Here is a 219274-nt window from a genome sequence, read left to right as displayed (position 1 = left end):
CCAGCTGGCCGCGGCTCCCGGGATTGGAACCAGCTGGGCAAGGCCGGCATGGGGGAGCTGGGGCAGCCTGGGGCGCTGCCGGTGCCGTTACCCCATCCCGGTTATCCCAGTGTTATCCCGGTTATTATCCCGGCGTTTATCCCGCTTATCCCATTGTTCCTCTCCCCTCCCCCGCTCCCTCCGGAGCTTTTCCCTTTTTTTTTTTTTTTTTTTTTTTTTTTTTTTTTTTCCTTTTCCATCCATAACTTTAACGAGCGGAGGCTGCTCCGAACGGGAGCGGGAGCGAGCGAGAGGCTCTTCCCGAGGGCCTCGGCAAGGGGGGTCTGGAATTCCGGCGGCTCCTCCGGAAGCGGCGGCGGCTGCGGGGCCCCAGCGCCGAGCCCGGGTGGCCACGGAGCCCTCGGAGCCCTGCGCTTCCAGCCGGGACCTGGAAAATTCCTCGGGAATGGAGCTGGGAATGCCAGGAGAATCCCAGAGCGTTTTTCTGGGAGAGCTGCAGAGGGGTTTGGGGTGCAGGTGTAGGGATGGGAAGCAGGGAATGGCTGCTCATGGAAAAATTGGGATTTTTGGGATGGAATTCCCAGAGAATCCGGGGTTGGCAAAGGGGAATTGGGGTTCAGGGAATGGTTGGAAAAGCGGGATTTGGGGTGCAGGTGTAGGGATGGGAAGCAGGGAATGGCTGCTCGTGGAAAATTGGGATTTTGGGCTGGAATTCCCAGAGAATCCGGGGTGCAGGTGTAGGGATGGGAAGCAGGGAATGGCTGCTCATGGAAAAATTGGGATTTTTGGGATGGAATTCCCAGAGAATCCGGGGTTGGCAAAGGGGGATTGGGGTTCAGGGAATGACTGGAATGGCTTCCCATGGAAAAATTGGGATTTTGGGATGGAATTCCCAGAGAATCCGGGGGTGCCAAAGGGGGATTGGGATTCAGGGAATGGTTGGAAAAGCAGGATCAGGATTCAGGGAATGACCGGAATGGCTCCCCCATGGAAAAATTGGGATTTTGGGATGGAATTCCCAGAGAATCCGAGGCTGGCAAAGGGGAATTGGGGTTCAGGGAATGGTTGGAACGGAGGGGTTTGGGGTGCAGGTGTAGGGATGGGAAACAGGGAATGGCTTCTCATGGAAAAATTGGGATTTTTGGGATTTTGGGATGGAATTCCCAGAGAATCCGGGGGTGCAGGTGTAGGGATGGGAAGCAGGGAATGGCTGCTCGTGGAAAAATTGGGATTTTGGGATGGAATTCCCAGAGAATCCAAGACTGCCAAAGGGGAATTGGGATTCAGGGAATGACTGGAAAAGTGGGATTGGGATTCAGAGTTGATTGGAAAAGTGAGATTTGGATCAGAATTCAGGGAATGATTGGAAAAGCAGGATTGGGTTCAGAATTCAGGGAATGGTTGGAAAAGTGGGATTGGGATTCAGGGAATGGTTGGAAAATTGGGATCAGGATTCAGGGAATGACCGGAATGGCTCCCCCATGGAAAAATTGGGATTTCGGGATGGAATTCCCAGAGAATCCAGGGCTGCCAGAGGGGGATTTGGATTCAGGGAATGGTTGGAAAAGCGGGATTGGGTTCAGAATTCAGGGAATGGTTGGAAAAGTGGGATTGGGATTCAGGGAATGGTTGGAAAAGCGGGATCAGGATTCAGGGAATGATTGGAAAAGTGGGATTGGGGTCAGGATTCAGGGAATGGTTGGAAAAGCGGGATCAGGATTCAGGGAATGATTGGAAAATTGGGATCAGGATTCAGGGAATGACCGGAATGGCTCCCCCATGGAAAAATTGGGATTTTGGGCTGGAATTCCCAGCCACCCCCTGATGCCAGGAATTCCCAGTTGGGAGCCCCCCGCGATCCTGGGAACGCTCCCAAGGCAAGGAAGGGCAGAATTCCAAGGAAAAAAAAAGGGAATGGAAAATGGGATTTGCCAAAACGCGAGGCCGGGCCGGGATTGGTCCCGGAGCACGCCAGGAATGTTGGAGCGGCACCGGGAAAGTTTCTGTGCCACGGGCAGGAAAAGCAGCACGGAAAGATTGAAAGGGAGAGCTTGGAAATCAAAATATCCGGATTTATCCCGGGATATTCCCAAAGAGGGCAGGGGGAGATGGAGCCAAAGCCGGGGGGGAAAATCCTCGATTTTTTTTGGGGAATTTTGAGGGGGTTTAGGGGATTTTTGAGGGTTTTTTTTCCCGGAGTTTTGAGGGGTTTTTAATGGATTTTGGAAGGTTTTAAAGGGAATTTTAGGGGAATTTAAGGGAATTTTTGGGGTTTTTTAAAATGGATTGTTGAGGTTTTTAAAGGGAATTTTCAGGGATTTTTTAAGTGGATTTTGAGGGTTTTTTTAGGGAATTTGGGGGTGGTTTTTTAGGGAATTTTGAGGGGTTTTTTAGGGGGGTTGGAGGGGTTTTTAATGGATTTTTGAAGGTTTTAAAGATAATTTTAGGGTGCTTTTTAAGGGAATTTTCGGGGTTTTTTAAAATGGATTTTGAGGTTTTTTTAAGGGGATTTGGGGGTGGTTTTTTAGGGAATTTTGAGGGGTTTTTAATGGATTTTTGGAAAGATTTTTAATGGATTTTGGGGGTTTTTTAAGGGAATTTTCAGGGGTTTTTAAAATGTATTTTTGAGGTGTTTTTGAAGGGATTTGAGGGGGTTCATGAAGGGAGTTTGGAGGTGTTTTTAATGGGTTTTTGAGGTTTTTTAAAGGGAATTTTCAGGGATTTTTTAAGTGGATTTTGAGGGTTTTTTTAGGGAATTTGGGGTGGTTTTTTAGGGAATTTGAGGGGTTTTTTAGGGGGGTTGGAGGGGTTTTAATGGATTTTTGAAGGTTTTAAAGATAATTTTAGGGTGCTTTTTAAGGGAATTTTCGGGGTTTTTTAAAATGGATTTTGAGGTTTTTTTTAGGGGATTTGGGGGTGGTTTTTTAGGGAATTTTGAGGGGTTTTTAATGGATTTTTGGAAAGATTTTTAATGGATTTTGGGGGTTTTTTAAGGGAATTTTCAGGGGTTTTTAAAATGTATTTTTGAGGTGTTTTTGAAGGGATTTGAGGGGGTTCATGAAGGGAGTTTGGAGGTGTTTTTAATGGGTTTTTGAGGTTTTTTAAAGGGAATTTTCAGGGGTTTTTGAAATGGATTTTTGAAGTGGTTTTTAGGGAATTTTTCAGGTTTATTTTAGAATGGATTTTTGAGGCGTTTTTTACGGGATTTTGAGGTGTTTTTAGGGAATTTAGAGATTTTTTTAAGGAATTTTGGGGCATTTTTTAGGGAATTTGCAGGTGTTTTTTAGGGAATTTTCAGGAGTTTTGAGGTCTTTTTTAGGGAATTTGGAGGGGTTCTTTAAGGGAATTTTGGGGCTTTTTTAAGGGAGTTTTCCCTTTTTTAATGGATTTTTGAGGTGATTTTTAGGGCATTTTTTAGGGAATTTCGAGCTGTTTTTTAGGCAATTTTGAGGATTTATTTACAGAATTTGGAGGGATTTTAAATGGATTTTGGAGGTGTTTTTATGGCTGTTGAGGTTTGTTTTTAGGGAATTTTGGGGTGCTTTTTTATGGAGTCGTGAGGGCTTTTATTGGGAGATTTTTGAGGTGTTTTTAGGGAATTTTGGGGCGTTTTTTCGGGAATTTTGAAGTCTTGAAGGGATTTTTGAGGTGATTTTTCTTGGGAACTCCAAAGTGTTTTGTAGGGGATTTTGAGGTCTTTTTCTGAGGAATTTTGAGTTGTTTTTTTCAGCAGTTTTCAGGTGTTTTTTTCATGAATTTGAGGTGATTTTTGGGGAATTTAAGGGTTTTTTTCAGGAATTTTCAGATTTTTTGGGGGGGAATTTTGAAGTGTTTTGTAGGGAATTTTCAGGGTTTTTTTCAGGAATTTGGGGTGGGTTTTATGGGAATTTTGAGGTGTTTTTTTGGGAATTTTGAGGTGGTTTTTTTGGGAATTTGAGGTGGGGTTTTTCAGGAATTTTCAAGTGGTTTTTTTCAGGAATTTGAAATGATTTTTTGGAGCAATTTGAGGCGTTTTTTTTCAGGAATTTGAGGTGTTTTTTGGGGGGAAATTTGAGGGTTTTTTGGGAATTTGAAGTGGGTTTTCCAGGAATTTTGATGTGGTTTTTTGGGAATTTTAAAAGTGTTTTTTTCAGGAATTTTGGAGTGTTTTGTAGGGAATTTTAAGGTGGTTTTGTAAGGAATTCAGGGTGGTTTTTTCAGGAATTTTGAGGTGGTTTTCTTGGAATTCGAGGTGGGGTTTTTTCAGGAATTTGAGATGGTTTTGGGGGGGAAATTTGAGGTTTTTTTGGGAATTTGAAGTGGGTTTTTCAGAAATGTTGAGGTGTTATTTTGGGAATTTGGGGTGTTTTTTTCAGGAGTTTTGAGGTGGTTTTTTTGGGAATTTGAGGTGGGGTTTTTCAGGAAATTTCAGGTGTTCTTTTCAGGAATTTGAGGTGGTTTTTGAGGGAATTTTGAGGTCTTTCAATGGAATTTTGAAGTCTTTTTTAGGGGATTTTGAGGTGGGTTTTTAAAGGAATCTTGAAGTATTTTTTTCAGGAATTTTGAGGTGTTTTTTTCAGGAATTTGAGATGGGATTTTTCGGGAAATTTCAGGTGTTGTTTTCAGGAATTCGAGGTGGTTTTTTGGGGCATTTTGAGGGGATTTTTTGGGAATTTGAGGGGATTTTTTGGGGCGTTTTGAGGAAAACAGGGTATTCCCTGGAAAAAAGGGGGGATTTCCATGAAAAATGGGGGATTTACAGGAAAAAAATGGGGAATTCCCAGGAAAAAATAGGATATTCCCTGGAAAGACAAGAATTCCCAGGAAAAATGGAGAATTTTCCAAGGGAAAAATGGGGGATTTCCAGGAAAAACAGGTATTCCTAGGAAAAATGAGAATTCCCTGGGAAAATGGGGGATTACCAGCAAAACCTGAGTATTTCCAGGAAAAATGGGGAATTACCATGAAAAATGGGTATTCCCAGAAAAGTGGGGGATTTCCAGGAAAAAAAATGGAGGATTCCAAAGAAAATGGGGGATTCCCAGAAAAGTGGGGGATTTCCAGGAAAATTTGGCATTCCCAGGAAAACTGAGTATTCCCAGGAGAAATGAGATATTCCCTGGAAAAATGAGAATTCCAGGGAAAACTGAGTATTACGGGGTAAAAGAATGAGAATTCCCACAAAAAAAAAAAAAGAGAATTCCCCGGAGAAAGGAGAATTCCAGGGAAAAATGGGGAATTCCCAGGAAAAAATTAGGTGTACCCTTGAAAACAGGAATTCCCAGGAAAACTGAGTATTCCCAGGAAACACAGGCATACCTAGGAAAAACGGGAATTCCCAGGAAAACTGAGTATTCCCAGGAAAAAGAATATTACCAGGAAAAAAAGAGAATTCCCAGGAAAAATGGGGTATTCCAAGGAAAAACAAAAATTCCCTGGAAAAAATGGGTTATTTGCAGGAAAAAGAAGAAATCTCAGGAAAAAAATGTGAGATTTCCAGGAAAATTTGGCATTCCCAGGAAAAAATAGAATTTCCAGGAAAGCCAAGAATTCCAGGGAAAAATGAGAATTCCAGGAGAAACCGAGTACTCTAGGGAAAAATGAGAATTCCCACAAAAAATGAGAATTCCCAGGAAAATTTGGCTTTCCCAGGAAAACCTGAGTATTCCCAGTAGAACCAAGAATTCCCAGGAGAAAATGGGGGATTTCCAGCAAAAACGAGGATTCCTAGGGAAAATTGGAGATTGCCAGGAATAGTGTGATATTCCCAGGAAAAACGGGTTATATGCAGGAAAAACAAGAATTCCTAGGAAAAACGGGGGATTTCCAGGAAAAATTTGGCATTCCCAGGAAAAAATAGAATTCCCAGGAAAACCAGGAATTCCAGGGAAAGAAAATGAGAATTCCAGGGAAAACCGAGTATTCTAGAGAAAAATGAGAATTCCCACCAAAAAAAATGGTCATTTCCTGGAGAAGTGAGAATTCCAGGGGAAAACGGGGTATTCCCAAGAAAAACAGGCATTCCCAGAAAAAAACAGGGATTGCTAGGAAAACAAGATTTCCCATGAAAATTGAGAATTCCCAGGGAAAAGTGAGCATTCCAGGGAAAAACCGAGAATTCCTGGGGTCAGGTGGAATTTCAAGGGAATTCCCGATTTCCTCCGGGCTCGGGGATTGGGCGGAAAAGTTGGGAATGTGCAGGAGGAGCAGGGAATTCTATCTGGAATTTCTTTGGGATGGAGGGAAAAACTGGGAATGTGCAGGAGGAGCCGGGAATTCCATCTGGGATGGAGGGAAAAACTGGGAATGTGCAGGGGGAGCTGGGAATTCCATCTGGGATGGAGGGAAAAACTGGGAATGTGCAGGGGGAGCTGGGAATTCCAGCTGGGATGGAGGGAAAATTGGGAATGTTCAAGGGGAGCCGTGAATTCCACCTGGAATGAGGAAAAACTGGGAATGTGCAGGGGGAGCAGGGAATTCCAGGAGAATTCCAGAGCCTTTTCCAGGGTTTTTGTGGGAGAGCTGCAGAGAGGTTTGGGATGGGAAACAGGGAATGGCTTCCCATGGAAAATTGGGATTTTGGGATGGAATTCCCAGGGAATCCAGGGCTGGAACGTCCCGGGATAACGGGAGCTGCCCCATGGGAATGGGATCATTCCCACCCAAGCCGGGCTGGAATTCCCAAGGAATCCAGGCCGGGCTGGAGCGCTCCGGGATCCCGGGAATTGTCCCTGTCCATGGCAATGCCGTGCTTGGAGCCGGCAGGGTCCAGGTCCAGCCTTCCCTCTGTCCTTCTGTCCATCCCGGAATTCCGGGACTCTCCGTGTCCATGCTCGCCTCTGGGATCCCCACATCCCATTCCCCAGTTCCCATTTCCCTGTTCCCATTTCCCATTTCCCAGTTCCCATTTCCCAGTTCCCATTTCCCTGTTCCCATTTCCCATTTCCCAGTTCCCCATCCCATTTCCCAGTTCCCATTTCCCAGTTCCCATCTCCCATTTCCCTGTTCCCATTTCCCATTTCCCAGTTCCCATTTCCCATTTCCATTTCCCAGTTCTCCATATCCCATTTCCCAGTTCTCCATTTCCCATTTCCCTGTTCCCAGTTCCCATTTCCCAGTTCCATTTCCCAGTTCCCATTTCCCATTTCCCATTTCCCAGTTCCCATTTCCCATTTCCCTGTTCCCATTTCCCAGTTCCCATTTCCCAGTTCCCATTTCCCATTTCCCAGTTCCCCATCCCAGTTCCCAGTTCTCCATATCCCATTCCCCAGTTCCCATTTCCCAGTTTCCCATCCCATTTCCCAGTTCCATTTCCCAGTTCTCCATATCCCATTTCCCTGTTCCCATTTCCCCATTTCCCAGTTCCCATTTCCCAGTTCCCCATTTCCCAGTTCCCAGTTCCCCATATCCCATTTCCCAATTCCCCATATCCCATATCCCATTTCCCAGTTCCCCACATCCCATTTCCCAGTTCCCATTTCCCAGTTCCCCATATCCCATTTCCCAGTTCCCATTTCCCAGTTCCCATTTCCCAGTTCCCATTTCCCATTTCCCTGTTCCCATTTCCCAGTTCCCCATCCCATTTCCCAGTTCCCATTTCCCAGTTCTCCATATCACTTTCCCCACATCCCATTTCTCCATCCCTTTTTCCCAGTTCCCCATATTCCTTTCCCCATATCCCATTTCCCATATCCCTGTTCCCAGTTCCCTGTATCCCACATCCCATTTCCCCATACCCCTTTCCCCATTCCCCATATCCCATATCCCATTTCCCATATCCCATATCCTCATATCCCATTTCCCATTTCCCCATATCCCATTCTCCCATATTCCCCATATCCCATATCCCATTTCCCCATTCCCCATATCCCATTCCCCATATCCTATATCCCATATCCCATATCCTCATATCCCATTTCCCCACATCCCATTCCCCATATTCCATATCCCATTTCCCCACATCCCATTCCCCACATCCCATTCCCCATATTCCATATCCCATTCCCCACATCCCATTCCCCACATCCCATTCTCCCGTATTCCCCATATCCCATTTCCCCATTCCCCATATCCCCATTCCCCATATCCCATTTCCCCACATCCCATTCCCCATATCCCATTTCCCCATATCCCTTTTCCCACATCCCATTCCCCATATCCCATTTCCCCATTCCCCATATCCCCATTCCCCATATCCCTATTCCCCATATCCCATTTGCACACATCCCATATCCCATTTCCCATTTCCCCATTTCCCAGTTCCCCACATACCAATTCCCCATATCTCATTTCCACACATCCCGTATCCCATATCCCTTTACCCATATCCCATTTCCCCATTTCCCATTTCCCCACATCCCATTCTCCCATATTCCCCATATCCCATTTCCCACATCCCATTTCCCATATCCCATATCCTCATATCCCATTCCCCATTTCCCATTTCCCCATATCCCATTCTCCCATATTCCCCATATCCCATTTCCCACATCCCATTTCCCACATCCCATATCCCATATCCTCATATCCCAGTCCCCCATTTCCCCACATCCCATTCTCCCATATTCCCCATATCCCATATTCCCCATATCCCATATTCCCCACATCCCATTTCCCTATATCCCTTTTCCCAGTTCTTCATATCCCATTTCCCCACATCCCATTTCCCATATCCCATTTCCCATATCCTCATATCCCATTCCCCACATCCCATTTCCCCACATCCCATTCCCCCATATTCCCCATATCCCATTTCCCCATATCCCATTTCCCCACATCCCATTCCCCATATCCTGTATCTCCATATCCCATTCCCCGTATCCCATTTCCCATATCGTATTCCCCATATCCCATTCCCATATTCCATATCCCATTCCCCATATTCCATATCCCATTTCCCCACATCCCATTCCCCACATTCCATATCCCATTTCCCCACATCCCATTCCCCACATCCCATTCCCCACATTCCATATCCCATTTCCCCATATCCCACATCCCATTTCCCATTCCCTCATCCTTTCCCGGCCTCTCCATTCCCGTTGTTTCCCCCCTCATTTCTCCCGGCCAAATCCTCCTCTCAGCGGAGGCCCGGAGAATCCGGGGGAGGCTCAGGAAAAGGCCGGGAACGATCCCAAATCCCCGAAAATCAATCCGGGAGCCAGCGGAGCGGGATTAGGGCTCGCCGGGGGCCCGGGCGGGAGCAGAGCCGGCGCTGTAACCCGAGCTCATCCAGGGGAGAAGCGGGGAGGCGGCGGGAGGGAGCCTGACCCCGGCAATCCCGCGGGAGCCGGCAACGAGGAGCGAGTGAAGAATTCCAGAGGCGGATTTGGCTTCCTGCTCCCGCCGCAGACGGACACGGGGGAGGCGGCGCGGGGCCGGCGCTTCCCAGCGCACCTGGAGCGGCTCGGGAAGCGCCGCGGAGCGGGCAGGGGGGCCCGGCCGCCGGGGGAAACCGAAAACAAAAAACACACCGCCAAAAAACACCGGGAAAAGCGGGATGGAAAGGAGCGGGGAGCGCTCGCTGTGACCGCCGGGGGTGTTTTTTTTTTTGGGATGGGTTTTTTTTTTATTTTGGGATGTGATTCCCAGCTGGCAGGCACGGGGAGAGGAGGGGGGAGAACGCTGGCTGGCAGGGAATAAATCAGGGATCACAGGAGGGGTCACATGTGGTTCCCGGCAGGAATTGCAGGTGCGGGCCGGGAATGGCCGGGAGCAGCTGCTGATGGATCAGGTGGGAGCCTGGCAGCTCATTCCAGAGGCCGGGAATGGCCCGGGATTGGCAACGCTGGGGGCTGGGAGTCACCGGGAGTGATGGGGGCTGGGGTTTAATGGGAATGGGGGCTGGGAGTCACTGGGAATGGTGAGGAGTTGGGAATGGGGGCTGGGAGTCACTGGGAATGGGGGCTGGGAGTCACTGGGAATGGTCAGGAATTGGGAATGGGGGCTGGGAGTCACTGGGAATGGTCAGGAATTAGGAATGGGAGCTGGGATTCACCAGGAATAGGGATTGGATTTAATGGGAATGGAGACTAGGATTCACTGGGAATGGTCAGGAATTGGGAATGGAGCTGGGATTCACCAGGAATACGGATGGGATTTAATAGGAATGGAGGCTGGGGTTCACTGGCAATAGGGACCAGGATTTAATGGGAATGGGGCTGGGATTCACTGGGAATGGTCAGGAATTGGGAATGAGAGCTGGGATTCACTGGGAATGGCCAGGAATTAGGAATGGGGCTGGGAGTTACTGGGAATGGTCAGGAATTAGGAATGGAGGCTGGGATTCACTGGGAATGGCCAGGAGTTGGGAATGGGGCTGGGGTTCACTGGGAATGGCCAGAGATTGGGAATAGGAGCTGGGGGGTTCCTTGGGAATAGGGACTGGGATTTACTGGGAATGGGGACTGGGAGTCACTGGGAATGGCCAGGAATTAGGAATGGGGCTGGGAGTCACTGGGAATAGGGATGGGATTTAATGGGAGTGGGAGCTGGGATTCACTGGGAATGGTCAGGAATTAGGAATGGAGGCTGGGATTCACTGGGAATGGTCAGGAATTGGGAATGAGAGCTGGGATTCACTGGGAATGGTCAGGAATTAGGAATGGAGGCTGGGATTCACTGGGAATGGTCAGGAATTGGGAATGAGAGCTGGGATTCACTGGAAACAGTCAGGAATTAGGAATGGGAGCTGGGATTTGTTGGGAATGGGCCCTGGAAGTGCTCCGAGTGCACCGGGGACTCCGGGAAGTTTTGGGATGGACGGGATTTAGGGATTGTCCCATTCCATGGGCGCTGAGGGCTCCGCTATCCCAGACTGCTCCAGCCTGGCCTGGGATAATTCTGGGATTGTCCAGGGAATCCTGGAATGGTTTGGGATGGACGGGATTTAGGGATGGGCAGGGATTGTTCGGATATCCTGGGATGCTCCAGCCTGGCCTGGGATAATTCCAGGTGTGTCCAGGGAATCCTGGAATGGTTTTGGTTGGAAGGGATTTTAGGGATTGTCCCATTCCATGGGCAGAGACAGCTCCCACTGTCCCGAGATGCTCCAGGGCTGGAGCAGCCCCAGATTCTTTGGGAATTCCATCCCAAAATCCCAATATTCCATTGGAATCCGATATTCCCTGTTTCCCATCCCTCCAGCCTGCACCCCAAACCCCTCTGCAGCTCTCCTGGAATATGGAAGGGATTTTTGGGAATTCTGGCAGCTGGGAGGGCCTCACCTTCCTGGCACAGTGGGATTTGGGAGCACCCGGATCCATATCTGACCTCTGGCACCCCCAGAACCGTCCAGAGGGGGATTTTTGGGAATTTTCCCCTGGAATTCTGGGCTGGAATTGCCATTCCCAGCTGGAATTCTCATCCCTGAGGATGTGGGATGGGGACACGGCTGGGATGGAATTCCCATTCCCAAGGGTTTTCCAGCTCCAGGAATTCCCTGATTCCCATTCCCAGGGATTTCCCAGCCCCAGGAATTCCCTCGTTCCCATTCCCAAGGGTTTTCCAGCTCCAGGAATTCCCTGATTCCCATTCCCAGGGATTTCCCAGCCCCAGGAATTCCCAGATTTTCCAGCTCCAGGAATTCCCAGATTTTCCAGCCCCAGGAATTCCCTCATTCCCATCCCCAAGGGTTTTCCAGCCCCAGGAATTCCCTGATTCCAATTCCCAGGGATTTTCCAGCCCCAGGAATTCCCTGATTCCAATTCCCAGGGATTTTCCAACTCCAGGAATTCCCTGATTCCCATTCCCAGGGATTTTTCCAGCTCCAGGAAATTCCCAGTCCGGATCTTCCTTTCCCAGTTTGGGTCTCCCGGGCCCGCAGGGAAATCGGGAGCAGCTCCGGGCCTGGGATGGCCGCGGATCCCAAAATTCCTGCGTGGCTGCAGCGGAGCCACGGGCGGGCCCGGGGCCCGAATTCCTGAATTCCTGAATAATTCCAGGAGCCGGGCTGGCAGCGGGAGCGGCTCCCGGCTCGGGGCCAATCCCGCGGGAGCCAAGGCCGCGACGTGCGGATCCGGGAGCCGGCGCTGATTTCATGGAGCAAAAATGTCCCGGAAAATCCCGGGCCAGGCCCCGGCCGGGCCGGCGGGGGCAGGGACGGAGCCGGGAATGAGCCGGGAATGAGCTGGGAATGAGCCGGGAATGGGATGGGGGAGCGGGGAAGGGACAGGAGCCGGGAATGAGCTGGGAATGGGATGGGGGAGCCGGGAATGGGATGGGGGAGCCGGGAATGAGCCGGGAATGGGATGGGAATGAGCCGGGAATGAGCCGGGAATGGGATGGGAATGAGCCGGGAATGGGATGGGGGAGCTGGGAAGGGACAGGAGCCGGGAATGAGCCGGGAATGGGATGGGGGAGCCGGGAATGGGATGGGGGAGCCGGGAATGAGCCGGGAATGAGCCGGGAATGGGATGGGGGAGCGGGTAAGGGACAGGAGCCAGGAATGAGCCGGGAATGGGATGGGAATGAGCCGGGAATGAGCCGGGAATGAGCTGGGAATGGGATGGGAATGAGCCGGGAATGAGCCGGGAATGAGCTGGGAATGGGATGGGAATGAGCCGGGAATGAGCCGGGAATGGGATGGGAATGAGCCGGGAATGGGATGGGGGAGCTGGGAAGGGACAGGAGCCGGGAATGAGCCGGGAATGGGATGGGAATGAGCCGGGAATGAGCTGGGAATGAGCCGGGAATGAGCTGGGAATGAGCCGGGAATGAGCCGGGAATGAGCCGGGAATGGGATGGGGGAGCGGGGAAGGGACAGGAGCCAGGAATGAGCCGGGAATGGGATGGGAATGAGCTGGGAATGGGCTGGGAATGAGCTGGGAAAGGGCTGGGAATGAGCTGGGAATGGGCTGGGAATGAGCTGGGAATGGGCTGGGGGAGCTGGGAAGGGACAGGAGCCGGGAATGAGCCGGGAATCGGATGGGAATGAGCTGGGAATGGGATGGGAATGAGCCGGGAATAGGATGGGGGATCTGGGAAGGGACAGGAGCCGGGAATGAGCCGGGAATGAGCTGGGAATGAGCCGGGAATGAGCCGGGAATGAGCTGGGAATGGGATGGGAATGAGCCGGGAATGGGATGGGGGAGCCGGGAAGGGACAGGAGCCGGGAATGAGCCGGGAATGAGCTGGGAATGAGCCGGGAAGGGACAGGAGCCGGGAAAAGGGGAAAAAAGGGACAGGAGCCCCTCGGGATCTGTGGGATCAGGGAATGCTGCAATTCCCGTGGAATTCCCGGCTGGATCCGGAGCCTTTTCCCCGCTCCAGCTGAGCCCGGCTGCGAACAGCCGGGAACAGCATCGAGGTGGGATTTTTAGGAATATTCCCCTGGAAAGGGCTGGAATTCCGGGCTGGGATCCCCATTCCCAGCTGGAATTCTCGGCTGGGATCCCCATTCCCAGCTGGAATTCTGGGTTGGGATCCCCGTTCCCAGCTGGAATTCTGGGTTGGGATCCCCGTTCCCAGCTGGAATTCCGGGCTGGGATCCCCATTCCCAGCTGGAATTCTGGACTGGGATCCCCATTCCCAGCTGGAATTCTGGGCTGGGATCCCCATTCCCAGCTGGAATTCTGGGCTGGGATCCCCATTCCCAGCTGGAATTCTGGGTTGGGATCCCCATTCCCAGCTGGAATTCTGGGCTGGGATCCCCATTCCCAGCTGGAATTCCGGGCTGGGATCCCCATTCCCAGCTGGAATTCCGGGTTGGGATCCCCATTCCCAGCTGGAATTCTGGGCTGGGATCCCCATTCCCAGCTGGAATTCTGGGCTGGGATCCCCATTCCCAGCTGGAATTCCGGGCTGGGATCCCCATTCCCAGCTGGAATTCCGGGCTGGGATCCCCGTTCCCAGCTGGAATTCCCATCCCTGTGGTGTTGGATGGGGACACGGCTGGGGATGGATTTGGGAGGCTCCATGGGCTTTTCCAGGCTCTGCAATTCCCTGGTTTTCTTCCCATGGACCCGACAACCTTTTCCTGGGAATCCTCTTCCCTCTCCAGCCATTCCCACATTCCCAGCCCCCCTCGGTGCCGGTGCCCTTGGATAATCCAGGGGAATCACTCGGGATCAGGGAATCCCATGGGAATCCTGGTCCTGGGGCTTATCCTGGTTTTCTCCTGGATCTGAGTCTTATCCCAGTTCTGATCCCGATCCCAGAGCCCATCCCAGTTCTGATCCCGATCCCAATTTTCTTCCCAATCCCAGAGCCCATCCCAGTTTTCCTCCCCCTCCTGCTGCCCCACATTCCAGGCCTTTCCCTTGGCCCACGGATTTGGGAACATCCTGGATTTGGGAACATCCCGGATTTGGGAACATCCTGAATTTGGGAACATCCCGGATTTGGGAACACCCTGGAGTTGGGAACACCCTGGATTTGGGAACATCCCGGATTTGGGAACATCCCGGATTTGGGAACACCCCGGATTTGGGAACATCCCGGATTTGGGAACATCCCGGATTTGGGAACATCCTGGATTTGGGAACATCCTGGATTTGGGAACATCCAGGATTTGGGAACACCCCGGATTTGGGAACATCCCGGATTTGGGAACATCCTGGATTTGGGAACATCCCGGATTTGGGAACATCCCGGATTTGGGAACATCCTGAATTTGGGAACATCCCGGATTTGGGAACATCCCGGATTTGGGAACATCCTGGATTTGGGAACATCCTGGATATGGGAACATCCCGGATTTGGGAACATCCCGGATTTGGGAACACCCCGGATTTGGGAACATCCCAGATTTGGGAACATCCCGGATTTGGGAACACCCTGGATTTGGGAACATCCTGGATTTGGGAACACCCCGGATTTGGGAACATCCCGGATTTGGGAACATCCCAGATTTGGGAACATCCTGGATTTGGGAACACCCCGGATTTGGGAACATCCCAGATTTGGGAACATCCTGAATTTGGGAAACACCTGGATTTGGGAACATCCCGGATTTGGGAACACCCTGGATTTGGGAACATCCCAGATTTGGGAACATCCTGGATTTGGGAACACCCGGATTTGGGAACATCCCAGATTTGGGAACATCCTGAATTTGGGAACACCCTGGATTTGGGAACATCCCGGATTTGGGAACATCCTGAATTTGGGAACACCCCGGATTTGGGAACATCCCAGATTTGGGAACATCCCAGATTTGGGAACACCCTGGAGTTGGGAACACCCTGGATTTGGGAACACCCCGGATTTGGGAACATCCCGGATTTGGGAACATCCAGGATTTGGGAACACCCCAGATTTGGGAACATCCCAGATTTGGGAACATCCCGGATTTGGGAACATCCCGGATTTGGGAACATCCCGGATTTGGGAACATCCCGGATTTGGGAACATCCTGGATTTGGGAACATCCCGGATTTGGGAACATCCTGGATTTGGGAACATCCAGGATTTGGGAACACCCCGGATTTGGGAACACCCCGGATTTGGGAACATCCCGGATTTGGGAACATCCTGGATTTGGGAACATCCTGGATTTGGGAACATCCCGGATTTGGGAACATCCTGAATTTGGGAACATCCCGGATTTGGGAACACCCTGGAGTTGGGAACATCCCGGATTTGGGAACATCCTGGATTTGGGAACATCCTGGATTTGGGAACATCCCGGATTTGGGAACATCCCGGATTTGGGAACACCCTGGATTTGGGAATATCCCGGATTTGGGAACATCCCGTTGTCCTGGGATCCCTCAGGGGGAGCCTTGGGAAGTGCTGGGGTTCATTTCCCCAGGATTCCCCAAATTCCTGGTTTTTACCTGCTCCTTCTGGCACTGGGAATGTCGGTGGTGGCTGGGAATAACCTGTGGGAAAAGGGGAAAAGGGGGAAAAGGGAAAAGGAGAAAAGGGAAGGGAAGAGGAAAAGGAGAAGGAAAAATGAAAAGGGGGAAAAAGAGGAAAGGGAAAGGAAGGAATTCCCTCAAGGATCATGACCCAGATTCCCGATTAATGACACAAATTCCGGCTTTAATTAATTCCCACATCAACAACATGAAATTCCAGCATGTGATTGATCATTCCCAAAAAACGCAGCCCCCGCGCTCAGGGATCGGGGCCGGGATCCGTTCCTGGATCAGGTCTGGGATCGGTTCCGGGATCGAGTGGGAAGCAGATCCGGGAGATCCGAGTGTTCCATGATCCTCCATGGATCCCAGGGCAGGGATTCCCAAGTAGATCCGGGAGATCCAAGTGTTCTGTCAGCGGGAATCCTGGCACAGGGATTCCCAAGGATTTCCAGAGCGGATCTGGGAGATCCAAGTGTTCCATGGGCAAGAATCCTAGAACAGGATTCCCAAGAATTCCCAGAGCAGATCCGGGAGATCCAATGTTCCACAGGCAGGAATCCCGGGGCAGGGATTCCCAGGAATTCCCAAGGATTCCCAAGTGGATCCGAGTGATCCAAATGTTTTGTGATCTGAAATCCCAGGACAGGGATTCCTGAGGATTCCCAGAGTGGATCCCAGAGATCCAAATGATCCAGAATCCCAGGGCAGGAATTCCCAAGGATTTTCAGAGGAGATCCGAGTGTTCCGTGATCCAGAATCCCAGGGCAGGAATTCCCAAGGATTCCCGGAGTTCCAAATGTTCTGTAATTGGGAATCCCAGGGCAGGAATTCCCAAGGATTCCCAGAGATCCAAGTGTTCTGTAATCGGGAATCCCAGGGCAGGAATTCCCGAGGATTCCCAGAGTTCCAGGTGTTCCATGATCCAAAATCCCAGGGCAGGAATTCCCGAGGATTCCCAAATGTTCCATGATCCAGAATCCCAGGGCAGGAATTCCCAAGGATTCCCAGAGCGGCTCCGCATTCCCGGGATCTCCCGGAATTCCGGCACATCCTCTGTGTCCCGTGGGATCCTCTGGAATGTCGGTGCCACTCTTCCCGCGGGATCCGGCAGGAAAACGTCCCTGGATCCGGGAATCCTCCGACGTGGCTTCCCATGCTCCGGCTGGAATTCCCACTGGGATTCCCGGCTGGAATTTTCAGCCTAGCTCCGGAGCTGTCCCGTCTTCCTATCCCGGTCTTTGCTCTGTGGGAGGGAAAGGGGATGGGATCAAACCTGGAATTGGGAATTCTGCTGGAATCCTTCTGGGATCCCTTCCCGTGGAATCCACCCAGGATCCCCTTCCCTGCGGAATTCCCTTCACAGGAATCCTCTGGGATCCCTTCTCTGGGAATTCTCCCCGATCCCTTCCCTGGGAATCCTTCGGGATCCTGTGCCAGGGAATCCTCCAGGGATCCCAGGGAATCTTCCCAGGATTCCCCAGAGCTGCCCCCGATCCCTGCTCTGTTCCCAGCATAGCCCCCAGTATAACCAGTACAACCCAGTATAACCAGTATAACCCCAGTATAACCCCAGTATAACCAGTATAACCCCAGTATAACCAGTATGGCCCCAATGCCACCAGTACAACCCCAGTATAACCCCCAGTATAACCAGTATAACCCAGTATAACCCCAGTATAACCAGTATAACCCCCAGTATAACCAGTATAACCCCAATATAACCAGTATAGCCCCAGTATAACCAGTATGGCCCCAATGCCACCAGTACAACCCCAGTATAACCCCCAGTATAACCAGTATAACCCAGTATAACCAGTATAACCCCCAGTATAACCAGTATAACCCCAGTATAACCAGTATGGCCGCAATGCCACCAGTATAACCAGTACAACCCCAGTATAACCAGTATAACCCCAGTATAACCAGTATAACCCCCAGTATAACCAGTATAACCCAGTATAACCCCAGTATAACCAGTATAACCCCCCGTATAACCAGTACAACCCCAGTATAACCAGTATAACCCCAGTATAACCAGTACAACCCCAGTATAACCCCCAGTATAACCAGTATAACCCCAGTATAACCAGTACAACCCCAGTATAACCCCAGTATAACCAGTATAACCCCCAGTATAACCAGTATAACCCAGTATAACCCCAGTATAACCAGTATAACCCCCCGTATAACCAGTACAACCCCAGTATAACCAGTACAACCCAGTATAACCAGTATAACCCCCCGTATAACCAGTACAACCCCAGTATAACCAGTACAACACCAGTATAACCAGTATGGCCCCAATGCCACCAGTATTAGGGATCCAATTCCCGTTTCCCATCCCCATTTTTCAGGATCCCATTCCGATTTTCCATCCCAGTATTTGGGATCCCATTCCCATTTTCCATCCCCATTTTTTAGGATCCCATTCCCATTTTCCATCCCAGTATTTGGGATCCCATTCCCATTTTCCATCCCAGTATTTGGGATCCCATTCCCATTTTTGAGGATCCAATTCCCATTTTCCATCCCCATTTTTCAGGATCCAATTCCCATTTTCCATCCCCATTTTCTGAGATCCGATTCCCGTTTTCTGGGCTCCCGTTCCCGTTTCCCATCCCCATTTTTCAGGATCCCAGTCCCATTTTCCATCCCCATTTTCTGGGATCCCATTCCCATTTTTCATCCCCATTTTCTGGGATCCCATTCCCATTTTCCACCCCCATTTTCTGGGATCCAATTCCCATTTTCTTCCATCCCATTTTCAGGATCCATTTCCCCTCATTTTCCATCCCCATTTTCAGGATCCCATTCCCATTTCCCACCCCATTTTTGGGATCCAGTTCCCCATTTTCCATTCCCAGTATTTGGGATCCCATTCCCATTTTCCATCCCAGTATTTGGGATCCCATTTTCCATCCCCATTTTCTGAGATCCGATTCCCGTTTTTCTGGGCTCCCGTTCCCGTTTCCCATCCCCATTTTTCGGATCCCAGTCCCATTTTCCATCCCATTTCTGGGATCCCATTCCCATTTTCATCCCCATTTTCTGGGCATCCCGTTCCCGTTTCCATCCCCATTTTTCAGGATCCCAGTCCCATTTTCCATCCCAGTATTTGGGATCCCATTCCCATTTTCCATCCCCATTTTCTGGGATCCAATTCCCATTTTCCATCCCCATTTTCTGGGATCCCATTCCCATTTTCCATCCCAGTATTTGGGATCCCATTCCCATTTTCCACCCCCATTTTCCGGGATCCCATTCCCATTTTTCATCCCCATTTTCTGGGCTCCCGTTCCTGTTTCCCACCCCCATTTTCAGGATCCCATTCCCATTTTCCATCCCCATTTTCTGGGATCCAGTTCCCATTTTCCATCCCAGTATTTGGGGATCCCATTCCCATTTCCCACCCCCATTTTCTGGGATCCAATTCCCATTTTCCATCCCAGTATTTGGGATCCCATTCCCATTTTCCATTCACATTTTTCGGGATCCCATTTCCATTTTGCATCCCAGTATTTGGGATCCCATTCACATTTTTCGGGATCCCATTTCCCATCCCCATTTTCTGAGATCCGATTCCCGTTTTCTGGGATCCCGTTCCCGTTTCCCATCCCCATTTTTCAGGATCCCATTCCCATTTTCCATCCCCATTTTTTAGGATCCAATTCCCATTTTCCATCCCCATTTTCTGAGATCCAATTCCCATTTCCCATCCCCATTTTCTGGGATCCAATTCCCATTTTCCATCCCCATTTTTTAGGATCCAATTCCCATTTCCCACCCCCATTTTCCGGGATCCCATTCCCATTTTTCATCCCCATTTTCTGGGATCCAATTCCCATTTTCCATCCCCATTTTTCGGGATCCCATTTCCCATCCCCATTTTCTGAGATCCGATTCCCGTTTTCTGGGATCCCGTTCCCGTTTCCCATCCCCATTTTTCAGGATCCCATTCCCATTTTCCATCCCCGTTTTCTGGGATCCAATTCCCATTTTCCATCCCCATTTTCTGGGATCCAATTCCCATTTTCCATCCTCATTTTCTGGGATCCAATTCCCATTTTCCATCCCCATTTTCAGGATCCCATTCCCATTTTCCATCCCCATTTTTCAGGATCCCATTCCCATTTTCCATCCCCATTTTTTAGGATCCAATTCCCATTTTCCATCCCCATTTTCTGAGATCCCATTCCATTTTCCATCCCCATTTTTCAGGATCCCATTCCCATTTTCCATCCCAGTATTTGGGATCCCATTCCCATTTTCCATTCACATTTTTCGGGATCCCATTTCCCATCCCCATTTTTCAGGATCCAATTCCCATTTTCCACCCCCATTTTTCAGGATCCCAGTCCCATTTTCCATCCCCATTTTTCAGGATCCCATTCCCATTTTTCATCCCCATTTTTCAGGATCCCATTCCCATTTTTCATCCCCATTTTCTGGGCTCCCGTTGCCGTTTCCCATCCCCGTTTTCCCGTCCCTTTGTTGCCGCGGGCGGGGGAATTGCTCTGCTCGGATTTCCCAGATGTTCAATCCCCGGGAGCTCCAGCGGGGCCGTCTGGAGCGGAAACGGGGATTGGGAAAATCCCAAAGTGCCGCAGCCACAGCGATTTTCCCTCCCTCCCTCCCTCCCTCCGGCAGCAATTCGGGATCGGGAAAGGGGGAAAAGCAGGAACGGCCCCGGGGTGGGTCGGGAATCCCCCGGAATTCCTGCTCCCTGTGCCTAAATCTGGGATTTTTCCATGGAAATCCTGGATTTGAGTGATCTCATCCTTGGGAAAAGTGGGAATGGCTCAAGGAAGCTCCCGGCCCCGGGGTGGTTTGGGAATCCCCCGGAATTCCTGCTCCCTGTGCCTAAATCTGGGATTTTTCCATGGAAATCCTGGATTTGGGGCCAGCCCTGAAGGGGGAAAAGGGGTGGTCTGGGAATCCCGTGGAATTCCTGCTCCCTGTGCCTAAATCTGGGATTTTTCCGTGGAAATCCTGGATTTGTTTGAGTGATCTCATCCTTGGGAAAAGTGGGAATGGCTCAGGGAAGCTCCCGGCTGCAGGGTGGTTTGGGAATCTCATGGAATTTCTGTACCTTGTGCCTAAACCTGTGATTTTTCCATGGAAATCCTTTCCTTGGGAAGCTGTGCTGGGGTTTTCCCTGGGATTCCCGGGATTTCCCCTTTCCCAGGATTTCCCATTTCCCAGCATTTCCCAAATCCTCCCTGGATCCCGGTTTTCCCCTGCATCCCTATTGCCCACTGGATCCTGAGATTCCAGAGGGGAATCCCTTGATCCCAAATCCCTTCTAGACCCCAATTTCCCCCTGGATCGCAATTCCCTCTGTGAGCATTCCAGACAGGAATTCCTTTCTCCCAAATCCCCTCTGGATCCTGAATTCCCTCTGGATCCCAAAATATCCCGGATCCCAATATCCTGGATCCCAAATCCCCTCTGGATCCTGAGGAGATTCCAGAGGGGAATTCCTTTATCCCAAATCCCCTCCAGATCCCAAATCCTCTCTGGGTCCCAATTCCCCTCAGGATCCTGAGATTCCAGAGGGAAGTTCCTTGATCCCAAATCCTCTCCAGATCCCAAATCCCCTGTTTCCCCATGGAAGGGGCCAGGATCCTGAGGATCCCAAAGATCCCAAGGATCCAGAGGATCTTTCCCATTTTCCCACCCCAGTCACTCCCTGTTCCCAGAAAAACCTCTCTGGCTCCCGGAATTCCAGCCTGGAATTCCCTTGGCACCGCTGGAATCTGGGAATCCCTTTTTTTACCAAATCCCATTTTTCCAGTCCTGGAGCTCTCCCAGCCGGAATTCCTGGCTTGGATTGGGAATTTTTGGGGATCTGAGCAGATCCCAGTGTGGAGAATCGCGGGAAAGCTCCACCTTTCCACAGGGATCCAGGGTGGGAGGTTGGGAACACCAGGGCCTCTCTGCTCATCTGGAAATTCCAAGGAATTCCTGCCACAATCCCAATCCAGATTATCCCAAATTATCCCAAATTTTCCCCAAGTTTTCCTGTTTAACCCTCGGACTCTGGCTGGGAAACCGCCCAGGATTTGGGCTCGGCCCAAAACTCCCTGGGATGTTCCCAGATCCCCAAATTCCCCCCCAGAATTCCCTCTCAGTTCAGCCCATCCTGATTTTCCTGCTCCTTTTCCTCCTGCTTTTCCTGGAATTGGGGTAGCGCTGGGATCAGACCCCTTGGAGCCACAGCTCTGGGATTTTTGGGATGGGAAGAGGATTTTAGGGTGGGGTTTTTTGGGATTCTGGGGACAAGAAAAGGATTTCCAGCTCTGATTCCAGCCCCAATTCCAGATCCAATTCCAGTTCTGATTCCAGTCCCAAATCCAGTCCTGATTCCAGTCCCAAATCCAGTCCTGATTCCCATTCTAATTCCACCCTCAAGTCCAGATCTAAATTCAGCCCCAATTCCAACCTTAATTCCATCCCTAATTCCAGCCCCAATTCCAGTTCTAACTCCAGCCCCAAATCCATCCCTAATTCCAGCCCCAATTTCCAGCCCTGATTCCTGTTCTAACTCCAGTTCTAATTCCAACCCCAATTCCAGGTGCAATGGGATTTTATAGGAATTTATGGAAAAGGAAGGAGGGGAATTATTTGGGTCGATGGCAAACCGACACTGCGAATTTATAGGGATTTTTAAATTAAGGATGAGGATTTATTGGGATTGATCCAAAATTAATGATGCAGTTTATAGGATTGATGAAAAATTGGTGAGGGGGAATTACTGGGATTGTTGGAAAATTAAGGGTGGGAATTCATAGGAATTGATCCAGACTGACGATGGGATTTTATAGGAATTGATCCGAAATTAGGGATGGGAATTTATAGGAATTGATCCAGAACTTGGGATGGGAATTATTGGGATTGATGGAAAATTGAGGATGGAGATTTGTAGGAATTGATCCCTGGGAATGTCCTGGGAGCATCCCAGGGTAGGGGAAGGAGCCCCTAATTCTTCCCAATTCTTCCCAAATTTCCCAAATTCTCCTTTTCCCAAATTCTCTTTTTCCCAAATCCCCTTTTCACAAATTCCCATTTTCCCAAAGTTCCCTTTTCCCAAATACCCTTTTTCCCACATTCCCATTTTCCCCAAATTCCCCTTTTCCCACATTCTCTTTTCCTAAATCCCCTTTTTGTAAATTCCCCTTTTCCCAAATTTCTTTTTCCCAATTTCCCTTTTTCCCAAATTCCATTTTTCCCAAGTACCCTTTTCCTCACATTCCCTTTTTCCCCAAATTTCTCTTTTCCCAAATTCCCTTTTTCCCCAAATTCCTCTTTTCCTAAATTCCCTTTTTCCCAAATTCCCTTTTCCCCAAATTCTCTTTTTCCTAAATTTCCCTTTTCCCAAATTTCCTTTTTCACATATTCCCCTTTTCCCACATTTCCTTTTTCCCACATTCCCTTTTACCCAAATTCCCTTTTCCCCAAATTCTCTTTTTCCTAAATTCCCTTTTTCCCAAATTCCCATTTTCCCACATTCCCTTTTTCCCAAATTTCCCCTTTCCCCAAATTCCCTTTTCCTAAATCCCCTTTTTCCAAAATTCCATTTTTTCCAAATTCCATTTTTTCCCACATTCCCTTTTTCCCAAATCCCATTTTCCCAAATTCTCTTTTCCCAAATCCCCTTTTCCCAGATTTCCTTTTCCCTAATTCCCCTTTTCCCAAAGCCCCTTTTTCCAAATTCCCTTTTTCCCAAATTCCCTTTTTCCCAAAAGAGCTGTCAGGCTTTGGGAATGGTTTGGGTGGAAAACTCCAGAGTTTGGTGATCCCCAAATCCAGGGAATTGGGAGAGGGAATCCCAAAATCCACAGAATCCCAGAATCCAGGGAATTGGGAGAGGAGAGGGAATCCCAAAATCTGGGAAATCCCAAAATCCAGGGGCACTGGGGGAACTGGGAGCACTGGGATTGGGAACTGGGAGTGCCGGCACTCAGGGACTGGGAACCCCAGTATGGAGTTACTGGGAATACTGGGATCCCTTTTATGGAGTTACTGGGAATACTGGGAATCCCAGTATGGAGTTACTGGGAATACTGGGATCCTGTTATGGAGTTACTGGGAATACTGGGAACCCCAGTATGGAGTTACTGGGAATACTGGGAATCCTGTTATGGAGTTACTGGGAATACTGGGATCCCTTTTATGGAGTTACTGGGAATACTGGGAATCCTGTTATGGAGTTACTGGGAATACTGGGATCCTGTTATGGAGTTACTGGGAATACTGGGAATCGCATTATGGAGTTACTGGGAATACTGGGATCCTGTTATGGAGTTACTGGGAATACTGGGAGCCCAGTATGGAGTTACTGGGAATACTGGGATCCTGTTATGGAGTTACTGGGAATACTGGGAATCTCATTATGGAGTTACTGGGAATACTGGGATCCTGTTATGGAGTTACTGGGAATACTGGGAACCCCAGTATGGAGTTACTGGGAATACTGGGATCCTGTTATGGAGTTACTGGGAATACTGGGAACCCCAGTGTGGAGTCACTGGGAATACTGGGATCCTGTTATGGAGTTACTGGGAATACTGGGATCTCCAGTATGGAGTTACTGGGAATACTGGGAGCCAATCCCAAATCCCAGTCCCTTTTCCTGTGGCTCCAGAGAGGTTTTTCCACAGATTTTCTGTGGATTTTCCATGGATTTTTTGTGGATTTTTTGGGGATTTTTTGTGGATTTTTTAGGGATTTTTTGTGGATTTTGGGGGGATTTTTTGTGGATTTTTGGTGGATTTTTTGTGGATTTTTGGTGGATTTTTTGTGGATTTTCCATGGATTTGCTCATGGATTTTCCATGGATTTCTGTGGATTTTCCGTGGATTTTTTGTGGATTTTCCATGGATTTTCTGTGGATTTTTTGTGGATTTTTTGTGGATTTTCCATGGATTTGCTCATGGATTTTCCATGGATTTTGGAGCCACCTCTGGCCTCTGATCCCAGCAGTGGGCAAACATTGGGATAAACCCAGGAATCCCTGGGATAAATCAGGGAATCGCTGCGATAAACTGGGAAGCGCTGGGATAAACTGGGAATCTCTGGGATAAACCCAGGAATCACTGGGATAAATTGGGAATCGCTGGGATTAATTGGGAATCACTGGGATAAACTGGGAATTGTTGGGATAAACTGGGAATCACTGGGATAAACTGGGAATCGCTGGGATAAACCTGGGAATGTCTGGGATAAACCTGGGAATTGCTGGGATTAATTGGGAATCACTGGGATAAACTGGGAATTGTTGGGATAAAACTGGGAATCACTGGGATAAACTGGGAATCGCTGGGATAAACCTGGGAATGTCTGGGATAAACCTGGGAATTGCTGGGATTAATTGGGAATCACGGGGATAAACTGGGAATTGTTGGGATAAACTGGGAATCACTGGGATAAACTGGGAATCGCTGGGATAAACCTGGGAATGTCTGGGATAAACCTGGGAATTGCTGGGATTAATTGGGAATCACTGGGATAAACTGGGAATTGTTGGGATAAACTGGGAATCTCCATTTTTTCGGGAAGCCCCAGATGGGATCTCGTCGTTCCCAGTGTGGATCCCAAATTCCCAGTCCCCATTCCCTGAATCCCCATGGGTTCATTCCCGAATTCCCGGCACACAATTCCCTGAATCCCCACAGGATTCATTCCCGAAATTCCCAATCCCCATTCCCCGCATCCCCACGGGATTCATTCCTGAATTCCCGGCACACAATTCCCTGTCTCCTGCTGCCCCTCAGAGTGGAACAAACGGAATTTTCACCTGGATAAACCCGGGAATCGCCACTTTTCCCGTGAAACCCCGCACGGGAGCTCGGCATTCCCATCCCAAATCCCAAATCCTGGTCCCCATCCCCCTCATCCCCTCGGCATTCCCGGATCCCGGGGCTCAGTTCCCTGCAGGATTCGTTCCTGAATTCCCAGGACACAATTCCCTGCCTGCCGGGATCAGGAATCTCCGGTTTTTTGGGAAGCCCCAGTGCCTCTGCATGGGAGCTCCTCATTCCCAACCCGAATCCAGATTCCTGGGAGCCCCCATTCCCTTTTATCCTGGCGGGATTCATTCCCAAATCCCAATCTCCGTTCCCTTTTATCCCTGTGGGATTCATTCCCAAATCCCAATCCCCATTCCCATTTGTCCCTGTGGGATTCATTCCCAAATCCCAATCTCCATTCCCCTTTATCCCTGTGGGATTCATTCCCAAATCCCAATCCCCATTCCCATTTGTCCCTATGGGATTCATTCCCAAATCCCAATCCCCATTCCCATTTGTCCCTATGGGATTCATTCCCAAATCCCAATCTCCGTTCCCCTTTATCCCTGCGGAATTCATTCCCAAATCCCGGCCCCCATTCCCCGAGGCATTCCCGCATTTCAGGAGCCTCCATTCCCTTTTATCCCTGCGGGATTCATTCCCAAATCCCAATCTCCGTTCCCATTTGTTCCTGTGGGATTCATTCCCAAATCCCAATCTCCATTCCCTTTTATCCCTGTGGGATTCATTCCCGAATCCCCATCCCCATTCCCTTCACCCCCACAACATTCCCGAATCCTGGGACACAATTCCCCACATCCCTGAGGAATTCATTCCTGAATCCCAGGCCACCTTTCCCTCTATCCCCATGGCATTCCCAGTATCCCGGCCCCCATTCCCAGTATCCCAGTGCCCATTCCCAGTATCCCAGTCCCCATTCCCAGTATCCCAGTCCCCATTCCCAGTATCCTGGCCCCCATTCCCAGTATCCCAGTCCCCATTCCCAGTATCCCAGTCCCCATTCCCAGTATCCTGGCCCCCATTCCCAGTATCCCAGTCCCCATTCCCAGTATCCCAGTCCCCATTCCCAGTATCCCGGCCCCCATTCCCAGTATCCCAGTCCCCATTCCCAGTATCCTGGCCCCCATTCCCAGTATCCCGGCCCCCATTCCCAGTATCCCAGTCCCCATTCCCAGTATCCCAGTCCCCATTCCCAGTATCCCGGCCCCCATTCCCAGTATCCCAGTCCCCATTCCCAAACCCTCCAGGACTCAGGAGCTTCCTCTGGTTGCTGGGGCTGGGCAATCCCGGGATTCCCAAATCCTGCTCCCCATTCCCAAATCCTGCTCCCCATTCCCAAATCCCGCTCCCCATTCCCAAATCCCGCTCCCCTTTCCCAAATCCCGCTCCCCATTCCCAAATCCCGCTCCCCATTCCCAAATCCTCCTCCCCATTCCCAAATCCCGCTCCCCATTCCCAAATCCCCCTCCCCATTCCCAAATCCCCCTCCCCATTCCCAAATCCCCCTCCCCATTCCCAAATCCTCCTCCCCATTCCCAAATCCCCCTCCCCATTCCCAAATCCCGCTCCCCATTCCCAAATCCCGCTCCCCATTCCCAAATCCCGCTCCCCATTCCCAAATCCTGCTCCCCATTCCCAAATCCCGCTCCCCATTCCCAAATCCCGCTCCCCTTTCCCTCTATCTCTGCGCCATTCCCGGTATCCTGCTCCCCATTCCCGGTATTCCCGCTATCCTGGTCCCCATTCCCTCTGTCCCAAACTCACCATTTTGTGCCGGTTGCTAAATCAGAAGGTGCAGATCTGCTGGAGCTGGGAATCCCGCGATTCCCAAATCCCAATCCCCATTCCTTCTATCCCCACGGCATTCCCGCTATCCGGGACCCCATTCCCCTTATCCCGGTCCCCATTCCTTCTATCCCAAACTCACCATTTGGCGCTGGTTGCTGAGGCAGAAGGTGCAGACCTGCCGCGGCTGAGCACCCCGGGATCCCAAATCCCGCTATCCCGGACCCCATTCCCGCTATCCCCGCGGCATTCCCGCTATCCCGGTCCCCATTCCCACTATTCCAGACCCCATTATCCCCAGCACCACCGCTCACCATTTGGCGCTGGTTGCTGAGGCAGAAGGTGCAGATCTGCCGCGGCTGAGAACCCCGGGATCCCAAATCCCGCTATCCCGGACCCCATTCCCGCTATCCCGGACCCCATTCCCGCTATCCCGGTCCCCGTTATTCCCGGTATCCCCATCACAATCGCTCACCATTTTGCGCTGGTTGCTGAGGCAGAAGGTGCAGATCTGCCGGGGCTGGGCACCCCGGGATCCCCATTCCCAATCTCTATTCCCGCTATCCCGGACCCCATTCCCGCTATCCCGGACCCCATTCCCGCTATCCCGGTCCCCGTTATTCCCGGTATCCCCAGCACCACCGCTCACCATTTTGCCCTGGTTGCTGAGGCAGAAGGTGCAGATCTGCCGGGGTTGGGCACCCCGGGATCCCCCATTCCCAAATCCCGCTATCCCGGACCCCGTTATTCCCGGTATCCCCATCACAATCACTCACCATTTTGCGCTGGTTGCTGAGGCAGAAGGTGCAGACCTGCCGCGGCTGGGAATCCCAGGATCCCCCATTCCCAAATCCCGCTATCCCGCACCCCATTATCCCCGTTATTCCCATTATCACCAATATATCCAGCAACAGCACTCACCATTTTGCGCTGGTTGCTGAGGCAGAAGGTGCCGATCTGCCGGGATTGGGCACCCCGGGATCCCCATTCCTGCTATCCCGGACCCCATTCCCGCTATCCCGGACCCCATTTATCCCCGTTATTCCCGGTCTCCCCATCACAATCACCATTTTGCGCTGGTTGCTGAGGCAGAAGGTGCAGATCTGCCGGGGCTGGGCACCCCGGGATCCCCCATTCCCAAATCCCGCTATCCCGGACCCCGTTATCCCCGTTATTCCCATTATCACCAATACATCCAGCAACAGCACTCACCATTTTGCGCTGGTTGCTGAGGCAGAAGGTGCAGATCTGCCGGGGCTGGGCACCCCGGGATCCCAAATCCCGCTATCCTGGACCCCATTCCCGCTATCCCGGACCCCATTCCCGCTATCCCGGACCCCATTCCCGCTATCCCGGAGCCCAGTATCCCCGTTATTCCCGGTATCCCCATCACCAGCACTCACCATTTTCCCCTGGTTGCTGAGGCAGAAGGTGCAGACCTGCCGCGGCTGGGAATCCCAGGAGCCCCAATTCCCAAATCCCGCTATCCCGGACCCCATTCCCGCTATCCCGGACCCCATTCCCGCTATCCCGGACCCCACTATTCCCCTTATTCCCACTATTCCCGTTATTCCCGGTATCCCCATCACAATCGCTCACCATTTTGCGCTGGTTGCTGAGGCAGAAGGTGCAGATCTGCCGCGGCTGGGCACCCCGGGATCCCAAATCCCGCTATCCTGGACCCCATTCCCGCTATCTCGGACCCCATTCCCGCTATCCCGGACCCCACTATCCCCGTTATTCCCGGTATCCCCATCGCCAGCACTCACCATTTTGCGCTGGTTGCTGAGGCAGAAGGTGCAGACCTGCCGCGGCTGGGAATCCCAGGAGCCCCAATTCCCAAATCCTGCTATCCCGGACCCCGTTATCCCCGTTATTCCCATTATCACCAATACATCCAGCAACAGCACTCACCATTTTGCGCTGGTTGCTGAGGCAGAAGGTGCAGATCTGCCGGGGCTGGGCACCCCGGGATCCCCATTCCCAATCTCTATTCCCGCTATCCCGGACCCCATTCCCGCTATCCCGGACCCCATTCCCGCTATCCCGGACCCCATTATCCCCGTTATTCCCACTATTCCCGCTATCCCGGTCCCCATTCCTGTTATCGCACTCACCATTTTCCCCTGGTTGCTGAGGCAGAAGGTGCAGACCTGCCGCGGCTGGGCACCCCGAGATCCCAAATCCTGCTATCCCAGACCCCATTCCCGCTATCCCGGACCCCACTATCCCCGTTATTCCCGGTATCCCCATCACAATCGCTCACCATTTTGCGCTGGTTGCTGAGGCAGAAGGTGCAGACCTGCCGCGGCTGGGAATCCCAGGAGCCCCAATTCCCAAATCCTGCTATCCCGGACCCCATTCCCGCTATCTCGGATCCCATTCCCGCTATCCCGGACCCCGTTATCCCCGTTATTCCCGGTATCCCCATCACAATCGCTCATCACTCACCATTTTGCGCTGGTTGCTGAGGCAGAAGGTGCAGATCTGCCGGGGCTGGGAATCCCGGGATCCCCAGTTCCCAAATCCCGCTATCCCGCACCCCATTCCCGCTATCCCGGACCCCATTCCCGCTATCCCGGACCCCGTTATTCCCGGTATCCCCATCGCAATCACTCACCATTTTGCGCTGGTTGCTGAGGCAGAAGGTGCAGATCTGCCGCGGCTGCCCGCTCTCGCTCTCCCGCCCGGGCGGGGACGCGCTCCCTCCGCCGCAGAACGCGGCCGCCGCCGCCGCCGCCGCCGCTGCCGCCGCTGCCGCCGCCGCTCCCGGCCCCGCCGCCGCCGCCGCCGCCGCCGCCGCTCCGTGGCACGGCTGCCCTCCGCCGCCCGCGTCGCGAGCAGCAGCACGTTGCCCAGGTGCGAGATGTAGCTGGAGGCGAGGCGCAGCGTCTCGATCTTGGAGAGCTTCCTGTCGGCCGGCTCGGTGGGGATCAGCGTGCGCAGCGCCGTGAACGCCGTGTTCACCGAGTTGGTGCGGTCCCGCTCGCGGGCGTTCGCCGTGTGCCGCTGCCGCGGCTCCCGCGCCAGCCGCCCGCGGCTCTTGCCGGGCCGCCGCTTGCCGCCCCGCATGCCGAACGCGTCGGCCTCGGCGTGGAAGGGCTTCTCCTCGGAGCCCGAGCTCTCGCTGTTCTCCTCGTCCTCGGACAGCGCGCTGATCTCGGGGTACAGGAAGCGCCCCGGCGCCGAGCGCAGCATGGCGAAGGACATGGCTGGGAAAGCCGCTGGAGAACGGGGCAGCGCTCTCAGCTCCGGCCGCTCATGGCTCTCGCCGATCCGCTCTCAGGGCTTTTTTATCCCGCTGCTATCCCGGGTTTTGCGGCTTTTCTCCCACTTTTATCCTGCTTTTTAGGGGTTTGATCGCGCTGCTTTACCCCGGTGGCCGCGGGGTTTGATCGCGGGTTTATCCCGGATTTGCGAGGGGTTTTATCCCGGTTTTGGGTTTTTTTGGGGGGGGTTTATCCCGGTTTATCCCGGTTTATCCCCGGTTTTGGGGCTCGCCGCCGCCGCCGCTCCCGGCGCACGTGCGCATCCTCCGGGAGCCGCGGGCTGGAATTGCGGGGTTTTTATAGCGGCGGGAATCGGGAATGGGCGGCCCGGCCCCTCCTCCGGGCCCGGCTTCCTTGGAAAAGGAGCCCTCGGGAAGGGGAGCCCCAGGCCCGGCCTACCTGAGCTCACCCTCCGCCTTTAACCCCTCCTTCGCCGCTCCTCTCCCGCTTCTCCCCATAAATTCCTTGTCCCAATCCCGAAATTCAGCGGAGTTCCCGGGGGCAGCTCTGGGATCCCTCTGGAATTTTCCCTTCCCCCGGGATTCGCTGCCTCTTTTCCCAGTTTTCCCCATGAATTCCTTGTCCCAATCCCGAAATTCACCGGAGTTCCCGGGGGCAGCTCAGGGATCCCTCTGGAATTCCGCCCCCACCCAGGATTCGCCGCTCCTTTCCCGGTTTTCCCCATAAATTCCCAATCCTCAAGTTCACCGGAGTTCCCGGGGGCGGCTCTGGGATCCCTCTGGAATTCCACCCCCACCCAGGATTCGCCGCTCCTTTCCCGGTTTTCCCCGTAAATTCCCCTGTCCCAATCCCGAAATTCCCGGAGGGGGGGGGCACTCTGGGATCCCTCTGGAATTTTCCCCCCACCCGGGATTCACCACATTCCCGGGGAATTCGCTGCTCCTTTCCCGGTTTTCCCCATAAATTCCCTTGTCCCGATCCCAAAGTTCACCCGAGCTGCCATGGGGAGCTCTGGGATCCCTCTGGAATTCCGGGAGCGCCCGGAGCCGAGGGAATTCGCTGCCCACGACATTCCCGGTGTCCCGGTGATCTCATCCCGAGGATTCCCGGAGGATTTTCCATGCCGGCGCTGTCCCCATCCCTGTAACCCCTTCCTTCCCATTCCCGCGGAATTCCCGCTGGGAATTGGGATTTATCCCGCTGGGAATTGGGATTTATCCCGGTCCCTTCCCATTCCCGCTGCTCCCGGGAATTGGGAATTAACCCTTGAGGAGCCGCCGCTGGGATTTGCTGGAATTCCCTGCCCGGGGAGAGCCAGGAGGGAATCGTGGCATGGAAATTCCAGAGGTGTCAGGTGTCATTCCCTGTCCCATTCCCGATATCCCGGGATGTCCCAGGCATGGGGCAGCCCCGGATTCTTTGGGAATTCCATCCCAAAATCCCGATTTTCCATTCCCTGGGTGCTGCATCCCAAACCCCTCTGAGGCTCTCCCAGAAAAAAAAAAAAAAAACCCTGGAAAAGTCTCCGGGATCCCCCGGGATTTCCCTGCGGAATTCCCGCCATCCACCTGGCAATCCCCGCAGCTCCGAGCTGCGTTATCCCATTATCCCACCCTCCCAAAACTCCATGAATCCCGGAGGAAATCCAGCATTTCCAGCTGGAAAAAAAACCCGGGAACGGCCTCGTTTTTCCTCCTCGGAGCTCCCCCCGCTTTCGCAGCGGCGCCTCCCGGGAGCTCCGCGCGGGAGGTTCGTTCTCGGTGCCGCTGCACCTTCCGTGCGCTCCCGCACTTAATCCCTGTCTCGGCAGCTTCCGAAACCCAAGCTCTGTCATCATCCCCCTGCCGGCCCTCTGCAGGCTCCCGCGGCCATCTGCTTTCGTTTATCCCGAGCCTGATCCCGATCCCGATCCCGCTCCCGGCAGCATTCCCGGGAAAAGGGACGGAGCCCGCTGGGCCCGGCCCGGCTCCGTGGGGGCAGAGCGGGGGGCTGGGAGGAGATGGGGGGCAAAGGGAGTCCTGAAACCCGCGGGATTGCGGCCAAAATCTGCGGGATTGCGGCCGGAATTTACGGGATTGCGGCCAAAGTCTGTGGAGTCCCGGCCAAAATTTACGGGACGGTGGCCAAAGTCTGTGGAGTCGCGGCCAAAATCTGTGGAATTGCAGCCAAAATCTGTGGAATTGCCGCCAGGGATGTGGAGATGATTGTGGGCACAGGTTGGGGGCACAGGGAGTCCCAAAATCCATGGAATCACAGCCAAAATCTGTGGGATCATGGCCAAAATCTATGGAATTGCAGCCACAATTTATGGATTTGCAGGCAAAATCCAGGGAGTCACAACCAGGGACACGGAGATGATCTGGAGCACAGGAGTCCCAAAATCTGTGGAATTGCTGCCAAAATCTGTGGAATCACAGCCAGAATCCGTGGAATTGCAGCCAAAATCTGTGGAGATGAAGCCAGGGATGTGGAGATGGTCCTGGGCACAGGTTGGGGGCACAGGGAGTCCCAAAATCCATGGAATCGCAGCCAGAATCCATGGAATTGCACCCAAAATCCGTGGGACCACAGCCAGCAGTGGGGCACAGGGAATTCTGCCCCTTCCCACCTCTGGATCTCTCGGAATCTTCCCCCCTTTGCCTGATTCTGGTCACTTTTACCATGGATATTTTCTGGGATTTATCCCTTTCCCTGCTGATATTTTCAGGGATTTATCACTTTCCCTGTGGATAATTTCAGGGAATGATCCCTTTTCCTGCTGCCAGGAATGTGTGGCAGGAATGCCCGGGGCCATTCCAGGAAAAAAATTCTTTGGGAAGCAGTTCCAAGGATTCCCTGGAATCCCCTCATGCTGTTCTCCGAGTATTCCCTGGAATTCCCTCACCCTTTTCTCCAAGGATTCCATTGAATTCCCTCACTCCCTTCCTCCAAGTATTTCCCGGAATTCCCTCACCATTTCCTCCTAGGATTCCCTGGAATTCCCTCCCCTTTTTTTCCAAGGATTCCATTGAATTCCCTTACTCCCTTCCTCCAAGTATTTCCCTGGAATTCCCTCACCCTTTCCTTCAAGCATTCCCTGGAATTCCCTCCCCTTTTTTTCCAAGGATTCCCTGGAATTCCCTCACCCTTTTCTCCAAGGATTCCCTGGAATTCCCTCCCCTTTTTTTCCAAGGATTCCCTGGAATTCCCTCACCCTTTCCTTCAAGGATTCCCTGGAATTCCCTCCCCTTTTTTTCCAAGGATTCCCTGGAATTCTCTCACCCTTTTCCCCGAGAATTCCCTGGAATTCCCCGCCCTCCCCTGACCCTTTTCCCGACGTTTTTTCCCTGCAGGACATCCGGAACACGGTGGGGAACATTCCCATGGAATGGTACCAGGATTTCCCGCACATCGGCTACGACCTGGACGGGAAGAAGATCTACAAACCCCTGAGGAGCAAGGACGAGCTGGACCTGTTCCTGGAGAAGATGGAAAACCCGGAATACTGGTGAGGAATTCCCGGGAAAGGGGCCTGGAAAAAGCTTGGGATAGCGGGAGGTGTCCCATGGGATGGGGATGAGCCTTAAAATCCCAAAGAATTCCGGGATTCTGTGGATATGCTTGGCACGTGGGGTTTGTGTGGGCTTGGAGTTCCCAAAATTCCCGGGATTCTGGGTTCTGGAGTCTTCCTGAGGTTTTCCAGGGTGATTCTGGATGTGTGGATTTGGCATCTGGCACAGAGCCTTCCTCCCTCCCATGCATCCTCAGCTGCATCCCGGGAATCCCTCTGCATTCCAGGAATCCCTCTGCTTCCTGGGAATCCTTCTGCATCCCTGTCCTCATCCCAAAAATCTCTCTGCATCCCAGTCCCGTATCTCAGGATCCTGGTGTCCATCCTGGTGTCCATCCCTATCCCACATCCCCGTGTCCACATCCCCGTGTCCATCCCAGTGTCCATCCCGGGATTCCGATGCCCATATCCCAGTGTCCATCCCTATTGCACATCCCCGTGTCCATCCCCGTGTCCCACATCCCGGTGTCCATCCTGGGATTCCAATGTCCATATATCAGTAGCCATCCTGGTGGCCATTCCGGTGTCCATCCCTATCGCACATCCCGGTGTCCATCCCCGTGTCCATCCCAGTGTCCATCCCGGGATTCCGATGTCCATGTATCAGTGGCCATCCTGGTGGCCATTCCGGTGTCCATCCCTATCGCACATCCCAGTGTCCATCCTGGGATTCCGATGCCCATATCCCAGTGTCCATCCCTATCGCACATCCCCGTGTCCATCCCCGTGTCCATCCCAGTGTCCATCCTGGGATTCCGATGTCCATATATCAGTGGCCATCCTGGTGGCCATTCCGGTGTCCATCCCCGTGTCCCACATCCCAGTGTCCATCCTGGCATTCCGATGTCCATGTATCAGTGGCCATCCTGGTGGCCATTCCGGTGTCCATCCCCGTGTCCATCCCAGTGTCCATCCTGGGATTCCGATGTCCATATATCAGTGGCCATCCTGGTGGCCATTCCGGTGTCCATCCCTATCGCACATCCCAGTGTCCATCCTGGGATTCCGATGTCCATGTATCAGTGGCCATCCTGGTGGCCATCCCGGTGTCCATCCCCGTGTCCATCCCAGTGTCCATCGCTCTGTCCTTCGTGCCAGTGTCCGTATCTTGGTGTCCATCCTGGTGTCCATATCCCAGTGTCCATCCCCATGTGCCACATCCCTGTCCCCCATCCCAGTGTCCCTGTCCCGATGTCCCCCATGGCAGTGTCCCCCCTGTCCATGTGTCCATCCGTGTGTCCGTCTGTCCGTCCCAGGCGCACGGTGCAGGACCCGCAGACGGGGGCGGAGCTGTGTCTGTATCTGTGTGTCCATGTGTCCATCCATGTGTCCATCTGTCCATCCATGTGTCCGTGTGTCCATCCATAGGCGCACGGTGCAGGACCCGCAGACGGGGGCGGAGCTGTGTCCGTGTGTCCATGTGTCCATCCGTGTGTCCATCCATAGGCGCACGGTGCAGGACCCGCAGACGGGGGCGGAGCTGTGTCTGTATCCGTATGTCCATCCATGTGTCTGTGTGTCCGTGTGTCCATGTGTCCGTCTGTCCGTCCGCAGGCGCACGGTGCAGGACCCGCAGACGGGGGCCGATGTGCGTCTGTATCTGTGTGTCCATGTGTCCATCTGTCCATCCATGTGTCCATGTGTCTGTCCGTCTGTCCGCAGGCGCACGGTGCAGGACCCGCAGACGGGGGCGGAGCTCTGTCTGTATCTGTGTGTGTCCGTGTGTCCATGTGTCCATCTGTCTGTGTCCATCCGTGTGTCCGTCTGTCCATCCATAGGCGCACGGTGCAGGACCCACAGATGGGGGCGGAGCTCTGTCTATATCCGTGTGTCCATCTGTCCGTCCATCTGTCTGTCCATCCATAGGTATTGGAATATGTATCCCAATATAACCAGTTAGATGGTGCCTAGGCCAGTTCTGACCTTCGCTGCTGGGCCAGAGGCAGCGCTGCGGTGTTTAACCGCAGAGATACCTTGGCTGGCGGCAGAGTGCAGCGGGGCACAAGACAGGACTCCAATCTCCTCAGGAGAGAGCTTCTGGCGATGGTGGAGAGAAAGGGAATGGATTCTGCTAGAAGGTAGCCAGATGTTTATTCCATGAGTACAGATACGTCTGCACTGGGCCACTGCTGGTAACAGAATGAAGCCGCATGGTCTCATTCACATTTTAAGCTCAGGACAGGGGAAGGGGAGGGGACAGGTGAGTCACCAACCAGGTGAAGGGGCAGGGTCTCAAGGGACTAGGGACACCTATCACACGACGCCTTGCTGGTATGTTAGCCTGATTGACAGGGCACACTCAGCGAGGGGCGAGGGGGAAGGGAGAAGGTAAAACAGGATATTGCAACACACCACAACATCTCCCCCTAGTTTTGTTTAAAAAGAAGAGGACTGTGTTTATGGTGCAGAATGATTCTACTGAGGCTTCTAGGTCATCCACTGGAGCACTGAGGGCTTCCAAATGGTAGACCTCAGGAGGGGGAGATGAGCTTGAGATTAACTTGAGAACCATGCGTCTGATTACTCCAAAAACAATGCTAAAAACTACAATAACTACAACTAAAATAAACAGCACTAAAATTACAGTTTTCAGAATAGATCCCAACCAGCCCGAGAGTCCCCAGCCATTGAAAAGTCCATTCAGCCCGTTGTCAGTTTCTCTGTTGATGTCTGAGAGCCTTTGTCAAGGTAGTCCATACGTGGTTTGGGCTGCGGTACTATGTAGGAGATTGCAGGTGGGATGATCACGAGTAGGACGAGAAGCAGGCTCGGTCTCATGACGTCTCGAGGCTACACACAAACAGTGGGATCTAAACTGGTACAAAAACTTGAGACAAACATATATTACAAACTATTCCAGATAGGAGGCTTAAATGGAATTTCCTCCAGAGAACGCGTGCGGCGTTTTCTTCTCCAGGCAGCGTGAGCAACCTGGGGTGCTTCTGCAGATTTCTCTGAGACTTTGGGAACATAGGGCTTTATCCATTTGGAAGGAACCCACCTTAAACCAGAGGGGGTGGACACACAGGCGTATCCACGTCCCCAAGTAACCAATTTGTAAGGTCCCACCATTTTCCAAGTCTCAGGGTCCTTTACTAAAACTGGAGGTTTTTCTTTCATCAACCTGTGACTGTTCCCCCCAAAGTGGCGTAGGATGGGAGGGTTCAGGCTGTCAAAAGAACAATTCAGAAAATTTATTGTGAATAGCGCCCTGGATAACCGGATGTGGGGAGGTTCTACCTTCAGAACCTGTTGTTGCTGGTCCAGGACCCTTTTAATATCACGGTGAGTTCTTTCTACAATGGCTTGACCTGTAGGGGAGTAGGGGATGCCAGTTTTATGCTCTACTCCCATTGCTGCAGGAAGCTCCCGAATTCCTTGGATCTATAAGCAGGCCCATTATCAGTTTTCAGCTCCTTGGGGATGCCCATGAAAGAAAAAGCCTGTAAGAGGTGCTTAATAGCATCAATAGATGATTCTCCTGTGTGGGCAGAAGCATAGACCGCTCCAGAAAAGGTATCTACACTAACATGAACATATTTCTGCCGTCCAAAAGCCTGTATGTGTGTTACATCTGTTTGCCACAGTTCACAACTGTTCAGTCCCCTTGGGTTTGCTCCCGTACTCACTGTAGGGAGTGCATGTTGTTGGCAATTTGGGCACGTGGCCACAATCGCTTTGGCCTGTTCTCGAGTGATGTTAAACTGGCGAACCAGGCCAGGTGCATTTTGGTGGAAAAGCTGGTGGCTGATTTTTGCCTGTTCAAAAACATTTGGGAGAGTGGCCATCACTGCAGGCGCAGCAAGAGCATCTGCCCTTCTGTTGCCTTCAGCAATAAACCCTGGCAAGTCAGTGTGTGACCTGACATGCATCACATAAAAGGGTTGCTCTCGGTGAGTGACTAACTTTACCAGTTTGGAAAGCAATTCAAAAAGTGCAATGTTAGATACATCTTGCAGTATTGCTTGATCTGCTCTGGATACTACTCCTGCCACGTATGCAGAGTCTGTAATCAGATTAAATGGTTCTGAGAACCTTTCAAAAGCCCTAACAACCGCAGCCAATTCAGCAACCTGAGGTGAACCTTCCACCTCAGCAATGTCCGTCTCCCACTGCTGGGTTTGAGGATCTTTCCAAGTCATAACAGACTTGTGGGACCTCCCGGACGCATCTGTAAAGACAGTCAGAGCCCTTTTTAAAGGTCTCCTACTTAGAGCAGTTCTTAATTTTAAAGTAAATTGAACATCTTGTTCAAACAATTTGCAAGCGGGCCGTGCTACCGAAAATTGTCCTGAGTAGGAATCCAGAGCAAACTGCAACACTTCATTTTCTTGAAACAATTGTTCCAGTATTTTCATAGTATTTTGACCTGATTTTAACTCAACTGGAATGTGAATGCACTTAAAATCACATCCTGCTAACTCCCTGATCCGGGTCCTTGCTTTCCGGATCAGTTCTGCTATCAGCTCTTGAGGCTTTGTCAGCCTCTTGGACCTTTTGTGACTGAGGAAAACCCATTCTATGATCAAGAGAGAGTCCCTCTGGTCCCGGTCCTTTTTTGGTGTGTCCTTTGCCTTAGGTGTTTGTTTTTCCTCCCACTGGAAGATAATTCCATGGAGGTGTGGCAACTTACCTAGGATGATAAATTTGAATGGCAGGTCAGGCCGGCATCGGTGGGCCTGTCTTGTGGACATTGCAATCTGAACCTTTTCTAGAGCTTTCCGTGCCTCTGGGGTAATAGACCTAGGAGCACCTGGGTCCTCTCCCCCTTTCAATAAATTGAAAAGAGGAGCAAGGTCTTCATTAGTCAGACCAAGCCATGGTCTTACCCAATTCAAAGACCCACACAACTTGTGGACATCCGCAAGGGTCTTGATCCTTGGATTGATTTCTAGTTTTTGAGGAACAATGGTCCTATTTCCAATTTCTAAGCCCAAATACTTCCAAGGTGGCATCTTTTGAATTTTCTGTTCCTGGAGCTCGAACCCTGCAACAATCAATGCATCGATCGTTAGGTCAAGCGCATGTGTTAGTAAATCATCATTGGGGCACACACAAGGATATCATCCATATAATGGTATATGATGGCCTTCTCTGCAGCTGCACGCACTGGGGAAAGCAGGGAAGAGACATACCACTGGCAGATAGCTGGAGATACTTTCAGGCCCTGAGGAAGAACAGTCCAATGGTACCTTTTCATAGGAGCTTCTGAATTGATAGAAGGGACTGAGAATGCCAAACGCGGTGCATCGTCAGGGTGCAATGGGATTTGGAAAAAACAATCTTTAATATCAATAACAGCTAATTTCCAATCTTGAGGAAGCATTGTTGGGGATGTCATACCAGGCTGGGGAGAACCCATATCTTCAATTACATTATTAATTTGTCGGAGGTCACAGAGAAGTCGCCACCTCTTTTTGTCAGCTTTTTGGATGACAAACACTGGAGAGTTCCATGGGGACATGGTCTCCACAATGTGGCCCTTTCTTAGTTGCTCTTGTACTAGTTCTTCAAGCACTTTTATTTTTTGTTTACTGAGTGGCCACTGTTTCACATCAACTGGTTCGTCTGTTTTCCACTTAAGTTTTTGAGCGGGGCGCTGTTGTTTAATGACTGCTGCACAAAAATGCTGTGGAGAGTCTGGAATATTAATTGTGACACCCCACTGGGCCATTAAATCTCTCCCTAACAAAGGTTCTGAATAATCTAACACAAATGGACGGATATTTGCCAATTGTCCGTTTGGACCCTCGAATTGAATAATGCTTTTGGATTGCCTTGCCAATTGCAGACCTCCTACGCCTCGAAGGTGACCAGCAACATTTTGTAAAGGCCAGTGTGCTGGCCAGTCTTGTACTGGAATCACTGTGCAGTCTGCACCTGTGTCTACAAGCATTTCAATGCGTTTAGACTCCCCACCCTCACTGACATTGCACCACAATTTGGGTTTATCTGTCCCAATAACTTGGACCCGGGCGACTGTGGGCCCTTGTTTATCGACATTTTCAGGTAAAGATGGCACAGGGATAGCTTGAGCAACAATTTGTCCCTTAGGAAGAAACAGGGGTGGGTGGAAACAGTGCAGGCTGAGAACAAATTGCTTGGGATCTGATGTTGTCAGTCCCGGAGCAATTTCGATCTCTTGTGGTGTGTTTTTGTCCCCAGTGATGATGTACTTACAACGAATTTGGTTCCAAGTACCTTTCTGTTCAGGATTTACAGAGACAATATGCCAGTCAGTGTCCTTCAGGTGGAGTGACTCTGTCAGCTGCAACCTGTAAGGCTCATTGACAGAAGATGCGGTTAATACAGAATCACTTAAATCATAACAAAGGTTATTTTGTTTCACATTTAACAGTGGACTAGCGGACTTGGTCTTTGAAGCACCTGCTTCACTTACACAAATGTTAATATTATCGCGCGCTTGATTTATTTTACTACCCTTATTCTCTTGGCCTGCTCCTTTTATGTCTGCACGCCTGGCAGGCTGGCGCTTTATTCTTCGTTTTTTTGTTGTTGACTCCCAGGGAGGGCTTGCAGTTCTCCTCCCCTGCTATTTTTAAATTCATCAAATTCCCTTTTCAGGGGCACTGGTTACTCCAGTGCCCTAGCTTATTGCAAAGCAGGCATGGTTTAGTGGGCTCAACCATTGCCGGTCTCCGCTGCTGCCCAGGGTACTGCTGTGCTGAAAGAGAAGGTGCAGGGCTGGCAACAGCAACACGCTGAGGTGGTCTTGGCAGCAGCCTTGGTCTGGAGTCTTCAGCAACACTCATCAGAGGCACTTTCCTGTTACAGACTAGAAGCATATCTTTTAATGTAGGGGAAGGTTCCATAGGAAGGCTCAGGATTGCTGCTCGACACTGTTCATTTGCATTTGTGAACGCTATTTCTTCTAAAATTGCTTCCCTTGCATTTTCTTTTTTAACCTGTATTTCAATGGCTCTAGTTAGCCTTTCTACAAATTTCACAAAAGGCTCTGATGGTAGTTGTTTGATTTTACTATAGGGCTCAAAAAGCCCCTCAGGTTGGAGGGAAAAGAATGCCTTTTCAGCTGCTTCCTTTACTTTCTCAAGTGTTTCTGCAGGAATTGCAGCAGCTTGGACTGAGGGAGAAGACCATTGACCCTCACCACAGAGGTGGTCAATAGTAATAAGGTTACCATTGTTGTCTTTTGCTGTGTTTGGATCAGCCTGTAAGCTTGGGAGAGCATCTTTTAGCAGTTGTTTCAATGCTGATTCCCATAATTTGAATTCCGTGGATGTCATGAGACATGAAAACAATTGTTTTAAATCATGTGGAACCACAATAGTCCTACTTAATTCAGAATTTAAAAGGCCACGGAAATATGGACTGTGTGGACCATATTCTTTATGAGATTTACAGATCTCTTTAATCAATTGTCGTCCAAAAGAACTCCAATTAGCAGTTGGGGCTGCTCCAGCTTGAGCTGCAGGCTGAAACGTAACAGGGGCCAGTGACAACATGGCACCATGCATTGGGTCTGCTGTCCCCTGCTCTGTATCCCTTGAATCAGAAGCATTGGAATCACAGCTACAGGTTTGGGGACAGGCAGTGGGTGTGTCCCCACCGTGGGAACCCGGGGAGGGGGCGGGGACAGGGAGCCGGCAAGGGGCGGGGAAACCGTGGGAACAAGGGGCGGGGTCAAGGGGCTGGCAGGGGGCGGGGATACCGTGGGAACAGAGGGCGGGGTCACCTGGTGACATCACGTCAGCAGCCGCCCCCTGGCAGGAGTAGAGGGGCGGAGCTGAGGGTACTGCAGGAAAGGCGGGGGGAGGGGGGAAGGTGTCACGAGGAACAGGAGGAGAGGGGGATGGGGCAGGAATTTTGGGATGCTTAAGAGGATTTTGGGAAGAAGAAGACCAGGTTTGGGAAGATGCCACGTGGCACCCACCATCTTGTGCACCCCCTAGGGACTGGGGGCCATTTTGGGCATCACTGCTCTCCGAAAAGCTAACACGTGCTCGGGATTTTTTGGGGAAAGAGGTGTAGGGGTTTTAGAGGGAGAGGGAGGAACAGGGAGAGCAGAGGCACATGGCTTTACATTCGGCTTTTTCTCCATTTCCTTTGTTTGAGCAATGCTGTTCGAATTTGTAAACTCCAGAACACAAATTTAGCTGAGGATAATTTGCCAGATTGTCCTAAGGTTATCAATTCATTCCCAACTTTATCCCAGAATTGAATATTGTGGATTTCTTCAGGGGAAATGTTTGGGAACTGCAGAAAAAGCCATCTTATAAACTGTTTCAATTTTCCTTTAGAGAATTTCACATTACTCTTGATTAGAATGCTAACAATATGATAATACACTCCCCTTTGTACAATGCTAAGTTTGGAACCCATGTTAAAAAGCAAAGTACTTAATCCCGCCTGACCAAAAACAAAGCTAAAATCAGCTACCAATTTCTAAAAAAACCACAGATAGAAAGCGATAACGAGCAGACAAAAGCTTCACAATGCAGCTGTATATACTGCTTTTAAAATTCCCGGGCAGCAGCAGCACGGCACGCCCTGCCGAACAGAGGCAGACACAAAGCCTCCCCCGCGGTGGAATGCAGCACCCCCGCGGAGCAGAGACAGCAGCCACTCCACGTGGCGGCCGAAACCGGAGCCCCCCCCCCCCCCCCCCGCCGCGTGTGCAGAGCACGCCCTACCCCGCAGGTCCCCGGCCACGTGGAAAGAGAGCCCCCCCCTCCCCCGCAAAGAGAAAGAGAAAGAAAATCTCCTAACACGTGTCTGAACACGCTGCTGAGCCGGGGGGGGAAGGGCAGAGAGCGATCCCGCTCCGGCGCGAATTCTAAAAAACAGTGAAACACGCAGCAGGAAAGCTAACACTAGAACGCTATGAATTCTCGTCTGTGGGGCTGCGCAGCCAAAATGCAAAGGCAAAAAAGGAACAGAACTCGCGGCAGAGTCTGTTTTTGAGCTTCTGCTCTACCGAAAGCAGAGATACTCACGTGAAATGGAAGCTGTAGGCTGGGTACAGGCAGGCAGGTCTCCACCGGAAAAGGACCTCTCTCTGGGTGCAAGAGAAGCTACCCTTTTCTTCCTCTGGAAAATCTGTTCACCACAATGAAGCAGGGCTTTCCAAAGGCGCCGAACAGTCCACGAAACTTTTTCTGGGAGTATTCCCAAAGTCTCTAGCTGGGAGTCTTGAAGCCAGGCTCCTTTCAGCTGGATGCACGGCTGGCAGAAGCTTCTCTGAGGTACTGCGAGTCCGTTTTCGGGCTGCAGAGTCGAGCCACCCACAGGGACGCCAATATATTGGAATATGTATCCCAATATAACCAGTTAGATGGTGCCTAGGCCAGTTCTGACCTTCGCTGCTGGGCCAGAGGCAGCGCTGCGGTGTTTAACCGCAGAGATACCTTGGCTGGCGGCAGAGTGCAGCGGGGCACAAGACAGGACTCCATTCTCCTCAGGAGAGAGCTTCTGGCGATGGTGGAGAGAAAGGGAATGGATTCTGCTAGAAGGTAGCCAGATGTTTATTCCATGAGTACAGATACGTCTGCACTGGGCCACTGCTGGTAACAGAATGAAGCCGCATGGTCTCATTCACATTTTAAGCTCAGGACAGGGAAGGGGAGGGGACAGGTGAGTCACCAACCAGGTGAAGGGGCAGGGTCTCAAGGTAGTAGGGACACCTATCACACGACGCCTTGCTGGTATGTTAGCCTGATTGACAGGGCACACTCAGCGAGGGGCGAGGGGGAAGGGAGAAGGTAAAACAGGATATTGCAACACACCACAACACATAGGCGCACGGTGCAGGACCCGCAGACGGGGGCGGAGCTCTGTCTGTGTCCGTGTGTCTGTGTGTCCATCCGTGTGTCCATGTGTCCGTCTGTCCATCCCAGGCGCATGGTGCAGGACCCGCAGACGGGGGCGGAGCTGTGTCCGTGTGTCCGTGTGTCCATCCGTGTGTCCATCTGTCTGTCCGTCCATAGGCGCACGGTGCAGGACCCGCAGACGGGGGCGGAGCTGTGTCTGTATCCATGTGTGTCCATGTGTCCATGTGTCCGTGTGTCCATCTGTCCATCCATAGGCGCACGGTGCAGGACCCTCAGACAGGGGCGGAGCTGTGTCTGTATCTGTGTGTCCATGTGTCCGTCTGTCCATCCATAGGCGCACGGTGCAGGACCCGCAGACGGGGGCGGAGCTGTGTCTGTATCCGTGTGTCCGTGTGTCCATGTGTCCATGTGTCCATGTGTCCATCTGTCCGTCTGCAGGCGCACGGTGCAGGACCCGCAGACGGGGGCCGAGCTGTGTCTGTCCATGTGTCCATCTGTCCATCCATGTGTCCGTCTGTCCGTCTGTCCGTCCGTAGGCACACGGTGCAGGACCCGCAGACGGGGGCGGAGCTGTGTCTGTATCCATGTGTGTCCGTGTGTCCATGTGTCCGTGTGTCCATCTGTCCATCTGTCTCTGTGTCCGTGTGTCCATGTGTCCGTGTGTCCGTCTGTCCGTCCGCAGGCGCACGGTGCAGGACCCACAGATGGGGGCGGAGCTCTGTCTATATCCGTGTGTCCATCTGTCCATCCATGTGTCCGTCTGTCCATCCGCAGGCGCACGGTGCAGGACCCGCAGACGGGGGTGGAGCTGTGTCCGTGTGTCCATGTGTCCATGTGTCCGTCTGTCCATCCATAGGCGCACGGTGCAGGACCCTCAGACAGGGGCGGAGCTGTGTCTGTATCTGTGTGTCCATGTGTCCATCCGTGTGTCCATCCGTCTGTCCATCCATAGGCTCACGGGTGCAGGACCCGCAGACGGGGGCGGAGCTGTGTCTGTATCTGTGTGTCCATGTGTCCATCCATGTGTCCGTCTGTCCGTCCGCAGGCGCACGGTGCAGGACCCGCAGACGGGGGCGGAGCTGTGTCTGTATCCGTGTGTCCATCCATGTGTCCATGTGTCCGTCTGTCCATCCGTAGGCGCACGGTGCAGGACCCGCAGACGGGGGCGGAGCTGTGTCCATGTGTCCATCCATGTGTCCATCTGTCTGTCCATCCATAGGCGCACGGTGCAGGACCCGCAGACGGGGGCCGATGTGCGTCTGTCGGAGGAGCAGCTGGCTCTGGTGCAGCGCCTGCAGCGGGGGCACTTTGGGGACGTCGCCTTCGACCCCTACGAGGTGGGGCAGGGATTCCCAGCGCCGGGAATGTGGCATCGGAATGGGAGGGACCAGGGGCTGGAATTCCCAAAGGGAATGGGGCAGGATTCCTGCCAGGGCTGGATTCCCAAAGGGAATGGGGCGGGATTCCTGCCAGGGCTGGATTCCCAAAGGGAATGGGGCGGGATTCCTGCCAGGGCTGGAATTCCCAAAGGGAATGGGGCGGGATTCCTGCCAGGGCTGGAATTCCCAAAGGGAATGCTGAAAGGGGAGGGCTTGAGACCGGTGGAATTCCCGCCGGGAATGCCCGAGGGGAGGGGAGACCCCAGGGGCCCATGGAATTCCCACCAGGAATACTCAAAGGGGAAGTGCCGAGGGCGGAATTCCCACTGGGAATGTGGGGGGTGAGGCCCCATTGATGGAACTCCCATTAGGAATGCCCAAGGGGAGGCCCCAGGGCCGGAATTCCCACTGGGAATGTAGGAGGTGAGGCCCTAGTGGCAGAATTCCCATTTTGGGAATGCTGAAAGGGGAAGTTCCAAGGGCGAAATTCCTGCTGGGAATGTGGTGGGGTGAGGCCGCAGTGATGGAATTTCCACTGGGAATGTGGGAGGGGAGGCCCCAGCACTGGAATTCCCTCTGGGAATGTGGGAAGGGAGGCCCCAAGGGTGGAATTCCCTCTGGGAATGTGGGAAGGGAGGCCCCAGGGGCGGAATTCCCGCCGGGAATGCCCAAGGGGAGGCCCCAAGGGTGGAATTCCCTCTGGGAATGTGGGAAGGGAGGCCCCAGGGGCGGAATTCCCACTGGGAATGTGGAAAGGGAGGCCCCAGGGCTGGAATTCCCACCAGGAATGTGGGGGGGGTGAGGCCCCAGGGGCGGAATTCCCATTGGGAATGTGGGGGGGAAGTTGAGGCTCCAGGGGCTGGAATTCCCATTGGGAATGTGGGAAGGGAGGCTCCAGGGCTCCCGGGAATTCCCATTGGGAATGTGGGAAGGGAGGCTCCAGGGCTCCCGGGAATTCCCATTGGGAATGTGGGAAGGGAGGCCCCAAGGGCTGGAATTCCCGCTGGGAATGCCCAAGGGGAGGCCCCAAGGGCTGGAATTCCCGCCGGGAATGCCCAAGGGCTGGGGTCTGAGCATTCCCGTTTTTCCAGCCGTCCGTGGATTTCTTCACCCACGAGGTGCGGATCCACCCGGTGACCAACCGGCCCGCGGACAAACGGAGCTTCATCCCCTCCCTGGTGGAGAAGGAAAAGGTGGGAGAGAGGCCGGAATTCCGGGCGGAGATCCCGCTGGGATCAGGAGGGTCGGAAGATCCAGACGGGATGGGGAAGGTGGAAAAGCTCCAGTGGGATCAGGAGATTGGAAGGATCCTGGTGGGATGAGGAGGGTGGAAAAGATAAGGAGAAGGGAAAGATCCAGGTGGGATGAGGGGATTGGGAAGATCCAGGTGGGATGAGAAAGTTGGAAAGATCCAGGTGGGATGAGGGGATTGGGAAGATCCTGGTGGGATAAGGAGATTGGAAAAGCTGGAGTGTGGGGAGATCCTCATGGGATAGGGAGGTTGGAAGGATCCAGGTGGGATCAGGAGGTCGGGAAGATCCTGGTGGGATGGGGAGGGTGGGAAAGACAAGGAGAAGGGAAAGATCCAGGTGGGATGAGGAAGTTGGGAAGATCCTGGTGGGATGAGAAGGTTGGAAAGATCCAGGTGGGATGAGAAAGTTGGGAAGATCCCGGTGGGATCAGGAGGATGGAAAGATCCGGACGGGATGGGGGAGGATGGAAAGATCCAGGTGGGATGAGAAGGGTGGAAAAGGATGAAGAGGATGGAAAGATCCCAATGGAATGAAGGGATTGGAAAGATCCTGGTGGGATGGGGAGGTTGGAAAGATCCAGGTGGGATGGGGAGGTTGGAAAAGTTAAGGAGAGTGGAAAGATCCAGGTGAGATGAAGAGATTGGACAAGTCCTGGTGGAAAGATCTGGATGGGATGGGGAAATTGGGAAGATCCTGGTGGGGTGGGGAGAGTGGAAAAGCTGAGGAGATTGGGAAGATCCTGTTGGATTGAGGAGAGTGTAAAGATCTCAGTGGGATGAGGTGGGAGGAAAGATCCGGGTGGGATGGGGAGGATGGAAAAGCCCTGGTGGGATCAGGAGATTACAGAAAAAATTCCGAATGGGATGAGGAGGAGGGAAAGGCTGAGAAGGGTGGGAAGATCCCAATGGATTAGAAGATTGGAAACACCCAGATGGGATGAGGAGGATGGAAAGATCATGGTGGGATCAGGAGATTGGAAAGATCCAGGTGGGATCAGGAGGATCCATGGAAAGCTGAGGAGGATCCAGGTGGGATCAGGAGATTGGGAAGATCCAGATGGGATCAGGAGGATCCATGGAAAGCTGAGGAGACTGGAAAAGCTCCAGTGGGATGAGGAGATTGGAAAGATCCCGGATGGGGATGGGGAAACCAGAAAGATCCAGGTGGGATCAGGAGATTGGAAAGATCCAGATGGGATGAGAAGGTTGGAAAGATCCAGGTGGGATGGGGAGGATGGAAAGATCCAGGTGGGATCAGGAGGATCCATGGCAAGCTGAGGAGGATCCAGTGGGATGAAGATTGGGAAGATCCAGGTGGGATCAAGATGGAAATCCATGGGAAGCTGAGGACTGGAAAACTCCATTGGATGTGAGATGGAAAGATCCTGATGGGATGGGAGGATTGGAAACACCCAGTGGGGATGAGGGGGAATGGAAAGATCCAGGTGGGATGAGGAGATTGGAAAGATCCAAGGTTGGATCAGGGGATCATGGAGACTGAAGGAGGATCCAGGTGGGATGAGGAGATTGGGAAGATCCAGGTGGGATCAGGAGGATCCATGGAAAGCTGAGGAGGATCCAGGTGGGATGAGGAGTTTGGAAAGATCCAGGTGGGATCAGGAGGATCCATGGAAAGCTGAGGAGGATGCAGGTGGGATGAGGAGTTTGGAAAGATCCATGATGGGGAATGAGGGATTGAAAAGATCCAGGTGGGAACCCAGGGGAGAGATCCATGGAAAGCTGAGGAGGCTGGAACAGCTCCATTGGGATGCGGAGGACAGAAACCTCCTCGTTTCCCATCCCAAATCCCGGGAATTTGTGGATTTGGCCGCGCAGGTCTCCAAGCTGGTGCACGCCATCAAGATGGGCTGGATCCAGCCGCGGAAGCCGCGCGAGGGCGCTCCCACCTTCTACGACCTGTGGGCGCATGAGGACCCCGACGCGGTGCTGGGCCGGCACCGCATGCACGTGCCCGCGCCCAAAGCGCCGCTGCCGGGGCACGCCGAGTCCTACAACCCGCCCCCGGAGTTCCTGCTCAGCCCCGAGGAGGTGGGAGCGCCGGGAAATTCCGGAAAATTCCGGGAATGCCGGGAAATTCCGGGAACGCCGCGGGGCCGCTCTATGGAGGGGGTTTGGGGGCATCGAGTTGGGTTTGGAAGGGTTTGTCCTGGGAGTTTGTGGGGAAGTTGCTGAGTTTTGGGAATTGTCGCTGCCCATGGGGTGGGATCAGCTCGGAATTCCCAACTGGAGAATTCCAGGATCCTGTGGGATGGAGGGAGTTTTTCTACGGAAGTTGTGGGGTGTTTCATGGATGGGAATTGGGAATTGGGAATTGTCACTGCCCATGGAATTCCCACCTGGAGCATTCCAGGATCCCATGGAATGGAGGGAGTTTTTCCTGGGAATTTTTGGGGTGTTTCATCCCTGAGGTTGCTCAGGGATGAGTTTTGGGAATTGTGGGATGGGATCAGCTCAGAATTCCCACCCAGAGCATTCCAGGATCCTGTGCGATGGAGGGAGTTTTTCCTGGGAATTTGTGGGGTGTTTCATCCAGGGATGGGTTTTGGGAATTGCCGCTGCCCTTGGAGTGGGATCACTTGGAATTCTCACCCAAAGAATTCCAGATCTGTGGAATCGAGGAGTTTTTCCTGGGAATTTGTGGGGATGTTTCATGGATGGGAATTGGGAATTGGGAATCAGGAATTGTCGCTGCCCATGGGGTGGGATCAGCTCGGAATTCCCACCCAAAGGATTCCAGGATCCTGTGGGATGGAGGGAGTTTTTCCATGGAAGTTGTGGGGTGTTTCATGGATGGGAATTGGGAATTGGGAATTGGGAATTGTCACTGCCTGTGGAATGGGATCAGCTCAGAATTCCCACCTGGAGAATTCCAGGATCCTGTGGAATGGAGGGAGTTTTTCCTGGGAATTTTTGGGAAAAAGGAAAATTGCTCAGGGGTGAGTTTTGGGAATTGTCGCTGCCCATGGAGTGGGATCAGCTCAGAATTCCCACCCGAAGAATTCCGGGATCTTGTGGAATGGAGGGAGTTTTTCCAGGGAATTTTTTGGGTTGTTTCATCCAGGGATGAGTTTTGGGAATTGTCGCTGCCCATGGAATGGGATCAACTTGGAATTCCCACCTGGGGCATTCCAGGATCCTGTGGAATGGAGTTTTTCCTGGGAATTTGTGGGGTGTTTCATCCAGGGATGAGTTTTGGGAATTGTTGCTGCCCATGGAATGGGATCAGCTCGGAATTCCCACCCAAAGAATTCCGGGATCTTGTGGAATCAAGGGAGTTTTTCCAGGGAATTTGTGGGGATGTTTCACGAATGGGATGAGTTTTGGGAATTGTCGCCACCCATGGAATTCCCACCCAGAGCATTCCAGGTTCCTATGGAATCGAGGGAGATTTTCCTGGGAATTTGTGGGGTGTTTCATGGATGGGAGGAGCTTTGGGAGTTGTCACTGCCCATGGAATGGGATCAGCTCGGAATTCCCACCCAGGGCGTTCCCGGATCCTGTGGAATGGAGGGAGATTTGGGGTCGCTCCCCAGGGATTGGGATTGTCCCCGGATAACTGGGAGAGGCTCTGGAGTGGGATTTGGATCCAGAGGGGTTGGATGAGGGGAACACAGGCAGGGAAATCCCAATGGGAAAAGCTCCCGTGGGATGAGGAGGGAGAGATCCCAATGGGATCAGGAGGCTGGAAAATCCCGGCCAAGGAGCGATCCTGACCCTTGGGAATGGCTCTTCCCCAGCCCAGGGCATCCCATCCCATTCCCATTCCTCTTCCCATCATCCCATTCCCATTATCTCATCCCCATTTCCCATTCCCAATCCCTTCCCCATTCCCGTTATTCCATTGTCCCATCCCCATTCCCCATTCCTAATCCCATTATCCCATTCCCATCCCCATCCTCATTCCCATTCCCCTTTTTCCCATTTCCCATTATCCCATTTCCCATTGTCCCATCCCATTCCCCATCCCCATTCCAAATCTCATTCCTATTCCCATTGTCCCCATCCCATTCTCCTTCCCATTCCCATTTTTCTCATCCCCATCCCTGTTGCAGTGTGGTGTTGTATTTAATTCCAATACATCCCCATTATCCCATTCCCATCCCCATTCCCATTCCCATTATCCCATCCCCACTATCCCATTATCCCATCCCCATTCCCATTCCCCATTTCCCCACTATCCCATTATCCCATTCCCCATTCCCATTCCCCATTTCCCCATTATCCCCTTCACCTTCTCCCACGCTCCCCACCGTGGTTCCCTGTCTCTCCCAGCATTCCCGCAGGAGCTGGCCTGGGATTCCCATCCTGTGATCCCCATCCTTGGGAATGGCTTCTCATGACCCCATCCCCATTCCATCCCATCCCCATGATCCTGTTATCCCGTTTTTCCCGTTCCCACGATCCCGTTACCCCGTTGTTGTTGTTATCCCGGCAGGAGCTGGCCTGGCAGCAGCAGGATCCGTCGGAGCGGCGCCTGCCCTTCCTCCCGCGGCGCTTCCCGTTCCCCATTCCCCATTGTTTCCCATTCCCATCCCCATTATCCCCATCCCCATTATCCCATGGATCCCACATTCCCATTGTTGTTTTCCCGTCAGGAGCTGGCCTGGCAGCAGCAGGATCCGTCGGAGCGGCGCCTGCCCTTCCTCCCGCGGCGCTTCCCATTCCCCATTCCCCATTCCCATTCCCAATCCCATCCCCATTATCCCAATCCCATTCCCCACTATCCCATCATTCCCACATTCCCGTTGTTATCCCGGCAGGAGCTGGCCTGGCAGCAGCAGGATCCGTCGGAGCGGCGCTGGCATTCCTCCGGGCGCTTCCCGTTCCCCATTCACCCATTTCCCATTCCCATCCCCATTATCCCATGTCCATTCCTCCCACTATCCCATCATTCCCACATTCCCATTGTTGTTATCCCGGCAGGAGCTGGCCTGGCAGCAGCAGGATCCGTCGGAGCGGCGCCTGCCCTTCCTCCCGCGGCGCTTCCCATTCCCCATTCCCCATTGTTTCCCATCCCCATTCCCATCCCCATTATCATTATCCCCATCCCCACTATCCCATGGATCCCACATTCCCGTTGTTGTTTTCCCGTCAGGAGCTGGCCTGGCAGCAGCAGGATCCGTCGGAGCGGCGCCTGCCCTTCCTCCCGCGGCGCTTCCATTCCCATTTCCCCATCCCTATCCATCCCCATTTCTTCCCACCATCATTCCCCATTCCCTTTTATCCCAATCGCCATTCCCATTCCCATTCTTATCCCCATCATGATCCCACATTCCCTGTTGTTTTCCCGCAGGAGCTGGCCCTGGCAGCAGCAGGATCCGTCGGAGCGGCGCCTGCCTTCCTCCCGCGGCCCCATTCCCATGTTTCCCATTCCCCCCATTCCCATTTTTTTTCCCAGATCCTAAATCCATACCTCCCTTCCTCCCGCCGCTTCCCTTCCCATTCCCATCCCCATCCCCATTATCTTATCCCATTCCCATTATCCCACATTCCCATTGTTGTTTTCCCGTCAGGAGCTGGCCTGGCAGCAGCAGGATCCGTCGGAGCGGCGCCTGCCCTTCCTCCCGCGGCGCTTCCCGAGCCTGCGCGCCGTTCCCGCCTACCCGCGCTTCATCCACGAGCGCTTCGAGCGCTGCCTCGACCTCTACCTCTGCCCCCGACAGCGCAAAATGAGGGTGCGCACCCCAAAAATCCCACAAAAAAAAAAAAAAACGGGAATGTTGGGTCGGGAATGCCGGAATTCCCGGCCGGAGCGTCGGGAGCAGGTGGGATTGAGTGTTGGTGTGGTGTCCGTCCCGCAGGTCAACGTGGATCCCGAGGATCTCATTCCCAAACTGCCCCGGCCGAGGGATCTGCAGCCGTTCCCCACCACCCAGGCTCTGGTGAGGGAATTTTTGGGATATTCCAGCTGGAATTTGGGGCAAACAGGGATTTGGTGGGAATGGGAATGGGGGAGTTCCCGGGAGAGGCTGAGGGCGCTGGGGGGGGATGATCCCAGAGAAAATTGGGATTGAATTGATCCAGGTGGAGTTTGGGATCTGCTCCCAGGGAAAAAGGGATGGGGAAAGAGGGAATGGGCTCAAGATGGGATTTTTGGGAAAATTCCCCTGGAATTTTGGGGCAAGCAGGGATTTGGTGGAGTTGGATGGGTTGGCTGGATGGAGTGGATCATGGATGGGGAGGTGGGGAGATATCCAAGGTGAGGGATGCCCCAGAAAGGGAATGGGGAAAAGAAAGGGAATGGCCAAGTGGGATTTTTGGGAATATTCCCCATGGAAGGGTTGTGAACCCGTGGATTGTGGGATGGGAATGGGAGTGGGGGATGCTTCCCTGAGATGCCCAGATCCTGGGGGTCCAAATCCCAGAAATCCCAAATTCTCCTCCTTCCCAAAATCCAAATCCAGTCGTCTCCTTCCCAGGAATCGGAGACCCGGAATGCTCCCATTGGAGCTCCTTGGGGTTGGGATTCTCCCTCATTCCCGTTTTTTTTCCCAGATTTACCGCGGCCATTCCAGCCTGGTGCGGACCATCAGCGTCTCCCCCAGCGGGCAGTGGTTGGTGTCAGGTATGGATTCATCCCTGGATTGGGAATTCCCAGGATAAATCCCATGGATCCACAGCCCAGCTCCACCCAGAGCTGCTCCGGGGCCAGGGTTGGGATTGGGGCTTTTCCCCATGGAAAATCCCAACCTCGGTTCCGGGGGAGAATCCTGGGATTGGCCCCGTCCTGCGGTGCCTCCGGAAAACTCCAGAGCTTTTCCAGCTGCTCTGGAGTCCCAATCCCATTCGTTATCCCATTCCCAATCCCATTATCTCATTGCCATTATCCCATTCCCATTATCTCATTCCCATCCTCATTCCCAACCCCATCCCCATTCCCTGAAATCCAGTCCCCATTCCCATTATTCCAATCCCATTCCCATCCCTATTCCTGGGAATCCCATTCCCATTGTCCCATCCCCCTTCCCATTATCCCATTCCCATGCCATCCCCATCTCCATTCCTGTTATCCCAATTCCATTCCGTTTATCCCATTCTCATCCCCATTCCCTTTTCATTCCCATTATCCCATTCCCATCCCCATTCCCGGGAATCGCATCCCCATTCCCATTATCCCATTCCCATTATCCCATTCCCATTATACCATTCCCATAATCCCATTCCCGTTTTCCCATCCCCATTATCCCATTCTCATTTTCCCATTCCCCATTCCCATTATCCCATCCCCATTTCCCATTCCCATAATCCCATTCCCGTTTTCCCATCCCCATTATCCCATTCTCATTTTCCCATTCCCCATTCCCATTATCCCATCCCCATTCCCGTTATCCCCATTATCCCATTCCCCTCTACGCCGTTGTTACCCCGTTGTTACCCCGTTGTTACCCCGTTGTTATCCCGTTGTTATCCCGTTGTTACCCCGTTGTTACCCGTTGTTACCCGTTCGTTTATCCCATTGTTACCCGTTGTTGCCCCATTGTCTACCCGTTGTTACCCGTTGTTACCACCCGTTGTTATCCCGTTGTTACCCCGTTGTTATCCCGTTCTTACCCCATTTTACCCCGTTTTACCCCATTGTTACCCCTTGTTATCCCATTGTTATCCCATTGTTATCCCTTGTATCCCATTGTTATCCCATTGTTATCCCATTGTTTCCCCATCACTGTCCCGTTGTTACCCCGTGTTATCCCTTGTTACCCCTGTTATCCCATTGTTATCCCGTTGTTACTCCGTTGTTATCCCGTTGTTCCCCGTTGTTACCCCGTGTTACCCATTTATCCCATTGTTACCCCATTGTTACCCCGTTGTTATCCCATTGTTTATCCATTGTTATCCGTTGTTATCCCATTGTTTCCCCATCACTGTCCCGTTTGTTACCCCGTTGTTACCCCTTGTTACCACCGTTGTTACCCCGTTGTTACCCCGTTTTATCCCGTTTTATCCCGTTGTTACCCCGTTGTTACCCCATTGTTATCCCGTTGTTACCCCGTTGTTACCCCGTTGTTACCCCATTGTTACCCCGTCGTTTATCCCGTTGTTACCCCGTTGTTACCCCGTTGTTATCCCGTTGTTACCCCGTTGTTACCCCGTTGTTATCCCGTTGTTATCCCGTTGTTATCCCGTTGTTACCCCGTTGTTACCCCGTTGTTACCCTGTTGTTACCCCGTTGTTACCCCATTGTTATCCCCGTTGTTATCCCGTTGTTACCCCGTTGTTACCCGTTGTTATCCCATTGTTACCCCGTTGTTACCCGTTGTTATCCCGTTGTTACCCCGTTGTTATCCTGTTGTTATCCCGTTGTTATCCTGTTGTTACCCCGTTGTTACCCCGTTGTTATCCCGTTGTTACCCCGTTGTTATCCTGTTGTTATCCCGTTGTTATCCTGTTGTTACCCCGTTGTTACCCCGTTGTTATCCCGTTGTTACCCCGTTGTTATCCTGTTGTTATCCCGTTGTTATCCTGTTGTTACCCCGTTGTTACCCCGTTGTTACCCCGTTGTTATCCCGTTGTTACCCCGTTGTTATCCCATTGTTATCCCGTTGTTATCCCATTGTTATCCCATCGTTATCCCATCATTACCCCGTTGTTACCCCGTTGTTACCCCATCATTATCCCGTCGTTATCCCGTTGTTTCCCCGTTGTTATCCCGTTGTTACCCCATTGTTATCCCGTTGTTATCCCGTTGTTACCCCATCATTATCCCGTCGTTATCCCGTTGTTTCCCCGTTGTTTCCCCATCACTATCCCGTTGTTCCCGGCACAGGCTCGGATGACGGCACGGTGCGTTTCTGGGAGGTGAGCTCGGGGCGCTGCCTGCGCACGCTGCCCGTCGGATCCGTGGTCAAGAGCGTGGCCTGGAACCCCAACCCCTCCATCTGCCTGGTGGCCGTGGCCGTGTGAGTGCCCTGGGAGCATTCCCACATTCCCAAATTTCCCTGGGATCATTCCCTGGAACCCCAACCCCTCCATCTGCCTGGTGGCCGTGGCCGTGTGAGTGCCCTGGGAGCATTCCCACATTCCCAAATTTCCCTGGGATCATTCCCAACCCCTCCATCTGCCTGGTGGCCGTGGCCGTGTGAGTGCCCTGGGATAATTCCCACATTCCCAGATTTCCCTGGAACCCCTACCCCTCCATCTGCCTGGTGGCCGTGGCCGTGTGAGTGTCCCAGGAGCATTCCCACATTCCCAGATTTCCCTGGGATCATTCCCTGGAACCCCAACCCCTCCATCTGCCTGGTGGCCGTGGCCGTGTGAGTGTCCTGGGAGCATTCCCACATTCCCAAATTTCCCTGGAACCCCAACCCCTCCATCTGCCTGGTGGCCGTGGCCGTGTGAGTGCCCTGGGAGCATTCCCACATTCCCAAATTTCCCTGGGATCATTCCCAACCCCTCCATCTGCCTGGTGGCCGTGGCCGTGTGAGTGCCCTGGGACATTCCCACATTCCCAAATTTCCCTGGAACCCCAACCCCTCCATCTGCCTGGTGGCCGTGGCCGTGTGAGTGCCCTGGGAGCATTCCCACATTCCCACATTCCCACATTCCCAAATTTCCCTGGGATCATTCCCTGGAACCCCAACCCCTCCATCTGCCTGGTGGCCGTGGCCGTGTGAGTGTCCTGGGACATTCCCACATTCCCAAATTTCCCTGGGACCCCAACCCCTCCATCTGCCTGGTGGCCGTGGCCGTGTGAGTGCCCTGGGACATTCCCACATTCCCAAATTTCCCTGGGATCATTCCCAACCCCTCCATCTGCCTGGTGGCCGTGGCCGTGTGAGTGCCCTGAGACCATTCCCAGGGATTCCCAGATTTCCCCTGATCCCAGAGGATTCCCTGATCCCAGATTTCCCATTCGCCAGGGCCGAGCAGCTGCTCCTGGGAGGAATTCCCTGATCCCAGAGGATTCCCCCTGATCCCATGGCATTCCCTGATCCCAGAGGATTCCCTCTGATCCCAGATTTCCCATTCCCAGGGATGAGCAGGTGTTCCTGGGCAGGGTTCCCTGATCCCATGGGATTCCCTGATCCCAGATTTCCCCCTGATCCCGGATTTCCCATTTCCCAGGGATGAGCAGGTGCTCCTGGGCAGGGTTCCCTGATCCCATGGGATTCCCTGATCCCAGATTTCCCTCTGATCCCAGATTTCCACCTGATCCCGCGTTTCCCATTCCCCAGGGACGAGCAGGCGCTCCTGGGCAGGGTTCCCTTATCCCAGAAGGTTCCCTGATCCCAGAGGATTCCCCCTGATCCCAGAGGATTCCCCCTGATCCCATGGCATTCCCTGATCCCGGATTTCCCATTTCGCAGGGATGAGCAGGTGTTCCTGGGCAGGGTTCCCTGATCCCATGGGATTCCCTGATCCCAGATTTCCCCCTGATTCCAGATTTCCCCATTCCCAGGGATGAGCAGGTGTTCCTGGGATGGTTTCCCTGATCCCAGAGGATTCCCCCTGATCCCATGGCATTCCCTGATCCCGGATTTCCCATTTTGCAGGGACGAGCAGGTGCTGCTGGTGAACGCGGGCCTGGGGGACCGGCTGCTGGTGTCGGGCACGGATCAGCTGCTGGAGGCGTGGGAGGCTCCGCAGGAGGAGCGGCCGCAGCCGGTGCGCTGGGAGCCGGCCGGCGCCGAGGAGCGCGCCCGGGGCGTCCGCCTGCGCGTGCAGCACGGCAAGGTGGGACCGGCATTCCCGGGATTTTGGGGGGGATCGTGTTCTTGGGATCTGGGTGAGATCGGCATTCCCGGGATCTGGGTGGGATCGGCGTTCCCGGGATCCCGCTGGGATCGGCATTGCCAGGATCTGGGTGGGATCCGTGTTCTTGGGATCTGGGTGGGATTGGCATTCCCGGGATCCCGCTGGGATCGGCATTGCCGGGATCTGGGTGGGATTGGCATTTTTGGGATCAGCATTCCCAGGATTCGGGTGAGATCAGCATTCCTGGGATCTGGGTGGGATTGGCATTCCCAGGATCTGGCTGGAATCAGCATTTTTGGGATCCAGGTGGGATCGATGTTCTTGGGATCTGGGTGGGATCGGCATTCCCAGGATCCAGATGGGATCGGCATTCACGGGATCTGGGTGGGATCGGCATTCCCGGGATCTGGGTGGCATTGGTGCCCAGGGATTGGCATTCCTGGGATCTGGCTGGGATCGGCATTCCCGGATCCGGGGTGGATTGGCACCCAGTGATCGACATTCCTGAGATCTGGGTGGGATTTGCATTCCCAGGATCTGGGAGGCATCGGCATTCCCGGGATCTGGGTGGGATTTGTGTTCTTGGGATCTGGGTGGGATCGGCATTCCCGGGATCTGGCCAGGATCAGCATTCCCGGGATCTGACTGGGATCGGCATTCCCGCATCCAGCTGGGATCGGCATTCCCGGATCCGGGGTGGATTGGCACCCAGTGATCGACATTCCTGAGATCTGGGTGGGATTGGCATTCCCAGGATCTGGGAGGCATCGGCATTCCCAGGATCTGGGTGGGATTGGTGTTCTTGGGATCTGGCTGGGATCGGCATTCCCGGATCCAGCTGGGATCGGCATTCCCAGGATCTGGGTGGCATTGGCGCCCAGGGATTGGCATTCCTGGGATCTGGCTGGGATCGGCATTCCCAGGATCTGGCTGGGATTGGCATTCCCAGGATCTGGGTGGGATCGGCATTCCCGGATCCGGGGTGGATTGGCACCCAGTGATCGACATTCCTGAGATCTGGGTGGGATTGGCATTCCCAGGATCCTGGAGGCATCGGCATTCCCGGGATCTGGGTGGGATCCGTGTTCTTGGGATCTGGGTGGGATCGGCATTCCCGGGATCTGGCCAGGATCAGCACAGCCAGGGCGATTCCTGGGCCTTGTTGGTGATCCAGAGGGTCGGGATTTTGGGATCTGACCTGGATCCAGATCCCAATCCCATTCCCAATCCCATTCCATTCCCAGCCAGTGACGCAGGTGACGTGGCACGGCATGGGTGACTACTGGGCCCTGATGTTGATCCAGAGGGTTGGGATTTCAGGATCTGACCCAATTCCCATTCCCATTGCATTCCCAGCCGGTGACACAGGTGACATGGCACAACCAGAGTCTCCATGGTGATCCGGGAGGTCGGGATTTCGGATCTGACCCAGATCCCAATCCCAATCCCATTGCATTCCCAGCCGGTGACGCAGGTGACCTGGCACAGCAAGGGCGACTACTGGGTGTCGGTGGTGATCCAGAGGGTCGGGATTTTGGGATCTCACCTGGATCCCAATCCCAATCCCACCCCAAGGAGCCCTGGGATGATCCAGAGGGTCGGGATCTCAAGATCTGACCCAGCTCCCAATCCCATTCCCACCTTGAGGAGCTCCAGGATGATCCAGAGGGTCGGGATCTCAGGATCTCGCCCAGCTCTCATTCCCATTCCCATTTCATTCCCAGCCAGTGACGCAGGTGATGTGGCACAACAGGACAATTCCTGGGCTTCAGTGGTGATCCAGAGGGTCGGGATTTGGGGATCTCACCCGGATCCCTTCCCTAATCCCACCCCAAGGAGCCCTGGAATGATCCAGAGGGTCGGGATCTCCCCTTCCTTTCTCATTCCCATTCCCAGCTGGTGACACAGGTGGTGTGGCACAGCCAGGGCGATTCCTGTGCCCCAGTGGTGATCCAGAGGGTCGGGATTTTGGGATCTCACCCAGATCCCGTTCCCATTGCATTCCCAGCCGGTGACACAGGGGTAGTGGCACGGCCAGGGTGACTGCTGGGCCTCAGTGGTGATCCAGAGGGTCGGGATTTTGGGATCTGATCCTGATCCTAATCGCGATCCCGTTTCAGCCGGTGACGCAGGTGACGTGGCATGACAAGGGCGATTCCTGTGCCTTGGTGTTGATCCAGAGGGTCGGGATTTTGGGATCTCACCCGGATCCCGGATCCCAATGTCAATCCTATTCTCATTCCCATTCTGAGGAGCTCCAGGATGATTCAGAGGGTCGGGATCTCACCTGGATCCCGTTCCTGATCCCATTTCTGACCCCATTGCATTCCCAGCCCATGACACAGGTGACGTGGCACGGCAAGGGCGACTACTGAACTTTAGTGGCGATCCAGAGGGTCGGGATTTTGGGATCTCATCCTGATCCTAATCGCGATCCCGTTTCAGCCGGTGACGCAGGTGACGTGGCACGGCAAGGGCGACTACTGAACTTTAGTGTTGATCCAGAGGGTCAGGAATTTGGGATCTCACCCAGATCCCGTTCCCGATCCCATTCCTTTCTCTGTCCCGTTCCCAGCCGGTGACGCAGGTGACGTGGCACGGCAAGGGCGACTACTGGACCTTAGTGGTGATCCAGAGGGTCGGGATTTTGGGATCTCACCCAGATCCCGTTCCTGATCCCATTTCTGATCCCATTCCCAGCCGGTGACGCAGGTGGACATGGCACGGCAGGGGTGATTCCTGTGCCCCAGTGGTGATCCAGAGGGTCGGGATTTGGGGATTTCACCTGGATCCCATTCCCAATGCTCTTCCCAATCCCATTTCCATTCCCAGCCGGTGACGCAGGTGGCATGGCACAGCCAGGGTCTCCATGGTGATCCAGAGGGTCGGGATTTTGGGATCTCACCCAGATCCTGTTCCTGATCCCATTTCTGATCCCATTTCAGCCGGTGACGCAGGTGACGTGGCACGGCAAGGGCGACTGCTGGGCCTCAGTGTTGATCCAGAGGGTCGGGATTTTGGGATCTCACCCGGATCCCATTCCCGATCCCATTTCTGATCCCATTCCCAGCTGGTGACACAGGTGACGTGGCACGGCAGGGGCGATTCCTGTGCCCCAGTGGTGATCCAGAGGGTCGGGATTTTGGGATCTCACCCGGATCCCATTTCTGATCCCATTCCTGTTTCAGCCGGTGACGCAGGTGACGTGGCACGGCAAGGGCGATTCCTGTGCCTCAGTGTTGATCCAGAGGGTCGGGATTTTGGGATCCCACCCGGATCCCAATGGCAATGCCATTCCAATTCCCATCCTGAGGAGCTCCAGGATGATTCAGAGGGTCGGGATCTCACCTGGATGCCATTCCTGATCCCATTTCTGATCCCAATCCCATTCCCAGCCGGTGACACAGGTGACGTGGCACGGCAAGGGCGATTCCTGTGCCCCAGTGGTGATCCAGAGGGTCGGGATTTTGGGATCTGACCCGGATCCCATTCCCAATCCCACCCCAAGGAGCCCTGGGATGATCCAGAGGGTCAGAATCTCAGGATCTCACCCATATCCCAATCCCACTCTGTTCCCAGCTGGTGACACAGGTGATGTGGCACAGCCAGGGCGATTCCCAGGCCTCCATGGTGATCCAGAGGGTCGGGATTTTGGGATCTCGCTTGGATCCCATTCCTATTCCCAATCCCATTCCCACCCCAAGGAGCTCCAGGATGATCCAGAGGGTCAGGATCTCACCTGGATCCCGTTCCTTTCTCTGTCCCGTTCCCAGCCGGTGACGCAGGTGATGTGGCACGGCAAGGGCAACTACTGAACTTTAGTGGTGATCCAGAGGGTCGGGATTTTGGAATCTGACCCGGATCCCATTCCTGATCCCATTTCTGATCCCATTTCAGCCGGTGATGCAGGTGACGTGGCACAGCCAGGGCAATTCCTGTGCCCCAGTGTTGATCCAGAGGGTCAGAATTTTGGGATCTCATCCTGATCCCGATCCTGATCCCGTTCCCAGCCGGTGACGCAGGGTAGTGGCATGGCAAGGGCGACTACTGTGCCCCAGAGGGTCGGGATTTTGGGATCTGATCCTGATCCTAATCGCGATCCCATTTCAGCCGGTGACGCAGGTGACGTGGCACAGCCAGGGCGATTCCTGTGCCCCAGTGGTGATCCAGAGGGTCGGGATTTCGGGATCTCACCTGGATCCCGTTCCCATTGCATTCCCAGCCGGTGACGCAGGTGACATGGCACAGCAAGGGTGACTACTGAACTTTAGTGTTGATCCAGAGGGTTGGGATTTTGGGATCTGATCCTGATCCTAATCCCGATCCCGTTTCAGCCGGTGACGCAGGTGACGTGGCACGGCAAGGGCGATTCCTGTGCCCCAGTGGTGATCCAGAGGGTCGGGATCTCACCTGGATCCCGTTCCTTTCTCTGTCCCGTTCCCAGCCGGTGACGCAGGTGATGTGGCACGGCACGGGTGACTACTGTGCCTCAGTGTTGATCCAGCGGGTCGGGATTTTGGGATCTCACCCAGATCCCGTTCCCGATCCCATTTCTGATCCCATTTCAGCCGGTGACGCAGGTGACGTGGCACAGCACGAGTGACTACTGTGCCTCAGTGTTGATCCAGAGGGTCGGGATTTTGGGATCTCACCCAGATCCCGTTCCCGATCCCATTTCTGATCCCATTTCAGCCGGTGACGCAGGTGTAGTGGCACAGCCAGGGCGATTCCTGTGCCCCAGTGGTGATCCAGAGGGTCGGGATTTTGGGATCTCACCTGCATCCCATTCCCGATCCCATTCCTTTCTCATTCCCATTTCAGCCGGTGACGCAGGTGACGTGGCACGGCAAGGGCGACTACTGGGCGTCGGTGGTGCGGAGCCCGGGCGGGCGGCAGGTGCTGATCCACCAGAGCAGCCGGCGCTGGAGCCAGGCCCCGTTCCGGCGCAGCCCGGGCCTGGTGCAGTGCGTGCGCTTCCACCCGCTGCGGCCCCACTTCCTGGTGGCCTCGCAGCGCTCGGTGCGCGTCTACAACCTGCTGCGCCAGGAGCTCACCAAGAAACTGCAGAGCAACTGCCAGTGGATCTCCAGCATGGCCGTGCACCCCGGAGGTGCGGGATCGCCCCAGGAATGCCGGGATTTCCCCGGGAATGCCGGGATCGCCCCCGGGAATGAGGGGATTCCGTGTGGGAACGAGGGGATTCCTTGTGGGAATGAGGGGATTCCTTGTGGGAACGAGGGGATTCCTCGTGGGAACGAGGGGATTCCTTGGGGAATGAGGGGATTCCTTGGATTCCTTGTGGGAATGAGGGAATTCCTTGTGGGAATAATGAGGGGATTCCTTGTGGGAATGCTGGGATTCCATGTGGGAACGAGGGGATTCCTTGGGGAATGAGGGGATTCCTTGGGGAATGCCGGGATTCCTTGGGGAATGACAGGATTCCTTGTGGGAATGAGGGGATTCCTTGTGGGAATGAGGGGATTCCTTGTGGGAATAATGAGGGGATTCCTTGGGGAATGACGGGATTCCTTGGATTCCTTGTGGGAATAATGAGGGGATTCCTTGGGGAACGAGGGGATTCCTGGGATTCCTTGGGGAATGAGGGGATTCCTTGTGGGAATGAGGGGATTCCTTGTGGGAATGAGGGGATTCCTTGGATTCCTTGTGGGAATAATGAGGGGATTCCTTGTGGGAATGAGGGGATTCCTTGGATTCCTTGTGGGAACGAGGGGATTCCTTGGGGAATGCCGGGATTCCTTGTGGGAATGAGGGGATTCCTTGTGGGAATGAGGGGATTCCTTGCAGGAATGAGGGGATTCCTTGTGGGATTGAGGGGATTCCTTGTGGGAACGAGGGGATTCCTTGGGAATGAGGGGATTCCCTGTGGGAACGAGGGGATTCCGTGTGGGAATGCCGGGATTCCTTGTGGGGATTCCTTGTGGGAATGAGGGGATTCCGTGTGGGAATGAGCGGATTCCTTGTGGGAATAATGAGGGGATTCCTTGTGGGAACGAGGGGATTCCTTGTGGGAATGAGGGGATTCCTTGTGGGAATGAGGGGATTCCTTGTGGGAACGAGGGGATTCCTTGGATTCCTTGTGGGAATAATGAGGGGATTCCTTGTGGGAATGCTGGGATTCCTTGTGGGAACGAGGGGATTCCTTGCGGGAATGAGGGGATTCCTTGTGGGAATAATGAGGGGATTCCTTGTGGGAACGAGGGGATTCGTCATGGGAATGAGGGGATTCCTTGTGGGAATGAGGGGATTCCTTGTGGGGATTCCTTGTGGAATGCCGGGATTCCTTATGGGAACGAGGGGATTCCTTGGGGAACGAGGGGATTCCTTGGGGAATGAGGGGATTCCTTGTGGGAATGAGGGGATTCCTTGTGGGAATAATGAGGGGATTCCTTGTGGGAATGTGGGGATTCCTTGGGGAATGAGGGGATTCCGTGTGGGAATAATGAGGGGATTCCTTGTGGGAACGAGGGGATTCCTTGTGGGAATGAGGGGATTCCCTGGATTCCTTGTGGGAATAATGAGGGGATTCCTTGTGAAATGAGGGGATTCCTTGTGGGAATAATGAGGGGATTCCTTGTGGGAATGAGGGGATTCCTTGGATTCCTTGTGGGAATAATGAGGGGATTCCTTGTGGAAATAATGAGGGGATTCCTTGTGGAATGCTGGGACTCCTTGTGGGAATGAGGGGATTCCTTGTGGGAATGTGGGGATTCCTTGGGGAATGAGGGGATTCCTTGTGGGAATAACGAGGGGATTCCTTGTGGGAATGAGGGGATTCCTTGTGGGAATGAGGGGATTCCTTGGGGAATGAGGGGATTCCTTGGGGAATGAGGGGATTCCTTGTGGGAATGCCGGGATTCCTTGGGGAATGACAGGATTCCTTGTGGGAATGAGGGGATTCCGTGTGGGAATAATGAGGGGATTCCGTGTGGGAACGAGGGGATTCCTTGGGGAATGAGGGGATTCCTTGTGGGAACGAGGGGATTCCTTGGATTCCTTGTGGGAATAATGAGGGGATTCCTTGTGGAAATGCCGGGATTCCTTGTGGGAATGATGAGGGGATTTCTTGTGGGAATGAGGGGATTCCGTGTGGGAATGCTGGGATTCCTTGTGGGAATGAGGGGATTCCTTGGATTCCTTGTGGGAATAATGAGGGGATTCCTTGTGGGAATAATGAGGGGATTCCTTGTGGGAACGAGGGGATTCCTTGGGGAATGAGAGGATTCCTTGGGGAACGAGGGGATTCCTTGTGGGAACGAGGGGATTCCTTGGATTCCTTGTGGGAATGAGGGGATTCCTTGGATTCCTTGTGGGAATGAGGGGATTCCTTGTGGGAATGAGGGGATTCCTTGTGGGAACGAGGGGATTCCTTGGGGAATGAGGGGATTCCTTGGATTCCTTGTGGGAATAATGAGGGGATTCCTTATGGGAATGCTGGGATTTCTTGTGGGAATGAGGGGATTCCGTGTGGGAATGAGGGGATTCCTTGGGGAATGAGGGGATTCCTTGGATTCCTTGTGGGAATAATGAGGGGATTCCTTGTGGGAATAATGAGGGGATTCCTTGTGGGAACGAGGGGATTCCTTGTGGGAACGAGGGGATTCCTTGGGGAAGGAGGGGATTCCCTGTGGGAATGAGGGGATTCCCTGTGGGAATGAGGGGGTTCCTTGAGGGAATGAGGGGATTCTGTGTGGGAATGAGGGGATTCCTTGTGGGAATAATGAGGGGATTCCATGTGGGAATGTGGGGATTCCTTGTGGAATGAAGGGATTCCTTGTGGAATGAGGGGATTCCTTGCGGAATGAGGGGATTCCTTGTGGAATGAGGGGATACCTTGGGGAATGAAGGATTCCTTGTGGAATGAGGGGATTCCTTGTGGGAATAATGAGGGGATTCCTTGTGGGAATGAGGGGATTCCTTGGGGAATGAGGGGATTCCTTGGGGAACGAGGGGATTCCTTGTGGGAATAATGAGGGGATTCCTTGTGGGAATGAGGGGATTCCTTGTGGGAACGAGGGGATTCCTTGGGGAACGAGGGGATTCCTTGGGGAATGAGGGGATTCCTTGGGGAACGAGGGGATTCCTTGTGGGAACGAGGGGATTCCTTGTGGGAATGCCGGGATTCCTTGTGGGAATAGTGAGGGGATTCCTTGTGGGAATGAGGGGATTCCTTGTGGGAATGAGGGGATTCCGTGTGGGAATGAGGGGATTCCGTGTGGGAATGAGGGGATTCCTTGTGGGAATGAGGAGATTCCTTGTGGGAACGAGGGGATTCCTTGGGAATGAGGGGATTCCTTGGGGAATAATGAGGGGATTCCATGTGGGAATGAGGGGATTCCTCGTGGGAATGAGGGGATTCCTTGGGGAATGAGGGGATTCCTTGCGGGAACGAGGGGATTCCTTGCGGGAATGAGGGGATTCCTTGTGGGAACGAGGGGATTCCTTGGGGAATGAGGGGATTCCTTGGATTCCTTGTGGGAATAACGAGGGGATTCCTTGTGGGAATAATGAGGGGATTCCTTGTGGGAATGAGGGGATTCCTTGTGGGAACGAGGGGATTCCTTGGGGAATGAGGGGATTCCTTGTGGGAATGAGGGGATTCCTTGGGGAATGAGGGGATTCCTTGGATTCCTTGTGGGAATGAGGGGATTCCTTGTGGGAATGAGGGGATTCCTTGGGGAATGAGGGGATTCCTTGGGGAACGAGGGGATTCCGTGTGGGAACGAGGGGATTCCTCATGGGAATGAGGGGATTCCTTGTGGGAATAACGAGGGGATTCCGTGTGGGAATAATGAGGGGATTCCTTACGGGAACGAGGGGATCCCGCTGATCCCGGCGTTTTTCCCAGGGACAACGTGATCTGCGGCAGCTACGACAGCAAGCTGGCCTGGTTTGACCTGGACCTGTCCACGCGGCCCTACCGCCTGCTGAGGTGCGTCCCGCTGCCCATCCCCTTTTCCCAGCGCTCATTCCCGTTTTCCCGGGCTCGAATTCCCGCTTTTCCCAGTGTTTTTTCTTGTTGCTGATCGCCGTGTTTTCCCGGCCCTGATTCCCGTTTTTCCCGGTGCTGATTCCCATTTTCCCCATTGTTTTTCCCATTGCTGATTCCTGGTTTCCCGGTGTCTATCCCGGTGTTTCTCCCGGTGTTTTTCCTGGTGCTGATTCCCCTCTTTCCTGGCTCTAATTCCCGTTTTACCCGGTGTCTATCCCGGTGGTTTTCCTGGTGCTGATTCCCGTTTTTCCTGGTGTTTACCCTGGCACTGATTCCCATTTTTCCCAGTGTTCTATCCCTTTGCTGATTCCCATTTTTCCCAGCTCTGATTCCTGTTTTTCCTGGTGTTTATCCCAGTGTTCATCCTGGTGGTGATTCCTATTTTTCCTGGTGTTTTTCCTGGTGCTGATTCCCATTTTTCCCATTGTTTCTCCCGTTATTTTCCCTGTTCTGATTCCCATTTTCCGTGTTCTGATTCCTGCTTTCCCTGTTGCTTCCCCGGCTCTGATTCCCATCTTTCCCTGTTGTGATTCCCATTTTTCCCAGTGTTTTCCCTGTGCTAATTCCCATTTTTCCCAGTATTTTTCCTGGTGCTAATTCCCATTTTTCCCGGGGCTAATTCCCATTTTTCCCGGTGCCAATTCCCAGTATTTTTCCCGTTATTTTTCCCGCTCTGATTCCCGTTTTTCCCATTGCCAATTCCCACTTTCCCGTTGTTTTCCTGTTGCCGATCCCCGCGTTTCCCTGCTCTGATTCCTGTTTTTGGCAGTTCTGATTCCCATTTTCCCGTTGTTTTTCCCAGCTCTAATTCCCATTTTTCCCAGTGTTTTCCCTGTTCTAATTCCCATTTTTCCCGGTATTTTTCCCAGTATTTTTCCTGGTGCTAATTCCCATTTTTCCTGGTGCCAATTCCCAGTATTTTTCCCGTTATTTTTCCCGCTCTGATTCCCGTTTTTCCCATTGCCAATTCCCACTTTCCCGTTGTTTTCCTGTTGCCGATCCCCGCGTTTCCCTGTTCTGATTCCTGGTTTTGGCAGTTCTGATTCCCATTTTCCCGTTGTTTTTCCCAGCTCTAATTCCCATTTTTCCTGGTATTTTCCCCAGTATTTTTCCTGGTGCTAATTCCCATTTTTCCCGGGGCTAATTCCCATTTTTCCCAGTGTTTTCCCTGTTCGAATTCCCATTTTTCCCGGTATTTTTCCCAGTATTTTTCCTGGTGCTAATTCCCATTTTTCCCAGTATTTTTCCTGGTGCTCATTCCCATTTTTCCCGGGGCTAATTCCCATTTTTCCCAGTGTTTTCCCTGTTCGAATTCCCATTTTTCCCGGTATTTTTCCCAGTATTTTTCCTGGTGCTAATTCCCATTTTTCCCAGTATTTTTCCCGGTGCTAATTCCCATTTTTCCCGGGGCTAATTCCCGTTATTTTCCCCGTTCCGATTCCCGTTTTCCCAGGCACCACGGCCGTGCCGTGCGCTCGGTGGCGTTCCACCGCCGCTACCCCCTGTTCGCCTCCGGCTCCGACGACGGCTCCGTCATCGTCTGCCACGGAATGGTCTACAAGTGCGGATCTGCGGGATTGGCTTGGGGGATTTGTGGGATTGGTTTGTGGGATACAACGGGAATTGTCACGGGATTTGTGGGATTTAATTAGGGGATTTGTGGGATTTGTTTGTGGGATTTGTGGGATTTGTTTGTGGGATTCACCGGGAATTGTCATGGGATTTGTGGGATTTATTTAGAGGATTTATGGGAATTGTCACGGGATTTACGGGATTGGTTTGGGGGATTTTGTGGGATTTGTTTGTGGGATACACTGGGAATTATCTGGGCATTTGTGGGATTTGTTTGTGGGATTCACCGGGAATTGTCACGGGATTTACGGGATTTAATTAGGGGATTTGTGGGATTTGTTTGTGGGATTCACCGGAATTGTCAGCGGGATTTTTGTTGGGATTTGTTTGTGGGATTCACTGGAATTGTTATGGGATTTATCGGGATTTTATTAGGGATTTGTGGGATTTGTTTGTGGGATTCACTGGGAATTGTTGATGGGATTTACGGGATTTAATTTAGGGGATTTTAGGGATTTGATTTGTGGGATTCACCAGGAATTGCCACGGGATTTATGGGATTTATTAGGGGATTTGTGGGATTTGGTTTGTGGGATTCACCGGAATTGTCATGGGATTTATGGATTTATTTAGGGATTTATGGGATTGTTTGTGGGATTCACCGGGAATTGCACAGGATTTACGGGATTTATTTAGGGGATTTGTGGATTTGTTTGTGGGATTCAGTGGAATTGTCACGGGATTCATGGGATTGGCTTGTGGGATTGTGTGTGGGATTTGTTTGTGGGATTCACCAGGAATTGTCACTGGATTTACGGGATTTATTTAGGAGATTTTGGGATTGGTTCGTGGGATTCACCGGGAATTGTCACGGGATTTGTGGGATTTGTTCGTGGGATTCACTGGGAATTGTCATGGGATTTGTGGGATTTAATTAGGGGATTTGTGGGATTTGTTTGTGGGATTTGTGGGATTTGTTTGTGGGATTCACCGGGAATTGTCATGGGATTTACGGGATTTGTTTGTGGGATTTATGGGATTTGTTTGGAGGATACACTGGGAATTGTCATGGGATTTACGGGATTTAGATTTAGGGTGATTCTGTGGATTTGTTTGTGGGATTCACCGGAATTGTCATGGGATTTGATGGGATTTGTCTGTGGGATTTATGGGATTTGTTGTGGGATTCACGGAATTGTCATGGGATTTATGGGATTTATTTAGGGAGATTTGTTGTGGGATTCACTTGTGGATTATACTGGGAATTGTCACGGGATTCATGGATTGGCTTGGGGATTTGTTGTGTGGGATTTGTGTTTTGGGATTCACCAGGAATTGTCATGGGATTTACGGGAATTTTTATGGAGATTTGTGGGATTTGTTTGTGGGATTCACCAGGAATTGTCGATTGGGATTTATTGGGATTGGGATTTGTGGGATTCACCGGGAATTGTCATGGGATTTACGGGATTTATTTAGGGGATTTGTGGGATTTGTTTGTGGGATTCACCGGGAATTGTCATGGGATTTATGGGATTTGTCTGTGGGATTTACGGGATTTATTTGTGGGATTCACCGGGAATTGTCATGGGATTTACGGGATTTATTTAGGGGATTTGTGGGATTTGTTTGTGGGATTCACTGGGAATTGTCATGGGATTTACGGGATTTATTTGTGGGATTCACTGGGAAATGTTATGGGATTTACGGGATTTGTTTGGGGGATTTGTGGGATTTGTTTGTGGGATTCACCGGGAATTGTCGTGGGATTTATGGGATTTATTTGGGAGATTTGTGGGATTTGTTTGTGGGATTCACTGGGATTTATTTTGGGGATTGATGAGAATTGTCTGTGGGATTTGTGGGATTTGTTTGCGGGATTCACGGGAATTGTCATGGGATTTATGGGATTTACATGTGGGATTCATGGGAATTGTCATGGGATTTATGGGATTTGTCTGTGGGATTTGTGGGATTTGTTTGTGGGATTCACCAGGAATTGTCACAGGATTTATGGGATTTGTTTGTGGATTTGGGGGATTTGTTTGTGGGATTTATGGGATTTATTTATGGATTTAATTATGGGATTTATGGATTTTTTAATGGGATTTATTAATTTATTTGTGGGATTTATTTATGGGATTTACTTGTGGGATTTATTTTTTAGTGGGATTTGTTTATGGGATTTATGGATTTATTGATGGGGTTTATTTATGGGAATTTATGGAATTTTCTTAGGGTATTGATGGGATTTATTTATGGGATTTATGGGGTTTATGTAGTAGATTTATTTATGGAATTTATGGGATTTATTTATGGGATTTAAAGGATTGGTGGTGGAAATTGTTTATGGAATTTATGGGATTTATTTATGGGATTTATGGATTTATTTACAGGATTTATTTATGGGAATTTATGGGATTTATGTAAGGGATTTATTTATGGGAAGTTATGGGATTTTTGGATTTATTTACAGGATTTATTTATGGGAATTTATGGGATTTATATAAGGGATTTATTTATGGGAAGTTATGGGATTTATGGATTTATTTGCAGATTTATTTATGGGAATTTATGGATTTATATAAGGGATTTATTTATGGAAGTTATGGGATTATGGATTTATTTACAGGATTTATTTATGGGAATTTATGGGATTTATGTAAGGGATTTATTTATGGGAAGTTATGGGATTTTTGGATTTATTTACAGGATTTATTTATGGGAATTTATGGGATTTGTGGGATTTTTTGATGGAGTTTATGGGAATTATTTATGGGATTTGTGGAATTTATTGGATTGGCAGGATTTAATGGGATTCATGGGATTTATGGGGTTCGTGGGAAGTGTGAGATTTATTCAAAAGGATTTGTGGGATTTACGGGATTCATGGGATTATGGGATGTATTTATGGTGTTCGTGGGATCAGATCCCTCCCTTTCGGGTCCTTGGGGTGGCAGCAGCGTTTTCGGGGCAGCTGTTGGGAATCCTGGAGATATCTGGGATTGGATCCCAAAGATATCCAGGACGAGATTCCCCTCCCAGAATTCCCATTCCCAGTGTCAGAATTCCCATCCCCAATGTAGAATTCCCATTCCCACTGTCAGAATTCCCATTCCCATTCCCAGAATTCCCATTCCCACTGTCAGAATTCCCATTCCCAGTGTGATATTTCCCATTCCCATTCCCAGAATTCCCATTCCCGATGTCAGAATTCCCATTCCCAGTGTGATATTTCCCATTCCCGGTGTCAGAATCTCTGTTCCCAGTGTCAGAATTCCCATTCCCAGTGTCAGAATTCCCATTCCCACTGTCAGAATTCCCATTCCCAGTGTCAGAATTCCCATTCCCGATGTGAGAATTCCCATCCCCAGTGTCAGAATTCCCATTCCCGTGTGATAATTCCCATTCCCGGTGTCAGAATTCCCATTCCTGGTGTGAGAATTCCCATTCCCACTGTCAGAATTCCCATTCCCAGTGTGAGAATTCCCATTCCCACTGTGATATTTCCCATTCCCAGTGTCAGAATTCCCATTCCCAGTGTGAGAATTCCCATTCCCACTGTCAGAATTCCCATTCCCGGTGTCAGAATTCCCATTCCCAGTGTCAGAATTCCCATTCCCAGTGTCAGAATTCCCATTCCCACTGTCAGAATTCCCATTCCCGGTGTCAGAATTCCCATCCCCAGTGTGAGAATTCCCATCCCCAGTGTGAGAATTCCCATCCCCAGTGTGAGAATTCCCATTCCCACTGTCAGAATTCCCATTCCCAGTGTCAGAATTCCCATTCCCGGTGTCAGAATTCCCATTCCCAGTGTCAGAATTCCCATTCCCGGTGTCAGAATTCCCATTCCCAGTGTCAGAATTCCCATCCCCGGTGTCAGAATTCCCATCCCCAGTGTGAGAACTCCCATCCCCGGTGTCAGAATTCCCATCCCCAGTGTGAGAATTCCCATTCCCAGTGTCAGAATTCCCATTCCCAGTGTCAGAATTCCCATTCCCAGTGTGAGAATTCCCATTCCCACTGTGAGAACTCCCATTCCCGGTGTGAGAATTCCCATCCCCAGTGTCAGAATTCCCATCCCCAGTGTGAGAATTCCCATCCCCAGTGTCAGAATTCCCATTCCCAGTGTCAGAATTCCCATTCCCAGTGTGAGAATTCCCATTCCCAGTGTCAGAATTCCCATTCCCAGTGTCAGAATTCCCATTCCCAGTGTCAGAATTCCCATTCCCAGTGTGAGAATTCCCATTCCCAGTGTCAGAATTCCCATTCCCAGTGTGAGAATTCCCATCCCCAGTGTCAGAATTCCCATTCCCGGTGTCAGAATTCCCATTCCCAGTGTCAGAATTCCCATTCCCACTGTGAGAATTCCCATTCCCAGTGTGAGAATTCCCATTCCCAGTGTGAGAATTCCCATTCCCAGTGTGAGAATTCCCATTCCTGGTGTGAGAATTCCCATCCCCAGTGTCAGAATTCCCATTCCCAGTGTGATATTTCCCATTCCCACTGTCAGAATTCCCATTCCCACTGTCAGAATTCCCATTCCCAGTGTGAGAATTCCCATTCCCACTGTCAGAATTCCCATTCCCAGTGTGAGAATTCCCATTCCCAGTGTCAGAATTCCCATCCCCACTGTCAGAATTCCCATTCCCACTGTCAGAATTCCCATTCCCGGTGTCAGAATTCCCATTCCCAGTGTGATATTTCCCATTCCCACTGTCAGAATTCCCATTCCCAGTGTGATATTTCCCATTCCCACTGTCAGAATTCCCATCCCCACTGTCAGCATTCCCATTCCCGGTGTCAGCATTCCCATTCCCGGTGTTTTCCCTGTCCCTGTCCCAGTGACCTGCTGCAGAACGCGCTGCTGGTGCCGCTCAAGGTGCTCAAGGGCCACGCGCCCACCCTGGACCTCGGCGTGCTCGACGTCGCCTTCCACCCCCAGCAGCCCTGGATCTTCTCTGCTGGGGCCGATGGGACCGTCAGGCTCTACACCTGATCCATCCATCCATGGGGATCCACCAGGATCCACTGGGATCCACCAGGGTTCCAGTGAGATCCTCAGGGATCCTCCTGGATCCACCCCCAGCAGCCCTGGATCTTCTCCGCTGGGGCTGATGGAACCGTCAGGCTCTACACCTGATCCAACGGGATCCATGGGATCCACCTGGATCCACCCCCAGCAGCCCTGGATCTTCTCTGCTGGGGCCGACGGAACCGTCAGGCTCTACACATGATCCAACGGGATCCACTGGGACCCACTGGGATCCACCTGGATCCACCGGGGTTCCAGTGAGATCCTCAGGGATCCACCTGGATCCATCCCCAGCAGCCCTGGATCTTCTCCTCCAGTGCCGTCTACACATGATCCAACGGGATCCACTGGGATCCACTGGGATCCACCCAGATCCTCGGGGTTCCAGTGGGATCCACCTGGATCCACCCCCAGCAGCCCTGGATCTTCTCTGCTGGGGCCGATGGAACCGTCAGGCTCTACACATGATCCAATGGGATCCACTGGGATCCACCTGGATCCACCTGGGTTCCAGTGGGGTCCACCTGGATCCACCCCCAGCAGCCCTGGATCTTCTCCTCCAGTGCCGTCTACACATGATCCACTGGGACCCACTGGGATCCACCTGGATCCACCCAGATCCATGGGGTTCCAGTGGGGTCCACCTGGATCCACCCCCAGCAGCCCTGGATCTTCTCCGCTGGGGCCGATGGAACCGTCAGGCTCTACACCTGATCCAGCGGGATCCATGGGATCCACTGGGATCCACCTGGGTTCCAGTGGGGTCCACCTGGATCCACCCCCAGCAGCCCTGGATCTTCTCTGCTGGGGCCGATGGGACCGTCAGGCTCTACACCTGATCCAACGGGATCCACCTGGATCCACCTGGATCCACCCCCAGCAGCCCTGGATCTTCTCTGCTGGGGCCGATGGAACCGTCAGGCTCTACACATGATCCATTGGGATCCACTGGGATCCACCTGGATCCACTGGGGTTCCAGTGAGATCCTCAGGGATCCACCTGGATCCACCCCCAGCAGCCCTGGATCTTCTCTGCTGGGGCCGATGGAACCGTCAGGCTCTACACCTGATCCAACGGGATCCATGGGATCCACTGGGACCCACTGGGATCCACCCAGATCCACCCAGGTCCATGGGGTTCCAGTGGGGTCCACCTGGATCCACCCCCAGCAGCCCTGGATCTTCTCCGCTGGGGCCGATGGAACCGTCAGGCTCTACACCTGATCCAACGGGATCCATGGGATCCACTGGGATCCACGGGGTTCCAGTGGGTTCCACCTGGATCCACCCCCAGCAGCCCTGGATCTTCTCTGCTGGGGCCGATGGAACCGTCAGGCTCTACACCTGATCCACCGGGATCCAATGGGATCCACTGGGATCCACCTGGATCCACCCCCAGCAGCCCTGGATCTTCTCCTCGGACACCCTGATCCGATGGGATCCCCTGGGATCCAGCAGGATCCCGTTGGATCCCTGGCTCTTCCCCAGCAGCACCGTGTGCCTCTCCAGCTGCCCTTCCCACGGGGATCCACAGGGATCCACCCGGATCCAGCGGGATCTGCTGCTTTCCTAATTTACCGTGCTCAATAAAGGCTTTTTTTGGATATGATCCCGGAGATCTTGGTGTGCTGAATTCCTGATATTCCCATCCCCACATCTTCATCCCACACTCTCCACACCCGACCTTCCCACAAGGATCCGGTGGGCTCCGCCTGGATCCAACCGGATCCGTCGGGATCTGCTGCCTTTGGAATTCCCAGCACTCAATAAAGGCTTTTTTTGGATACAGTTCCAGGCTCTCTGTGTCCTGAATTCCCCAATATTCCCATTTCCACGTTCCCAAATATCCCCAATCCCATCCCCACATTCCCTACCCGTAGCACTCCCAGGATCCGCCACTATCAGGATTCCCGTTCCCAGTACTGAATAAAGGTTTTTTTGGGATACAATTCCAGGATCTTCATGCCCTGAATTCCCAATATTCCCATTCCCACATCCCTCAATGTCCCCACTCCCATCCCCACATTCCCCACGCCATGGGGATCCAGTGGGATCCAACAGGATCCGTGAGGGTCCGCCTGGATCTCCCACCACCACAATTCCCAGCTCTCAAGAAAGGCTTTTTCTGGAAACAATTCCAGGCTCTTCAGGTCCTCAGTTTCCCAGTGTCCCCAGTATTCCCATTCCCACATTCCTACACCTGACATTCCCAGTGGGAATCTGCCCAGGATCTATCGGATCCGCCACAGTCAAAATTCCCCGTGCTCAATGAAGGCTTTTTTGGGATACAATTCCAGGATCTTCATGCCCTGAATTCCCCAATGTTCCCATTCCCACATCCCTCAATGTCCCCAGTCCCATCCCCACATTCCCCACACCATGGAATTCCAATGGGATCCAATGGGATCCACCTGGATCTGCCACAATTGGAATTCCCAGGGCTCATGGGAGGATTTTTTGGGATACAATTCCAGACTCTCTGTGTCCTGAATTCCCCAATGTTCCCATTCCCACATCCCTCAATATTCCCATTCCCACCTTCCCCACACCTGACATTCCCAACAGGATCCACTGGGATCCGCCACCATTGGAATTCCTGTTCCCAGGGCTCAGGAAAGGATTTTTTGGGATACAATTCCAGGCTCTTTGTGCCCTGAATTCCCCAATGTCCCCATTCCCACATCCCTCAATGTCCCCAGTCCCATCCCCACATTCCCCACACCATGGAATTCCAATGGGATCCACTGGGATCCACCTGGATCTGCCACAATTGGAATTCCCAGGGCTTAATAAAGGATTTTTTGGGATACAATTCCAGGCTCTTTGTGCCCTGAATTCCCCAATATTCCCATTCCCACATCCCTCTGTGTCCCCAGCCCATCCCCACATTCCCATCCCCATCCCATTCCCACATTCCCAACACGCAGAATTCCCAGGATCCACTGGAATCATGAAAGGCTTTTTTTGCATGGAATGGGATCTGGGACAGGGCCTGGAATAGGATCTGGGATGGGATTTGGGACAGGATCTGGAGCAGGATCCCAATGGAAAAGCTGGAAGTGACCAGAACAGAGGATGAGATTCCCTGGATCTGATTTATCCCAGGAAAAGAAGCCAGGGAATGGAGCAGGACCTGGAAAGGGACCTGGAACGAGATCTGGAACAGGACTTGGAACAGGATCTGGAATGGGACCTGGAAAAGGGTTTGGAATGGGAACTGGAACAGGATCTGGAGAAGGATCTAGAATTGACGTGGAATTGGGTCTGGAATGGGATGTGGAATGGGATCTGGGGTAGGATCTGGAATTGGATGTGGAATTTGGTCTGGGAAAGGATCTGGAATAAGAAATAGAATGAGATCTGGAATGGGACTTGAAAAGGACCTGGAATAGGAACTGGATTGGGATGTGGAACAGGACTTGTAAGAAGACCTGGAATGGGATCTGGAATGGGACCTGGGATGGGATCTGGAACTGGGTCCAGAAAAGGATCTGGAATTGGGTCTGGAACAGAACCTGGAATGGGATCTGGAGTAGGATCTGGACTGGGGTCTGGAAAAGGACTTGGAATAGGAGCTGGAATGGGATCTGAAATAGGAGCTGGAACAGGATCTGGAAAAGGATCTGGAATAGATCTGAAATAGGATCTGGAAAGGGATCTGGAATAGGAATGGGATGTGGAATAGGGCTTGTAAGAAGACCTGGAATGGGAACTGAGATGGGAATCTGGAGTGGGATCTGGGTTAGGATCTGGAATAGGACTTGGAAAAGGATTTGGAAAAGAATTTGGAATAGGAACTGAGATGGGAATTGGGATTGGGGTCTGGGATGGGATCCGGGCCAGGATCCCACAGGCAAGGCCGGAGGTGGGACAGGAACGGGGCAGGAGCAGCAGGAAATTCCAGGGTTTTCCCTGCGGATGAGGGGCCGGGAGGAGCCCCAGGATCGTCGCCATGGAGACACCGCTGGGGTCCCCAACCCCCATCCCACAGATCCGGAGCAATCCCAAAATTCCAGAGAGCCAAAATTCGGGAGCCAAAAGCTTTATTTAAAAACAGGTCTCTGTACAGGGGGAAAGAATTCCAGGTGGGAATTTCGGGAATTGGATCCCGTTATCCACCGGGAAGCAGCAGAGAGGGTCGGGGGCGGAGGGCTGGGAATGGATCCCATCCCAAATTCCCTTTTCCCACTTTTTTTGTCCCCGAGGATGGAGGTGATGGAAGACTTTTCCCATGGATTGGGATCCCCCGGGGTATTGCTGAGCGGAGCCGGGAATTCCCGGGAATTTTGGAATTTTGGGAATTCTGGATCAGAGGAGGCAGATGAGGCATCCCAGGGTCTCAGAGCTGAGAATTCCCGGGAATTTTGGGAATTCTGGATTCAGAGGAGGCAGATGAGGAGTCCCAGGGTCTCAGAGCTTGAGATTCCCGGAATTTTTGGGAATTCCGGGATTCAGAGGAGGTGTCCCAGGGTCTTGGAGCCGGGAATTCCCGGGAATTTCAGGGATTCGGAGGAGGCAGATGAGGAGTCCCAGGGTCTCGGAGCTGGGAATTCCCAGGAATTCCTGGGAATTTTGGGAATTCTGGGATTCAGAGGAGGCAGATGAGGAGTCCCAGGGTCTCGGAGCTGGGAATTCCCAGGAATTCCTGGGAATTTTGGGATTCAGAGGAGGCGGACGAGGCGTCCCAGGGTTTCGGCCACCTTGACCCTCACGGCTGGAACCGGATCCTTGAGCAGCAGCTGCAGGGCTGGAACGGCACAGACCGGATTGGGATTGGATTGGGATTGGGATTGGGATTGAGATTGGATTGGGATTGGGATCAGGATTCGGATCGGGATTGGATTGGGATTGGGATTGGGATTGGGATTGGGATGGGATTGGATTGGATTGGGATTGGGATGGGATTGGGATTGGGATCGGGATTGGATTGGGATTGGGATTGGATTTGGATTGGGATTGGGATTGGGATCAGGATCAGGATTGGAGTCAGGATCAGAAAAAATCAGGATTGGGATCAGGATTGGGATTGGGATCAAGGATCGGGATTAGTCGGGATCATAAAGAATCAGGATTGGAATCCCGATCAGAATCAGGACTGAGATCAGGACAGGAATCAGGATTGGGATTGGGATTGGGGTCAGGATTGGGATTGGGATCAGGACTGGGATTGATGACAGGATTGGGATCAGGATTGAGATCAGGATTTGAATTGGGATTGGGATTGAAGTCAGAATCAGGATTGGGATCAGGATCAGGATTAGGATTGGGATTGGGATTGGGATCAGGATTGGATTGGGATTGGGATTGGATTGGGATTGGGTTGGGATTGGAATCAGGATTGGATTGGGATCAGGGATCAGGATCAAGGATCAGGATTGGAGTTGGGATCGGAATTAAAGTCAGGATCGGGATTGGGATTGGATTTGGATTGGGATTAGATTGGGATTGGGATTGGGATCAAGGATCAGGATTGGGATCAGGATCGGGATTGGGATCCCCCAGCCCTGGACATTGAAAACTCCGGGAATTCCCAGGAATTCCCACCCCATTCCCACGGCATTCCCGCGCTGTTCCCCCTGGATCCCTGCTTCATTCCCATCACATTCCCATTTTTCTGGTGCCGCATTCCCACTCCTTTCCCCACCACATTCCCACTGAATTCCCACTGGAATTCCTCAGCATTCCCCCCGGATCAATTCCCGGAGCCACTCCAGGAATTTGGGAATGGGGTTGGGAGAGATTTGCTCAGGAAAATCCCACGGAATCCACTCCCGATCCAGCCCCAAATTCCCAACACTCCCAGGAAATTCCAATGCTCCCATCCCGGAATTCCCAATCCTGAAAAATTTGCTGGATCTGGGAATTTTTATGGAATTTTTTTTCCCCAAAAAATGAGAATTTTATTCCCATCGTTATCGAGGACTTGAGGACCGACAGGGAAAAATTTTTCCCTGTTTTTCCTGGGATTTTTTTTTTTTTGGTGGGAAGAGCAAAAAAAATTGGAATGAAATTTAAATTAAAGGCTTGGGATGAGCCTAAAAAATAAATATGAAAAGCTCAGGATGATCCCAAAAAACCTAAAATTAAAGGTAGAGGATAATCCCAAAAAAATCAAAATTAAATGTTTGGGATGATCCCAAAAAAATGTAAAATTGAAAGGAAAAACTCTGGATGATCCCAAAAAAAAAAACCAAACTAAAACTAAAATGACAGGCTTGAGATGATGCCAAAAAATTAAAATTATGGAATGCTCAGGATGATCCCAAATGAATTAAAATTAAAAGGAAAGGCTGTGGATGATCCCAAAAAATTAAAGGAGAGGTTTGGGATGATCCTAAAAATTTATAATTAAAATTAAAATGCTCACGATGATCCCAAAAAAAAAAAAAAAATTAAAGGCTCAGGATTATCCCAAAAAAATAAAAACTTAAAGGCAGAGGATGATCCCAAAAAAATTAAAAATTAAATGGTAGGGATGAACTCCAAAAATTAAAATTTAACTCAAAATTAAAATGAAAGTTTTGGGATGATCCCAAAAAATTCCTAGCAGAGGTTTTGGATGATCCCAAAACCTCTAAAATTCAAATGAAATGCTCAGGATGATCCCAAACAATTAAAATCTTGGGATGATCCCAAAAAACTTCAATTAAATGGGGTTTTTTTCCAAGTTTTTTTTCCTTGTTTATCCCAAATTTTTTGGGATTGGAGCCCCCCCGGGATCCCCAAAAATTCCCGGAATTCCGGGCGGATTCCTCCTCCCCCCTTTTCTCCCGGAAGGGCCCTGGGAGCCGACAGAAAATGGAATTTTTTCCCTTTTTTAGAGTTTTTTGCGGCCGCCTTGGAAAGGTCGGGAATTTTCCGGGCTCGGCTCCACGGGATGAGCTCAGAGCCGAGAGAGAGGGGAAAAAATCCCGAAAATCCAGAAAAGTGAGGTCATCCCAAAGTGGCAGCCAAAAAGGCCCTTCCAAGAGGATTTCTGCTTCCACAAAAAATCGGAATTTTTTCCCTAAAAATTGGGGGGATTTTCCCCTAAAAATGGGAAATATTTTTCCTAAAAAATAGGGATTTTTTTCCCCTAAAAATGGGATTTTTCCCCCTAAAAAGATTGGATTTTTTTTCCCTACAATATGGGAATATTTCCTCCTAAAAATAGGGATTTTTTTCCCCTAAAAATGGGATTTATTTCCCCCCTAAAAATGGGAAATATTTTTCCTAAAAATTATGGATTTTTTTTCCCCTAAAAATGAGGATTTCCGCCTGAAAAATGGGATTTTTTTCCCCCCTAAAAATGGAAAATATTTTTTCCAATGCCAAGGAGCCAAAAAGGCCCTTCCCGAGAGGATTTCTTCTTCCACAAAAAATTGGATTTTTTCCCTAAAAATTGGGGGGATTTTCCCCTAAAAATGGGATTTTTTCCCCTAAAAATGGGAATATTTTTCCTAAAAAATAGGGATTTTTTCCCTAAAAATGGGATTTTTCCCCTAAAAATGGGATATTTCCCCCTAAAAATGGGATTTTTTTCCCCTAAAAATGGGAATTTTTCCCCCTAAAAATGGGAAATATTTTTCCTAAAAATAGGGGATTTTTTCCCCTAAAAATGGGAAATATTTTTCGTAAATATTAGGGATTTTTTCCCCTAAAAATGGGATTTTTCCCCCTAAAAATGGGATTTTTCCCCCTAAAAATGGAAAATATTTTTCCCAATGCTGGGGAGCCAAAAAGGCCCTTCCCGAGAGGATTTCTTCTTCCACAAAAAATTGGATTTTTTTCCCTAAAAATTGGGGGGATTTTCCCCTAAAAATGGGATTTTTTCCCCCTAAAAATGAGAAATATTTTTACTAAAAATTAGGGATTTTTTTCCCCTAAAAATGGGAATTTTTTCCCCTAAAAATGGGATTTTTTCCCCCTAAAAATGAGGATTTCAGCCTGAAAAATGGGATTTTTTTCCCCTAAACATGGGATTTTTTCTCCCTAAAAAGGAGGAATTTTGGCCTGAAAAATGGGATTTTTTTTCCCCTAAAAAAATGAAGATTTTTCACCTGAAAATGGGAATTTTTCCCTAAAAATGGGATTTTTCTCCCTAAAAGTGGAGAAATTTCATGTGAAAAATGGGAATTTTTTTCCCTCTAAAGCCAGGATTTGTTTGGCCTAAAAATGAGGATTTTTGGCCTGAAAAATGGAATTTTTTCCCTAAAAAATGAAGAATTTTGACTGAAAAATGGCATTTTTTCCCCTTAAAATGGGAATTTTTTCCCAAAAAATGGGATTTTTCCCCTAAAAATCTCAATTTTTTCTCACTAAGAATGAGGAATTTTGGCCTGAAAAATGGAATTATTTTTCCCACCAATAATGGGATTTTTCTCCCTAAAAATGAGGGATTTGGGCCTAAAAAATGGGATTTCTTCCCTAAAAATGGGATTTTCTTCCCTAAAACCACAGGATGTTCCCAAAAAATTGAAGTTCAGATCCTACAAAATGTAGATTTTTTTCCCCTAGAATTTGGGAATTCAGGAATTCAAGAATTCAGGGATTTAAGAATTTGGGAAATTCAGGAATTCAGGAATTTGGGAATTTGGAAATGGGGAAATTAGGGGATTTGGAAATTCAGGAATTGGGGAATTCAGAGATTTGGGAATTTGGGGATTCAAGGATTTAGGAATTTGGAAATTCGGGGATTCAGGATTTTGGGGATTTGGAAATCTGGAAATTCAGGAATTTGGGGATTTGGAAATTCAGGAATTCAGAGATTTAGGAATTTGGAACTTCAGGAATTCGGGAATTCAAAGATTTAGGAATTTGGTAATTCAAAGATTTGGGAATTTGGAAATTCGGGAATTCGGGGATTTGGAAATTCAGGAATTCAGAGATTTAGGAATTTGGAACTTCAGGAATTCGGGAATTCAGGAATTTGAGGATTTGGAATTGAATTCAGAATGGGAAATTCAGAAATTGGGAATTTGGAATTCAGGAATTCAGATTTGGAATTCAGGATTTGGAATTTGGAAATTCAGGAATTGGGATTGGAAATTCGAAATTGGGAATTCAAATTGGAATTTGGATTCAGAATTTAGGAATTTGGGAATTCAGGAATTTGGAAATTGGGGATTCAGGAATTTGGGAATTCGGGGATTTGGAAATTCGGAAATTAGGGAATTTGGGAATTCAGGAACTCAGGAATTCGGGGATTTGGTAATTCAGGAATTCAGGGAATTCGGGGAATTCAGGAATTCGATTGAATGGGAATTTGGGAATTTGGAAATTCAGGAATTCGGAATTCGGAATTTGGGGATTTGGAAATTCAGGAATTTGGGCAATTTGGAAATTCAGAATTCGGGAATTTGGGAATTCAGGAATTCAGGGAATTCAGGAATTAGGAATTTGGGAATTCAGGAATATTGGAATTTGGATTCAGGAATTCAGGGATTTTGGGAATTCAGGAATTTGGGAATTTGGAAATCCGGGAATTGGGGAATTTGGGAATTCAGGGATTCAGGAATTTGTGAATTTGGCGATTTGGAAATCCGGGAATTTGGGAATGTGGAAATTCAGGAATTTGGGAATTCGGGGATTTGGGGATTTGGAAATTCAGGAATTTGGCAATGTGGAAATTCAGGAATTCAGGGATTTTGGGAATTCAGGAATTTGGGAATTTGGCGATTTGGAAATCCGGGAATTTGGGAATGTGGAAATTCAGGAATTCAGGAATTCAGGAATATGGCAATGTGGAAATTCAGGAATTCAGGGATTTTGGGAATTCAGGAATTTGGCAATGTGGAAATTCGGGAATTCAGGGATTCAGGGAATTCAGGAATTGGGGAATTTGGGAATCAGATTTGGGAATTTGTAATTCAGGATTCAGGAATCAGGGATTTGGGAATTTGGGAATTTGAAATCCGGGAATTTGGCAATGTGGGAATTCAGGAATTCAGGGAATTGGGATTTGGGGATTTGGAAATCCGGGAATTTGGCAATGTGGAAATCAGGATTCGGAATTCAGGCAATTGGGAATGTGGAAATTCGGAATTCAGGATTTGGGGAATTCAGAATTTGGCAATGTGGAAATTCGGGATTCAGGGATTCAGGGAATTCAGGAATTTGGGAATTTGGGATTCCCACTCCCTCACCGGAGATGAGCTGCTCCAGGTCCACCTGCTGTCCTGCTCCTCGTCCATGTGGAGCACCAGGAACCCTGGAGGGAATTCCGGGATCAGGGATTGGAATATTCCCAAAAAAACCCCAAACTTATCCCAAAAAAAAACCCCATCAAAATATCCCAAAACTGAGGAAAACCAGCTCAAAACCCTCCAGGGCTGATGTCACCTCCTGGTGACAAAGGCCACCACTGTGGTGGCACCAAGGAGAAGAGGGACCTGAGTCTACCAGGGGACAAGTTTGGGTCACCAGGGACCCCAAAAACATAAAAATTCCCTCAAAAACCATCCAGGATCACCCAAAACCACCAAAAACCCCTTGGGGACCTCCAGGATTGATGTCACCTCTGGGTGACAAAGGCCACCACTGTGGTGACACCAAGAGGTGACACAACCAGGAGACAAGACTGGGGTCATGAGGGAACCCAAAACTTTCAGATTTACCCCTGAAATGACCCAAAACCAGCCCAAACCCCCTGGGGGACCTGCAGGACCGATGCCACCTCCTGGTGACAAAGGCCACCACTGTGGTGACACCAAGGGGGGACAGAACCAGCTGGGAACAAGTTTGGGGTCATCAGGGACTCCAAAATCTTCAAAACTGCCCCAAAACCATCCAGGATCACCCAAAACAACAAAACTCCATCCAAAATCCCCATGGGATCCTCTAGGAGCAATGACTCCTCCTGGTGACAAAGGCCACCACTGTGGTGACACCAAGAGGTGACACAACCAGGAGACAAGCCTGGGGTCATGAGGGACCCCAAAACTTTCAGAATTACCCCAAAAATGACCCAAAACCACCCAAAACCAGCCCAAAAACCCCTTGGGGACCTCCAGGATTGATGTCACCTCTGGGTGACAAAGGCCACCACTGTGGTGACACCAAGAAGAGAGACCTGAGTCTACCAGGGGACAAGTTTGGGTCACCAGGGACCCCAAAACCGTAAAAATTCCCTCAAAAACCATCCAGGATCACCCAAAACCACCAAAAACCAGCCCAAAAACCCCTTGGGGACCTTCAGGGCTGATGTCACCTCCTGGTGACAAAGGCCACCACTGTGGTGACACCAAGGGGGGACAGAAATCTGAGTCTACCAGGGGACAAGTTTGGGGTCACCAGGGACCCCAAAATCTTCACAACTGCCCCAAACCATCCAGGATCACCCCAAAACCACCCAAAACCAGCCCAAAAACCCCTTGGGGACACCCAGGATTGATGTCACCTCCTGGTGACAAAGGCCACCACTGTGGTGACACCAAGAGGTGACAGAACCAGCTGGGAACAAGTTTGGGGTCATCAGGGACTCCAAAATCTTCAAAACTGCCCCCAAAACCATCCAGGATCACCCAAAACAACAAAAACCAGCCCAAAAACCCCTTGGGGACACCCAGGGCTGATGTCACCTCCTGGTGACAAAGGCCACCACTGTGGTGACACCAAGAAGAGGGACCTGAGTCTACCAGGGGACAAGTTTGGGTCACCAGGGACCCCAAAATGTCCCCAGAATGCCCTAAAACCACCAAAAACCAGCCCAAAAACCCCTTGGGGACCTTCAGGGCTGATGTCACCTCCTGGTGACAAAGGCCACCACTGTGGTGACACCAAGAGGTGACACAACCAGGAGACAAGACTGGGGTCATGAGGGACCCCAAAACTTTCAGAATTACCCCAAAAATGACCCAAAACCACCCAGAACCAGCCCAAAAACCCCTTGGGGACACCCAGGGCTGATGTCACCCCTGGTGACAAAGGCCACCACTGTGGTGACACCAAGGACAGCAGTGCACCTGGGGACAAGATTGGGGATCACCAGGGATCCCAAAACTTTCAGATTTACCCCGAAAATGATCCCAAACCCAAAACCAGTCCAAAAACCGACTGGGAACACCCCAAAACCAGCAGGGAATGCTGAAAATACCCGAAAATGGGATAGAAACACCTGAAAATACCCCAAAATTGGATGGAAACACCCCAAAACCGGTTGGGAATGCTGAAAATACCCAAAAAACGGCTGAAATATCCCAAAAAACGGCTGAAATATCCCAAAAAACGTCTGGGAATGCTGAAAATACCCGAAAATTGGATGGAAACACCTGAAAATACCCCAAAAATCGGATGGAATCACCCCTAAACCGGCCGGGAATGCTGAAAATACCCGAAAAAAAACGGCGGAAATAACCCAAAAATCGAGCTGGGAATGCTGAAAATAAAAAACCCCAAAAATTGGATGGGAAACACCTGAGAGTGTCTGAAAAACAACAGGAAAGACCCAAAACAGCCAAAAATTACCCCAAAAATTGGATGGGAAAAACCGGAAAATACCCCAAAAATCGGCTGGGAATGCAGAAAATACCCCAAAAAATGAATGGGAGTCCTGAAAATACCCCAAAAATGGATGAAAACGCTGAAAATACCCCAAAAAAATGGATTTGGAACACCCAAAAATACCACAAAATCTGCTAGAAATACCAGAAAATACCCCAAAAATGGGATGGGAACACTTGAAAATACCCCAAAAATGGGCTGGGAACACCTGAGAGTGTCTGAAAAACAACGAGAAAAATCCGAAACAGCCAAAAATTACCCCAAAAATTGGATGGGAAAACCGGAAAATAACCCAAAAATCGGCTGGGAATGCTGAAAATACCCCAAAAATTGGATGGGAATCCTGAAAATACCCCAAAAAATGAATGGGAATGCTGAAAATACCCCAAAAACCGTCTGGAAGAACCTGAAAATACCCCAAAAAATGGATGAAAACGGTGAAAATACCCCAAAAAATGGATTTGGAACACCCAAAATCACCTCAAAATCTGCTGGAAATACCAGAAAATGCCCCAAAAATTGAATGGAAACACCTGAAAATACCCCAAAAATTGGATGGGAATGCTGAAAATACCCCAAAAATTGGATGGGAATCCTGAAAATACCCCAAAAATGGATGAAAACGCTGAAAATACCCCAAAAAAATGGATTTGGAACACCCAAAAATACCACAAAATCTGCTGGAAATACCAGAAAATGCCCCAAAAATTGGATGGAAACACCTGAAAATACCCCAAAAATGGGATGGGAACACCTGAGAGTGTCTGAAAAACAACGAGAAAAACCCAAAACAGCCAAAAATTACCCCAAAAATTGGATGGGAAAACCGGAAAATACCCCAAAAATGGATGGGAATGCTGAAAATACCCCAAAAATTGGATGGGAATCCTGAAAATACCCCAAAAAATGAATGGAGATCCTGAAAATACCCCAAAAAACGGCTGGGAATGCTGAAAATACCCCAAAAAATGGATGAAAACGCTGAAAATACTCCAAAAAAATGGATTTGGAAACACCAAAAATACCTCAAAATCTGCTGGAAATACCAGAAAATGCCCCAAAAATTGGATGGAAACACCTGAAAATACCCCAAAAATGGGATGGGAACACCTGAGAGTGTCTGAAAAACAACAGGAAAAACCCAAAACAGCCAAAAATTACCCCAAAAATTGGATGGGAAAACCGGAAAATAACCCAAAAATGGATGGGAATGCTGAAAATACCCCAAAAATTGGATGGGAATCCTGAAAATACCCCAAAAACCGGCTGGAAGTACCTGAAAATACCCCAAAAATGGATGAAAACACTGAAAATACCCCAAAAAATGGATTTGGAACACCCAAAAATACCACAAAATCTGCTGGAAATACCAGAAAATGCCCCAAAAATTGAATGGAAACACCTGAAAATACCCAAAAATTGAATGGAAACACCTGAAAATGCCCCAAAAATTGGATGGAAACACCTGAGAGTGTCTGAAAAACAACGAGAAAAACCCAAAACAGCCAAAAATTACCCCAAAAATTGGCCTGGGAATGCAGAAAATAACCCAAAATTCAGATTTGAATCCTGAAAATACCCCAAAAATCAGCTGGAAGTACCTAAAAATACCCCAAAAATTGGATGGAAACGCTGAAAATACCCCAAAAAAATGGATTTGGAACACCCAAAAATACCACAAAATCTGCTGGAAATACCAGAAAATGCCCCAAAAATTGGATGGAAACACCTGAAAATACCCCAAAAATGGGATGGGAACACCTGAGAGTGTCTGAAAAACAACAGGAAAGACCAAAACAGCCAAAAATTGCCCCAAAAATTGGATGGGAAAACCGGAAAATAACCCAAAAATGGATGGGAATGGTGAAAATACCCCAAAAATTGATAGGAATGCTGAAAATACCCCAAAAATTGGATGGGAATGCTGAAAATACCCCAAAAATCGCATGGGAATGCTGAAAATACCCCAAAAATGGATGGGAATCCTGAAAATACCCCAAAAAAATGGATTTGGAACACTCAAAAATACCACAAAATCTGCTGGAAATACCAGAAAATGCCCAAAAATTGAATGGAAACACCTGAAAATAACCCCAAAAATTGGATGGGAACACCTGAAAATGCCCCAAAAATGGGATGGGAACACCTGAGAGTATCTGAAAAACAACAGGAAAGACCCAAAACAGCCAAAAATTGCCCCAAAAATTGGATGGGAAAACCAGAAAATAACCAAAAATTGGATGGGAATGCTGAAAATACCCCAAAAATGGATGGGAATCCTGAAAATACCCCAAAAAATGGATTTGGACCACCCAAAAATACCACAAAATCTGCTGGAAATACCAGAAAATGCCCCAAAAATTGGATGGAAACACCTGAAAATGCCCAAAAATGGGATGGGAACACCTGAAAATACCCCAAAAATGGGATGGGAACACCTGAGAGTGTCTGAAAAACAACAGGAAAGACCCAAAACAGCCAAAAATTACCCCAAAAATCGGCTGGAAATGCTGAAAATAACCCAAAAATTGGCCTGGGAACATCTGGAAAACAACGAGAAACACCTAAAATCCACCCAAAATAACCCAAAAATCAGCTGGGAACACTGAAAATACCCCAAAAAATGAATGGGAATCCTGAAAATACCCCAAAAATGGATGAAAACGCTGAAAATACCCCAAAAAAATGGATTTGGAACACCCAAAAATACCACAAAATCTGCTGGAAATACCAGAAAATGCCCCAAAAATTGAATGGAAACACCTGAAAATACCCAAAAATGGGATGGGAACACCAGAAAATGCCCAAAAATGGGATGGGAACACCTGAGAGTATCTGAAAAACAACAGGAAAAACCCAAAACAGCCAAAAATTACCCCAAAAATTGGATGGGAAAATCGGAAAATACCCCAAAAATGGATGGGAATGCTGAAAATACCCCAAAAATTGGATGGGAATGCTGAAAATAACCCAAAAATTGGATGGGAATGCTTAAAATAACCCAAAAATGGATGAAAACGCTGAAAATACCCCAAAAAAATGGATTTGGAACACCCAAAAATACCACAAAATCTGCCGGAAATACCAGAAAATGCCCCAAAAATTGAATGGAAACACCTGAAAATGCCCCAAAAATCACTTGGGAACACCCAAAATCAGCAAAATTCAGCCGAAAAACCAGAAAAAAATGTCTGAAAACCACCAAAAATACGTGAAAAAAGACAAAAAACCCCCACAAAACGCAATAAAAATAAATTCCCGAAATTGGGTGAAAAACACCCCAAAAAAAATCACCTGGAAAAGAGAAAAACAGCCTCAAAAATACCTGAAAAAACCCCAAAAATCTCCCCCAAAACACCAAAAATTACCCCAAAATCGCCCCAAAATACCAAAAATCCCAAATCCCCCTCCCCAAAATTCACTGTGAAAAACCCCAAACACTGTGAACCCCAAAATCCCAAAAATGACCCCAAAATTCCCTCAAATTCCCCCCCAAATACCCCAAATTTCCCCAAAAATTCCCCCAAATAAACCTCAAAGGCAAAATGGAAAATTGTGTTTTATTACAAACCGGAATTCTGGGGGGGTTTTGGGATGTTTTTTGGGATTTTTTGGGATTTTTTTTTGGATTTTTTGGGGTTTTTTGGGATTTTTTTGGATTTTTTGGGATTTTTTGGGGATTTTTTTTGGATTTTTTGGGATTTTTTGTTTTTTTGGTTTTTTTGTTTTTTGGGATTTTTTTTGGGATTTTTTGGGGGTTTTTTTGGGATTTTTTTGGGATTTTTTTTTTTTTTTTGGGATTTTTTTGGATTTTTTTGGGATTTTTTTTGGGATTTTTTTGGGATTTTTTGGGGATTTTTTTGGGATTTTTTTGGGGGGATTTGTAGCAAAATTTGGGGGATTTTGGGGGGTTTTTAAGGGATATTTTTGGGGATTTTGAAAAAAAAATTGTGATTTTTTTTGGGAAGTTTTTGGGGGTTTTTTACAAAATTTTTTTGGTGGGGGGAAATTTTTTGGATTTTAAGAAATTTTTGGGGGGGATTTTTGGGGTTTTTTTAATAATTTTTGGGTTTTTTTGGGGGGGATTTTTAGGGAGTATTTTTCTTCTTTTGGGGGGATTTTTGGGGAATTTTTTTTTTGAGTTTTGGGGATTTTTTTTTGGAATTTTTGTATTTTTTGGGGGATTTTTGGGGGGAATTTTGGGGAATTTTTTTTTGGATTTTTTTCGGGGATTTGTTCTGAATTTTTGTATTTTCTGGGAATTTTGGGGGATTTTTTTTGGATTTTTTTTGGGGAATTGTGCTGAATTTTTGTATTTTCTGGGAATTTTGGGGGATTTTTAGGGAACATTTTTCTTCTTTTGGGGGATTTTTGGGGAATTTTTTTTTTGAGTTTTGGGGAATTTTTTGGAATTTTTGTATTTTTTGGGGGATTTTTGGGGGGAATTCTGGGGGATTTTTTCTGTTTTTTTTGGGGGGAATTGTTCTGAATTTTTGTATTTTCTGGGAATTTTGGGGGAATTTTGGGGAATTTTTTTTGGGGGAATTGTTCTGAATTTTCGTATTTTCTGGGAATTTTGGGGAATATCTTTTGGATTTTTTTTTTGGAATTTTTTTGGGGGGAATTGTTCTGAATTTTTGTATTTTCTGGGAATTTTGGGGGGATTTTTGGGGATTTTTTTTTTGGAATTTTTGGGGTTTTTTTTGAAATTTGGGGGATTTTTGGGGGGAATTCTGGGGAATTTTTTTGGATTTTTTTGGGGGGAATTGTTCTGAATTTTTGTATTTTCTGGGAATTTTGGGGGGATTTTGGGGAATTTTTTTTTTATTTTTTTGGGGGGGAATTGTTCTGAATTTTTGTATTTTCTGGGAATTTTGGGGGGAATTTTGGGGAATTTTTTTTGGATTTTTTTTTTTTGGGAATTGTTTTGAATTTTTGTATTTTCTGGGAATTTTGGGGAAATTTTTTTGGAATGTTTTTTTGGATTTTTTTTTTGAGTTTTGTTCTGAGTTTTTGTATTTTCTGGGAATTTTGGGGAATTTTTTTTGGATTTTTTTTTGGAATTTTTTTGGCGGAATTGTTCTGAATTTTTGTATTTTCTGGGAATTTTGGGGAATTTTCTTTGGATTTTTTTTTTTGGGGAATTGTTCAGAATTTCTGTATTTTCAGGGAATTTTGGGGGAATTCTGGGGAATTTCTTTTTGGATTTTTTTTTGGGGGAATTGTTCTGAATTTTTGTATTTTCTGGGAATTTTGGGGGGATTTTGGGGAATTTTTTTTGGATTTTTTTTTGGGGAATTGTTCTGAATTTTTGTATTTTCTGTGAATTTTGGGGAAATTTTTTTGGATTTTTTTTTGGGGGAATTGTTCAGAATTTTTGTATTTTCTGGGAATTTTGGGGGGAATTTTGGGGAATTTTTTTCTGGATTTTTTTTGGGGGAATTGTTCTGAATTTTTGTATTTTCTGGGAATTTTGGGGAATTTTTTTTTTTTTTTTTTTTTTGGGGGAATTGTTCTGAATTTCTGTATTTTCAGGGAATTTTGGGGAATATTTTTCTTCTTTTGGGGGGATTTTTTTTTGGAATTTTTGTATTTTTTGGGGGATTTTGGGGCATTTTGGGGGGAATTCTGGGGAATTTTTTTCTGGATTTTTTTGGGGGGGGAATTGTTCAGAATTTCTGTATTTTCAGGGAATTTTGGGGGGAATTTTGGGGATTTTGGGTCCCTCAGAAGTGGGCGGTGACTCGGTCGATCTCCAGGAGGTCGTCCAGGATCTGTGGGGGAGGGGAGAGAGGTCAGAGACTCACCTGGGCAAATTCACCTGGGCAAAATTCACCCAAAATTCACCCAAAATTCACCCAAAACTCACCTGGGCAAATTCACCTGTCCAAAATTCACCCAAAATTCACCTAAAACTCACCTGGGCAACCTCACCTGTCCCAAATTCACCCAAAATTCACCCAAAATTCACCTAAAACTCACCTGGGCAAATTCACCTGGGCAAAATTCACCCAAAATTCACCCAAAATTCACCTAAAACTCACCTGGGCAAATTCACCTGTCCCAAATTCACCCAAAATTCACCTGGGCAAACTCACCTGGGCAAATTCACCTGTCCCAAATTCACCCAAAATTCACCCAAAATTCACCTAAAACTCACCTGGGCAAATTCACCTGGGCAAAATTCACCCAAAATTCACCCAAAATTCACCTAAAACTCACCTGGGCAACCTCACCTGTCCCAAATTCACCTGGGCAAATTTACCCAAAATTCACCCAAAATTCACCTAAAACTCACCTGGGCAAATTCACCTGGGCAAAATTCACCCAAAATTCACCCAAAATTCACCTAAAAATCACCTAAAACTCACCTGGGCAAATTCACCTGTCCAAAATTTACCCAAAATTCACCTGTGAAACCTCACCTGTCCCAAAATTCACCCAAAATTCACCTAAAACTCACCTAAAACTCACCTGGGCAAAATTTACCCAAAATTCACCTAAAACTCACCTGGGCAAATTCACCTGGGCAAAATTCACCCAAAATTCACCCAAAATTCACCTAAAACTCACCTGGGCAAATTCACCTGGGCAAAATTCACCAAAATTCACCCAAAATTCACCCAAAATTCACCTGTCCCAAAATTCACCTGTCCCAAATTCACCTGTTCCAAAATTCACCTGGGCAAAATTCACCCAAAATTCACCTGTGAAACCTCACCTGTCCAAAATTCACCTGTTCCAAAATTCACCTGTCCCAAATTCACCCAAAATTCACCCAAAATTCACCTAAAACTCACCTGGGCAACCTCACCTGTCCCAAATTCACCCAAAATTCACCTGGGCAAATTCACCTGTCCCAAAATTTACCCAAAATTCACCCAAAATTCACCTAAAACTCACCTAAAACTCACCCGGGCAACCTCACCTGTCCCAAATTTACCTGTTCAAAATTCACCTGTCCCAAAATTCACCTGTCCCAAAATTCACCTGTCCCAAATTTACTTGTCCTGAATTTCACCTGTCCCAAATTCACCTGTCCCAAATTCACCTGTCCAAAATTCACCCAAAATTCACCCAAAATTCACCAAAACCTCACCTGTTCAAAATTCACCTGTCCAAAATTCACCTGTCCAAAATTTACCCAAAATTCACCTAAAACTCACCTGTCCCAAAATTCACCTGTCCTGAATCTCACCTGTCCCAAAATTCACCTGTCCCAAATTCACCTAAAATTTACCTAAAACTCACCTGTGAAACCTCACCTGTCCCAAAATTCACCTGGGCAAAATTCACCTGTCCTGTTCCACACCTGTCCCAAAATTCACCTGTCCCAAATTCACCTGTCCAAAATTCACCTGTGAAACCTCACCTGTCCCAAAATTCACCTGTCCCAAATTCACCTGTCCTGAATCTCACCTGTCCAAAATTTACCTGTCCCAAAATTCACCTGTCCCAAAATTCACCCAAAATTCACCTAAAACTCACCTGTGAAACCTCACCTGTCCAAAATTCACCTGTCCCAAATTCACCTGTCCTGTCCCACACCTGTCCCAAAATTTACCTAAAACTCACCTGGGCAAAATTCACCTGTCCCCATCCTGCCCAGGTGTGTCCCGGGTGTGCCCCAGTTGTGTCACTCACAATCTCAGGTGTCCCCAGGTGTGTCACTCACAATCTCAGGTGTGTCCCCATGTCCCCAGGTGTGCCCAGGTGTGCCCGGGTGTGTCACTCACAATCTCAGGTGTGTCCCCATGTCCCCAGGTGTCCCCAGGTGTGTCCCCAGGTGTGCCCAGGTGTGTCACTCACGATCTCGGGTGTGTCCCCAGGTGTGCCCGGGTGTGTCCCCAGGTGTGCCCAGGTGTGCCCCCATGTCCCCAGGTGTGCCCAGGTGTGTCACTCACGATCCCAGGTGTGCCCAGGTGTGCCCAGGTGTGCCCAGCTGTCCCCAGGTGTGTCACTCACGATCTCAGGTGTGTCCCCAGGTGTCCCCAGGTGTGCCCGGGTGTGCCCAGGTGTGCCCCCATGTCCCCAGGTGTGCCCGGGTGTGCCCAGGTGTGTCACTCACAATCTCAGGTGTGCCCGGGTGTGTCCCCAGGTGTGCCCAGGTGTGCCCAGGTGTGCCCGGGTGTGCCCCAGGTGTGCCCAGGTGTGCCCCCATGTCCCCAGGTGTGCCCAGGTGTGCCCAGGTGTGCCCAGGTGTGCCCGGGTGTGTCACTCACGATCTCGGGTGTGTCCCCATGTCCCCAGGTGTGCCCAGGTGTGCCCAGGTGTGTCACTCACCCTCAGGTGTGCCCAGGTGTGCCCAGCTGTGCCCAGGTGTGTCCCAGGTGTGTCCCCAGGTGTGTCCCCAGGTGTGCCCAGGTATCCCCAGGTGTGTCACTCACGATCCCAGGTGTGCCCAGGTGTGTCCCCAGGTGTGCCCAGGTGTGCCCCAGGTGTGTCACAGACGTCCCCAGGTGTGCCCAGGTGTGCCCAGGTGTGTCCCCAGGTGTGCCCAGGTGTATCCCCCATGTCCCCAGGTGTGCCCAGGTGTGCCCAGGTGTGTCACTCACGATCTCAGGTATGCCCGGGTATGTCCCCAGGTGTGCCCAGGTGTGTCCCCATGTCCCCAGGTGTGCCCAGGTGTGCCTGGGTGTGTCACTCACAATCTCAGGTGTATCCCCAGGTGTGTCCCCAGGTGTGTCCCCATGTCCCCAGGTGTGCCCAGGTGTGCCTGGGTGTGTCACTCAATCTCAGGTGTGTCCCAGGTGTGTCCCAGGTGTGCCCCAGGTGTCCCCAGGTGTGCCCAGGTGTGTCCCCATGTCCCCAGGTGTGCCCAGGTGTGCCCCAGGTGTGCCCAGGTGTGTCACTCACAATCTCAGGTGTGCCCCCATGTCCCCAGGTGTGCCCAGGTGTGCCCCCATGTCCCCAGGTGTGCCCAGGTGTGCCCGAGTGTGTCACTCACGATCTCGGGTGTGTCCCCATGTCCCCAGGTGTGCCCGGTGTGCCTGGGTGTGCCACTCACGATCCCAGGTGTGTCCCCAGGTGTCCCCAGGTGTGCCCAGGTGTGTCACTCACGATCTCAGGTGTGTCCCCAGTGTCCCCAGGTGTGTCACTCACGATCCCAGGTGTGTCCCCAGGTGTGCCCGGGTGTGTCCCCAGGTGTGCCCCCAGGTGTGCCCAGGTGTGCCCGGGTGTGTCACTCACGATCTCGGGTGTGGTGCCGATTTTCTTGGCCAGCTCCGCCTCTCCATGGCGCTCAGGTACAGGTACCTGCCCAGCAGCTCCCCGTCCAGAACGTTCCGCACGGCGTTCTGCAGCAAACGGCGCTCGCACTGCAGCAGCCTGGGCACATGTGGGACAGGTGGGACAGGTGAGACAGGTGAGGGACAGGTGAGGGACAGGGGGACAGGAGAGGGACAGGTGAAGGATGGGACAGGTCAGGGACAGGTGAGGGACCGGGACAGGTGAGACAGGTGAGGGACAGGAGAGGGACAGGGGAACAGGTGTGAGATAGAACAGGTGAGGGGACATTGGGTCAGGTGAGGGGACATTGGGGACATTGGGGACAGGTGAGGGGACACTGGGACAGGTGAGACAGGTGAGGGACATTGGGACAGGTGAGGGACAGGTGAACAGGTGGGACAGGTGGGGGACAGGTGAGGGACATTGGGACAGGTGAGGGACATTGGGGACATTGGGGACAGGTGAGGGGACATTGGGACAGGTGGGACAGGTGAGGGGACATTGGGACAGGTGGGACAGGTGGGACAGGTGGGACAGGTGAGGGGACATTGGGACAGGTGAGGGACAGGTGAGGGGACATTGGGGACATTGGGACAGGGGAGGGACAGGTGGGACAGGTGAGGGACAGGTGTGAGATAGGACAGGTGAGGGACAGGTGAGGGGACACTGGGACAGGTGAGGGACATTGGGACAGGTGAAGGGACATTGGGACAGGGGAGGGACAGGTGGGACAGGTGAGACACAGGGGAGGGACATTGGGACAGGTGGGACAGGTGAGGGACAGGTGTGGGACAGGTGAGGGACACTGGAACAGGTGAGGGACATTGGGGACAGGTGAGGGACACTGGGACAGGTGAAGGACATTGGGACAGGTGAAGGGACAGGTGAAGGGACATTAGGACAAGTGAAGGGACAGGGGAGGGGACATTGGGACAGGTGAGGGACAGGGGAGGGACAGGTGGGACAGGTGAGGGACAGGTGAGACAGGTGAGGGACAGGTGAGGGGACATTGGGGACAGGTGAGGGACACTGGGGACATTGGGACAGGTGAGGGACATTGGGACAGGTGAGGGACATTGGGGACATTGCGACAGGTGAGGGGACATCGGGACAGGTGAGGGTACACTGGGACAGGTGAGGGACAGGTGAGGGGACATTGGGACAGGTGAGGGACATTGGGACAGGTGAGGGGACATTGGGGACAGGTGAGGGGACATTGGGACAGGTGAGGGGACACTGGGACAGGTGAGGGGACATTGGGACAGGTGAGGGACACTGGGACAGGTGAGGGACAGGTGAGGGACACTGGGACAGGTGAGGGGACAGTGGAACAGGTGAGGGACAGGTGAGGGGACATTGGGGACAGGTGAGGGACATTGGGACAGGTGGGAGAGGTGGGAGAGGTGAGGGACAGGTGATGGGACATTAGGACAGGTGATGGGACACTGGGACAGGGGAGGGGACATTGGGACAGGTGAGGGACAGGGACAGGTGAGGGACAGGAGAGGGACAGGGGAACAGGTGAGGGACAGGGACAGGTGGGACAGGTGAGGGACATTGGGACAGGGGGACAGGTGAGGGACAGGTGGGGGACAGGTGGGACAGGGGAGCAGGTGAGGGACAGGGGAGGGACATTGGGGACACTGGGACAGGTGAGGGGACACTGGGACAGGTGAGGGACAGGGGAGGGACATTGGGGACAGGTGAGGGACATTAGGACAGGAGATGGGACACTGGGACAGGTGGGACAGGTGGGGGGACAGGTGAGGGGACATTGGGACAGGTGGGGGACAGGTGAGGGACAGGGGAGGGACACTGGGACAGGTGAGGGACATTGGGGACAGGTGAGGGGACACTGGGACAGGTGAGGGGACATTGGGACAGGGGAGGGACAGGTGAGACAGGTGAGGGGACATTGGGACAGGTGAGGGACAGGTGGGACAGGTGAGGGACAGGTGAGACAGTTGATAGGGGGACAGATGTGCAATAGGACAGGTGAGACAGCAGCAACCTGCACGGGGGGACAGGTGAGACAGGTGAGGGACATTGGGACAGGTGAAGGACACGTGAAGGATGGGACAGGTGAAACAGATGAGACAGGTGAAAGGTGAGGAACGGGACAGGTGAGAGATGGATGAAGGACAGGTGAGGGACAGGTGGGACAAGTGAAGGATGGGACAGGTCAGGGACAGGTGAGGGACCGGGACAGGTGAAGGACATTGGGACAGGTGAGGGACAGGTGGGGGGACAGGTGAGGGACAGGTGAGGGACAGGTGAGGGGACATTGGGACAGGTGAGGGACATTGGGACAGGGGAGGTACAGGGGGACAGGTGGGACGGTGAGGGACAGGTGAGGGACAGGTGAGGGACAGGTGAGGGACAGGGGGGGGACAGGGGAGGGACATTGGGACAGGTGGGGGACAGGGGCACAGGTGTGTCCCTACCTGAATGCCCTGGGGTTGAGCCCAGCCAGGTGTGGAATGGCAGAGCTCAGCTGTGCCCAGGTGCACCCCAGCTGTGCCCAGGTGTGCCCAGGTGTGTGTAGATGTACCCAGGTGTGGCAGGGCAGAGCCCAGGTGTGCCCCAGGTGTACCCGGGTGTTATTTAGCTGAACGCCCGGGGGTTGAGGCCGGCCAGGTATGGCAGGGTGGAGCTGAGGTGTGCCCAGGTGTGCCCAGGTGTGCCCCAGATGTGCTCAGGTGTGTCTAGGTGTGCCCAGGTGTATCCCAAGTGTGCCCAGGTGTATCCCAGGTGTATCCCAGGTGTGCCCAGGTGTACCCCAGGTGTTCTCACCTGAAGGCCCGCGGGTTGAGGCCGGCCAGGTGCGGCAGGGCGGAGCTCAGCTGTGCCCAGGTGCACCCCAGCTGTGCCCAGGTGTGCCCAGGTGTTCCCAGGTGTCCCCAGGTGTGCCCAGGTGTGCCCAGGTGTTCCCCAGGTGTTCTCACCTGAATGCCCGCGGGTTGAGGCCGGCCAGGTGCGGCAGGGCGGAGCTGAGGTGTGCCCAGGTGTGCCCAGGTGTACCCCAGCTGTACCCCAGGTATATCCCAGGTGTATCCCAGGTGTACCCAGCTGTGCCCAGGTGTATCCCAGGTGTACCCAGGTGTACCCCAGCTGCGCCCAGGTGTGCCCAGGTGTGCCCAGGTGTGCCCTCACCTGAATGCCCGGGGGTTGAGGCCGGCCAGGTGCGGCAGGGCGGAGCTGAGGTGTGCCCAGGTGTTCCCCAGGTGTGCCCAGCTGTACCCCAGCTGTACCCCAGGTGTTCCCCAGGTGTTCTCACCTGAAGGCCCGTGGCTTGAGGCCAGCCAGGTGCGGCAGGGCGGAGCTGAGGTGTGCCCAGGTGTATCCCAGGTGTGTGTAGATGTACCCCAGGTGTGCCCAGGTGTGTGCAGATGTTCCCCAGGTGTTATTTACCTGAATGCCCGCGGGTTGAGGCCGGCCAGGTGCGGCAGGGCGGAGCTGAGGTGTGCCCAGGTGTACCCCAGCTGTGCCCAGGTATATCCCAGGTGTACCCAGGTGTACCCCAGGTGTGCCCAGGTGTGCCCAGGTGTGCCCTCACCTGAACGCCCTGGGGTTGAGGCCGGCCAGGTGCGGCAGGGCGGAGCTGAGGTGTGCCCAGGTGTACCCAGGTGTGCCCAGGTGTGCCCAGGTATATCCCAGGTGTACCCAGGTGTACCCCAGGTGTGCCCAGGTGTGCCCAGGTGTACCCTCACCTGAATGCCCGCGGGTTGAGGCCGGCCAGGTGCGGCAGGGCGGAGCTGAGGTGTGCCCAGGTATATCCCAGGTGTACCCAGCTGTACCCAGGTATATCCCAGGTGTACCCAGGTGTACCCCAGGTGTACCCAGGTGTGCCCAGGTGTACCCCAGGTGTGTGTAGATGTACCCCAGGTGTGCCCAGGTGTTCCCCAGGTGTACCCAGCTGTGCCCAGGTATATCCCAGGTGTGCCCAGCTGTACCCCAGGTGTGCCCAGGTGTGCCCAGGTGTTCTCACCTGAATGCCCGGGGGTTGAGGCCGGCCAGGTGCGGCAGGGCGGAGCTGAGGTGTGCCCAGGTGTATCCCAGGTGTGTGTAGATGTACCCCAGGTGTGCCCAGGTGTATCCCAGCTGTACCCCAGGTGTGCCCAGGTGTACCCCAGGTGTTCTCACCTGAATGCCCGGGGGTTGAGGCCGGCCAGGTGCGGCAGGGCGGAGCTGAGCGCGTTCTGCAGCATCAGCAATCTCCTGTAGGTTTTCTCCTGCATGGGCAGCAGCAGCCCCAGGCCCCGTCCAGCGTCGCTGCGGGCACGGGGAACTCAGCGCAACCAAAAACAACAGATCCCACCCCAAAAACACACAAACACCAAATCCCAGAAACACCAAAATACAGAAATACCAAATCCCACCCAAATCCCAAACCCCAAATCCCAGAAACACCAAAATACAGAAACACCAAAATACAGAAACACCAAATCCCAAACAACAAATCCCAGAAACACCGAATTCCACCCCAAATCCCAAACCCCAAATCCCAAAAACACCAAATCCCAGAAATCCCAGAAACACCAAATCCCAAAAACCCCAAATTCCACCCAAATCCCAAAAACACCAAAATACAGAAATCCCAAATCCCAAAAACCCCAAATCCCAAAAACCCCAAATTCCACCCAAACCCCAAATCCCAGAAACACCAAAATACAGAAACCCCAAATTCCAGAAATCCCAAAACCCAAAAACCCAAATTCCAGAAATCCCCAAATCCCAAAGCCCAAAAATCCCAAATCCCAAAATTCCAGAACCACCAATCCCAAAAACCCCAAACTCCACCCCAAATCCCAGAAACTCTGAATTCCAGAAACCCCCAAATCCCAAATCCTAAAACCCCAAATCTCAAAAAACCCCAAATCCAACCAATCCCAAACCCCAAATTCCACCCCAATCCCAGCACCCCAAAGCCCAAAAATCCCGAACTTACCCCAAATCCCAGAAACTCCAAAATTCACCCCAATCCCAAATCCCCAAACCCAAAATCCTAAATTCCACCCCAAATTCCAGAACCTCCAAATTCCAGAAATCCCAAACTGCAGAACCCCAATCCCAGAAACACCAAATTCCAGAACCCCCAAATCCCAAAACTCCAAATTCCAGAAATCTCAAATCCCACCCCAAAATTTCACCCCAATGCCAAAACCCCAAATCCCAAACCCCAAATCCCAGAAATCCCAAATCTGCCACCCCCATCCCAGAAACACCAAATTCCACCCCAAAGTCCAAAAACCCCAAATCCCAGAAACCCCGAATTCCAGCCCAAATTCTACCCCAAATCCCAAAACCATAAATCCCACCTCAAAGTCCAAAAACCCCAAATTCCAAAATCAACCAAATGACACATGCTTCCCCAAATTCCCAGTCCCAAATTCCCATGATCCCAATTCCCAGTATCCCAAGTTTCCCCAATCCCAACCCCTAATCCCAGAAAATTCAAATCCCAATCAAACCCAAATCTCCCAGCCAAATCCCAATGCAAAATCCCAATCCCAGAACCCCAAATCCCCAATGTCCCAGATGCCCAGATTCCCAGATACACCAACCAGAAACATTCCAGAATATCTCCCAAATCCAAACCACCAAATCCCAGAATCCCAAATCCAGAAACCCCAAATCCAGAAATCCCAAAATCCCCAAATTCGCACCAGTCCAAATCCAGAATTCTTCTCCCAGATCCCAAAGTTCCCAGTTAGTCCCAATGCCCCAATCAACCCCAAATGAATCCCAATCCAACAAACAAATTCCCCTTCCCAAATTCCAAACCCAATTTCCCAGAACCACAACATACCCCAAATATTCCAAAACCCAGATCCCCAAATTCCATGAATACCCAAATGCCCCAATGTCCCAAACCAGACTTCCCAAGTTCCAGAATCCAATCAATACCCCACCCACCAAAGCCCAGTTCCACGACCAGAATTCCCCAAATCCCAACCCAAATTCCCAGGTGAATCCCAGTCCCAAGTCCACCCAAATTCCCCCAAATCCCAGGACCCAAGTTCACCACGAAAATCTTGTCTCCAGATCCACCAGAAACCCAAGTTTCCCAATCCCAATCCCACAACCAAACATTCCAGATATCACCCAAATTCCAGGAACCCAATTCCAGATCCAAACTGTCCAGAATCCCAATCCCAGTAATCCCCAATCCAGGAACCCAAATCCCAAACCCAAATCCAGTTCCAAATCCCAATACAGAAATTGCCCAATGCCAATAACCAATTCCAACCCAAATTCCTGTCCCCACATTCCAGAACCCAAATTCCCAGACCCCAGATCCCAGAAACCCATAGATCCCAGAATCCCCAATCCAGGTTCCCAAATTCCAGTGCCCAGTCCACAAACCATAATTTCTCCCAACCCCCAATCCCAGGTCCCAAAACCAATTCCCAAATTCCCCAATCCAGCCCAACCAAGTCCGGCCATACGAACCAGGATGTGCTTGTCTCCAGGTGATCCCCAGGTGTGTCCCATGTATCCCCAGTCCAGTGTCCCAGGTGATGTCCTCCACCACATGTCCCCAGTGACCCACCAGGTGTATCCCAGTCCCATCCCAGGTGTATCCCAGTTGCACCAGTACCCAAGTGCCTCAGACCCAATCCAGTGATGTCCCAGAGTTCCGTCCCATGTGCCCAGTGCAAAATCCCAGTGGTCCCATGTGCCCCCCATTCCATCCCCAGTATCCCAGGTGTGCCAGTGTGTCCACCAACCAGTGATGTGCTTTTCTCCCAGGTGTGTCCCCATGTCCTCCCATGTCCCAGACATGTCCCCAGGTGTCCCAGGTTCCCACCGAACCAGTGATGTCTCCCCAGGTGTCCCAGGTGACCCAGTGTTTCCCAGTATCCCATTACCCCAGATGTCCCCAGTGTTCCCAGTGCCTCCAGGTCCCAGTGTGCCCTTAGAAACCAATTGCTGTTACTCCCAGGATATCCTCCCAGGTGTGCCCAAGTGTCGCCTCAATCCAACCAGGGATGTGCCCATGTTCTCCCAGGTGTGATCCCAGTATCCCCCAGGTGCCCAGTTCCCAAGATGTCCTTACCAAAGTGATTGCTTCATCCCAGATGTCCCCTCACCGTCCAGTTCCCAAGTGTCCCAAGGTATCCCATTAGCCCAGTGTCCCAGTGTCCACTACCAAACCAGGTGATGTGCTTGTTCTCCCAGGTGTTCCCCATGTTCCCAGGTGTGCCCCAGCTATCCCAGGTGTGCCCCAGGTGTGCCCAGGTGTGCCCTTCCGCCAGGTGTGTGCTTGTTCCCAGGTGTGTCCTCCAGGGTGTCCCAGGTGTCCCAGTTGCCCAGGTGTGCCTACCACAGTGATGTGTTGTCCCAGGTGTGTCCCAGGTGTCCAGTGTTCCAGGTGTGCCCAGGTGTGCCCAGGTGTGCACTACCGAACCAGGTGATGTGCTTGTTCTCCCAGTGTCCCCAGGTGTCCCAGGTGTGTCCCGTGCCCCCAGGTGTGCCCAGGTGTGCCGTGACTGAACCAGGTGATGTGCTTCCGTCCCAGGTGTCCTCCAGGTGTGTCTCCCAGGTGTGTCCCGTGCCCAGGTGTGCCCAGTGTGTCCCTTACCACCAGGTGATGTGTTGTTCTCCCAGGTGTATCCCAGGTGTCCCAGGTGTATCCCACGTGTCCCCAGGTGATGTGCCCAGGTGTGCCCTTACCGACCAGGTGAGGTTGTTCCCCAGGTGTTCCCAGTGTGCCCAGGTGTGCCCAGGTGTGCCCTTACCGAACCAGGTGATGTGCTTGTTCTCCCAGGTGTGTCCCCGTGCCCCCAGGTGTGTCCCAAGTGTGCCCCAGGTGTATCCCAGGTGTATCCCAGGTGCCCCCAGGTGTGCCCTTACCAAACCAGGTGATGTGCTTGTTCTCCAGTGTATCCCATGTCCCCAGGTGTGTCCCATGTCCCCAGTGTCCCCAGGTGTGCCCAGGTGTGCCCTTACCGAACCAGGTGATGTGCTTGTTCTCCCAGGTGTGTCCCCATGCCCCCAGGTGCCCCCAGGTGTGCCCAGGTGTGCCCAGGTGTGCCCTTACCGAACCAGGTGATGTGCTTGTTCTCCCAGGTGTGTCCCAGGTGTATCCCAGGTGTGTCCCCATGCCCCCAGGTGTGCCCAGGTGTGCCCTTACCGAACCAGGTGATGTGCTTGTTCTCCCAGGTGTATCCCCATGTCCCCAGGTGTGTCCCCATGTCCCCAGGTGTGCCCAGGTGTGCCCTTACCGAACCAGGTGATGTGCTTGTTCTCCCAGGTGTATCCCAGGTGTCCCCAGGTGTGTGCCACCTGTGCCCAGGTGTGCCCTTACCGAACCAGGTGATGTGCTTGTTCTCCCAGGTGTATCCCAGTGTCCGCAGGTGTATCCCAGGGCCCCAGGTGTGCCCAGGTGTCCCCAGGTGTGCCCTTACCGAACCAGGTGATGTGCTTTTCTCCCAGGTGTATCCCAGGTGTGCCCAGGTGTGCCCAGGTGTGCCCTTACCGAACCAGGTGATGTGCTTGTTCTCCCAGGTGTATCCCAGGTGTATCCCAGGTGTGTCCCCATGCCCAGGTGTGCCCAGGTGTGCCCAGGTGTGTCCTTACCGAACCAGGTGATGTGTTTGCTCTCCCAGGTGTATCCCAGGTGTGTCCCCGTGCCCCCAGTGTGTGCCCAGGTGGTGTCACTCACCGAACCAGGTGATGTGCTTGTTCTCCCAGGTGTATCCCCATGTCCCTCAGGTGTATCCCAGGTGTATCCCAGGTGTGCCCAGGTGTGCCCAGGTGTGCCCTTACCGAACCAGGTGATGTGCTTGTTCTCCCAGGTGTATCCCCATGTCCCCAGGTGTATCCCCATGCCCCCAGGTGTCCCCAGGTGTGCCCTTACTGAACCAGGTGATGTGCTTGTTCTCCCAGGTGTGCCCAGGTGTGTCACTCACCGAACCAGGTGATGTGCTGTTCTCCCAGGTGTCCCAGGTGTATCCCAGGTGTATCCCAGGTGTGTCCCCGTGTCCCCAGGTGTATCCCAGGTGTATCCCCGTGCCCCAGGTGTGCCCAGGTGTGTCACTTACCGAACCAGGTGATGTGCTTGTTCTCCCAGGTGTATCCAGGTGTGCCCAGGTCCCCCAGGTGTGCCCAGTGTGCCCTTACTGAACCAGGTGATGTGCTTTTCTCCCAGGTGATCCCCATTCCCCAGGTGTATCCCAGGTGTGCCCAGGTGTGTCCTTACCGAACCAGGTGATGTGCTTGTTCTCCAGTGTGTCCCCATGCCCCCAGGTGTATCCCAGGTTGTCCCAGGTGTGTCCCCATGTCCCCAGGTGCCCCAGGTGTGCCCAGGTGTGCCCTTACCGAACCAGGTGATGTGCTTGTTCTCCCAGGTGTGTCCCAGGTGTGTCCCCATGTCCCCAGGTGTGTCCCCAGGTGTATCCCAGGTGTCCCCAGGTGTGCCCAGGTGTGCCCTTACCGAACCAGGTGATGTGCTTGTTCTCCCAGGTGTATCCCAGGTGTCCCCAGGTGTATCCCCATGCCCCCAGGTGTGCCCCAGGTGCCCCCAGGTGTGCCCAGGTGTGCCCTTACCGAACCAGGTGATGTGCTTGTTCTCCCAGGTGCTGCTGCGCCGGTTGGGCCCCTCGGCGTGCCCGCGGCACGGCGTGCGCCAGAAGGTGTTGACGTGCGCGCCCACGTGGAAATCGGCGCGGCGCAGCAGCCGCAGCCCCCCGAAGGACTCCTTGGCTGGGGAGGGGTCACACGGGGTCACCCAGGGGTCACCCAGGGGTCACCCAGGGGTCACCCGGGGTCACCCAGGGGTCACACGGGGTCACCCGGCCCCGCCCCGCTCACCTTCAGGCAGGTACATGTACACCAGCAGGTTCCGGTCGCGGTCCGACACTGTGGAGAGTTGGGTGAAGTGAACACAAATTTACACAAATTCGACCCAAATTTTATCAAGTTTGATACAAATTTGACCAAAATTTAGCCAAAGCTCAGCGTGAAGTCAAGCAAAATCCGGCCAAAATGAACCCAAATCCAAGCAAAATCAATCAAATTTCAACCCGAATTTACTCAAATCCAACCCATATGCACCCAGATTTACCCAAATTTACCCAAATCCAACTCAAAGCTCAGCTTAAATTCAACCCAAATCCAACCCAATGATCCATCTGAAGTCAACCAAAAATTCACCCAAATTTACCCCAAATCCACCCAAATTTACCCAAATTCAACCCAAATCCAACCCAAAGCTCAGCCTAAATTCAACCCAATGATCCATCTGAAGGCAACCAAAAATTCACCCAAATTTACCCCAAATCCACAAATTTCAACCCGAATTTATCAAATCCAACCATATGCACCGTTTGCCCAAATTTACCAAATCCAACTCAAAGCTCAGCCTAAATTCAAGCCAATGATCCATCTGAAGTCAACCAAAAATTCACCCAAATTTACCCCAAATCCACCCAAATTCACCCAAATCCAACCCAAAGCTCAGCCTAAATTCAACCCAATGATCCATCTGAAGTCAACCAAAAATTCACCCAAATTTACCCCAAATCCACCCAAATTTACCCAAAGCTCAAGATAATTTGACCCAAATTTACCCAAACGTGACCAAAATTTAGCCAAAGCTTAGTGTGAAGTATTGGACCCAAATTCAACCCAAATTTTATCAATTTGATGTAAATTGACCAAATTAGACCAAAATTTAGCCAAAGACTCAGCGTGAAGTCAAGCAAAATCCGGCCAAAATGAACCCAAATCCACATGAATTTCAACCCGAATTTACTCAAATCCAACCCATATGCACCCAGGTTTGCCCAAATTTACCCAAATCCAACTCAAAGCTCAGCTTAAATTCAACCCAGTGATCCATCTGAAGTCAACCAAAAATCCACCCAAATTTACCCCAAATCCACCCAAATTTACCCAAATCCAACCCAAAGCTCAGCCTAAATTCAACCCAGTGATCCATCTGAAGTCAACCAAAAATCCACCCAAATTTACCCCAAATCCACCAAATTTCAACCCGAATTTACTCAAATCCAACCCATATGCACCCAGATTTACCCAAATTTACCCAAATTCAACTCAAAGCTCAGCCTAAATTCAACTCAATGACCCATTTGAAGTCAAGCAAGAATTCATCCAAATTTACCCCAAATCCACCCAAATTTACCCCAAATCCACCCAAATTTACCCAAATCCAACCCAAAGCTCAGCCTAAATTCAACCCAAATCCAACCCAATGTTCCATCTGAAGGCAACCAAAAATTCACCCAAATTTACCCCAAATCCACCCAAATTTACCCAAATCCAACCCAAAGCTCAGCCTAAATTCAACCCAATGATCCATCTGAAGTCAACCAAAAATTCACCCAAATTTACCCCAAATCCACCAAATTTACCCAAAGCTCAAGATAATTTGACCCAAATTTACCCAAACGTGACCAAAATTTAGCCAAAGCTTAGTGTGAAGTATTGGACCCAATTTTTATCAAGTTTGATGTAAATTTGACCAAATTAGTCCAAAATTTAACCAAAGCTCAGCGTGAAGTCAAGCAAAATCCGGCCAAAATGAACCCAAATCCACCAAATTTCAACCCGAATTTACTCAAATCCAACCCATATGCACCCAGGTTTGCCCAAATTTACCCAAATCCAACCCAAAGCTCAGCCTAAATTCAACTCAATGTTCCATCTGAAGTCAACCAAAAATTCACCCAAATTTACCCAAATTCAACCCAAATCCAACTCAAAGCTCAGCCTAAATTCAACCCAGTGATCCATCTGAAGTCAACCAAAAATTCACCCAAATTTACCCCAAATCCACCCAAATTTACCCAAATTCAACCCAAATCCAACCCAATGTTCCATCTGAAGGCAACCAAAAATTTACCGAAATTTACCCCAAATCCACCCAAGTTTACCCAAAGCTCAATAAAATTTGACCCAAATTTATCCCAAATTTACCCAAATTTACCCAAATTCAACCCAAAGCTCAGCCTAAATTCAACCCAAATCCAACCCAATGATCCATCTGAAGGCAACCAAAAATTCACCCAAATTTACCCCAAATCCACCCAAATTTACCCAAAGCTCAAGAGAATTTGACCCAAATTTACCCAAACGTGACCAAAATTTAGCCAAAGTTTAGTGTGAAGTTTAGCAAAATCCAGCCAAAATTAACCTGAACTCAACCCAAACTCAACCAAACCCACCCAAACCCAACCCAAACCCACCCAAACTCAACTGAACCCACCCAAACTCAACCAATCCTCCCCAAAGTCAACTAAACCCAACTAAACTCAACCAAACCCAACCAAACCCAACCCAAACCTAACTCAACTCAACCCAACCCCAACTAAATCCAACCCAAACTCATCCAAACCCAACTAAATTCAACCCAAACTCAACAAAAACCCAACTCAACCCAAACCCAACCAAACCCAACCCAAATCCAACTAAACCCAACTGAACCAAACCAAACTCAACCAACCCCTCCCAAACCCAACCAAACTCAACCAACCCATCCCAAAGTCAACTAAACCCAACTCAACCCATCCAAACCCAACCCACCAAACCCAACCCAACCAAACCCACCCAAACTCAACCAAACCCAACCCAACCCCAACCAAACCCAACTATGCTCAACCAAACCCAACCAAAACCTCAACCAAACCCAACCCAAACTCAACCAAACCCAACATCCAACAAACCACCAAACTCAACCAAATCAACATCTCACCAAACCACCCCAACCCAACCCAACCCAACCCAACCCAAACCCAACCAAGCCAACCAAACCCAACTCAACCTCAACCAAACCCAACCCAACCTCACCAAGCCCAACACCAACCAAACCCTTCAAACTCAACCAAACCCCCCAACCTCAACCAAACCCATCCAAACCCAACCAAACCCAACCCAAACTCAACCAAACCCAACCCAAGGCCAACCAAACCCAACCAAACCCAACCCAACCTCAACCAAACCCAACCCAAACTCAACCAAACCCAACCCAAACTCAACCAAACCCACCCAAACTCAACCAAACCCAACCCAAACTCAACCAAACCCAACTAAATTCAACTCAAACTCAACCCAACCTCAACTAAACCCACCCAAACTCAACCAAACCCAACCCAACCCAACCAAACCCAACCCAACCTCAACCAAACCCAACCAAACCCAACCCAAACTCAACCAAACCCAACCCAAACTCAACCAAACCCACCCAAACTCAACTAAACCCAACTCAACTCATCCAAACCCACCCAACCTCAACCAAACCCAACCCAACCTCAACCAAACCCATCCAAACTCAACCAAACCCAACCCAAGGCCAACCAAACCCAACTATGCTCAACCAAACCCAACCCAACCTCAACCAAACCCAACCAAACCCTCAACCAAACCCAACCACAACCTCAACAAACCCAACCAAAACCCAACAAACCCAACCCAACAAACCCAACCCAACCCAACAAACCCAACCCAACTCAACTCAAACCCAACCCAACTCAACCAAACCCACCCAACCTCAACCAAACCCACCAACCTCAACAAACCCAACCAACCACCAAACCCACCAAACCCAACCCAACCTAACCCAAACCCAAGTAAAGCACTCAAACTCAAACCCAACCTCAACCAAACCCAACCTGCTCAACCAACCCAACCAAACCCACCCAACCCACCAAACCCAACCAAGCCCCACCCCGCCCCGCGCCGGCCGGGCCGTACCCAGGAATCCCAGCTGGCTCCCGTCCACCATGAAGTCCACGCTGTAAACCTCCAGCGGCTTGGCGTCCTAAGGGGACACCCCTGTCACCGTCACTGACACCGACACTGTCACTGTGTCACTGTCACTGTGTCACTGTCAGCACATCACTGTCACTGTCACTGTCTGTCACTGTCACTGTCACCATCGCTGTCACCAGCCACTGTCACCATCACCAACACTGTCCCGTGTCACCGTCACTGTCACTGTACTGTCCATACTGTCCTGTCATTGTCACTGTGTCACTGTCACGTCATGTCCTGTCACTGTGTCACTGTTCACTGTGTCACTGTCCCTTCACTGTTCACTGTGTCACTGTCACCTCACGTGTCACTGTCACTATCACTGTCACGTGTCACTGTCACTGTGTCACTGTCACTGTCACTGTCACTGTCACTGTCACGTGTCACTCACCATCACTGTCACTGTCACTGGTCACTGTCACCGTCACGTCACTGTGTCACGTCACTGTGTCACTGTGTCACTGTCATTGTCACTGTCACTGTGTCACTGTCATTGTCACTGTCACTGTGTCACTGTCACTGTCACTGTTATTGTCACTGTCACTGTGTCACTGTCACTGTGTCACTGTCACTGTCACTGTGTCACTGTCACTGTGTCACTGTCACTGTGTCACTGTCACCTCCTGTCACTGTGTCACTGTCACTGGTCACTGTGGTCACTGTCACTGTTTTCACTGTTCACTGTGTCACACTGTCACTGTGTCACTGTCACTGTGTCACTGTGTCACTGTGTCACTGTCGCTGTGTCACTGTCACTGTCACTGTGTCACTGTCACTGTGTCACTGTGTCACTGTCACTGTGTCACTGTCACTGTCACTGTGTCACTGTCACTGTGTCACCGTCACTGTCACCGTCACTGTGTCACTGTCACTGTGTCACTGTCACTGTGTCACTGTGTCACTGTCACTGTGTCACTGTCACTGACACCGACACTGTCACCGTCACCATCACTGTCACCCCTGTCACTGTCACCGTCACCATCACTGTGTCACCGTAACTGTGTCACTGTGTCAGCCACTGTCACTGTCACCGTGTCACTGTGTCACCGTGTCACTGTCACCATCACTGTCACTGTGTCACTGTCACTGTCACTGTCACTGTGTCACTGTCACTGTCACCGTCACTGTGTCACTGTCACTGTCACTGTGTCACTGTCACTGTGTCACTGTGTCACTGTCACTGTGTCACTGTCACTGTGTCACTGTGTCACTGTGTCACCGTCACTGTGTCACTGTCACTGTGTCACTGTCACTGTGTCACTGTGTCACTGTCACTGTCACTGTCACTGTGTCACTGTCACTGTGTCACTGTCACTGTCACCGTCAATGTCACTGTCACCATCGCTGTCACCGTCACTGTCACTGTCACCGTGTCCTCCAGAGCCTTGGGCTGCCCTGGAGACCTCTGAGAGTCCTCCAGGAGCTCTGAATGTCCCTCAGGTGTCCCCCAGGTGTGCCCAGGACCTTCAGGTGTCACCTAAAACCCTCAGGTGTCACCCAAGACCCTCAGGTGTCCCCAAGGACCTTCAGGGGTCACCCAAGATCCTCAGATGTCACCTAAAACCCTCAGGTGTCCCCTAGGTGTGCCCCAGCACCCTCAGGTGTCACCCAAGATCTTCAGGTGTCCCCAGGAACCTTCAGGTGTCCCCCAGCCATGTCCCCAAGGCAGGTCTGGTGGCCCAGGGACAGTTTGGTGTCCCCAAGGTGTTTCTGGTGTCCCCTTGGTGGGTTTGGTGACCCTGTGAGGAGTTTCATGGCCCCATGGCATGTCTGGTGTCCCCAAGGTGGTTCTGGTGTCCCCCTGGGTGTGTTTGGTGTCCCTGAGGTGGTTCTGGTGTCCCCATGTCAGGTTTGGTGTCCCCAAGGTGGTCTGGTGTCCCACGTGTGTTCGGCTCCCCATGTCAGGTTTGGTGTCCCCATGCGGGTTCGGTGTCCCCATGATGGGTTCGGTGTCCCCAACATGGGTTCGGTGTCCCAGCATGGGTTCGTGTCCCCAACATGGGTTCGGTGTCCCCATGTCAGGTTTGGTGTCCCCAAGGTGGTTCTGGTGACCCCATGACAAGTTTGATGGCCCCATGGTGTGCTTGGTGTCCCCCTGGTGGGTTTGGTGTCCCCAAGGTGGTTCTGGTGTCCCCATGGTGGGTTTGGTGTCCCCATGTCAGGTTTGATGGCCCCATGGTGGGTTTGGTGTCCCCAACATGGGTTTGGTGTCCCTGAGGTGGTTCTGGTGTCCCCCTGGTGTGTTTGGTGACCCCATGATGGGTTTGGTGTCCCCACGGTGTGTTCGGTGTCCCCAGCATGGGTTCAGTGTCCCCAAGGTGTGTTTGGTGTCCCCATGATGGGTTTGGTGTCCCCATGTCAGGTTTGGTGTCCCTGAGGTGGTTCTGGTGTCCCCATGGTGGGTTTGGTGTCCCCATGTCAGGTTTGGTGTCCCCATGGCGGTTCGGTGTCCCCAAGGTGTGTTCGGTGTCCCCAGCATGGGTTCAGTGTCCCCAAGGTGTGTTTGGTGTCCCTGAGGTGGTTCTGGTGTCCCCCTGGTGGGTTTGGTGTCCCTGAGGTGGTTCTGGTGTCCCCACGGTGGGTTCAGTGTCCCCATGATGGGTTTGGTGACCCTGTGTCAGGTTTGGTGTCCCCAAGGAGGGTTCGGTGTCCCCATGATGGGTTTGGTGTCCCCACGGTGTGTTCGGCGTCCCCATGTCAGGTTTGGTGTCCCTGAGGTGGTTCTGGTGTCCCCACAGTGGGTTTGGTGTCCCCATGGTGGTTCTGGTGTCCCCACGGTGTGTTTGGTGTCCCCATGGCAGGTTAGGTGTCCCCAACATGGTTCAGTGTCCCCAAGGTGGGTTTGGTGTCCCCACGGTGTGTTCGGTGTCCCCATGACAAGTTTGATGGCCCCATGGTGTGCTGGTGTCCCCCTGGTGGGTTTGGTGTCCCCATGATGGTTTGGTGTCCCTGAGGTGGTTTGGTGTCCCCATGATGGGTTCGTGTCCCCATGGTGGTTCAGTGTCCCCAAGGAGGGTTTGGTGTCCCCCTGGTGTGTTGGTGTCCCCATGTCAGGTTTGGTGGCCCTATAGGGTTTGGTGTTCCCATGGCAGGTTTGGTGACCCCATGGTGGGTTCTGATGGCTCTGTGAGGTTTTGGTGACCCCATGGCAGGTTCAGTGTCCCCAAGGTGTGTTTGGTGTCCCTGAGGTGGTTCTGGTGTCCCCCTGGGTGTGTTTGGTGTCCCCATGGTGGGTTCGGTGTCCCCATGTCAGGTTTGGTGTCCCTGAGGTGGTTCTGGTGTCCCCTGGGTGTGTTTGGTGTCCCCAAGGAGGGTTTGGTGTCCCCTGGCGGGTTTGGTGTCCCCATGACAAGTTTGGTGACCCGTGTCAGGTTTGGTGTCCCCAGGGTGGTTCTGGTGTCCCCCTGGTGTGTTCGGTGTCCCCATGTCAGGTTTGGTGTCCCTGAGGTGGTTCTGGTGTCCCCCTGGGTGTGTTCGGTGTCCCTGAGGTGGTTCTGGTGTCCCCACGGTGTGTTTGGTGTCCCCACATGGGTTCGGTGTCCCCATGATGGGTTGGTGTCCCCATGACAAGTTTGATGGCCCCATGGCAGGTTTGGTGTCCCCATGGTGGGTTTGGTGTCCCCATGGCAGGTTCAGTGTCCCCCTGGTGAGTTTGGTGTCCCCATGTGAGTTCGGGTCCCCCTGGTGTGTTTGTGTCCCTGAGGTGGTTCTGGTGTCCCCCTGGTGTGTTCGGCGTCCCCATGTCAGGTTTGGTGTCCCTGAGGTGGGTTTGGTGACCCCATGGCGGGTTCGGTGTCCCCATGAGAAGTTTGATGGCCCCATGTCAGGTTTGGTGTCCCCCTGGTGTGTTTGGTGTCCCCATGATGGGTTTGGTGTCCCCACGGTGTGTTGGGTGTCCCCATGTCCTCACCCGGCTGACGAGGGACAGCGTCTTGCTCTCCTCCTGGTAGCGCAGCAGCGAGATGCTCTTCATGAGGTCGGCGGCCAGGATGAAGCTCTTGACGCTGATCATCTGGTGGATGTAGAGCTGCGTGTCGATGAACGCCATGCCCGTCAGCTCGTTGTCCTTCAGGCTCCACAGGAAGATCTGAGGGGACACCCCGAGGTCACCATGGAGCTCCCTGACCTTGTGGTGGCACCTCAGGTCACCAACCCAACCCAAACCCAACTGATGTGGCCACCACCATCATTGTCTCATTGTCCTTCAGGCTCCACAGGAAGATCTGAGGGGACACCCCGAGGTCACCATGGAGCTCCTGGAGCTCATGGTGGCACCTCAGGTCACCAACCCAAACCCAACTGATGTGGCCACCACCATCATCCCATTGTCATTCAGTTCTCCAGAAGGATCTGAGGGGACAATGGCACCCCGAGGTCACCATGGAACTCCTGGAGCTCATTGGTGGCACCTTGAGGTCACCAACCCAACCCAAACCCAACTGATGTGGCCACCACCATCATTGTCTCATTGCCCTTGAGGATCCTCAGAAGGATCTGAGGGGACACAGGGACACCCCGAGGTCACCATGGAGCTCCTTGACCTTGTGGTGGCACCTCAGGTCACCAACCCAAACCCAACTGATGTGGCCACCACCATCATCCCATTGTCCTTCAGGATCCTCAGGAAGATCTGAGGGGACACCCCCAGGTCACCATGGAGCTCCTGAGCTCATGGTGGCACCTCGAGGTCACCAACCCAACCCAACCTGAACCAACCAAAGCTGGGTGGCCACCACCATCATCCCATTGCCCTTGAGATCCTCAGGAAGATCTGAGGTGACAGTGACATCTCAAGGTCACCATGGAGCTCCTTGACCTCATGGTGGTCTCTGACACTCCTTGGTGGCACCTCAAGTCACCAATCCAAACACCACTGATGCTGAGTGGCCACCAAGGTCAGCTCGTTGTCCTTGAGGTTCCACAGGAAGATCTGAGGGGACACCCCGAGGTCACCATGCAGCTCCTGGAGCTCATGGTGGCACCTCAGGTCACCAACCCAACCCAACTGATGTGCCACTACCATCAGCCCATTGTCCTTCAGGCTCCACAGGAAGATCTGAGGGGACACCCCGAGGTCACCATGGAGCTCCTGGAGCTCATGGTGGCACCTCAAGGTCACCAACCCAAACCCAACTGATGTGGCCACCACCATCATTGTCTCATTGTCCTTCAGTTCTCCAGAAGGATCTGAGGGGACAATGACACCCTAAGGTCACCATGGAGCTCCCTGACCTTGTGGTGGCACCTCAGGTCACCAACCCAACCTGAACCCAACTGACGTTGAGGTGCCACCACCATCATCTCATTGTCCTTCAGGCTCCACAGGAAGATCTGAGGTGACAGTGACATCTCAAGGTCACCATGGAGCTCCTTGACCTCATGGTGGTCTCTGACACCTCCTTGGTGGCACCTCAAGTCACCAATCCAAACCCAACTGATGCTGAGTGGCCACCAAGGTCAGCTCGTTGTCCTTGAGGTTCCACAGGAAGATCTGAGGGGACACCCCCAGGTCACCATGGAGCTCCCTGACCTTGTGGTGGCACCTCAGGTCACCAACCCAACCCAACTGATGTGGCCACCACCATCATTGTCTCATTGTCCTTCAGGCTCCACAGGAAGATCTGAGGGGACAATGACACCCTAAGGTCACCATGGAGCTCCTTGACCTTGTGGTGGCACCTCAAGTCATTGGCCCAAACCCAAACCAACAAACACTGAGGTGCCACCAAGGTCAGCTTGTTGTCCCTCAGGCTCTCCAGAAGGATCTGAGGGGACACAGGGACACCCCGAGGTCACCATGGAGCTCCTTGACCTTGTGGTGGCACCTCAGGTCACCAACCCAAACCCAACTGATGTGGCCACCACCATCATCCCATTGTCCTTCAGTTCTCCAGAAGGATCTGAGGGGACAATGACACCCTAAGGTCACCATGGAGCTCCTCAACTTTGTGGTGGCACCTCGAGGTCACCAACCCAAACCCAACTGATGTGGCCACCACCATCATCCCATTGCCCTTGAGGATCCTCAGGAAGATCTGAGGGGACAATGACACCCCAAGGTCACCATGGAGCTCCTGGAGCTCATGGTGGCACCTCAAGGTCACCAATCTGAACCAAACCAGCACTGAGTGGCCACCAAGGTCAGCCCATTGTCCCTCAGCTTCCACAGGAAGATCTGAGGGGACACCCTGAGGTCACCATGGAGCTCCTTGACCTTGTGGTGGCACCTCAGGTCACCAACCCAAACCCAACTGATGTGGCCACCACCATCATCCCATTGCCCTTGAGGATCCTCAGGAAGATCTGAGGTGACAGTGACATCTCAAGGTCACCATGGAGCTCCTTGACCTCATGGGGGTCTCTGACACCTCCTTGGTGGCACCTCAAGTCACCAATCCAAACACCACTGATGCTGAGTGGCCACCAAGGTCAGCTCGTTGTCCTTGAGGTTCCACAGGAAGATCTGAGGGGACACCCCGAGGTCACCATGGAGCTCCCTGACCTTGTGGTGGCACCTCAGGTCACCAACCCAAACCCAACTGATGTGGCCACCACCATCATCCCATTGTCCTTCAGGCTCTCCAGGAGGATCTGAGGGGACAATGACACCCCGAGGTCACCATGGAGCTCCTTGACCTTGTGGTGGCACCTCAGGTCACCAACCCAACCTGAACCCAACAAACACTGAGGTGCCACCACCATCATCCCATTGTCCTTCAGGCTCCACAGGAAGATCTGAGGGGACACCTGAAGGTCACCATGGAGCTCCCTGACCTTGTGGCGGCTCCTCAGGTCATTGGCCCAAACTCAACCCAACAAACACTGAGGTGCCACCAAGGTCAGCTCGTTGTCCTTCAGGCTCTCCAGAAGGATCTGAGGGGACATAGGAACACCCCAAGGTCACCATGGAGCTCCCTGACCTTGTGGTGGCACCTCAGGTCACCAACCCAACCCAACTGATGTGGCCACCACCATCATCCCATTGTCCTTCAGTTCTCCAGAAGGATCTGAGGGGACACAGGGACACCCCGAGGTCACCATGGAGCTCCTTGACCTTGTGGTGGCCTCTGACACCTCCTTGGTGGCCCCTCAGGCCATGTGTGTGCCCAGGTGTGCCCAGGTGTGTCTGTGGATATTCCCAGCTGTACCCAGGTGTGCCAGGTGTGTACCCAGCTGTGCCCAGGTGTGTCTGTGGATATTCCCAGCTGTACCCAGGTGTGCCCAGGTGTGTCTGTGGATATTCCCAGCTGTACCCAGGTGTGCCAGGTGTACCAGGTGTGTACCCAGGTGTGCCCAGGTGTGTCTGTGGTTATTCCCAGCTGTACCCAGGTGTGCCAGGTGTACCTTTTGCCCGATGGCAGACACCAGGTAGCCGTGGCAGTGGCACAGGGCTGTACCCAGGTGTGCCCAGGTATACCCAGGTGTGCCCAGGTGCCCCAGGTGTGCCAGGTGTGTCTGTGGTTATTCCCAGGTGTGCCCAGGTGTGCCAGGTGTACCTTTTGCCCGATGGCAGACACCAGGTAGCCGTGGCAGTGGCACAGGTGAGTACCCAGCTGTACCCAGGTGTGCCCAGGTGTGTACCCAGGTGTGCCCAGGTGTGCCAGGTGTGTCTGTGGTTATTCCCAGGTGTGCCAGGTGTACCTTTTGCCCGATGGCAGACACCAGGTAGCCGTGGCAGTGGCACAGGGCTGTACCCAGGTGTGCCCAGGTGTGCCCAGGTGTGTACCCAGGTGTGCCCAGGTGCCCCCAGGTGTGCCAGGTGTACCTTTTGCCCGATGGCAGACACCAGGTAGCCGTGGCAGTGGCACAGGTGAGTACCCAGCTGTACCCAGGTGTGCCCAGGTGTGTACCCAGGTGTGCCCAGGTGTGCCAGGTGTGTCTGTGGTTATTCCCAGGTGCCCCCAGGTGTGCCAGGTGTACCTTTTGCCCGATGGCAGACACCAGGTAGCCGTGGCAGTGGCACAGGTGAGTACCCAGCTGTACCCAGGTGTGCCCAGGTGTGCCAGGTGTGTCTGTGGTTATTCCCAGGTGTGCCAGGTGTACCTTTTGCCCGATGGCAGACACCAGGTATCCATGGCAGTGGCACAGGGCTGTACCCAGGTGTGCCCAGGTGCCCCCAGGTGTGCCAGGTGTGTCTGTGGTTATTCCCAGGTGTACCCAGGTGTGCCCAGGTGTGCCAGGTGTACCTTTTGCCCGATGGCAGACACCAGGTAGCCGTGGCAGTGGCACAGGGCTGTACCCAGGTGTGCCCAGGTGTGTCTGTGGTTATTCCCAGGTGTGCCCAGGTGCCCCCAGGTGTGCCAGGTGTGTCTGTGGTTATTCCCAGGTGTGCCCAGGTGCCCCCAGGTGTGTCTGTGGTTATTCCCAGGTGCCCCCAGGTGTGCCAGGTGTACCTTTTGCCCGATGGCAGACACCAGGTAGCCGTGGCAGTGGCACAGGTGAGTACCCAGGTGTGTCTGTGGTTATTCCCAGGTGTGCCCAGGTGTGCCAGGTGTACCTTTTGCCCGATGGCAGACACCAGGTAGCCGTGGCAGTGGCACAGGGCTGTACCCAGCTGTGCCCAGGTGTACCCAGGTGTGCCCAGGTGTGCCAGGTGTACCTTTTGCCCGATGGCAGACACCAGGTAGCCGTGGCAGTGGCACAGGGCTGTACCCAGGTGTGTCTGTGGATATTCCCAGGTGTGTACCCAGGTGTGCCCAGGTGTGTCTGTGGTTATTCCCAGGTGTGCCAGGTGTACCTTTTGCCCGATGGCAGACACCAGGTAGCCGTGGCAGTGGCACAGGTGAGTACCCAGGTGTACCCAGGTGTGCCCAGGTGTGTACCCAGGTGTGCCCAGGTGTGCCCAGGTGTGTGCCCAGGTGTGCCAGGTGTACCTTTTGCCCGATGGCAGACACCAGGTAGCCGTGGCAGTGGCACAGGGCTGTACCCAGGTGTGTCTGTGGTTATTCCCAGGTGTGCCCAGGTGTGCCCAGGTGTGCCAGGTGTACCTTTTGCCCGATGGCAGACACCAGGTAGCCGTGGCAGTGGCACAGGGCTGTACCCAGGTGTGTCTGTGGTTATTCCCAGCTGTACCCAGGTGTGCCCAGGTGTGCCCAGGTGTGTCTGTGGTTATTCCCAGGTGCCCCCAGGTGTGTACCCAGGTGTGCCCAGGTACCCCCAGGTGTGCCAGGTGTACCTTTTGCCCGATGGCAGACACCAGGTAGCCGTGGCAGTGGCACAGGGCTGTACCCAGGTGTGCCCAGGTGTGCCCAGGTGTGCCAGGTGTACCTTTTGCCCGATGGCAGACACCAGGTAGCCGTGGCAGTGGCACAGGGCTGTACCCAGGTGTGCCCAGGTGTGTCTGTGGTTATTCCCAGGTGTGCCCAGGTGTGCCAGGTGTACCTTTTGCCCGATGGCAGACACCAGGTAGCCGTGGCAGTGGCACAGGGCCGTCACGGGTCCCTTCTGCTCCTTCTCGTAGAGCACCTTGAACTTGTTCTTGGTCAGCGGCTGCCCCGGCTCGGGCACCACCTCGATCACGTCCAGGATCAGGATCTGACAGGTGAGACACGGACAGGTGAGACATGGAGACCCCATGTCACCACCTCGATCACGTCCAGGATCAGGATCTGACACAGGTGAGACATGGACAGGTGAGATATGGAGACCCCATGTCACCACCTCGATCACATCCAGGATCAGGATCTGACAGGTGAGACACGGACAGGTGAGACAGGTGAGACATGGAGAGATGGACCCCTGGCACCACCTCGATCACGTCCAGGATCAGGATCTGAGACACGGACAGGTGAGACACGGACAGGTGAGACACGGACAGGTGAGACAGGTGAGACATGGAGCCTCATGTCACCACCTGGATCACGTCCAGGATCAGGATCTGACAGGTGAGACATGGACAGGTGACACAGGTGAGACATGGAGACCCCATGTCACCACCTCGATCACGTCCAGGATCAGGATCTGACAGGTGAGACATGGACAGGTGAGACAGGGAGGGGTGGGACATGGACAAGTGTGGCATGGACAGGTGAGACATGGAGACCCCATGTCACCACCTCGATCACGTCCAGGATCAGGATCTGACAGGTGAGACACGGACAGGTGAGACAGGTGAGACATGGAGAGATGGACACCTCATCACCACCTCGATCACGTCCAGGATCAGGATCTGAGACAGGTGAGACATGGACAGGTGTGACATGGACAGGTGAGACACGGACAGGTGAGCCATGGAGACCTCATGTCACCACCTGGATCACGTCCAGGATCAGGATCGGACAGGTGAGACATGGACAGGTGAGACAGGTGAGACATGGAGAGATGGACCCCTGGCACCACCTCGATCACGTCCAGGATCAGGATCTGACAGGTGAGACATGGACAGGTGAGATATGGACAGGTGAGACAGGTGAGTTATGGACAGACCAGGTACCCCTGGTACCACCTGGATCACGTCCAGGATCAGGATCTGAGACACGGACAGGTGAGACACGGACAGGTGAGACACAGACAGGTGAGACATGGAGGGATGGGACACAGGTGAGACAGGTGAGACACGGACAGGTGAGACATGGACAGGTGAGACATGGAGACCCCATGTCACCACCTCGATCACATCCAGGATCAGGATCTGACAGGTGAAATATGGACAGGTGAGACAGGTGAGACATGGAGACCTCAGCACCACCTCGATCATGTCCAGGATCAGGATCTGACACAGGTGAGCCATGGACAGGTGAGCCATGGACAGGTGAGACATGGAGCCTCATGTCACCACCTCGATCACGTCCAGGATCAGGATCTGAGATAGGTGAGATATGGACAGGTGAGACAGGTGAGACATGGACAGACCAGGTACCACTGGTACCACCTCGATCACGTCCAGGATCAGGATCTGACAGGTGAGACACGGACAGGTGAGACACGGACAGGTGAGACATGGAGAGATGGACCCCTGGTACCACCTCGATCACGTCCAGGATCAGGATCTGACACAGGTGAGACACGGACAGGTGAGACATGGACAGGTGAGACATGGACACCTCAGCACCACCTGGATCATGTCCAGGATCAGGATCTGAGACAGGTGAGACACGGACAGGTGAGACACGGACCCTCCAGGAGAGCCATGGACCTCCTGGTACCACCTCAATCGTGTCCAGGATCAGGATCTGACAGGTGAGACAGGTGAGCAATGGACAGGTGAGACATGGACACCTCAGCACCACCTGGATCATGTCCAGGATCAGGATCTGACACAGGTGAGACACGGACAGGTGAGACAGGTGAGACACGGACAGGTGAGACACGGACAGGTGAGATATGGAGACCCCATGTCACCACCTCGATCACGTCCAGGATCAGGATCTGAGACAGGTGAGACAGGTGAGCAATGGACAGGTGAGACATGGACAGGTGAGACATGGACAGGTGAGACATGGAGACCCCATGTCACCCCCTGGATCACGTCCAGGATCAGGATCTAAGACAGATGAGACACGGACAGGTGAGACACGGACAGGTGAGACATGGAGAGATGGACCCCTGGTACCACCTCGATCACATCCAGGATCAGGATCTGACAGGTGAGACACGGACAGGTGAGACAGGTGAGACATGGACAGGTGAGTTATGGACAGACCAGGAGAGCCATGGACCCCCTGGCACCACCTCGATCACGTCCAGGACCAGGATCTGGGACAGGGACAGGTGACACAGGTGAGACATGGACAGGTGAGACATGGACAGGTGAGCCATGGACAGAGCAGGTGAGTCCTGGCACCCCCAGGTGTGTCCTGAAACTCTCCAGGTGTTCCCCCAGAACACCTTCAGAGCCCACAGGTGTCCCAAAGGTGTCCCAAAGGTGAAACCAGGGTCCCCGGAACGTGCCCCAGGTGTGCCCAGGTGTGCCCAGGTGCGTACCCGGCCCCGGCAGGTGACCTCCTCGCCCTGCACCAGGCAGGTGTGACCCCAGGTGTATCCCAGCTGTACCCAGGTGTATCCCAGGTGTATCCCAGGTGTGCCCAGGTGCCCCCAGGTGTGCCCAGGTGTATCCCAGGTGTGACCCCAGGTGTGCCCAGGTGCCCCCAGGTGTGCCATACCCGGCCCCGGCAGGTGACCTCCTCGCCCTGCACCAGGCAGGTGTGCCCAGGTGCCCCCAGGTGTGCCCAGGTACGTACCCGGCCCCGGCAGGTGACCTCCTCGCCCTGCATCAGGCAGGTGTGACCCCAGGTGTGCCCAGGTGCCCCCAGGTGTGCCCAGGTGTATCCCAGGTGCCCCCAGGTGTGCCCAGGTGTATCCCAGGTGTGCCCAGGTGTATCCCAGGTGTGACATACCCGGCCCCGGCAGGTGACCTCCTCGCCCTGCATCAGGCAGGTGTGCCCAGGTGTATCCCAGCTGTACCCAGGTGTGCCCAGGTGCCCCCAGGTGTACCCCAGCTGTACCCAGGTGCCCCCAGGTGTGCCCAGGTGTATCCCAGGTGCCCCCAGGTGTGCTCAGGTACATACCCGGCCCCGGCAGGTGACCTCCTCGCCCTGCATCAGGCAGGTGTGACCCCAGGTGTATCTCAGCTGTACCCAGGTGTGCTCAGGTGCCCCCAGGTGTGCCCAGGTGTCCCCCAGGTGTGCCCCCAGGTGTGCTCAGGTACATACCCGGCCCCGGCAGATGACCTCCTCGCCCTGCATCAGGCAGGTGTGACCCAAGGTGTATCCCAGGTGCCCCCAGGTGTGCCCAGGTGTATCCCAGGTGTGCCCCCAGGTGTGCCCAGGTGTCCCCCAGGTGTGACCCCAGGTGTGCCCAGGTGTATCCCAGGTGTGCCCAGGTGCCCCCAGGTGTGCCATACCCGGCCCCGGCAGGTGACCTCCTTGCCCTGCATCAGGCAGGTGTGACCCCAGGTGTATCCCAGCTGTGCCCAGGTGTATCCCAGGTGCCCCCAGGTGTGCCCAGGTGCCCCCAGGTGTATCCCAGGTGTATCCCAGGTGCCCCCAGGTGCCCCCAGGTGTGCCCAGGTGTATCCCAGGTGCCCCCAGGTGCCCCCAGGTGTGCCCAGGTACGTACCCGGCCCCGGCAGGTGACCTCCTCGCCCTGCATCAGGCAGGTGTGACCCCAGGTGTGCCCAGGTGTATCCCAGGTGTGCCCAGCTGATCCCCAGGTGCCCCCAGGTGTGCCCAGGTGTATCCCAGGTGCCCCCAGGTGTGCCCCCAGGTGCCCCCAGGTGCGTACCCGGCCCCGGCAGGTGACCTCCTCGCCCTGCATCAGGCAGGTGTGACCCCAGGTGCCCCCAGGTGTATCCCAGGTGCCCCCAGGTGTGCCCAGGTGCCCCCAGGTGCGTACCCGGCCCCGGCAGGTGACCTCCTCGCCCTGCATCAGGCAGGTGCCCACGGCCACGTAGCCCTTGAGGCCCGACACCGTCTCCTCGGAGCGCAGCGACACCGTCTTCATGCAGGTGACGTGCTCCCACTCCTCCAGGGCGATCCTGGGCACAGGTGGGCACAGGTGAGCTCAGGGTGGGCACAGGTGGGCACAGGTGAGACATGGGGGGGTCAGGTGGGCACCCCAGGTGTGGCTCAGGTCACCCCATGCAGGTGTGTGCCCGCTCCTCCAGCGCGATCCTGGGCAGGTGGGACCAGGTGGGCACAGGTGGGCACAGGTGGGCACATGCAGGGTTAAGGTGAGGTTAGGGGGCACATAAGGGGCTCAGGTGATGCCCCAGGTGTGGCTCAGGTCACCCATGCAGGTGATGCGCTCCCACTCCTCCAGGGCAATCCTGCACAGGTGGGCACAGGTGGGCACAGGTGAGCTCAGGGTGGGCACAGGTGAGGTCAGGGTGGGGTCAGGTGAGACATGGGGGGGGGTCAGAGGGGCATCCCAGGTGTCTCAGGTCACCCATGCAGGTGTGTGCCCGCTGCTCCAGGGTGATCCTGCACAGGTGGGCACAGGTGAGCTCAGGGCGGGCACAGGTGAGGTCAGGGTGGGCACAGGTGGGCACAGGTGAGACATGGGGGGGGGTCAGGGTGGGCACCCCAGGTGTGGCTCAGGTCACCCCATGCAGGTGATGTGTGCCCGCTCCTCCAGCGCGATCCTGCACAGGTGGGACCAGGTGAGGTCAGGGTGGGCACAGGTGAGACATGGTGGGGTCAGAGGGGCACCCCAGGTGTGGCTCAGGTCACCCCATGCAGGTGTGTGCCCGCTCCTCCAGGGCCATCCGGGGCACAGGTGGGCACAGGTGGGACCAGGTGGGCACAGGTGAGCTCAGGGTGGGGTCAGGGTGGGGTCAGAGGGGCATCCCAGGTGTCTCAGGTCACCCCATGCAGGTGTGTGCCCGCTCCTCCAGCGCGATCCTGGGCAGGTGGGACCAGGTGAGCTCAGGGCGGGCACAGGTGGGCACAGGTGAGACATGGGGGGATCAGGGGGCACCCCAGGGGTCTCAGGTGACGTTCCACATGTGGCTCAGGTGGTGCCCCAGGTGTGTCTCAGGTCACCCCATGCAGGTGTGTGCCCGCTGCTCCAGGGCGATGCTGCACAGGTGGGCACAGGTGGGCACAGGCAGGGTTAAGGTTGGGTTAGGGGGCACATCAAGGGGCTCAGGTGATGCCCCAGGTGTGGCTCAGGTCACCCCATGCAGGTGATGCGCTCCCACTCCTCCAGGGCAATCCTGCACAGGTGGGCACAGGTGAGGTCAGGGTGGGCACAGGTGAGACATGGGGGGGGTCAGGGTAGGGTCAGAGGGGCACCCCAGGTGTGGCTCAGGTCACCCCATGCAGGTGACGTGTGCCCGCTCCTCCAGGGCGATCCTGGGCACAGGTGGGCACAGGTGGGACCAGGTGGGCACAGGTGGGGTTAAGGTTGGGTTAGGGGGCACATCAAGGGGCTCAGGTGATGCCCCAGGTGTGGCTCAGGTCACCCCATGCAGGTGATGTGTGCCCGCTCCTCCAGCGCGATCCTGGGCACAGGTGGGCACAGGTGAGCTCAGGGCGGGCACAGGTGAGACATAGGGGGGGTCAGGGTAGGGTCAGAGGGGCACCCCAGGTGTGGCTCAGGTCACCCATGCAGGTGATGTGTGCCCGCTCCTCCAGGGCCATTCTGGGTACAGGTGGGCACAGGTGAGGTCAGGGTGGGCACAGGTGAGACATGGGGGGGGTCAGGGTAGGGTCAGAGGGGCATCCCAGGTGTGGCTCAGGTCACCCCATGCAGGTGATGTGTGCCCGCTCCTCCAGGGCCATCCTGCACAGGTGGGACCAGGTGAGGTCAGGGCGGGCACAGGTGAGGTCAGGGTGGGCACAGGTGGGCACAGGTGAGACATGGGGGGATCAGGGGGCACCCCAGGGGTCTCAGGTGACGTTCCACATGTGGCTCAGGTGGTGCCCCAGGTGTGGCTCAGGTCACCCATGCAGGTGTGTGCCCGCTGCTCCAGGGCAACCCTGCACAGGTAGGACCAGATGGCACAGGTGGGCACAGGTGAGACATGGGGGGGTCAGGGTGGGCACCCCAGGTGTGGCTCAGGTCACCCCATGCAGGTGTGTGCCCGCTCCTCCAGGGCCATCCTGGGCACAGGTGGGACCAGGAGATTTTGGGGTCCCACCTGGTGTTGGGGATGGGGTCGTGCAGGGTTTGGGATTTTTGGGGTTCCCGAGAGGATTTAGGTGATTTTGGGGTCCCACCTGGTGTTGGGGATGGGGTCACTGTGGGGTTTGGGATTTTTGGGGTTCCCAAGGACATTTTGGGGTTCTCAGGATGTTCTGGGGTCCCACCTGGTGTTGGGGATGGGGTCACTGTGGGGTTTGGGATTTTTGGGGTTCCCGAGGGGATTTTTGGGGTTCCCAGGACATTTCGGGGTTCCCAAGGACATTTTGGGGTTTTTGGGGTCCCAGTCCCACCTGGTGTTGGGGATGGGGTCACTGTGGGGTTTGGGATTTTTGGGGTTCCTGAGGGGATTTTTGGGGTTCCCAGGACATTTTGGGGTTCCCAGGTGTATTTAGGGTATTTTTGGGGTCCCACCTGGTGTTGGGGATGGGGTCACTGTGGGGTTTGGGATTTTTGGGGTTCCTGAGGGGATTTTTGGGGTTCCCAGGATGTTTAGGTGATTTTGGGGTCCACCTGGTGTTGGGGTCACTGAGGGTTTGGGATTTTTGGGGTTCCTGAGGGGATTTTTGGGGTTCCCAGGACATTTTGGGGTCCCACCTGGTGTTGGGGATGGGGTCACTGAGGGGTTTGGGATTTTTGGGGTTCCCAGGTGTATTTAGGGTATTTTTGGGGTCACACCTGGTGTTGGGGATGGGGTCACTGTGGGGTTTGGGATTTTTGGGGTTCCCAAGGACATTTTGGGGTCCCACCTGGTGTTGGGGATGGGGTCACTGCGGGGTTTGGGATTTTTGGGGTTCCTGAGGGGATTTTTGGGGTTCCCAAGGACATTTTGGGGTTTTTGGGGTCCCAGTCCCACCTGGTGTTGGGGATGGGGTCACTGAGGGGTTTGGGATTTTTGGGGTTCCCAAGGACATTTTGGGGTTTTTGGGGTCCCAGTCCCACCTGGTGTTGGGGATGGGGTCACTGCGGGGTTTGGGATTTTTGGGGTTCCCAGGACATTTTGGGGTTCCCAGGTGTATTTAGGGTATTTTTGGGGTCCCACCTGGTGTTGGGGATGGGGTCACTGCGGGGTTTGGGATTTTGGGTTCCTGAGGGATTTTTGGGTTCCAAGCACATTTGGGTCCCACCTGGTGTTGGGGATGGGGTCACTGTGGGGTTTGGGATTTTTGGGATTCCCAGGACATTTTGGGGTCCCAGTCCCACCTGGTGTTGGGGATGGGTCACTGTGGGTTTGGATTTTGGGGTTCCCAGGACATTTTGGGGTCCCACCTGGTGTTGGGGATGGGGTCACTGTGGGGTTTGGGATTTTTGGGGTTCCTGAGGGGATTTTTGGGGTTCCCAGGACATTTTGGGGTCCCACCTGGTGTTGGGGATGGGGTCACTGTGGGGTTTGGGATTTTTGGGGTTCCCAGGATGTTTAGGGTATTTTGGGGTCCCACTGGTGTTGGGGATGGGGTCACTGTGGGGTTTGGGATTTTTGGGATTCCTGAGGGGATTTTTGGGGTTTTTGGGGTCCCAGTCCCACCTGGTGTTGGGGATGGGGTCACTGCGGGGTTTGGGATTTTTGGGGTTCCCAGGACATTTTGGGGTCCCACCTGGTGTTGGGGATGGCCTCCCAGCTGACGGGGGAGATGAGCTGGATGCTGAAGGCCTCCTGCTGGGGGGGGACGTAGCGCTCGTCTGGGGACACCCAGAGGGGACACGGTCAGGGGACAGTGGGACATGGGGACAGCGGGGACAGTGGGGACAGTGGGGACATTGGGATTGGGGACACCGAGAGGGGACACGGTCAGGGGGGACAGGGGGACATGGGGACACTGGGGACATTGGGGACACCGAGAGGGGACAGGGTCAGGGGGGACAGCGGGGACAGTGGGGACATTGGGGACACTGGGGATATTGGGGACACTGAGAGGGGACACGGTCAGGGGACAGTGGGGACATGGGGACAGTGGGGATATTGGGGACACTGGGATTGGGGACACGGTCAGGGGACAGCAGGGACAGTGGGATTGGGGACACCGAGAGGGGACACGGTCAGGGGGGACAGGGTCAGGGGGGACATGGGGACAGTGGGGACAGTGGGGACACTGGGACTGGGGACACTGGGGACAGTGGGGACACTGGGATTGGGGACACTGAGAGAGGACACAGGGTCAGGGGGGACAGGGGACACTGCGGGGACTGGGGACACTGGAGACATTGGGGACACTGGGATTAGGGACAGTGGGATTGGGGACACTGAGAGAGGACACAGGGTCAGGGGGGACAGCGGGGACATGGGGACAGCGGGGACAGTGGGATTGGGGACAGTGGGATTGAGACTGGGGACACTGGGGACAGTGGGGACACTGGGATTGGGGACACTGGGGACACTGGGGATACTGGGGATACTGGGGGATACTGGGGACAGTGGGGACACTGGGACTGGGGACATTGGGGACACTGGGGACACCAAGAGGGGACACAGGGTTAGGGGGGACAGTGGGGACAGTGGGGATACTGGGGAGGACTGGGGACAGTGGGATTTGGGACACTGGGGACACAGACTGGGGACAGTGGGGACATTGGGATGGGGGACACAGAGGGATTGGGAGTGTCCCCAGGTGTCACTTGGCAGGTCCCCAGGTGTGCCCAGGTGCCCCCAGGTGTATCCCAGGTGCCCCCAGGTGTATGCCCTGTGCCCCCAGGTGTATCCCAGGTGTGCCCAGGTGCCCCCAGGTGTATCCCAGGTGCCCCCAGGTGTGCCCAGGTCTATCCCAGGTGTTCTATGCCAGGCGCCCCCAGGTGTGCCCAGGTGCCCCCAGGAGTTCTATCCCAGGTGCCCCCAGCTGTGCCCAGGTGCCCCCAGGTGCCCCCAGGTGTCCCCAGGTGTTCTATCCCAGGTGTGCCCAGGTCTATCCCAGGTGTATCCCAGGTGTGCCCAGGTGCCCCCAGCTGTCCCCAGGTGCCCCCAGCTGTGCCCAGGTGCCCCCAGGTGTATCCCAGGTGTGTCCAGGTGCCTCCAGGTCTATCCCAGGTGTTCTATCCCACATTTCCCCAGGTGCCCCCAGGTGCCCCAGGTGTATCCCAGGTGCCCCCAGCTGTGCCCAGGTGCCCCCAGGTGTATCCCAGGTGTGCCCAGGTCTATCCCAGGAGCCCCCAGGTGCCCCCAGCTGTGCCCAGGTGCCCCCAGGTGCCCCCAGGTGTATCCCAGGAGCCCCCAGGTGCCCCCAGCTGTGCCCAGGTGCCCCCAGGTCTATCCCAGGTGTTCTATCCCACATGTCCCCAGCTGTCCCCAGGTGCCCCCAGGTGCCCCCAGGTGTGCCCAGGTGCCCCCAGGTCTATCCCAGGTGTTCTATCCCACATGTCCCCAGGTGCCCCCAGGTGCCCCCAGGTGCCCCAGGTGTGCCCAGGTGCCCCCAGGTGTATCCCAGGTGCCCCCAGGTGCCCCCAGGTGTATCCCAGGTCTATCCCAGGTGTATCCCAGGTGTCCCCAGGTGCCCCCAGGTGCCCCCAGGTGTATCCCAGGTGCCCCCAGGTGTGCCCAGGTGTCCCCAGGTGTTCTATCCCAGCTGTCCCCAGGTGCCAGGTGTATCCCAGGTGTATCCCAGGAGTTCTATCCCAGGTGCCCCCAGGTGTCCCCAGGTCTATCCCAGGTGTATCCCAGGTGTATCCCAGGTGTGCCCAGGTGCCCCCAGGTGTCCCCAGGTGTATCCCAGGTGTGCCCAGGTGCCCCCAGGTGTTCTATCCCAGGTGCCCCCAGCTGTGCCCAGGTGCCCCCAGGTGTATCCCAGGAGCCCCAGGTGCCCCCAGGTGTTCTATCCCAGGTGCCCCAGGTGTGTCCAGGTGTACCCAGGTGCCCCCAGGCGTGCCCAGGTGTATCCCCAGGTGTGCCCAGGTGTATCCCAGGTGCCCCCAGGTGCCCCCAGCTGTGCCCAGGTGTTCTATCCCAGGTGCCCCCAGGTGCCCTCACCTCTCTCGATGCTCTCGAACTCCTTCTCCTCCCCGGTCATGCGCGGGATCCGCGTGCAGGGGTGGGGGGAGCTGGTGGCCACCGCGTACACCTGGGGGGGGGGGCAGGGCTGAGACCCCTCCCCAAAATCCCCCAAAACCCCCCATGTACACCTGGGGGGGGCAGGGCTGAGACCCCTCCCCAAAATCCCCCAAAACCCCCCGGGACCCCCAAAATCCCCCATGGACACCTGGGGGGGGCAGCACTGAGACCCCTCCCCAAAATCCCCCAAAACCCCCGGGACCCCAAAATCCCCCATGGACACCTGAGGGGGGGCAGGGCTGAGACCCCTCCCCAAAATCCCCCGGGACCCCCCAAAATCCCCCATGTACACCTGGGGGGGGGCAGCGCTGAGACCCCTCCCCAAAATCCCCCAAAATCCCCCGGGACCCCCAAAATCCCCCATGGACACCTGGGGGGAGGGGCAGGGCTGAGACCCCTCCCCAAAATCCCCAAAACCCCCCCGGGACCCCCAAAACCCCCCGTGACCCCCAAAATCCCCATGTACACCTGGGGGGGGGGCAGGGCTGAGACCCCTCCCCAAAATCCCCCAAAAGCCCCCAAAACCCCCCATGTTCACCTGGGGGGGGGGGGCAGCGCTGAGACCCCTCCCCAAAATCCCCCAAAATCCCCCGGGACCCCCCAAAATCCCCCATGTACACCTGGGGGGGGGGCAGAGCTGAGACCCCCCCCCAAAATCCCCAGGACCCCCCAAAACCCCCCATGTACACCTGGGGGGGGGGCAGGGCTGAGACCCCTCCCCAAAATCCCCCAAAATCCCCCGGGACCCCCCAAAATTCCCCAGGACCCCCCCAGGACCCCCCCAGGACCCCCAAAATTCCCCAGGACCCCCCCCAGGTTTGTCCTGGCTGTGCCCAGGTGTGCCCAGGTGTATTGTGGGTGTGTCCAGGTGTGCCCAGGTGTGTTGTGGGTGTGCCCAGGTGTGTTCTGGGTATACCCAGGTGTGTTGTGGGTGTGCCCAGGTGTGCCCAGGTGTGTTGTGGGTGTGCCCAGGTGTATCCTGACCATACCCAGGTGTGCCCAGGTGTATTGTGGGTGTGCCCAGGTGTGCCCAGGTGTGTTCTGGGTGTGCCCAGGTGTGATGTCAGTATTCCAGGGTGTGCCCAGGTGTGTTGTGGCCGTACCCAGGTATGCCTGGCTGTGCCCAGGTGTGTTGTGGGTGTGCCCAGGTGGTGTGTCGTGACCATACCCAGGTGTGCCCAGGTGTGATGTCAGTATGCCAAGGTGTGCCCAGGTGTGTTGTGGTTGTGCCCAGGTGTACCCAGGTCTGTTCTGAGTGTGCCCAGGTGCATCCAGGTGTGTCCTGCCCATACCCAGGTGTACAGTGGGTGTGCCCAGGTGTGTTGTGGGTATGTCCAGATGTGCCCAGCTGTGTTCTGACCATACCCAGGTGTATTGTGGGTGTGCCCAGGTGTGCCCAGGTGTGTTGTGGGTGTGCCCAGGTGTATCCTGACCATACCCAGGTGTGCCCAGGTGTGTTCTGGGTGTGCCCAGCTGTATTGTGGCTGTGCCCAGGTGTGTTTTGGCTGTGCCCAGGTGTATTGTGGGTGTGCCCAGGTGTGCCCAGGTGTGTTGTGGGTGTGCCCAGGTGTGATGTCAGTATGCCAAGGTGTGCCCAGGTGTATTGTGGGAGTGCCCAGGTGTGTTGTGGGAGTGCCCAGGTGTGCCCAGGTGTGTTCTGGGTGTGCCCAGGTGTATCCTGACCATACCCAGGTGTGCCCAGGTGTGTTGTGGCTGTGCCCAGGTGTAATGTGAGTATGCCCAGGTGTGTCCAGGTGTGCTCAGGTGTGTTCTGGCTGTATCCAGGTGTACCCGGTTGTGGTGTTGCTGTGCCCAGGTGTGCCCAGGTGTGCCCAGGTGTGCCTGGGTGTATTGTGGGTGTGCCCAGGTGTGTGCCCAGGTGTGCTCAGGTGTGTTCTGGCTGTACCCAGGTGTACCCGGCTGTGGTGTTGCTGTGCCCAGGTGTGCCCAGGTGTGTGCCCAGGTGTGTTCTGACAATACCCATGTGTGTCGTGACCATACCCAGGTGTGCCCAGGTGTGCCTGGGCGTATTGTGGGTGTGCCCAGGTGTGTTCTGGCTGTACCCAGGTGTGCCCAGGTGTGGTGTGGGTGTGCCCAGGTATGCTCTGGGTATATTGTGGGTATGCCCAGGTGTGCCCAGGTGTAGCCCAGGTGTGCCCATGTGCGTTCTGGCTGTACCCAGGTGTAGCCGGGTGTGGTGTGGGTGTGCCCAGGTGTGCCCAGGTGTGTCCAGGTGTGTTCTGGCTGTGCCCAGGTGTGCCCAGGTGTGCCCAGGTGTGTTGTGGCTGTGCCCAGGTGTAATGTGAGTATGCCCAGGTGTGTCCAGGTGTGCTCAGGTGTGTTCTGGCTGTACCCAGGTGTACCCAGGTGTGGTGTTGCTGTGCCCAGGTGTGCCCAGGTATGCTCTGGGTGTATTGTGGGTATGCCCAGGTGTGCCCAGGTGTGTCCAGGTGTGCCCAGGTGTGTTCTGGCTGTACCCAGGTGTAGCCGGGTGTGATGTTGGTGTGCCCAGGTGTGTTCTGACAATACTCAGGTGTGCCCAGGTGTGTGCCCAGTGTGCTTGGTGTGCTTGGGTGTATTGTGGGTATGCCCAGGTGGGCCCAGGTGTGTGCCAGGTGTGTTCTGACAATACCCATGTGTGTCGTGACCATACCCAGGTGTGCCCAGGTGTGCCTGGGCGTATTGTGGGTGTGCCCAGGTGTGTTCTGGCTGTGCCCAGGTGTGCCCAGGTGTGTTCTGACAATACCCAGGTGTGCCCAGGTGTGCCCACCTTGGACTCCACGTGGTAGGCCACGTAGTGGGCGGTGCAGCGCAGGGGGATCTTGCGCACGGGCCAGGGGGCGTCGTACGACAGGTACGCGGGGAGCACGCTGATCCTTAATTCACCCTGAAATAAAATTAACCAAAATTAATTAACCTAAATTACACCAAACACACGACAGGTACGCGGGGAGGACGCTGATCCTCAGCTCACCCTGAAATTAACCAAAATTAACCAAAATTAATTAACCTAAATTACACCAAACACAGGGCAGGTACAGGTACGCGGGGAGGACGCTGATCCTCAATTCACCCTGAAATAAACCAAAATTAATTAACCTAAATTAATTAACCTAAATTACACCAAACACACGACAGGTACGCGGGGAGCACGCTGATCCTCAATTCACCCTAAAATAAAATTAACCAAAATTAATTAACCTAAATTACACCAAACACACGACAGGTACGCGGGGAGGACACTGATCCTCAATTCACCCTGAAATTAACCAAAATTAACCAAATTAATTAACCTAAATTACACCAAACACAGGACAGGTACGCAGGGAGGACACTGATCCTGAGCTCACCCTGAAATTAACCAAAATTAACCAAAATTAATTAACCTAAATTACACCAAACACAGGACAGGTACGCAGGGAGGACGCTGATCCTTAATTCACCCTAAAATAAAATTAACCAAAATTAACCTAAATTACACCAAACACACGACAGGTACGCGGGGAGGACGCTGACCCTTAATTCACCCTGAAATTAACCAAAATTAACCAAAATTAATTAACCTAAATTACACCAAACACAGGACAGGTACGCGGGGAGGACACTGATCCTTAATTCACCCTAAAATAAAATTAACCAAAATTAATTAACCTAAATTACACCAAACACACGACAGGTACGCGGGGAGGACACTGATCCTTAATTCACCCTAAAATAAAATTAACCAAAATTAATTAACCTAAATTACACCAAACACACGACAGGTACGCGGGGAGGACACTGATCCTTAATTCACCCTAAAATAAAATTAACCAAAATTAATTAACCTAAATTACACCAAACACAGGACAGGTACGCGGGGAGGACACTGATCCTCAATTCACCCTGAAATTAACAAAAATTAACCAAAATTAATTAACCTAAATTACACCAAACACAGGACAGGTACGCGGGGAGCACGCTGATCCTCAGCTCACCCTGTAACCAAAATTAACCAAAATTAATTAACCTAAATTACACCAAACACAGGACAGGTACGCGGGGAGGACGCTGATCCTTAATTCACCCTAAAATAAAATTAACCAAAATTAATTAACCTAAATTACACCAAACACAGGACAGGTACGCAGGGAGGACACTGATCCTCAATTCACCCTGAAATTAACCAAAATTAACCAAAATTAATTAACCTAAATTACACCAAACACAGGACAGGTACGCGGGGAGGACACTGATCCTTAATTCACCCTGAAATTAACAAAAATTAACCAAAATTAATTAACCTAAATTACACCAAACACACGACAGGTACGCGGGGAGCACGCTGATCCTCAGCTCACCCTGAAATTAACAAAAATTAACCAAAATTAATTAACCTAAATTACACCAAACACACGACAGGTACGCGGGGAGGACACTGATCCTCAATTCACCCTAAAATAAAATTAACCAAAATTAATTAACCTAAATTACACCAAACACACGACAGGTACGCGGGGAGGACACTGATCCTGAGCTCACCCTGAAATAAAATTAACCAAAATTAATTAACCTAAATTACACCAAACACAGGACAGGTACGCGGGGAGGACACTGATCCTCAGCTCACCCTGAAATTAACCAAAATTAACCAAAATTAATTAACCTAAATTACACCAAACACACGACAGGTACGCAGGGAGGACACTGATCCTTAATTCACCCTAAAATAAAATTAACCAAAATTAATTAACCTAAATTACACCAAACACACGACAGGTACGCGGGGAGGACACTGATCCTCAATTCACCCTAAAATAAAATTAACCAAAATTAATTAACCTAAATTACACCAAACACAGGACAGGTACGCGGGGAGGACACTGATCCTTAATTCACCCTAAAATAAAATTAACCAAAATTAATTAACTTAAATTACACCAAAAACACGACAGGTACAGGGAGGACGCTGATCCTGAGTTCACCCTGAAATTAACCAAAATTAACCAAAATTAATTAACCTAAATTACACCAAACACACGACAGGTACGCGGGGAGGACACTGATCCTCAATTCACCCTGAAATTAACCAAAATTAATTAACCTAAATTACACCAAACACAGGACAGGTACGCAGGGAGGACACTGATCCTCAGCTCACCCTGAAATTAACAAAAATTAACCAAAATTAACCTAAATTACACCAAACACACGACAGGTACGCGGGGAGGACGCTGATCCTCAATTCACCCTAAAATAAAATTAACCAAAATTAATTAACCTAAATTACACCAAACACAGGACAGGTACGCAGGGAGCACGCTGATCCTTAATTCACCCTGAAATTAACCAAAATTAACCAAAATTAATTAACCTAAATTACACCAAACACACGACAGGTACGCGGGGAGGACGCTGATCCTTAATTCACCCTGAAATTAACCAAAATTAACCAAAATTAATTAACCTAAATTACACCAAACACACGACAGGTACGCAGGGAGCACGCTGATCCGAGCTCACCCTGAAATTAACAAAAATTAACCAAAATTAATTAACCTAAATTACACCAAACACATGACAGGTACGCGGGGAGGACACTGATCCTCAGCTCACCTGAAATTAACAAAAATTAACCAAAATTAATTAACCTAAATTACACCAAACACACGACAGGTACGCGGGGAGCACGCTGATCCTTAATTCACCCTAAAATAAAATTAACCAAAATTAATTAACCTAAATTACACCAAACACAGGACAGGTACGCGGGGAGGACACTGATCCTCAATTCACCCTAAAATAAAATTAACCAAAATTAATTAACCTAAATTACACCAAACACACGACAGGTATGCAGGGAGGATGCTGATCCTGAGCTCACCCTGAAATTAACAAAAATTAACCAAAATTAATTAACTTAAATTACACCAAACACACGACAGGTACGGGAGGACGCTGATCCTGAGTTCACCCTGAAATTAACCAAAATTAACCAAAATTAACCAAAATTAATTAACCTAAATTACACCAAACACACGACAGGTACGCGGGGAGGACGCTGATCCTCAATTCACCCTAAAATAAAATTAACCAAAATTAATTAACCTAAATTACACCAAACACACGACAGGTACGCAGGGAGGACACTGATCCTTAATTCACCCTAAAATTAACCAAAATTAACCAAAATTAATTAACCTAAATTACACCAAACACACGACAGGTACGCGGGGAGGACGCTGATCCTTAATTCACCCTAAAATAAAATTAACCAAAATTAATTAACCTGAAATTAACCAAAATTAATTAACCTAAATTACACCAAACACACGACAGGTACGCGGGGAGGACACTGATCCTCAATTCACCCTGAAATTAACCAAAATTAACCAAAATTAATTAACCTAAATTACACCAAACACAGGACAGGTACGCGGGGAGGACGCTGATCCTCAGCTCACCTGAAATTAACCAAAATTAACAAAAATTAATTAACCTAAATTACACCAAACACACGACAGGTACGCGGGGAGCACGCTGATCCTTAATTCACCCTAAAATTAACCAAAATTAACCAAAATTAACCAAAATTAAACCAAAATATCCCAAAGTTACACCAAACACAGGACAGGTACACGGGGAGCACGCTGATCCTCAGCTCACCCTGACCCCAAAATATCCCAAAATTGCCCCAAAAATGGATCCTGATCCTTAACTCAGCCTGGAACACCCCAAAATATCCCAAAATTTATCCCAATATATCCCAAAGTGATCCCAAAAAGGGTCTGGGGCCTTTCCAGCTGTGCCCAGCTGTGCCCAGGTGCCCCCAGCTGTACCCAGGTGTGCCCAGGTGTGTGCCCAGGTGTGCCAGGTGTACCCACCTGCCGGTTGAAGTACAGGAAGCCCTTGGGGCAGTTTGGGTGTACCCACGTGTGTGCCCAGGTGTGTGCCCAGGTGCCCCCAGGTGTGCCCAGGTGTGTACCCAGGTGTGCCCAGGTGTGCCCAGGTGCCCCCAGGTGTACCCACCTGGCGGTTGAAGTACAGGAAGCCGTTGGGGCAGTTTGGGTGTGCCCAGGTGTGTACCCAGGTGTGTGCCCAGGTGTGCCCAGCTGTGCCCAGGTGTGTGCCCAGGTGTGCCAGGTGTACCCACCTGGCGGTTGAAGTACAGGAAGCCCTTGGGGCAGTTTGGGTGTACCCAGGTGTGTGCCCAGGTGTGTGCCCAGGTGTACCCAGGTGTGTGCCCAGCTGTGCCCGGGTGTATCTCAGGTGCCCCCAGGTGTGCCCAGGTGTGTACCCATGTGTGTGCCCAGGTGCCCCCAGGTGTGCCAGGTGTACCCACCTGTCGGTTGAAGTACAGGAAGCCCTTGGGGCAGTTTGGGTGTGCCCAGGTGTGTACCCAGGTGTGTGCCCAGCTGTGCCCGGGTGTATCTCAGGTGCCCCCAGGTGTACCCAGGTGTGTGCCCAGGTGCCCTCAGGTGTACCCACCTGGCGGTTGAAGTACAGGAAGCCCTTGGGGCAGTTTGGGTGTACCCATGTGTGTACCCAGGTGTGCCAGGTGTACCCACCTGCCGGTTGAAGTACAGGAAGCCCTTGGGGCAGTTTGGGTGTGCCCATGTGTGTACCCAGGTGTGCCCAGGTGTACCCAGCTGTACCCAGGTGTGCCCAGGTGTACCCAGGTGTGTGCCCAGGTGCCCCCAGGTGTACCCACCTGTCGGCTGAAGTACAGGAAGCCCTTGGGGCAGTTTGGGTGTGCCCAGGTGTGTGCCCAGGTGTGCCCAGGTGTGCCAGGTGTACCCACCTGTCGGTTGAAGTACAGGAAGCCCTTGGGGCAGTTGACGTTGTGGAAGGGCGCGAACGATTCCACGGGGCCGTCGATGCCCATGGGGTGCAGGCGCAGGGCGCCCCTGCCGGTGAGCAGCACCCAGTGCGGGGACGGGCCGCAGATGAACACCTGGGCAGGTGAGACAGGTGAGACACACCTGGGGACACCTGGGGATGGGGACAGGGACACCCAGGGACACCCAGGGACACCCGGGAATGGGGCACCCAGGGCGCCCCTGCCGGTGAGCAGCACCCAGTGCGGGGAGGGGCCGCAGGTGAACACCTGGCACAGGTGAGACAGGTGAGGGACAGGTGAGGGACACCTGGGGACAACTGGGGACACCCAAAACCCGCCAGGAATGGGGACAGGGACCCCCAGGGACACCCAGGAATGGGTCACCCAGAGCAGGGAGGGGTCGCAGGTGAACACCTGGGACAGGTGGGACAGGTGAGACACACCTGGGGACACCTGGGGATGGGGACACCTGGGGACACCTGGGGATGGGGACAGGGACACCCAGGGACCCCCAGGAATGGGGCACCCAGAGCCTGTGAGCAGCACCCAGTGCGGGGAGGGGCCGCAGATGAACACCTGGCACAGGTGAGACACACCTGGTCACACCTGGGGACACCTGGGGATGGGGACAGGGACCCCAGGAATGGGGCACCCAGAGCGCCCTGCCTGTGAGCAGCACCCAGTGCGGGGAGGGGCCGCAGATGAACACCTGGCACAGGTGAGACAGGTGAGGGACAGCTGGGGACACCTGGGGATGGGGACAGGGACCCACAGAATTGGGGACAGGGACCCCCAGGATTGGGGACAGGGACACCCAGGATTGGGGCACCCAGAGCCTGTGAGCAGCACCCAGTGCGGGGACGGGCCGCAGGTGAACACCTGGGCAGGTGAGAGACACCTGGTGACACCTGGGGACACCCAGGGACCCCCAGGATTGGGGACAGGGACCCCCAGGAATGGGGCACTCAGAGCCCATCAGCAGCACCCAGTGCGGGGACGGGCCGCAGATGAACACCTGGCCAGGTGAGACAGGTGAGGGACAGGTGAGGGACACCTGGGGATGGGGACAGGGACACCCAGGGACACCCAGGGACCCCCAGGATTGGGGACAGGGACCCCCGGGAATGGGGCACCCCGACCTGTGAGCAGCACCCAGTGCAGGGAGGGGCCGCAGGTGAACACCTGGACAGGTGAGACAGGTGAGACACACCTGGGGACACCTGGGAATGGGGACAGGGACCCCCAGGATTGGGGACAGGGACCCCCAGGATTGGGGCACCCAGAGCCTGTGAGCAGCACCCAGTGCAGGGAGGGGCCGCAGGTGAACACCTGGACAGGTGAGGGACAGGTGAGGGACAGGTGACAGGTGAGGGACACCTGGGGATGGGGACAGGGACCCCCAGGGACCCCCGGGAATGGGGCACCCCGACCGGTGAGCAGCACCCAGTGCGGGGACGGGCCGCAGATGAACACCTGGACAGGTGAGACAGGTGAGGGACAGGTGAGACACACCTGGGGATGGGGACAGGGACACCCAGGGACCCCCAGGATTGGGGACAGGGACACCCAGGGACCCCCAGGAATGGGACACCCAGAGCCGGTGAGCAGCACCCAGTGCGGGGACGGGCCGCAGGTGAACACCTGGCACAGGGGAGGGACACCTGGTGACACCTGGGGATAGCTGGGGATGGGGACAGGGACACCCAGGGACCCCCAGGATTGGGGACAGGGACCCCCAGGAATGGGACACCCAGAGCAGGGAGGGGTCGCAGGTGAACACCTGGCACAGGGGAGGGACACCTGGTGACACCTGGGGACAGCTGGGGATGGGGACAGAGACACCCAGGGACCCCCGGGATTGGGGACAGGGACCCCCAGGAATGGGGCACCCAGTGCGGGGACGGGCCGCAGGTGAACACCTGGACAGGTGAGACAGGTGAGGGACACCTGGGGATGGGGACAGATTTGGGGCCCCTCCCCAGTTTTGGGGTCCCTCTCTGCACAGATTGGGGGTCCCACCCCATAGATTTGGGGGTTCCTGGTGGGATTGGGGTGCCCCCAGCCCGTTTTTGGGGTCTCTCACCCCCGAGCAGCCGTAGATGTCGTGGAAGGGGCAGATTTGGGGTCCCTGACAGGTTTTGGGGTCCCTGTTGGGTTTTGGGGTCCCAGGAAGGTTTTGTGGTGCCCCCATCCCATTTTTGGGGTCCATGACAGGTTCTGGGGTCCCCCCACCCCATTTTTGGGGTCCCTCACCCCCGAGTAGCCGTAGATGTCGTGGAAGGGGCAGATTTGGGGGTCCCTGTTGGGTTTTGGGGTGCCCCCACCCCATTTTTGGGGTCCCTGTTGGGTTTTGGGGTGCCCCGATCCCATTTTTGGGGTCCCTGGTGTGTTTTGGGGTCCCTGTTGGGTTTTGGGGTGCCCCCACCCCATTTTTGGGGTCCCTGTTGGGTTTTGGGGTCCCCCGACCCCGTTTTTGGGGTCCCAGGAAGGTTTTGGGGTGCCCCCATCCCATTTTTGGGGTCCCTGTTGTGTTTGGGGGTCCTCCGACCCCGTTTTTGGGGTCCCAGGAAGGTTTTGGGGTGCCCCCATCCCATTTTTGGGGTCCCCCCACCTCGTTTTTGTGCCCCTCACCCCCGAGTATCCGTAGATGTCATGGAAGGGGCAGATTTGGGGTCCCTGGTGGGTTTTGGGGGTCCCAGGAAGGTTTTGTGGTGCCCCATCCCATTTTTGGGGTCCCTGGCGGGTTTTGGGGTGCCCCCATCCCATTTTTGGGGTCCCTGACAGGTTTTGGGGTGCCCCCACCCCATTTTTGGGGTCCCTGGCAGGTTTTGGGGTGCCCCCATCCCATTTTTGGGGTGCCCCGATCCCATTTCTGGGGTCCCAGGAAGGTTTTGTGGTGCCCCCATCCCATTTTTGGGGTCCCTGTTGGGTTTTGTGGTGCCCCCACCCCATTTTTGGGGTCCCTGTTGGGTTTTGGGGTCCCTGTTGGGTTTTGGGGTCCCCCCACCCCGTTTTTGGGGTCTCTCACCCCCGAGTAGCCGTAGATGTTGTGGAAGGGGCAGGTTTGGGGTCCCTGTTGGGTTTTGGGGTCCCAGGAAGGTTTTGTGGTGCCCCCATCCCATTTTTGGGGTGCCCCGATCCCATTTTTTGGGTCCCCCCACCCCATTTTTGGGGTCCCCCGACCCCATTTTTGGGTCCCTGATGGGTTTTGGGGTGCCCCGATCCCATTTTTTGGGTCCCCCCACCCCATTTTTGGGGTCCCTGTTGGGTTTTGGGGTCCCAGGAAGGTTTTGGGGTGCCCCGATCCCATTTTTGTGGTGCCTCACCCCGAGTATCTATAGATGTCGTGGAAGGGGCAGATTTGGGGTCCCAGGAAGGTTTTGGGGTCCCCCCACCCCATTTTTGGGGTGCCCCGATCCCATTTTTGGGGTCCCAGGATGGTTTTGTGGTGCCCCCATCCCATTTTTGGGGTCCCTGGTGGGTTTTGGGGTCCCTGTTGGGTTTTGGGGTGCCCCCACCCCATTTTTGGGGTCCCTGACAGGTTTTGGGGTGCCCCGATCCCATTTTTGGGGTCCCCCCACCCCATTTTTGGGGTGCCCCTATCCCATTTTTGGGGTCCCAGGAAGGTTTTGGGGTGCCCCGATCCCATTTTTGGGGTCCCTGTTGTGTTTTGGGGTGCCCTGATCCCATTTTTGTGCCCCTCACCCCCGAGTAGCCGTAGATGTCGTGGAAGGGGCAGATTTGGGGGTCCCAGGAAGGTTTTGGGGTGCCCCAACCCCATTTTTGGAGTCCCAGGAAGGTTTTGGGGTGCCCGATCCCATTTTTGGGGTCCCTGTTGTGTTTTGGGGTCCCCCCACCCCATTTTTGGGGTCCCCCGACCCCGTTTTTGGGGTCCCAGGAAGGTTTTGGGGTGCCCCCATCCCATTTTTGGAGTCCCAGGAAGGTTTTGGGGTGCCCCGATCCCATTTTTGGGTCCCAGGAAGGTTTTGGGGTGCCCCGATCCCATTTTTGGGGTGCCCTGATCCCATTTTTGTGCCCCTCACCCCCGAGTAGCCGTAGATGTCGTGGAAGGGCCGGAACCGCGCCACCCGGCCCCGGGGTCCCGCCGGCTCCTCGGGGGTCCCTCCCGGAGCCCCCCCGGGGGCGCCCCCCGGCCCCTCCGGCTTCTTCCGCGACGGCTTCGGCTTCTTCTCGCGGAAATTGATCCCGTGGGGCACCTGGGGGGCACGGATGGGGGGCGTTTGGGGGGTGGGAACCCCAAAAATAACCCCAAAATACTCCCCAAATACCCCCCGGAATCGTCCCCAAATCCCATCCAAAATTGTCCCCAAAAACCCCCCAGAATCCTCCCCAAATACCCCCCAAATCCCATCCAAAATTGTCCCCAAAAATCGCCCCCAAATCCTCCCCAAATCCCCCCCAGAATCCTCCCCAAATACCCCCAAAATCCTCCCCAAATACCCCCCAGAATCGTCCCCAAATCCACCCCAAAATCGTCCCCAAATCCCATCCAAAACTGTCCCCAAAATACCCCCAAATCCTCCCCAAATACCCCCCAGAATCCTCCCCAAATCCCATCCAAAACTGTCCCCAAATACCCCCAAATCCTCCCCAAATACCCCCCAGAATCATCCCCAAATCCCCCCCAAAATCGTCCCCAAATCTCCCCCAAAAATCGCCCCCAAATCCCCGTGGAACCCCCAAATCCTTCTCAAATTCCTCCAGAGCCCCCCAAAAATCGTCCCCAAATCCCCCCTGCAGCCCCCCCAAATCTTCCCCAAAATCGTCGCCAAATCCCCCCAAAAAATTTCCCTGAAGACACCGAAAATCCTCCCCAAACTTGTCCCCAAATCGTCCCCAAATTCCCCTGGAGCCCCCCCAGATCCTCCTCAAAATCCCCTCAAATCCCCCCAAAATCGTCTCCAAATCTCCCCCAAAAATTGCCCTGAAGGTTCCCAAAATTTTCCCCAAATCCGCCCCAAAATCGTCCCCAAATCCCCCCAAAATCATCACTAAATCCACCCCAAAAATTCTCCCCAAATCCCCCCAAAATCCTCACCAAATTCACCCCAAAATCGTCCCCAAATCCCCCACAGATCCTTCCCAAAATCCCCCCAAAATCGTCACCAAATGCCTCCCAAAAATTCTCCCGAATCCTCCCCAAAATCCTCCCCAAATCTGCCCCAAAATCATCACCAAATCCCCCCAAAATCGTATCCAAATGCCCTCCAAAAATCGCCCCCAAATCCCCCTGGAGCCCCCCAAAATCCCCCCCAAACTGTCACCAAATCCCCCCCCAAAATTTCCCTGAAGATGCCCAAAATCCTCCCCAAAATCCCCCCCAAAATCCTCCCCAAATTCCCCCAGAGCCCCCCAAAATCCTTCCAAAATCCCCCCAAATCCCCCAAATGCCCCCCAGAGCCCCCAAAATCCTCCCTAAATCCCCAGAGCCCCCCAAAAATTGTCTCAAAATACCCCAAAAATTCCTCTAAAAATCCCACCCACAAAAACCCTCCCAAATTCCCCCCAGAGCCCCCTAAATCCTCCTAAATCCCCCAAAATCGTCCCCAAATCCCCTGGATCCCCCCAGAATCCTCCTCAAAATTCCCCCAAAACTGTCACCAAATCCCCCCAAAAATTGCCCTGAAGGTTCCCAAAATTTTTCCCAAAATCGTCCCAAATCCCCCCTGGAGCCCCCCAAATCCTCCTCAAAATCAGCACCAAATCCCCCAAAATCGTCCCCAAATCTCCCCAAAAATTCTCCCCAAATCCCCCCTGGAGCCCCCAAATCCTCCCCAAATCCCCCCAAAATCCTCCCCAAATCCTCCCAGAGCCCCCCAAAATCCCCCAAACCCCCCAGTTCCCCAAATCCCCTGGAGCCCCAAATCCCCCAAATGCCCCCCAAAATCCTCCCAAACCCCCCCAAAATCGTCACCAAATCCCCCCAAAATCCCTCCAAACCCCCAGTTCCCAAATCCCCTGGAGCCCCCCAAATCCTCCCCAAAATCCCCCCCAAATCCCCAAATGCCCCCAAAATCCCCCCAAAATCCCCCAAATCCCCCCAGAGCCCCCAAATCCCCCAGAGCCTCCCAAAATCCCCCAAATCCTCCCCAAAATCCCCCCAAATTCCCCAGAGCCCCCAAAATCCTCCCCAAATCTCCCCCAAATCCCCCAGAGCCCCCCAAAATCCTCCAAACCCCCCAGTTCCCCAAACCCCCCCTAAAATCCTCCCAAATCCTCCCTAAATCCCCCTAAAATCCTCCCCAGAGCCCCCCAAAATCCTCCCAAATCCCCCCAAATCCTCCCTAAATCCCCCCTAAAATCCTCCCAGAATCCCCCAAAATCCCCCCAGAGCCCCCCAAAATCCCCCCAAATCCCCAAAAATCCCCCAGAGCCCCCCAAATCCCCTGGAGCCCCCAAATCCTTCCCAAAATCCCCCCCAAATCTCCCCCAAATCCCCCAGAGCCCCCCAAAATCCCCACAGAGCCCCCAAAATCCTCCCTAAATCCCCCCAAATCCCCCAAAATCCCCCAGAGCCCCCCAAAGCCCCCCAAAATCCCCCAAAATCCCCCCAAAATCCCTCCAAACCCCCCAGTTCCCCAAATCCCCCTGGAGCCCCCAAAGAATCCTCCCCAGATATCCCAAAAAATCCTCCCTAAATCCCCCCTAAAATCCTCCCCAAAATCCCCCCAAATCCTCACAGAGCCCCCCAAAATCCCCCAAATCCCCCAGAGCCCCCAGACCCCCCAAATCCCCCAGGGCCCCCAAAATCCTCCCCAAATCCTCCCAGAGCCCCCCCAAATCCCCCAAATCCCCCCAGAGCCGCTCTCACCTTGCGGAACCGAACCTTGAGGTTGCTCTGGCCCAGCTGGGAGTCGTGGGCGAAGGCCTCGTACAGGAGCAGCTCCTGCTCCACGTGCACCTGGGACCCCAAAACACACCTGGGAACCCCAAAAATCCATCCCAGAACCCCAAAAATACAGATGGGAACCCCAAAAATCCATCCCAGAACCCCCAAGATCCACCTGGGAACCCCAAAAATTGCCCCAAAATCCATCCCAGAACCCCAAACCCCTGGTACAGGAGCAGCTCCTGCTCCACGTGCACCTGGAACCCCAAAAATACACCTGGGAACCCCAAAAATCCATCCCAGAACCCCAAAAATACACCTGGGAACCCCAAAATCCACACCAGAACCCCAAAAATACACATGGGAACCCCAAAAATCCATCCCAGAACCCAAAAACCCACTGGGAACCCCAAAAACACAGCCCGGAACCCAAAAATCCACACCAGAACCCAAAAATACACATGGGAACCCCAAAAATCCACACCAGAACCCCAAAAACACACATGGGAACCCCAAAATCCACCCCAGAAACCCCAAAAACCCACCCCAGAACCCCAAAAATACACATGGGAACCCCAAAAACCCACCCCAGAACCACAAAAATACACACGGAAACCATAAAATCAAACCCAGGAACCCCAAATCCCTCGTACAGGAGCAGCTCCTGCTCCACGTGCACCTGGGACCCCAAAAACACACATGGGAACCCCAAAATCCACCTGGGGACCCAAAAACCACACCTGGAACCCCAAAAACGGTCAGGGAACCCCAAAAATCCATCCCAGAACCCCAAAAATCCATCCCAGAACCCCAAAACTACACACAGAAACCATAAAATCAAACCCAGGAACCCCAAATCCATCCCAGAACCCCAAATCCCTCGTACAGGAGCAGCTCCTGCTCCACCTGCACCTGGGACCCCAAAAACACACATGGGAACCCCAAAAATACACATGGGAACCCCAAAAATGCACCCCAGAACCCCAAAATCCACACCAGAACCCCAAAAATACACATGGGAACCCAAAAATCCACCTGGGGACCCAAAAACCACACCTGGGACCCCAAAAATACACATGGGAACCCAAAAACCCACCCAGAACCCCAAAATACACATGGGAACCCCAAAAATCCATCCCAAAATCCATCCCAGAACCCCAAAAATACACATGGGAACCCCAAAACTACACACAGAAACCATAAAATCTAACCCAGGAACCCCCAAAATCCATCCAAGAACCCCAAAATACACATGGGAACCCCAAAAATCCACCCCAGAACCCCAAAATACACATGGGAACCCAAAAATTGCCCAAAATCCATCCCAGAACCCCAAACACCTGGTACAGGAGCAGCTCCTGCTCCACGTGCACCTGGAACCCCAAAAATCCACCCAGAACCCCAAAAATCCAGCCCAGAATCCCAAAAATACAGATGGGAACCCCAAAAATACAGATGGGAACCCAAAAATCCATCCCAGAACCCCAAAAATCCATCCCAGAACCCCAAAACTACACACGGGAACCCCAAAAATCCATCCCAGAACCCCAAAAACCCACCCCAGAACCCCAAAGATCCACCTGGGAACCCCAAAAATCCATCCCAGAACCCCAAAACTACTCATGGGAACCCCAAAAATCCATCCCAGAACCCCAAATCCCTCGTACAGGAGCAGCTCCTGCTCCACGTGCACCTGGGAACCCCAAAATCCATCCCAGAACCCCAAAAATACACCTGGAACCCAAAAATCCACCTGGGAACCCCAAAAATTGCCCCAAAATCCATCCCAGAACCCCAAACCCCTGGTACAGGAGCAGCTCCTGCTCCACGTGCACCTGGGACCCCAAAAATCCATCCCAGAACCCCAAAATCCATCCCAGAACCCCAAAAATACACCTGGGAACCCAAAAATACACCTGGGAACCAAAAACCACACCTGGGACCCCAAAAATGGTCAGGGAACCCCAAAAACCCACCCCAGAACCCCAAAAACACACATGGGAACCCCAAAAATACACATGGGAACCCCAAAACTACACACAGAAACAATAAAATCTAACCCAGGAACCCCAAATCCATCCCAGAACCCCAAAAATCCACACGGGAACACCAAAGATCCACCTGGGAACCCAAAAATCCATCCCAGAACCCCAAAAATCCACCTGGGAACCCAAAAATTGCCCCAAAATCCATCCCAGAACCCCAAACACCTGGTACAGGAGCAGCTCCTGCTCCACATGCACCTGGAACTCCAAAAATCCATCCCAGGAACCCCAAAAATCCATCCCAGAACCCCAAAATCCACACCAGAACCCCAAAAATCCACCCCAGAACCACAAAAATACACATGGGAACCCCAAAAATCCACCTGGGGACCCAAAAACCACACCTGGGAACCCCAAAAATACACATGGGAACCCCAAAAATCCATCCCAGAACCCCAAAAATCCACCCCAGAACCCCAAAACTACACACAGAAACCATAAAATCAAACCCAGGAACCCCAAATCCCTCGTACAGGAGCAGCTCCTGCTCCACGTGCACCTGGAACCCCAAAAATCCATCCAGAACCCCAAAAATCCATCCCAGCACCCCAAAATCCATCCCAGAACCCCAAAAATCCACCCCAAAATCTATCCAGTGCCCATCCCAGTGCCCATCCCAGTGCCATCCCAGTGTTCCCAGTGCCATCCCAGTGCCATCCCAGTGCCCATCCCAGTGCCCATCCCATCACTCCCAGTGCCCATCCCAGTGCCATCCCAGTGCCATCCCAGTGTTCCCAGTGCCATCCCAGTGCCATTCCCATCACTCCCAGTGCCAATCACTCCCCGTGCCCATCCCAGTGCCCATCCCAGTGTTCCCAGTGCCATCCCAGTATCCCCAGTGTTCCCAGTGCCCATCCCAGTGCCATCCCAGTGCCCATCCCAGTGCCCATCCCAGTGCCCATGGCAGTGCCCATCAGTGCCCAGTTTGGGCAGTACCAGCAGGAAGGGGCGGCTGTGGTTGCGGCCCAGCCCCACCAGCAGCAGCTCCCTGACATGGGGCAGCTCCCAGTGCCCATCCCAGTGCCCATGGCAGTGCCCATCCCATCACTCCCAGTGCCCATTCCCAGTGCCCATCCCAGTGCCCATCGCAGTGCCCAGTGCCCAGTTTGGGCAGTGCCCATGGCAGTACCAGCAGGAAGGGGCGGCTCCGTGCCCGGCCCAGCCCCACCAGCAGCAGCTCCCTGACATGGGGCAGCTCCCAGTGCCCATCCCAGTGCCCATCCCAGTGCCATCCCAGTGCCCATCCCAGTGTTCCCAGTGCCCATCCCAGTGCCATCCCCATCACTCCCAGTGCCCATCCCAGTGCCCATGGCAGTGCCCATCAGTGCCCAGTTTGGGCAGTACCAGCAGGAAGGGGCGGCTCCGTGCCCGGCCCAGCCCCACCAGCAGCAGCTCCCGCACGTGGGGCAGCTCCCAGTGCCCATCCCAGTGCCCATCCCAGTATCCCCAGTGCCCATCAGTGCCCATGGCAGTGCCCATGGCAGTACCAGCAGGAAGGGGCGGCTCCGTGCCCGGCCCAGCCCCACCAGCAGCAGCTCCCTGACGTGGGGCAGCTCCCAGTGCCCATCCCAGTGCCCATCCCAGTGCCCATCCCAGTGCCCATCCAGTGCCATTCCATCACTCCCAGTGCCCATCAGTGCCATGGCAGTACCAGCAGGAAGGGGCGGCTCCGTGCCCGGCCCAGCCCCACCAGCAGCAGCTCCCTCACGTGGGGCAGCTCCCAGTGCCCATCCCAGTGCCCATCAGTGCCCATTCCCAGTATCCCCAGTGTTCCCAGTGCCATCCCATCCCAGTGCCCATCCCAGTGCCCATCCCAGTGTTCCCAGTGCCCATCCCAGTGCCCATCAGTGCCCAGTTTGGGCAGTACCAGCAGGAAGGGGCGGCTCCGTGCCCGGCCCAGCCCCACCAGCAGCAGCTCCCTGACATGGGGCAGTTCCCAGTGCCCATCCCAGTGCCCATCCCAGTGCCATCCCAGTGCCCATCCCAGTGCCATCCCAGTGCCCATCCCAGTATCCCCAGTGTTCCCAGTGCCCATGGCAGTGCCCAGTTTGGGCAGTGCCCATGGCAGTACCAGCAGGAAGGGGCGGCTGTGGTTGCGGCCCAGCCCCACCAGCAGCAGCTCCCTGACATGGGGCAGTTCCCTCTCGCCCCTCTCGTCCTTGCGGGGCTCGGCCGGCGGCTGCCCGAAGGACGAATCCACCAACACCCGCTGGCCCACCGGGAAATTCTTCACCAGGAACACCAGGCGCCACTCGGGCACCTGGTAAATCTGGGGGAAATGGGGAAAAATGGGAATTTTGGGGGAAAAAATGGGAATTTTGGGGGAAAAAATGGGAATTATGGGGGGAAACCAAGAGGAGTTCTGGAAGGGAAATTGGAATTGTGAAGGGGAACAAAGGGAATTCCAGAGGGAAAACATTCCCAGTCCCTCCCAGTGTTCCCAGTAGCTCCATGTTGCCGTTCTCCCATTCCCAGTGCCATTCCCAGTATCCCCAATACCATTCCCAGTATCCCCAGTCCCATTCCCAGTTTCCCCAGTACCTCCATGTTTCCGTTCTCCCATTCCCAGTATCCCCAGTATTCCCAGTATTCCCATTCCCAGTGCTCCCAGTATCCCCAGTCCCATTCCCAGTATCCCCAGTCCATCCCAGTCCATCCCAGTACCTCCATGTTGCCGTTCTCCCATTCCCAGTATCCCCAATACCATTCCCAGTCCCTCCCAGTATTCCCATTCCCAGTTTCCCCAGTACCTCCATGTTTCCGTTCTCCCATTCCCAGTATCCCCAGTCCATCCCAGTCCATCCCAGTACCTCCATGTTGCCGTTCTCCCATTCCCAATCCCATTCCCAGTATCCCCAGTATCCCCAGTATCCCCAGTATTCCCAGTATTCCCAGTTTCCCCAGTACCTCCATGTTGCCGTTCTCCCATTCCCAGTCCCATTCCCAGTCCATCCCAGTCCATCCCAGTCCATCCCAGTACCTCCATGTTGCCGTTCTCCCAATCCCATTCCCAGTATCCCCAGTATCCCCAGTATTCCCAGTATCCCCAGTTTCCCCAGTACCTCCATGTTGCCGTTCTCCCATTCCCAATCCCATTCCCAGTATCCCCAGTATCCCCAGTATTCCCAGTATTCCCAGTTTCCCCAGTACCTCCATGTTGCCGTTCTCCCATTCCCAGTATCCCCAGTATCCCCAGTCCCATTCCCAGTATCCCCAGTATCCCCAGTATCCCCAGTATCCCCAGTATCCCCAGTATTCCCAGTTTCCCCAGTACCTCCATGTTGCCGTTCTCCCATTCCCAGTATTCCCAGTATTCCCAGTATTCCCAGTATTCCCAGTACCTCCATGTTTCCGTTCTCCCATTCCCAGTATCCCCAGTATCCCCAGTATTCCCATTCCCAGTATCCCCAGTCCATCCCAGTTTCCCCAGTACCTCCATGTTTCCGTTCTCCCATTCCCAATCCCATTCCCAGTATCCCCAGTCCATCCCAGTCCATCCCAGTCCATCCCAGTACCTCCATGTTGCCGTTCTCCCATTCCCAATCCCATTCCCAGTCCATCCCAGTCCATCCCAGTTACCCCAGTACCTCCATGTTGCCGTTCTCCCATTCCCAATCCCATTCCCAGTATCCCCAGTCCATCCCAGTCCATCCCAGTACCTCCATGTTTCTGTTCTCCCATTCCCAGTATCCCCAGTATTCCCAGTCCCTCCCAGTTTCCCCAGTACCTCCATGTTTCCATTCTCCCATTCCCAATCCCATTCCCAGTCCATCCCAGTCCATCCCAGTACCTCCATGTTGCCGTTCTCCCATTCCCAATCCCATTCCCAGTCCATCCCAGTACCTCCATGTTGCCGTTCTCCCATTCCCAGTATCCCCAGTATTCCCAGTATTCCCAGTCCATCCCAGTCCATCCCAGTACCTCCATGTTTCCGTTCTCCCATTCCCAGTCCCATTCCCAGTATCCCCAGTCCATCCCAGTACGTCCATGTTTCCATTCTCCCATTCCTATTCCCAGTATTCCCAGTCCATCCCAGGATCCCCAGTACCTCCATGTTTCCGTTCTCCCATTCCCAGTATCCCCAGTATCCCCAGTCCCATTCCCAGTCCATCCCAGTACCTCCATGTTTCCGTTCTCCCATTCCCAATCCCATTCCCAGTATCCCCAGTCCATCCCAGTCCATCCCAGTCCATCCCAGTACCTCCATGTTGCCGTTCTCCCATTCCCAATCCCATTCCCAGTATTCCCAGTATTCCCAGTTTCCCCAGTACCTCCATGTTGCCGTTCTCCCATTCCCAATCCCATTCCCAGTATCCCCAGTCCATCCCAGTCCATCCCAGTACCTCCACGTTGCCGTTCTCCCATTCCCATTCCCAGTATCCCCAGTCCATCCCAGTCCATCCCAGTCCATCCCAGTACCTCCATGTTGCCGTTCTCGCGGGCCAGCACGCACCAGTGGGAGGGGTCAGGGCTCAGGGGGGCGGGGTCTCTCTCGGGGGGCCCCGCCCTGCGCGGCTCCTCCCGGGGCGGGGAACGGCCCGAGCCCCCCGAGTCCCCGTAGAGCATCTCCTCCTCATCATCAACGGAACCACTGCAAAGACAGGGCACCTGGGCACACCTGGGCACACCTGGGCACACCTGGGCACACCTGGGATACACCTGGGATACACCTGGGCACACCTACATACACCTAACAGCCCCCCGAGTCCCCGTAGAGCATCTCCTCCTCATCATCAACGGAACCACTGGGGAGAGAGACAGGTATGGCACACCTGGGCACACCTGGGCACACCTGGGCACAGGTATGGCACACCTGGGCACACCCACATACACCTAACAGCCCCCGAGCCCCCCGAGTCCCCGTAGAGCATCTCCTCCTCATCATCAACGGAACCACTGCAAAGACAGGGCACCTGGGCACACCTGGGCACACCTGGGCACAGGTATGGCACACCTGGGCACACCCACATACACCTGGGCACACCCACATACACCTAACAGCCCCCCGAGTCCCCGTAGAGCATCTCCTCCTCATCATCAACCGAGCCACTGCAAAGACAGGGCACCTGGGCACACCTGGGCACACCTGGGCACAGGTATGGCACACCTGGGCACACCTGGGCACAGGTATGGCACACCTGGGCACACCCACATACACCTAACAGCCCCCCGAGTCCCCGTAGAGCATCTCCTCCTCATCATCCACTGAGCCACTGTGGGGAGATGGCACACCTGGGGGCACCTGAGATACACCTGGGCACACCTGGGCACACCTGGGCACACCTGGGCACAGGTATGGCACACCTGGGCACACCTGGCATAGACCTAGGGACACCTGGGAACACCTTGGGGACACCTGAGAACATCCCCAGAGACACAACCAAGAGCACTTGGAGATTGGGGACACCTGGGGACACCTGGGCACACCTGGGGACATCTGGGGACATCTGGGGACATCCCAGGGACACCTGGGGACATCCTGGGGACAGCTGGGGACATCCTGGGCACACCTGGGCACACCTGGGCACACCTGGGAACAATGGGGACACACCTGGGGACACCTGGGCACACCTGGGGACACCTTGGGGACACCTGGGGACACACCTGGGGACACCTGGGGACACCTTGGGGACACCTGGGCACACCTGGGGACACACCTGGGCACACCTGGGGACACCTTGGGGACACCTTGGGCACACCTGGGCACACCTGGGGACACACCTGGGGACACCTGGGGACACCTTGGGGACACCTTGGGGACACCTGGGGACACCTGGGGACACACCTGGGCACACACCTGGGCACACCTGGGCACACCTGGGGACACCTTGGGGACACCTGGGCACACCTGGGGACACCTGGGGACACACCTGGGCACACCTGGGGACACACCTGGGCACACCTGGGGACACCTGGGCACACCTGGGGACACACCTGGGCACACCTGGGCACACACCTGGGCACACACCTGGGCACAGGGACCCACCTGAGGTCCTGGATGAGGGTCTCGGCCTCGGCGTGGGGGCGGGGCGGGGGCTCCTCGCGGGGGGCGCGGCTCTCGGTGGTGAACATTCCAGAAAGGTCCCGGTACAGGCACAGCGCGGTGACACGGGACGGCTGTGGGGACAGTGGGGACATCATTGGGGACATCATTGGGGACATTGGGGACATTCCGGAAAGGTCCCGGTACAGGCACAGTGTGGTGACACGGGACGGCTGCGGGGACAGTGGGGACACCATTGGGGACAGCATTGGGGACATTGGGGACACCATTGGGGACACCATTGGGGACATTGGGGACATTCCGGAAAGGTCCCGGTACAGGCACAGCGCGGTGACACGGGACGGCTGCGGAGAGAGGGGACATTGGGGACACTGGGGACACTGGGGACATCATTGGGGACATCATTGGGGACATTGGGGACATTCCGGAAAGGTCCCGGTACAGGCACAGCGCGGTGACACGGGAGGGCTGGGGGGACAGTGGGGACACTGGGGACACTGGGGACATTGGGGACAGTGGGGACATCACTGGGGACAGTGGGGACATCACTGGGGACATTAGGGACACCACTGGGGGACACCATTGGGGACATTGCAGGACATTGAGATGCTGGGGACAGTGGGGACATTGGGGGAACATTTGGGACATCACTGGGGGGACAGTGGGGACACCATTGGGGACACCATTGGGGACACCATTGGGGACAGTGGGGACATCATTGGGGACATCATTGGGGACATCATTGGGGACATTGGGGACATCACTGGGGACATTGGGGACATCATTGGGGACATTCCGGAAAGGTCCCGGTACAGGCACAGAGCAGTGACACAGGACGGCTGTGGGGACATCATTGGGGACATCACTGGGGACATCATTGGGGACATTTTGGGGGGACATTGGGATATTGGGGACATTGTGAGGACAGAGGGGACATCCAGGACAAGGGGACACTGTGGAGACCTGGGGACAGTCACACGTCACCCAGGGACCGGGGACACTGGGGACAGCCAAGGGCACTGGGGACATTGTGGGATGTGACACTGAAGGTGCCACCTGGAGCAGGGCCAGGTGGGCGTGGCTGGGGACACAGGTGACACGGGTGACACACGTGACACACGTGACATGGGTGGCCAGAGCAAGGCCAGGCAGGGATGGCTGGGGACATTGGTGACACTCACGTGTGACACAGTGACACTCATGTGTGACATTGGTGACACTCACGTGTGACACGGGCGGCCGCAGCAGCGCCAGGCAGGGTTGGGGATGGTTGAGGATGGGTGGGAAGGGTTGGGGACAGTTGGTGACACTCATGTGTGACATTGGTGACACTCACGTGTGACACGGGCGGGCGCAGCAGCGCCAGGCGCGGGGTTGGGGACAGTCAGGGATGGTTGGGGACAGTTGGTGACACAGGTGACATTGGTGACACTCACGTGTGACACGGGCGGCCGCAGCAGCGCCAGGCGCGGGGTTAGGGATGGTTGGGGACACAGTGACACAGGTGACATTGGTGACACTCACGTGTGACACGGGTGGCCGCAGCAGCGCCAGGCAGGGTTGGGGATGGTTGGGGACACAGTGACACAGGTGACAGTTGGTGACACTCACGTGTGACACGGGCGGTCTCAGCAGCGCCAGGCGGGGGGTTGGGGATGGTTGGGGACAGTTGGGGACATTGGTGACACTCACGTGTGACACGGGCGGTCTCAGCAGTGCCAGGCGCGGGGCGCGCCCCCCGTACCCGTCGCCCTTGAGCGTGAAGGCCGCCAGGTGCCCGTCGGCGCTGAGCAGCACCCCGAAGGGATCGGCCACGGCGCAGTGCACGATGGGAGAGCCCAGATCCACGGGGACAAAGTGCAGCTGGGTCACTGTGAGGGGACAGAAATGTCACAGCAATGTCACATTGTCACAGTGTCACATTGTCACAGCAGTGTCACAGCAGTGTCACACTGTCACAGTGCACGATGGGAGAGCCCAGGTCCACGGGCACAAAGTGCAGCTGGGTCACTGTGAGGGGACAGAAATGTCACTGCAGTGTCACAGTGTCATACTGTTACAGAAGTGTCACAGTGTCACATCAATGTCACATTGTCACAGTGCACGATGGGAGAGCCCAGATCCACGGGGACAAAGTGCAGCTGGGTCACTGTCAGGGGACAGAAATGTCACACTGTCACATTGTCACATTGTCACAGTGTCACACTGTCACAGTGTCACAGTGTCACACTGTCACAGTGCACGATGGGAGAGCCGAGATCCACAGGGACAAAGTGCAGCTGGGTCACTGCGGGGACAGAAATGTCACACTGTCACATTGTCACAGTGTCACAGCAGTATCACAGCAGTGTCACAGCAATGTCACATTGTCACACTGTCACAGTGCACGATGGGAGAGCCCAGATCCACCGGCACAAAGTGCAGCTGGGTCACTGTGAGGGGACAGAAATGTCACTGCAATGTCACAGTGTCACACTGTCACACTGTCACAGCAGTGTCACAGCAGTGTCACACTGTCACAGTGCACGATGGGAGAGCCCAGATCCACGGGGACAAAGTGCAGCTGGGTCAATGTGGGGACACAAATGTCACACTGTCACATTGTCACAGCAGTGTCACAGCAGTGTCACAGTGTCACAGTGCACGATGGGAGAGCCGAGATCCACGGGCACAAAGTGCAGCTGGGTCACTGTGGGGACAGAAATGTCACATTGTCACAGTGTCACATTGTCACACTGTCACAGCAATGTCACATTGTCACATCAATGTCACAGTGCACGATGGGAGAGCCCAGATCCACGGGGACAAAGTGCAGCTGGGTCACTGTGAGGGGACAGAAATGTCACTGCAATGTCACAGTGTCACAGCAATGTCACATTGTCACAGCAATGTCACAGCAATGTCACACTGTCACAGTGCACGATGGGAGAGCCGAGATCCACGGGGACAAAGTGCAGCTGGGTCACTGTCAGGGGACAGAAATGTCACACTGTCACATTGTCACAGTGTCACATCCCCAGTGTGAGCCCAGGTCCACGGGCACAAAGTGCAGCTGGGTCACTGCGGGGACAGAAATGTCACTGTAATGTCACAGTGTCACACTGTCACAGTGCACGATGGGAGAGCCCAGGTCCACCGGGACAAAGTGCAGCTGGGTCAATGTCAGGGGACACAAATGTCACTGTAATGTCACATTGTCACATTGTCACACTGTCACAGTGCACGATGGGAGAGCCCAGATCCACGGGCACAAAGTGCAGCTGGGTCACTGTGAGGGGACAGCAATGTCACATTGTCACATTGTCACAGTGTCACAGCAATGTCACAGCAATGTCACAGTGTCACAGTGCACGATGGGAGAGCCCAGGTCCACCGGCACAAAGTGCAGCTGGGTCACTGTGAGGGGACAGAAATGTCACTGCAATGTCACAGTGTCACAGCAGTGTCACAGCAATGTCACACTGTCACAGTGTCACAGCAATGTCACATTGTCACAGCAATGTCACACTGTCACACTGTCACAGTGCACGATGGGAGAGCCCAGGTCCACCGGCACAAAGTGCAGCTGGGTCACTGTCAGGGGACAGCAGTGTCACAGCAATGTCACCATGGGGTCACAGCAGTGTCACATCCCTGTCACAACCCCAGTGTCACCTCCAGTGTCACCTGCCAATGTCACCTGCCACTGCACCGCCAAGAATGTCCCAGCGGTGTCACCCTGGTGCCACCCCCGGATGTCACACCCTCTTCCTGTGCCACCCCCTTGATGTCACACCTGGGGACACACCTGAGCCAGTGTGACCCCTTGATGTCACCTCAGGAGTGTCCCAGGTGTGTCACTGTCCCCAGGTGTCCCCAGGTGTGTCCCTGTCCCCAGGTGTGTCCCTGTCCCCAGGTGTGTCACTGTCACTGTCCCCAGGTGTGTCCCTGTCCCCAGGTGTGTCACTGTCACTGTCCCCAGGTGTGTCCCCAGGTGTGTCACTGTCACTCACCGCCCTGCAGCAGCCTCAGCCCCAGGGGTGACACCTGCACGATGAACTGGCCCTGGCCCAGGTGTGTCCCTGTCCCCAGGTGTGTCCCTGTCCCCAGGTGTGTCCCCAGGTGTGTCACTGTCACTGTCCCCAGGTGTGTCACTGTCCCCAGGTGTGTCACTGTCCCCAGGTGTGTCACTGTCACTCACCGCCCTGCAGCAGCCTCAGCCCCAGCGGTGACACCTGCACGATGAACTGGCCCTGGCCCAGGTTCCCGGCGAACACGGTCGGGCCCTGCGTGGCGAAGCCGCTCGTGTCCAGCTCCAGGATCTCCTGGCCCGTCTGCAGGATCTGGGGACACCGGGGACATTGGGGACATTGGGGACACCAGGGGACATTGGGGACAGCAAGGAGTGTCAGTGTCCCCATGTCCCTGTGATGTCCCCTCACCATGGTGGAGTCCTCGCGGCTCAGGATGAGGAACCCCATGATGTCCCCATGACCCTGTGATGTCCCCATGATGTCCCCAATGTCCCCAATGTTCCCATGATGTCCCCAATGTCCCCATGACCCCGTGATGTCCCCGTGATGTCCCCATGATGTCCCCAATGTCCCCAATGATGTCCCCTCACCATGGTGGAGTCCTCGCGGCTCAGGATGAGGAAGCCCTGTCCCCATGATGTCCCCAATGTCCCCATGATGTCCCCAATGTCCCCAATGTCCCCAATGATGTCCCCTCACCATGGTGGAGTCCTCATGGCTCAGGATGAGGAAGCCCTGTCCCTGTGATGTCCCCAATGTCCCCATGATGTCCCCAATGTCCCCAGTGTCCCCAATGTCCCCAGTCAATGTCCCTCACCATGGTGGAGTCCTCGCGGCTCAGGATGAGGAACCCGTGACCCCGTGATGTCCCCAGTGTCCCCATGATGTCCCCAATGTCCCTCACCATGGTGGAGTCCTCGCGGCTCAGGATGAGGAAGCCGTGCCGTTCCCCGTCCTCCTCAGAAGGTTCCGGAGCCGCCGCCGCCGCCTCGGGCTCAGCGCTGGTCCCTGGGGCCACCTCGGGCTGAGGGGACAGAGCCGCCGTGGGGACACCGACAGGGGACACAGGGACATGGAGGGACATGGAGGGACAGGGGGACACAGGGGGACACGGACACGGACAGGGGACACAGGGACATGGAGGGACATGGGGACACAGGGACATGGAGGGACATGGGGACACAGGGGGACACGGACAGGGGACACAGGGACATGGAGGGACATGGGGACACAGGGGGACACGGACAGGGGACACGGACAGACATGGACACGGACAGGGGACACAGGGGGACACGGACAGACATGGACACGGACAGGGGACACAGGGGGACACGGACAGGGGACACAGGGACATGGAGGGACATGGGGACACAGGGGGACACGGACATGGACAGGGGACACAGGGACATGGAGGGACAGGGGGACACAGGGGACAAGAGGGGACACGGACATGGACAGGGGACACAGGGACACAGAGGGACATGTGGACACAGGGGGACACGGACGTGGGATGAGGGGACACAGGGGGTGACAGGGTGACAAAGGTGATGCAGGGAGGGTGACACAGGGGGTGACAAAGGGGACACAGACACAGGGACATGAGGGGATGGGGACATTTGGGGACACAGGGGGACACAGGGACATGGAGGGACGTGGGGACACAGGGACATGGAGGGACATGGGGACACAGACACAGGGACATGAGGGGATGGGGACATTTGGGGACACAGGGGGACACAGGGACATGGAGGGACATGGGGACACAGGGACATGGAGGGACATGGGGACACAGACACAGGGACATGAGGGGATGGGGACATTTGGGGACACAGGGGGACACAGGGACAGTGGGACATGGGGACACAGACACAGGGACATGAGGGTACAGAAGGTTACAGGGACAGGGGGACATGGGGACAAAGACACAGAGGACACGGAGGGACAGGGGGACATGAAGGGACATGGGGACACAGGGAGACACAGAGAACATGGAGGGACATGGGGACAGGGGACATGGAGGGACAGAGGGACATGGGGATGGGGACACAGGGACACGAGGGAACAGCGGGACATGGGGACACAGGTGACACAGGGGTGTGACACAGGTGACCCACCTGTCTCCGCAGGGGGGCACGGTGTCACAGGTGACATGGAGTGACATGGTGACACAGGGGGGTGACACAGGGGGTGACATAGAGGGGTGACACAGGTGACCCATCTGTTCCCGCAGGGGGGGCGCGGTGTCACAGGTGACATGGGGTGACATGGTGACACGGGGGGGTGACACAGGGACACAGGGGATAACAAAGGGTGTGACACAGGTGACACAGGGTGTGACATAGTGACACTGGTGACACAGGGGGTGACACAGGGGGGTGACACAGGGGACACAGGGAGGTGACACAGGTGACACAGGTGACCCACCTGTTCCCGCGGGGGGGGCGCGGTGACACAGTGACACAGGGGTGTGACACAGGGGGGTGACACAGGGACACAGTGACACAGGGAGGTGACACAGGGACACAGGGGGTGACACAGGGGTGTGACACGGGGGTGACACAGGTGACACAGATGACACAGGGGGTGACACAGGGACACAGGGGGTGACACAGGGGGGTGACACAGGGGGTGACACAGGTGACATTGGTGACCCACCTGTTCCCGCGGGGGGGGCGCGGTGACCGTCCACATGTCGTAACAGCCGGGCAGCTCAAAGGTGGTGACAACCTGGGGCCGGATGCTGCGCTGGGGACACACGGGGACAGGGATGGGACAGGGACAGGGACAGGGACAGGGAAGGGACAGGGATAGGGATGGGACAGGGATGGGACAGGGACAGGGGACACAGGGACAGGGACAGGGATGGGGACAGGGACAGGGACAGGACAGGGATGGGGACAGGGATGGGACAGGGATGGGACAGGGATGGGACAGGGATGGGGATGGGACAGGGACAGGGACAGGGACAGGACAGGGATGGGGACACACGGGGACAGGGAGGGGACAGGGATGGGGACAGGGATGGGACAGGGATGGGACAGGGATGGGACAGGGATGGGGCTGGGACAGGGACAGGGACAGGGACAGGACAGGGATGGGGACACACGGGGACAGGGATGGGACAGGGATGGGGACAGGGATGGGACAGGGATGGGGACAGGGATGGGACAGGGATGGGACAGGGATGGGACAGGGACAGGGACAGGGATGGGGACAGGGATGGGACAGGGATGGGACAGGGATGGGACACAGGGACAGGGATGGGGACAGGGATGGGGACAGGAACAGGGGACAAGAGTCAGGGATGGGGACAGGGATGGGACAGGGACAGGGACACAGGGACAGGGATGGGGATGGGACAGGGATGGGGACAGGGATGGGACAGGGACAGGGACAGGGACACAGGGACAGGGATGGGGATGGGACAGGGATGGGGACAGGGATGGGACAGGGACAGGGATGGGATGTGGACAGGGACAGGGATGGGGCAGGGATGGGACAGGGATGGGACAGGGACAGGGATGGGGCAGGGATGGGACTGGGACAGGGATGGGGACAGGGATGGGACAGGGACAGGGATGGGACAGGGACAGGGGACAGCTGTCACATGGGGACAGGGAGAAGGCACAGGGATGGGGATGGGGACAGGGACAGGGATGGGGACAGGGACAGGGATGGGGACAGGGACAGGGATGGGGACACAGGGACAGGGATGGGGATGGGGACAGGGATGGGACAGGGATGGGGACAGGGATGGGACAGGGATGGGACAGGGATGGGACAGGGATGGGGACAGGGATGGGACAGGGATGGGACAGGGACAGGGATGGGACAGGGACAGGGACAGGGACAGGGACAGGGATGGGACAGGGACAGGGACAGGGACAGGGACAGGGATGGGACAGGGACAGGGATGGGACAGGGATGGGGACAGGGACAGGGATGGGACAGGACAGGGATGGGACAGGGATGGGACAGGGACAGGGATGGGACAGGACAGGATGGGACAGGGACAGGGACAGGGACAGGGACAGGGACAGGGACAGGGATGGGACAGGGATGGGACAGGGACAGGGACAGGGATGGGGACAGGGATGGGACAGGGACAGGGACAGGGACAGGGACAGGGACAGGGACAGGGACAGGGACAGGGATGGGGATAGGACAGGGACAGGGACAGGGACGGGGACAGGGATGGGGACAGGGACGGGGACAGGGACAGGGATGGGGACAGGGATGGGACAGGGATGGGGACAGGGACCAGGGAAAGCCATCCGGGGACAGTTCCATCCTTATGGGGTGCTGCCCCATAGATTTGGGGTGCCCCACAGTTTTGGGGTGTCGCTGGGGGGGCACAGGCAGGTTTGGGGTTTTTGGGGTGTCGCTGGGGGGTACAGGCAGTTTTTGGGGTGTACCCCATGGATTTTGGGTGTACCCCATGGATTTTGGGGTACCCCATAGATATTGGGGTGTCACTGGGGGGGTACAGGCAGTTTTTGGGGTGTACCCCATGGATTTTGGGGTGCCCCACAGATACTGGGGTGTCGCTGGGGGAGCACAGGCAGTTTTTGGGGTGTACCCATGGATTTTGGGGTGTACCCCATGGATTTCGTGGTGTACCCCATGGATTTTGGGGTGTCGCTGGGGGGTACAGGCAGGTTTTGGGGTGTACCCATGGATTTTGGGGTGCCCCACAGATACTGGGGTGTTGCTGGGGGGGCACAGGCAGCTTTTGGGGTACCCCATGGATTTTGGGGTGTACCCCATGGATTTCGTGGTGTACCCCATGGATTTTGGGGTGTTGCTGGGAGGCACAGGCAGTTTTTGGGGTGTCGCTGGGGGGGTACAGGCAGGTTTTGGGGTACCCCGTGGATTTTGGGGTACCCCACAGATATTGGGGTGTCGCTGGGGGGGTACAGGCAGTTTTTGGGGTGTCGCTGGGGGTACAGGCAGGTTTTGGGGTGCCCCACAGATATTGGGGTGTCGCTGGGGGGGGTACAGGCAGGTTTTGGGGTACCCCATGGATTTTGGGGTACCCCACAGATATTGGGGTGTCGCTGGGGGGGGGGTACAGGCAGGTTTGGGGTACCCCACAGATATTGGGGTGTCGCTGGGGGGGTACAGGCAGGTTTGGGGTTTTTGGGGTGTCGCTGGGGGCACAGGCAGGTTTTGGGGTGTACCCCATGGATTTTGGGGTGTCGCTGGGGGGTACAGGCAGTTTTTGGGGTTTTTGGGGTGTCGCGGGGGGGTACAGGCAGGTTTTGGGGTGCCCCATGGATTTTGTGGTGTACCCCATGGATTTTGGGGTGTCCCACAGATATTGGGGTGTCGCTGGGGGGTACAGGCAGGTTTTGGGGTGTACCCCATGGATTTTGGGTGCCCCATAGTTTTGGGGTGTCGCTGGGGGGGTACAGGCAGGTTTGGGGTTTTTGGGGTGTCGCTGGTGGGGCACAGGCAGGTTTTGGGGTTTTTGGGGTGTCCCTGGGGGGGTACAGCAGGTTTTGGGGTGTACCCCGTGGATTTTGGGTGTCGCTGGGGGTACAGGCAGGTTTTGGGGTACCCCATGGATTTTGGGGTACCCCACAGATATTGGGGTGTCCCTGGGGGGGTACAGGCAGGTTTTGGGGTGTACCCCGTGGATTTTGGGTTCGCTGGGGGGTACAGGCAGGTTTTGGGGTACCCCATGGATTTTGGGGTACCCCACAGATATTGGGGTGTCACTGGGGGGTACAGGCAGGTTTTGGGGTACCCCATGGATTTTGGGGTGCCCCACAGATATTGGGGTGTCGCTGGGGGGGTACAGGCAGTTTTTGGGGTGTCGCTGGGGGGGTACAGGCAGGTTTGGGGTTTTTGGGGTGTCGCTGGGGGGGTACAGGCGCTCCCCAGCCTTTGGGGTCCCCCTGGTTCACCCCAGCCCTGCTCTGGCACCGGGCTGGGCCCCCCGGGAACCTCCCACGGGGGGGCTCTGTGGTGCGGGGGGGGGGGTTTGGGGGTTCAGGGGGGGTTTTGGGGGTTCAGGGGGGGATTTGGGGTTTTGGGGTTCAGGGGGGTTTGTGGGGTCCAGGGGGGTTTGGGGGGTCCAGGGGGGATTTGGGGAGTTTTGGGGTCCAAGGGGGATTTGGGGTCCAGGGGGGTTTGGGGGCTCCAGGGGGATTTGGGGTTCAGGGGTTTTGTGGGATCCAAGGGGGAATTTGGGGAGTTTTGGGGTCCAAGGGGGATTTGGGGTTTTTGGGGTTCAGAGGCAGATTTGGGGTTCAGGGGGTTTTGGGGTTCAGGGGGGTTTTGGGGTCCAGGGGGGATTTGGGGTTTTTGGGGTTCAGGGGGTTTGTGGGGTTCAGGGGGGGTTTGGGGGGTTCAGGGGGATTTGGGGTTTTGGGGAGTTTTGGGGTCCAAGGGGGATTTGAGGAGTCCAGGGGGGATTTGGGGTTCAGGGGGATTTGGGGTTTTTGGGGTTCAGGGGGTTTGTGGGGTCCAGGGGGGTTTGGGGTTCAGGGGGGGGTTTGTGGGGTCCAAGGGGATTTTGGGGTTTTGGGGTCCAGGGGGGTTTTGGGGTTCAGGGGGGTTTGTGGGGTCCAGGGGAATTTGGGGAGTTTTGGGGTCCAAGGGGGATTTGGAGTTTTTGGGGTTCAGAGGCAGATTTGAGGTTCAGGGGAGTTTTGGGGTCCAAGGGGGATTTGGGGTTTTTGGGGTTCAGAGGCAGATTTGGGGTTCAGGGGGTTTTGGGGTCCAGGGGGGATTTGGGGTTTTTGGGGTTCAGGGGGGTTTGTGGGTCCAGGGGGGCTTGTGGGGTCCAGGGCAAATTTGGGGTTTTGGGAGTTTTGGGGTTCAAGGGGATTTGGGGGGTCCAGGGGGAGTTTGGGGGGTCCAGGGGGGTTTTGGGGTCCAGGGGGTTTGGGGGCTCCAGGGGGGATTTGAGGAGTCCAGGGGGAATTTGGGGTTCAGGGGGTATTTGGGGTTCAGGGGGGTTTGGGGGGTTCAGGGGGGTTTGTGGGGTCCAAGGGGATTTTGGGGTTTTGGGGTCCAGGGGGGGTTTGGGGGGTCCAGGGGGAATTTGGGGTTTTGGGGAGTTTTGGGGTCCAAGGGGATTTGGGTTTTCGGGTTTCAGGGAGGGTTTTGGGGTTCAGGGGGGTTTGTGGGGTTCAGGGGGGTTTTGGGGTTTTGGGGTTCAGGGGGATTTGGGGGTTTTTGGGGTTTCAGGGGGGTTTTGGGTTCAGGGGGGTTTGTGGGGTTCAGGGGGGGATTTGGGGTTTTGGGGTTCAGGGGGATTTGGGGGTTTTTGGGGTTTCAGGGGGGTTTTGGGGTTCAGGGGGGTTTGTGGGGTTCAGGGGGGATTTGGGTTTTGGGGTCCAGGGGGGATTTGGGGTTTTGGGGTTTCAGGGAGGGTTTTGGGGTCTAAGGGGGATTGGTTTTTTTTGAGGTTTTTGAGGTTCCAGGGGGTTTTGGGGTTCAGGGATGTTTTTGGGGTTCAGGGGTGTTTTTGGGGTGGTTTTTGGGGTTTTTGGGGTGGTTTTTGGGGTTTTTGGGTACCTGCAGCACGGTCAGAGCCCCGTTCTTGCCGTACCCCGAGCACAGGCAGGGTTTGGGATTTTGGGGTGGTTTTTGGGGTTTTTGGGGCTCAGGGATGTTTTTCAGGTGATTTTTGGGGTTTTTGGGGTGGTTTTTGGGGTTCAGGGATGTTTTTGGGGTGGTTTTTGGGGTTTTTGGGGTGATTTTTGAGGTTTTTGGGGTGTTTTTTGGGGTTTTTGGGTACCTGCAGCACGGTCAGAGCCCCGTTCTTGCCGTAGCCCGAGCACGGGCAGGGTTTGGGGTTTTGGGGTGGTTTTTGGGGTGGTTTTTGGGGTTTTTGGGGTGATTTTTCAGGTTTTTGGGTACCTGCAGCACGGTCAGGGCCCCGTTCTTGCCGTAGCCCGAGCACAGGACGATCTCCAGGTCGGGCTCGGGGCTGTTCTGGAACTGCAGAGAGACAGCGGGGTCAGGATTGGGGTTTTTGGGGCACTTTTTGGGGTTTTTGGGGCACTTTTTGGGGTTTTTGGGGTCATTTGGGGTTTTTGGGGCACATTTTGGGGTTTTTGGGGTCATTTGGGGTTTTTGGGGCACATTTTGGGGTGTTTTTTGGGGCTTTTTTCCCCTCACCCTCTTGGACAGGAAGGTCAGGTTTGGGGTGGATTTTAGGGTGGGTTTTGGGGTTGGGGGTCCCTCATTGGGCTGGGTTTTGGGGGACATTTTAGGGTTTTTGGGTCCCTCACCTCCTCAGACAGGAAGGCCGGGTTTGGGGTGGTTTTTGGGGTATATTTTGGGGTGGAATTGGGGCTTTTTGGGGTTCATTTTGGGGCTTTTTGGGGTACATTTTGGGGTACAATTTGGGGTTTTTGTGTCCTTCACCTCCTCAGACAGGAAGGCCGGGTTTGGGGTGGATTTTGGGGTACATTTTGGGGTTGTTTGGTCCATTTTGGGGTGAATTTTGGGGTCCATTTTGGGGTCCATTTTGGGGTTTTTGGGGTCCATTTTGGGGTTTTTGGTCCCTCACCTCCTCGGACAGGAAGGCCGGGTTTGGGATGGATTTGGGGCACATTTTGGGGTTTTTGGTCCCTCACCTCCTCAGACAGGAAGGCCGGGTTTGGGGTGGGTTTTGGGGTACAATTTGGGGTTTTTGGGGTACAATTGGGGGATTTTGGGGTCCCTCACCTCCTCAGACAGGAAGGCCGGGTTTGGGGTGGATTTGGGGCAATTTTGGGGTTGTTGGGTACATTTTGGGGTGGTTTTTGGGGTCCCTCACCTCCTCGGACAGGAAGGCCGGGTTTGGGGTGGGTTTTTGGGTCCATTTGGGGGTTTTTAAGGTGGATTTTTGGGGTACAATTTGGGGATTTTGGGGTCCCTCACCTCCTCGGACAGGAAGGCTGAGATTGGGATGGATTTGGGGCACATTTTGGGGTTTTTGGGTACATTTAGGTCCCTCACCTCCTCGGACAGGAAGGCCGGGTTTGGGATGGATTTGGGGCACATTTTGGGGCACATTTTGGGGCACATTTTGGGGTTTTTGGTCCCTCACCTCCTCGGACAGGAAGGCGGGTTTGGGATGGATTTGGGGCACATTTTGGGGTTTTTGGGGTACATTTTGGGGTTTTTGGTCCCTCACCTCCTCGGACAGGAAGGCCGGGTTTGGGATGGATTTGGGGCACATTTTGGGGTTTTTGGGGTACATTTTGGGGTTTTTGGTCCCTCACCTCCTCGGACAGGAAGGCTGAGATTGGGATGGATTTGGGGCACATTTTGGGGTACAATTGGGGGATTTTGGGGTCCCTCACCTCCTCGGACAGGAAGGCCGGGTTTGGGATGGATTTGGGGCACATTTTGGGGTACAATTGGGGGTTTTTGGGGTCCCTCACCTCCTCAGACAGGAAGGCCGGCTCCCCCATGGCGGCGTTGGCGCAGGGCCCGATGTTGAGGATGCTGTCACACACCTGGCACGGGGACACACGGGTGACACATGGGTGACACACGGGTGACACACGGGTGACACACAGGTGACACGCAGATGACACAGATGGGACAAAGGTGGCACACAGGTGACACAGGTGGCACACAGGTGACACAGGTCATACAGAAGTGACACACAGGTGACAGGGAGGTGACACAGGTGACAGGGATGGGACAAAGGTGACACACAGGTGACACAGGTGATGGGGGGTGACACAGGTGATACACAGATGGTACAGGGAGGTGACACACAGGTGACAGGGAGGTGACACAGGTGACAATGACATTACCTCGAAGGAATAGGTGGCCAGCTGTGTGTGACAGGGAGGTGACAGACAGACACACAGGTGACAGGGAGGTGACAGGGAGGTGACAGTGACAGGTGACACACAGGTGACATTACCTCGAAGGAGTAGGTGGCCAGCTGTGTGTGACAGACAGGTGACACACAGGTGACAATGACATTACCTCGAAGGAATAGGTGGGCAGCTGGGTGTGACAGACAGGTGACACAGAGGTGACAGACACCCAGGTGACAGACACACAGGTGACACACAGGTGACACACAGGTGACAGGGACAGTACCTCGAAGGAGTAGGTGGCCAGCTGGGTGTGACGGGAAGGTGACAGGGAGGTGACACAGAGGTGACAGACAGGTGACACACAGGTGACAATGACATTACCTCGAAGGAGTAGGTGGCCAGCTGTGTGTGACAGGGAGGTGACAGACAGACACACAGGTGACACACAGGTGACAATGACAAGGACAATGACAGTACCTCGAAGGAGTAGGTGGCCAGCTGGGTGTGACAGACAGGTGACAGGGAGGTGACAATGACAGGTGACACACAGGTGACAGTACCTCGAAGGAGTAGGTGGCCAGCTGGGTGTGACAGGGAGGTGACAGACAGGCACACAGGTGACACAGGTGACACACAGGTGACATGACAGTACACCTCGATAGGATAGGTGCCAGCTGTTGTACAGACAGTCGGACTACACAGTGACTGACACACAGGTGACAGTACCTCGAAGGAGTAGTGGCCAGCTGACGGTGTGACAGTGACAGGTGACACACAGGTGACAATGACAGTACCTCGAAGGAGTAGGTGGCCAGCTGTGTGTGACAGACAGGTGACACACAGGTGACAGTGACAGGTGACACACAGGTGACAGTGACAGTACCTCGAAGGAGTAGGTGGCCAGCTGTGTTACAGACAGGTGACAGACACACAGGTGACACACAGGTGACAGTACCTCGAAGGAGTAGGTGGCCAGCTGTGTCCCCGAGGCCGCCTCGCTGCCGTACACCTCGATCTCGTCCACCTCGTCCTGCGCCTGCGGCTTCCCCCCTGCACGGGGACAGGAGTGTCACCTGTGTCACCTGTGTCACCCACTGTCACCTGTGTCACCTGTGTCACCCACTGTCACCTGTGTCACCTGTGTCACCTACTGTCACCCACCCCTGTGTCACCCACGTCACCTGGGTGTCACCCAGGTCACCTGTGTCACCTACTGTCACCTGTGTCACCCATTGTAACCTACTGCCACCTATTGTCACCTGTGTCACCTACTGTCACCTGTGTCACCCATGTGTCACTACGTCCTGTGTCACCTTGTCACCCCTGCACGACGGTGTCACCTGTGCCCTGCACCTGTGTCACCTACTGTCACCTGTGTCACCCACGGTCACCCCTGTGTCACCCATTGTCACCCCCCTGCACAGGGACATGAGTGTCACCTACTGCCACCCATTGTCACCTGTGTCACCTACTGTCACCCCCCTGCACAGGGACATGTGTGTCACCCACTGTCACCCACTGTCACCTACTGCCACCTATTGTCACCTACTGCCACCTGTGTCACCCCCCTGCACAGGGACATGTGTGTCACCCACTGTCACCTACTGTCACCCACTGTCACCTGTGTCACCCCTGTGTCACCTACTGTCACCTGTGTCACCCATTGTCACCTACTGCCACCTATTGTCACCTACTGTCACCTATTGTCACCTGTGTCACCTACTGTCACCCATTGTCACCCATTGTCACCCCCTGACGGACAGCTGTTCACTGTGTCCCCCTGTCACCCCCGGGACGGACACATGGTCACTTTGTCCCACTGTCACCACTGTCACTGTCACCCCATGTCTTAGTCCCAGTGTGCCCAACGTCCCGAGTGTCCCATTGTCCCCAACATTCACTGTCCCCTCACCGTGCCCAGTACCCCAGTGCTCTGTCCCTATGTCCGCCAGCCCCTGTCCTCATCCCAGGTGTACCGTGAGTCCCATGTCCCAGGTCGCCCACTGTCCCAGTGTCACCAGTGTCCCCCGGTGTCCCCAGTGTCCCACTGTCGCCAGTGTCCCCAGGTGCTCCAGTGTCACCTCCACAGTGTCCCCAGGTGTCCCAGTGTCCCCACTGTCCCCAGCATGCCCCCCAGGTGTCCCACTGTCCCCAGGTGTCCCCAAGTGTCCCCGGGCCCAGCTGTTCCTCACAGGTTGTCCCCAGTGTCCAGGTCCAGGTGTCCCCAGGTGTCCCCAGAGTGTCCCCAGTGTCCCCAGGGTGTCCCAGGTGTCCCCATGTCCCCAGTGTTCCCCACAGGTGTCCCCAGTGTCCTCCAGTCCCAGTCCCCAGGTGTCCCCAGGGTGTATCCAGGTGTCCCCACTGTCCCCCAGGCACCCCCAGGTGTCCCCACTGTCCCCAGGTGTCCCCAAACCCCCCCAGGTGTCCCCACTGTCCCCATTACCCCCAGGTGTCCCCGTGTCCCCAGCTGTCCCCACTGTCCCCCAGGTGTCCCCAAGTGTCCCCAAAGTGTCCCCAGGTGTCCCCACTGTCCCCAGGTGTCCCCAAAGTGTCCCCAGGTGTCCCCACTGTCCCCAGGTGTCCCCAATGCCCCCCAGGTGTCCCCAAACCCCCCCAGGTGTCCCCAAAGTGTCCCCAGGTGTCCCCACCTGCCCACGGCCCCGATGGCTCCGAGCGTTTCTTCTTCACCGGGGGCTCCTCCTGGGGGGACAGGGACAGGTTTGGGGTGCCCAGGTGAGTTTTGGGGTCCCCAGGTGCATTCTGGGACCCCCAGGTGAATTTTGGGGATCCCCAGGTGGATTTTGGGGATCCCCAGGTGGATTTTGGGGTGCCCAGGTGGATTTTGGGGTTCCCAGGTGAATTTTGGGACCCCCAGGTGCATTCTGGGACCCCAGGTGCATTCTGGGACCCCAGGTGGATTTTGGGGATCCCCAGGTGCATTTTGGGGTGCCCAGGTGGATTTTTGGGGATCCCCAGGTGGATTTTGGGGTCCCAGGTGGATTTTGGGGATCCCCAGGTGGATTTTGGGGATCCTCAGGTGTGATTTGGGTCCCCACACCAATTTTGGGTCCTCCCAGGGACATTTTGGGGTGTCCAGGTGTGATTTGGAATCCCCAGGTGTGATTTGGGGGTCCCAATGTGTGTTTTGGGGATCTCAGGGTGCATTTCGGGGTGCCCATGTGAATTTCGGGGTGCCCAGGTGGATTTTGGGGTGCCCAGGTTCATTTTGGGGTTCCCAGGTGCATTTCGGGTTGCCCAGGGAGGATTTTGGGGTCCCCAGGTGGATTTTGGGAGGATTTCGGGGATCCCCAGGTTCATTTTGGGGTGCCCAGGTGCATTTCGGGGTCCCCAGGTGCATTTCAGGGTGCCCAGGTGGATTTTGGGGATCCCCAGGTGCATTTCAGGGTGCCCAGGTGGATTTTGGGGTGCCCAGGTGCCATTTTGGGTGCCCAGGTGGATTTCGGGGATCCCCAGGTGGATTTTGGGGTGCCCAGGTGGATTTTGGGGTGCCCAGGTGGATTTTGGGGATCCCCAGGTGCATTTTGGGGTGCCCAGGTGGATTTTGGGGTGCCCAGGTGGATTTTTGGGGATCCCCAGGTGGATTTTGGGGATCCCCAGGTGCATTTCAGGGTGCCCAGGTTCATTTAGGGTGCCCAGGGAGGATTTTGGGTGCCCAGGTGGATTTTGGGGTGCCCAGGTGGATTTTGGGGTGCCCAGGTGCCATTTTGGGCCCTCACCTGTCTGTCGGGCCCCTCCCTGCCCGGCCTGGCCGGCAGCTCTGGGATGGCGATTTTTGGGGATGCCAGGTGCATTTTAGGGTGCCCAGGTGGATTTTGGGGTCCCCAGGTGGATTTTGGGGTGCCCAGGTGCATTTCAGGGTGCCCAGGGAGGATTTTGAGGTGCCCAGGTGCCATTTTGGGCCCTCACCTGTCTGTCGGGCGCGTCCCGGCCGGGCCCCACGGGCGCCTCCTGCAGCTTCTCCGTGTACCTGAGCAGGAGGGAGTTCCCCAGGCGGGAGCCCAGGAACAGGTAACCGGGTTCCAGAGGCACCATCTGGGGACACAGGGGCACCTGAGTGTCACCTGAGTGTCACCCAGTGTCACCAGGTGTGCCCAGGAACAGATAGCCGGGCTCCAATGGCACCATCTGGGGACACACATGGCACACATGGCACCTGAGTGTCACCTGAGTGTCACCTGAGTGTCACCAGGTGTGCCCAGGTGTGCCCAGGTGTGCCCAGGTGTGCCCAGGAACAGATAGCCCGGTTCCAATGGCACCATCTGGGGACACACATGGCACCTGAGTGTCACCTGAGTGTCACCTGAGTGTCCCCCAGGGTCACCAGGTGTGCCCAGGTGTGCCCAGGAACAGATAACCCGGCTCCAATGGCACCATCTGGGGACAGACATGACACACATGGCACCTGAGTGTCACCCGAGTGTCACCTGAGTGTCACCAGGTGTGCCCAGGAACAGATAGCCGGGTTCAATGGCACCATCTGGGGACACACATGGCACACATGGCACCTGAGTGTCACTCATTGTCACTGAGTGTCACCTGAGTGTCACCTGAGTGTCACCAGGTGTGCCCAGGTGTGCCCAGGAACAGATAGCCGGGCTCCAATGGCACCATCTGGGGACACACATGGCACACATGGCACCTGAGTGTCACCAGGTGTGCCCAGGAACAGATAGCCGGGCTCCAGGGGCACCATCTGGGGACACACATGGCACACATGGCACCTGAGTGTCACCTGAGTGTCACCCAGTGTCACCAGGTGTGCCCAGGAACAGATAGCCGGGTTCCAATGGCACCATCTGGGGACACAGGGGCACCTGAGTGTCACCTGAGTGTCACCTGAGTGTCACCCAGTGTCACCAGGTGTGCCCAGGTGTGCCCAGGAACAGATAGCCGGGCTCCAATGGCACCATCTGGGGACACAGGTGTCACTTAGGGTCACCAGGTGTCACCCCAGGGTCACCAGGTGTCACCCAGTGTACCCAGGAACAGATAGCCGGGCTCCAATGGCACCATCTGGGGACACAGGTGTCACTCAGGGTCACCAGGTGTCACCTCAGAGTCACCTCAGCGTGACCAGGTGTGCCCCAGTGTCCTCAAAGTGCCCTCAGGTGTCCCCAGGTGTTCCTAGCTGTCGCCCAGGTGTCCCCAGTGCCTCCCAGGTGACCCCCACTGTCCCCCAGGTGTCCTCAGACTGTCCCCAAATGTCCCCGAGCATCCCCAGGTATCCCCAGGTGTCCCCAGTGTCCCCAGTGTCCCCAAATGTCCCCAGTGTCCCCAGTGCCCCTCAGATGTCCCAGACTGTCCCTAGGTGCCTCCTAGTGTCCCTAGACAGTTCCTCAGGTGTCCCCAGGGATGTCTCTCGTATCCTCCAGGTGTCCCCAGTGTCCCAGACTGTCCCCAGTGTCCCCAAGTATCCCAGGTGTCCCCACACTGTCCTCAAGTGTACCCAGCTGTCCCTAGACTGTTCCCCAGGTGTCCTCAAGGTGCCCCCAGGTGTCCCCAGTGTCCCCAGACTGTCCCCAGTGTCCCCAGACTGTCCCCAGTGTCCCCCAGACTGTCCCCAGTGTCCCCAGGTGTCCCCAGTGTCCCCAGGTATCCCCAGGTGTCCCCAGACTGTCCCCAGTGTCCCCAGTGTCCCCAGTGTCCCCAGACTGTCCCCAGACTGTCCCCAGTGTCCCCAGATGTCCCCAGTGTCCCCAGACTGTCCCCAGGTGTCCCCAGACTGTCCCCAGGTGTCCCCAGTGTCCCCAGACTGTCCCCAGTGTCCCAGACTGTCCCCAGGTGTCCCCAGGTGTCCCCAGACTGTCCCCAGTGTCCCCAGACTGTCCCCAGGTGTCCCCAGGTGTCCCCAGACTGTCCCCAGGTATCCCCAGTGTCCCCACTGTCCCCAGGTGCCCCCAGACTGTCCCCAGTGTCCCCAGTGTCCCAGACTGTCCCCAGTGTCCCCAGACTGTCCCCAGATGTCCCCAGGTGTCCCCAGACTGTCCCAGTGTCCCCAGGCTGTCCCCAGTGTCCCCAGGTGTCCCCAGGTGTCCCCAGTGTCTCCAGATGTCCCCAGACTGTCCCCAGTGTCCCCAGGTGTCCCCAGTGTCCCCACTGTCCCCAGACTGTCCCCAGTGTCCCCAGTGTCCCCAGACTGTCCCCAGTGTCCCCAGATGTCCCCAGTGTCCCAGACTGTCCCCAGTGTCCCCAGTGTCCCCAGACTGTCCCCAGGTGTCCCCAGTGTCCCCAGACTGTCCCCAGACTGTCCCCAGTGTCCCAGACTGTCCCCAGTGTCCCCAGACTGTCCCCAGACTGTCCCCAGTGTCCCAGACTGTCCCCAGGTGTCCCCACTGTCCCCAGACTGTCCCCAGGTGTCCCCAGTGTCCCCAGTGTCCCCAGGTGTCCCCAGATGTCCCCAGTGTCCCCAGACTGTCCCCAGTGTCCCCAGTGTCCCCAGATGTCCCCAGACTGTCCCCAGACTGTCCCAGTGTCCCAGTGTCCCCAGGTGTCCCCAGTGTCCCCAGTGTCCCCAGGTATCCCAGGTGTCCCCAGTGTCCCAGACTATCCCAGACTGTCCCCAGTGTCCCCAGACTGTCCCCAGTGTCCCCAGACTGTCCCCAGTGTCCCCAGGTGTCCCCAGTGTCCCCAGATGTCCCCAGTGTCCCAGATGTCCCCAGACTGTCCCCAGATGTCCCCAGGTGTCCCCAGTGTCCCCAGACTGTCCCCAGTGTCCCCAGGTATCCCCAGGTGTCCCCAGACTGTCCCCAGGTGTCCCCAGTGTCCCCAGACTGTCCCCAGACTGTCCCCAGACTGTCCCCAGTGTCCCCAGGTGCTCACACAGGTGGTCAGGACGGACGCGGCCGCTTTGTCGAAGTGGAAGGAGCGCACGGAGCGCATCCCGTCCGTGATCAGCGTCAGCACGTAGCTGGGACAGAGAGAGGGACACTCAGGGGGTGACAGACCCTTGGGGACACCCCTGAACCCCTGGGGACACCCCCGAACCCTGGGGACACCCCCAAACCCCTGGGGACACCCCCAGAAAAACCAGGACCCCCAGAGACCCCCAGGGACCCCCACAGGACAGAGCGCATCCCATCCGTGATCAGCGTCAGCTTGGAGCTGGGACAGAGAGAGGGACACTCAGGGGGTGACAAACCCTGGGGACACCCCTGAGTCCCTGGGGACACCCCGGAACCCTTGGGGACACCCCCAGAAAAACCAGGACCCCCAGGGACCCCCACAGTCCCACAGGACAGAGCGCATCCCGTCCGTGATCAGCATCAGCACAGAGCTGGGACACAGAGGGACACTCAGGGGGTGACAGACCCCTGGGGACACCCCCAACCCCTGGGGACACCCCCGAACCCCTGGGGACACCCCTGAACCCTTGGGGAACCCCCAGACCCAGGGGACACCCCCAAACCCCTGGGGACACCCCCAAATCCTTGGGGACACCCCCGAACCCCTGGGGACACCCCTGAGTCCCTGGGGACACCCCCAAACCCTGGGGACACCTCAAACCCTTGGGGACACCCCAGGACCCCTGGGGACACCCCCAAACCCTTGGGGACACCCCCAAACCCTGGGGACACCCCTGAGTCCCTGGGGACACCCCGAACCCCTGGGGACACCCCAAACCTTGGGGACACCCTCAACCCTTGGGGACACCCCAAACCCTTGGGGACACCCCAGACCCTTGGGGACACACCAAATCCTTGGGGACACCCCAAACCCTTGGGACACCCCCAGGACCCCCCAAAATCCCTGAAGACCCCCAAAAGTCACCCCAGAAACTCAGGGACCCCCAACTCTTGTCCCAGGGACAGAGCTCATCCTGTCCGTGATCAGCATCAGGACACGGCTGGGATGGCAAAGGGACACTCAGGGGGGTGACAAACCCTTGGGGACACCCCTAAACCCTTGGGGACACCCCTGAACCCTTGGGGACACCCCCAGACCCCTGGGGACACCCCAAACCCTTGGGGACACCCCTGAACCCTTGGGGACATCCCTGAGTCCCTGGGGACACCCCCAAACCCTGGGGACACCCCCAGAAAAACCAGGACCCCCAGAGACCCCCACAGGACAGAGCGCATCCCGTCCGTGATCAGCGTCAGCACAGAGCTGGGACAGAGAGAGGGACACTCAGGGGGTGACAGACCCCTGGGGACACCCCCAAACCCTTGGGGACACCCCAAACCCTTGGGGACACCCCCAAACCCTTGGGGACACCCCAAACCCTGGGGACACCCCCCGAACCCTTGGGGACACCCCAAATCCTTGGGGACACCCCCAGACCCCTGGGGACACCCCAAATCCTTGGGAACACCCCAAATCCTTGGGGACACGCCCGAACCCTTGGGGACACCCCCAGGACCCCCCAAAATCCCTGAAGACCCCAGAAGTCACCCCAGAAACTCGGGGACCCCCAACTCTTGTCCCAGGGACAGAGCTCATCCCGTCCGTGATCAGCGTCAGGACACGGCTGGGATGGCAAAGGGACACTCAGGGGGGTGACAAACCCTTGGGGACACCCCCAAACCCTTGGGGACACCCCTGAACCCTTGGGGACACCTCAAACCCTTGGGGACACCCCCAGAAAAACCAGGACCCCCAGGACCCCCAGAGACCCCCACAGGACAGAGCCCATCCCATCTGTGATCAGCGTCAGCACGGAGCTGGGACAGAGAGAGGGACACTCAGGGGGTGACAGACCCTGGGGACACCCCTGAACCCCTGGGGACACCCCCAGGACCCCCCAAAATCCCTGGAGACCCCCAAAAGTCACCCCAGAAACTCAGGGACCCCCAACTCTTGTCCCAGGGACAGAGCTCATCCCGTCCGTGATCAGCATCAGGACACGGCTGGGATGGCAAAGGGACACTCAGGGGGGTGACAGACCCCTGGGGACACCCCCGAACCCCTGGGGACACCCCCAGACCCCTGGGGACACCCCCAAACCCTTGGGGACACCCCCAGAAAAACCAGGACCCCCAGAGACCCCCACAGGACAGAGCGCATCCCATCCGTGATCAGCGTCAGCACAGAGCTGGGACACAGAGGGACACTCAGGGGGGTGACAAACCCCTGGGGACACCCCCGAACCCTTGGGGACACCCCCAGGACCCCCCAAAATCCCTGAAGACCCCCAAAAGTCACCCCAGAAACTCGGGGACCCCCAACTCTTGTCCCAGGGACAGAGCTCATCCCGTCCGTGATCAGCATCAGGACACGGCTGGGATGGCAAAGGGACACTCAGGGGGGTGACAAACCCTTGGGGACACCCCCAAACCCTTGGGGACACCCCTGAACCCTTGGGGACACCCTGAACCCTTGGGGACACCCCCAAACCCCTGGGGACACCCCCAAACCCCTGGGGACACCCCCGAACCCTTGGGGACACCCCCAGGACCCCCCAAAATCCCTGAAGACCCCCAAAAGTCCCCCCAGAAACCCCCAGGGGTGTCCCAGGGCAGGAGGGGACAGAGCTCACCCTGTCCCTGAGCAGCGTCAGGACATGGCTGGGACAGGGGGTGGCACTTTGGGGGGGGACATGGGGACACCCCAGACCCTTGGGGACACCCCAGACCCTTGGGGACAGCTCCTAATCCTTGGGGACACCCCCAACCCTTGGGAACACCCCCAGACCCCTGGGGACACCCCGAACCCCTGGGGACACCCCCAAACCCCTGGGGACACCCCCGAACCCCTGGGGACACCCCCAGACCCTTGGGGACACCCCCAACCCCTGGGGACACCCCCAGACCCCTGGGGACACCCCCAGACCCTTGGGGACACCCCCAAACCCTTGGGGACACCCCCAAACCCCTGGGGACACCCCCAAACCCTTGGGGACACCCCAAACCCCTGGGGACACCCCCAGACCCTTGGGGACACCCCCAACCCTTGGGGACACCCCAAACCCCTGGAGACACCCCCAAACCCTGGGGACACCCCCAGGACCCCCCAAAATCCCTGAAGACCCCCAAAAGTCACCCCAGAAACTCGGGGACCCCCAACTCTTGTCCCAGGGACAGAGCTCATCCCGTCCGTGATCAGCGTCAGGACACGGCTGGGATGGCAAAGGGACACTCAGGGGGGTGACAAACCCTTGGGGACACCCCCGAACCCTTGGGGACACCCCCAAACCCTTGGGGACACCCCCAAACCCCTGGGGACACCCCCAAACCCTTGGGGACACCCCCGAACCCTTGGGGACACCCCCAAACCCTTGGGGACACCCCCAGAAAAACCAGGACCCCCAGAGACCCCCACAGGACAGAGCGCATCCCATCCGTGATCAGCGTCAGCACAGAGCTGGGACACAGAGGGACACTCAGGGGGTGACAGACCCCTGGGGACACCCCCAAACCCTTGGGGACACCCCCGAACCCTTGGGGACACCCCCAGGACCCCCCAAAATCCCTGAAGACCCCCAAAAGTCACCCCAGAAACTCGGGGACCCCCAACTCTTGTCCCAGGGACAGAGCTCATCCCGTCCGTGATCAGCGTCAGCACAGAGCTGGGACATAGAGGGACACTCAGGGGGTGACAGACCCCTGGGGACACCCCCGAACCCTTGGGGACACCCCCAAACCCTTGGGGACACCCCCAAACCCCTGGGGACCCCCCCAAACCCCTGGGGACACCCCCAAACCCCTGGGGACACCCCCAAACCCCTGGGGACACCTCAAACCCCTGGGGACACCCCCAAACCCTTGGGGACACCCCCAAACCCTTGGGGACACCCCCAAACCCTGGGGACACCCCCAGACCCTTGGGGACACCCCCAGACCCTCGGGGACACCCCCAGGGCCCCCCAGACTCACATCTCCCCCCCCTTGAGCGAGATGACCATCTTGTCATAGGAGATGAAGGTGGCCTGGGCACAGTCCAGAGTCATCCTCACGCCCTCCTGGACCCCTGGGGACGGGACAGGGACAGCGACAGCGATGGGGACAGTGGGGATGGGGACAGGGACAGTGGGGATGGGACAGGGGACAGTGGGATGGGGACAGTGGGGAAAGGGACAGTGGGGACAGTGGGGATGGGGACAGGGGACAGTGGGGACAGGACAGTGGGGACAGTGGGGATGGGGACAGGGGACAGTGGGGACAGGGACAGTGGGACAGGGACAGTGGGGACAGGGACAGTGGGGATGGGGACAGTGGGGATGGGGACAGGGACAGTGATGGGGACAGGGATGGGGACAGGGGACAGTGATGGGGACAGGGACAGTGGGGATGGGGACAGCGACGGGACAGGGACAGGGATGGGGACAGGGACAGTGGGGACAGTGATGGGGACAGGGATGGGGACAGTGGGGACAGGGACAGTAGGGATGGGGACAGGGATGGGACAGGGACAGTGGGGATGGGGACAGTGGGGACAGGGACAGTGATGGGGACAGGGACAGTGGGGATGGGGACAGTGGGGAAAGGGACAGTGGGGAGTGGGACAGTGGGGACAGTGGGGATGGGGACAGGGACAGTGGGGATGGGACAGGGACAGTGGGGATGGGGACAGGGGACAGTGGGGACAGGGACAGGGATGGGGACAGTGGGGACAGTGGGGATGGGGACAGTGGGGACAGGGACAGTGGGGACAGTGGGGATGGGACAGGGACAGTGGGGATGGGGACAGCTGGGAGAGGAACAGTGGGGACAGGGGCAGGGGACAGGGATGGGGACAGTCACAGTGGGGACAGGGATGGGACAGGGACAGTGGGGATGGGGACAGTGGGAACAGGGGACAGGGACAGGGATGGGGACAGAAACGGGGACAGTCACAGCTGGGGACAGTGACAAGGATGGGATAGGGACAGTGGGGACGGGGACAGGGACAGGACAGGGATGGCGACAGCGATGGGGACAGGGACAGTGGGGATGGGGACAGGGATGGGACATGGACAGGACAGGGATGGGGACAGGGATGAGACAGAGATGGGGACAGGGACAATGGGGACAGGGACAGGGATGGGACATGGACAGGACAGGGATGGGGACAGGGATGAGACAGAGATGGGGACAGGGACAATGGGGACAGGGACAGGACATGGAGAGGACAGGGATGAGACAGAGATGGGGACAGGGACAATGGGGACAGTCACAACTGAGGACAGGGACAGGGATGGGGACATTCACAGCGGGGACGGGGACAGGAATGGGACAGGGAACAGTGACAGGTGACAGGGATAGTGACAGGGGTTGAGACAGAGATGGGGACAGGGACAATGGGGACAGTCACAACTGAGGACAGGGACAGGGATGGGGACAGGGACAGGGATGGGGACAGGCACAGGGGGACAGGGATGGGGACATTCACAGCGGGGACGGGGACAGGAATGGGACAGGGGACAGTGACAGGTGACAGGAACGGGGACAGGGACAGGGAACAGTGACAGGGATGGGGACATGACAGGTGACAGTGACAGTGACAGGGACAGTGCCACTCACGGAGCGGGAACACGGTGGTGCCGCAGGTGAGGCTGTTCAGGACCATGCCATACAGGGACAGGAATGGAACAGTGACAGGGGACAGTGACAGGGGACAGTGACAGTGACAGGGACAGGGACAGTGTCACTCACGGAGCGGGAACACGGTGGTGCCGCAGGTGAGGCTGTTCAGTGCCACCCCGTACGGGGACAGGAATGGGACAGGGACAGTGACAGTGACGGTGACAGGGGACAGTGTCACTCACGGAGCGGGAACACGGTGGTGCCGCAGGTGAGGCTGTTCAGGACCATGCCATACGGGGACAGGAATGGGAGAGGGACAGTGACAGGGGACAGTGACAGGGATGAGGACATGACAGGTGACAGGGACAGGGACAGTGACAGGGGACAGTGACAGTGTCACTCACGGAGCGGGAACACGGTGGTGCCGCAGGTGAGGCTGTTCAGTGCCACCCCATACGGGGGCACGCTCTGGTTCAGGTACAGCAGCGAGTTCACAGCGAAGATCACAACACCCCCTGGGACACGGGGACAATGTCAGTGTCATTGTCACTGTCACCACGCCCCCTGGGACACGGGGACAGTGTCAGTGTCATTGTCATTGTCACCGTCACAACGCCCCCTGGGACACGGGGACAGTGTCAGTGTCATTGTCACTGTCACCACGCCCCCTGGGACACGGGGACAATGTCAGTGTCACCGTCACCACGCCCCCTGGGACACGGGGACAGTGTCAGTGTCATTGTCACTGTCACCACGCCCCCTGGGACACGGGGACATGGGGACATGGGGACAGTGTCAGTGTCATTGTCACCGTCACAACGCCCCCTGGGACACAGGGACATGGGGACAGTGTCAGTGTCATTGTCACCACTGTCACCCTAACCACACCCACTGGGACACGGGGACATTGGGGACAGTGTCAGTGTCATTGTCATTGTCACCGTCACCACACCCCCTGGGACACAGGGACAATGTCAGTGTCAGTGTCAGAACATTGTCACCACGCCCCCTGGGACACGGGGACATGGGGACAGTGTCATTGTCATTGTCACTGTCACCACGCCCCCTGGGACACGGGGACAGTGTCAGTGTCAGTGTCAGAACATTGTCACCACGCCCCCTGGGACACGGGGACATGGGGACAGTGTCAGTGTCATTGTCACCGTCACCACTGTCACCCTCACCACACCCCCTGGGACATGGAGACAGGGTCATTGTCATTGTCACCATCACCACACCCCCCGGGACATGGGGACAGCATCAGTGTCATTGTCACCATCACCCCCTGGGATATGGGGACAGTGTCAGCGTCACTGTCATTGTCACCCTCACCACACCCCCTGGGACATGGGGACAGTGTCATTGTCATTGTCATTGTCACCGTCACCCCCTGGGACATGGGGACAGTGTCAGTGTCATTGTCACCATCACAACACCCCCAGGGACATGGGGACAGTGTCAGTGTCATTGTCATTGTCACCCTCACAACACCCCCTGGGACATGAGGACATGGGGACACTGTCAGTGTCACCACACCATCACCATTGTCACCCTCATCACACCATCACCACATGGGGACAACGGGAACACAGGGGACATTGTCAATGTCATTGCCACAATCATCACCACACTGTCTGTGACACCGGGGACAGGAACAGTGTCAGTGTCACCACACCCACTGTGACATCAGGAACAGGAACAGTGTCATCGTCACCACATGCCCTGGAACATGGTGATACTGTCTCTGTCACTGTCATCATCATCCCCATGACGCTTGGGACACAGGGACTGTGTCACTGTCACTGTGTCACTGTCACTGTCACTGTGTCACTGTCACTGTGTCACTGTCACTGTGTCACTGTCACTGTGTCACTGTGTCACTGTCACTGTGTCACTGTCACTGTGTCACTGTCACTGTCACTGTGTCACTGTCACTGTGTCACTGTCACTGTCACTGTCACTGTGTCACTGTCCCTGTCACTGTGTCACTGTGTCACTGTCACTGTCACTGTGTCACTGTCACTGTGTCACTGTCACTGTCACTGTGTCACTGTCACTGTGTCACTGTCACTGTGTCACTGTCACTGTGTCACTGTCACTGTCACTGTGTCACCGTCACTGTGTCACTGTCACTGTGTCACTGTCACCGTCACTGTGTCACTGTCACTGTGTCACTGTCACTGTGTCACTGTCACTGTGTCACTGTGTCACTGTCAGTGTCACTGTGTCACTGTGTCACTGTCACTGTGTCACTGTCACTGTGTCACTGTCACTGTGTCACTGTCACTGTCACTATCACTGTCACTGTGTCACTGTCACTGTGTCACTGTCACTGTCACTGTGTCACTGTCACTGTGTCACTGTCACTGTCACTGTGTCACTGTGTCACTGTCACTGTCACTGTCACTGTCACTGTCACTGTGTCACTGTCACTGTGTCACTGTCACTGTGTCACTGTCACTGTGTCACTGTGTCACTGTCACTGTGTCACTGTGTCACTGTGTCACTGTGTCCCCGTCACTGACCGATGGGTTTGGGCACGGGCAGGGCCTGGGTGCAGTCGAAGGGCAGCGAGCTCAGGGACCAGATCACCGGGTGCACGCGCTGCAGGATGTTCAGCGAGATGGCCACGATGCTGCACGTGTCCTGTCGCACTGCCACCCGCCTGTGGGGACAGCTCTGTCACCTGGGGGTGACAGACACACCCTGACCCCACCCGTGTCCTGTCGCACTGCCACCCGCCTGTGGGGACAGCCCTGTCACCTCTGTGTCATTTGAGCGCCACCTGGGGTGTCACAGTGTCCTGTCGCACTGCCACCCGCCTGTGGGGACAGCACTGTCACCTGAGTGTCACCTGAGTGTCACCTGAGTGTCACCTGAGTGTCACCTGGGGGTGACAGACACACCCTGACCCCACCTGACCCCACCCGTGTCCTGTCGCACTGCCACCCGCCTGTGGGGACAGCTCTGTCACCTGGGGGGTCACAGTGTCCTGCCACACTGCCACCCGCCTGTGGGGACAGCTGAGTGTCACCTGAGTGTCACCTGGGGGTCACAGTGTCCTGTCGGACTGCCACCCGCCTGTGGGGACACCCCAATGTCACCTGAGTGTCACCTGGGGTGTCACAGTGTCCTGTCGGACTGCCACCCGCCTGTGGGGACAGCTGAGTGTCACCTGAGTGTCACCTGGGGGTCACAGTGTCCTGTCGCACTGCCACCCGCCTGTGGGGACAGCACTGTCACCTGAGTGTCACCTGGGTGTCACAGTGTCCTGTCGCACTGCCACCCGCCTGTGGGGACAGCACTGTCACCTGAGTGTCACCTGAGTGTCACCTGGGGGTGACAGACACCCCCTGACCCCACCCGTGTCCTGCTGCACTGCCACCCGCCTGTGGGGACAGCTGTGTCATTTGGGGTGTCACCTGGGGGGTCACAGTGTCCTAAGGCACTGCCACCCTCCTGTGGGGACACCCCAATGTCACCTGAGTGTCACCTGGGGGGTCACAGTGTCCTGTCGCACTGCCACCCGCCTGTGGGGACAGCTCTGTGTCACCTGAGTGTCACCTGGGGGTGACAAACACACCCTGACCCCACCTGACCCCACCCGTGTCCTGCCGCACTGCCACCCGCCTGTGGGGACAGCTGAGTGTCACCTGGGGGTGTCACAGTGTCCTGTCGGACTGCCACCCGCCTGTGGGGACAGCTGTGTCACTTGGGGTGTCACCTGGGGTGTCACAGTGTCCTGTCGCACTGCCACCCGCCTGTGGGGACAGCACTGTCACCTGAGTGTCACCTGGGGTGTCACAGTGTCCTGTCGCACTGCCACCCGCCTGTGGGGACAGCTGGGTGTCACCTGAGTGTCACCTGAGTGTCACCTGGGGGTGTCACAGTGTCCTGTCGCACTGCCACCCGCCTGTGGGGACAGCTGTGTCACTTGGGGTGTCACCTGGGGTGTCACAGTGTCCTGTCGCACTGCCACCCGCCTGTGGGGACAGCACTGTCACCTGGGGGGTCACAGTGTCCTGCCGCACTGCCACCCTCCTGTGGGGACACCTGAGTGTCACCTGAGTGTCACCTGGGGGTCACAGTGTCCTGTGGCACTGCCACCCGCCTGTGAGGACACCTGAGTGTCACCTGAGTGTCACCTGGGGTGTCACAGTGTCCTGTCGCACTGCCACCCGCCTGTGGGGACAGCACTGTCACCTGAGTGTCACCTGGGGGTGACAAACACACCCTGACACCCCCTGACCCCACCCGTGTCCTGTCGCACTGCCACCCTCCTGTGGGGACAGCTCTGTCACCTCTGTGTCACCTTTGTGTCACCTGAGTGTCACTGGGAGGTCACAGTGTCCTGTCGCACTGCCACCCGCCTGTGGGGACAGCACTGTCACCTCTGTGTCACCTGAGTGTCACCCGAGTGTCACCTCTGTGTCACCTGGGGGTGACAGACACACCCTGACCCCACCTGACCCCACCCGTGTCCTGTCGCACTGCCACCCTCCTGTGGGGACAGCTCTGTCACCTCTGTGTCACCTTTGTGTCACCTGAGTGTCACCTGGGAGGTCACAGTGTCCTGTCGCACTGCCACCCGCCTGTGGGGACAGCACTGTCACCTCTGTGTCACCTGAGTGTCACCTGAGTGTCACCTGAGTGTCACCTCTGTGTCACCTGGGAGTGTCACAGTGTCCTGTCGCACTGCCACCCTCCTGTGGGGACACCTGAGTGTCACCTCTGTGTCACCTGAGTGTCACCTGGGGGGTCACAGTGTCCTGCCGCACTGCCAACCTCCTGTGGGGACAGCTCTGTCACCTGAGTGTCACCTGGGGGGTCACCTGAGTGTCACCTCTGTGTCACCTGAGTGTCACAGTGTCCTGCCGCACTGCCACCCACCTGTAGGGACACCCCAATGTCACCTGAGTGTCACCTGGGGTGTCACAGTGTCCTGCCGCAGTGCCACCCGCCTGTGGGGACACCTCTGTCACCTCTGTGTCACCTGGGTGTCACCTGGGTGTCACCTCTGTGTCACCTGGGGGGGTCACAGTGTCCTGTGGCACTGCCACCCGCCTGTGGGGACACCTGAGTGTCACCTGAGTGTCACCTGAGTGTCACCTGGGGGGTCACAGTGTCCTGCCGCACTGCCACCCTCTGTGGGGACAGCCCTGTCACCTGAGTGTCACCTGAGTGTCACCTGAGTGTCACCTGGGGGGTCACAGTGTCCTGTGGCACTGCCAACCGCCTGTGGGGACACCCCAATGTCACCTGAGTGTCACCTGAGTGTCACCTGAGTGTCACCAATGTGCCCCCAATTTCCCCAAACTGCCCCAAATTCCCCCCAAACTGCCCCAAATTCACCCCAAACTGCCCCAAATCCCCAAACTGCCCCAAAACCGGGCCAGCTCTGGTTGGGCTCCCATGGATCAGCAGGGTGGGATTGGGGGGTCCATGGGGAATTGATGGGGCTGGAACCCCCAAAAATCCCTGAAACTCCCCCAAACCCCCCTGAAACACCCCAAAACTGCCCCAAAACCCCTGAAACGCCCCAAAAAAACCACAAAAAACCCTCAAATCTCCTCCAAACACCCCAAAATCCCCCTGGGACCCCCAGACTGACCCGGGCCAGGTCTGGTTGGGCTCACAGTAACCATGCATTGGGATTTGGGATTTGGGGTGAAATTTGGAGTTTCTGGGATTTGGGGTAGGGTTCGGGATTTTTGGGCTTTGGGGTGCCAGGATTTGGGGTGGAATTTGGGGGTTTGGGATTGGGTTGGGATTTGGGGTTTCTGGGGTTTGGGGATTTGGGATTTGGGATTTCGGGAATTTGGGATTTTGGGATCAGGGTGGGGTTTGGGGATTTGGGATTTGGGGTTTCTGGGATTTGGGGTTTGGGATTTGGGGGTTTCTGGAATTCAGAGTTTCTGGGATTTGGGGTGGAGTTTGGGGTTTTTGGGATTGGTGGTTCTGGAATTTTGGGATTTGGGATTGGGATTTTCTGGGATTTGGGGTTTCTGGAATTTGGGAATTTGGGATTTTCTGGGATTTGGGGTTTTTGGGATTTGGGCACCCCCAGACTGACCCGGGCCAGGTCTGGTTGGGCTCGAAGAGGATCAGCAGCGTGGGCTCATGGTGGCCATGCAGGAACTGCATGGGCTGGGACCCCCCAAACGCCCCCAAAACACCCCAAAACACCCTAAAATCCCCCCAAAACCCCTCAAATTCCCCCAAAACTGCTCCAAATTCCCCCCAAACCCCCAGACTGACCCGGGCCAGGTCTGGTTGGGCTCACAGAGGATCAGCAGGGTGGGTTCATGGTGGCCATGCAGGAACTGCATGGGCTGGGACCCCCAAAACACCCCCAAACCACCCCAAAACTGCCCCAAATCCCCCCAAAACTGCTCTGAGCCCCCCAAAACTGCTCTGAGCCCCCCAAAAATCCCAGACTGACCCGGGCCAGGTCTGGTTGGGCTCACAGAGGATCAGCAGGGTGGGCTCACAGTAACCATGTAAGAACTGCATGGGCTGGGACCCCCAAAACCCCCCCAAACCACCCCAAAACTGCCCCAAATCCCCCAAAATCCCCCCTAAAATCCCCCTGGGAGCCCCAGAACTGACCCGGGCCAGGTCTGGTTGGGCTCGAAGAGGATCAGCAGCGTGGGCTCATGGTGGCCATGCAGGAACTGCATGGGCTGGGACCCCTGAAATCCCCCCAAACCACCCCAAAACCCCTCAAATTTCCTCCAAACACCCCAAAATTCCCCCCAAACCCCCAGACTGACCCGGGCCAGGTCTGGTTGGGCTCACAGAGGATCAGCAGGGTGGGCTCATGGTAACCATGCAGGAACTGCATGGGCTGGGACCCCTCCAGAGACCCCAAAATCCCCCAAAACACCCTAAAACCCCCTCAAATTCCCCCAAAACTGCCCCAAATTCCCTCCAAACCCCCAGACTGACCCGGGCCAGGTCTGGTTGGGCTCACAGAGGATCAGCAGGGTGGGCTCACAGTAACCATGCAGGAACTGCATGGGCTGGGACCCCCAAAACCCCCCCAAAATTCCCTCAAATGCCCCCAAAACCCCCTCAAATCCCCCCAAAATACCCCAAAGTCGCCCAAAATCTCCCTGGGACCCCAGAACTGACCCGGGCCAGGTCTGGTTGGGCTCACAGAGGATCAGCAGGGTGGGCTCGTAGCAGCCATGTAAGAACTGCATGGGCTGGGACCCCCAAAACCCCCTCCAAAACCCCTAAAACCACCCCAAAATCCCCTGAAATCCCCCCAAAACCACTCAAAATCCCCCTGGGAGCCCCAGACTGACCCGGGCCAGGTCTGGTTGGGCTCACAGAGGATCAGCAGCGTGGGCTCACAGTGGCCATGCAGGAACTGCCTGCGCTGGGACCCCTGAAATCCCCCCAAACCACCCCAAAACCCCCTCAAATCCCCCCAAAACCCCCCCAAATCCCCCCAAAACCCCCTCAAATTCCCTCCAAACGCCCAGACTGACCCGGGCCAGGTCTGGTTGGGCTCGAAGAGGATCAGCAGCGTGGGCTCATAGTAACCATGCAGGAACTGCATGTCGATGATGTTGAGCAGTTTCTCGTCCAGCTCGCGCACGTCGATGATGTAGCTGGGCAGGAAGCTCGACTTCTGCCTGCGGGGTTTTTGGGGGTTCAGGGGGGGCTTGTCTGGGTTTGGGGGTGCCCCGGGGGGGTCCGGGGGGTCCTCACCCCTCGCCCACCGGGCCCTCGTGCTCGTCGGCCAGCGAGTCCCTGCGGAAGGGCAGCACCACCAGGCGCGTGCCGTAGATCAGCATGACGGCGCAGCGCCCGTCGGGGTCCACGCGCACGCGCGGCGGGTGCACGTTCTGCACGAAGCCATCCTGGAAAAATGGGAATTTAGGAACCTCAAAATGGGATTTGGGAACCCCAAAATCCATCCCAGAGCTTTGGGTGTATGTTCTGTATAAAGTCCATCCCAAAAAAATGGGGATTTCAGGGGTTCCAGGACCCCAAAATCCATCCCAGAGCTCTGTGTGCACGTTCTGCACGAAGCCATCCTGGAAAATACGGGATTTGGGAACCCCAAATGGGATTTGGGAACCCCAAAATCCATCCCAGAGCTCCCTGTGCACGTTCTGCACGAAGCCGTCCTGGAAAATACAGGGATTTGGGATAAATCTGGAACCCCAAACGGGATTTGGGAACCCCAAATGGGAATTTGGGAACCCCAAAATCCATCCCAGAGTTCTCTGTGCACGTTCTGCACGAAGCCGTCCTGGAAAATACAGGGATTTGGGAACCCCAAAATGGGATTTGGGAACCCCAAAATGGGATTTGGGAACCCCAAAATGGGATTTGGGAACCCCAAACGGGATTTGGGAACCCCAAAATCCATCCCAGAGCTCCCTGTGCACGTTCTGCACGAAGCCGTCCTGGAAAATACGGGGATTTGGGAACCCCAAAAGGGATTTGGGAACCCCAAAATCCATCCCAGAGCTCCCTGTGCACGTTCTGCACGAAGCTGTCCTGGAAAAATGGGGATTTGGGGTGAACCTGGGACCCCAAATGGGATTTGGGAACCCCAAAATGGGATTTGAGAACCCCAAATGGGATTTGGGAACCCCAAAATCCATCCCAGAGCTCCGTGTGCACGTTCTGCACGAAGCCGTCCTGGAAAATACAGGATTTAGGGGGGCTCTGGAATCCAGGGGAACCCCAAAATCCACCCCAGAGTGACCCCACATCCACACATGGGATGTGAGCACGTTCTGCACGAAGCCATCCTGCAAAAAATGGGATTTAGGGGGGCTCTGGAACCCCAAAGTCCATCCCAGAGCTCCCTGTGCACGTTCTGCACGAAGCCATCCTGGAAAATACAGGGATTTAGGGGGGCTCTGGGATCCAGGGGAACCCCAAAATCCATCCCAGAGCTCTGGGTGCACGCTCTGCACGAAGCCGTCCTGGAAAATACAGGGATTTAGGGGGGCTCTGGGATCCAAGGGAACCCCAAAATCCATCCCAGAGCTCCCTGTGCACGTTCTGCACGAAGCCATCCTGAAAAAATGGGAATTTGGGAGCCCCAAAATGGGATTTGGGAACCTCAAATGGGATTTGGGAACCCCAAAATCCACCCCAGAGCTCCCTGTGAATGTTCTGTATAAAGTCATCCTGAAAAAATGGGAATTTGGGAAAAATCTGGAACCCCAAATCCATTCCAGAGCTCCCTGTGCATGTTCTGCACGAAGCCGTCCTGGAAAAAATGGGAATTTGGGGTGAATCTGGGACCCCAAAATTCATCCCAGACCCTCATGCTGCACAAAGCCATCCTGGAAAATACAGGGATTTGGGAACCCCCAATGGGAATTTGGGAACCCCAAATGGGATTTGGGAACCCCAAAATCCATCCCAGAGCTCTGTGTGCACGTTCTGCACGAAGCCATCCTGGAAAAATGGGAATTTGGGATAAATCTGGGACCCCAAAATCCATCCCAGACCCTCATTCTGCACGAAGCCATCCTGGAAAAATGGGATTTAGGGGGGCTCTGGAACCCCAAAATCCATCCCAGAGCTCTGGGTGAATGTTCTGTATAAAGTCATCCCAAAAAAATGGGGATTTCAGGGGTTCCAGGACCCCAAAATCCATCCCAGAGCTCTGGGTGCACGTTCTGCACGAAGCCATCCTGGAACAAATGGGAATTTGGGATAAATCTGGAACCCCAAATGGGATTTGGGAACCCCAAAATCCATCCCAGAGCCCTGTGTGCACGTTCTGCACGAAGCCGTCCTGGAAAAACGGGGATTTGGGGTGAATCTGGGATCCAAGGGAACCCCAAAATCCATCCCAGAGCTCCCTGTGCACGTTCTGCACGAAGCCGTCCTGGAAAAAATGGGGGATTTGGGGTGAATCTGGAACCCCAAATCCATCCCAGAGCTCCGTGTGCACGTTCTGCACGAAGCCGTCCTGGAAAAATGGGGATTTGGGATAAATCTGGAACCCCAAACGGGATTTGGGAACCCCAAAATGGGGATTTGGGAACCCCAAATGGGGTTTGGGAACCCCAAAATCCATCCCAGAGTTCTGGGTGAATGTTCTGTATAAAGCCATCCTGAAAAATGGGGATTTGGGATAAATCTGGAACCCCAAAATCCATCCCAGACCCTCATTCTGCACGAAGTCATCCTGAAAAAATGGGATTTGGGAACGCCAAATAGGGTTTGGGAACCCCAAAATGGGATTTGGGAACCCCAAAATCCATCCCAGAGTTCTCTGTGCACGTTCTGCACGAAGCCATCCTGGAAAAATGGGAATTTGGGGTGAATCTGGAACCCCAAAAACCATCCCAAAGATCCCTGTGCACCTTCTGCACAAAGCCATCCTGGAAAAATGGGAATTTGGGAACCCCAAAATCCATCCCAGAGCTCTGGGTGAATGTTCTGTATAAAGTCATCCTGGAAAAATGGGAATTTGGGGTGAATCTGGAACCCCAAAATCCATCCCAGAGCTCCCTGTGCACGTTCTGCACGAAGCCATCCTGGAAAAATGGGAATTTGGGAACCCCAAATGGGATTTGGGAACCCCAAAATCCATCCCAGAGCTCTGGGTGAATGTTCTGCACGAAGCCATCCTGAAAAAATGGGAATTTGGGGTGAATCTGGAACCCCAAAATCCATCCCAGACACGTGTGTGCACAAAGCCATCCTGCAAAAATGGGGATTTGGGAACCCCAGATGGGATTTAGGAACCCCAAAAGGGATTTGGGAACCCCCAAATCCATCCCAGAGCTCCGTGTGAATGTTCTGTATAAAGTCATCCCAAAAAATTGGGAATTTGGGAAAAATCTGGAACCCCAAATCCATCCCAGAGTTCTGTGTGAACAACACCATCCTAAAAAAATGGGGATTTGGGAACCCCAAATGGCATTTAGGAAACCCCCAAAAGGGATTTGGGAACCCCAAACGGGATTTGGGAACCCCAAACGGGATTTGGGAGCCCCAAAATGGATTTGGGAACCCCAAACGGGATTTGGGAGCCCCAAAATGGGATTTGGGAGCCCCAAAATGGGATTTGGGAGCCCCAAAAGGGATTTGGGAGCCCCAAAATGGGATTTGGGAACCCCAAAATGGGAATTTGGGAACCCCAAAATGGGATTTGGGAACCCCAAAATGGGATTTGGGAACCCCAAAATGGGATTTGGGAGCCCCAAAAGGGATTTGGGAACCCCAAAATGGGATTTGGGAACCCCAAAATGGGATTTGGGAGCCCCAAAATGGGATTTGGGAACCCCAAAATGGGATTTGGGAACCCCAAAATGGGATTTGGGACCCCCAAAAGGGATTTGGGAACCCCAAAATGGGATTTGGGAACCCCAAAATGGGATTTGGGAACCCCAAAAGGGATTTGGGAACCCCAAAATGGGATTTGGGAACCCCAAAAGGGATTTGGGAACCCCAAAAGGGATTTGGGAGCCCCAAAATGGGATTTGGGAACCCCAAAAAGGGAATTTGGGAACCCCAAAAGGGAATTTGGGAACCCCAAAAGGGATTTGGGAACCCCAAAAGGGAATTTGGGAGCCCCAAAATGGATTTGGGAACCCCAAAATGGGGATTTGGGAACCCCAAAAGGGATTTGGGAACCCCAAAATGGGATTTGGGAACCCCAAAAGGGATTTGGGAACCCCAAAAGGGATTTGGGAGCCCCAAAATGGGATTTGGGAACCCCAAAAGGGATTTGGGAACCCCAAAATGGGATTTGGGAACCCCAAAAGGGAATTTGGGAGCCCCAATCGGATTTGGGAACCCCAAAATGGGATTTGGGAGCCCCAAAATGGGATTTGGGAACCCCAAAATGGGAATTTGGGAACCCCAAAATGGGATTTGGGAACCCCAAAAGGGGATTTGGGAACCCCAAAAGGGAATTTGGGAGCCCCAATCGGATTTGGGAACCCCAAAATGGGATTTGGGAATCCCAAAATGGGATTTGGGAGCCCCAAAATGGGATTTGGGAACCCCAAAATGGGATTTGGGAACCCCAAAATCCATTTTTGGGGAAAATTCAGGGATTTGGGGTTCTGGGATAACCCTGGGATTTAGGGAACCCCAAAATCCATTTTGGGGAAAAATCAGGAATTTTGGGGCTAAAATGTGGGGGTTTGGGGTAACTTTTGGGGTAAATTCAGGGATTTTTGGGGTAAATGTGGGGATTTGGGGTAAAAGTTGGGAATTTTAGGGTAAATTTGGGGGTTTTGGGGTCTCAGCTCACCCTGAGCTCTGAGGGAACCCCAAAATCGATTTTTGGGGTGAAATTGGGGGTTTTGGGGTGAATGTGGGGTGTTGGGGTAAGATGTGGGGGTTTGGGGTATAAAATTGGGAATTTTGGGGTGAAATTTGGGGGTTTTGGGGTCACCAGCCACCTGAACTCTGAGGGAACCCAAAATAATTTTTGGGGTAAATTTGGGGTTTTTGGGGTGAATTTGGGGTGAATTTGGGGTTTTTTTGGGCTTGCAGCTCACCCTGAGCTCTGAGAGAACCCCAAATCCTTTTTGGGGTGAATTTGGGGTAATTTTTGGGGTGAATTTGGGGTAAATTTGGGGTTTTTGGGTCCCAGCTCACCCTGAGCTCTGAGAGAACCCCAACATCCCTTTTTGGGGTGAATGTGGGTATTTTTGGGGTGAATTTGGGGTAAAATTTGGGGTTTTTGGGGTCCCAGCTCACCCTGAGCTCTGAGGGAACCCCAAAATCCATTTTTGGGGTGAATTTGGGGTGAATTTGGGGTAATTTTTGGGGTTTTTGTGCCCCCAGCTCACCCTGAGCTCTGAGGGAACCCCAAAATCGATTTTTGGGGTGAAATTTGGGGGTTTTGGGGTTTTTGTGCCCCCAGCTCACCCTGAGCTCTGAGGGAACCCCAACATCCCTTTTTGGGGTGAATTTTGGGGTAATTTTTGGGGTTTTTGTGCCCCAGCTCACCCTGAGCTCTGAGGGAACCCCAACATCCCTTTTTGGGGTGAATTTGGGGTTTTTGGGGTGAATTTGGGGTAATTTTTGGGGTTTTTGTGCCCCCAGCTCACCCTGAGCTCTGAGGGAACCCCAACATCGCTTTTTGGGGTGAATTTGGGGTAATTTTTGGGGTTTTTGTGCCCCCAGCTCACCCTGAGCTCTGAGGGAACCCCAACATCCCTTTTTGGGGTGAATTTGGGGTTTTTTGGGGTAATTTTTGGGGTTTTTGTGCCCCAGCTCACCCTGAGCTCCGGCTCCTCGAAGTAGTGCAGGGACAGAGTCTTGAGGTCGTGGGTGCCGGGGTCGTACTCCACCACCGAGAGCTGTGGGGAACCCAAAAACCAGTTAGGGAACCCCAAAATCATCAATGGCACCCCAAAATCCCATTAGGGAACCCCGAAATCATCAATGGCACCCCAAAATGGGGTCGTACTCCACCACCGAGAGCTGTGGGGACCCCAAAAACCGGTTAGGGAACCCCAAAATCATCAATGGAACCCCAAAATCATCAATGGCACCCCAAAATCATCAATGGCACCCCAAAATCATCAATGGCACCCCGAAATCATCAATGGCACCCCGAAATGGGGTCGTACTCCACCACCGAGAGCTGCGGGGACCCCAAAAACCGGTTAGGGCACCCCAAAATCGGGTTAGGGAACCCCAAAATCATCAATGGCACCCCAAAATCATCCCAGGCACCCCAAAATGGGGTCGTACTCCACCACCGAGAGCTGAGGGAACCCCAAAATCATCAATGGCACCCCAAAATCTCATTAGGGAACCCCGAAATCATCAATGGCACCCCAAAATCATCAATGGCATCCCGAAATCATCAATGGCACCCCAAAATCATCAATGGAACCCCGAAATCATCAATGGCACCCCAAAAACAGGTCAGGGAACCCCAAAATCATCAATGGCACCCCGAAATCATCAATGGCACCCCAAAATCATCAATGGCACCCCGAAATCCCATTGGGGAACCCCAAAATCATCAATGGCACCCCAAAATGGGGTCGTACTCCACCACCGAGAGCTGTGGGGACCCCAAAAATGGGTTAGGGAACCCCAAAAACGGGTTAGGGAACCCCAAAAACGGGATAGGGAACCCCAAAATCATCAATGGCACCCCGAAATGGGGTCGTACTCCACCACCGAGAGCTGGGAGGGACCCCAAAATCATCAATGGCACCCCAAAATCATCAATGGCACCCCAAAGTCATCAATGGCACCCCAAAATCATCAATGGCACCCCAAAATCATCAATGGCACCCCAAAATCATCAATGGCACCCCGAAATGGGGTCGTACTCCACCACCGAGAGCTGTGGGGACCCCAAAAACCGGTTAGGGAACCCCAAAATTGAGTTACAGCACCCCAAAATCATCAATGGCACCCCAAAATCCCATTAGGGAACCCCGAAATCATCAATGGCACCCCGAAATGGGGTCGTACTCCACCACCGAGAGCTGTGGGGAACCCCAAAAACCGGTTAGGGAACCCCAAAATCATCCCAGGCACCCCAAAATCATCAATGGCACCCCAAAAAACCGGTTAGGGAACCCCAAAATCATCCCAGGCACCCCAAAATCATCAATGGCACCCCAAAAACCGGTTAGGGAACCCCAAAATCATCAATGGCACCCCAATATCATCATGGGAATTGGGAACCCCAAAAGTCATCAATGGCATCAATGGCACCCCGAAATCATCAATGGCACCCCAAAATCATCAATGGCACCCCAAAATCCCATTAGGGAACCCCGAAATCATCAATGGCACCCCAAAATCATCAATGGCACCCCGAAATGGGGTCGTACTCCACCACCGAGAGCTGCGGGGACCCCAAAAACCGGTTAGGGAACCGCAAAACGGGTTAGGGACCCCAAAATCATCAATGGAACCCCAAAATCATCAATGGCATCCCGAAATCCCATTGGGGAACCCCGAAATCATCAATGGCACCCCAAAATGGGGCCGTACTCCACCACCGAGAGCTGTGAGGGACCCCAAAAACGGGTTAGGGAACCCCAAAATTGAGTTACAGCACCCCAAAATCATCAATGGCACCCCGAAATCCTGTTAGGGAACCCCAAAATCATCAATGGAACCCCAAAATCTCATTAATGAACCCCAAAGTCATCAATGGCACCCCAAAACCATCCACAGCACCCCAAAGTCATCAATGGCACCCCAAAACTGAGTTACAGCACCCCAAAATCATCAATGGCACCCCAAAATCATCAATGGCGCCCCAAAGTCATCAATAGCACCCCAAAGTCATCAATGGCACCCCAAAGTCATCAATGGCACCCCAAAGTCATCAATGGCACCCCAAAACTGAGTTACAGCACCCCAAAATCATCAATGGCACCCCAAAACTGAGTTACAGCACCCCAAAATCGGGTTAGGGCACCCCAAAACCACCCCCAGCACCCTAAAAGGGAGTTCTGGCACCCCAGGAATATCCACAGCACCCCAACATTGAATTGTGGCACCCCAACACTGAGATCCAGCACCCCAGAAGGGCTTTGTGGGGGTTTGGGGATTTTGAGTGGGTTTTGTGGGATTTTTGGGGGGTTTTTTAGGTCTTTTGTGGCATTTTTGGGGTTTTTTAGTATATTTGGTGGGATTTTTGGGGTCTTTTTTTAGCTTTTTTTTAGTATTTTTGGTAGAATTTTTTGGAGATTTTTTTAGTATTTTTGGCGGAATTTTTTTGCTTTATTTTAGTATTTTTGGTGGGATTTTTGGGGGGTTTTTTGTGGGTTTTCTTGGGGTTTTTTAGTATATTTGGTGGGAATTTTTGGGGTTTTCTTTGGGGTTCTTTGTGGGTTTTTTTAGTTTTTTCATGGAATTTTTAGGGTTTTTTTAGTATTTTTGCTGGGATTTTTTGTGGGATTTTTTGTGGGTTTTTTTGGGTGTTTTCAGTATTTTTGGTGGGATTTTTTGGGGGTTTTTTTAGCTTTTTTTTAGTAATTTTGGTGGAATTTTTTGGGTTTTTTTAGTATTTTTGGTGGGATTTTTTGGGGTTTTTTTTTAGCTTTTTTTTAGTAATTTTGGTGGAATTTTTTGGGTTTTTTCAGTATTTTTGCTGGGATTTTTTGGGGGTTTTTTTGGGGCTTTTTGGGGTTTTTTTAGTATTTTTGGTGGGATTTTTGTGGAATTTTTTGGGGTTTTTTTTTGGTTTTTCAGTATTTTTTGTGGGATTTTTTGTGGTTTTTCCCCTTCCCCATTTCCCTTTGATTTTCCCTTTGATTTCTGCCCATATCTGGTATTTCTCAGTATTTTTGGTGGGATTTTTATGGGATTTTTGTGGGATTTTTTGGCTTTTTTCAGTATTTTTGCTGGGATTTTTTTGGGAATTTTTTCCCTCCCCATCCCCTTTGCTTTCCCCTTTGATTTTTCCCCATATCTGGTATTTTTCACTATTTTTGCTGGGATTTTTTTGGGATTTTTGCGGGTTTTTTTTGGTTTTTTCACTATTTTTGCTGGGATTTTTTGTGGGATTTTTTTTGGTTTTTTCACTATTTTTGCTGGGATTTTTTTGGGGTTATTTTTTCCCTCCCCATCCCCTTTGCTTTCCCCATGTTTCCCCATATTTGGTATTTTTCAGTATTTTCCCACCCACCTTGGCGTGGCTGAAGCTGAGCAGCAGCGCGTCGCGCTTTTTGGGGGATTTTTTTGGTTTTTCACTATTTTTGCTGGGATTTTTTGGGTTATTTTTTCCCTTCCCCATTCCCTTTGCTTTCCCCATGTTTCCCCACATTTGGCATTGTTCAGTGTTTTTGCTGGGATTTTTTTGGGGATTTTTTCCCCTTCCCCATTTCCCTTTGATTTCCCATTTTTCCCCATTTGTTAGGATTTTTTTTGGGATTTTTTCCCTTCCCCATTCCCCTTTGATTTCCCCTTTGATTTCTACCCCTATCTGGTATTTCTCAGTATTTTTGGTGGGATTTTTATGGGATTTTTGCGGGGATTTTTTGGCTTTTTTCACTATTTTTGCTGGGATTTTTTTGGGATTTTTTTCCCTTCCCCATTCCCCTTTGATTTCCCCATTTCTGCCCATATTTGGTATTTTTCAGTATTTTTGCTGGGATTTTTTTGGGGTTTTTTGTGGGTTTTTTTGGGTGTTTTCAGTATTTTTGGTGGGATTTTTTTGGGGTTTTTTGTGGTTTTTTTGGCCTTTTTTCAGTGTTTTTGGTGGGATTTTTTTGGGGTTTTTTTCTGGTTATTTTTCACTATTTTTGCTGGGATTTTTTGGTATTTTTCAGTATTTTTCCCACCCACCTTGGCGTGGCTGAAGCTGAGCAGCAGCGCGTCGCGCTTTTTGGGGGTTTTTTGTGGGATTTTTTGGGTTTTTTCACTATTTTTGCTGGGATTTTTTTGGGATTTTTTTCCCTCCCCCATTCCCTTTGCTTTCCCCATGTTTCCCCATGTGTTGGTATTTTTCAATATTTTTGGTGGGATTTTTTTGGGGATTTTTGTGGGGTTTTCTTGCCTTTTTTCAGTATTTTTGCTGGGATTTTTTGGGGTTTTTTTCCCTCCCCCATTCCCTTTGCTTTCCCCATTTTTCCCCATTTGTTAGGATTTTTCAGTATTTTTGCTGGGATTTTTTTGGGATTTTTTTCCCTTCCCCATTCCCCTTTGATTTCCCCTTTGATTTCTGCCCCTATCTGGTATTTCTCAGTATTTTTGGTGGGATTTTTTTGGGGTTTTTTTAGGATTTTTTGTGGGTTTTTTTGGGGTTTTTTTCTGTTTTTTTCTGGTTTTTTTAGGATTTTTTTGTGGGATTTTTTTGGGTTTTTTTGGGTTTTTTTAGTATTTTTGGTGGGATTTTTTGGGGTTTTTTTGTGGGTTTTTTTGGGGTTTTTGTGGGTTTTTTTTGGCTTTTTTTAGTATTTTTGGTGGGATTTTTGGGGTTTTTTTGGGATTTTTTGGCTTTTTTCAGTATTTTTGCTGGGATTTTTTGGTTTTTCAGTATTTTTGCTGGGATTTTGTGGATTTTTTCCCTCCCCCATTCCCTTTGCTTTCCCCATGTTTCCCCACATTTGTTAGGATTTTTTTGGGTTTTTTTCCCTTCCCCATCCCCTTTGCTTTCCCCATTTTTCCCCATGTGTTGGTATTTTTCAGTATTTTTGCTGGGATTTTTCTGGGTTATTTTTTCCCCTCCCCCATTTCCCTTTGCTTTCCCCATGTTTCCCCATATCTGGTATTTTTCACTATTTTTGTGTGGATTTTTTGGGGGTTTTTTTTTTGGGTTTTTGGGTGTTTTCAGTATTTTGGTGGGATTTTTCGGATTTTTTTGGGGTTTTTTGTGGGGTTTTTTTGTGGGTTTTTTGTGGGTTTTTTTGCTTTTTTCAATATTTTTGCTGGGATTTTTTTGGGGGGTTTTTGGGGGATTTTTTGGGGTTTTTTAGTATTTTTGGTGGGATTTGGGGGTTTTTTTTTCTGGTTTTTTTTCTGTTCTTTTTCTGGTTTTTTTAGATTTTTTGGGTGTTTTCAGTATTTTTGGTGGGATTTTTTTGGGTTTTTTTGTGGGTTTTTTTTGGTTTTTTTAGTATTTTTGGTGGGATTTTTTTGGGTTTTTTTAGTATTTTTGGTGGGATTTTTTTGTGGGGTTTTTAGCCTTTTTTCCGTATTTTTGGTGGGATTTTTGGCCTTTTTTCACTATTTTTGCTGGGATTTTTTTGGGGATTTTTTTCCCCTTCCCCTTTGATTTTTCCCCATATCTGGTATTTTTCAGTATTTTTGCAGTCCCACCTTGGCGTGGCTGAAGCTGAGCAGCAGCGCGTCGCGCGGGGCCCCCGCCAGCCGCACGCTGCCCATGGACATCACGTTCCCGAACAGCGAGAACGCGGCGCCGAGCTCCAGCCGCTCCCGCTGCGCGCGGGGCTCTGTGGAAAGGAAAAGGAAAAGGTTTAGGGTTTTTTTGGGTTTTAAAGGGTTTTTTTTAGGGTTTTTTGGTGGTTTTTTAGGGCTTTTTTTGAGGGATTTTTGGGGGTTTTTTTGGGCTTTTTTAGGGTTTTTTGGGGATTTTTTTGGTGTTTTTAGGTGATTTTTTTGAGGATTTTTTGGGATTTTTTGGTGGTTTTTTTGGGGGTTTTATTGGGATTTTTTTGGGTTTTTTTGGGATTTTTTTGAGATTTTTTGGGGATTTTTTTGGAGGTTTTTTTGGGTTTTTTTGGGGATTTTTTGGGGTTTTTTTGGGGTTTTTTGGGGATTTTTTGGGGTTTTTTGGGGTTTTTTTTTGGGTTTTTTGGTGGTTTTTTAGGGCTTTTTCTGAGGGATTTTTGGGGTTTTTTGGGATTTTTTGGGATTTTTTTTGGGATTTTTTGGGGTTTTTTTGGGCTTTTTTGGGTTTTTTTTAGGGCTTTTTTTGAGGTTTTTTGGGTTTTTTGGGGGGGGTTTGGGGGGTTCTTTGCGTCTTTTGGGGTTTTTCGGGTTTTTTGGGGTTTTGGGGATTTTTTTGAGGGTTTTTTTGGCTTTTTTTGAAGTCTTTTTGGACTTTTTTTGAGGTTTTTTTGGGGTTGTTTTGGAGGGTTTTTTTTTGGGGGGGTTTAGGGAGTTTTTGGTAGTTTTTGGTTTTTTTGGGTTTTTTTGGTGTTTTTGGGATTTTTGGGGGTTTTGGGGATTTTTTGGGTTTTTTTTGGTTTTGTTTTGGGTTTTTTAGGGCTTTTTTTGAGGGTTTTTTGGGGGTTTTTTGGGTTTTTTTGAGGTTTTTTGGGTTTTTTTGGGGGGTTTGGGGGTTTTTTGGGGGTTTTTTTGTGGATTTTTTTGGGGTTTTGGGGAGTTGTGGGGGGTTTTTCTGGCATTTTTTTTGGGATTTTTTTGAGGTTTTTTTGGGGTTTTTTTGGAGGTTTTTGGGGGGTTGGGGGGCTTTTTTTGGGTTTTTTGGGGATTTCTTGAGGGTTTTTTTGGGTTTTTTGGGGATTTTTCTGGAGGTTTTTTGGGGGTTTTTGGGGTTTTGGGTTTTTTTTTGTTTTTAGGGTTTTTGGGGGTTTTTTTAGGGCTTTTTCTGAGGGATTTTTGGGGGTTTTTTTGGGGTTTTTTTGGGGGTTTTTTTGGGGTTTTGGGTTTTTTTGGGTTTTTTGGGATTTTTTGGGGATTTTTTGGGGTTTTTTTGGGGTTCTGGTGGTTTTCTGGGTTTTTTGGGGTTTTTTTAGGGGTTTGAGTTTTTTGGGTTTTTTTTGGGGGTTTTTTTTGGAGGTTTTTTTGGGGGGGGGGGTTTGGGTTTTTTTTGGATTTTTTTGGGCTTTTTTTGGGGGTTTTTTTGGGGTTTTTTGGGGGTTTTTTGGGGGTTTTTTGGTTGGTTTTTGGTTTTTTTTGTGGTTTTTTTGGGGTTTTTTTGGGGTGTTTTTTGGGTTTTCTCAAAGCTCTGCACGGCCAAAATTGAGAATTTCAATATTTGGGATTTTTTTTGGTGGGTGTGGAGTTGAATGTAATGAATGTAATGAATGTAATGAATATAATTAATGTAATTAATTTGGGGGTTTCAGGGTTGATTGGGAGGAAATGGGGGGGAATGGCCCAGAGGGGAGATTGGGGAGGGTTTGGGGAAGGGGCTCAAAAAGGGGAAAATCAACCCAAAAATGGGGAAAATCAATCCCAAAAAGGGAAATTTTCCCAAAAAAGGGGAAAATCACCCTAAAAATTGGGAGAAAATCAACCTTAAAAGGAGGAAATCACCCCAAAAATTGAAATTGTCCCAAATAAGGGGAAAATCATCCCAAAAAATGGGGGAAATTGAACCCAAAAATGGGGGAAATTCAACCCAAAAATGGGGGAAATTCAACCCAAAAATGGGGAATTTCAACCCCAAAATGGGGGAAATTGAACCCAAAAATGGGGAAATTGAACCCAAAAATGGGGAAATTCACCCTAAAAATGGGGGAAATTCAACCCAAAAATGGGGAAATTCACCCTAAAAATGGGGGAAATTCACCCTAAAAATGGGGGAAATTCAACCCAAAAATGGGAAAATCCACCCAAAAATGGGGAAATTCAACCCAAAAATGGGGGAAATTCAACCCAAAAATGGGGGAAATTCAACCCAAAAATGGGGGAAATTGAACCCAAAAATGGGGGAAATTGAACCCAAAAATGGGGGAAATTCAACCCAAAAATGGGGGAAATTCAACCCAAAAATGGGGGAAATTCACCCCAAAAATGGGGGAAATTCAACCCAAAAATGGGGGAAATTCAACCCAAAAATGGGGGAAATTCAACCCAAAAATGGGGGAAATTCAACCCAAAAATGGGGGAAATTCAACCCAAAAATGGGGGAAATTGAACCCAAAAATGGGGGAAATTCAACCCAAAAATGGGGGAAATTCAACCCAAAAATGGAAGGAAATCACATAAAAATGAGAATTATCCAAAAAGAGAAAATCACCCCAAAAAAGGGAGAAAATCCCCTCAAAAATGGGGAGAACCTCCAAAAAAAAGGGGGGAAATTCGCCCAAAAAAGGAGAAAATCACCCCAAAAAATAAAAATATCACCCCCAAATGGGAGAATTATAAAAAATAAGAAAATCACCCCAAAAAATGGGAGAATTATGGAAAAAAAGAAGAGAAAATCACCCCCAAAAATGGCAGAATTATTCAAAAAGTGGAGGAAATTCACCCCAAAAGTGAGAGAATTTTATGAAAAAAGGAGGAAATTCCCCCTAAAAATGGGAGAATTATGAAAAAAAAATAGAAAATCACCCTAAAATGGGAGAATTCTAAAAAAATAAGAAAATCACCCCAAAAAATGGGGAAATTATTTAAAAAAAAAGAGAAAATCATCCCAAAAAATGAGAGAATTGCCCAAAAAATGAGGAAATCAGGCAGAAAAAAAAGGGAAAAATCATCCCCAAAATGCAGAAAATTCCCCCAAAAATTCCCAAAAATTCCCAAAAATTCCCAAATTCCCAGAAATTCCCAGATTCACTCACCCCCATTCCTGTCAGCTTTTCCTGGGGCCTGGGAGGGAAACAAAGAAACGGAGCCGTGAGCACAAAGGGAAATGGGGAATGGAGAAATGGGAAAAATGGGGAAATGGGGAAAAATGGGGAAAATGGGAAAATGGGGAAATGGGGGAAATGGGGAAATGGGGAAATGGGGAAATGGGGAAAAATGGGAAAATGGGGAAATCGGGAAAAATGGGGAAATGGGGAAATGGGGAAAAATGGGAAAATGGGGAAAATGGGGAAAATGGGGAAAAATGGGAAAAAGGGGAAAAATGGGAAAATGGGAAATGGGATAAAGGAAGAAATGGGGAAAAGGGGAAAATGGGAAAATGGGAAAATGGGGAAAATGGGAAAATGGGAGAAAGGAGAGAAAATGGGAAAAGGGGAAAAAAGGGGAAAATGAAAAAAAGGGAAAATGGGAAAAATGGAAAAATGGGAAAATGGGAAAAAGGGAAAAAACTGTAAAATGGGAGAAAGGAGAGAAAACGGAGAAAGGGGGAAAAAGGGGAAAATGGGAGAAAGGAGAGAAAAGGGGGAAAGGGGAAAAAGGGGAAAAAAGGGAAAATGGGAGAAAGGAGAGAAATGGAGAAAATGGGGAAATGGGAAAAAGGTAAAATGGGAGAAAGGAGACAAAAGGGGAAAAGGGGGAAAATGGAAAATGGGGAAAATGGGAAGAAAGGAGAAAAAAGGGGAAAAGGGAGAAAATGGAGAAATGGGGGAAGGAGGAAATGGGGGGGGAAAATGGGGAAAAAGGGAAAAACAACTGTAAAATAGGAGAAAGGAGGGAAATGGGGGAAATGGGAAAAAAGGGGAAAATGGGAGAAAGGAGGGAAAAGGGGAAAAGGGGGAAAAAGGGAAAATTGGGGAAATGGGATAAGGGAAAGAAATGGAGAAAATGAGAAAATGGGAAAAGGGGAAAATGGGAGAAAAAGGGGAAAATGGGAAAAGGGAGAAATGGGGGAAATGGGGGAAATGGGGAAATGGGGAGAATGGGAAAAAAGGGGGGAAAAGGGTAAAAATGGGAGAAAGGAGAGAAATGGGAAAAGGGGAAAATGGGGAAATGGGGAAAATGGGGAAAATGGGGAAATGGGGAAAAATGGGGGAAAAAGGGGGAAAATGGGGAAAAGGGGGAAAAGGGGAAAAGGGGAAAAAAGGGAAAAAGGGGAAATGGAGAAAGGAGAGAAAAGGGAAAAGGGGAAAAGGGGGGAAAGGGAGAAAATGGAGAAATGGGAAAATGGGAAAAACGGGGAAAATGGGAGAAAGGAGAGAAAATGGGAAAATGGGGAAAAGGGGAAATGGGGAAAATGGGAAAATGGGGAAAAAAGGGTAAAATGGGAGAAAGGAGAGAAAAGGGGAAAAGGGGGAAAAGGGAGAAAGGAGAGAAAATGGGAAAAGGGGAAAAAAGGGGAAAATGAAAAAAGGGAAAAATGGGAAAATGGGGAAAATGGGAAAATGGGAAAATGGAGAGAAAATAGGGGAAAAGGGGAAAATGGGGAAAAAGGGGAAAAATGGGGAAAAGGGGAAAAGGGGAGAAAGGAGAGAAAAGGGAAAAAGGGGAAAATGGGAAAATGAAAAAAGGAAAAATGGAAAAGGGGAAAAAATTTTGGGGAAGGGGGAAAGGGGTTGGGGAAATTGAAAAGGGGGGGAAATAAATGGGGAAAATGGGAAAAGGGGAAAAAGGGTAAAAGGGGGGGACCAGGCCGGGTTTGCCCCCCCCTGGCCCCCTTTCAGTACCTCCCCCCCCGGTTCCCCCAGGCCCAGGCCCCCCATTCCCCCCAGTTCCCATTTTTGCAATTTTCCCCATTTTTCCCCAGTCACCCTTTTCGGCCCGCCCGTGCCCATTTTTTTCCCCCTTTTCCCCCTTTCCCCCCTTGCCCAATGGCCCCATGTTTCCCCATCCCCAGGGTGCCCCTTCCCCCCATTTCCCCCCCCTGCCCCCCAAATTTGCCCTGCTCCCCCGGGGCCCATTTCCAATCCAGGGTCCCCATTTTTCCCCATTTCCCCCTTTCCCTTTCCCCCTTTTCCCCCCATTCCCATTCCCCATCCCGGGTTTTCCCCCCATTTCCCCCCTTTCCCCCCCTTTTCCCATCCCCTTCTCCCCCCCGTCCCATTTTCCCTTTTCCCCCCCATTGCCCCATTCCCCCATTTCCCCATTTCCCCCTTTCCCCTTCTCTCCCCTCCCCCCCCCATTCCACCATTCCCCCCATTTTCCCCCCAAATTTTCCCATTCCCCATTTCCCCCCCTTTTCCCATTCTCCCTTCTCTCCTCTTTCCCTTTTTTCCCCCTTTTGTTCCCCCCTTCCCCATTTCTCCTTTCTCTCCCCCTTTTCCCTTTTCCCCCTTGCCCCTTTCCCCCCCCCCTCCCCCCATCCCCCATTTCCCCCCATTTTCCCCATTTCCCCATTTCCCCATTTATCCCCATTTCCCCTCCCCTTTCCCCATTCCCCCCTTACCCCATTCCCCTCCTCCCTCTCCCCTTACCCATTTTTCCCCCCTTTTCCCCATTTCCCCCCCTTTTCCCCTTTCCCCCCCACACCCCATTTCCCTTTCTCTCCCCTTTTTACCTTTTCCCCTTTTCCCCTTCCCCCCATTTCCCATTTTCTCCATTCCCCCCCTTTTTTCCCCCTTTACCCCATTCTCCCGTTCCCCCCCCCCCTTTTTTCCCCTTTTCCCCCATTTTCCCTCCTCCCCTTTTCCCCATTTCCATTTTCCCATTTCCCCACCCCCCCCCTTTTTCCCAAATTTCTCCCTTCGTCCCCTTTCCCCTTTTTTCCCCTTTTTTCCCCATTCCCCCCCTTTCCCATTTCCATTCCCCCCTTCCCCCCTTTCCCCTTGGGCCCCTTTTCCCCATCCCCCCCCCTCCCCCTTTTTCCCCCATTCCCCCATTTCCCCCCCTTTTCCCCATTTTCCCCATTTCCCCATTTCCCCCATTTTCCCTTTTGTCCCCAATTTCCCATTTTCCCCATTTCCCATTTTTCCCCCCCATTTTCCCCTTTTTCCCCAAAATTCCCCTTTCCCCATTTTCCCCTTTTTTTTCCCTTTTTCCCCCATTCCCCCTCCCCCCCTTTGGGCCCATTTCCCCCATTTTTCCCCCTTGCCCCCTTTTCCCCATTTTTCCCTCTCCCCCCTTCCCCCCTTTTTCCCCATTTTTCCCCCTTTTCCCCTTTTTTCCCCTTCCCCCATTTCTCCCTTCCCCCCATTTCCCCCTTTTTCCCCTTTTCCCCCTTTCCCCTTTCTCCCCATCTCCCATTCCCCCCATTTTCCCCCCCCTTCCCCATGCTCCCTCTCTCCCCTTTTCCCTTATCCCCTTTTCCCCCTTTTCCCCATTTCCCTTTTCCCCCCATTTTCCCTTTTCCCCCTTTTCCCCCCTTCCCCTTCCCCCATTCCCCCCTTTTCCCCATCCCCTCTCCCCTTTCCCCTTTCCCCTTTTTCCCCCTTTCCCTTTTTCCCCCTTTTTCCCCTTCCTCCCCACTCCCTTTGTTCCCATTCCCCATTTTCCCCATTTTCTCCCTTCCTCCCCATCTCCCATTTCCCCATTTTCCCCCCCTTTCCCATTCCTCCCTTCCTCCCCTTTCCCCTAATTTCCCCTTTTGGGCCCCTTTTTCCCCTTTCCCCCTTTCCCCAGTTCCCCTTTTCCCATGTCCCCCCATCCCCATTCCCCCTCTCCCCCCTCCCCCCCATCCCCTTTTCACATTTTCTCCTTTTCCCCCCCATTTTCCCCCCATTTCCCCCTTACCCCCATTTCTCCCTTCTCCCCCCTTTTTCCCATTTCCCCCATTTTCCCCCCTTCCCCATTCCTCCCCCTTTGGGGTCCCCTTATCCCCTCCCCCCTTTTTCCCCCTTCCCATTTCCCCTGCTCCCCCTTTTCCCCATTTTCCCTTTTCCCATTCCCCATTTTCCCCATTTTCCCATTTCCCCACTTCCCCCTTTTTTCCCCCCATGCCCCCCAAATTTCCGTTTCCACCGTTTTCCCCCCTTTCCCCCATTTTCCCCTCCAAATTTTCCCCCAATTTTTTCCCCAATTTCCCCATTTCTCCCTTCTCTCCCCTTTTTCCCCATTCCCCCCTTTTGCCCCCCTTCCCATTTCCCCATTTCCCCCATGCCCAATTTCCCCCTTTCCCAATTCCCCCATTCTCCCTCCTCCCCTTTTTCCCCTCCTCCCACTTCCCCCTTTTCCCCTTTCTTCCACCCTTTCCCCCCATTTCCCAAAATTTGTCCCCTTTTTCCCATTTTTCCCCCTTTCCCATCCCCCCTTTTGGCCCCCATCCCCCTTCCCCCAAACCCCCCCCCCTTTCCCATCCCCCCTTTCCCCCCCCCTTTGTCCCCCTCTTCCCCCTTTTTTTCCCCCCTTTCCCCTCAAACCTTCCCAATTTTTCCAATTTATCTCCCCCCCCCTTTTTCCCCCTTTTCCCCTGTTGCCCCCAATGGCCCCCCCTTGCCCCCGGGCGTCCCCCTTGCCCCCCCCCAAAATGTTGGTTCCATTCCCCATCCCCATTTCCCCCCCCAATTATCCATGGGCCCCTTTTCCTCCCCTTTTTTCCCGGGCCCCCCTTTTTCCCCCTTTTCCCCATCCCCCCTCTGCCCTTTTCTCCCCTTTCCCCAAATCCCCCCCTTGCCCTCTCTCCCTTCCCCCCTTCCCCCCTTATTCCCCCCTTCCCCCCCTTCTCCCCATGTTCCCCCATCCCCACCCCCCCCTCTCCCCTTTCCCCCCACTTTTCCCCTCCCCATTTTCCCCAATTTCCCCCTTTTCCCCCCTTTTTTTCCCCCCTTCCCAAAAAAAAAAAACTTTAACAAAATTGTCCAAAAATTTCAAAAAAATTTTAACCAAAAAATTTTAAAAAAATTTTCCTCTAAAAATTTGGGAAAAACATATTTCTCCACCAAAAATTTTTAACAAAAGGGGGGAAAAATTTGTTAAACCCAAAAAAAGTGTTAACAAAGAAAAAAAATTTTAAAACCAAAAATTTTAAACAAAAGGAAAAATTTAAACCCAAAAAATTTTTGGGAACAAATTTTAAACCCCCAAAAAAAATTAACCCAAAAAAAACGGGACCAAAATTTAAAAATAATAAAAACCATTGTCTCACCTAAAATTCCCCCTTTTGGGGGAAAAGGCCAAAATTTAAAAATAAATTTTTTTCAACCAAAATTTTTCCCAAAAGGTTAACAAAATTCTAAAAACAAAAAGGTTTGGGAACCAAAAATTTCCCAAAAATTTCCAAAAAATGGGGGGCCCCTTTAAAGGGGAACCAAAACGGGTCCCAAAAAATTTCCAAAATTTTTTAAAAAATATACCACACCAAAAAGTAACAAATCCCGGGAAAAAAAGGGGGAAAAAATTAACAAAATTTGGGGTAAAAATAAAAAATTTTTCCCCACCAAAACATGTTCCAATAAAAATTCCCAAAAATTTCCAAAAAATCTAAAAAAAAAACAGTTTTATACCAAAATGTTGGGACAAAATTTAAAAAATTACCAAAAAAAGGAAAAAAGGAAAAGTTGGGGACCAAAAAGTGGGAACAAAAGTGGTTAAAGGGGGTTTTGGGGACCAAATGGGGAACCCAAAAGGTTGACTTTAAAGGGTTAAAAGTAGGGGCAGCACAAATGTGGGGGAAGGGGAGATCCACTTTTTTGGGACAATTTTTTTTGGCAAAAAATGGGGGGGGAATTTTTTGTAGTTTTAAACTGGGGAACCAAGGGGGTCCCCATAGGTAAAATTTTGGTTTTGAAAATGGGGAAATAAGGTAAAAGGGGGTTTCAATTTGGGGGGGTCATTTTGGGGGTTATTTTTGGTTTTTGGGGGGGTTTATTTTTGGGGTTAATTTTGGGGGTGTTCCACCTTTTATGGGTCATTTAGGGGTAATTTTTTGGGGATTTTGGGTGTTTTTCTGGAGCTTATTTAGGGGCAAATTTGGGTTTGGAATTTTTGGGGTTTTTTGGTTTGGGGAGTTCATTTTTGGGGGGTTCATTTTTGGGGTTATTTTGGAGGATTTTATTTTTTGGGGGGTTCATTTTTGGGGGTCATTTGGGGATTTTTTGGGGGAGGATCAGTTTTTTGGGGGTTCATTTTTGGGGGTTATTTTGGAGGGAATTTTTGGGGTTTTTGTGTGGGAGCTGCTCATTTTTGGGGTTATTTTGAAGAGATTTTGGGGTTTTTTGGGGTTATTTTGGAGGGGTTTTTTGGGGTTTTTTGTGGGAAGATCAGTTTTATGGGGAATTATTTTTGGGGAAATTTTGGAGAATTTTTGGAGGATTTTTTCTCTGTGGGGGGTTCATTTTTGGGGGTTATTTTGGTTTTTGGGGGTTCATTTTTGGGGTTATTTTGGGGAGTTATTTTGGGGTTATTTTGGTTTTTGGGGCTCATTTTTGGGGGTTATTTTGGGGCTTTTTGGGGCTCATTTTTGGGGTTATTTTGGGGTATTTCATTTTTTGGGTTTTTGTTCAGTTTTATGGGGTATTTTTGGGGGTTATTTTGGGGTGTTTTTCTGGAGGTTCATTTTTGGGGTTAGTTTGGGTCTTTTGGGGTCATTTTGGGTTATTTGGGGATTTTTTTGGGGATTATGTTTTTGGGGGTTCATTTTGGGGTTATTTTGGAGGAATTTTGGTTTTGTGGGGGGTTCATTTTTGGGGTTATTTTGGGATTTTTGGGGATATGGTTATTTTGGGGGTTATTTTGGGTTTTTTGTGGGAAGATCTTTTTGGGGTATTTTGGGGAAATTTGGGATTTTTGGAGGATTTTTTTGGGGGTTCATTTTTTGGGGGATTTTTGGTTTTTGGGGTTCATTTTGGGGTTATTTTGGTTTTTGGGGTTGGTTATTTTTGGGGGTTATTTTGGGTTTTTGGGGAATGTCAGTTTTTGGGGTATTATTTTGGGGGTTATTTTGGGGGTGTTCATCATTTTTGGGGTTCATTTTTGGGGTAATTTTGGAGGGGTTTTTGGGGTGTTTTTGTTGTGGGAGATCAGTTTTTGGGGATTAATTTTGGGGTAATTTTTGGGGTATTTTGGAGGATTTTTGGTTTTTTGGGGAGTTCATTTTTGGGGTTATTTTGGTTTTTTGGGGGTTCATTTTTGGGGTTATTTTGGGAGTTATTTTGGGGTTATTTTTGGTTTTTTGGGGGTATATTTTTGGGGTTATTTTGGTTTTTGGGGGTTATTTTGGGGTTATTTTGGGGTGTGTTTTTCTGGGAGTTCATTTTGGGTTATTTGGGGTTTTTTGGGGGTTCATTTTTGGGGGTTTATTGTTTTGGGGTTCATTTTGGGGTTATTTTGGTTTGAGGGTTTTTTGGGTGTTTTTTGGGAGGATCATTTTTGGGGCTTTTGGGGTCATTTTGGGTTGAATTTTTGGGTGTTTTTGGTTTTTGGGTTCATTTTTGGGGGTCATTTTGGGGTTTTTATGGGAGTTTTTTTTGGGGGTTATTTTTGGGGTCTTTGGGAGTTCATTTTTGGGGTATTTTTTGGGGTCATTTTGGGGTTATTTTGGGGATTTTTGGGTTTTTTGTGTGGGGAGTTCATTTTTGGGGTTATTTTGGAGATTTTGGGTTTTTTGGGGAGTCATTTTTGGGGTTATTTTGGATGGGGTTATTTTGGGTGTTTTGTGTTTGGGATCATTTTGGGAATTATTTTTGGGGAATTTTGGAGAATTTTGAGGTTTTTTTGCTGGGGGTTCATTTTTGGGGTTATTTTGGGTATTATTTTGGGGTTATTTTGGAATTTTTGGGGTTATTTTGGGTGGATTTTTGGGGTTCATTTTTAGGGTATTTTGGATTTTTGGGGTTTTTTGGGATCATTTTTGGGGTCAGTTTTGGGGTATTTTGGGAATTTTTGGGTTTTTTTTTGTGGGGGATTCATTTTGGGTGTATTTTTGGTTTCTGGGGTTTTTTGGTCAGATTTTTGGGGTTATTTTGGAATTTTTGGGGTTCATTTTTGGGGTTATTTTGAGAGAATTTTTGGGGTTTTTTCGGGGTTCATTTTTTGGGGTTATTGTTTTGGGGGGTTTTTTGGGGTTTTTTGTGGATCATTTTTGTAGGGTCACTTTTGGGGTATTTTGGAGAATTTTTGGAGGTATTTTTTGTGGGGGTTCATTTTTTGGGGTTATTTTGGACATTTTTGGGGTGTTTTTTCCCGGGGAGTTCATTTTTGGGGTTATTTTGGACATTTTTTGGGTGTTTTTTTGGATCATTTTTGGGGTTATTTTGGACATTTTGGGGTGTTTTTTCCCGGGAGTTCATTTTTGGGGTTATTTTGAACATTTTTTGGGGTGTTTTTACTGTGGGCAGTTCATTTTTGGGGTTATTTTGGACATTTTTTGGGGTTATTTTGGACATTTTTGGGGGTTCATTTCTGGGGTTATTTTGGACATTTTTTGGGGTTATTTTGGACATTTCTGGGGTTATTTTGGACATTTCTGGGGTTATTTTGGACATTTTTGGGGTTATTTTGGACATTTCTGGGGTGTTTTTTCCCGGGGAGTTCATTTCTGGGGTTATTTTGGACATTTTTGGGCTGTTTTTTCCCGGGGAGTTCATTTCTGGGGTTCATTTCGGGGCCTCACCTCAGGCTCGTGGTTCAGCCGATACACAAAGAGCTGAGAGGTCCCGGCCACCACCAGGTTCCGCTCGGTGGCCGAGAAGAAATGGCAATAAAGGGAGAACTCCAGGCCCGTGGGAGGGTGGCTCTGCTTGTACACGGCGTACATGGCCCCAAACCGCCCCAAAACCGCCCCAAAAACGCCCCAAAAACACCCCAAAAACGCCCCAAATCCTCCTGGGGGGCTGGGGGGGCTCTGGGGAGAGAGAGAGAGGAGAAATTGGGGTGAGAAATGGGGGATTGGGGGGATGAGAGCCCCAAAATTCCCCTCAGATTGTGCAGATAATCCCCACAAATAATCCCAAATTCCTCAGCCCCATTTTCCCTTCAGGGACCCCCAAATTCCCCTCAGATTTTTCAGATAATCCCCACAAATAATCCCAAATTCCTCCCCTCCAGGACCCCCCAAAATTCCCCTCAGACCCCCCAAAAGTTCCCCCCTCAGTCCCCCCCATTTCTCCCTCATGCATCCCCCAAATTTCCCCAATTTTCCCCACACAGACCCCTCAAATTTCCCCTCAGACCCCCAAAGGACCCCTCAAATTTCCCCCCATTTTCCCCTCACAGACCCCCCAAATTCCTCTCAGAGCCCTCACAGGACCCTCTCCATTTCCCCCATCTGTTCCCCCATTTTCCCCTCATGGACCCCCAAATTTCCCCTCAGATTTTGCAGATAATCCCCACAAATAATCCCCAATTCCTCCCCTCCATTTTCCCCTCATGGACCCCCAAAATTCCCCTCAGATTTTGCAGATAATCCCCACAAATAATCCCAAATTCCTCCCCTCCATTTTCCCCTCAGGGACCCCCAAAATTCCCCTCAGATTTTGCAGATAATCCCTACAAATAATCCCAAATTCCTCAGCCCCATTTTCCCTTCAGGGACCCCCAAATTTCCCCTCAGACCCCCCAAAAGTTCCCCCCTCAGTCCCCCCCATTTCTCCCTCATGCATCCCCCAAATTTCCCCAATTTTCCCCTCATGGACCCCCAAATTTCCCCTCAGATTTTGCAGATAATCCCCACAAATAATCCCAAATTCCTCAGCCCCATTTTCCCCTCAGGGACCCCAAAATTCCCCTCAGATTTTGCAGATAATCCCCACAAATGATCTCTAATTCCTCCCCTCCATTTTCCCCTCATGGACCCCCAAATTTCCCCTCAGATTTTGCAGATAATCCCTACAAATAATCCCAAATTCCTCAGCCCCGTTTTCCCCTCATGGACCCCAAAATTCCCCTCAGATTTTGCAGATAATCCCCTGTCATGGTTTGACCCGGAAGGAGTTGGGAATTCTGGGAAGCTGTGGTCAAACCAATGAAGGTTTTGAGTTTCATACTGACACCTGGTGTAGCCAGTGGGGTTTGGACACACCTCCGAGAATACACAGGGGTTAAAAGCAGGGCACTGCCCTGGCATTTCCTCTTTGGGACTCGTCGGGCGAGGAGGTCAGATCTCTCTCCCCCGCCCGGCCCGCTGCTGCTGGGCGGGGGAGGGGACAGCCATGCGGTGAGGCCTGGGGCCAGGGCCTGGACAGAGGGGGCTTCGAGGATGGAAGGGTGGGGGAGCCCCAAGAGACATCGGGCAGCCAGCCCCTTTCCCCCCCCCCCCCCCTCTTCCCCCCCCCCAGGAGAGCAGGAGAGCAGCCAGCGAGAAGGGGGAGGAGGACTGCCCGGCCGCAGCGGCAGCGTGTGGGCAGCGTGCGGGCAGCGTGCGTGGGAGCCGTCCGACAGACAGAGACTGAAAACTTTTAACCCTTTCCTGCATGATTGGGGCCTTGCGAAAATGCTAATCCTCCTCGAAGCTGAATAAGAAGGGAGATGAGAGATGATATGAGATAAGGACCTTGGCCCGGAGTTTGTGGAGATGATTGGATGGGGAGAGATGATTTGGAGTGGCCTTTGGGCTGGACGTTTTTCTTGTAGCCATGGACTCAGTTGTTCCTGTGACACAGACTGCATTTAGGGGGAGGCAGTGCCTCAAAACCAGGAGGGTTCATTTGTGAGGACCCCCCGGCCCCAGGGGGTTGGAAATATATGGGGGGGACAGTTGTCCCAAAAGCAGAGACTGTGCCTTTTTGGAGTGAGACAAGGCATCCTTGAAAGACCACCCTAAAAGCAGCTCTGGCCATGTCTCGGTGGTGAGAGCACTGAGCATGGAAGGAACGTGTCACAAGCGGCAAATGGACTTTCCGGGCGGTGCCGGAGTGACAGGGAAGCACACGAGGGTCTCAGTGTGTCTCCACGAGAAGCCTATGGAACAAGAAGGACTCCGTTTCCTCTTCATGAACTGCAGTTTGAGTATACTAACGTGTGGGGCCAAGGCTGAGCAGTTGTTTTGAGAGAATGTATTGGATTGGGAAAGTCAGGGAGTGGGGAGGAGGAAAAGTGGTTTTTGTAAGGTTTTCAATTTTTTTTTCTTTTCCTTATAGTCTTTCCTATTTTTTCCTGTAGTTTTAGGTAATAAAGTGTTATTTATGTTTAAGTTGGAGCCTGTTTTGCTTATTCCTGGTCACATCTCACAGCAGACACCAGGGTGGGGCATTTTCATGGGGGCACTGGCTCTGTGCCAGGCTCAAACCATGACATTTTTTGGTTCCCTGGACCGGGGAATCGAATCACGGGAGAATGATGAGGTAAAGCTGTGAGATGAGACCAAGAAGAATAAGGAAAGCATGTACTAAGTTAAGGTAGATAAATAGTCATAGTGAATCTAAGGTATTGTTGTATAGAAGTGTTTTGTAATTTTGTTGATAATTTTAGAAAGTGTATTCTCGGAGGTGAAGGGTGGAGTGTCATGGTTTGACCCGGAAGGAGCTGGGAATTCTGGGAAGCTGTGGTCAAACCAATGAAGGTTTTGAGTTTCATACTGACACCTGGTGTAGCCAGTGGGGTTTGGACACACCTCCGAGAATACACAGGGGTTAAAAGCAGGGCACTGCCCTGGCATTTCCTCTTTGGGACTCGTCGGGCGAGGAGGTCAGATCTCTCTCCCCCGCCCGGCCCGCTGCTGCTGGGCGGGGGAGGGGACAGCCATGCGGTGAGGCCTGGGGCCAGGGCCTGGACAGAGGGGGCTTCGAGGATGGAAGGGTGGGGGAGCCCCAAGAGATATCGGGCAGCCAGCCCCTTTCCCCCCCCCCCCCCCGGAGAGAGAGAGAGCCGGCGGCACCGAATGTGATGGCAGCCCGCCAGGAGGAGAAAGGGGGGAGAGAGAGAGAGCCCGGCCGGCCGCAGCAGCAGCATGTGTGGGAGTATCATCTCCCAGGACAGACAGAGACTGAAAACTTTTAACCCTTTCTTGCATGATTGGGGCCTTGCGAAAATGCTAATCCTCCTCGAAGCTGAATAAGAAGGGAGATGAGAGATGAAATGAGATAAGACTTTGGCCCGGAGTTTGTGGAGATGATTGGATGGGGAGAGATGATTTGGAGTGGCCTTTTAGCTGGACTTTTCTTGTAGCCATGGACTCAGTTGTTCCTGTGACACAGACTGCATTTAGGGGGAGGCAGTGCCTCAAACCCAGGAGGGTTCATTTGTGAGGACCCCCCGGCCCCAGGGGGTTGGAAATATATGGGGGGGACAGTTGTCCCAAAAGCAGAGACTGTGCCTTTTTGGAGTGAGACAAGGCATCCTTGAAAGACCACCCTAAAAGCAGCTCTGGCCATGTCTCGGTGGTGAGAGCACTGAGCATGGAAGGAACGTGTCACAAGCGGCAAATGGACTTTCCGGGCGGTGCCGGAGTGACAGGGAAGCACACGAGGGTCTCAGTGTGTCTCCACGAGAAGCCTATGGAACAAGAAGGACTCCGTTTCCTCTTCATGAACTGCAGTTTGAGTATACTAACGTGTGGGGCCAAGGCTGAGCAGTTGTTTTGAGAGAATGTATTGGATTGGGAAAGTCAGGGAGTGGGGAGGAGGAAAAGTGGTTTTTGTAAGGTTTTCAATTTTTTTTTCTTTTCCTTATAGTCTTTCCTATTTTTTCCTGTAGTTTTAGGTAATAAAGTGTTATTTATGTTTAAGTTGGAGCCTGTTTTGCTTATTCCTGGTCACATCTCACAGCAGACACCAGGGTGGGGCATTTTCATGGGGGCACTGGCTCTGTGCCAGGCTCAAACCATGACACCCTTCACAGGAATCCTCTGGGATCCCTTCCCTGGGAATTCTCCCCGATCCCTTCCCAGAGAATCCTTCGGGATCCTGTGCCAGGGAATCCTCCGGGAATCCCAGGGAATCTTCCCAGGATTCCCCAGAGCTGCCCCGATCCCTGCTCTGTTCCCAGCATAGCCCCCAGTATAACCAGTATAACCTATCCCAGTATAACCAGTATAACCCATCCCAGTACAACCCAGTATAACCAGTATAACCATCCCAGTATAACCAGTATAACCCATCCCAATATAACCAGTATAACCCATCCCAGTATAACCAGTATAACCTACCCCAGTATAACCAGTATAACCCAGTATAACCCAATATAACCCCCAGTATAACCAGTACAACCCCAGTATAACCAGTACAACCGCAGTATAACCAGTATAGCCCCAGTATAACCAGTATGGCCCCAATGCCACCAGTACAACCCCAGTATAACCCCCAGTATAACCAGTATAACCAGTATAACCAGTATAACCAGAATGACCAGTATAACCAGTATAACCAGTATAACCCCCAGTATAACCAGTACAACCCAGTATAACCAGTATAACCCCCAGTATAACCAGTACAACCCAGTATAACCAGTATAACCAGTATAACCCCCAGTATAACCAGTATAACCCCAGTATAACCAGTATAACCAGTATAACCCCAGTATAACCAGTATAACCCCCAGTGTAACCCCAGTATAACCAGTATAACCAGTACAACACCAGTATAACCAGTACAACCCCAGTATAACCCCCAGTATAACCAGTACAACCCCAGTATAACCAGTACAACCCCAGTATAACCAGTATAGCCCCAGTATAACCAGTACAACCGAGTATAACCAGTATAACCCCCAGTATAACCAGTACAACCCCAGTATAACCAGTATAACCCGCAGTATAACCAGTATAACCAGTATAACCCCAGTATAACCAGTATAACCCCCAGTATAACCAGTATAACCATCCCAGTATAACCAGTATAACCTACCCCAGTATAACCAGTATAGCCCAGTATAACCCAGTATAACCCCAGTATAACCAGTACAACCCCAGTATAACCAGTACAACCCCAGTATAACCAGTACAACCCCAGTATAACCAGTACAACCCCAGTATAACCAGTACAACCCCAGTATAACCAGTATAACCCCCAGTATAACCAGTACAACCCCAGTATAACCAGTATAACCTCCAGTATAACCAGTATGGCCCCAGTATAACCCCCAGTATAACCAGTATAACCAGTATAACCCCAGTATAACCAGTACAACCCCAGTGTAACCCCAGTATAACCAGTACAGCCACAGTATAACCAGTATGGCCCCAATGCCACCAGTATTAGGGATCCAATTCCCATTTTCCATCCCCATTTTCTGGGATCCAATTCCCATTTTCCATCCCCATTTTCTGGGATCCAATTCCCATTTTCCATCCCAGTATTTGGGATCCCATTCCCATTTTTGAGGATCCAATTCCCATTTTCCATCCCCATTTTTCAGGATCCCATTCCCATTTTCCATCCCCATTTTTTAGGATCCAATTCCCATTTTCCATCCCCATTTTCTGAGATCCGATTCCCGTTTTCTGGGCTCCCGTTCCCGTTTCCCATCCCCATTTTTCAGGATCCCGTTCCCGTTTCCCACCCCATTTTTCAGGATCCCATTCCCATTTTCCATCCCAGTATTTGGGATCCCATTCACATTTTTCGGGATCCCATTTCCCATCCCCATTTTCTGAGATCCGATTCCCGTTTTCTGGGCTCCCGTTCCCGTTTCCCATCCCCATTTTTCAGGATCCCATTCCCATTTTCCATCCCCATTTTCTGGGCTCCCGTTCCCGTTTCCCATCCCCATTTTCTGGGCTCCCGTTGCCGTTCCCCATCCCCGTTTTCCCGTCCCTTTGTTGCCGCGGGCGGGGGAATTGCTCTGCTCGGATTTCCCAGATGTTCAATCCCCGGGAGCTCCAGCGGGGCCGTCTGGAGCGGAAACGGGGATTGGGAAAATCCCAAAGTGCCGCAGCCACAGCGATTTTCCCTCCCTCCCTCCCTCCCCTCGGCAGCAATTCGGGATTCGGGATCGGGAAAGGGGGAAAAGCAGGAACGGCCCCGGGGTGGGTCGGGAATCCCGCAGAATTCCTGCTCCCTGTGCCTAAATCTGGGATTTTTCCGTGGAAATCCTGGATTTGTTTGAGTGATCTCATCCTTGGGAAAAGTGGGAATGGCTCAGGGAAGCTCCCGGCTGCAGGGTGGTTTGGGAATCCTGTGGAATTCCTGCTCCCTGTGCCTAAATCTGGGATTTTTCCATGGAAAACCTGGATTTGGGGCCAGCCCTGAAGGGGGAAAAGGGGTGGTTTGGGAATCCCGTGGAATTCCTGCTCCCTGTGCCTAAATCTGGGATTTTTTCCGTGGAAATCCTGGATTTGAGTGATCTCATCCTTCGGAAAAGCGGGAATGGCTCAGGGAAGCTCCCGGCTGCAGGGTGGTTTGGGAATCTCATGGAATTTCTGTACCTTGTGCCTAAACCTGTGATTTTTCCATGGAAATCCTTTCCTTGGGAAGCTGTGCTGGGGTTTTCCCTGGGATTCCCGGGATTTCCCCTTTCCCAGGATTTCCCATTTCCCAGCATTTCCCAAATCCTCCCTGGATCCCGGTTTTCCCCTGCATCCCTATTGCCCACTGGATCCTGAGATTCCAGAGGGGAATCCCTTGATCCCAAATCCCTTCTAGACCCCAATTTCCCCCTAGATCGCAATTCCCTCTGTGAGCATTCCAGACAGGAATTCCTTTCTCCCAAATCCCCTCTGGATCCTGAATTCCCTCTGGATCCCAAAATATCCCGGATCCCAATATCCTGGATCCCAAATCCCCTCTGGATCCTGAATTCCCTCTGGATCCCAATATCCCGGATCCCAATATCCTGGATCCCAAATCCCCTCTGGATCCTGAGGAGATTCCAGAGGGGAATTCCTTTATCCCAAATCCTCTCTGGGTCCCAATTCCCCTCAGGATCCTGAGATTCCAGAGGGAAGTTCCTTGATCCCAAATCCTCTCCAGATCCCAAATCCCCTGTTTCCCCATGGAAGGGGCCAGGATCCCGAGGATCCCAAAGATCCCAAGGATCCAGAGGATCTTTCCCATTTTCCCACCCCAGTCACTCCCTGTTCCCAGAAAAACCTCTCTGGCTCCCGGAATTCCAGCCTGGAATTCCCTTGGCACCGCTGGAATCTGGGAATCCCTTTTTTTACCAAATCCCATTTTTCCAGTCCTGGAGCTCTCCCAGCCGGAATTCCTGGCTTGGATTGGGAATTTTTGGGGATCTGAGCAGATCCCAGTGTGGAGAATCGCGGGAAAGCTCAACCTTTCCACAGGGATCCAGGGTGGGAGGTTGGGAACACCAGGGCCTCTCTCCTCATCTGGAAATTCCAAGGAATTCCTGCCACAATCCCGATCCAGATTATCCCAAATTATCCCAGATTTTCCCAGGTTTTCCTGTTTAACCCTCGGACTCTGGCTGGGAAACCGCCCAGGATTTGGGCTCGGCCCAAAACTCCCTGGGATGTTCCCAGATCCCAAATTCCCCCCCCAGAATTCCCTCTCAGTTCAGCCCATCCTGATTTTTCCTGCTCCTTTTCCTCCTGCTTTTCCTGGAATTGGGGTAGCGCTGGGATCAGACCCCTTGGAGCCACAGCTCTGGGATTTTTGGGATGGGAAGAGGATTTTAGGGTGGGGTTTTTTGGGATTCTGGGGACAAGAAAAGGATTTCCAGCTCTGATTCCAGCCCCAATTCCAGATCCAATTCCAGTCCTGATTCCAGTCCCAAATCCAGTTCTGATTCCCATTCTAATTCCACCCTCAAGTCCAGATCTAAATTCAGCCCCAATTCCAACCTTAATTCCAACCCTAATTCCAGCCCCAGTTCCAGTTCTAACTCCAGCCCCAAATCCATCCCTAATTCCAGCCCCAATTCCAGCTCTGATTCCAGTCCTGATTCCAATTCTAATTCCAGTTCCAATTACAGCCCCAATTCCAGTTCTAATTCCAGCCCAAATTCCAGGTGCAATGGGATTTTATAGGAATTTATGGAAAAGGAAGGAGGGGAATTATTTGGGTTGATGGCAAACTGACACTGCGAATTTATAGGGATTTTTAAATTAAGGATGAGGATTTATTGGGATTGATCCAAAATTAATGATGCAGTTTATAGGATTGATGAAAAATTGGTGAGGGGGAATTACTGGGATTGTTGGAAAATTAAGGGTGGGAATTCATAGGAATTGATCCAGACTGACGATGGGATTTTATAGGAATTGATCCGAAATTAGGGATGGGAATTTATAGGAATTGATCCAGAACTTGGGATGGGAATTATTGGGATTGATGGAAAATTGAGGATGGAGATTTGTAGGAATTGATCCCTGGGAATGTCCTGGGAGCATCCCAGGGTAGGGGAAGGAGCCCCTAATTCTTCCCAATTCTTCCCAATTCTTCCCAAATTCTCCTTTTCCCAAATTCTCTTTTTCCCAAATCCCCTTTTCACAAATTCCCGTTTTCCCAAAGTTCCCTTTTCCCAAATACCCTTTTTCCCACATTCCCATTTTCCCCAAATTCCCCTTTTCCCACATTCTCTTTTCCTAAATTCCCTTTTTGTAAATTCCCCTTTTCCCAAATTTCTTTTTCCCAATTTCCCTTTTTCCCAAATTCCATTTTTCCCAAATACCCTTTTCCTCACATTCCCTTTTTCCCCAAATTTCTCTTTTCCCAAATTCCCTTTTTCCCCAAATTCCTCTTTTCCTAAATTTCCTTTTACCCAAATTCCCTTTTCCCCAAATTCTCTTTTTCCTAAATTCCCTTTTTCCCAAATTCCCATTTTCCCCAAATTACCCTTTTCCCACATTCCCTTTTTCCCAAATTCCCCCTTTCCCCAAATTCCCTTTTCCTAAATCCCCTTTTTCCAAAATTCCATTTTTTCCAAATTCCATTTTTTCCCACATTCCCTTTTTCCCAAATCCCCTTTTCCCAGATTTCCTTTTCCCTAATTCCCCTTTTCCCAAAGCCCCTTTTTCCAAATTCCCTTTTTCCCAAATTCCCTTTTTCCCAAATTCCCCTTTTTCTAAGTTCCCTTTTTCCCAAAAGAGCTGTCAGGCTTTGGGAATGGTTTGGGTGGAAAACTCCAGAGTTTGGTGATCCCCAAATCCAGGGAATTGGGAGAGGGAATCCCAAAATCCACAGAATCCCAGAATCCAGGGAATTGGGAGAGGAGAGGGAATCCCAAAATCTGGGAAATCCCAAAATCCAGGGGCACTGGGGGAACTGGGAGCACTGGGATTGGGAACTGGGAGTGCCGGCACTCAGGGACTGGGAACCCCAGTATGGAGTTACTGGGAATACTGGGAATCCTGTTATGGAGTTACTGGGAATACTGGGAATCCCAGTATGGAGTTACTGGGAATACTGGGATCTTGTTATGGAGTCACTGGGAGTACTGGGAATCGCAGTATGGAGTTACTGGGAATACTGGGAACCCCAGTATGGAGTTACTGGGAATAGTGGGATCTTGTTATGGAGTCACTGGGAATACTGGGAATCCCAGTATGGAGTCAGTTACTGGGAATACTGGGAATCCTGTTATGGAGTTACTGGGAATACTGGGATCTTGTTATGGAGTTACTGGGAATACTGGGAACCCCAGTATGGAGTCACTGGGAATACTGGGATCCCTTTTATGGAGTTACTGGGAATACTGGGAATCCCATTATGGAGTTACTGGGAATAGTGGGAATCCCGTTATGGAGTTACTGGGAATACTGGGATCCTGTTATGGAGTTACTGGGAATACTGGGAGCCCAGTATGGAGTTACTGGGAATACTGGGATCCTGTTATGGAGTTACTGGGAATACTGGGAATCCTGTTATGGAGTTACTGGGAATACTGGGATCTTGTTATGGAGTCACTGGGAGTACTGGGAATCCCAGTATGGAGTTACTGGGAATACTGGGAATCCTGTTATGGAGTTACTGGGAATACTGGGATCCTGTTATGGAGTTACTGGGAATACTGGGAATCGCAGTATGGAGTTACTGGGAATACTGGGATCCCTTTTATGGAGTTACTGGGAATACTGGGAATCGCAGTATGGAGTTACTGGGAATACTGGGAACCCCAGTATGGAGTTACTGGGAATAGTGGGATCTTGTTATGGAGTCACTGGGAATACTGGGATCCTGTTATGGAGTTACTGGGAATACTGGGAATCGCATTATGGAGTTACTGGGAATACTGGGATCCTGTTATGGAGTTACTGGGAATACTGGGAGCCAATCCCAAATCCCAGTCCCTTTTCCTGTGGCTCCAGAGAGGTTTTTCCACAGATTTTCTGTGGATTTTCCATGGATTTTCTGTGGATTTTCCGTGGATTTTTTTGTGGATTTTTGGTGGATTTTTTGTGGATTTTCGGTGGATTTTTTGTGGATTTTCCATGGATTTGCTCATGGATTTTCCATGGATTTCTGTGGATTTTCCGTGGATTTTTTGTGGATTTTCCATGGATTTTTTGTGGATTTTTTGTGGATTTTCCATGGATTTGCTCATGGATTTTCCATGGATTTTGGAGCCACCTCTGGCCTCTGATCCCAGCAGTGGGCAAACATTGGGATAAACCCAGGAATCCCTGGGATAAATCAGGGAATTGCTGCGATAAACTGGGAATCGCCGGGATAAACCCAGGAATCACTGGGATAAATTGGGAATCGCTGGGATTAATTGGGAATCACGGGGATAAACTGGGAATTGTTGGGATAAACTGGGAATCACTGGGATAAACTGGGAATCGCTGGGATAAACCTGGAATGTCTGGGATAAACCTGGGAATTGCTGGGATTAATTGGGAATCACTGGGATAAACTGGGAATTGTTGGGATAAACTGGGAACCTCCATTTTTTTGGGAAGCCCCAGATGGGATCTCGTCGTTCCCAGTGTGGATCCCAAATTCCCAGTCCCCATTCCCTGAATCCCCACAGGATTCATTCCCGAAATTCCCAATCCCCATTCCCCGCATCCCCACGGGATTCATTCCTGAATTCCCGGCACACAATTCCCTGTCTCCTGCTGCCCCTCAGAGTGGAACAAACGGAATTTTCACCTGGATAAACCCGGGAATCGCCACTTTTCCCGTGAAACCCCGCACGGGAGCTCGGCATTCCCATCCCAAATCCCAAATCCTGGTCCCCATCCCCTCGGCATTCCCGGATCCCGGGGCTCAGTTCCCTGCAGGATTCGTTCCTGAATTCCCAGGACACAATTCCCTGCCTGCCAGGATCAGGAATCTCTGGTTTTTTGGGAAGCCCCAGTGCCTCTGCACGGGAGCTCCTCATTCCCAACCCGAATCCAGATTCCTGGGAGCCTCCATTCCCTTTTATCCCGGCGGGATTCATTCCCAAATCCCAATCTCCGTTCCCATTTGTCCCTGTGGGATTCATTCCCAAATCCCAATCTCCGTTCCCCTTTGTCCCTGCGGGATTCATTCCCAAATCCCGGCCCCCATTCCCCGAGGCATTCCCGCATTTCAGGAGCCTCCATTCCCTTTTATCCCTGCGGGATTCATTCCCAA

The 219274-nt window shown here is 53.3% G+C and overlaps 2 protein-coding genes and 1 pseudogene across 2 annotated transcripts; 1 reads left to right on the top strand and 2 right to left on the bottom strand.

Annotated features, from left to right (window-relative positions):
- Positions 1-29806: 29806 nt before the first annotated feature.
- On the bottom strand, positions 29807-30889 carry LOC135460652 (basic helix-loop-helix transcription factor scleraxis-like; annotated as a pseudogene).
- Positions 30890-32605: 1716 nt separating this feature from the next.
- BOP1 (BOP1 ribosomal biogenesis factor) lies at positions 32606-74532 on the top strand. Its single transcript, XM_064737556.1, has 15 exons — positions 32606-32734; positions 33939-34093; positions 45185-45302; positions 46436-46537; positions 48433-48645; positions 52131-52292; positions 52419-52499; positions 53113-53182; positions 55382-55514; positions 57108-57288; positions 62131-62420; positions 66176-66259; positions 67773-67880; positions 72737-72906; positions 73053-74532. Exons 1-14 carry the CDS (start codon positions 32606-32608, stop codon positions 72888-72890), a joined length of 1980 nt encoding a protein of 659 aa, XP_064593626.1. The 3' UTR covers positions 72891-72906; positions 73053-74532.
- Positions 74533-90632: 16100 nt separating this feature from the next.
- On the bottom strand, positions 90633-207715 carry LOC135460651 (cleavage and polyadenylation specificity factor subunit 1-like). The gene is given in 40 exon segments (XM_064737557.1): positions 90633-90813; positions 91035-91180; positions 94596-94633; positions 94636-94733; positions 98778-98895; positions 98898-98906; positions 104187-104342; positions 104451-104498; positions 108351-108417; positions 112321-112497; positions 117792-117944; positions 121743-121884; positions 125588-125672; positions 127948-128038; positions 130799-130915; positions 135809-135961; positions 139891-140064; positions 142680-142769; positions 146814-147011; positions 149162-149333; positions 150729-150859; positions 152439-152617; positions 154927-155068; positions 155664-155783; positions 157415-157504; positions 162632-162712; positions 164146-164220; positions 165494-165588; positions 167187-167238; positions 168466-168591; positions 171379-171466; positions 175371-175464; positions 177404-177514; positions 179525-179664; positions 184496-184642; positions 184719-184870; positions 190226-190306; positions 195747-195880; positions 198923-198950; positions 207490-207715. Coding segments are annotated over 39 exon segments (4344 nt in total). The 5' UTR covers positions 207634-207715; the 3' UTR covers positions 90633-90813; positions 91035-91132.
- Between the last annotated feature and the right edge of the window lie 11559 nt (positions 207716-219274).

This window comes from Zonotrichia leucophrys, unplaced genomic scaffold (genome assembly GCF_028769735.1).
Source record: "Zonotrichia leucophrys gambelii isolate GWCS_2022_RI unplaced genomic scaffold, RI_Zleu_2.0 Scaffold_75_219274, whole genome shotgun sequence".
In the NCBI taxonomy this organism is placed as follows: domain Eukaryota; kingdom Metazoa; phylum Chordata; class Aves; order Passeriformes; family Passerellidae; genus Zonotrichia; species Zonotrichia leucophrys.
The sequence above is the reverse complement of the archived record's forward strand: the minus strand, read 5'-3'. Positions and strand labels throughout refer to the sequence as shown.

Bases quoted from the DNA above. Each gene is read 5' to 3' on its own strand.
- BOP1 (XM_064737556.1), top strand. From the start codon at position 32,606: ATGGGGGGCAAAGGGAGTCCTGAAACCCGCGGGATTGCGGCCAAAATC. The intron at 34,094-45,184 runs GTGAGGAATTCC...GTCCATCCATAG, and splicing joins ATGGAAAACCCGGAATACTG to GCGCACGGTGCAGGACCCGC. The intron at 45,303-46,435 runs GTGGGGCAGGGA...CCGTTTTTCCAG, and splicing joins TCGCCTTCGACCCCTACGAG to CCGTCCGTGGATTTCTTCAC.